General features: G+C 43.5%; 4 protein-coding genes across 5 annotated transcripts in view; 3 read left to right on the plus strand and 1 right to left on the minus strand.

The window, feature by feature from the left end:
• The first annotated feature begins 259 nt into the window (after positions 1–259).
• Positions 260–144,785, plus strand: LOC124996733 (ERC protein 2-like). Its single transcript, XM_047570018.1, has 19 exons — positions 260–392; positions 3,172–4,289; positions 7,015–7,038; positions 7,196–7,951; positions 16,770–16,925; positions 19,448–19,615; positions 30,954–31,121; positions 50,482–50,619; positions 55,576–55,764; positions 60,131–60,172; positions 61,235–61,443; positions 61,764–61,769; positions 69,405–69,498; positions 75,093–75,245; positions 78,724–78,884; positions 102,410–102,557; positions 106,802–106,963; positions 111,744–111,808; positions 143,460–144,785. The coding sequence occupies exons 2-18, from the start codon at positions 3,426–3,428 to the stop codon at positions 111,768–111,770; spliced, it is 3,465 nt and encodes a 1,154-aa protein (XP_047425974.1). The 5' UTR covers positions 260–392; positions 3,172–3,425; the 3' UTR covers positions 111,771–111,808; positions 143,460–144,785.
• A 1,672-nt stretch (positions 144,786–146,457) lies between these two features.
• On the plus strand, positions 146,458–158,018 carry LOC125024110 (protein Wnt-5a-like). The gene is made up of 5 exons (XM_047611795.1): positions 146,458–147,592; positions 150,339–150,487; positions 152,467–152,714; positions 155,276–155,568; positions 156,045–158,018. Exons 2-5 carry the CDS (start codon positions 150,351–150,353, stop codon positions 156,501–156,503), a joined length of 1,137 nt encoding a protein of 378 aa, XP_047467751.1. The 5' UTR covers positions 146,458–147,592; positions 150,339–150,350; the 3' UTR covers positions 156,504–158,018.
• A 21,573-nt stretch (positions 158,019–179,591) lies between these two features.
• Positions 179,592–288,358, minus strand: part of LOC125013968 (voltage-dependent calcium channel subunit alpha-2/delta-3-like) — a 119,413-nt gene continuing 10,646 nt past the window's right edge. The window contains exons 3-37 of one of the 2 annotated variants that reach the window (XM_047594943.1): positions 270,812–270,928; positions 259,616–259,675; positions 244,023–244,185; positions 240,540–240,671; positions 238,343–238,554; positions 236,274–236,348; positions 233,209–233,298; positions 232,176–232,289; positions 224,779–224,857; positions 219,751–219,884; positions 218,544–218,561; positions 214,828–214,899; positions 214,425–214,505; positions 213,871–213,945; positions 211,781–211,864; positions 211,619–211,690; positions 210,939–211,000; positions 210,764–210,831; positions 209,012–209,057; positions 208,459–208,556; positions 208,270–208,363; positions 208,060–208,155; positions 207,848–207,969; positions 205,911–205,988; positions 193,029–193,090; positions 192,555–192,599; positions 192,392–192,454; positions 190,740–190,810; positions 188,780–188,855; positions 188,615–188,667; positions 187,865–187,920; positions 185,138–185,252; positions 181,500–181,612; positions 180,655–180,737; positions 179,592–180,546 (exon numbers count right to left, since the gene is read on the minus strand). In XM_047594943.1, the coding sequence (XP_047450899.1) occupies positions 180,454–180,546; positions 180,655–180,737; positions 181,500–181,612; positions 185,138–185,252; positions 187,865–187,920; positions 188,615–188,667; positions 188,780–188,855; positions 190,740–190,810; positions 192,392–192,454; positions 192,555–192,599; positions 193,029–193,090; positions 205,911–205,988; positions 207,848–207,969; positions 208,060–208,155; positions 208,270–208,363; positions 208,459–208,556; positions 209,012–209,057; positions 210,764–210,831; positions 210,939–211,000; positions 211,619–211,690; positions 211,781–211,864; positions 213,871–213,945; positions 214,425–214,505; positions 214,828–214,899; positions 218,544–218,561; positions 219,751–219,884; positions 224,779–224,857; positions 232,176–232,289; positions 233,209–233,298; positions 236,274–236,348; positions 238,343–238,554; positions 240,540–240,671; positions 244,023–244,185; positions 259,616–259,675; positions 270,812–270,928 (3,072 nt within the window). In that variant the 3' untranslated portion in view covers positions 179,592–180,453. The remainder of the gene's footprint in view (positions 180,547–180,654; positions 180,738–181,499; positions 181,613–185,137; positions 185,253–187,864; positions 187,921–188,614; positions 188,668–188,779; positions 188,856–190,739; positions 190,811–192,391; positions 192,455–192,554; positions 192,600–193,028; positions 193,091–205,910; positions 205,989–207,847; positions 207,970–208,059; positions 208,156–208,269; positions 208,364–208,458; positions 208,557–209,011; positions 209,058–210,763; positions 210,832–210,938; positions 211,001–211,618; positions 211,691–211,780; positions 211,865–213,870; positions 213,946–214,424; positions 214,506–214,827; positions 214,900–218,543; positions 218,562–219,750; positions 219,885–224,778; positions 224,858–232,175; positions 232,290–233,208; positions 233,299–236,273; positions 236,349–238,342; positions 238,555–240,539; positions 240,672–244,022; positions 244,186–259,615; positions 259,676–270,811; positions 270,929–288,358) is intronic. The other variant, XM_047594951.1, reaches the window with a different exon arrangement.
• On the plus strand, positions 197,020–202,724 carry LOC125013981 (leucine-rich repeat and transmembrane domain-containing protein 1). The gene is made up of 4 exons (XM_047594963.1): positions 197,020–197,675; positions 199,291–199,675; positions 199,795–200,000; positions 201,211–202,724. The coding sequence occupies exons 1-4, from the start codon at positions 197,660–197,662 to the stop codon at positions 201,777–201,779; spliced, it is 1,176 nt and encodes a 391-aa protein (XP_047450919.1). The 5' UTR covers positions 197,020–197,659; the 3' UTR covers positions 201,780–202,724.

Consider the following 288,358-nt stretch of genomic DNA (forward strand, 5'->3'; position numbering starts at 1 on the left):
ATCTGTATCCATCATGTGGTGTCATTTTATACCAGTCTCGTGTCTCTGCATTAGTCAGTGAAAGTTAAAGAGTGAGACACTAAGAGTAAAGTTCCGTTTGTTTAAGATAATGCTTTCGTTATTGCAAATTACAGAGTAATGTAAGATCTCCCAAGTCCCACTCCCAACCGACGCTCATGTAGGTGTCTGAAACAAAGAAACCATCCAATCACTGCTGTCCCCACTGCCTCGCCACGGAGCCGGGTCGCGCACGCGCCAGCTGGGGGGAAGCGCGCCCACGCGGACCCGATGCCAGGACAGGTCATGAGCTGAGCCGATGAGATCATGGATCCTGCGCCGAGGTCCGACAGGGTGCTGCTGGGACTTCGCGGTGATGGAGAGGTTCCTGTCCGGTAAGACACTGCACGCCGAGCGCGCACCTTGGACTTTTGTGGCAGCATCCGGCTGCGTTATTTAAGACAAATGAAGCGGGGCTCTCAGTTTGTGCGGCAGATTAATCATTATGTAAGGCACTAGCCTGAACTCATGTAGCCGTGCGCATATGAACAAGAAACTAATCCTTCATGCCGTGGTCGTAGTAGAATTATTCGTCTGTGTCCGGGCTGCACGGTCACATGCGCAGCGACCGGTTTACTCGTGAAACATGGATGGTGCGGTGGTAGTTTCTCGGTTAGGTTTTGCAGTATGCACAGCTTTATTATTAAAAGCGCTCAAGCGGATAATGAATTGTCATGCAAATTAACGAGTTGTAGTGCTGCGGTTTTGCCGGTGCGTCGACTTTTCTCTTCGCATCAACAGCTGGCCGCCAACTCAGAAGTAAGTGCAGGCGCTTGTGGACGGATCGAGTCAAGCGCGTTTCTTCCTTGTGGTTCCATTTGAGCATTTTCATCACTGCTTTCTGCGTTAAGTGCAATATAGTGTATATGGTTTGACATGGCTGCGTAAACTTTGCGCGTCAATTGGAATGGACCATTGACTTATGCTACGTCCATCTTAAGCTTAAGCTTTAGTAGTACACAGAAAAACCTATATACCGTTTTAAAATGTTTAGACGCTGTTGGTGATTTCACCATTATACTTATCATGTCATTCGCACATTCCCTTACTGATTCGCTAAAAAAATATACCCAGAAATCTTTGTTTGTTTGTTTTTTACATTGTTGCCACATAATGCTCAAATCATCGTCTCAAACAATAATGGATAAAGGATTGACAGCTATGTTATGACTGACAAGCAGACTTAACCAATCTCTCAGTTGCATCCTGTGCAGTGAATCCTAGCACCCAATCCTCTTGGATTAGAGGAGGGATTATGATTTGGATTTGCCTCTGCTTTACAGACAGCCCCCAATATCTGGTCTATCATGGGACTGGGTTGCAGTTACTTTGATTCCTTGGGGATTGAGTTTATATACAGTTTATTTATTTATTTATTTTTAATTTGCAAGTTTGTCACACAAAAGTTTCAGATCATGAAACTGATATAAATTTTAGTCAAAGATAACACAAGAAACACATAAAATACAGTTTTTTTATGGGAAAACAAAATCCAGACATACATAGCCCTGTGTAAAATAGGGATTGCCCCCCAAACCTAAAGGCTGGTTGGGCCACCCTTAGCAGCAACAACGATAATAAAGTGGTTGTCATAACTTACATTGAGTCTTTCACAGCGCTGTGGAGGAATTTTGGCCCACTCACTTTTGCAGAATTGTTGTAAATCAGCCATATGAACCTCATGAACCGCCTTTTTTAAGGTCTTGCCACAGCATCTCAATAGGATTCAGGTCAGAACTTTCACAAGGCCACTCCAAAGTCTTGATTTTCTTTTTCTTCAGCCATTCAGCCATGGTCAGACTTGCTGATGTGTTTTTGATTATTGTCCTGCTGCAGAACCCAAGTTCTCTTCATGTTGTCAGATAGGTCCTATTTAAGTGATTTCTTGATTGAGACGAGGTGTGCCAGTGATCAGGCCTGGCTGTGGCTACAGAAATTGAACTTAGGTGTAATAAACCACAGTTAAGTTATGTTTTAACAGGGGAAGCAAACACTTTTTTCACACAGGGCCATGTAGGTTTGGGTTTGGATTTAGTCCCCCCCCCCTTTAATAATAAAAACCTTCATTTAAAAACTGCATCTTTACACCATCTTATATTTAAATTAGCTTGATGCTCTGAAACACTGACGCTCAAGAAGGGCACAAACTCTTTTTCACAGCACTACATAAATAAAAAAGATTAAAAAAAAGATAAGTGTAAGCGTATCCTAATGTTGGCCCAGTCTTAACACGCCACTTCGAATAGGATTTAGCCTAAATTCCAAGTCCCTATTATTGTCTTCTATATTTAGCTGATGCCTTAGGTACTGGTAGGTCCACAGCCTGGCAAAGTTTGACGATAAATTTGCTAGTGACCCCGAGGGACGTTAGATAATAAAGACCGGTCTTTTAGCTCCTTTATTCTGCCAAGGCCAAAGCATTTTAAACTGGGCTGTTTCTCATTTCAGACTGGGGCAGGCATTAGAATTCATGCACTTTGTAGCCTCTAGATTTAGTGCTGTCCATGGTGCTGAAATGATAATACTGGTCCAGCTCCCTTCTACTGTGCAGACTGTGGCTGTGACAAGAATTTCTAAACACAGAGAGTGAAGGTGTTAATGTAGACATGTTGTCTTGCTAATCTATAGCCTGGTGGTGAGAGACGTTGTTTTCCTCCCTTCCCATCCCTCCCATAACCCCAAATAAGGAAAGGAAAAGAATTTTAAGCAATGATGTAGTTCTGAGTGAAGGTGTCCACTAGACTAGAGCAATGGCTTCCAATCCTGTTACCAACCCTTGCAAATTTTGGCGACCAAGCATTTTTCACACATTGCAGGAATATGGGATGTAATATGGGATATTGGATCGGGCACAGTTGTACTAGATTAAAATTTCATGAAGTCTTCTCTTGTTTATTCTGTGGAACAAATCATGGTGAAGGCTAATTAAAGAACGGGAAATATTATTATTATTATTTTTTTTTTAACCTACAAGCAAATACGGCTTTCTTCTTCTTCTTGATCATCATTGCACTCATATTTTCAAAAGGGCAAGGATCTTGTACAGCTAACTCATTTCTAGTATATACACTTTTGTGATATTTCTCAATGTTTGTCTTCCTTTTACCGGTCTAGAATCCAAGATGTCCTGCACTGTAGCTGAAAGCACAATACCTCTGGCCCATGCGTCTGGGAGCCCTGTAGCCAACACTCACTGCCTCTTTCTTCTAATAGGACTAACTAAGGCTCAGCCTCATTCTCTACACAGTCAGGGATGGACAGGTAAAAACTGAGAGGCCAAATAGGTGGCCTTTCTTCATTCTAGGGTATGAAAATATTCTCAACTCTTAACAGTTTTTTCTCATATGTCGTAGTTTTGCCATACTAAAATGCCTTTAAACATTAGAGCCAAGCCCTCGCAGAGCAAGCTGTCCGCTGCTGCTGCTGCGAAGAGTGGCGCTGATGGCAGCACGTCCCATTCACGTTTCTCAAGGTCCCCCAAACAGGGGAAAGGAAAACAGGCTGTAAGCTCAACACCAGGGTGCCGCTCGGGACTAGAACCAGGCTCCGTGTCAGGGGGCGGGCCTGCGCCAGCGCCTAAACCAGCTGGGGGTCAAGGCTCAGAGTTGAGGCCAGGTCCAAAAGTCAAAGTTGGCTCAGCAGCACAAAAAGGCCCAACCCGTGGTTCAGCGACAGCTCCAGGAGGTAAAACCTTATCTATGGAGAACATCCAGTCTTTAAGTGCTGCCTACGCCACCTCCGGCACCATGTATCCCAGTGAGCGAGATACCTTGGAACCCTCCGGCGGGTACCCTAAAGGCACCATGACCCTGGGCCGAAGTACCAGCCGCTCCTCCTACACTGGCCGGACGACGGCATCGGGAAGCAGCCCAAACATCACCTCCTCCGGGACGCATCACTTGTCAGACACGTGCGGCGGCGACCAAACCCTGCTCCCTGCGGGGACATCCAGTCTGAGAAGACCTGGAAGACCGGCGCAGGCAGCGAATTCGACTGGACGTGGGGAAGGTTCCTCGTTTGACCTCCAGGCTCAGCTGAGGGAGCTGCAGAGAGAGAACGACAACCTGCGGAGGGAACTGGACGGAGGGAGGGACGGAAGGGCGGTTCCCAGCGCGAACAGCGTCAACTTCTGGAGCCCAGATGCGAAGAGAGACAAGGTGGTGAGGCGGGAGGAGGGAACGAGGACCTCAGTTGTGAAGGACCAGTACAGGACACAGCAAGAGGATGTGCAGGTGAGAAAGCTGTCAAATTGAAGAGTGTGGTCCAAAACACAGCAGCCGTGTCCTCTAAAACATGTCCCCTCACTGTTTAAACTCCACCAGCTTCATCATCACCACTTCGTCTTCATTTGAGTGGATGACACATTCCTGTTGATTTTGAAATCATTTTTAATTGTCTGCTCCCATGTCACATCGCGACTTTGACTCGCCCATCTCCTCTGCGGATCATACCTTTTGTTCCCATCTTTCAAGGTTTCGTAGAAAAGGATTCTGTGCACACCATTTTTTTTTTTTAAAGATGCTTGCCAGGCTCCGTGTGTTTCCATGGGAACGTGCACTAGTGGCATCCACTCAAAGTGTTAACCAGATTCTAAAAAAACTCTCAGCGACTCCTGAAGGGCTAGCTTGTCCGGTGTCACCTTTCCCTGGAGTCTGGCCCACTCAGCCTGAGGGTGTAATCCATCTGTCTGCCTCGCTGCATCACTACTGTATAGTTTTTAGTTGCGATTTTATCTCGTCTGCCTTCTGTTTATCCATTTGTTTGTGGCGTGCACTCCCTTACTTGTATGTCTGCGGTCGTCTGAAAAAATTAAGTGCTTGTCTGCAGGGAAATGCAATGTGAGAGGAGATTCTCATCTCATTCGGGCGATCTTTCACGCTGTGAATTAGCTCGTCGCTTAAATTCCTGCGTTGCACTTGGGCATGCAAGAACTTTAATCTCATCCGCGCTTCTCTTCGTAACCAAGGTGCCACCTCTGCATTTGTATTTATAGCCTTTCCATCTCACGTCGCCACTGACGGCGCAAGGACGCTCTTACACGCGTACCCACACGTTTTTATCTGTCTAAGAAAACTAAATTTATTACAAAAGTAAAGTGCAATCCATTAAGTGTCCAAGTTACCCTCCACCTGCTCTGTTGCAAGAATACCAAAAAAAAAAAATGCTAATTAATGTTTTATCCTCTTCTCCTTGCTAAACTACCTTGTCCTTGATTACTCCCCTGAATTATAATCTGTCAGCAAGTTTAATTTAAGTTCATATCTCTTACTTTACACTTTTTCCCCTAGTACTCATTCTCCCTCCATCTGTCTCCCTCATAGGAACACCTCCCACCCCAGCAGATTTCACTTTTGTTGACATTGTTGATTACTGACCAATGATTGTGCATTGCTGACTGCAGGTCATGCTTACTAGTTCTAATTCATAAATTCTGAGACCTTATTTTGAAAAACACAAAAACCACATATACACTTATGGACGTTAGGGACATTATTCAGTCTTATCTACTGTCTCTCTTATCACCTTCTCCGTCCCTCCTTTCAGACTCTCCCCTGTGTTTTGCTCTTGGAGGGAAGATTCCAGTCTGACAAGAGAACTTTATAATTAGCATAAGGAATGTCACCTTTCCTCTCAAGCGCAGTAACCGAGCAGTTGTCCCCAAGCCATCTGTTTGTTTATGTGCGCGTGTCTGTGTGTGTGCGTGTTGGTTGTGTGTACGCGCAGCACTTGTACATATGCACTTGTGTCTACAGTCTCGTGTGTGTTTGCGCGGGGAATTGTCCTCCCACTCTTGACTTAATATTCAGCGCTGGTTGTTGCATTGATTATCCGCGCTCACCCTCGCCGCCCTCCCACGTCTCAACTCCATGTCCTTGGCGCCCCGCACCTTCTGGACACGAGCAGAGGAGTTAGGATATTTGAGGAAAAAAAAAAAGAGTAATGGCTTCGCGCGGATGATAAAACTAGCAGCTCCACTCCAGTCAGCGTGTTTGTGTCAACGAGTCTCTTTGATACTTTCAGTGTTGTGCTTGTGTGTCTCTGTATTTTTTTTAAATTTTTTATCCTCTGTTGGATTTCCTCTCTGCCTTTTCTCCCGAAGAATGTTAACATGCATCCATGTGTTTCATGTCCATGAGGGATTCCCACTTATCAACCAGGAAGTTGTTAATGTACTCTAACATATTCTAAGTATTACGCTGATACGTGCATCATTAATAGAAATATCAAGTGTAATGTGTCCAAGAATGGTTCTAAAATCTTGTCATATCTCGGTATATACTCGAATTGGAAAATGCTAAATTGGAATGATCCCATTACTATGGGATGCCGTTGCTATATTTGGTGTGAAAGTGGGATATTTGTATTTGACTGTTTAAACCAACAGAATTTGACTAATTGACTCATTATTGACTCATTAACTGGATGCAGCAAGAGGCTCCCTGCATTTATGCCCGTACCGTAGCCACTGGTCTCCATGTATAAAAGAATTAGATCAAAAAATAGTAAGATGTAGTGGATAGTAGATGTTTAGATGCGCTGGAGAATACCAGATTGTGTAAATGTAATACATAAGAGAGGGTTTTGTCGTGCAGTTATCTAAAATAGAAATAAAACAATGCCTCAAATCTTTTTTTTAGGTCAAATTTTGGACATTTTTATTAATCACAGACTGGTTTTCATGTGGAATTCCTTCCATCTTTGTTTTGTCCTCATTCATTACACTGCAAACTACCAATACTACTACTCCTGCTTATGAAAACCGCACCTTCTGTGTTTCCCTCTTGTTTTGAAGTGAAATATCTCCCTCTTGTGGCCAAAGTTTGTAACTACATCTGTCTTTACAAAAGACGATTGAACTGCATCTGCATGGTTGGATATTTGGAGGTTTTAGTCCATAATATTTTGGCTTTATATATGTCTGTGTGTGTGTTTTTATGTCACAATTCTCTGCTACAGCCTGTGGATGTCAGAAGAAATAAGGTCTGTTTTTTTCTGTACCAACCATATTTTATTTTTTGTATGTATGCGTATATCTCGTAACATGTTTGCATTTTTAATTCGTACATGTATATTTAGTACGTTTTACAGGAAGACCTCACTGAGTTAATGGAAACTTTGTCTTTCTCCGTCTTTGTAGCAACTTCCGTTAACAGTTCAGGAGCTTCAGGAGGAGCTGAGGGCTCACAGGGAGATGAACAGTCGCTTGCAGCAGCAGCGGCATCAGGGGAACTGTGGCTCCTATCGAGAACTACAAATAGACCAGGACATCAGAGGGGGGCCCAGCCCTGGCCACAGTCCCAGACAAAGTGCCAGCAACCTGCACAGCCCTGGACCAAAGAACAGCCCCAGAGCCAGCCCGTGTAACACCTACAATCCAAGGCAACAGGAGGCTGACATCATCATTCACAGCCCTGGGTATGGCTGTAACGCCGCAGTAGCCGCGCAGAGAGTCAGCCCAGCCAACACCCTTCAGCCTGGGCCCAGGAGCAGCCTGAATCAGTCCATCCACAGTCCAAGCTACGGTCCAGTAGCGGCACCCAGCTCTAATTCCCTCCGGCCCTGTAGCCCCTGCCAGGTGCCCGGGTGTGACGGCTTTTCCTCACCCCCTCCCCAGGACCCGTCAGAGGAGAACTTCTTCCGGCTGCAGTCGGAGCACGACCGGCAGGCCAAGGAGCTGTCGCTGCTGAGGAAGACCATGGAGGAGATGGAGATGAGAATCGACTCTCAGAAGCAGACGCTGGGCGCCAGGGACGAGAGCATCCAGAGGCTGCTGGAGATGCTTCAGGGCCAAGGTCAAAGTCAGGGACACTGGGGACGGGGACAGCGGGCAGGCATAATAACCATGGCGGCGCAGGAGGCTGAAGCTCAGCTGGAGAACATGCATGTGAGAGAGGTGTGTATCTGGGTCATTCATCTATACTGCCAACATGGTTTTAACAACTAATGCACTATGTTCTAATTAATTTACAACTTTGCATTAGATCTGCTTTTTTTTTTTTTTTTTTGACTCCAGGAATCATTTTCACAACTATCAATTACGCCATGCGGTTGTTATTGCTGAAATAATATCTTCTCATTTCTATTGTTTAATATAGAGCGTGTGATAACACTGCTCACGTTCATTGCTTTGTGTGTGTGTGTTTGTGTCTGTGTGTGACTGTGTGGGAGCAGAAAGCAGCTCAGCAGGTCTTATCAATGGGCCAGATTAACATACGCACGGCTCTAAGCCTGTGTTCTGCCATGCAGTTTTACCATCTGATTCAGTTTGAGCGTGTGTGTGTGTGTGTGTTCCTGACTACACACATGCTCATATGGCAGTTGTCTGTGCTCTCCGGTGTCAACTCGTATGTGAGTGTGTGACTAAAGCTAAAATTTCAGCTGCGTATCAAAATGTAAAAGTTGTTTGGTACTCTCATGCTAAGTATTTTTTCCGTCTTACTCACTTTGTTGATCAAAGTAACGGCCCTGGTGTCAGCGGTGGCGTTGCACAGGTGTCTCTACATCCTGAGCCAGGAGGGCGAGCAGTAGGCTGCTCTGCGCTCCTCACTCCTGCCTTATCTATTTTTAACTCCTAAATCTTCTTAGCCTTTAATTTCTCTACCTCGTTGTTGTGTTTGTGTGCATGTGTGTGCGTTGTCTGTGCATGACCCCAATATTGTTTGTGTCCTAATGTTCTTATTTTTCTATGTTTGTGTTGTTCGTCTGCCTCTGGGTTTCAGTCAGAATAAATCAATGTGTGTATGTGTGTGTGTGTGTGTGTGTGTGTGTGTGAGTGTGAGTGTGTGAGTGAGCATGCGTACACATCTGGAGCCTATCGGCTTAGTGTTTGAAGCCAGAACACTCCCTCTCCGGGATGCCAGTGGCTGACGGGATATCCACCCATGCCGGGTGTTTGGTCACCGTGGTGATTTTGTCAAAGGGCCGTGATGGCATTTTAGCCCATGCTAATGCCACCACTGCTGTGCCTGTGTGTGTGTGTGCGCGTGTGCACAACTGTGTTTAATGAATGGGACCCAACCGTTCTGTGTGTGTAAGAGGTGAGTACCTGTACGCACACACGCAAACACACTCACACACCCACGCACATGCTGTGTGTTGTGCTATTTTTAACCCTTTGACAGCTTAACACAGTGAACACTACGGAGGGGGAGGAGGAGGAGGAGGAGGAGGAGGCGACTTGGTCTGAGAGATGTGTCAGAGGGAGCGAGGGAGCGAAAAGTTCTGTTTTTCTAAGGTAGAAAAACAAGCTGAATATTAATGTGTGATTAACGAGCAAAAACACTTTGACCTTCTTGATTGAAAAGAGAGGCGACTGTTGTTCTTTCATTTTTCCCACTAGTTTTCTTAACGTCTCGTCTCCTCTGAGATTGTTATGGAGCGATGGGGTCTCTGATGTCTCTCTGTTCTTCTCTGCATATACGCAGTGTGTGTGTGGGGGGAAATGAAAAACAGATTCACACACACACACACACACACACACACACACACACACACACACACACACACAAAAAGAAGTAGAATAAAATATTTGAATAGTTATTTATAGAACAGCAATGCTGTTATAAACCAAAAATTGTATTGTGTTGAGATTTTGGAAAACATGTTTAAAACACTAGACAATTTGTTACATTCAGCTTTGTTAACAAAAATGTGGAGTTGCACATTCAATTGTAAGGAAGAACTACATATTTAAAGACAACAACTGTTAATATCCTAAGTACTGAGTTACAGGATCTCAAATACTCAGGAACAAGACAAATTTCAAAGGTCACTTTACTAGAAATTAAGTTCAGCTTTCGTTACTTTGTGTAGATTTTGAGCATTCAAAGTTTTTCCATTTTTATTTACTTTAAGAGGTGGCCTTTGTTCCGTAAGGGCCTCTTGCGTTTCTTTGGTGCGGTTCGTGTGGTAATTCGCCCTTGCACTTGTTAACTGTGAAGGCGGGCCGGTAATAGTGGCGCGGCTAGTGCCTCTATTAGGGGGCACTACTTTCAGTTTTCTGATTAGCTCTTAAGGAAACTAGCCCAACTGCCTTTCATTACCACACCCATTACTCTCTCCTAAATGGCCGAGCTTATTTACTTTGAACTGGGATCATAAATGCCTCTATTTTCAGCCCGCCGCTCCTTTTATTTGTCCGGCGAACATGACACAGGGTTAGCTCTGTTGATTTTTTATTTTTTTTGTGGTGACGGAATGAAAAGAAATGTTTTGTATGCATATAATGAGAAACACTTAGGATATGTGTGTGTATAAAAACGCGTGAACCTATGTACGTCGGTATGCAAATCAGAGAATTGAGTGCGGGTCCACCGAGACTATCCCCTCCTGTGCCTCTGTTTTACCATTCATGACTAACAGACCGTGGCCATATGTGAAATCGCTTGAAGCAGCTGTTTGTGTGTGCGTGTGTATGTGTGTATGCCGATGTGCAGTATGTGTGGATGTTGTAGAGCCCGCTCCATCACTCCTTCACATGCTGATGTGTGTTGTCAGTTGACGGTGAGTGAAGTGGTGCTCTCTCACTTGTGTTTCCTGTTCAACTTTGTCAGCTGTCGGCCCGTCTTAGCTGCACATGGCCCGAGGCAGAAACGCTCTTTGTCAGCATATTCACTCGCGGAACGGCTGCTGGTCATCATCAGATCAGTAATGAAAGACTCAAAGAGAGCAGAGTTTTTCCATCAAGCAGCAGTGATGTTGACTGACAATCGTGCAATACTGGCAAGATCCACAAAGTGGCAGTATTTTACTAGAATTGCGCCCGTGTTGTAATCTCTCTAGCTGTGAGCTGTAAGTTATGTGTGATGGGACACACACACACACACACACACACACACACACGAATACACACTCAGATCCACGCTGAGAGGCATAAATCTGGGCCTAATTGACTCTCCCCAGCCGCCGGGTCCCTCTAGACCCAATAATAACAGCCGCAACACTGGTCTGTTCCTGCCCAGCCCTGACCCGCTGCCAAAGGCGTGCACACACACGCACACTCCCACAGTGAGATTTGCACTCGGAGATGGCATATCTACTTTCATACATGTCATGCTGCAGATGTCACTCGGTCTGCAGGGGCTTTGGATGGAGTCAGGGCCCCTATTGTTTGCGAAGACGCCTCACTCAGTGCGGGATCGTGAAGGCCTCGCTTTCCCGTTAAGAATGTAACAGCGAGCACTTGTGGCACCACTCGTTTTTTTTTTTTGTAGCACGACTGGCTTCAGAGCTCCTGCTGCTTTTCTGGCACCTCCTCGCCGTCTGCCCCCTCCGTCGAACACTGACGCAACTTCAGCAATGTAGCTTTAGAAAACTTTACAGTGGAAGCTCATGTTAGCAAATCCTTATTGTTTGGAATCGGTTTCCTGATTTTATCTGCATTTATTTTTCGGCTTATTTTCTCCCGCTACGAGGCTTGCGTTTTAATGTCCTCTCTCTCATCTGCCTGTGTTTATTTGTCCGTCCTTCGGCTCTTCCCACTCTCTCTTTCTTCTTCTTTGGCCCCCCCGGCTGATATGTTATCTGTTGTGGTTTGGTTAATCGGTGAAAGGCCTATCTCGGGCGGGGCCATTTGGGCCCCGTCATTCTTGATTGGCTACTTTCAACATGTGCTAATGAAGCCCCGCTCAGCATTAGAACTTAAATACTATAAGCCAACACACACACTGATTGTTCCTTCTCCCCACCAGATCTTGGGCACCACATACTCACCGCGCACCATTGACCTCCCACAGCGCTTAGGCGGAAAACTTTATAGGGACAAGAATACACCACCCCGAAGCTTCTCCCCACCCCCAAAACCCTACACAGGCTTTGACTCCCCCTGATTTTCCATTTTTCTTTTCAGACCGCTCTTTTAAGCCTAACGGGCTGATAGCGGACACATTTTCACATTTGGGGCAAGAAAATGTGTTTCCTTTCTTCCCTTTCTTCCCTCGCTGATGTATAAGGGATGGGAATGTGATTGATGAACGCGCGTGTATGTGTGAGCGTGTGTTGTGGGCCCGTCTAGAATCTGCGCATGCCGTAGTCTGGCGTACATGACACCGTTGCCTCGAGGCTAGAATTGAACCTTTTGACCGTATCCTTCATCCAGGATGCCGGCAGCACTTATTGCTATAGTGTTACGTTTGATCCTATTCATTCCATATGCTCGCTCCTCAGACACATGTGGAGCAGGGAAGACGGTCTTTGATGACGTGCTCTCTTGCATGACTTAATTTCCCCCGCTGAGAGACACAGCAGCTCCGAGCGCCGTTTCCGAAAATGTTGTTGATAAGGAGTTAATAGACACACTTTCTCGGAGGGACACAAAAATGCGCATGGGCGGTCAAAAAGACAGACAGAGTGACACGCTAATGGACATATGGTCGGCAGAAGATTAGATGTGTGGCAGCAGTGGGAATGCCAGCCTGTGGGAGGCATGCATGCTCTGACAGCGGTAATCCCTCCTTATCCGCAAATGACATGGACAAGAGGATAAGGTCTTTGTCTCCTCTCATTTCAGTTCACTGACAGAAGTGGGGAAAAACGTTTCAAGATTCATTGCAAACTTTTGCCTTTTTCTGCACCGATCAGCCACATTAAAACCACTGGCAGCAGAAGTAAATAACAATGACCTGTTTTGGACCTGGCATTCGTGTGGATGTTACTTAGACATGTACCACCCACCTAGACCAGACCAGACCAGACCAGACACCCCCACCCCATAAAAACGATGCTTTTTGATGACTGCAGCCTGACACACACACAAAAACATTTTAGGAATAAAAAACATTAAGAACAGCACATGGTGTTGAGCTGGCCTCCAAATTCACTGCATCCAAACTGATGAAGTATCTACAGGATGCACTGGAACAGAGGCCCCTTCCCTCAGTCCATCCCAAAGGCCCCCGCTAACACCACAGGACACCACCAGGAGGCCCGTGTCCATTCTCAGATGAGTCGCAACTGTTTTGGAGGCACAAAGGAGACCTACACAGTTTTTAGTCAGGTGGTCATGATGTTATGGCTGATCTGTGTATGCCTATTTATCATTTGTGTGTCCTGTGACTGCTTGATGGGGATTTTAGTGGGCATAGTGTGTATTCTCATTTTTTAACTTTTATTGAGAAGTGAAGTGCCCTGATTGTGTTTGCCACGTTCCACAAGCTGCAGTATGTGAACCCTGAACGTTGCCAAGCTATTATTGCGCCGGGTGGGATTTGTCTCATCAGTAGCAATCGATATTTATAAAGGCATTCATGTGTTTGTGCGGTATGTTCAGTTACTTGCAACGTATCTTGCCTGGGGTTCTGTGGCACGACCCTACACAATAGCTCAGTTAGGAGTCCTTTATGAGGGCGGAAGTGGCGTCCCAAAACTTTGATGAGCCCTCTGTGGTTCACTTAAGACAAAATCTGGGTGGGGATTGAAAGAGCAGTGCTTGGCAACGGCGAGGTGCCCCTTGAGCATGAGCCGCTCCCTCATTACCGCAACCGAGGTGCCCCAATCCAAGCTCCAGCGGAGCTGCTCGGTGGTCAGCAGATCAGACTGTGGTCGTGCTGGGGCGGTGTCTGGGTGCGAATATGTTGGGCTGCGTGGGTGCGAGGCGGGCGTTCGCAAAAGGAGAACATTCCTCTCAGCGTTGCGGTTTAAGTCAGTTTGGAGAACGAGAATGTAATACGACTTTATATTTGTTGTTCGGCATCCTTGCTCAAATCTCTTACACCTGCAAATAAGGCTGTCACAATAACAGGTATCTCCCAATTGAGACTGGTGGAGGGTGGAATGGTTGTAAAGTCAATCAGCTGTGGTGATGGTTTAGTAGAGGAAAGGGGAAACAGGCTCTTTGACAGTGACTTTCTGTGCATCGGAATATGTGGGTCTGTTAGCTCAAAAGTGTGTGTGCTTCTGTGACTGCAGAGCTGTAGGTCAGAGCTACCGTTAATTATTGATGGGAAAAGCTTAGCGCATGTGCTGGCAGAAAGTGTTGCTAAGCGAGAGCTTTTGCATACCACGGACATCTGCGAGAGAGACAGAGACAACAAGTGAGAGATAAGAAATCGAAAGATTCGGACCAAAGGGGTGACAGAGACACATCCATAGGAACTAAAGCTGGGTGATTCCTGCAGAATGAGGAACAGCAGAAAAATAGAAAGAATAGACAGCCGCACCTGCTGTTAGAGATGGAAAAAGTCCTCGGGAGAGCATCAGACCAGAGACTAGCTTCGAGATTATAGAAGAAGTTTTTTTTTTTTTTTTTTTTTTACTTGATGTGCGGCCGTGGATATTTTACCATTATTTAACACAAGACACAGTGTCGAGAAAAGACGACGTGAGGTGAAATCGTCCGCTACTGAGACTGATCGGTGACTCTTTTTGAGTGGCTCTGAAGCCGTGGGTGTTAGAAAGTGCTAAAGATGATGAGCCGCCAGGCCTATTTTTACCGCGTCCCTCCCCAGGAGCTCCATCGCCGCAACCAGCTCCAGGCCGATCCGGCCAAGACCAGAGCTCTGCAGACCGTCATTGATATGAAGGTAGGAGTAGCGGTGGAGCTCATTGCCACAAGAGATGTGGAATATTTTGCTACATGAGGAGTGCATATTGCTGTGATGTCAAATTTGTGCATGTCAGATCTAGGGAATGCACCAAGTTCATCTCCAAACTAATTCAAAATCAGTTGAAGCGTGTTGTTGTAATCTCATGTTCTGATCTTGTTTCTGCATTGCATTATTCCAGTTGCATGTTTTTTGGTTGAGTTTTATTTCTACTTCATACCACACGGAACTTTAATTATTGAAAAGGACTGGTGTAATGTGATCAGTAGCAAAGGATCAAGCCTGGCTGTAAATGCAACGCAAACACATACTGGATGCAAAAAAAAAAAAAAAAAAACCCAATCAACGTAAAGAACATTGTCTTTTTCGTTACCTACCATCTGCATGGCGGCCATGCCCAAGTAAAGTCAATTATTGGCCCATGCGGAGTTGAGCACTTATTCAATTTGTTTCAAATGTCACATATGGAAGCTTTCACTCTCATCTCAGCCCTTTGAAGTCGTTAGTGCTGTGAAAAATGCAGTTGACTCCACATGTGTCCGCGCGGTACACACCCACGCACGCACACACGCATTAAGTGCTCATTCAGCAAACGCTTGTTCCAAAAGTGGATCCTTTACAGCAAAACCACAGTTATTTTTCACACATACTTTGTGATTTGTCTGCCTATTAACAAACTGCACATGTGCTAGCCCGAGATGCCTACAGTGCTGTGAATGCATGAAAGGAGCCAAATTAAATCTGACTGGATTAATTACAAACGGGAAAACAAACACGATTGCCAGGAGGATTTGACATATGGAGTGGGAGAGTGAGAGAAAGATGTGCATTGAGCGTCTGTGACTTTGTTTCCGTGTTGTGGCTTCTTCTAAGTGGTGTATGTTTCCGCTTTGTAATTACAGAACACCAACCCCCCTTTCTGTTTTGACCCTGATGTTATCTGGCAGGTACAGTACCGTGTGCTCACCTCTTGGCTTCTCATTCACTCAACATAGGCTGCAAACATGCAGCTTATGTGTTTCTCCCTTTCCCCCTGTCATAAATCTCTTCTGGGGTCGAGTGCAGCCCCGTCTTATAAAATAATTTATATTTCAGTGGTTTTGAGGTCCATCTTTTATTAAAACAATTCCTATTGTACTCAACGTGTGTGTGTGTGTGTGTATATATATATATATATATATACAGTCTTTGGATTTGGCTTATTTCACTTCCTCTGAGTGATATTTTCTCAGAAACTGATAACAATCAGTTATTAAAGTCAGATACATAGCTTATGGTACAGAAACCTGTGCTTATGTGTGTGTAAGTCAGGAGGACTCCCATAAATGTCTGACTGAGACTTTTTGTACATTGGAAGCCTCTGCATATCCTCTGTGTTTGTTTGCGTTATATTTACCTTTTTGCATTCCTGCGTGGTCTATGTGTGTGCTTCTAGGATTGTATTGTATATGCGGCGGTGTGCGCCAGGCCGAGGTCAGATGCATACATGGTGCCTGTGGTCTGGGCTGATGGCATCACGCAATCTGCTTCCAGTTATTCAATTACCTTTCCCCTCTCTTCCAAGGTTTAGCATTTAAAGTATCTCTGAACCCGTGCAACTAAACAACCCCAGGACCTGTCCATGACAGACAATTGCATTCCTTCGTCGATATGGCAAAGGAATACATCCTGGCTGGACACAAGTGGCTGCCTCAGATTTTCCCCTCTTTTCCAGACATTCCTTTCGGACACATGCATAAATAAGTCAAAAGTGAGCTACAAGAGGTATTTTGTAAATATGCTGAGTGGCTGTTTAGCGCTATTTTCAGCTGAGGGGTTTTCATGCTTTTTAAAGTGACCCTCACAGAAATTGCATAGTGTTATTTATTCGTCCATACTTTGATAAATAGTCTAATCTAGTCTAATCTCAAACAAGCATCAGATCTTGATGGTGCCAATTTGTCTACTCGGCCGGCTGCAAGTGGGGATCACATTTTCTCAAATTCCTCTCCATGTGGGATTTTATGCAAGACAGTTTTGATGGAGGTGTAGATAACCTGACTCATTTGTAGACAGCTAGCCGCTCACAAATGGGATATGTAAGCCCTTGTTTAAGCCCAGAACTCCATTATTTATTTATTTATTTATTTGCTTATTTGCTGACTGTTTGCTCGCCAACTGTTGCCGGTGCAGGACACCAAGATCTCTTCCCTGGAGAGGAACATCAGAGACTTAGAGGATGAGGTCCAGATGTTAAAGACCAGCGGCCTGCTGCACCCTGACGACAGGCAGGATGAGCTCAAGCAGGTGGAGGTCTACAAGAGTCATTCCAAATTCATGAAGACTAAGGTAGAATATCTTGCATGCCACCTGAGATGGTGATACATCCACATGAAGTGGTGCATGCTTGTCTTGAAACGTAAACGGCAAGTGCATGAGAGCTTGGTGATGTGCATGTTACAAGTCGCCATTGCATGCTTATGGAGAAGCAAGTCAGCAGTCTCGATGGCCTGCTGCTGACTTGCGGGGAATGATGCACTATGTTGTGGGTTTTATTTTTTATTTTTTTCTAGCTGTTTTTGCTTTGCGCCTCCAATGTTGCATGACTGCCAACACTCCTACACTTCATATTTAAAGTGAGCTTCTGAGTATTAGTTAGCAGTAAAATGTTTTTTCTTGCCTCTTATGTATTTCCCATGAATGTGCTGTGTACTTCACCTACAGTTCGTTACCGTGTGTTACGATGGCCACACGCGCTTATGCAACTTACGTGACAGTTCTGTTCTGAAACAGCCACGTATCAGCTTACAGTCCACCGTGTCTGTTTACTGTCCTGCCTTTAGCTGGCAACAACACCTTAGAATCACCTGTCCGGGGCTGTGTACTGGATTATTCATCAGCGCACACGTGTCTATATCCCTGCACAGACTGACATGCACACATTTGAATAGGCACATGAACCGACGCACAAAGGTCGGGGAGTCTCTTTGGTTCGCTAATGGTGTTCTTTGTAGAACCCATTTGTCATTGCATTGGGGAAATTACTGATGCAATCACAAAAGAGATGTTTTTTTGTTTTTTAATGAATGTGGCCCTGACAGACAAATGTGCACCTACAAATGACAGAGGAATGGAGAAATGAGCTCTCTCCTCACCCATACTGACCTGGGTTGATATACATCAACAGTGATGGCCCTGGCTCTATGTACAGTCACGCAGGGAGTCACCGTGCACACGGATACACCACAGATTCATCCTATATCCTTGAAGAGTTTAGGGCCCTGGTCTTTCAGCGGTGGCGGAGACTGGTGTTGAGGTGCGACTCTGATAAGAGAAACCAGAGAGGGCAGCATCTCCGTCCTCTCCGGTTTCCTCTCTGGACTTTGATCCACTCAGTGGCTCAACAGTGGCTTCTGAGAACATGGCAATGGTATGACAGAGGTGTGGTTGAGCTCAGAGCCAGTCGTGCAGCTTAGTGGCCTGCTGTCTTCTTGTCTGTGTCTTTTTTAGGAGCAGGCCTTGTCACCATGCGTGTCTTCCATCCGACCAGCTCCTACCTTCCTCCTACCCACCCAACAGCCTTGGATCACAGAACAACCCGAAGTACCCCTCTTATTAGTCTCTCTCCTCTTTCATTATTTATCTCTTTATTCTCTTTTTATGACTATTTCAGTCCACTGCCTACTCATTGTAGCCCTCCGCCTCTTAGTATTTTGTCCCTAATCCTGTGCTGGGGAGGTGGGGGAATTTGGGCTCTTTCTGTGACTGGAGGTTGATCGGCCAATCTCAGGTCCAGTCAGAATTTCCATTTTATGAAGTGACCCCTGCTGAAACAATTCAAGAAATCTCTCTTTGAATCAGCTTCGTGCATTTTTGGCAGCGGCAGACGGATGACAGCCTTTTGTACACAGCCAGCCGCAGCACAGAAACCTCCCTCTGTTAGTGGATCTGATTTCCTGTGTGGTTTTGTGCTATGTTCTGGCTTTCTTAACAACAATCTGTCTCTGTGTCCCTCTGGGAATTCTTACCTTTTGGCCTATTCGGCTTGGTGTGTTCACGCAGAAGGGCTGGGGCTCCTCCTTGACGCCTGGGAGTGAGGATTGATCGTGAAGGGTTGGGTGATGGTTCAACATAAAAATTCATCGCCTCTCTGCATAAAGATATCACAGCAAAACTGACACATATAGGCTGAATTGAATTAATCACAAAACACTGCATTTTATTGAAAGTATTTTAGGATTCTCAGCCCTTTGACTAGCATTTGAAGAAACAAAACTTCTTTATACGTAATTGCATGACTGCATGCAGAATAATGCATTCCTCTTTCTTCTCATGAGGAAGAAAGTGTGTTGAAAATGGTAAGGTTCACTAATTGCATTGCAGCTCAATTGCATTGCAGTGTGTGCAGCATTGTCTTTGTGTGCTTTTAATGAAAAAAATTATTTTTTTTCCTCACTTTCAAAACTATTTCTGTATCAGTTAACCCTTTGTTGGCCTTCCAACTAGTGTGGTGACCACGAACCAGAGGGCTCCGACGCTTTGTCAATTCCCGACCAATTATGTTACTGTCACTAGTTTAGACAAACGATAGCCATGCTTAGGAATGGGGGATAGGCAGCTAAAATTAGCAACCAAGCTAACTTTGGCAGGCACTGGAAAAATGACTACAAATTCAAAGAATCACAAATTCAGTCATTTTAATGTTAAAGCAAGGTTTTTAACATTTTTCCTCCCGAATGGTCACAAAGTCAGGACTTTAAAGGGCAGGAGTCGGTGTCCACTAGATCGTTTATCAAGGCCGACAAAGACTCAGCTCGCTCAACGATGGCTGAAAGGTTTTAACATTGCATGTTTGTGTGTGCCATTGTCAGATAGAGCAGCTGAAGCAGGAGCTGAACAGGAAGGAGTCAGAAATGCAGGCCCTGCAGACCAAACTGGAAACACTGACCAACCAGAACTCGGACTGCAAGCAACACATCGAGGTGCTAAAAGAGTCGCTCAGTGCCAAGGAGCAACGCGCCAATACACTGCAGACAGAGGTAAGTAACTTTTGTACCTACCTTGTTGTAGTGGGTGGAACACTACACTATGCGCGTGGCTACTTTAGGCCACCAGTGGACTCGTGCGTGGGGGCCAGGTCAGTCCGAGGGCTCGCTAAAGCTGGAAGCTTTTTCTTCCTCATGTTTGAAGTTTTTAAATTCCACAGCTCTAATGATTTTATCACCGTTGTTAGGGATGGAGGGCATTGCAAATACAGAGTGCTTGTGTTTATGTGTGTGTGGGAGGTTGAGAGCTGGAGAACTCTTTGCATTTTTCTCCATCCCGTTCTGGGCTTGGGAGTGACGCTTTAGATCTCTTCGCGTTCTGCAGTGGAGAGCGACCTGCTAACTATGTCCACTCGACTTCACAGGAAGCAATTTGGCCCAAAATTACTTCTAATTTTCCATACATGTGTAAGGAATCTTGGCCCTAACCGTTTGCTGAATGCATCATACTTAAAGCAGTTAGAACATTCAAACCTCAGCAGAAAATACAAACACCAAGATGAGGGCATACGACTGTTCCACCTGCTAGTTTCATAGAACTGAAACATATTAAGTGATCTCCGGTGGCGCACTGAAAAAAGCATGCCACCGAGCGTACGGGAGCTCTGTGTGAATCTGTTAACGTGCGTGCATTGGTCTGTGGGCGCATGGCGAATGAGTTGCGTAGTCGACTACAAGACTTTTGACTTCGTACACATCACTGCGCTGTGAAGCCTGTCTTCTTCTCACTTCTCATAGGCCGCTGCAGCTGGGCTGTAATCAGATCTTGATCACCACAAACACACACACAAACGTGTACGCGCAAAAAGGAACATACACTGTCAGGCCTGATTGCTCGACTCTCATCTCCGGTCTCGAGCAATTTTTCCCGCTATTGAAGTGGCACCCCCCCCTCCCGCTTTAGGATGGCTAGAGTTTCCCGCACTAAGTGGGCAGACCAGAGGATGAGTAAAGAAATTTAGCGGGCCTTAGCGAGCCAGCCATGGACCCGCATTCCTCTGCTGCTTGTCAATCATTTAGTTAAGGAGGACGGCCGTTCTCACAGAATCATCCCTCTCACGTTCGTCTCACTGCATCTTCCTTTTCTCTCAACCATGACCGCTGGATATATACAAGAGTGTGCATGTGACTTTTCCTGATGGCTCTCACCGTGAGTGCCGTTGATGGGTACAGTAGTCCATTCCCCCGGAGACAGATTGGTGTCTCAGACTTGGACTGGCCACCGAACATAGCGAGCACTGTGAGCATGGGAATGAGAAAATGGAGGTGAATTTATTTGTCAGTCAAAGTTAAAGACAGCTTCTTAATGGATGTGATTGAATCTGTCTCCAGATAGCTGGAAAATGTGGAAAATAATGAGTGCGCACTTGTGCGTGAGCACTCCGAGTCTGCATAAGTCTGTGGAAACTTAACTCTTTAATACAGTAGACGAGTGTGTCTTTCCTGCCCTCGCTGGGACAATGCGGGGCTGTAACGGTACTCTGGTGGATCAGGTGACCTATCAGAGACCTTCCTGCATATTTAACCAGTCAGCTACAAAAGCAACAGGCCAAAAGTCCAGTTGCAAAGCTGGTTTGCGCCGACTGGGTTTCATTTTCTGTGACAAAATTGTTTTGTATCCTGTACGACTTGTGTAAAAGAAGCCAAATTGAACTTTATTAAGACGTGCAGGACATTTTGTTTGACTTAACTGTTCTCTGATCTGACCTGAGTTTTCAGGGCAAAGCAACATTCCTTCAGAGAAAATATTTTCAAAACCTCAGTTGTGTTCCTTGGATTACAACCAGAAACGAAACCATAATAAAACAATGACACTCGACAGAAATGCAGAACAGCATCAAAAAAAAAAAAAATAAATAAAAATCCTCACGAACGCAAGACATTTACAATTTACGAAGAGATATTAAAAGTACTTTATCAAACGTCTATTTGAGGAAAACCATATAGTTGTCATTTCAGAGATCTTCTGATCCCCGTCAGCGGCCTTATATCATTCTTTGGTTGTTAGTTGTTGTCCATACAACAATAAAGGAGAAGTTTCTTTGGACAGAGTTGTAGGAGTGTGCTTGTGTTGGACAATTTCTTCCTTTTTGTCTTTTTGCGCGGCAGCATGCGTATTGGTCCAAACATGTGTATGGACTAATAATATGACATCCTAACTGGGTCCACATTTTATTTTGCTCAGATTTATGTGAGCCTTTCTTGTTGTTGTACAAGAACATAGCACAAGATTAAGAGTTACTACTTCTTCTATGCTAGGTCTCCGCTTCTATGGTTTTTGAATTGCCAGCCCGATGGACTATGTCTTTTCGTCTTTTGCATGTGCATTCCAGCTTCTGTATCTTCTGCCAGAGGGAGAGAGTTTATCTCCTGGATTAGAGCGGTCCTTTATAATGTTTTTGGCTCGGCAGAGGCGCTGAGCCGCTTGTCGTGCCACACAGAGATGCAGTTCCCACTCTCTGTGACGCGGCAGAAGGACACCACGAGCGTCTGCTTCAGTTCATATTCGTGAGGAGAGTATAATTCATGCTTGGGATCGCTATGGAAAGGTTATTTTCCACATCGAATCATTTGTGTGGACTGGACAGGTGCTTAATTCAAACAATCTGGAACATAAATAACGCAGCACTGTAACATTTGAGATTTTCTTTCTCGCCGAATGCCAGGAGAGGTGTTGGGAGCAGCCTGGCCTTAACGCATATTTTGCAATGTGGCAGGAAAACTCTATTTTCAGAGAATACAGTCTGCGGTATTTCAGTTTAACTTCTTCAGACGTGACCTCAAATATCTCGCGTCCTCTTTCATCACCGCCGTTCACCGGGTGTCGGCCGGAGAGACCTCTGATGAGTTTTGATTTTGGAGGTTGAAACGTAATGACTCGGAGAAGATATAAATGGCTCAAGAACGACTTGAGCAACGGATGAGGCATACAAAATGAAAATTATTATTAAAAAAAAATAATAATAAAAAAGAGTCAAGAATACATGGAGCAACAACTCTGAAGAGTGGGAGAATAGAGCTGTTTGATGGATGTTGAAGGCTGTGGGCTTTCGTCAGTGAGCGATGTGATGGTGCCGTGTGTTGCGGTCCCTGCTGGACTATTTTTGTTGATCTTTCCTCGTTCTCGTTGCTGATTGATGGTTCGTATAGGTAGTGAGGCAGAGAAAAGATGTGGTCTCGATGTGGTTACACTCCACCCTGGTCGTTCCCCCTGCTGGGTTCTCTCTTTCTTTGCCTTTCTTTCTGCCTCATTCGTTTTCTCTGTCTGCTACTTTCACTTCCCTCATAATGTCCGACTCCATCTGTCTTCTTGCCTCCTTCTATTTCTCTCGTAACCCCTTCTCATCCCTAATCTGTTGAAGCTACGTCCACCAAATTAAATATACAGTAGGTGAGAACTCAATGAGCTAGCTAGATTAGACAGTGAAGCTAATGGTTGTTGGCTAATTGTCAATCTCTCATTAATTACTAGAGCTGTTGTGTGTGAGTCCCTGACTGCTGCCTTTTATAATATGACCTCATCTGAACTTGACTGACCATGGTCGCCATTCACAGACTCTACAGCTTGCTCCAGGGTTCCTGGGTTGGTGTGGTTTGGGATTCAGAGTGAGCAGAGCAGCATCGGGCCCCCCAGAACAAACATGACACGGTCCAAAATAAAGCCCCCGCGAGTTCTGCAGGGGCCATGTGGAAAAGCCATAAAGCGGAGTTATGGGGGTCAGAATGGGGATGAGATATTTAATGGTTTACGCAGGGAATGAGGTAAATATGAGCGTGACCGGAGGAGTCGGCAAACGCCGCGCGCCGATGAAAACTTGCACATTAGCGTCGATGCTCAGATGCGCGTAACACACCGTTAGTTACACGTCGATCTGTTTTGTCTTCTATTTTAAAACACACATAAACACAGAGTGTAAAGAGGGCTTCGCTTGGTGTACGGTCAGTCAGCGGCTGGTTAACCAGAAGCCAGTGAGGTTCTGATAGAGACGGCCAGAGACAATAGGCCCCTTTCTTTTTGTTCTGACCTCCTCACTCCTCGGGGTTAGACCACTTAACCTCTAATTTCATACATGCATGTGCCCACATGTGCCCATGGACTAACAAAGACAAACATGCAGCGCCACAAATATACATAGTTTTCACTTTCCTTACAGAAGGGCTCTGAATAGAATAATTAACCCGGAAGAAGCAGAAATATAATAAGGTTCTCCTTTCCTTTCCTTTCCTTTCCTTTCCTTTCCTTTCCTTTCCTTTCCTTTCCTTTCCTTTCCTTTCCTTCAGATTCAAGGATTCACAAAATCCCACAATGGCACTAAGGTGCAAGTGCCTGTGGGGTATGTATATATGGAAATGGCTACAATTTGTTCATGCTTGACTACATCTGGACACCACCCGTCTGTGAGAAAGGGAACACATGCAAATGCTTCGCCGTTCATACCTTGCATTACAGTAACATCCGTAGTGGGGAATCCAGTCGCAAGTGTCCGACTCAAAGCAGAATGCATTTGATCCAACCTCAGGACACTATTATAGGTGGTCTAGGATGTATTTGACTACATCCTGGGTCACATTAGTTGGTGCTCTTGGGTCAGTTTTGCTCCATTTATTGCTATTATAAACAATCAGATGAAAAGGAAAAAGCAATGTGTTCATTGGTAAGGAGAGACTTTTACTGAAATTTAATATCCTGTTTAATACGAATACTAAAATAGTCTAAATGAAAACTGACATATTATACAAGTACACTGTCGTTTCTTCATTAAAAATAATAATAATAATAATTGCATGTGCTTAATATTGTTGTAATAAGATAGATAATAATTATATTATCATAATTTATGTGTATGGAAGTTTCAAGGGTTTGAGTTATTATCTGAGCTTTGTGCAGGTTTCTAAAATAAGCTGCTCAAGCTGCATCCGTGAGTCTATTTGTAGTTGTTAAAATATTCCGCCGTGCCCCAAATGATGTCGGTTTTTATTTGCATACAGAGCACGAAACTAAGATCAGATCTCCGGTGCTGGCTGGCGACGCATTTAGAGACGCATTTTAATACCAGGTGTAACCACGAGCACTAAAATCTGGGCACTTGTGATTGGATTGCCCCGGTCGGATGTTAATGCAAAGTCTGAACGGGGCTGGTTAGAGTCTGCTGCTACAGTGTGCTTGTGTGTTTACCCTCACAGCGGGAGGCTTTAATGAGCCAAGCATTTTACATGGGCCTATAAATGAGTGCTTCCTCATCAGGTACAAGAAGAGAGGTTCAGAGTGTAGAAGTTAAGTTTGAGCATGCTCCATTTTAGTTGTTGCAACTGTGTGACCTGAAGCTTTCCTTGTAGTAATAACCTCAAGAATTTGGGATTGATGGATGGGGATAGTACCTCGCAAGCTAAAATTATGCCTCAAATGTTACAGCGCTGTCAGTTTTACAGAAATCTTGGCTGAGGGCCCCGTTTGTTGGAAATCACCTGGAGACGGTTAAATTATCGCATGGCCTACCGAATGAAGGAGTAGATTCCAGTGGTTGCATTTGAATGAAATAATATGAATAACACGTTGACCGCCACTTGTGCAAATCTATATCTGAACTATACAGCCCCGGCAACTGTTTGACTTGTTAATCAAACTCATTTCAGGCACCTACACTGCACATTCATTCTCCACATGTTTGCCAGAGTGATGGTTCACTGTGGTTTGACAGGAAATGGATTCCTTGGAAACAGGATGTAGCAACTGGCGCACAGCACTGGAAATGATCAGGAAAAATAATCAAAGAAGGAGCGAGCGTTAATGAGGGGGAACGCCTGCAGCTTCTCTTCCTTTATATGCGCGCGCGTTGCGAATGTGTATCTTGTATGTGTGTGTCAGCTGGAGGATGTAATGATGATGGATGGAGGGTGAACAAGGGATTGAAGCAGCTGTGTGCAGTGAGGGTTAGTGTGATGCTGCTCGGGCTCGAGTCCTCTTACGCTTTCAGCGCTGTGTATCCATCCACCGGCCCAATACCAAGATGACGACTTTCGAGTTTCGCTCGAACACATTCATTCATTCTCTTGAGGAAGATCTTTCCGACAGCGCATCTCCGGATCTTTCTCGCGGTGCCTCTACGTGTCCTCTTTTGTCTTGCTTTACATCTGCTCTTTTCCACGTTTCCCTTTGTAGCCCGTGGGCAGACAGCTGTGTTGCCATGGTTTTATCAACAGATGTTGTGGTGTACATGAGAGCGCTCCGCCCTGCAGCTCCTGCTGTGAGGCGGCTCACATCCGCTTATTATCCTGAGCTGGCCTCGAGGTGATCCGTCCGTTATACGACTCCCGATCAGAGCTCCGACTGTTGCCTCAACCTGGCTTTTCGTGACACCCCTCAGATGACACACAACCCAAGCCGCGGGACGGGGATTGTCCCTCATTTCCGCACATATCAGCCCAGATGTTGTCGTGCCTGGGATGGCCAGCTCAGGTGTGCCTGCAAGTGCTTGTTTATTCAGCGCGTATGTGTGTGCGTATGAAATGTAAGAACCCAGAATCACTTAAATGTCTACGCTGTATGCACACGCATGATTCACTCAGATGAAAAACTGTCTAAAGCTTCGGCAGTGCCCTCCTGACATCTATTGGAAGTTTCTATTGCCTCATCAGGAAACTATGGATAATTTGCACCACTCCTTCTTCCATCTGTGTGACTAAAAAATATGAACCCACTGACGGGCGCTTACACACCATGTGTGTGAGGAAGAACAGTGTATATATATGCCTCTCATAAGATGCACTGGCCGGTTTTGTAATTCACCTTTCACCAACCTCTAATACTACAGACAATTAGCGAGAGTGAAAACAGTAACTGGGTGTTTGAACCGAGCAGTCCGCGTTCATTTTCTTGCTTCTTCATCATGTGCAAGTCTGCCGGCTTCTCTTTGAAGCGCACATTTCTCCGCAGATATTTGAGTGATTGTAGGTGGTATGGAGAGACTCTCTCCGGTGGTCTAGCATTGTCTTGAAGTGAAACAGCGGTCCGTGTTTTAGTGATGCAGTCCAGACTTGGCCACATTATTGGTTCGACAAACATGAATTAGGGGAATATTATGCCATAAATTTAGATGATTAATTTCACTGCACCGACCTTTAAATAAATTAAATCGAATCGGTGCCTCTCGCTGTATTTTCACAGGCTGGAGGGATGTCGAAGAGCCAAAGGAGTGAATGGCTCATACATGTGTGTGTGTAGCGCACCGCTGATGTTCAGACGTCAGATGCATTTCACCAGACCCCCGCTTGGGATTTAATAACTTTTACTGTGGTGTTTTCAGCTCGAGTGACATTCACGTATCTTCTTTGAATAGCAAGACAAAATAAATGAGTGTAGCTCATGATGTGCATGTGTGAATGTCTTGGACTGACTTAGGTTGTAACATTTGGAAAGATGTAAGCAGTGTTTTTTTTTTTTGCCTAGTTCCAGTACTGGGCTGCCAAGTGGGTGAGTGAGAGTACAACTGGTACCGTTCAAGCATCGGTGCCTCCCCAGGCCTTTGCTGTGGTCTCTCTGGTTCTCCCTCTCCTCTGCCGTTTCGACTGTGCTCCGCTCGCATAGTCCCCGCGTTGTTGATCGCGGCCCAGAGCCGACGCTGGGCCCAATACCTTTGCAGGTCCGCCTGCCAGAAAAACTTTTATGATGAAATGTGAGGCAGGGAAAAGGGAGGCGAGGACAAACATTGAAGCTGTTTTCTTTAAGCTGCTGTTTTACTTTGCTAACCGGTTTCCAGAATCCACATCTTGGCCGTCGTTGAAAGCGTGAGAGAGGAAGTCGAGGAGAATCGGCCTGTGTTTATGCATTGTGGCACGTTTAATTGCAGGTGCAGCACATGTGTGTGTGTGTGTGTGTGTGTGTGTTTGTGTGTGTGTGCGCACCTCCAAAACTGTCGAACATGCGTGTGCAGGCGCCGTCTTAGTGTGCTTTCTATTTTGTGACTGCATTCGTCGAAAAAAAAAATAAATCGACACGTTGCCAAGAAATAAAAGTTTTACAATGATAGCATCTTGAAAACGTATCAAAGTAATTTTTTAAAATGATACGGTGTTGAGTGAGGTGCTTGAAATGTCTCCAGTGTCTCCTTTGGATCTGAACTGGGACGGGCCCGGACCGCAGTGCACCCCGTTCTCCTCAACGTTTCTTTTCTTTTTTCTCAAACAAACATTTGGGAGAACAACAACGGTGTAATTATGAAACAGAATGGACTCCCTGATGACCGAAAGGGACTCCGGGGACTACTTAAGTTGTCCTCGTGGCTGCATGAGTCCCGCTTTGCGCAGCAAAAACATGGTTTGAAAACGTGGGCCTGTCCCAAAGACAACCTGGCCCGAGGACTCACGGACACATCACTTTGTCTCACCGCAGGACCCGCACATTTAAGCAGCGGTAGGAAAAACTCCCGGGGAGCTTGGAGCACGGCTGGAAGGGACGGGCTGCCTAAGTAGAGGCCCTGGTGGTGGCTTGAGGGAGAGACGGGCCTAGGAGGAAAGGAAAATCAGAGAGGAAATTGAAGGAGAAGAGAAGTTAATCGCCATCTTGTTAGCTGTCCGTCATCTCGGCAGGTGGGCCAGATGATAAAGTCGCACCTCAGCTCAGCTTCCTGTCAAAAGGAGCCAGCGGTGGAGCAGCGTGTCACTGGGGTTAATGTCCTCGAGCCAAATCATCTGTCAAGAAATTCCAGCATCTCTATCCCGTGCCTTTCATTTATCACTCCCCTTGCTTACACTCTTATTACCGTCCCCCCTTTCATCCGTCCCTCGTCACCTGGCCAACTGTCTCCCCTTGTTCTTCATGCGCTGCGTCTGGCAGCGCTAAATGCTTTAAGAGGGAATTAGCAGGGCGCCTGTGCGGTACTATCACAGCTTAGTGGGCCAGTGCAGGTGAGACAGCAGGGATTTCCTGTTAGGCCCCTCTGCTACATTCTTGCTAAATTGCTCCTTGCAAGGTGGAGTTGAAGGGGAAGGGAGGAGGAGGAGGAGGAGGTGGAGGTGGTCTCTGTTTCTCTCACTCATACACACAGCTTCAAACACGCATGCGTACACACACTGGATGTACAAAGGGTTAGTGATATCACTAATGCAGTGTGTGTGCGTGCCCGTGTACAGTATGTCGCGGAGGACAGAGCCGCTCTCAGTATTAGGCTTTGGTCATCTGCCAAAGGAGCAATATGAGATAAATACTTCGCCATCTTACACCTGGGGGTCTTGCCCTGCTTCTAATGCCGCCACATGAGAGGCGGCCTCTGTGTGTCTCCGGGCCACATGGTTCACGCATTCAGGTGCGCACGGATGCAGGCAGGTGGGAACGAACTGTGACTAAGTGTGTTCTCGCTGTAGCACATCTGCCGTCTTTTTTGCCATTTTTATTGTTGGTAAGTTGTGTTGGGCAACAATACCGTTCCCAACAAAAGTGAATTGAGATTTTTTTTTTTTTTTTAGATTTTATTGAGGAAATGACGGGAGTCGAGAGTCTCCCGTCATTTCCCGTCAGAGAGTGTGTGAACTCCAGGCTTGCTTTTTTCTTGGGACTGAGGCAGACTGGCAGTGGCAGACAGCTGGTGTATTGATAGCAGCCAGGTAGTTGGTAAGGAGTTGAGGGGCCGGGAGATGAGCTGAGGTTCAATGATTATTCTAAGAGCCTTGGCAAGACCGGCAGGATCTAGTTAATGCCGTTTGTACCATGATAGTCAAAACGATTTCTGCTGATAATGATTAATTTATTACCCTCTTGTAACCTTAGCGGGCAAAAACATCCATGTCCAAAAACTGCTGTAAAAACTTAACGGATTGATATTTTTTTCAGACTTTTTCTGCATAAATTTCTTAAACCACTTCCGCACTTTACAAAACTACCAAAAAATTCAATCTTTTCAGGAATTTTAACCCTTTAAATGCCAGTTTAAATACTTGAAGTCACTGTTGTTCACGAAAAAAAGAAACATGAAAAATTAGCTATTTTCCATAAAATTAATGTTGGGAGGCTGGGGCATTTTTTTCAGATCAGTCGTGGGTATGACCAAGATTATCTAAAATATTGACTTGATTGGGTTATTAGTTTTTGTGTAGCGTCAGATTTAAGGTTGGTGTAAGGTTGCCTAAGGGTTAAAAGGTATCATCACCAAAATGTGTTTAAGTCCTCATCACTTAGGGAAGTCACTCCGAGTGTTTTATGCACTCTAATGCATAATATGTCACAGTGTGTGTCACAGTATTATTATATATTATAGAATTATTATTTTTGATGTTGTACTTGGCTGATGTGAAGCTAACCGAGTGACTAAATTATCCTTCCAGATGCTTCAACAGCCTTCCTCCCCTTCACGGATCTCCTTAAATGTCTTGTGAAATACTTGAGAGATGAGCTAGAAAGCAAAACAGTCTGCGCTCTAAGTGTTTTCACACCATCCCCTTTGTGTCCAAGTAACACTTGTTAAAATGACTGTTAACAAGCACTCCCCTACCGCCTCCCTTTATCTGTGTGTGTGTGTGTGTGTGTGTCCCTTGAATTCTGCGCATGTAACACACTTTCAGATGTCAAACGGGTTCGCGTCTCGCGTCCCGCACTCGAAATGTGCTGGAAATCAAATCAGTCGTCGAAGAGCAACAAAAGAGCTCGTGGTCTCTTCACATCACGACAGTCGGCTGTGGATGTGTGTGTGTGTCGCTGTAAGCGATGCAGCAGAGCGCTGATATATGCCCTGTAAGAAGTCCTGGAGCCGTCTCAGGCATCGCTCATCTCGCTGCACACAGCCAGATACCGAGGATTTTAACGGATGACTGTGAAGCGTGTGAGCGGTCTGATGTATGGCTGCCGTGGTCCGATCGCACAACGCTCTCAATAACAAATGATGGGACGGGCTCCAGGCTCCTTCTCTCTCACACACTCGTTGCTTTTACTGCATCGGTCCTCGGTGGTTCATATCAAGAACATTGGGTCAAAGTCGAACTTTTACTACTTCCAAATGTCAACAAGTAAATGTGTTGAGACATTCTGTGCTGAATAATAACATGTGGTTCATCTGACTTTTTTTTTTTTTGTACATTTCTCAGTGTTTCTGTGAGCTCTTTTCTTCTTCTTTACCTTTGACTGTCAGTTACTTAGCCCAGGTTCATTCTCAAGTGGTCTACCTTGCGCAATCTCTTACAGATTACTTTCAACCTATATCCTGACCTGTCCATCCACGCTGTGTGAACACTGGCCTTTATCGCTATATCACCGCATGTTTTTTTGTGTGTCGTGCAGCAGCTGCTCTCTGATGTCTGTTTCTCCATCCTGGATTTCTTACATTCGCGTCTTGATTAATTGTAGGTTGATGCTCTGCGGGTGCGTCTGGAGGAGAAGGAGCAGTTCCTGACCAAGAAGACCAAGCAGCTGCAGGATCTGACGGACGAGAAGAGCACGCTGACGGGGGAAATCAGAGACATGAAGGACATGCTGGACGTCAAGGAGAGAAAGGTCAACGTCCTGCAGAAGAAGGTGCGTGAATGTCCAGCTGATAGCAGCGTTGCAGGACGCCTGAACAAAAATGTGATGTGAGTTATTTCGACTTTATTCAGGGATTAATGCAACATCCCAAAATAAAATCTAGGCCCCTTCTTGACAAAGAAGTACACTTCATTAAAGCTTCTCTTCTCTGATCAATATTTTATAGTGTTATTGAATAAAGTGATTACACATATGTGACAGAGGACACATATGGTGACAAATCTACATAGTTAGTAAAAAAAATAAAAAAATAAAAAAAATAAAATAAATTATGTAGAGATTAAACAAATACTATAAATATAAAATGATCAATTTTCCCATCAGGATTTGGTCTCAACCATTAAAATCCATTTGAACCAAATGAATTATGATTTTGCTTGACATTTCCTGGTTTTGTAAATATATAATGTGTTAAAATGTCCATAGAAATCAGTTAAGTTGATTTAACAAAGGTACCAGCTGCTGGTTGTGCAGCAGACAGCTATTGGTTAGTTATACTCTACAGAGCATCACTGTTTCTATATCCAGTCTTTCTCTTTTCAATTCCACATAGAAAAAAAAAACATGATCACTGAATAAAGTCACTTTTTCAAAGAAAATAAAGAAAGGCAGTTGTTTGGTGAGCACATGTTCATGTAGCTCACATTGTGACCAGCACCTGTTTGTTAAACGAATCGTTAAATGTGCATCATGAGATCTTTTCATTGTAGGATACAAACGGTGGAGAAAATGAAAAGCATCAAACATCTTATTCTGGTACTAAATGTCACATATGCCCCCCCAACCACCACCACCACCACCACCACCACCACCTCCCCCCTTCTCTTTGCTCACCTCAAACACACACTTACACGGCATGTCTCGGAAGCTTTAATGACTTTTATAGGGGCAGCTATTTAGACGGGGCCTGTGGCCACCTGCCGTGCGCATGTTGGCAATTCCTCTATAGACCAATTACGCACACATAAAGGTCTCCTCTCAACTTCCTTGTTTCCTCTCGTGTCCTCAAATTAGAGCTCTCCTTCTCTCCTCCCTCCCTCCCCCGTGCTGGGTTTAATGAAAGTGAGCTCCAAAGGTCACATACAGTGCCATCAGTCTGTATGCGTGTGTGTGTGTGCATGTGTGCGTGTGTGCGCGCGTGTGTCATATGGACTGTTGTGTCCATACGACCTCCACATGTTTCTGTGTGAGATGTTTATAGATGACCTTTATGCACTACCTATACCGTGCTGCACTCCTTTGAGCAACACCTATAGTTTTTTTTTTTAATTTGAGGCGCTCCCAATAACAAGCTTGTTTGTAGCTGACCGCTGTTTACTGACATTTAACTCTATTGGCTGCCACTAAAGTTTATAGGGATTAGGTTGGAAGTTTAATGTTTACATTAAAAAGCTGAATCAGTCAAAGGTTTGTATATTTGGAAAAGGGATTTTTTTTTCCGGCTTCATTTACGGTTTTCATCGCTACAATATTTTGCTTCCGGCATCTGTCGTTGTATCGTTGGCTGGTTTGGCACTAGGCAGGTTTTGGTCCTCGTTGGATGTTTTTTTTTTTTTTTTGTCATAAAGCCTCACTTCTCATTTTTTCTCATTATATACATATTTTGCGTCTCTGTAACTTAGAGAAGATGAAGTATTTGAGAGGAGCAGCGAGCCAAATATTTTACACTGTGAATCAACAGGTGTTTCACTCCATTAGCCACAGTGTATACACTGACCACAATCTGACTGGTTTTCCAAACTTCCTATTTCCCAACAGTCCGTGGGGGCTATAAATTACAATGTTTGGTCCCAGAGGAAAGGCAGGAGTGAGGCAAGGATTCAATCCGAGTTTCCTTTCTGGACTTCATACTCCACAAGTTACCGCTGGCGGCTTGTAAAATACAGAGAAAGGCAGTAAGAAGTCTTCCATATACGCAAATCAAAATGCAAAGAATGTCCTAAGAAATCATCAAATCTTACTAACGGGGCACCTCTTCGCCAATGAAACTCACCCTTCATCCAGCAAAGTCTACTTTGTGTCTGGCAGATGTTTGCACGATTCAGTTTTATATGTCGAACAGCCATAAAAAACAAACAAAAAAAAACTAAAAACAAAACTGCCATACTTCCACGCATGTCTACACATAATAGGTATTTTAATATCCCCTACTCTCCGCTGCTTCTTCATATTTTTTCAAATGGTATTTGTTTTTGTTGTCTGATTGAGGTGTTAGTCTTTCTTCACGATGTCACGATGAATGTCTGGTCTTTAACAACGTGATTCCTTTTTTTTTCTAGAAAAAAAGAAAGAAAAAGGGTTTGGGGTTTATCTATCTGTTTAAGTGACTTGATGTGGGATGGAATCACATCCAAACAAAGGTTACAGATTTGCTCTGGATGGAATGACCAGGATGCCTTAAGTGGTTTCACAGAACAGAGCCGTTTGCATTGTATGCCTCAAAAAAGGCCACGCTTCTTTAGCAATGTCCTGTGTTTCCATTTTTTTTTTTTTTTTGTCTAAAATGGAAAATGAGGTAATAACTATGCAAATGCCAGAAATTCACGGAACTGCAAAAGTTGCACTTTACTATACGTGGACTGCGCACCACTGACTAAAAAAGCAGGTCAGCCAAAGTTGACAATTCATTGCATGTTCTTGTAGAAATACATCATGTCGATTAATTTATACATTTCCTCTGCGCTGAATGCGCTCAGCCCGAAGATGTTTGAAATGAAAGGCTTTTCTATCTTTACATTTTGCTTCTCTGGTAAGAAAGCATCTCTCATTTTCATTATCTTGTCTGTGGGCCTGTCTTGTCATGGTCATCTCTTTCCTTTCGGGGCTTTCCTTTCAACACGTTGCTTCTTCCCGACCATTAAAAGCCCAATTTCACCTCTGTGTTTGTCTTGAGTTCTCTCTTGAAAACTTTTCTTGCGTTTTGGATGTTCCCTTTCTCCACCTGGAAGGTGTTCCTGATCACACTCGTTTGAAAATGTTTTCTTTGAAAGGCCCCTATCACTCTACAGTCATTCACTTTGCATCTACACTTCCTCTTCTTTATCTGTGCCTCTTCACAAATAATTCTCTTCCATGATTTCTCTTCCTGGTTGAGGGGACATTTTCCCCCTCATTTCGAGCCACATGCCACGCCTCTGAAACCGCTGGTCATATTTTTTATTTTTTATTTTTTCTACCAGCGAGTCCAATTCTCCACCCAGCGTTTCTAAATCACAGAGGTTTCAACACCTCAGCATTTATTTGAGTATTTTAAAAGCCAAACACATGGTTATCTTAACCTGATCAATTTAGTTCACTCTGGTAATGTTGTAGGTTTGATTTGGGTCCTCTTTTTTAAGGTGGTCCACACACCAATGGCACAAAAGCACATTCTATCATCTAGTTTTATTTTCGTATGACAATTATTATTATGATGATTTTGTTCCAGTTGAGCAGTACACTACAGTCTGGTAGTGTGAACTGAACTGGAGCATGAACTTGACCACTTTTGCGGTTTCTGACCAAATCTCACTCTGCACGAAACTGACTTTTTTTCTGCAGGTTATATATATATATATATATATATTTTTTTTTTTTTAACTTTATTTTTTTAAGACAGAATACCTAACTCAATAATTTCTTAATTTCCTGAAATTGTTAATTATATAATTGCTATGGAGAAATATATCCATGAATATCCTCATGCATAAATGCCAGAAAATAGTTTGTGTGATGCATTGTGTTGCGATTTCTATGTAAGCATCACATAGAAACAATAAATCTCGTCCGTTAGTCGAAGCTAATGGGTAACACTTGTTAAGAACTGCGGACTACACATTCATAAATATGTCAATCATCATTTACAAAACACTCCTACATTAATAGGCATTAGTAAGTTCATACATGCAGGTATAAATTCTTTAGCAGCTATAAAACATGTTGAATATTTGTATTTTCATACTTTTTTCTTTTTTTTTTTTTAAAACTTTTTTTTATTAAATATTAAAGTATTTACAAAGAAATTATTTTTATAGTTATCAGTATTTCATAAGCCCATTCAAAAAAGCATAAGTAAACGATTGATAAACTATTTAAATGTACATTTATGTATCTTATTATGTACACGTGTACTAATAGTTACTAAATGTGTTTATGTTTTGCTTCTCCAGCTGGAAAGCATCTCTCATTTCTCTGGAAGTTTACTCGGACATAGGCCCTGTAGTAATACTTACTAAATGTGTTGATTAATTATTCTCACTATAATGGATGATTAATTCAGGTGGTTATAAGACAAATAGTTATTGTTAGTAAACTATTTTTTTGCGCTCATCTAAAGTGAGGACTGGTTATGCCTTACAAAGCATTTGCAAAGGGGATTTCAAGGCTCAGTTATCTTCTCAACGCCACAAACACAACACAGAGTGATATAAAACAAATATTTATTTCAGTCGAACACTTGATATGAAATGAAGAAAGAAACATCTGCAATCTCATAAAACACAATGTTCTGTAGACGTCCCTGGGGGGCTTGGGTGTTTATGGTTATTAAGAGTTAAACTGCAGAATTGTAAGTTATTTATGAATTTAATTTTCAGTTGGCAGACTACAAAGCGATGAACTAACTGAACTTTGTCTTTGTTTGGATAGTTTGTCTCAATTGAACATTAAGATTGTCCACCAGCTGTGTAATGTGGAGCTCAAAAAAACCTCAAAGGAGACGGACTTGTAGTTAATATTAAAAAAGCAAAAAGCAGCGGCTGCCCAGGCTTGTGTAGGAAACCTAAGCCAACCAGACATTTGTCATAAAGATCTTCAGAGGTTCATGTACGAGTTCAGACGGTTTTGTCACTGCATGCTGGACTCGCTTTAATGAGAGCCAGACCGTGCCTCCACTGTACAAAAATTAGCTGCCCTCCGTCATCGCACTAGTCTTTCAGTCTTACTTTGTGCACAATGATATTAGCTACAGGTTCTGTAGGTCAGAGATGAGACCATTGTTCTTCTGCTATCTATTCAAAGCTGAGCTTCATCTTACAGCAACACATCTGACTCAACAACAGACTGAGACGATCAGTCATCACATTACTGAATACCTCTGAACTACCTGTTCTGACATGTTGTGTCAAGTTCAAGCACTGCCCATAATGTAATTTATACTATCTATCTCTATTAGTGAAGATATATATTACAACCTTGGCAACTCTGTGGATGTAAGTAGGTTTCAATCTGTATTGAGTAGTGCCAAAAAAAAAAAAAAAAAATAGTTACTGTATCACTATAGCACACACAAATATTAACAAGTTGATGTTAGTTGAACTACACTTTTGCCCATAAAGTTGGAATAATTTTGTTTTTAGGCACGTTAATCTTTTTGTCCCTATGCTTACACATCCATTTACATGATGATGTTCCTGCCTGCCATTCTGATTTTGTCTCTGGACGGCTCGTGAGACTGTGCCATTATAGAAGCTCCAGGGCTGCGAGCAGCTCAAAAACAGCAAAGTTTTGGTCTACTCCCGTAAGAGACCAATCTTCAGAGATTTTGTCCATTTTTTTTAAACAAACAAATCAAATGTGTTGTTTAGCCCTACTCACATTTGGGAAATTGCACTGATCAGGGACTGCATGTGCGACTGTGTTTATATACAGCTTGTATTGCAATATGGCACACTTTTTTGTCGATCATAACAGTGCACTAGCAGAGCATCTTGTGTGATCCACGAGATGCTCTGCACCTGAGGAGAAGGGGAGATTCGGCGGCAGATATTGGGCTCTATGCGGGACGCAATGATTTATTAGAATATCAGCAGCCTTTTGAAAGAACGGGGGTTTGACTGGTTCATTTTTCAGGTCATCAACAAACTGAAAAATACACCATGCTGTCCATTGTTTACTTTGTTGTGTAGTGAAATGTGTAATGATGATGTTGTCGATGCAATCACGTATGAGAGGGAGGAAAAAAACAGGCACGCAGCTCTCACAGAGGGAGGTCAGACCTGGGACTGACAGGTTGACCCGGGTCTGAAAATCCTGTGTCAACACGGGAGTTTTGATGTGAAAGGGGTATTAGAGTTCCTATGTGTGATGCCCACCCCCAAACATACTGCAGCAATAGTCTATTTTGCAGGCCAAAGAGTGGTAAGGATGTCTGAGTAAATTTCATATGGAACTGTAGATGAACTGATGTTCATGGGAAGGTTAGCTTAACTCTCTAGATTTCTCGTAGTTTGCTCAGCTAACAATGAATACTGGCTTTCACTTCATGTTCTCAGTTAATGATATATATTCCTTGTTTTAAATGTATCCCTGTTTGTTTGGCAGAATTTACACATTTAATTTAACAGATTAATACATTTAACCATTTACCACTACATTTTTTTTTTATGGGGAATCTTTTTTCACCCGAAAGTACTCCTAATTAAAGGTTTTTAATTTTTTTAGTAATTTTTTTTATGTGCCTCCAGATACCACCAGAGGACATGAGAAAATATAATCTCTGTAATTTGGGTGAACCAACCCCATAATGTGTTATGACTAATCCTTTCATGGTCATATTTGCAAAAAGGAAAATGCGGCTTCGGTGACCTTGTTCAAAAGGAATTCAAATTTAGGGAGCCACATACCGTTCCTTTAGAAAATACACTTCTTTCGACAGCTCTGTATACACTGTGGCCGCACTATATACAGTAACCATTTCTGTCTGATTTGTTTTCACAAATTTCCAGTTTCCCAGCAGTTTTAGAGGGCTATAAGTTACAGATTTGTGTGCGATGTGCGAAAGATGGCAGTGTGTTTGAAGCCTTCCCAGTGCGGGATAAAGCCTTTTACCCCCCGTCAAGGGTCGTTCTCTTCACTTGGGACGTTTTGATAGAACAGGAAGAAAAACAAAAACTCTGTAGAGAAAGTTATGAAAGTCATTTCTGCAAATTGAAACCGTTGCTGCGAACAAGCATTCTTTTGCTTCTATGACGCAAGACAGTGAGGTTTGAAAAGCAGCAAGACAATTCTCCATAAAATTATCAAGTTCCAGTGAGTCAACTAAACTCCTTTCATACGGCTGTTAATCTCTTGTACATGTTCCCCCCGCTGATGAAAAGGGCTTTGAGGGTTAGGATGATTCATCTGTGTTATTAAGACAAGCTCTCCATATTCACTACAAACGGCTCTAATGCCCCACCACCCACAATGCCGCTGATGATGATAAAGGTTGATGACAGGTCAACTGGTGCATGATAATGCGTGTGCTCACTTCCCAGTCGTAAGGAATTGACTTGTGCGGAACTAAGAGCAAAAACAGCCCGCTGGATGTTTATGTGATTGAAACATAAAAAGTAAGGGATAGAAGTTGAAAAAAAAATTCTAATGACCCTTAATTCTAAAAACAGGAAGCCTGTATCAGACTCCAGTTTGTGGACCTCCTGCAGCAGTTAAATATCCTTCAGACGTACAGACGTTTTATCCATTTTGTTTTCATTTTTTAACATCAAACACAAAAGCTTTTCTCATTTAGCTTCACTCGGCAGATGTTTTGGTTTCTACTGCATGTCTGACATGTCAAGAGACTTCATGAAGATACAAATGAGAGTACTTCAGTAAAACCGCATTTTCATGTGTCAGGCCACTTTGTCTTTGATGTTTAAGGGTTTGTTGCCCCCATCTGTGTTTGAAGTGCGTGGTAGTAAAGTGTCCCTCTTTAGCCCCTCTTTGTTGCTGCGTTCAGGAACTTCCAACCATATGAGAGAAATAACAGACTGTTTGACTGATGAGACACAGACAGACACATAGATAGAGCAGGGCTCAGCACAGTGGCCTCTACAATGACCCTTTTTAAAGGCATATGGAAACTGCATAGACTACCTCAAGTTGAAGTATATACACACCGATCAGGCATAACAGTATGACCACCAACAGGAGAAGTAAATAATATTGACCGTCTTGTGACAATGCAACTTTCTGCTGGGAACCTAGACCAGATCAGACGACCCCACAGCAATGACACTCCTTGATGGCAGCAGCCATCCCCAGCAGGATGCAGCCTGACACAGACACACACTTTGCTTAGCCTGATCCACAGATACCCTTCCCCTCAACTCATAGAACCCAAAGGGCCCAACTAACAGATGCCAGACACCACAGGGCACCCTCAAAAGGCCCATGTACATTCTCTGAGGAGTCACAACTGTTCCAGAGGCACAGAGAGGGAGACCAACACACTATTAGGAAGTTGGTCATAATGTTATGCACGATTGGTGTATATATATATATAGGATATATAGGACCTATGTATATCACTCATTAGTGCCCTATTTTCTTGTGGAGTGGATGGGGATTTTTATCTCCTCCTATGGGCCTCTCCACGGACCGTCACAATGACTTATATGGTACCATGATGTCATTGCTGTAGTCTGAGCTCCACATTGATCTTAAAAGCCAGAGGCTGAATTCAACTTGAAATAACGAGGCGCTGGTCTTTGAAATGAAAAAAAAAAGAAAATTCACATGCTTCACTTGTGCGAGCGTTTCGGTCTAAACACGGAACAGTGGGAGCTCTGTTCGAGCCCTTGGTCTGCGAGACCATGACCAATGCATAATGATGCATTTATTTATTTATTTTTTCATTTTTGGGTGTTTTTTTGTATTTTTTTTTCTTTCGCCGAGGGGGTAGTGCTGTGGGAGGTACGTATGCAGAACCGGTTGTGGTGTGGTTTTGGCATACATGTGTTATTCATGTTCAAACATTGTGGTCATCCCAATCCATATTCATGCTTTTAAGAAGCCTGCCTGTGTGCATGGAAGTATAATATCTCCTATCAGGTTCCCTCCTACAGCCACCACAGACGGGCAGATTTGATTACGTGCACTCGGCCTGTTCTGGTTGTATGTGTGAATGTTTTGTGTCCGTGTCGAAGGATGTCCTTTACACAAGAGTCTTTCTTAGTTATCGCGGTGTTCATGCAAGATTCCCAGGGACTTTCTCAGGGGAACCAACCTCTGTTTCAGTGCTCCCTTTGCCAGACTCTGTCAGCACTTGCTCTGGCCTGGTGTCATCACTGACTCTGGCCTGGTTTCATCGACATGGCTAGGCCTTTGATTGTGAAGAAAAGTAGAGAGAGAGAGAGAGAGATTGATATCGAGATAAATAGAGTCGTTCCCTGGGCTTATACGTTTCATGCTCTTTCCTCTGCTCTCTGTCTCTCTGTGGAGCAATTGATCCTCTATCTGCCCATTTTTCAAAATGTAACGAATTTTTCGCGTTTGTTGAATTTCACGAAAGTTTCATGCCCTTTGTTGAGTAACTGGACGGATGCCATGTAACGACAGTCCTCTGCTAACTTAAACTGTTGTACCATGCTGGTTTTTGCTGACCTTGTTTTTCCATTACAACCTTCAGTCACACTCACTCTCTTTTCTCTTCCTCCGCACAAAACAGCACTGGCACTGTTGAGCGTGTTGCATATGGATAGCAAGAGGAAGTGCAGCGTGTTGATAGAAAGGAAAATATTAATCCAACATTAGCTGAGTGTGTATTGTGTGTATGTCAGACTTAATTTTAGGCTTATAGTTAGTTAGGTTTAAAGTAGGGATTGGGCGTAGATGCTATTGAGACACGTAACGCCCACTTAAACACTGTTGCTGACCAGGCACCCCCACCCCATGACAATGACACTCTCTAATGGCAGCAGCCATCCCCAGCAGGACAATGCGGCCTGCCACGCCACAAAAACTGTTTTGGAACGACTCGGAAAACATGAAAAATAGTCCAAGCTGTTGACTTGGCTTCCAAAGTCCCCAGATCCCAAACTGATCAAGTATTTGTGGGATGCTCTGGAACAAGCCTGATCCACAAAAGAGATTACAGTCAACACAATCAATACAACATGCTCATGAAACTTCAGTTGTTTGCCAAGGTTAACTTCCAGAGGTAATTGTAGTTTTTAAGTGTTGTTGCTTAAAGACTTAATAATGTCTTTAGTTCAAGTACCTTGCTCTTCACTGCAAGATATTGGAGAGGGTGTTGTCCACAGTGCATAGCATCAAGTTTGCTTTGACTTTGGTCGTAGAAATTATTTCCAAACTAAATTAAGGAACCATGTCGCCATGCGTTATGTTTGTGTTTGGTCTGCACTCATGTCTAGGTGGGTGGTACGTGTCAAAGTGACATCCACACAAATGCCCGACCAAAGGTTTCCAAGAAGGACATCGTGTTGTGAGGCGATGATTCATGATCTTCACTACACCTGTCAGTGGCTTTAATGTTGTGGCTGATCAGTGTATATTCCCTTGATAGATAGTGGACATGTGTAGGGTACACCGCAAGTCTTCCAGGTGAGTGATTGTGTGAAACAGCTGTATTTCCCAGAGATCCTTAGAGATAACCTTTTACTGTATGTGTACAGTATGTTCCCATGTGTGAGTGTGGGTGATCTTGATAGATCTGTGATGAGGCCACCAATGCCTTTCATCCTAATGGATTCCAGCTGACCAATCACAGTACAAAGACATGGTCACAGATAAGCATATTGGAACAGGGGAGGTTCCGGTAAACTGCCTGTGATAGGCCCCCCTCTATCCCCCACTGCTCCTATCAGCAATCAGCCGGGGTTAATGGTGAGAGCCTGAGGCTCGCTGATTGGAGCCAGGCTACACATCAGTCATGACAAGCCCAGTGTTGGGCCATACTGTGTCAGGTCCCAGTTATTCCAGTCCATCTTCCGCCTGGCCACAACACGTGCACTTCAATTCAAAAAATCTAATTTGTTTGATGACTCTCCAACTTGACGAAGAACTCAAATGTGACTGCATCTTGATGTAGACGCGTCATAACTCAGACTGACCTGTTCTGACCCAGCTCGTTGGCAGTCTAGCCTTAGCATTTCATACTTTAGGATGTGAGACAGGCACTCCAGTCTGGGCTCCCAAAAGAAAATGGGTCACAGTTTGACTGGTGAACTTCCACTTGAACTGTATGTCTGTATGCTGTATTTCACCTGTCTGACCAGATCACTGTAAAGTGGGCCAGGGTCAGAAGCTACAGGTTGACACACAGCTGCTGTGGTCCCCACCGGGTGGCTACTTCTTTCTTTCTTTCTTTCTTTCTTTCTTTCTTTCTTTCTTTCTTTCTTTCTTTCTGATCAAAGGGCGTCCATTCCCTCGCTCCAGAGAGGAGAAAAAGAAAAGAGTTAATACTAATGGTGCTGGGAGCAGAGGACTAAAAGCGTCAGGGTAATTACCCAGCAATCACTGCAGCATTCCGCAGCTGAGGGGGGCAGAGATAGGGTCTTGAGCCTAAAGAGCATGGACGTGGATCAACTTGGCCGGCACACACACAGACACAGTCACACTCACGTACAGCCTAGCTTGCACAAGTTCAGTCCATTTCCATTGAATGGCTCCTGGTCTGCAGGACTCTCTCCCTGGTCGTTTTGCCCTGCGGTTGACCAGGAGAAATCACTATGAAAACAGCGGTCGCTTCGTCTTTCTCTCTGTGTTTCTGACACTTGTGCCGTGCGCACGTCTGCATCTCTTTGTGTGTTGCACGTGTTCTCACGGGTGTGTTCGTGTCTAATTATTATGTATGAATGCAGTGGAAGGTTTCTGCGTGAATGACAGTCTGGAGGAATGTGTAGGAAGAGGGGGAGGATGTCTGCTTGTCAGAAATGCTATATGCAGCCCCCGTCGCCTGAACCTGGGCCCAACATCCATGATAACAATCACAGCCTGATTGTGTATTCCTCAGAAATCAGAAGTGTGTGTTTAGACTGAGGCTACAGGTGTTCCAATAAATCTGCAAATGCATTTGTGCCTATGTAGAAACAGTTCTGTGTTTAGCTATTTTAATCTTGCTGTTTCATTTACTGTAAATTATCCGTTTCACACCCACAGGTTGATTACCAATGACTCGACTCCCAAAACAACTCGCAGGAACATTCACAAATTTTCGGGCAGGCGAGGTAGTATAAAGAACGGCCGGGTCTACTTTTAGAAAGAGAAGAGTGTTGACTTTTTAATCCCTTTTTGGATTATCACTTTCATTTCCAGTCAGTGTGTGGTTAGGGTTGAGGAAACTACACTACATGGTTAGCTTCAGAAAAAGATCCTGGTTAGAGTGAAAACAGAGACTCGTTCACAACTTCAAACACACAAGACAAACATCAACATTTTTTATGCATTGATCACTACTGCTGTTATTCCGTTGAAAAGAGGATTAAATTACCATTGAAATGTTTTTTTTTTTTTTTTTTGCGTTTTTGAGAGTTTGGCTTTTTCATACACATATGAAAAACTGTTGATAAAGTTGAAAAATAAACTGCAGCAAAATCAGGTGTATTCAAAATTCTACCTCTAAATGTTTTAAGAAACCGTTTTTTTCTCTTTCTCTTTTCAAAACTTCAGCCTTTCAAAACTGTGACTATTTTTAGTCTAACGACTTTGTCTCAAGCTGTTTTCCTGGTTAACGGAATTTAGGCATTCAGAATAAACAAACAGTGACTAGCTCGGGCCGTGCTTTATCTACAGAAACAAAGCTACTGTGATTTTTAGCCCACAAGCAAGGTTAAAATAATACAATAAACCTTTGCTTCCTTACTCACCTTGCTGATGACCACAGCTGCCATAATCTGTGCAGGAGATCTGAAATTCCTACACGAACCTAGTGTAGCTTTCTACGCACACAGATGGTTAGGTTTTTTTTTCCATGTTTAATTTCATGCATTTTTTGTTTTATTTCTCTCGTGTGACTCTATAAAAGAAATTATGTTCGTATTATCTGTAATTTGCTGTTAGATTACCATTACATTTTGTGAAGCAGAAAACCCAGCACACTTAAGGCTACTTCATAATGTGTGTTTACTCTGGAGAACATTTAAATATATATATATATATATTTTTTTTTTTAATTTATTTTTTATTTTTTTAAATGCTTTTCTTTTCACATCATTTCTGACCGCACAATTATCTTTGTGGGTGTTCTGATTTCATTTACTCGATGTTTCTGAAGTTGTGCCATAGCGTTAAATTATCATAACTAAGGTCAAGTTTGTACGCTTCCATTTTAAGAATGATTAGGAGTTCGCACACATTCAGTGAAAAGAACATACACAATACACTGATTTATGCATATTGATAAATAAGTCTCCTTGTTTGTGTGTGTGTGTGTGTGTTTTTCCATCTGTGTCCTGCATTCTTGTTTTTCTCTATGCATAAAGTGTGCGTCTGTCTATTTTTGTGTATGTTTATGTGTCTGTGTGCCTGCATACAAATGAGAGCATGCGTGTCGCTGATGGACACAGAGCACCTTTGTATTTCAAAACAGCCAATGGTGGTTAGGGGCAGAATGACAGAACGAAAGACTTACAAGACTCAATCATAATCACAGTGAAAGCCATAGAAAATTCTGTCTCTTTCACTCGCTCCCAGGTCTGCTTCAGCAGTTTCTGTTTTCCTTGGCGGTAGAATAAGCAAGGACATGCCTGTTTGGTTTGTCGGCTCTGGGTTTGTCACATGCACGGCCCTTTTTTCGCTTTTAATCCAGACGAGGTATGGTAGAGGGCTGCAGAGCGCAGTCATGAAGTCACGTTGGCACATGTGCAATTACACAGTGGCCCGAACACATGTTTCTGTGCATTCATGCTCAATCAACCCCTTTCTCCGGCCATGTGTTCAACAACAAATCAAAAGAGTCATTCCTTCGTTAGGAAGAAATACTTTGTGACTGTCTTTGACGTGCAGTAGAAATGAAAAATGACTCACGCTTTTCCTCATTTTAGAAAAGTGCGGATGATTTCAGAACCTGAGCATCACACTTGTTGACCCTCCCTTCCCGTCCTCCCTCTCTCGGGCACCACTCGTCTTATGAAGTCACTGTGCTCTGTCATTATGGTCGATAACAGATGAATAATGTCTCCTTGAGCAAAGAACCATGACATCAGGAAGGTCAGTCAAGGGGAATAAGGCAGAGGTGTCATTTTCTGCTTTAAAGGTCCCCGTGTGCTTGCCTCTTCACATTCCCAGCGAGACAACTCATTGTTCTGCAGAGATCAGGTTGGGACTTCGCAACAGTTAATGGTGGTGGTTCCCTTTCATTAGTTACGTGTGCAGGATAATGTCTCCTGACATTTTTATGTAGGTCTGCACTTTTTATCCATGGAAACATGTATTGAGGTGGTGTTTACAAGTGTCTTGTCAGGTGTGGAAGTAAAATCCAGGACCAGAGAGGACAGCGTGTTCTCTCTGTCAATAAATGAGATCCCATCAAATCTGGAATTCTGAGAACTTTGAATGTCCTAGCATTATAACTAAACGACCCATTCCAAGTTAGATGGGGAACTGTCAAAGTGCATGGACAGGCCTGTTGCAGCAAGTCACCACATGGAGGCGCCACCTCACACAGGATCAGTCCTTGCCTGTTCTGCCAGCTTTGCCCGTGCTGTTGAGTTTCACAGGCAGAGAACGTGTGGTGGTGGGAGGTAGAGGAGGGACAAGGGTTAAATCAAGTGCAAGAACAACCCCTCCTTTTGCTGAAAAGGTCGGTGTCTTCCCTGTTCATCATGACCGGACTGAGTTTCTCTTTGAAGACCCATGGTCGAGTGCTCAGAAGCAGGAAGAAGTCCTTCATTAATACGTGAATCAACAGCCTTTCATGAGGAGATGGGAACAACTCGCATGTTGTTTTAACACACAAACATGCACAAACATTATTCAAGTCTAATTTATACGTTGTTTATTGGGATTGTAGTATGTGACTGTAAATGGGAAGTACTTGGAGTAGTAGTACAGTAAGTCGTCGTTCACACAGTCTCTTTTTGACTGTGACCTAGATTTCTCTTGGGAAATACATCCTGTGTTACTACATATTGTTCAGTTTGCGGTTATTGCACCACTGAGAATTTGTGTGCGTCCGTGAACTCATGTGCGTGCATGCACATAAATGTCAGCACTGGGATTTTTGGGTTTTACAACTGTCCCCGTCATATTTTCAGAGGTGATGACAAGAGCGCTGCCTTTCAGAGAGGCCGAGCGATTATTGTTTGGTATTTTTATTGGTCCAAAAGAGTTTTAAAAATACAAATGATTATATTTTCATAGTGGTCATGCTCCATGCTGGTCTCCTTTGTGTTTTGCTGAAATTATTCCTCTGGCTTCCAGAGGTCTACTTCTTCTTAGTTTGGATAGAAGACAGATGGGTCGACTGGGTTTGTGGTTCTGCTTTTAGATTGATTTTTTTATTTTTACGTTTTTTTTTTTTTTTTTTTTTTTTTGCCATAGACGCAGGGCCTGATACTTCTGTCCCATTACATTAGAGCTCAGCTTGTGCTACTCATGATCACAGTATACAGTCTGCGACCGCAATTCACAAGCAGGGCTCCCAGTGGACGTGTTATCCCACCGAACAAAGGATAAAAATGTTTCGTTGATGACTATTAACGTTACATGGATGTATGTCTGCCGTTGTTTGAGGATTCACTTTAAATATATGTCACTTTGTCAAGAGTGAGCATTGTGTTTTGTTCCACTGGTGACAATATCATGGCCCATTTACCACTTTACAAATGCAAGTTTCATCAGATACTTGGTGAATAGAGTTGCAGTCAGTTAAGTTTTGCTTTGAAGTGATGGCAGATGGCAGCTGTAATGCGTCTCTACTACTAAATTACAAAACCTGTAGAACTAGCAAAGAAGAAAAAAAAAATGCTAGTTCTGATATCTTTACATTCCCAAGCATCCTGGTGTTTTACAGCTGTATTTTCGGGGGCTACAGCTGTTAGTGGCATGAGAAAAGTCAAGGTCAGTGGAACTGTGCACCAGCACTCCCACTTTTATGGAGAACTGTGTCCTGCCCTATCAGCTCCTTGATAAAGTTATCGGAGTCGAAACTGAATGGCCGTAAACACCAGGGGGCCATGTGTGTGGGAGATGACTGAGACAGACGTCATAGTTTCTCGAGAGGATACGCACTCGCTGGGACAGACAGTCCACATCACAGAGCCTGGCCTGTAGAGTCATGGAAGCCGCCTATATCGTAGGTGGTCTGAATCAGTGGGAGGTGTGTTTGGGATGACATATGCACAGCAGTTGGGTGATAAAAAAAAAAAAGTCTATGTGTTTGTGTGCAGGAGGAAAGAGGGATGCAGGATGGTTTGAGCTAGCCTCGTACTCATACGCAGAGATAAAGGCCGCTGTTCTCATCATAGCAACCGAGCTACTGGAACGGAGGCCCCATCTCCCAAAAAGACACACAGCTGCCCTCAGAAGGCGTTTCTCCCGAAATGCTATGATTGGAGTTTGAGAATTCTGACAGAATTCCTTGCCCTCTTTCCCATATCCATGATTCATGCGACTCGTAGTCATCCGGCCGTACTGTACAAGGTTTAAGTTGGGTTTAACGTTTTTCTGCACAATTTCACAGAAGGCCAAGCGACGAGGCTAAATATTTCATCAAGGGGTTGTTATATTGAGCTACCGGGCCAAAGCAAACTTAAGACTGGTGAAGAATGTAATCATTTATCTAAGGACCAGGGGCGGCATGCTCAATTTGACCTAAAATAGGGCTGTGGTGCCCACAGAGACGGGGAGCGAGGGTGTGCATGAGTGAATATGTATTTATGTTTGGGTGCATGTTTCAGGAGAACGAAGTATGTCGAGCTACTGGGCTACTACAACCAGAGGCCAAAGTGAGATATTTGGTTTGTTTGCACTTCCTACTTTGTTTACTATATGGAGAGATAAGCATGTCCCGCTGCAAAGCTTGTATAATCTGTCAGCCTTCATCAGCGCTTGATGGCATGGAAATCGTCTGTATGTTGCTCTTACTCCCACATATCCCAGTCAAATGAAATGAGTAAAAGTGCCTCTCCAGTCAGGCCATTCACTTGAAATGCAAAACGCACAGAGGAATATTGAGGGAACACATAACCATCACCTCATTAAGACATTTTCTTTCTCACAGTGTCCACCATAAACCCCATCTAACACGCCCATGGCAATCACGAGTTGCTGGGAATTTTATCTGACTTTGTTAGTGTGAAGCTTTCCCATCATTCCCTGAAGGCTTTAATGTCCCTATCGGTCGACGACTGAACCCACCAGAGCCTTTAGCTTGGTTGTGTAATGACTGTCATTAACCTATCAAGATCTGCTGAAGGGTCTTGGCTGATTTTTCCCACCCCCTTCTGCCACTTTCTCTTCATTGCCAAAACCAAGATGGTTCCCCCAAATCTTCGCTCTTGCCCTCCAGGGAGCAGAGAACACCAAAGTCTACAGTCTAATTGGATTCATTTGTAAAATAGCTGTAGAGATTTGGACATTATCTATCTATGTACCCATGACTGGAATGCAGCTTATTCTCTCTGCTGGACATTTTTTTTTACCCCGTCGCTGTTGCAGTTGAAGTCTTGATAGCCTGAAGTACTTTGCTTATTTTTTTTTATTGGTATCTCATGTTCATCAAATAATGAAATCCTTTTTTGGGGCATGTGGCTCTTTTTTTGTACAGTACATGCCTTGATCTTAGAAAGGAGCATTTGGGTCAAATGTGGTATTAATACTTTGCAGCAGTGAGAGAATGGCACATTGTCTGTAGAAAAACCACTAAAGAAGAATGACTTGGAGACAGGAAAATAAATGATCTTAGCCTGTGTATGGATCTCAGTGACTCTCGGGGAATCTGTAAACTTTTCATATTGTTCTTTTCTTTTTTAATCAAGATTCTGAATCCAAAGGAATGCAGAGTGCGCTCATACATAGAAGTTCTGATAAGCCACAAGAAAGTCACCATGTCACTGTATCACCATGTCCTATCACCAGATGTGCTGTCCCTTTGAAACTAATTTGTAGACCTCTGGAGTCTTGTCGCAGGGCACTGTGTCCTTCCCTCACTGCATCTGTTAGTGCTTTGTTTGGTACAGCTCTGAGCGCTTTGTGTTTGTGGGCTCCCGTGTGTTTCCCTGTGTGCGTCTTTGAGTGTTTGTGTTCTGTTTTGCAGATGTTCATCAGATAAAGACTGTTGAACACCACAACTGGCTATTACACCAGCATTTTAACAACATGAGGTTAGCCACAGAAAGGCAGATACAGAGACAGTGCACCCTGTAAGTCAATGGACTGAATTAGCTCTTAGTATAACTCAAATAGACTTATACTGAAGCTGGTAAGGTACAGCACTTTGGACTGGATGTTGGACAGGTAATGCAGTGAGAATTTACAACAACAACAGCATAAAACTAGCATACTTAGGCAACGCACTTAGCATAGAGTTAGCTCTATATCTCACACTTATAGCACTGCATTTGAACTAGAATTTCCGTTGATCCCCTTTGAATCTAGTCCAAAGCTTAATGCCATAACAGATCAATACAGACAAAATACTGAGTGACACGCACATACACACACACTCACACAAAAACACTGCAATCTTGTTTTACCCACAGTAAATAAAAGACATCGAATAAACATTCTTCCGATAAACATCTGCAAGCACTGACATAAGTGACAAGCAAAAGTAGGGTTTAGCACAACAGGGGAAAAAAAGGCATCATATATACTGTATACACCGATCAAGCATAACATTATGACCACTGACAGGCAAAGTGAATAACACTGGTCATATTGTGACAATGCAATGTTCTGCTGGGAAACTTTTGAGCCTGGAATTTGTGTGGATGATTCTTAGACATGTACCACCCAGCTAGACCAAACCAGGCAACCCCAGCCTATAGCAATGATGGCAGCAGCCACCCCCATGCAGCCTGGCACAGGCAAGCACATAAAAACATTTTTTCCAAAAAACTTTCCATTGCCACACTGAAGCAGACACCCTCAGAAGGCCTATGTTCATTCTCTGATGGTTTAATAGTGTTTTGGAAGGGAGACCTACATAATATTAGGCAGGTGGTCATAATGTTTTGCATGATCGGTGTATGTCTGAGCCAACCAACTCGAGATTCCCTGACTCCTGCATCTTTCTTGTAGACTTTGGTTTGTACACCTCTTCAGAAAGCCTTCAGCTTAATTAAATTATTCTCTAACCAACAAAGCCTTACAGTGTAGGCGTTCATTGCTATTCATCTTTGAGATGCCAGGCCAGTATGGAAGACATTACAGCAGGAAATTGGTGAATGCAGCCAGAGGCAGAGCAAAACTATTCAGTGTCTACAGTCAACTTCCTGATGAATCACGGGTCATAATTACCTCATGTGGCACTTAAGCACCACAAGGTCTCCAGTCATAATACTACATTGTACACATACTACTTAACTTTCCAAGTTCAGTGTAAACTTTTTGCCCAGGATTCTTTAAATATTGATGAGTTTATTTTGACCACTACATGCCTCTAATGCCACCTCCTCTCTTGTTCTATCTGTCTTTTTCTCTCCAGATTGAGAACCTGTTGGAACAGTTAAAGGACAAGGACAAACAGCTGGCTGGGTTGAGGGAAAGGGTTCAGGGCCTTCAAACAGACTCCAGCAATACAGACACAGCTCTGGCCACACTGGAAGAGGCTTTATCAGAAAAGGTACGTGGAAGGGAAGGCTCAGGGGAGGGTAGGAGTGGACTTGTTAAAAAAGAAAAAAGCCACGGAATCGAGAAAAAGTTTGAGAGCAGGAAACACTGAATCTGTGAGAAAAGGAGGGTTATGGTTGGTGAGATGTCTAAAAATAATAAAGCATCTTAATTATGAATATGCTAAAATATGTTTGGCAGATGTGCACAATGAAATTCTACAATGTGAAACCGTAACACCACCATGTGGTGTGGAACAGTCTGGAAATTTCAGCGATTCAGAGGCATTTAATTAAGTTGCAGGCTTTGCTATGACACACAGCCTTAATTTACACAAGCTCCAAATTTATAGATCTTGGACCACGCCAGATCCTGTATGAAAACACTAAAGGAGACAAGGAGGCATTGGCAGAAAGGAGGTCTAAGGTGAACACACAGAGGATTAGTCCACGTCTGCGACTGCGCCAAACATGGGGAGGGAATGATCTATAGAATGAGAGGAGGATAAAAGTTTTCAAAGGAAGAGGAATGGAGACACAGGGAAGCTGAGTGGCAGAGGAGACACAGCCCTGATGGCGACGGTGGTCTCAGAATTAATGGAGGGAGAGGTCAAGGAATGCAAGGGCGGAGGCAGAGTGAGAAACCGAGTTGCTCCTATAAAGATAAAGAGACAGTCAAGCAAAAAGACTGTGAAAAAGAATAAGACGGGGATGGAAATTCAGCAACAGAGCAATGCACACTGTGAAAAAATAAGTATGACCATGAGCGTAGTATATATTGGGGAAAAAACTCTTAATGGGATGTGATTTTAATATTAACCTCCTGAGACCCAAGCTTGTTTGGTATGCATTTTTAATTTCTCCAAGGTATTTAGGATCAGTAGGACCTAAGTAAGTATTAAAACTAAGCATCGTCTTTCAACAGGAAATAGTAGTTTTTGACAAAAACAATGTCGTTACATGTGAACACTGGGATTATTTCATAATTTATATCATAATAAAGTCACTGATTTGTGATAAAGTATAAAACTGTTTATTTTGATACATGAACAGGGCTGAGCAAAACCAGAATTGCTAACAGTGAAGTCCCAATGTCCTCAAACAAGTACTTGCTAATTAGTGACATTGTAGCTTGTTGCTATTGATAAAATTAGTTACATTTACAGGTTTTGTTCCTCATCCACTTTTGTCCTGTGATTGTATGTAGAATGAATTTGATGAAATGCTCGCTGTCATGTATTTACGGACTACTGTATTGACCCTTCACTACCTCTAGATGGCAGACTAAAGCGTCCACTAACGAGGACAACGGGTTTAAATGAAGTAGATTAAGCTGCAATAAAACCTAAAACCTGATGTCCCCATATGAGGATGCAGGGTCTCAGGAGGTTAAGTCTGTATATTTTTCTGTTGACTGTTGTCTGTTGTGTGTTTGCGTTAACACATTGTACAACAACAATAACAATGTCTACAATATCTGCTCAGCTTCCCTGCACACCATAGGTGATAAACAACAACTGATACACTGCGAAAACATTCATGGTGAAACTTAAAGAGATTTAGAGAGAATTTTGGTTCCTTGAGTACATAAACAAAACTTGTTGTGATGCTTATTGTTTGGATGGCAGTGCTTTGCAACGGGGTGTCTAACATGTAGCCTTTAATCTGCACTCTGCAGAGGGCAGGGCATAAAACCTGACAAAAATCAACGAAGAAGAAGAAGAAGACACAAACGTTATTGAAACAACCTGAAAACTAACTGTTGTTAGCATGGATGCTAAAGCTAGCTCTCTATCTATTATTAATTTGTTGGGACGGTTACACGGACCGTTGCATGCAGTAGTGCATTTATCAAAATGCCCAAGAAGATACACAGTCATTGTGCTGAACAACTGCAGTGTGATTCAAGGTGAAACCAACAGACTTACTGCACATGGTTGAATAAGTGGATGTTCTAGATGTTGGTTGTAAACATTCTGTATTTGCTGTTTTCTGGCAACATCAAAGGGCAGCTGGTCTCCATAAAGCATCACCTCAACATTACAGAGTTAGCGAGCCGCCACTTGCACTAAAAGTTGAATAGTCCTGTTGGCCGGAGCAATGTTTTGTTTTCAGTAGAATGGACCACAATCTATCAAACAGGTCTTTACCCAATAAAACCCCATTTGATTTTATGCTATTCCTGGGTAAATAAATTACTGTCAGGAAGCTGGAGTGCTAATTCAAATTACTGTGCTCAATAAGACTCAATTTGTAATTGGAGATCATCTTGAACACAGGATGGTTTCGATGTTATAAAATGTACTGACCATGCTCATTGCTGTATTTGTGAAGTGACTTGATTTCAGAGTGACTCCATCTTTCTCTGCTTTGTTGCACGTTTTATATTGTTGCGAGCACACATTTGTTGGTGCTACAGTCTAAAATATGATTGGTTTGGCGCTGCAGGCTAAAAATTCTTCCAAGTTACATGTGTGTTTGTACTGCAGGCTTAGAGATGGATGCTGGTTTATATTTTGTTGGCACTAGCTGCTGGTTAAGAGTTCCCAATTCACTTTTTTTCCCCCAGTTAATTTGACATTTTTGTGTTGCAATGTGCACACTCTGTATGTTTATGCATTCGCATCTGTCAGTACACTATCAGTCCAAAGTCTGGACACACTTTGTCATGGAATTGAACGAGAATATGTCCCCAAACTTTTTGCTGGTAGTGTATGTATTTCTCTTTGCAGTGTTAGGTTGTCTCACTTGTACTCTGTCCATTTAAGTGCACAGTGAGATAAAAAGGCATCTCACTCTAGGCTTAACTTGAGAAGAAATAAATCGTCCATATGGCATTTCAAAGAGGGCGTTTATATCAGTTTAATCAAGAATCATTAAGTCTGGACCCATAGGAGTCTATTAATAGCTTAGATGTCAGCTAATGTGTGTTTCATTGTGTTTGCAACGCATGGCCTGACACAGTACATACATGTTTTCACTTAAAATGATGTTTTATCACCTAAATTTGTTTTTGTTGCAGATAGACTTTGAAAAGAATAGCATAATGACACAATAAACTGTAAATCCCCTCTCTGCGTCGGCCCATCTGTTTACCCAGAAACCACTTCTGATGCAGCCTATGTATAATTCAACTGTGATGAGGAAAAAGCTGGCAAGCTTTTCAGGCTTTGTGGTCAACACAGGGTGTGTGTAATGTGTTTACAAGAGTGTGTGTGTTGCTAATCACAAACTCTGTCACAAACCTGCTCTTGGAGCCAGTCGCTAGCCACAGCGCTTTGGTTCTAATTAACAGACTGGGGTATTGTGCCCATACCGAGCCTGTTTGAACCTTTAGTGTATCAGTGTGTGTGTTTTTTGTGTGTGCCTGTATGTAATGTTGTGTGTACGTCTGTATATATCTGCTCCACGCGTTGGCCTCATAGCAGGTTATTTTATTATATCTTGGTTTCTTTCCCTAACCCCCAGACATCCTTGAGATCTTTCATAATGTGGGGAAAACACCCAAGAACTGTTAGCCAAGAGGGCTCGCTCCCTCTCTCTTTTCTGTCTTTATGCCCTCTCTTCCAAAGCCCACTATGCAGTGCTGTGCTGTGCCAGGTCTAGTTAGTGAGTGTATTTGTCCAATTACCCCGGGGTTTAAAGCTGCCAATCATGCGGCAATGCCACATCGTAAAGCCTCATTGCTGAGCTGTGCTCTGTGCCTAAATAAACACCTGAATAAACACCTTGGTAATCACTTCAGTCCACACCTAAACACACACAAATACAACTTAACACACAACTACTACACACACCGCGCATACTCAGCCACCCATCTCGTGGACCTGGTCTCAGGCCAATGCCCAAAGCCGTGGTCCTGCTGTCCAGTGTGATTAGAGAATAGAGAAAATTATGATCTAAACACTTCAACTTGGTTTATCAGTAGGCAACGTGGAGCTGTTAGGAAGTGATCTACGGCGCTGTCCAATTCGTTAACAATAAATCTGTCTCTGTTTCTCTCAACCCTTCTCTTCGTTCATCTTTCTCTTTTTGTTCTGCTTGGCTGCGATCTCCTCATGTGACTCCTCTTATTTATGGCGCTATTATTTATCGTGGGCATTTATGAGTTTGCCTTTGGCCACACGTTGCAAAGCATGCTGGTGATCCCATTCATCAAGACACTGGCTTAAAATTTTTCAATAATGATAGGGAGCTGTGATCCCACAAGGCTGGGACTCCTGGCACACTGGAGGCGGAACAACATTTTTTTACAGTACCAGTGGCCATGATTTAGTGAAAACTACTGATGGGGTTGCAAGCTGAAACCAACTGAATAACCGCTCCTTACTGTTCACTTGTCAAGGCTGTAGCAGAACCTGTGGTTGCCGTCAGGTGTTACTTCTGGCCGGTGCTAACATTTCGATCTACGGTGGTGAAAAACCAAGCGTTTGGTTTGTCCTTTCTGAAGAGGATGTTCAAAGCTGGGCTCAGACTGGAGCAGCTTTAAAAGTCTAGCCTTCTCGATTTTGAATGGGAAAATGGATTTAAATAGCATCAACCACCTACTGATCCATACCTCAGTTTAGTAAGCAGTGGGAATGCAAATGCAAATCAAGCCAGATGAAGAAGAACAACTTTCTGCACTTTGCAACAAAGCAAAACACTTTATTAGTGTGGATGTAAAAACAGCTGGCAATACTCAGACTAGTGTCTATTCTTCAGAAAGAACTGGCATAAAGATTTCCATTGTCATTGACATGAATATAAAAAACATGTTTGAAATTAATTGGGTCGGCCTGTTGAGTCTTTCCACACATATTGTGAATGCAGTATTACATTTCCGTTAATTGATTCCCTTAAATCCTACACGCTGGTCCTCTAAATACAGTGATCAAGCTCTTATGCAGATGGCACCAAAAACTTTTAACATGTTCCCTCTCGCACTTTTTTGCCAAACTCCCTGTTCTCTTGTTCCTTTGCCGTCTCAGGAACGAGTGATCGAGAGCCTCCGCGAGCAGAAAGACCGGGAGGACAGGGTTCGACTGGAGGAGCTGGAGCAGATGAGGAAGGAGAACCGGGAGTTAAAGGACAAACTCGCAGCTCTGCAACCCCAGAAGCTGTCTCAGAGCCAGACCTCTAACCCCAACCCAACACAGAACCAGAGGCCTGATGGAGAGGTCAGTATGGATTGATTTTGGTATTAATGGGGTGTTAGATATGTGAAATTGAACCTAATCAATAAGTGAAAAATGTGCTGACGATCAGCCTTCGGTACAACTACTGCAGTGGTTGGAATATGCTGCTTTCCCCCCTTCCATTTACACAGCTACCATCTGCAGTAACAGTAATTCCACTCTTACCTCCCTACGAGCATCCGCAATATTGTTAGCAGCTCTCTAGCAAAGGCCTGCCTGCACTTTGTCCCATAGGATAAAGGGATGAATAAGAGAGAGTGATTTATGGACGTAAAAGATCCCTCTATCCCCGTCCGGCTGCCAAGTCAGAGGCCTTTGCCGTCTTTTTTCTCTCTCTTTTTCTTCTCCCAGACTTACAAGCCAGGACAGACTCTTGCCCTGCCAGAATTTATGAGAATGTTTTCTTTTATGCTCATAAAAAGCGTACACACACACACACACACACACAAACACACACACACATCTCATTCCTGCGAAATGATATCTTGTTGAATGTTGATGCGGCACCACATGAAAGTGACAGCAGCTCAATAGCTCTTTGTAGCAAACAGATTCACACTCTGACAGAAGTGTTGCCATAATTGGACTATTTTGTGCACTAGGCAGCAATCAGACCTGTTATGTAAACTTAAAGATTCCTCAAAAAGACAAATGATGTTTTTGTGTTTTATGTATTCCTGTACGCTTGTGTGTGTTCCCCGGTGTGCCATGCCAGTGCGTGCATGCCAGCACAAGTACGACTGTTGAGCGGTGTGCGTGTATCTGTGAGTGTCTGCACGTCTGCAAGCGTATTGATGGATTTGATCTTGTTGTTTGGCAGTACTGGGTGCCTCTAGAATTCAGGTAGGACAAATCCACACACAAGTGGACATTTACCTCAGTACAGTCGAATCCAGTCTATTAGGTACGGTAAAAGCTTTACTTCAAGGCGTCGAAGACGGCAAAAATCCAGCAATAAAAAATAAATATTAAAACGTTCTGAGCCAAAGTGAAACTCAAGGCATAACAATACGACCACCTAATACTGTGTAGGTCTCCCTTGTGCCTCCAAAACAGTTGTGACTCATCAGAGAATGGGCATGGGCCTTCTGAGGGTGCCCTATGGTGTCTGGCAACAGAATGGTGTTAGTGGGGTCCGTTGGTTCCTGTGGGTTGAGGGGTTGAATTTGGAGGCCAGGTCAACACATTGTGTGTTCTTCGTGATTCTTTTTTTGTTTTGAGTTGTTCCTAAACCATTTTGTGTGTGTGCCTATAAAACCATGCACCTGCATCCCACTGGGGATGGCTGCTGCCTTCAAGGAGTGTCATTGCTGTGGGTGGGGGTGTCTGGTCTGGTCTAGGTGGGTGGTACATGTCTAAGTCACATGCACACGAATGCCAGGTTCAAAAGTTTCCTAGCAAAACATTGCGTTGTCACAAGATGGCCAATGTTACTTAACTTCTCCTGTCAGGGGTCATAATGTTGTGGCTGATCAGTGTATCTTGTTAGTTCTGTAATTGCACCTTTTGAAAACATCCAATTCTTTTCTGAAATGCTCAAATTTTGTAATGTAGCTTACCAAAAGCACCTCTCAAGTGATACAAGGAAAAACTGTGTTTCTTTGCTGTATACCCAAAACAAAATAAAGTCATAAAGATTTGTCACTCATCCTAATTAGTACACTAAAAAGCAGTTTTGAGCAAATGAATTACATTTCTTTGTGTCTGTCTCTGTTCCTTGAGGTCATGATGCTAAAACTTAAGAGGTCACATATTTACACTGTCTTTTGGATGCAATTTTTTTTTTTTTTTTTTTGGATGCTAGTCCAGTGGTAACTGTATTTCCACCTCCATTTGTCATCAACAACCAAATATCTCAAAAAAATGGGGGGGAAAATTGCAGATATGTAGCACTGATATGATTTACATCGCAGATGTAGAGTGTACAGACAGTGACCCACTCACTGATCCTGCAGCTGTTTGTGTTATTGACTCAGAGTCAGGCTGTTAGCAGAGCTTTTTATCTTGACCCCAGAGCTCTGTTGACTTCACTGCATCCTCATCCTCATCCCATAAAACAGTATTTGTTGATTCAGAGTTTAATAAAGAACTTCTGGAACTAAACACCGGTTCTTCAAAGAGGAAAAAGAACTTCAGGGAATGCAGTGACCTTTACAGAGAGGGTTAGACTTAAATCAGCAAGGAGGTGCCACACCTTAAAAGACTTTTGAGTCTTATTCAAAGGCCAATTAGGTCTTTTGAAACTGGGCAGATGCTAAATTGCCTTACCTTTTATTTATATCTTCTTTTTTTCTTCATTTTCTACAGAAATCAGTCTCATTGACATTGACATAACAACACTGAACGCGGTCACATCTAAGCTATAAAGGCAGATATGACCTTTTTAGGATTCAAAGGAGATTTTAAATACCACACACGCCCAGTGATGCTGGGTAGCCTCTGACCAGGAGTTAAATAACTCCTGGTGTCGAGCCACGCGGCCACACATATTTAGCTTATTTTTGCAATATTTACACTCAAGTGACATTTCCAGGAATGATAATAAAAATAGAACTGTATATGAAACCATATCTTTACTGGCCTTTCCCCTCCTGTCATAATATCACAAATTCCTGTTAGACCCGCAGCGCTCTCAGCCCCTGCTTTCCACTTGTCTTTGTTTTTCAGAGAAAGAACATAACATGCTCTGGTCCACTTAAGCCTAATGCATTTTGTGCTAGCTGAAGTTTTGCTTCACTTTGGCAGGCGTGGCGTGCGAGGCAAGGTGTGGAGGTTATGGGGTAAAGACGAGGTAATGAAAGATCCTGCTTGCCCCTTCCAGAGGCCCTGGTGTTCCCCCCTTTTTTTCCTCGGGATGTTAAACAGTGACAGGCAAGTGAGGCTCAACGCAGTCACATGTTGCCACTTTTAGTAAGAAGAGGTCAGCCGAGCTCATTCAAATATATAAGCATGAAAGAGGTTTGTCTACATGCACCTGTTTGTGAATTGAACGGTACGTAATACAGAAGTCATACACTGATCAGCCATAACATTATGACTCAAAAATGGTTGTGAATCATCAGAGAATAGACATGGGCCTTCTGAGGGTGCCCTGTGGTGTCAGGCAGCAGGATGTTGTTAGTGGGGGCTTTCGGGTCCTATGGGTTGAAGGGGAGGGGTCTCTGTGGATCAGGCTTGTTCCAGTGTATCTCCCAGATAAGTTTGGGATTTAGTGAATTTGGAGGTCAGGTCAACACATTTTGCTGTTTCTCATATTTTTTGAGCTGTTCTTAAATTGTTTTTATGTGTGTGTGCGTGTATGTGGCAGGCTGCATCCTGCTGGGGATGTGTCTTTACTATGGGGTGGGGGGTGCCTGGTCTGGTTTCACAGCAGAACATTTTAAGGTTCAGGTTTTTTTTTTTTTTTTTTTTTTCGTCTAGCGATAGACTCAAGCAGAGCAACAACACAATCACAGATGTATGCACACCTTGTAATACATTGTTCCGGGTGTGCTCGTGCATGTCTGCTTGCTTTGTTAATAGTTGTTGGGAGAGAAATACTTTTGTATGTTTGTGCTGTGTGGACCTCCCCTTGTGTTGGGGACAAAAGGCATGTCAGCATAAATTAGAGGGCTAAAATTTAATATGAAGACATGCTTTAAAGTTAGGGTAAGGATAGGTTATGGTTACGGTTGTGGTAACTCTCCAGGAAATTAGTGTAGTGATTGAAACATGACTGCGTCTGTGTATATAAGTGTTTGTGCACATTCACTTGATGATGTTTAAACGAGTGGCCTCAGCTGTCTCAACAAGTTAAACAATCTTCACAAACACAGCAGAGAGAGAGAGAGCGAGAGAGAGGAGGTAAAGCCCAAGAGAAAAGGGGAGAAGGGGAGAAGTAGATAATTCTAGGTTACAAACTTCCTCTGGGATATTTTTCTCAGAGGAGAATGGATCCATCAGTGTCACTGCATTTTTTTTTTTTTTTTTAAACATTTTAAAAAGAAATGTTTGGTGGTCTCATAAAATCACAGCCAAACAGAGGGAGTCAGTAATTTTATAATGATAATGACTGAACTCCAAACTCTACATGAAGGACGCCCCGGGGAAGTAAGCGATAGAAGCAAACCACACAAAAACAGACGGAGGAGGAACTGGGTGGTGGGGTGAGGAGGAGGGTTGGGGGATGGCAAATGAGGGTACAGATGGTTTATGGCAGAGCCAAGTTATGAACTGTCACCTCACGGGAAGTTCTTCTTGTATTCAAGAATGCCCATGCAACAAGGTGTCAAAATTTGGAGATCAAAGCTTGTTCTAAGTTCTTCTTTTACATCTATAATATATATATTTCTTCTGTAATAACTTCTAGGTGCAAACCAAAGTAGATGGGCTACCTGCAGTCAGTCCAACGGTAGGTTCTTTCACATATAATTTCTCTTGTTTGTTCACAACATACTACATATTGACATAATTTGGCTGTAATTCTATCATAGTGTGCAAACAGTTCCACTATATAATTATGGTGATTATTAACTAATTAACTTTAAGTCGAAGCTACAGTGCAGAGCTTTTGTTTCCCCGTCTGGGAGCAAGAGTAATTACATTAAGTTGACACAGGATTTAACCCTAATGTCTACAGTCGCTTGTCTTCATTCGGTGTTTCCCAGCAAAGGCAAGCCACACCATTGGTAATCTGTTGCCGACTGTTTCTCTGTTATGCCCCGCCCACTAATAGGTAGAACTGGTCATGGATTTGTAGCAGACAGTTGATCGTTGGATATTTTGGGTTCTGGTTACCTAGGTCACACTCTTGAGTATTTCCCACCTCAGACTTTTCATAAACTGGCTTAGTGGAATGCCAAAAGCTAGCTCCCTAAGCTATCTCTTTACTCCATCAAGGTTCACGAATTGCTCCAAGATCAAAATCAAAGTCATATCAAATAAGTTCAATCTGGCACCCTCCCACTTTGTATAGACAAAGGTTTTCCACCTATCATTGCTAAATTCCACGATATCTTGTCCCCACGCTGCTGCTGATCTTCCAGGAGCATAAGACATTTTCTTTTTCTTTGCATGGAACCATAGTAGTTACCTGCCTGCCCCCCATACTCCTAGTTGCTGCAGAGGTTCTCCTCTTCAGCGAACTAGGCATTACTGGGCAGAGAGAGAATGTTTCCACAAACACCATATTTTAGATATCCACTATACTGGGAAGTACAGACATATATACCTGTTGCTAGATACTTACATCGGCTATATGTGTTCATTTATATAGTCCTGCACTGTAGCTTGAAATCTGGTTTTGTTCAAATGCCATGAAATCAATCTGCTGCAATGGTCTTAAAAATATCCATTCTACAATAACTGACTATGACAAATCCAAATCTGGCCACTTTACAGAATTTTGCACATGCTTTGATACTGCATGAGTACTAATATGTGCAATATGCGGTCGCCTCACGCCCCTCCACAGCACACACTACAGAAGACCCAAAACATGGAAGAAGCAGTCAGGATGTGTCCAGACATCACAGACCGTCTCAGGCTTCTCGAGCAGGAAGTGGCCCGCTACAGAGAGGAATCTGGGAAGTCCCAAGCTGAGGTGGAGCGACTGATGGGAGCTCTGAGGGATGCTGAGATGGACAAATCGTGCAAGGAGAAGAGAATCACGGATCTGGAGAGGTGAGGGTGAAACGTTTGGTGACATGCATTTCCACCGCAAGACACCATCTGGGTGTCCTCAGAGAGCAGCGTCCTTCCAAGTGACCGGATCTTTGTAAGATTCTCAATTCATTCCTAAGTGCTTTATTTATAAATGGGTAATCCATGAGATATAAACTGTCTAGATTGTGTCCTCCCAGCACTTGAAACCACTTCCACGTTGTCATGCCTTTTGCCTGATGTAACCACAGAAATAAATGTGACCCATTTTCAGTAGATGTGCCATTTTAATCATTTGGCTTAATGTCTTATTATTTGTTCATGTCTATCGACGTCTGCAGACCTGGGTAAGTAAAATATATATATCCTGCCTGTATGCCTGTTAACCATACCATCATAATACCACCAACACCGTTCATAACCGTCCCATTTCATATCACACCATGACTGTTGGATTGATTTGAAACTTTCTCAGATACAGTTGGACACTGGGGGATTTGGCTCGAATCTGATTCTCAAGAAGCTCACATTTGACTATCCCATTGGGACGGTAAATGCACAATCCATTTAAAGCAAACACAACGAGAAACTTTATATGGTTCCTGATTTATGTCTCCGGAGGCGTATAGTTTCTCTCATGTGTTGATTTCTGCAAAGCTTTCCCCACGTTTCACCGCTATCAGCAGTTCTGTCGTGTGCGTGTTTTTTTCTCCCCATTTCAGATCATTCACAAGTTGTTTTACATACGTGTCTGCGCACTCAACAGATCAGATGTTTTGTTTGTGTATTACTGTAAGTGCATTCATTGAATCTGTTTGTGTGTGGATGAGTGTGTGTTTTTGAGCTTGCCAGGCAGCCAGCCAGCGGCATGCCAGTGGGAGGTGGTGTATCCAGCCCAGACACTGGGTGTTTATACTACTCTGTTTATTACTGGCACTGTGCTACTCAATTATCATCTGATTTATGGATTGGCATGGTGTGTATATGTACCCAAATGAGTGGTTGTTTAGTGCCAAGACAGAGGTACTGTATGTGAGTATTTGTGTGCATGAAAAAGAGGCATAGACAGACGTTTGTTTTTCTATTTGTTCCTTTAAAGAGTATGCACCGGTATCTGTAGCTACTTGAAACACTTGTAGTTAGGTATGTGTCTGCATATGTGGATTAATGGCGGATCAGCACACGTTGGTGGCTCGCCAACTACAAAGAAGAAGCACGGGTGTGAATAATATGAAACCAACCATTTTTTAATGCACATTGGCCCTGTCAGGTGTGTTAACACCAGCTATGGTTCTGAATGGTTAGGAATCAATTTGGATGGGCTGCATGTGCTGGATCCAACACAGTTTCCTGCCTCATTCATTACCCATTTTACAGACTCTCCACTCTGGCATGGAAACCACGTACTGACTCAAACTCTGTGGGAACAAGTGAGCATATTAGGAATACAGTAGCTCCTGCAGAGTTTGTTCACACAGTCTGCTGTGTTCCCATGTATGTGTGCGTGCGTCATGCCTCTACCTCCGTGCCACATGTGTCTGTTGTTCGCATGCACCGGCGGCACACACTTGTGTTGACGGTATGCATTTACGTCAGTTTCTGACTGTGTTTCTGCAGCCGTTTCTAGGCCAGGAGTGTTTGGGGTTGTTGGAACGGTTTCTTTTCTTCTAATGCTCGTCCGTCTTATTGGGGCCGTTAGTGTCAATTTGTCACTGTTATCAGCCCGACCCCTCCCTCTGGTCAGCATGCACGGATCAGAGGTCACATGCAAGCCGACCGCAGCTTATGAAAGCTTAAAAAGGATTGAATGTTAGTTGTGTTCGTAGTCCATGGACACACATTTCGTGGCTGGTTAGTGATTATTTGAGTTTTTAATTGGCAAAATAGGACGAAAAGTAGAACTTTTACGTGCATATGCACATGTGTTAGGCAAAAAGCCTGGGCGGACGAGCGTCTGCGCACTGATTGGACTTCTGTGTCAGAGCATGCGAGATGTAGCATGTCTGGGCAGAGGATGAATGTCTTTTTAATCGGGGTGTTTCTGTTGGAACTCAGTCAGATGGCCTTTTAACCACTATCTGAATGTAGGGAGCAAAGAACAGATGAGGAAATAGACACTTTCTTATCCAGTTGGCGACGCTGCAGAGAGAGCGTTAAAGATGGATGTAGCAGGTCATTGCAATAAATACTTTCCAGCGCAGGGGGAGACTCGCAGCTATTTCACAGATTAGATATATCCCAGTGATCTACTGTAAGTTTATGGCTGGTGTTTTATTTACTGTCATTAGTGTACAGTAAGTAATCACTTACACTAAACAGACTACGTGGAAAGTCTCTCTATCAGCTGTTAACACTAATATTAATAGTTGTATTTGTTAAATAGAGCTCTGAAAGCCATGGCTACGGATGTCTCGGACATGTTTGTGTATAGATGATGGAATAAAATGGAAAAAGTTGTCCTTCCTGACATAATAGGAGGTCAATTAAGTGCAACGTCAGTTCATTGAAACATGTCAGGTTTTAATTAAACATCAGGGTTAAGCCACGACGGAAATTCGAGCGGCAGATTGTGACGAACGACGCATGCGAAACGACGCTTTTTTTTTCTTTTTTTTTTTTTCCCTACATATGTTCAGTGAATATAAAGCCTTGTTTCTTTTTCCTCCACTCCACCTCTCTTGGGCATATATTATTAACTAGTGGAATTATTTTGTAAAGTTTTCTTCCTAATGCTTTTACGATCCCATACTTTTAAAGTTTAGCCCCCATAGTGTGATGTGGGGGCTCGGCTTTGACAAATAAATCAGCCTCCCCAGTCTCACCATAGCACAGCTACTGACACGAGGTAAGCACTCTGGTATGCAAGGGAGGGTTTCAGGAAAAGGGAGGCGTGTGTGTGTGTGTGTTTGTGTGTGTGTGTGTGTGTGTGTGTGTGTGTGTGTGTGTGTGTGTGTGTGTGTGTGTGCATCATGTATGTACAGTATGTTTGTGAGTCCGAGGTGAGACTGAAAGGCGTACATGTCGGTAAGAAATCTTGTATCTCTCGATTGGAAGGAATCAATAGTTCTTCATTAACAAATATTCATACACCGACAAAAAAGTATTTGCGCACACACATGTATAATTGTTGGCCTCATCCCTACGTCCATAATCAAACTCCAGATGTTGAGCGCATACCAAACACACACACCCTTGTATGCACACATGGCCAAAACACACATAACCTCCAGGGCCTGCGTATATAATATTTTTTTTACATGAAAATGTTTGTAAACTTTTTTTTTTTTTTTATACCTGCAGGTGTCCATAGCGAATTTGATTATTTGTTAAAAAAAATGATCCGTCACTTCCCATTTCTCTGTGGGAATATAAATGAGTTGCACCTGCAACCGAGAAGAGCTCTGTCATAACACAAATACAGAAATCATCAAAAATATGTGACATGCATATGAAACGTATTACTTTCTGGTTTAAACATGTGGACACGCAAGCAGACCCGCTGTCCGCCTCTCCACACGCACGCGCACACACACACACGCATGCACATATGCACACACACACGCACACATATGCACACACACACGCACACACAGACAAAACAGAAAGGCAACACTGAAATGGTATTTGCACAGCGATAAGACACGTCTAAGCATCATAAAGCATCCATCAGTAATAAAAATACTTTTTTTTCTTAATCACTCAGCGCTGCTTCAAGACAAGCTCCTCAGATAAAACTTCAGACGCCCAGTATTGACCCAACTCCACTTTCTTGCTTTCTCTCCTTTCTCTCCTTCCCTTTCTCTCTGCACTCTTCCTGCTCTGGAGAGAAACTAAATATATTTTTGCTTCAGATCGTATCTTATTCAATATATTGTGCAACCCTGAGTAGGAACTGCGAGAGTGCATCTCCGTCTGCTTGAAAACAAACAGAGGATTTTGTTCCACTCTGCTGTTTATTAAAAGAGTTGAGGAAGAGGCAGAATAAGAATTAAGAGTTATGAAGGGGGGGATACAAATCTGGATTTTTTTTTTTTTCCTTAAAACGTTATTACTTCTTTTAACCTTTATTTACCTGGGAAAAGTCAACCAAGAATGCATGCTCCTTTCCAGCTACACCCTACTTAATATTCCCCACACTCAGATTTGGCAGTGACTCAGAGTGACCGCAGCATCCTGCCGCCGCCGAAGCCGTTCAGCTCTTAACGCCTTGCTCAAAAGCACGCAAGCTGCAGTCCTCAAGGGAGGTTAGGGTGCCGTTCATTTATGTTATTTTTCCCCAACGGGGTACTATCTAAGAAAATAAAGAAGAGGCAGACATTAGGAGAAATGAGGAAAAATTATCTGAGCGAAAACGGAAAAAAACACTCAGAGATAGAGAACAAATCATAAAAAATGCGTATAAAGAGATACACAAGGGGGGGGGGGGGAATCTATGCTTTCCTGTGACAGCCAGAAATAAAGTGGAGCTGCTTGTGTTGGAAGGCGGATGTGTGGAGGGGTCCAGGTGGAAGAAGCAAAAGGAAAAATTACTTATCATGCTCGACTTAAGAAAGGGCTGGACTCATGTACACCGTTCTCCCTCCCTCTCTCACTTTGTCTTTCTAAGAAATGTCACTGAAATAAAAATAAATAAATACTATATCCCCCCCATAAGAATTTACTTATTACAGCAATCAACAAATCACAGTTTCTCTCTCATATTTTCCATTCAAAGGCAGCCCAGCCGCGTCTGCTCCTGATTCAAATGCTCCGTGCCCTCATTTGCCTTCGCGCTGGTCTAAACACTTGGTTCATTTTGCACTGATGGGTTGATGGGGGTGTATCAGCTAACAAACGGGACCAGCGTGTCCGTCGGTTTATACACCTGTGCCAGTAGCGGCTGTGTCTGATAGCTGATATGCCCCTCATGGCAACGTTGTTCTCCACGGACATGCCTCTGAGCTTCTAAAAACACACACAGACATCAAAGATCAGTATAAACAGGTTCTTCCTCTCCTCCTCCTCCTCCTCCTCCTCCTCCTCCTCCTCGTCTCCGCACAAAGTATGTGTGTGCATGAGATAGGCCTACTTAAATCTTAGCGGAGCTGAATGATAAACCTTATTTATGCCCCGCTTTTCAAACCCCACTCATAAAAAAGATAAAAACTCGTAAAATCAACAAAAGGGTGATTGTAAAAAGAAATAAAGCTACAAGACAGTGACGTGAAATGGAAGACTGTTAAACCGCATGTGTGGTTTTCTCCGAAGGGGGAGTAATAACAGATATAAATATTGATAGAAATGTTGGCTACTCCCCTTCTGCTCTGTCTTCTCTTATTATAACAAAGAATTCCTCAAAGTTTCGAGAGGTGCCGTTGTGCGGGTGGCAAGGTGGGACGCTATAAAAATGCATCATCCTGTTTGATGTGCTCCGCAGTAGTCGCGCACCGGCCTCGCTCGTGAAAAAAAGTGCACACACACAGGCCATTCTAAAGGCTGTGACAGCAAATATTTGCCCACACGTGGGGGCAGCTTGTAGGTTTTGCCCAGAGTAAACACACTAGCGTGGATATGGAATAATAATGTGGTGCATTTTAGCAGCTGCTTGGTCGCAGTTTGTTTACAGTGTTGGAGGGTTTCTCTTAAGCACTAATTTGTCACTGTCAGCTTCTCTTTTTTTTTTTTTTTTTGTGCGCGTATGTGTGTGTGCGTGCAGGTCTGGCTGGGAGCTCCGAGATGTGTGTTTTGATTGTGTTTATCTGTATTTTTGCACATAAATATATGTGTGCGGATAGATCTGTCCGCGATGTTCGGTAAATGACAAGGGGCGCGTCTTGGAGCGTGGAAGTAAATACACAGTCATCCTGGCTGGTTAACACACAGTTCCGCTCTGTAATCAGCGACGTGCAACGCTGACAGCTGATTTATTAGCCATGTTTCTGTCGATGTTTATACACTTAAGCCAATTTATTTTTGAAAAACATGCGCTGTCGTGTATGTGTGTGTGTGTGTGTGTGTGTGTGTGTGTGTGTGTGCACTCCTATCTTCAAAGTTGCGCGCATCCAATTTTTGGCCGTTTGGGTGCATGCGTGTGCTTGCGTCTCCCGCCGGCATATGTTTGTGTGTTTTGTTGTTGAAAGATTTACACAGCAGTGTCTCACCTCCATCAGTCAAGTCTCGTCTTGTCCCTGTCTGCCACGTTAGTAAGACTAGACACACACATGCAGGCTTTGTCTTCACCTGCTTCACGGTACACACAGTAGATCTACCGTTTAACTGCGGAATACAGGCCTTGTTTTAACTCGATGTTGTTGATATTTTTGTTGGAAGCATTCATTTGGTTCTTTCTCTCTATGGTGCCCACAGATAAAGGCAACATACTCAACTTTTTTAAAGTAGCACACATTCGCTCACAAGCTAGCCTTGAACCAGGAGTGGGCAGTATGACCAAAAATGTATAGCATGGTATTTTTGAGACAGCTCGGAGATAAAAAAAAAAAAAAAAAGTAAATAAAAAAAATACTTCAATGTTATCAAAATGAACGGTTTCATTTATTTTGACACATTTATTCATATTTAATTGCTATGTCTGTAATGTCAATTGCAGCGCGACCAGCTACCGTAAAAATTGTAGTCTGTGCGCAACATTTTATTTTTATTTTTTCTCATTCATAAAATGCTCAAATTGGGGACAGCTATAGCCGGGGGACAGATCATCCTGAATCGGGAATGTCCCCAGAAATTGGGGGCATCTCTCTCTGCGGCTTCACTTTTCTGACCTTTCCATCTTCACCATGCCTGGCAGTGACGCAGTCGCACCGTGCGTGTTTGGAAGCGCTACACTGAAAATTTCTCATGGCGAAACGTTCTGAACGCTGTGCTGTGAAATACACCGGTATGCCGGTATATTTGAAATTCATATCATAACGAAAAAAATTACCAGTATTCAGCATAAACTGGTATACCGCCCAAACCCTACCTTGAACCCATTAGCAGGAATAACAAACAACCCCCACAGCGCTCCTAAGGCCCTGTTGTTTCAGAAGCTCCACTTCTGGTTCAACTCCACCTTTTGAGTGGGTATTCTCACATCACCATCAAACACTCTTTAATGTGATGCAGAATTCCTAGGTGAATTCAAACCTGCAAGCAGTCACAGAAGCAGCAAAGCAATTCCAAACCATGATATTCCCACCATGTTCCACAGCTAATGTGAGGTTCTTCTCCTGAAAAAAGCTGTTTGTCTTTGATCTTGGTGCCAATCCTGGCTACTGTTGGTGTGGCTAAACAACTTTGTCTTTGATTCATCCGTCCGGAGCCCATTACTCCGTAAGTGGTGGCCCCCCGCCTTTACGTTCACTGGAAAACTGTAGTTTGGCTTTAAAGGGCTTATTGGAAGGCAAATGATTTTTCCTGGCACACCTCTTAAATCTGTGCAATCTCTCTTTGATTGTAGACTTCATGGACTTTGACACCAACACTTTGAGCGAGATTTACCTGCAGATCCTGTAATCATATTTTGGGCTCCTTGGAGATTTCTTCACTCTGAATTTACTTGGGCAGCGAGTCGTGGATAAATCTGAAAGCTGTTTAAAATCCAGCACTCTTGTCGATGGAAAGATTGATTACAATTTATTTTGAGATATTTTTAAATCCCTTAACAGACTCGGCATTCCCAGCCTTTCTCTCCAGGTTTTAGGGAGTGCTTTAGATCTTGGCGTGATGATACCGCACACTTTAATAGCTTAGAGAATTTCAGACCAAACATTTCACAGTTTGATGCGTCATTTCTTTGAGAATGTTGCCTTTTTTAATAGGATCAAATATTTGCTTGTCCAAATGTGTCAAAAAGACTAACCATTTATTACATTTTCTCATGACTGTACACCGTATTCTGTGAAAAACACTTGAATGTACTCCATGATTTTGATCATTGCTGACATTGTCTTCTCCTATCCTTCCTTTATCCGTTGTCATCTATTTTTTTTTCTCTCTCTTTGAAGGCAAATGAAATCTCCGAACATCCAGAAGCAGACGATGCCGGTAGAAATGAGAAAAGACGCCCTGACTGATGGGCACCCGCACTCTTTATCGCAGGTTTGAATATACATACTGTACATGTGTGCGTGTGTGCGTGTGTGCGTGCCTACACTTAGATTTCTTGAAGTTTAAATAAGCTCTTCATGACATTTTTAATGCAGACAGTTCAGTTCAGCTCATACTCATTTCACCTGCCCTCTCAACTTTTTTTTCCCTCACCTCTTTTCCAACCAGCTTTCCAGATATATTTACTTCTCGCGTTCCTCCATCTGTACATATTGCTACACTCCTTCTTTGTATAATCCCACACTTCATAGCAGAGAGACCCCTTTTCCAGTCCTACATTGCCTGACTCGGAGTCGGTCCTAGGAAGGAGCAGAAATCCGCTCCACACAAGAACAGGGAGCACCGGAACATTAGTTCATGGAATAGTGACAAAGCAATTCAAGTGAGGCATGTTTGCGTAGTTGTATACCAGCCTGCACGCCAACATGTCAGCTGAGAGCCTGACGCTCGTGCGTGTCTGCGTCCATGTGTATCCGAGCCCAGAGAGCTGTGCTGAGGTGTTAATATTCAGAGCGCAGCCATGCCAGGTTATCCCCACGGGGCCGATGAAGTAGAGTACCCCTCTCTGTACCTCTCTGCCAAACAGAGCAGGAGTCTCTCTCTCTCCGTCTGTTTTTGGTAGAGCTATTTCGCTATTTCTGTGTGTCCTGGCAGGCAGCATCCAAAGTCCTATTTCTGCATCCAAACGGTGTCTGAGAATCACAAACTGGAAATAGACGTGGAGCGGCTGCCAGTTACGGGGTCAAGCCAGAGAGCATTGTCAGGGAGATAGAGTGCGTCTACAAAGCGAGTCGTACGGTGTAGTTGTTTTTGTAGTTACAGTATGTATTCAGCATAGTGTAAAATATTGACCAAAGGAAATACTGCTGTTTGAGCAGATGCAGGTAATCAATCTCAAGTTCCCGTTTATTGTCATTGAACTGTGATGGCCCACCCTCCTGGTTTCCTGTGCTGCTCGGTCTTGTTTCCTCTGGCAGGAGCCGTAGTTGGTCATCAGAGCAGCTGCCTGCACCTGAGAGTGGCTGAGGTTACAAAAAGGCTCGCACTACCAGAAAACTTAGTTTCAATTCCAGGCTATCCACAACTTTGGAGAGTTTACTCTGTGTTGACATCTTATAAACTCTCGCACATACTTTCACTCATCCACGCTTGTTTTGTAACACTGACCCATTCTGGAACGCCACACTTAAAATATTTGATGCTTTTTGGCCGCACTAGCAGCACGCCTCCATAGCCATGTCAACAATCAGATGAAATATTTAAAAAAAAACAACTATTTATTAGACTGAAGAAATTTGATACAGCTATGTGTGATGTATAAATCTTTACTTTAATGATCCCAGTACTTTTCCTCCCGTATAAAGATAAGGTTGACTTTCAGCGGTTTGAATTGGAAAATCTGAAATAATTGCCATTAACACATTTGTGTCCCCAGGGACTAATTCAAGTCGTGTTGGTAATTCCCTGGTCATTCCCTGACTTTTCCTTTTGTACATTGCCCAGGCCCAAACATTTGCCTGGGCCGTACTACTAATGTAGAACGTAAACACCACGTCTGTGTTGAACATGTTCCCATTAGCATGTAGTCCAAAGCACTGTTGGGACTCAGCGCCAACCCACAAACGCTCTTTTTTTTTGTTCACAAATAGTATATAATGCGAAAACTTTCTTTAAACTCATTTGTGTCAATTTTATTCAGGAACTCCTCCTCTGTGGTTCTTTTTCCAGTGTATGTTTTACTTCTCTCTTCAGATAAGAAGCCAGAAACTAAAATAGACAGAAAACTGTAGTGGAGTGAAAAGGGAAAACTTCACTTCTGTTTGTATCTAAATGAAATGCGTTTATGGATATGATGCAGGACATAATATGCGTGTAGAGTTTCTTGTAGACTTGTTGATACGATGTTGGTTCATCTAAGCTCGGTAGCTACAGCGCAATTAAACAAACAATGAGATTAAATATTTGCTATGATGATTGCAATGATTCCACAATTTCATGTGCATTTTTCTGTAAATTCTGTATATTTTCAAAAGAAAAGTCTAACATGGATAAAACGGCAGTCCATCTCATATTAAGAACGTTATTATATACAGTGACTGTATGATAATACATTATAATAGCAGCAAGGTTTTAAAGTAAGTTCTCATACTGTATAACCAGCCCACTGTCTACTGATATTGAGCCCTCTGTAATATTGTGTCTGCTCAGCAGAGAACCAGACCGTGTCGTGGCCTCTGCCTCCTTTCTTCTGCCCTCTCTCCCTCTCCCTTTATCTCTGAGCCCATCAGGAACACAGCACGCTCCGAGGGTAAACACACACAAACAAATTCTCTTCATCATTCCAGGACAGTTTATGTGGGACGGAGTGATACCATCTCTTCGCTCCATTGTCTCCATCGCACCATGCTGCACTTCACAAACACAGAGAAAACACACATCGGAAGTATTCACTTCAAGCATGCACATAGGCTTTTTAATTTCTCTTTTATCTGTAACGGAGAGGCATCGGGAATCCTCACCACTCCGCTCTCTTTAGAACGGGAATTAAAGAAACTCTGGTAGCACCTTTTCCTTCGCTCCGAGATTGCTGCCAAAGCGAAACTGTATATGAAACGTATGGCCCTGCACACATGCTTATCATATTTTGAAATTATGAAACGTGGAGCTTATAGGTTGTTGCTGCACACAAAACAGTTGACTGAGACAAAGACAGACGTGTGTGTGTGTGTGTAAAGCGGAGGATCATAGATGCTGAAAATGTGCATTCTTTCACTCTCTGCTCGTTTATTTAAGTGGTTGTAATCCCTCCATCAAACCAGAAAGTGCCAGAGCCGTAATGATCCATCCCAGGGGCACTGGGTGATGATTGGTGCTGCAAAGGCAATTATCTTTCCACCGCTGTCTGTGCTGTGTCTCTCTTGTGCATTTTCCCATTCTTTGTATCCCTGAAAGCCAACAATAATCTTTTGTTACTAATAAAACTCAAATCGCACTCATATATGCACAGGCACATATACTGTACGTGTGCGCACACACAGGCGGACACAGTTTTCTGGTTCGGTTACATTCGGGGGTCCAGCGGTGGCAGTCCCATCTCAGTGGGATGCATGTGTGCGAGTGTGTGTGTGTGTGCGTGCATGTGCGGGTTTCTGTCTGTCGGGTGGGGTCAGACCAGTACTTGTTGATTCTGGTGCATCGAATTACTGCCTGTCTGTCACATCCAATTATGGCTTTGGACTGCTGACACACACAGCCTGCCTGTGTGTGTGTTGTGGGGGTGGAGGTGGGGTGTCAGTCTGGGTGTTTGTCGCTCACCTCCAGCTGTGTCGTGCTGACGTGACGAGCCACAAGTATCCGCTTGTGATTGGCCTCGCCTGGCAATATTTTCATCACAGCCGACGATAATCCCATTCCTGCAGCTTTAGCCTGTATAATTACTCTGATACATCGCCCCCCTTTTAACTGATAATACCTCATGTTCCCTTCATTGATGTTTACCTGTTCATGAGCCCTTCACATGCAGCTGCCGTGTTCCTGGCAGTGTATCATAAAGCCACTTGCGGATCCCATCACATTGGATTCCTCAGTTATAATCTGCTGTTTACTGTTGGTGTTGAGTGCCTTCCAACAAGCAGCGGAGGTGATTAAGTAGATATGTGCGAATGCATAACCACCGTGCAGTTACAGTGCAGCTTATGCTGTAAAAACAGCATGACTACAAAGAAGCAAAATATTCATATATTCAATCGAATCATCTTGCATTAAGAAAAAAAAATCTGCAGATAGGTTAAGTGTTATTTGTTTGACAAAAATAAGCACAAAGTTCTTGTAGTAGTAGTAGTATTTTCTCCTTTCTTGAAATTCCTTTTTTGCAATATAAAAGTTTTTGCATCGTTCAAAATTTTAGATTATCATACAAGGCCTGAAGGTAGACAAAGACTGGCCAATTAAACAAATAAATAAATAAAAATTTTGGGGAATTTATTTATTTAAGACAATGTATTCATATCTGTGAAATGCAAATGTCGTGAAGCCTTATTTTCGGTAGCTGCTGTGCATCAATTGTAGCAACTAAACATTTCCAGTAACTGCTGATCCGTCACCCACAGACATTTGGAGGATTTCTATTGGATTAGATTCTCACATGGCCTTTCCAGAACATTAATTGTGTTCATGTTTAACTATTAGTTTGCAGTACAACTTGTCATTGGCATGCTACATGACACAATTTCTTAACATTCAGCTCATGGTCAGTTGACTTTTTCTGTTAGAACTTGCTGGTAGAATTGGTCCACATATATATGTATATATATATGTGTGTGTGTGTGTGTGTATATATGTATATATGTATATATATATATATATATATTTGTTTGTTTGTTTGTTTTTTCCGACACTGTATAGGCTTGCCTGATGATTTCCAACCATTTGAAGTCACTGAATGACAAATATGAACCAGCCATTCCTGTGATGAAATGTCAGTTTAAGAGCGTTCCGTCATTCATCGTTATTCATCACAATTTTAACTGTTAGCTCTACAGAGGGGCCCGCACATCCTTGCTCTCTTGTTTTCACAATGTGCTTCTGACATAACTTCTTGTCACTTGTAGTCCGTACTTTGTCAAATCCATTCGCTTGAAGGGTCTACAAGGAATGAGGAATCCAATCTCACGCTTGAAGTGCACATTTTACAGTGCTCTGCTTTCTGGCATACTGTATTTTATGGTTGATAGCTTGTCTTTCTATCGTGGAACGCTGCCTCGGTTGCAGACAAACTGTTGCTAAAACAGTGCTTACATGATACCCGAAGGCATAACAAAATGTGACTTTAATTCTATTATCCACAACATCTGACATAGAGTTGTTTTTTTTGTTTTGTTTTGTTTTTTCTAATGCAGAGTTTGCTTCAGATTCTGATCTGAGCTGCTTTGCAACAATCAGACTCTCTTTCCTTCTCCACTCGACTGCACGGCTGCTACAATGCTCCCAGGAAAGTGTGAACGTGTGAACTTGAAAGCGAGTCAACGCTGTCTGAATCCGAAGAGTCGGAGAGGGAAAAAAAAACTGAGAGAGAATCAGGGGGTTTATTATTTCTGTCTAGTGTTTTCTTTCTCAGTTCCATCAACTGGTGCGGAGAGGGATCATTTTCTCCCACTCGCCGTAGGTGTCAGAGAGGCCACACACAAACCGTGCATGTAGACGCGCACAGACTTCTCTGCACACCCGCACCCACATATTTGCACACTCACATGGATGACAGCAAATGTTGTAGCGCTTGCAAACTCTGTCCCCATCACTTATCACTCTGGGTGATCTGGCTCTGTCTTGGCTGTGTCTGTTTCTTCTCTCAACACAGAGTTTGTCTGTCTAAAGTCTTTCCTCTGTTTCTATTTTTAATTGATGCAAATGGATCAACAGTTACACCTATTTTTTCAAATTTTATTTTGCAGACACATACCATTACTATTTGATTTTTTTCTTCTTTTTTTGAACAAACTATTCTCAACGAAATATTTTTTTTTCTCCTGGATTTTGTTGTTTTGCTTCCAAACCTCCTCCTCTTAACTCCTCTCACCCCTCCCCAGCTGCCTCTCTCAGCTTCCCAGGATGCCATGCGGGAGACGGCGGAGCGGATCATGGAGCTGGAGAGGGCACTGAGGGAGAGCATGAACACCTCTGCACATAGGGAGTCCCTGTGGGCTCAGGAGGAGGCTGCCCGGGTTCAGGCCCAGAGAGAGGTTTACCTGACTTCACACACACTTATGCAGGACTCCAGACCAGCACACACATGTGTACACACACACACACACACACACACACACACACACAGGTAGCCTCATGCACCTCTACACAGCCCACCTAACCTACATTTTCAACTCATCAGCTGATTCAGGACTAAGAAAACTGTGAGGTACTTAACTACACCCCCATGTGGCCGAGAGTGTAACTGCAGGTAGACGCTGCTTTGCTAATGGGGGATCGCTTACTTGGTCGTTCAGTTACAAAACCTTAAATTCACCTTCGCTTCCTCCGTTACCGCCCCTTTGTCTTGATTTAGATTTTATTCTCTCAACATATGTTTGTTTATTTTTTCCATTGAGAGCGTAATGTAAAACCGAAACAAGAAATTCCAGCAGCCTACTTTTATTTTCTTCTGCTAAGATCTGGCGTTGCATGCTTGAACATTTAAGCATATGTCTGACATATTGTGAGTTCATGTGCATGTAACCAAAATTTATTAACAATGTAAGACGTTGGGCTTTCATTGTTGATGAACTACAGGCTGCCCTTTCGCTCCACGTCTACTATCTATCCGCCTGCCCTTCTTTCTTCTATAAGCGGGTCTAAAAGAACTGCATGTGTGTGCTTTTTGTATCTGTGTGCGAGCGCGTAGGTGTGTCTGCGGTGGGAAAGAGAAACAGGGCGAGGGAGTGCGTTTCCTCTCGGTGTGAGCGTGCATTTGAATGAGAATGACCCCGCATTACTTACGAGTGCCACAAGTAATATGAGAGCGATCGGTGGTTAAAACAAGAACTAACATTTTTAGGCAGAATGGTCGCTGCATTGCTTCAAACACACGTATGCTCCCTCGGAGAACTTTAAAGATGAAGAGAGGAGATTGGTGGACGGAGCGGCGAAGTAAAGCAGGGTCAAACTCAGTTTAGAAAATTCAACGAGAGCCAATGCTAACTTTGGCTTGTTTTTTCCTCCTTTTCGTAATTTCTCCACTTTGCACGCTTGAGTTACGTTCAGCATGGATACTGTGTTTATCAAACAATATTCTGATCCACTGAGAAGTAAGAAAGAGAATTATACTTATGTCTGTGGGAGTTTTTGCACGCAAAGGGGTGGATGATTCAGCGTTGACCCGGGCTTACCCATGTGTAGAAGGATCCGTTCTTAGCTTATGACACGTTAAAACTCGTTGACCCCTAAAGCCATAGTTGACCATTTTTTAAGTCGATCCAGACCCAACACCCAGAGAACACACTGACCTAGCATCCCGGTCACAATGGCGACTTGACGTGAATTAGAATAGATTTTCAGCCACGTTGTCGGGGCAAGTAGAGGTACCCGTTTCACCGAGCGCTCAAGCTACTCAATCACTGGTGCTTGGAAGCTAATATCGCTACACGAAGAGGCAGCGAGTCGGCGTGCCACTACCACGTTAGACAGCAAGCCAGTCGACTGAAGTGTGTGTGGAGGGCATAGAAAGAAGGATAGGTCCTACTGAAACATCACCTGACCCTGGCACCGTTACAGAGCGCCCTGCCAAACTCACATTCTCACATTCCCCCCTTCGCTCCTTGCTAGATTTTCTTCTTTCTTCTCTCCTCTGTCCCAGAGTAATCAGTCTCATGATGTGTAATGCGGTGAAAGTCTTCCATCAGCCTGACCTGCTGAAATGGAGCATGGCTAATGCCCTGGGTCACTTTTCTTCACACCCCCGTAGCCTAAGTCTCTCACTCTGTCTCTTATCTTTCGGGTAAAAAATCGTTTCTGTTCTGCATCCTTTGTCCTGAGTTCTGTACTGTCTGCCTTCTTAAGCCGTCTCACGCAGTTATCTCCACCTTCGCTTTCCCTTTCTCTCCATTCGTGGTCTCGTCTCTCTCCGGCTTCCCCCCTTCTGTGCCGTTTGAACCAGGCCTTTGAACCAGCAACACGACGCAAATGGACAAGAGGGATTTGGCCCTTACCTCTGAGTCCTCAATCAGCTTATCAACTAAAGGGGCTTTGGGCCAGTCTTAGCGAGCCTTAGGCTGACTGGGGGGCTTTGCCTTGAAGTTGAGCTAAATTAGCACGCACAGGCTCACCGCTAAGCTGATTAGGTCCCTAATTTCACTAAAATGCATTGTATTCCTTATTAATGATGTGATTGTGAAGTGAGGGCTAGCCTGGGTGGTGGACTAATGAGGGAGTGGGAGGGGGAAATTTGAGTTGTCAGGCTTGATGGACATGCGCTGGGTGTAAATTGAGTTGTGAGTGTGACCCTTGGCTTTCGAGATGAAAAAAAATTGGCTTCTCATTCATTTAAGCCCAGAATGAGACATCCAACATTAAAATGTGTGATTTCGGACAGTTGGACGTCCTGTTGATTTTGGGTCCGTTGACGGCTGGAAACCGCTGAGGTCAGTTGTTGTTGGCAGGGGCCTTGGGTGTATTTTATTGAAAACAATGCTTTGTTACGTTTCCAGTAACTTACGATGGAGAGTTGTCGATTTTTCCTCCGCCGGGAATCTCTGTATTCCCCCGGTCGCTCTGCCTTCCCTACCCTCTCTTCTCATGCTCCATATGCGATATTCATGAACCGCCAGTGAGCGCATTATCTGACATCTGCGAAACACACCTAGAAAACTGGAGGAGATGGAGAGTGTCCTGAAAATGTGTGAACGATTTGGCCCCTTCATAAAAGAGGCCCATTGCTTTTTTCATGTCCTACCCCATGGAGTGCTTTCCCCCCAATACTGCATTTCTCCTCTTTTTTTCACTTTTCCTTTTCCTTATTCTCTTTGTTCATTTCATGAATTTATAGTGCCACACTCTTACATCACACATTTGCAAATCAACGGGATTAAACGAAGATAAATTCATCTTCTTGTGGTTTTCCATTTACATCATCCGAACACGCCTGCCTAGCACCGCATCCTATTCTGAAGTGCTTGTTGTTAGACAATTAGACACTTCCTGTCTCGGGATAATGACGCCCCGAGGTCACATCCTGTCGATCAGACACTCGGGTTGGACACACAGGCTTTTGCGTGGCTGGAGGGCATATGTGTGTGCAGAGGGAGGAGATGCAGCTCAGAGGGTGAGCATTATCCTCACCTGCTCTAAAGTAGAACCACACTTGAGGGTGAGGTGAAATAAGTGTTGAAAGGTGTGAGAGGAGTGGGGACCCTTGTTTCCAGTACAAGGGTCAGTGAACATATCATTCAGCCAACCTAGGAACTCCGCTAATTTCCACTGCTCTTAGATGACAAGTGTCTATTGATTTTCACGCCGAGGCTGTCACTGCATCTCATCTTTTAACATTCCAGCAAACATACTCTCAAATAGCTATGTACAAGCATGCAGACAAACGGCACTGCGTATCTTCCACATAGACGCGTTTGAATGCGTGTGACTAAGGGTAGAATAGATATTGTGAACATATATTCGAGAACATAGCATTCTGGTATGTTTTCACACTGTCTGTCTGTGTCTCCCCTTAAATAGCTGGAGGAGCTTATGGGAGCTTTAGAGAAGACACGCCAGGAGCTGGACGCCACGAAAATGCGCCTGTCCTCGACTCAGCAGTCCCTCCACGAAAGAGACGGACACCTCAACAGCCTGCGCCAGGAGAGACGCAAACAGCTGGAGGAGATTCTGGAGATGAAGTTAGTGTCACACTCATCTGTCTGTGTGCGTGCACGGCAGGGGTCTTCAACGTTTTTCAGGCCACGGACCCCCAAGCTGATGGAGAGATTGAGTAGGGACCCCCTACCTACTATATGTGTGTATGTGTTCTATGTTAAACTCGGCCTAGTGCTATTTATGAATATACATCATTATTATCATTTTGCATTCAATATTAAGCTATTGAAATGATACACAGGTTCAAATATAATGTTTTTTTAAACTTCAAACCTGTACAACAGTAGGTTGGCCATGCAACTGCTGTGAACATAAATGTAATTTCACCTGGGAACTGAATAGGCTCTCTTTAAATTTGTGGGGGGAAATAAAAAAAAATAAAAAATCAACCAAAAATTTTGCGACCCCCCTGCAGTACCTCCGTGGACACCCTAGGGGTCACGGACCCCCTGTTGAAAACCTATGATATGGTAGGGTATTACACATTCAGGAACCATTTTTGTTAGGGCACACCAGTCTTATTGTAATATATATGTCTATATATATGTGTGTGTGTGTGTGTGTGTGTGTGTGTGTGTGTGTGCGCGTGTGTGCGTGTGTGTGTTGATAACAGCAGTAAGATCGGCACTTAAAAAAAAAATAAACCCCACCAAATGTTTGTGGTCAAAGCTGACAGCTCATAAAAAGGAACCATCAAGGGTTATTTTTTTATCAACACTGGCATGTGTCGTTCAGTGCTTTATAAAAAAAAAAAAAAATTCACGTCAGATTTGTTGCCACAGCACAAAAACCTGTCTCCAATATCGTATGAGACACTTTTATCCGCTCACCTGTTCACATGTGCGTCTGCGCATGAGTGCTGCACAGGCGTTGGCGCTGAGGTGTGCTCTGATGCGGGATCAGCCGTCGTCTGCAGTGTAGCCGCTTTGTGAAAAGTTACATTTATTGAGGGCAGGTGCCGCAAGCCCTTGACAGCAAAAAAAAACCAAAAAAAACGCGTGTCCGGCTTTTTATGCGTCTGCGTGACTGTGTGTGCAAGACAGAGAGGAGTTAGAGGAGCAGGAAGCTCGGTAAAAGCTTGGACCGGGACTCTGCATCTCCATGTGCGAGTGTGTGTCTGTACGCGCGAATGTGTGAGCGAGCTCAGTGATCTGTCAGTGGACCGGCTACATGTGTGTTTGCTTTGAGCGCTCTGATTGAAGGAGCATGGAACCACATATCTGGCTGTCATGTGCCGCAGAGAAATGCCTTTAATGTCAGCCACTCAGTACAGTACAAAGGGGAAGGCTGGCACATATGTATTGAAAACACAACTTTTTAAAATCCATTACGCCTCAAGCCCCTCTGATCACACTAACTCTAAAAGAATGTGCGCATGCAGTTTGTGTGTGTGCATACTTGTGCCTTTTTGCCTGTCTGCACACACACACACACTCCTTATAAACCATCTTCCTGTCCGTTAAAATTTCCGCCATCCAAGCGTTGCCGGAAATATTTATCAGAGGAAGTGTATTACATACGATACCGACACAATCTCTAGGTATGTACAAAATACAAAAATGCGAAGTGACCTGGCATGGGAATGATATTTCTGCTCTTTAGCGGCACTACATTAGTATTATATTACCATTAGAAAGTCGTCTGAGAAGGAAGGTTAGTGTGATGGTTGGCTGGCATAAACAGCAACAAAGTAGATGGGGTTCTTTGGCTTTGTGTGCAAGACTTTGACTTAGTCTACACTGGTAAGAGCTAATGGAGGGGGCACGGAGGGCGTGAGCGCGTGTGTGGTCTGTTGTGCATTGGATTGTGTGTGTGTGTGTGTATATGTGTGTGTGTGTGTGTGTGTGTGACGGGGTTGGAGGCAGGGGTTTGGGGTCACTGATGATGAGGATTAAAGGACTGTTGAATTGCGAGGGCCAAAGCTTCGTGAGACTGACATACATCTGAACAAGCCGCAAAGATACGCTCGCGCAGCCTCGGCGGAGCTCACATATAATCACTCACGTCTGCAGACATGCACGTACTTACACAAACTGTGGCTTTTTTCGCTTTAAAAAGGGGGCCGTGTTCCCACAGCGCAGCCCCGGTCCAAGTTAGCGCGGGGTAAAGCTAAACAGGAAAGATAGGGCAGAGAAAGGGAGGCAACAAGAAAGGGAGAGGGAATGCGGGGGGAAAAAAAAAATAAAAAAATAAAAAATACAAGAGCGAGGGCAGGATGGAAGAGAAGGGCCCACGCTAACTGAAGTATTTCAAATCTTAGAAATCATGAGAGAAGTTTGATTGCATGCCAGGTTTCTCCGTCTCTCGCGCGGTAATGTGGCATTTGTCAAGAAGACCAGCTGAAGCAAACCATGTGAGGCATGTTCCCCAGTGAATCGGGGGGAGCTTTCAGTGTGTGTGTATACGCCAGAGGGAGGGAGAGAACTCTTGGCTTTTCAACACTGTTAATGAAAGAGACAAGAGGGGAAAAATCATTTTCAATATCCTCTCATTGCATGCTGGGTTTCCTCGCTCTTAATGTGTGTGTGTGTGTGAGGGAGAGAGAGAGAGCATTTTCATATCTGCTTTTTTTTTCTTCTTCTTCTTTTTTTTTTTTTAGATTTCGAGCTGAATGCTTGATGTATAAGGAGCAGTGCGGGTCTCCTCTATCACCCCACACCAGATTGAGTTTCCACCATACTGTACAGTATTCACACACACAGACACAGATGGCCTCCAGAGGAGCTAGTCATTAAACGAGTCCAGGGTCACAGGGTGTAGGTGTACAATAGAGAAATTATGTGTTTGGACATTTTGAATAGCTTGTCATTGAGATGTTTCCATAGTCTGAATGGGATAATACTGCATGCCACAACACTGCAGTGGCTCACTGAACCCGATCCTCCCGTAGACATTGGGAATGTAGGCGATGTTATCTCTGTTTACATTTACTGATGGAAATGATGATGGAGCAAAGAAAAGGTAGCGGCGGCTTTGAGGGAGGCACATAAAGAGGATCTGAGCTGACAAAGTGGAAATTTTTTTTTTGGAAGCGGAGAAGCGTCGAGCCGAACGCTTCAACGGCGGAGGGGGAATCCTGCAGGCTTTGGGGAAAAGAAGACACTTGTTTTATGCGGCCACTTTACTTGAGTGACGTGTTTTGGCTCGTGGCCTTCGTCGGGGTCATCCCTGTTTTGACCACTTCATTCCTCTTTCCCCATACATTATGGGAGTAGGGTGCAGCCAAGGCAGAAGTCCTCACTCTACAGAAGCCAGAGAAAAGAAAGAGAGAGAGAGCGTGTAGCAAAGATTTAGGGAGGGAATAGTAAATGATGGAGGGAAAAAGGGATGGCAGAGTGAGGGGATGATTGATGGAGGGGGTGATGAATGGAGGACGGGAGGATGAGAATGATGGAGAGAGTGGTGGAAGAAAGAACAGGCGGAAGATGGATTGGAGTTGTGAAGAGTGGGAGGGACCAGAGTCGGGGTTAGCACAAAAGGATCAGAAGAAGGGACACATATTGGTCAGAGTAGAATAAAGAATATTCTTACACCTGTGACAATTTGGATTTCTATGATGTCTGCATAATATAATCTTCAAAACAAATTTATGTGTTTAGCTAAGTAGGGGGAAGAGTGTGTATTTTCAAGGGCACATAATGCGTTGGCTGTTCCAAGATCTACAGATCATCAGTTTTTTCCTAAGTTGCCAAACTGACCTGATGCTGAGTGTTTTATGACATCGCTTAAGTTGTCTGTATTAACCAAAAGTAACCAAAACAACCACTGAATTCTTAATTCTTCAACATGTACATTCACACTTGTTTGCCGAACAGTCGTTTTGTTTTTTTTCATGCCGTTCTACAAAACCAAAGTCAAGCAAAGTATATAAAACTCAATCATGTCTATCGGTTCGTTCAGTCAACTCAAGCCTGGGCATATAAGGCATATACATATGAACTATTCTACACAGTGGAAATGTAATAACCCCTAAAATCTAACCCCAAATTAGGCTCTGTCCACGATGTGTTCATATATCCATCTGTTGGCTAGTTACAGTAACTCAGGGCATAATGAAGCTTAGAGCAGTAGCGACATTATGACTTTCAAATCCCCGTCGTAGACATCCTGTCTGCAGAGCGCCATCACCATGGTTACGCTGACTAAACACACAGAGAGACCAGCTGTACTGGCAAGGTCATGTCCTCGCTCACTGATCTCTCTTAGGAGCCTAGACACACACACACACACACACACGCCCTCGCAAACCCCAAAAAACTCACACACAGGTTAAACTATACAGCATGCGCGTGCTCGGATTATGAGATGTAGTGTAAACGCACGGTGTCGGCGCGATCTGTGTGCGGGAACTAAGAGCGGAAGCACGCGCGGGCGCGCGGCCACAAGCGAGCACCGTATGGCGTTACAGTGCCATTGTTGTGATAGGTAATGATGAGACATGGCGGGTTCAGTGCGGCATGTGAATGGGATTCTCTGTGCTGCGGTGATGAGGAGGGGCTGACCACACATCGCCTTCCTCTCCACTCCGGCAAGTTTGTGTGTGTGTCCCCTCGTGGGAACTTCGGGCCATTCATCATGTCTGTCTGTGCTCCCGTGCCCTCTGACACGCGTGTTTACCTTCGACATATGTGTCAGCTGTTGAGCCCATAGGTGTATTATTATACCAAGGCCTAGGCAGGCTCCACCCCTCCGCTCCTCCTCCTCCTCCTTCTCCTCCTCCTCCTCCTCCTCCTCCTCCTCCTGCTTTGAGGTTCGTCAATGGAGGACTTCATCGCATGCAAAGTCCCTGCCTTCAAGTCCCTCTTAAATACACTACAGAAATTAGACACTTCTACCTGGTCCCACACAGTGAGCAGCAAGGGCAGAAAAAAGAAAAAGAAAAAGTCCAGAAATTACATTTACATTCAGTGTTTGAATTGAATTAAAGCAATTCTGTGTTACTAAAATTAAATCAAAATTTCTGGACCGTTTTATTTTTCCAAAACCATGTTATTCTTTTGGACTGCAGTCTGCGCGCGTCATGTCTTGAACTCCCTTCTCCCGGGGTTTTGGCAGTTCCAGCGTCAATTATGGTTATTTTTTATCACCACTTATTTTATTGGCACTTACAGTCGCATAGTATGTTTGGCAAGCACGGCTCCGTGGAGTTGATATGAATTGGAAGTCCACACCGTACACGCTAGAGTATGTATGGCCCAGCTTGGTTGCTCTTGTAGCACTGTTGTAGGATTTGTGAAGCATGAAGTGGCAGGCCGACGCAGATTGATTCCTGAAGTCTCGGCTAAAGTCAGTGTACGGGTGAGGCCAGAGCTGTCTTGTAAAGTTGAACTGTTAAATACGTTGAAGCTGGGAAGACGGTGGTCGGGTATAGGGATAATAGTGCACGTACACTATGTGTGTTTTGTCAGACTGAGATGGAAGAGTCTTTCCAGAGACAGAAAGTTTTTTGGGTTTTTTTTGTTTTTTAATGTGATGAAAGACATAGTGAAGGTAGGTCGATTGTGACACACAAACACAAAAGGAATGCACTGATTGACAGCTGAAGAAGAACTCCACCGAGGAGGACGTGGAAATATAGTGCATGTGGAAACTGCTTTTACCTTCGCACTGCGCCCTACTTCTCCCTAGAGGAAAATCGCTCTTTAATTGTCTCTTCTGACGTTTGCTACATCACTCCTGTAACACTGACCCCCTTAACTACCTCTGAGGATTAAATGCTCTCCCGCCTCTCTCTCTTTTTTTTTCTTTTTTCCTTTTTGTCTGTTTTCCTCTTGTTCTATCTCTGGACGGATGGAAGAAGGCCTGGAATTTATCACACATACCTAATAATTACTATCACAGGAAATGGTGCTGAGGAAGTCGGTGCACTAGCCCTGCTAATTAGTGTCGCAAACGCACATGCACAGACACACACACAGACACACACACAACTTATTAGGGTCATTTGGCTGTTGTAGCTGTAGAACTCTCGGGAAAAGCCCTCTCTGATTGGCCTTCGGGGACACCCCCAAGTTTACCCGGTTGTATAAATCTCAGGACTAATTGATTGCAAGTCCCTGTGTGTGTGTGTGTGTGATTGTGTGTGTGTGCAAGAGTGGGCAATTGATTAGGTGGGTCGTGCAGCCATAAAGAGGCAGCCCAGGACACACAGGACCCAGAGGTGACTAGTGACGGCCTCCCGAATGACAGTTTTGCCCTCGGGGTCACGAGAGGAATGACGAGAGGGAAGGGCAGGAGGGAGGGAGGGAGGAAGTGCAGATAGATATGCCCACGAGTTAAATGAATTTAAATTTAGATAGATACACAAATATCCAAATAGGTGGCAGCTGAGATTGAGGGACAGGGGTTAACTGGAACTGCAAAGAGAATGTGCAGTGATTTTTTTTTTTTTTAGAAAGAAAGAAAGAAAGAAAGAAAGAAAGAGGGACTGGTTGCTTTAAATGCAGCTGCATGTAATATGTTGTTGGATGTGCTGCGTTGTAAAACAGCCATTAAAACAGTGGCTTAGTGAAATGCCCTCATGGTTTACCATTATGGGCACATGAAATGCTGGTATACCCACACAAGTGAGTCAATGGGGCTTACTGGCATATATTCACACACTGTAAACACCTCCAAGCCTCCGCGGTTGGCACACACACCTGAGCTCCGGCTCCTGTTTTTCTCTTCTGCGGCTTCTCGGGCTGACGTCTGTCTGTCTTTATCAGAGTGTAAACACGTCCCCGTCTTCATCTCGCCGCGTCTGCAGCGCTCTCGCCCTGCAAGCTGCAACATTTGCAGACGGAATTAAATGGTTTCCTCTGTCACAATAGCATATTGCTAAATAATGCCCCAAATGGGTGCGTAGTTTTTCCTGACTTTGCTGGTTTTTATTGGCCGTGCACGTTTTTCGGTTTTGCTGAGATTGTTCCCAGGAGGTTTTAATAGAGAACAATAGCTGCATGGACCACTTCCCAGCACCGGGCTGCTCCAACACTGTACACCAGTCAGTGTGCACCACAGCAAGCCCCTGGCACTTCTGGATTGTGTGCGTGTGTATGTTTGTGTGTGTGTGTGTGTGTGTGTGTGATCTCGGTAATTCAGGGATGTAGACCCAAACTGTAATTATCATTATGTACTTCTCGGCAGAGGTAGGAAACAGCCCAAGCAAGTTTGGATGAGCATGTACATCCTCGCTGATGTTCATTGAATATTATTTTTCTGCAGCCAACAACATGTGAATACATGCATTTGTCTGTGTGTGTTTGTGTGCGCGTGCGTGCGCGTGCGCACACAGGGAGGAATTATTTGAAGAGCATGAGAGCTATTAGCAGTGAAAGATAAGCAGATTGTGCCAGTGGGTATGTGATGATTTTCCCTGCTCTTGTTTTGGCCCAGCTCTTGTTCATTTGGTCTTTGCTAAATGGACACATATTGGAAACATGACTGTTCTCTTGAGGCCAGTGGGCATCCAGAGTCGAGGAGTGGGAAGGAGAGGAGAAATCAAAGTAGGGGAATAGGAAATGAGAGGAGAAGTGCGGAAAGAAAGAAAAAGGAAAATAAAAATAAAAAGAGAAGGTCGTAGCAGTTAAGCTCTCCACTCAGATTTCAATCTCGTAAAAACAAAAACTACATTTGTGCTATTTGTTTGTGGTGAGAAATTACCATTCACAAGCATCACAGACACTGTTAACTTTCACAGCGCTGCTATAAAACGTTTGTCTCAATTTTACAATATCTGAGCTGGAAAAGAAAACAAAGCAGTGCCTGCCGAAAAGAGGAGGAAAAGCAGGAAATAAACACACAAAAACTAAAAACCAAAGTTTATTTGGGGCAAGCGTCACGTCTATTCAGAATGGTAACCACGGTTTAATCCGCGCGGTCCTTCATGTTTGAAGCTAGCATCAATAGGACAGAAGAGGTCTTAATGTGGGCGGACAGACTACGTAGAGACAGGACTGGTCACCACTAAACAAACAACACAAGAATCTTGCAGAGACAAGAATGGCTGGAGGGAATGTGCGCAAAGACAATGGCGTGGCTGTCAGGCCTCACATGAATCATGGAGTACAGACAGTGTGTGTATGTGTGATTGAGAATCTGGGCAAATGTGAATGTCTTGGTATAAATGCATGTTTAGGTCAGTGAAGATCAGAGATTTGTGGCATGTGTGGGTTTATTTTGACGTTCAGTTTTCATGTAAACATTGGTAAAACGTTAACCATGTAAACAAGTGTTCCTAACATTTCTGAGCCCTAAGAAATGGAACGCAGAAAAGGCTCCATTCAGCCTGTACGCAACGTCGTCCGTTGTCGGGCAGAAATAACGGTGCTGTAACAACCATTGGTTGGCCATTAGTCATAGTTTCTGACGTTTGTGCAAATACCAAAGAACTCAAAGTCCTAAAAAAGGATTAAAAGCCGTGACTCAAAAGTGCTGTACATTGATTACTGCTGTACTTTCTTTCAATGTTTCTGGGATATTTAGGTCAATAGGTAAAAGAGTTTTCATCTTTAGATAAAGGACAAAAGTACCAGATCAGCAGTGTGCAGGATTTCCGGGTACATTAACCTAAAAATGGAAGACACAGTGCCTCAAGTATCTTCTTTTGAGAGTTTGTTTGACTTTAGTGTCCACATGCTTTTATATTTCTGTCATCTCTGTCTGCATTCATGTATTGAATTCCTGATGACGGCATTTGATGAGCAGCCCAACTTGCGAATAACAATATGTGGCATGCCTAGCTAAGGCTCTGACTGACTATGCCTTGCTCATGTAAAGAAACAGATAAAAAAATTAGCACAAAAGCAGCCTTCAGTGTTTTTAAAGGGCTAATACCCACTAACACCATTTAAACAGGTGTACTTTAATGCGTGCATCTTAAACATACACAGCGGTCACACATGATGTGATTTCAATTTGAAATCAAAAAAGAAACAACAAAAGTGAAATCTTGTTTTTTCTTGTGCACTCCTTGTGCTCACAGCAACATGCACTGACGTATCTGACATTGCCCTGATCCATACTAGCCACAGGTCACCGGGTTCAGCGTTCACCAAAATCAAATGTGTGTGTTTGGCCTTGGGTTACACACTCGATTGAATTAGAGAAATGGCGTACACGCGCACAGCGGCTCAGTTACTCGCACGCACGCACACACACACAAGGACACAGATCTCTATTAAGTTAAAAAAAAAAAAAAGAGAGTTGAGTGTCTTCTTCCATCGGAGGGCTTTTATGTGATAAGATCGGCTCAGGGTGCTCTCCTATGCAGGATTCCTGAGCACATCAAACAACAGTAAACCACATCACACAGACAGGAAGAGCTCGGCTCCATTAGCCAGCCCATAAAGAACATGTGTGTGTGTAACAGGAGAGCTAGGCTAGCCACTACAAAAGGTTTACACGCATAGGACAAACATTGTGAAGTATGCGGTCCCCTGACATACTCAAAGATGAATGCGCATTTTGCTGCAAGTGCAGAGGCATGCCCTCGAGCATGGAACCATTGCTCTGTGTACGCATGGGGCAAGGACTGTGCATATCCACCGCCCAACACACATCATGCACATTGTTCTGGCTGTATCGACATCATCTGAGCATTTTGCATTTTATTCATTCCGGCTTAAGGTAATGGTGTGGTTAAAAAAAAAAAAAAGTGGAGGAGAGGCTGGGCTGGGCAATGGCCTGGTAACTAAGTGACATGAATAACAGGAATTTACGAATCTCTTCATTGGCCAGATGGCAGTCATTAGCTTTATTAGTGCAAAACTGGTACAAACATTCTCCATATACACCCCTTATCCCAACACTCTGGACAACTGCAACGCCGCTCCATCTCTTCACTCTGTCCTCCTGCACTTTTTCGCAGAAAGTGATGTCTGTATTATGAGGTGTGTAGTGACGAAAGGCCAAAGAAACACCCACAAACATCAAGCGAGAGGCAGAAAGACAAAGAGAGAGGAGGAGAGGGGTTGAGGGCCGGAGAGAGAAAGGGGTTGACCCAGATAGAGTTTATGTGTTTTGCTTACACTGATTTGAAACAGATCTTCGCGGTGTCTACTGTCCAAACCACAGGCAGTGAGATATCACCCTCTGCTCAGGTTCCAGAGGATCTAATTCAAACTGAATGTCCATCCGTCTGAGGCTGGCTTTCGCTCTGACAAGAGAATACGTCTTTATCATCTACTGTGCAGAAGCGAGCTGAGAATTAGGATGAGAAATTTTTTAGCGGAATGTTTCAAATTGCATCAAAAGTGCAGCCGGTCAAGCGTGGAGTAGTATTATCATAACGTACATGGAGACAATTTTGTAACAATGACAGGATGAAATGGAGACACAAGGCCCACCCAGCTCTCTGCTAAACCACCCTAATGTGTATTAATCCAAAGGATTAGGCTGCTTGCTAGCATTACAAGCATTCCCGCGCCAGTCAGCAATGTTCTGCCCACTGTGGGTAATGTATAATGCTAGAGATGACATCCACACTAACAGTGTTATGGCTGCTGATGCCACAACAGAGTTGTGCGCAAATGCTGCTGAGACTGATATGTGTGTTTGTGGACGCTGGATGCAAGTTTGAAATGTTTGGTCGAAGTCACTGGTGAATGGCAAGGGGTGAACAGAGGGTGTTCAGAAAGGAGTTATGCACTGTGGCGGACCTAATTGCTTGTGGCTCCTGTTGTGTGTTTGACTTTGTTTGAGCATGTCCAATATAACCAGTCACAGGGGAGCCTCTGCCAGAGCAAACACACACACACAAACACAGGGCTCAACGGTGGGGAAGGCTTTTATGGCGTAGGAGATCTCCGTAACATGACACCTAGGGCAAACACTGAGTAATAAACCAATTGCGGCATATTGTTTAGTTCCTCCTGGCATGGTGTGTTTATCAAACTCGGAGTGTCTCAGTTTCTTAACATCTTCAGTCTCCTGACTCGTCACTTTGGGAGATGCGTTGGCATCCACGGAGACGCATTGGCGAAAATGGCACTCAAGCGGAATAAACATTAAAAAGATTCATTCACATATACTCATACGCGCGTCTGCACGCACATCCCACCGTGGGCATCTTGACGTGACAGTCGTAGTGCGTCTCGTGCCAGTGTTTCTCCAACCTTCCTGGTGACTGACTGCATGACTGCAGATGAAAAAGCCAACGTTTCTTTCTTGCTCGCTAACTTGTATCCCACACATGCTCCTCGTCTCCTTTCAGTGTCTCTGTTCTGTGACGCAGACAGATTCTGCCTGCACCCAGCCCATTCTCATCTCAGAAATACACACTATGTTACCATAATGTTATGTAATAATAGGTCAGGATATAGGTCAGGAAGCTGATATTACTGTATGATCGATAAGTGATTTAAGGTCAAAGGAACAACTAAAGCTGGTCTCGGATTAACGCAGTTATGGGTCACGTTGTCCCAGAATTCACTCCTCCTGACCAAGGTACAGAAGTCCCGGCTGGTTATCTAGTAATACATAGTTTACAGTTCCACTTTTAAATCTCCTGAACTGTTTTCAGATTCCTCAGGCCACCACAATTAATGTCAGACATGTTTGATATTTTGGTTTAAAAATCTTTACAACAGTGTTTTCACAACAGCCAATGAGAAACAAGCCTACAAGGCAATGGAGCACTAAATATTCTAGAGGCTAATGATAGCATCCTCACTGCAGTCCTCACTGCAAATAATTTCAATTTGGTCATTTGATCAGCAGTTGGCAAACATGCTTTCAGGTGCATTACTGCCACCTACTGGACTGGAGTTCAGTTCAGCAAGTTTTTGGACCTAAGTCTTCATTTGGTTTACACCCTCCTCCGCACAAAAACATGTATCATTTTCAAGTTTAGTTGTGCGTGATTGCACAATTAGGAAGGATGTTGAAACTCCTTTGCTTTATGGTCAGCTGTAAAACATGACTAAATATTTTAGAACAGATGTCCCCCTAGGAATCCTTTTCACATTGTCAGAGATGTTAGGTCCGCATTAATGAACTATTTTACTTATAATCAAAAGATTTATTTTGTATGGGTCTGAGAGAGAGAAAAATGCACAGCTGAGAATCTGTTGAGGAACTTATTTAGTTAACGATCCCCATTTCAAATCGACCTTTCAGAATAACAGACTCTACTAACTGCCCGGTGTCCAGCTGTATTTAGTGCAACAACATAGCAAATTTAAATTCCTCTCAAAACTCCTGACCACAGACTGATCACTCAAGAGTCGAGAAGTAGCAAAAGAAATAAAACAACACATACACACACTCCTGTGTGTAACCATAGCCTGCAGATGTACTCAGTGGAAGCCATTGTTAAAATAATTGTGATGTAATCTAACAAGGGAGCTGGCTGGGATGCGTGCGTGTTATCTATCAGGAAATCAGTGAGTCTGTCAGCAGCATCTAACCGCACACTACCACAGGTCTCTTTATTAAAAACCAGACGTATGCTGGAATTCATGCGCAGGTGTGTGGGAGGGCCCGCCGAGCGCACATGACATGATCTGTGTTTGTGCTTGAACGTTGTTCGGTGGATCAGTTTCTGCTTTTTTACGCAAGTTCCGGAGAACAAGAAGACCTCAGACAAAACCTGACGATGATGAAGAGAAACTGGACTCGGGCCATTAAGGCAACTCTAGGGAAGGAGCAGGAAGGTCAGAGAGCGGCCTGACTCTCCGCTGAAGTGATTACAGGGCATACACTTTTGCTGTTTCACGCTCGCATGTGCATTTCTGCGTCCGCACTTGCAGCTTCAGTTTTCATACCCCTATAAAATTCGTAAACTAACACGAACCCCCGTCCTCCCCATACAGGAGCTGCCATTATGACAAGGGCGCAATCTGTTTTTCGGTATGTCTTTTTCACACGAAACATATTCACGGGACTTTAAAAGAAGGGGAATGTCTCCACTGGGGATTCACACCGACTGGCGAACGAGCAAATTCACTGACACAACAGACTCAATGTACCAGAGGCATGATCTGTCTACACCAGCTTCAACGTACAAATTACCCAGATTATAGAGCGGTGTGGGTGTATGTGTCTGTCTGTGTGTGTGAGAGGGACGGTGTGTTCTTGAGTCTACCTGTGTGTCCACTGCGCTCTGATACAAATCGCTGTTTGTCTTTCTGGGACACATGCCTCTAAGTTTATCAGAGTGTGTGTTTTTGCATGTGTGTACTTCCAAATGTGTGTATTCCTGTGTGTACTGACAGGGAAATAATAGTGAGTTCTTTTTTTTTTATCAGAAGGCCAGGTAGTAATCATGTTACTCTTTGATCCCATGATCCTCACTGATCTGTCTAAATATACAGCAGACGTGTCCAGACGTGGCTACAGCTCTTCTAATCAGCACCCTCGCCGAGCCCACTGTGTGTGTGTTTGTGTGTGTGTGTGTGTGTGTGAGGCTTTGTGTCCCCGTCTCTGCCTCTCTTTCATAGTTTCTTTTAATGCATTTCTCCTGCTCCACTCTTTAAAGCACTTTGGCTAATGAAGTCTGCATAAGTGAGTATGTGGTCAGAGAGTGTTTTTGTTGTAAAAAGCATGTGGTTCCTGCTGCCTCAACGCAAAACAGAACCGTTTGAGCTCTTTCTTATTTTTTTTATTTTATTTTTTTTTTTTTGTGCTTACATTTTACCATCCTTCACTAAAAGAAACAAGGTCAGAATCGGAGTATTGCTAAATATTAACAGATGCGTTTGAGTGTGTGTTTTCTTCTCAGTTTATGCCTTTAATCCTTGGTTACACTTGGTCGTGGTTGTAGTAAATGTTTTAATTCTCCACCACCTACCAAAATGTTGTGGCTCACACTGAACTACACACCGGTCAGGCATAACATTATGACCACCTTCCTAATATTGTGCAGGTCTCCCTTGTGCCTCCAAAACAGACTGATCAGAAAACGGAAATGGGACTTCTGAGGGTGTCCGGCAACAGGATCTTGTTAGTGGGGGGGGTCTCAGTGGGTCAGGCTTGTTTCACTGCATCCCACAGATACTTGATCAGTTTGGGATCTGGTGAATTTGGAGGCCAGGCCAACACCTTGCGTTGTTTTTCATATTTTCTGAGTTGTTTTGTGTGTGCTCGTGAATACTGCTTGGGATGACTGCTGCCATCAAGGAGTGTCATTTCTGTGGGTTCGTGGTGCCTGGTCTGGTCTAGGTGGGTGGTACACATCTAAGTAACATCCACATTATTGTCAGGTCCAAAAGTTTCCCAGCAGAAAATTGTCACAATATGATGTTGTTCACTTTTCCTGTCTGTGGTTTTAATGTTGTGGCTGATCTGTGTATGTATTTAATAACTAAAGTTACATTTGAAATCTGGGTCTGTCAGACCTGGTATTAACATGCTTCATGAGTGATTGGACCACAGCTATCTACATGCCACACACCTAGATTCAGTTTCAGGCTCTGATGTGTGTGTGTGTGTTTTTTTTTCTTTTTTATTGACAGAATGACATATACAGGGTACTAATATGCAGTCATTCCATTTGTTAATTCCTGATTAGATTCATTTATTATTTATTTAGCTGACAGCTAAGATTTTAAAAGCCTCTCCCCACTGATGAACAGACACCCCTGCAGTGATATTGTCTTCTTTGGGAATCATTATACTGCTTGTGTGTTCTTTTCTGAATGTGTTCATGTGCACTTTAAGCCAGCTGGTTGTGAACGGATCACTCAGGGTGCATGTTAATACCAGGTCAGAACATGGCTGCGTGATCAAATGTGCGTCTGTTAAAGTGTGACTGAATATTTCATAGATTTACTTCCATTTTCTTTTGCACTGACTGAAGATTAACTCATGTTGCTACCATATAATCAAACTGCTAAACGTCTTTTAATTAAAAAATTAAAAATCTTTAAATTTTTTTTGTTTGATGCAATTAAATAAACCGCGCTCTCTACTGAAGCTAGAGCGCTTTGTAGTCATTGTAATTTTCCATCTTATGCAGCTTTTATAATAGCTGAGCTCATGTGGCCGCGATTGGAAATAACTCTGATTGGCTGATGGAGTGTGGGGTGAATGTTAGAGTGACCTTGTGTGTCCCTTACACACTGACGGGAAATGGACTAGTCCAAGCTCCAAGGAAAGCTATAATTCCAAGAGCGATACAGGCCAAAGGCGCGTACACACATCTCCATCTCTATCACGCGCCGCGCATCCGCGCACACTCGGCTCGCTCTGAGTGAAGTCCTAGCTGCGCAGTAGTAACCACATTAATTGGGTTGGGTAATTGTCTGGCAAAGCATTGTGGGAAACAGTCCATACAACTCAGTCCCTTCACCTCAAACCACTTTTTAAACACGGGCCCATCGTCATAACAGCGCTATCCAGAAAATTGCTGAACATGTGTGCATATGTGTGCGCATTAGGGTGCATGTGTGTTGTTCTGTGATTCCCCTCTATGTGTGTGTGTGTGTGTGTCTGTCTGTATTGCTCCTTTAAGGGAAGTGAGTGCGGTGGCCTCCCATTCCACCGCATGTCGGCTGTGGTTCAGCTGTGGTCCACCGCCAGGCCCTGCATTTGGAACACAGAGAAAATACACCAGGGGTACTCGCTCCCACTGTTTTCTGGACCCATCTTTCATCGGTTTGTGTGTACATGTGTATTTTGGGTGCAGGTCTGTGTGTGTGTGTGTGTGTGTGTGTGTGTGTGTGTGTGTGTGTGTGTGTGTGTGCGCGCGTGTTATAGTGCGCCACTGTGTACTGTGTACTGTACTCTCTGCCCCTGATATTTTAAGGTCTTTTGGCCCCACGTCATGAGTGTGCGCTGTATTTCCAGGCTGCAGTTAGATGACCGGAGTGAGAGAACCCATGAGGAGGACAGGAAAACGCAGGAGGAATGAGGAGAGAGGAAAGCAAGGCGGGTAATTGAAGGGTTCAGGGTAATACTTAGGCCAAGGATGGCTGTTTCAACGTGTTTGCATAACCTCCTTGAACTTAATATTTAGCCCCACTTTGGAGTGAGTATAGGGCACAACAGAGCCAAATAGAGAATGATAGAGGGAAAGAGATGGCGAATGATAGAGAGGCCCAAGTCCAAGGCGGAGGTGATGCCATTCTTTCTCTCCTCTGATGAGTCGCTCCCCTCTTTGATTAGCGAAAGAAAGGGAGGAGAGAAGGAGGGAAGGAATGGGGACGGAGGGAGAAAAGACGGCAGACTGTGGAAGCTTTCCTGTCCAAGAGCCTGTGATGAACTGTTTGACAGAGGGTTATTGTAACACAGTGGAACACACAAGGCAATAAAAATCGCATTTTAAATGACGTAGCGCAGAAGCTGTCCTCTTGGTATTTTCAGTTTACATTACTGACAGTTTAGAGTTGTGGCTTTACTGTAGCTCCCCTCACCTCAGAGCAGAAAGAAGGGAGAGAGAGAGAGAGGGAACTAATTACTGTATCCTCCCTGTTCGTGCTGAATATCAGATCAGATTTTCTTATTATTACTTCACAAAGGAATACCACTAAAGTGAACAAAGGACGATCCACAAAGAATTTACAGTAGTTCTAATAATTAACTTTCGTTGCTTCACATTTAGGGATTTTTAGCTTTGGATAGTGAAGGGTTAGACACACAAATAAAAGCATGTAACAATGTCATTTTAGGATTTAGGATGTAATTTTTTAAACTAATTTATTACTTAATAAAAAAAAATTAATAAAAAAAATATATATGTTCAGTTTTGTATTAAAATGCTTTTATTACACCTAATCCGACCTCAAGTAAAAAAAATCCTTTCCGTTGCTGTATATTGCAGAGTTTCATCTTTTGATGTTAAAAAAATGCAGAGGGGGCATAACTCATCAGTGTTTATATTGAGGCCTTAGTCCTCTTTCTTAACACTATGCATATGTGTGTATGTTTCTCCCTCGATCCCTCTCTCCCTTCATCCATCCCCCCTCGTCTGTGTGTGTGTGTGTGTGTGTGCTCTTACAGTAGTGTGACTGGAGCTGTGTTACTCATTCTTTGACCCTCACCTCTCTCTCAGATGACAGGGAGCTTTAAACAACCCAGCTGCTGTATGGATGTGTGTCTGTACTTGTGTCTGACTGCGAGGCAGGGGAGCCTTTACACGTGTGTGGTACAGTGCAGCCCCCTGTCTTGTTCTTTGTGCCTTGGGGAGACACTGTCAGTCAGCTGAACAACAATAAAGACGGAAAACAAACCTCCCCTTTAAGAGAATAGAAATCCCTGCTTTGCTATTGGTAGGATCTCAGGAGGTTTAGGTTTGGAGCTTGCCTTACTGGTCGAGGCTGCGTCGGCAGGCATGGTGCCAGACCACTCTGGTAGATTGGCAGAGGCTTTCACTAATCTGATATGGATTGTGTTTTCTTCTCGATGAGGTTAAACTGCAGTTAAAATAAAAAAAAAAAGGACGCCCACACACGCTCTCAGGCAAACCCGGGCACACATGGATTCACCCAAGGTCATCCAAATGGGAAAAAGATGCCGGTGACATCATAATCATCACTGACACCCCGCTAGGCCTTGTGTATTTATCAGCCCTGTTTTTATAACAACAGGAATCCACCTGACCCCTAGCTGATCCCCAGATGGTGATGTAATGAAGTTGGAACAGAAACAGGACTCGTAATGCCACTACTGTCAGCATGCTGTGCATGCTTATAGGATTTTTTTTATTTTTTTTTTTTTTTTTTTGCAAATATCGTAGTCATTGTGTTTAATTCAGAAAGTGAGGAGGTTGAGATTATTCTAACGTCCATGTGTTTCTCACACACAGAGAGTCAGGATGTGTTCAGCTTAGATTAGAATAAAGATGGGAAGCCGATTGTTACTTTGTCTGCCCGGCACATCTCTGGCTATGGTGTGCATTGTGTGTACGTGTGTGTGCTCTCGTACAGCTATCTTTTTGAGGACCAGGTTGAGTTTTATCGAAGTGAGAACACTTGTGTAAAGTGAGGACATTTTTACCGGACTTTTTTTTACAGGGCTGTTTGATGGTTAAGACTCAGTTTTAGGGTAAAGGTTACAATTAAATTATGGTTAAGATTAGCGTAAAGGGTTAGACACTTAGTTGAGATGGTTATGACTAGGGTTAGGACTAGGGTTAGGGCTAGGGCTAGGGCTAGGGCTGCTTGAATTGCTACCTGCGCTCCCAGAGTTCTTCTAAGCTTAGAAAGACATAAGACTGGTATTGATGTTCTCATACCTCCCTTTTGGAACCATACTCAATTTTCCAAAATGTTCAACATTTCCCTTTAAATCATATTACATTAAGCTACATTCTTGTGTCTTATTGATGTTGTTTTTTCCTTGGCAAATCTTAGCATTGAGAGACAGTTGGAATACACTCTACGCCTCCTCTGTATGCATTCACACACACACACAGCCACCTGGTCTCCCTCACTCTTTCCCTCTCCGTCTGGGTCTCTGTATCTCTTTCCCCTCTCCCCTCCTGGAATGCAGTGGTGGCCGTCTGGTCCTGCTCATCTCTGGGAGCAGTCAGCCATCTCTCCTCGTCCCTGCTCCCACTCTAAACATTTGGCTAGTTTTGGCAGATTTGTTGATTTTTGTCCCCTCGTATTTTCCCTCTTGTTGCTGTAAAACTGATACATACTCTTTCAATTATACTCCCACCACCACCACCACCACCGCCACCCACCAGTCGGAGCACTAGTGTGGGAGTTGGGGTGGGGGGGGGGTGAGCAGAGTAAGTGGGTTGTATATTTTATTAGTGAAGTGAAAACACACATAACCTGGTCCAGTTCTGGGAGAGCCATCTGCCGTCATGGATATTTCTTGGGAAGCACAGCTCAAGGTTAGCATGTAGGGTTTGGCATTCCTGCTTGAAGCTCAGGATTAGCATGTAATATCGAGAGGAACAAACAAGACTTATGTGCAATTTTTTTGTGTGCGGTGGGTGTGAATAAATCCTATCTTATATATTAGGATAAATGCCGGCTTTAATCCAGACAAGCGTACAAAAGGAAGCAGGTAATAGGTAGATCTTGCGTGTTGCTGCAGGTTGGTTGCTACAGGTTATCATGAAGCTAATCCAACCTAAGGTAGCCAGAACTTGGACCTCATAAAAATACATTTAAAGTTGAAAGCTAGATTTAGCATGTCAACTGGCTTTGCAGTAATCTCACCAGATGAACCCTGAGCTTGTGTTTTATGTTGGAAATAGCCATTTTCCTTACCTCCTCGTTGTAAATAACACTCTGTTCCAAGGCCATAAATAATAGTGTCACTCAACCATGCCCCATTCTCATGTCCTCTACTTGCTCTCACCACAGGCCTCTAGTACTGCCTACCCAGGGGCCCCCGGACTTGAGCTGCACCTTCGCACACTCACAATCAAGGAACAGCCATAAAATGCCAGTGGAATGTTTCTGCAGAGCTGGATAGTTAAGTGGCGGAGAGACATGATCACAAACTAGAAGTCCTCATAATGGATGTCCTGGGAACAGATATTAGTGGGCTCCCCATGTTCTTGCTAACAAAATACATCACACATAGATATACATGAAAGCACCAGTGTGTGCGCGGATGGGGCGAACGCATCCACACATGCATGAAGCTGCACACACACACACTGCACTTTGGGGCAGACAGTATTGATGGCTCCCTCGGGCATCACACAGACGCATCTGTTTCTGTCCCACTGACTCTCCACACTCATAATTTCAAGTAAGTCATAACACAAATTATAAACACATATCCCTCAACCGTGACGCCTAGAAATAACAACATGGAGTGCGCGGAGCTGATTTAGGGTATGCTGGGACTCTTAAATCTTTTACCTTTGCTCCTTTCTTGCCTTCCTCCTCTCCTTTTTCTTCCCTGTTTTCTCTCTCATGCGGCGCAGGTGGCAGTCATTCTTGTCAGACGCATACTTTCCTCTCTTCTGCTACCTTCATCTCTTGCCATCTCTTTTCTTTTGGTAATTGCTGTTATTCGCGGCCCTCTAGCCTTCCGATCAATTGTCCCCCATTACGCAGCATCGCTTCTTTGATTTCTCTCTGCGCAAATGTAACCACATGGGTTTATATTCACCCTTGACCCCATCTTAACCCTTTGTCACCCAGAAACATGCCTGACCTGGCAGCCCTCCATGTGCCCCGTGACACCCCTCCAACAGCAGCCCCACCTCAAAGATATCTCCATCAGCCTCTTCTCTCCTCATTTTTCATCCCGTCGTCCTGAGCTGTCTCCTTCCGCCTCTCATTTCCTCACCCTTCTCTAATTCCACTTGTTGCATTCCTTTTTAAAAAAAATTTTTTTCTTTCCACATCGTCTTAGCTGCCCCCATCCCCCTCACCTACACACACACTTCTCATCACACGGTCATGTACTTTAGCCATCCATCTCCCACCTCTGTAGATCCGAATGTCTCAATATGTCCCAGGGACCATGAAGGTTCAATTGGAATCACATGTTGCAGCCGAACTGAGGATTTCACCCCTTATAAATAAGATGTCAGTTCACCCTGTGCTGCATGGTCTCCCGTAATCCTGAAACAAAATTTGAGCCATGTGAGATCTGTTTATGAGAGATCTGTTTATGTATGTTTTGTATCTCGGCTAAGATACAGTTATCTCATATAAGAGATATTTGACACTAGATATCCAGCAGTGGGATTTATTTCTCCTTTTATTAGATTGCCTTATGACTTCCCATTGCTTTGGAAATGACTTTTATGGAGAGTAATTGCTAGTTTGTCACAAAAAAAACCCAATAACAAAAAAAAAAAACATCTCATTGTCGCCCTTTCAATTGGACTGGAAATGAAGATAATCCTTTGTTTGTCCGGGACACGCCAAGTTAAAGTTAAACAGGGAGTGAGACAAGAAGGGAGGAAAGAAAGAGGGCTCACCCACTCAAGATCCGCCAGCAGATACAGTACATGCATTTGTCTTTGGGTGTGTGTGTGTGTGCGTGCGTGTGGTGCGCGCACGTGCGTCTGACAGATGAATCCTGTTCAGCCAGATTAATGCACATTGCAAGTGTGTTCTACAACTAAGGCCAAATGGCCACTCAAATTAGATGTGATTAAATACCCCAGTGTGATTCAGGTTCAGAGACTGTTTGTAATACTAATCAGCACGCACACACATACACACACAAACACCATGCGCACACAATCACTGGCTGAGGATGTGGGAGACAAAGTTTACGGGCGGGCTAATCATGATAATGCCCCTTTTTATTGTTTTAGGAAGACATCGCTCAGCAGAGTCCTGCAGCACCACCACTCAGTGAGCACCCACAGGGAGACAGCTCCTCGATGTGCTGTGCTAATTTAGAGACTGGAAACGATTTAGCTCCCACTGGAGCATGGCAACCACTTTAGTTCTGCAAAGTCTCGGGGTTTATCATTTATATCGGGGACTCCTGTGCCTGCGCTAGGGAATGTAGGTGAGATGGATGTTAGTGCAATTTCTTCCCTGTCGGCAGCATAAATTAGCTTTCGGTCATCAGGAACATGCAGCAGTTTCTGCTTGTTTTTTTTGTTTTGTTTTTTTAGCTGTGAAAATGGCACCACATCCTTATATTATTATTTTGTAATTAATCAAACGCCAAAACTGTGTCCTTAGTTGGTTCAGCAGTGGTGACTGACAGTGTCATTGACGAAGTGACTACCCGGTGGTCAAAGAGATGGATCTCTGTTTGACTTTTTTTCAGATGCATTCAACAGATAAGATAGAGCTTTGGAATTGCCTAGCACCCTGAACTTTTCACCCTTCACCGCACCAAACGGGCTCTGTCCTTCATGCATCACCCATTCAGATTGTATTCTCAAAAAAAATTTTATTAATTAATCTTAAAAGAGATATGTGGACACGGTTCATTGTTGTCGAGCTTGCAAAATCTGACAGTGAAGTTTAAAGATGGCCGTGCAGCTGTTAGGCTCAGTATGGTCGTCTGACTCACTGTTGTTATGAACGCTGACACATTGTGCTGCATTCCTTGCCCATATATGACTCCTTGCGTCACCTCTTTACTGCATTTAACACATGCGAATATAAAGTATTGGTACTGGGATTTCTGTGACATTCTCTCAGTGCAGAATTCATCATTAAGTTTATTTTTAGGATGCGCAATAGCGGTCTGAATAAATAACACTTTTATCACACTTTGATCTGGAATGTGTTTACAGTTTACCGTTTTAAAATGGGATTTTAACTTTTTCATTATTTTGACATTGTGAATAGCTGGTGTGGCAGCATAAGCCTGCAGACTGCTGTTATACGCATTTAATGTAGGCCCGTGTGTGTGTGCGTGAGCGTGTGTGTGTGTGTTTTCCCATTACAGTGAGCATTAAAAGGAATAACAGTGGAGGTGTGTGGAGACGAAAAGTGTCACATCAGTCCCGCTCGGTGATTAATGGTGTGATTAGCTGCTCCAATCCATGTCAGAACCCACATCCCATTCGCACACAAATGCACGCACAACATGCGAGCACACACAAACACACAGAGGCCTATTAATGGCCTTAAATGGGAGAATCCAGAATCCAGATGCGGCATGCAGATAATTGTACTAAAAACACTAAATGTGGAGTCCCGGGCCAGCAGGACTTTATTCTGACTTCAGCATGTTTATTTTTGCAATTTAGTTATTTCTGCAGGGACTTAAATCATGGCGTAAAACACCCCAATGAAGGTCAATTTTTAATAGTGACTAAAGTGTGTTTTGAATGCACCCGCCCTCCTCTTCCTCCTACCCCTCACCTCGCACACACAAACCCTACCTTGCCATGCAGCCCTCCCAATTTCAAATGCCATTAACGTCTGGATGTGCGCCGTGCTATTTCTATCCTACTTAAAATGCCTTCATTGTCTTCACAGAGTAGACTATTTGAGTTACTTGCGATGGTCTTTCTTCTGGGCCGATTATGGAGACAAAAGGCCGTACATGTAATGCGCTCTACTGTGTACATGGTCTTCATATCTAAATGAGTCATGTTTCTACAGTAATAAATTGACTGGCCATCCATGAGAATGTTCCTGTTTCTGTATGTGTTTACGAGAGTGGGCAGTGTCCGTTTGTCACATCCTGTTTTACGACATCCTGCTTGATGACGGGGATAGTCACTGCAGACCTGCGCCCAAGACGAACTTTTCTCAAGTGTTAGTCATCTGACTGTGCATTTTGTACATCTGTTTGTGCATGTATGATGATGTTTGTTGGTATGCTTCCGGCGCACCTGTAGACAGTCATATGCTGCCACCCCCCCATCTCACAGACACACACATACTGCGGTAACCAGCGGTGACAGAGGAAAGATGTCATATCCTCCTCAGCCCACTCTATTAGGGTCTATTACGCTATTACATGCCCGTGAGTCACAATGAGGTACCACTAATGCAGCACTTAGCGGACCACTTCAAAGATGTCTGCTTCTTTTCTGCGGAATATCTGTCTGAGTTTAAAGAGCTCTGGAATGAGTATGCTGTGGCATCTTTATACATACAAGGCATCTGTGTTTCTGCACTGTACACCTGTGTGTTTTCCACTCTGGCACAGTAATAAACACAAGTTGCTTTAAAGATTTTTGTCCATTAATCCATGCGATCCTTTCCTCCTCTCGCCACTTCAGGCAACAGGCTTTGCTGGCAGCCATCAGTGAGAAGGACGCGAACATTGCCCTGCTGGAGTTGTCGTCCTCCAAACGCAAGAAAGCCCAAGAGGAAGTAATGGCTCTGAAGAGAGAGAAGGACAGGCTCATGCACCAGCTCAAACAGCAGGTACATCCAGCGCTTGCGACCACCAAGTTACTTATACGTGGCCTATATAAACGATGAATTAAATTTATAGCACTCGGCGTCTGAGAGGTTGACTGGCCTGCACATGAATCACATTGAACCTGGCCTTTTGGTCACAGTTTAGGGCAGGTTCTGGCTTTGTGAATCAAAGCAGGGCCACAAATTCAAACCTGCTGCAAACAATGAAGCTCTGCCTACATAAAAGGAACCTAATGGGGAAGACTTTTGAACTTGAAAACCAGGAACAGATAGAGGTTAATAATTCCGGGTAGTTAACAGAATAGACTTCCCCGCCTCAAACCACACTCACTGCGATCAGTCATCTTAAGCCAAACCAGTCGAGCAGGAGCTGTGATTTCCAAATCCAGGCACATAAACACGTGCGCAAAGCCATTTTCTTAAGAAAAGAAAAAAAATCATGTCGCAATCAGAGTGATTAGATGATTAGATGCACTCAAGTCATCGCTGTGGGTTGGTTTCATTGTTGAGTCACCGGCGGACTTATCTGTCCGACAACATCCAGCTAAACAGACGTAAATCCTGGCACACACATACACCTACTTACACACGTATTTCCCATGCTACCCTGACGCTCTCAATATGACTTTAGGCTGAGGAAGGTATGTGGGTCATTAAGGTCTGGTCAGACCACATCAGTGACTGATCTAACGTGAATGCTAACAGTAATGAGCTAACAGCAGGGAGTCCATATATACAGTCTCCTGAGTCACAAGAGCTTCTGGGAAAGGTGGTGCATTTAAAAGTCAACAGATGCAGTGGCTGGTTGTGCATGTAAGTGCGAACCCATGTTTGTTCGTGTCTCGTAAACTGTAAACAGTCCCTAGGGGGTGCAATTCCATTCAAGGAATTTCGAGGAAAGCCTATTATCTGTTTATCGCCATTGGATGCGTCATGTTTTCCCGTTGGGTAACTGGCAGTTACAGTCCACCTGATGATGTGATGAGCTCTAATTGCAACGGTATGGCCTCTGGTTGTAGGGCCGAAAAGATGAGAAGGAAAAAGTCGGGAAGGAAAAGAAGAGAGAAGAGAGGGCAGCACATACACAAACTTTCTTTATCCAGGTCCAAACCAGGTTTCTTAAAAAGTCTTTGGATGTATAAATCCTATGACAGTTGCAAATGTGTTACAAACAGTGCAGTGGACACCCAGCACAAGGGCTGTAAAATTAATCTTTTAACTTGAAGGAAGTTGTAAGGTAAGTAGGTCCTACAAAGAGTCTTTGCACTGCCTTGGCTCCTTCCATTCCACAAAATGATCCCTCTGGAGGTTATGTTTCTCAACGTTACACACACCGGCTCTCTGTCTTCTGACCCATTGACACACATATCAGCATAGGGTGCCGTCCTCTGGTCCTCAACAGGCCAATGGCGGAAGGAAACTGGACCAGGAAATGCCAAAGAATTATGGGACTCGAAGTCTCTTAGGAGAAAGCTGATCTTGAGACAGCAGATAGATTTACAGATAGCATTGCCCCGTCTGACCTCCCCACATCCCTCCCTTGGAAGATCTTGTATGTATGTGTGTGTGTGTATGTTTAAAGCGGGCAGCCTAAGACAAACTTTCCTTTCATTCGGTTTTCCTCCCTTTGAGGCATGTGCCCTCTTCAGCTCAGACAAACACACATATACAAACATACAGACACACACGAGGAGTGTAGTGTTTAGACTTCCTGAGGAGAGAGTCGGAACAAATGCGTCCCCGTGTGGGAATTCTCTGAGTAGTCCATACAAGTGATGGATGGCCACATATTGATGGTGCTTTGAAGCTCAGGAAAGACGAATTGAGAGTCCTCAGAGGTGTGTCATTTTCTGTGCCTTTCTCGCTTTATCCTCCCGCCCGTTTCTCGACGCACTCGAGCATCTCATCGCTCTCACCGAGAGCGACTCGTGTAAAACTGTCTGACCGTCTAGCGCTGGGTCACTGCATTAGTCAGGTTTGCAGGGACTGCAGTGTTGCGCACACAAACACGCCCAGAGACATGATGAAAAGAGTGTACGTGAAATGCTAGACAGACTTTCCCCAGCTGCCTATTTGTCGTAAGGCGTTCTTGTCAGCCTCCTGTGTCCATATGTGTTAATACAGCCCTTCTCTAATCATGGCAGGCTTATGATTTACAGACGGTTTGGACTGAGGTTTGGGATGCAGCTGTGAGCACAGCAGTCAACAGTGTTTAAACCAGCTGCGCACTGATACACATGCAGAAACACACACACACAGCACAGATATATTGTACAGGCCAACTCTGTTTTGGTTAGAGATGTCTATAAAAAAAAAAAAAAAAAAAAAAATCCTCTCCTCTCCCTTCCTTCCCTTTCCCTCAGTAGTGCCACCTGTGTCTGTTCCAGGCTGCCTGATGTGCAAGCAGGCCTGCAGGCCATTACCAAGCTGTTTACTCTGTGAAGCTACTCATTAACACTAATTAAAACACATGCATTCCACCTCACAGGCGTTTTACGTGTGAACACCTTCTTCACACATGCATGCAGTAATATGTCTCTACGAAGAAAGTGGACGTGTGTGCATTTCCGTGTGCGTGTCTGCTTGCATAAACTGGATGGCCACATGTGGGCTGTCCTGACCACACAGCCAGACTCTTCCAGAAGCAATTCATCACTTCGTTCATTTTTGTTTGCGTCTCAGATCATTAAATATTAAATATGTGCACACACATTTACACACACAGCTTCAGACTCTTGGCTTCTCGTGCTACCAAATATGGTTGTTATTAGATGAGCAGGAACATGGTTCTTGTTAGATTTGTGGCAGTGACTAAACACATTATTCTTTTTGGCCTGTGGCCATGAATTATTTTTGAATTTTGAATTTTTGAGAAGCGACATTAAACGGGACAGATGCTGAATGGTATCGTGGGGGTTTCTGCGCGGAAGAGCCAGTACGTGTTGCGTAGCCCTTCGCAGCGGCGTTATCAGCTGCGTGGTGTATGGCGTATATTGTCATTTTCCCAGCCTCGTGACAGGTGTCAGCTCCGTAGCTGTTGGACTGAGGCCAGCTCAACCCGGTCACACCTGCTAATGTCAACACCTGAGGTCATGCAGGGGCGTACACTCCAACCCAGCCTTTAACGGCTTACCACTGGCCTGGTGTCTGTCTGAGCCGCCCCCTCCCCTCCGTCCCTCACTCTTCATCTTTCTCCTTGCCTCTCACAGCAGTGTCAGAGTTCCCACCTTTCCTAAGCCGCTCTTCTCCAATCCAAACTAATTGCTAACCTCTTTAATACCAGCCACATCCTTTCCTGTGATCCTGACTGGCTCGTTTCCTCAGTCATTAGACTTCAGCTTCTTATCTCGGCGGTGATGTCCCCAGGCCGCTAACTACTGTAACACCGTCTCCCTTCTATCTTCACAGCTGACTCAGGCTTTTTTTTTTGCTGACATGACTCTCTCATCTAAACGAAGGAAAGCCGCAACATTTCGCACACATTTCGTTGGAATCATCTTCATCCCTTACCGAATCCCATCTCCTGCTCTGCAATCAGAGTTGCCCTCGGGGGGAGTGTCTACAGTTAAGGGAATAAAGTCGAGCCCGTCAATATATCTGCACCCACTCTGTCTCTGTCTCTCTCTCAGACAGCTGGCCTCACAGCGAGGCAGGCTGACTGTTAATGTTACTCAGCCTGGGCTGTTATCTCTCTCCAAAGCAATGATGTTGGCAGCACGACAGCCTCTTCCACTCTCACACAAATGCGCGGAGACACACAAAAGAAGGACACACACTCACAGCCGTGCAGAATAATGCATATTTTAGTGTAATTTTAATCAGTGACATCTATAATGAGGTTGCCTCATGCGGCCCGGAACGCCTGTGGCCTTAGGCTACACGAAACACTAACTAACTGTTCTTTCTAGGATCTGTCTAATTCAATTAAATGATCATCTGTTATATGGCATAAGACATTTGACAGACTTACGATATTTTCATCAGCCGCTCCGACACACTCAATTTATGACCTGTCAGATGTTGTTAGCGGCGCAGTTTTTATCATATTTGATGGCTTTCAACATGCGTTCCCCTCGTCCAAAAATTCCTCAGCGTAATCATTCTGAGACTCGGGGTACATTTTCAAGAAACAAATAAGCAGTGTTGGGGGAGTAAACGGCCCAGCGCGTGCGTGGTATAATTATATATCTTAAATTTTCTGGTTGCTTGTTCGTCTCCTTTTCTATTTTTTTTTTTTTTTTTTGCAGACTCAGAGCAGAATGAAGATGATAGCGGACAACTACGAGGAAGATTACATCCACCCGCAACACCATCCTCACCACTCGCACCACTTGCATCCGGCGACCGTGCATCACCGAAGTCTACCCAGAGGGCCCCCCCACGCTAACCACCGCGCCCCCATGGACCAGGTCAATATGAATGTGCGCATACTGACACTCAACCAGCAAAAAAAATAAATAAATTAAAAAAATGTTGAGCCTTGAGCTTGTTTACACAAGTTGACGTGTTGTGGGCTCTCGTCTTTGTGCTTTTTAAAGTTGATGTAATTTCATATTTGTCATCTCCAATGTGAGTCAGTTGTGGTCAGATTTGACAGCATAAAATTTCCCCTCTCTCTTCTCCCTCAACCCCGTTACTTCCTGCCAAGTTAGAGTTATTCATATCATTTAGATAAGAGGCCTGAAGGGGAGACCTGCCAAATGAATGTTTTGGATTGATGGGATTTGTATGTGAGATTAGTTTGTATATCATTCATCTCTCATTTAAGCTTCCTACTCTCATATCATATCCAGACTGGCCCGAGGACAGACTTAATGTGTCTGTGTTCGAAAGCTAAAGAAGAACAAACTGTTGTTGTTGTGGTCAGCACAAAGTGTCCGTGTTGTTACGAGCATCGAAGCGTAAGCGGGCGCTTGCCTTGCATGTACGCGTGCACGCGCGCGTGTAAAAGCGCGGAGACTCGCACCTGAGTTTTATGTGCTCTGATGAAACCGCTGATGGGGGGAAAGTTATCTTCAAAGAAAGATAGAGAAGATTTCGCTGCCGTTCCATTACCTCATAAAAGCCTCTTGCTTTTTGAATGTAATTTAAACTCATCACAGCTCTATTGTTGTCAAGAGGCAGCGATTGGGGGGATTCCAGACTATGCAGATGTGTGTGAGAGAGTATGTCTATGGTGATTTAACACGAATACCTGGGGATTTCCACTTGAGTCTAAATCCATATTTGTTCTAGGTAATATGTTCTATTGCGTGTTTCTAGGCTTAATAAATATTCCTGTAACTGCTATCTGAATTGGAGTCCATGCCTACGCTGGGGTTCCCCTGTGCTTAATAATAAGTCTTCAACACACACATGTGCTTAAAAGCAGACAATAATGTCAATGCATCATCACTAACATATCTTAGCAATATGTACAAGGACAAGAGAGCTGGTTTTAATAAGTGTTTTTCTCTCTCTTTCACGCCTGTAGAAGATCTCTATTGATTCCTTAAGGAAAAATGTATGAGTCTGGGGTTGACTGACGTCCATATGCACATTTTTCACTCAGGAATCTCAGGCACATTTGATTTATGCATTAAAGAAGAGTGTGTGCGCGCTTGCGTTCTTTTCAGCCATAGAATGAATCTACATTTTGAAGATTTAGCATTCGCTTCAGTGTATGGAAATTTCGAGGGAGTAAACTGATATGGGGCATAGCTTCCACTGAAACCACACTGTAATCCATGAGGACCACATTTACGCTTCGCCTTGTGGTTGTTATTATTGTATATTATGTTATATTTTAAATCTGACTCGCTAAAATAATAATACCAAGCTATTAAGCTGCATTGTTCTTGTGCATTACTTGAAACCAGCAAAAGGGTTTATATTAAACTGTGAACAGCAGGGGCTCAGTTTTTATTATCGCACATTACTCCATGTCACTTCGTACTTATAAATATCTTTGCTTCAATATGACTACCCAGTGCTGTTTTACTGCGGCAGTGTTTATAGTGTTTGACATTTGAAACAGTAGCTCTCTCCATGTGATATTTCATATTTTTAAGTCGGGTTAAAAAAAGACAAGCAAAGAATGTATTATTAGGGTTGCTGGGAAATGTTGCTGAGAGTGTCCAGAATAATAAAAATAAGTCATAAATCTGGGAAGATTGGCCAAATTATACTCACGATGAAAGATAAATTCCTTTGTTTATAAAAGGGAATTATGATGGCTCATCCTTTATGTATAGCATTCGGAGAAAAATGTTAGTCTGAAGTCATCCAAGACTAGACAATAGTTACATATGTGTATATAGTTAAAAAAAATCTTAAATGCAACCTGGTCGATATATTTAACCAAATGAATTCCCTAAACTTTTCTTGTGAATTCAAGATATGTGGCCCCACTGGTGGCTGTCAAACCGGAGATAGCGGTGACAAATGCACCTCTGGAGTTACAACAGTAGTCTCTCCTGTTTCCTTGGAGATGCTTGAACATGTGAGCTTTCCCAGTCACGCACTCAAACGGCTCGGTTTTTCAAAGTCCGACATCGAACAGACCACCGTGCTGTGTAAACTGTGCAAAAAAAAAAAAAAAAAAACGCAGCTCAAACTTGTGAACTTGTGTCCGCCGTTCCGAAAAGCAAAACACGAATGGCCTCACTTCCCGATGTCGCACCATATGACGAGCTTAGGCAGCAGTTGAAGGAAATTATGGAAATGTTGGCTTTTTTTATGCTAATAGTACCCAGTTACACATTAAAAAGCCTGGGTTCAGTCCCGCGTATGGATCACCCAGCTGCAAATGTTTTGCAGAGTTCATTTCTTGGTTTGTATGTTATTTGTTATCACTGCACGTCTGCTCATGGTGTTTTTTTTTTCTTTACAGAGTTTACAGTATGTGAAAGGATAACAGCCTTGCGTGTGCTGCAAATGCAGTCTCGCTACAGTTACCAAAACACTGCAGAGTTTTAATTTAAAAAAAAAAAAACATGAGAAAAGACCATATTAAAGTGGTAAATCACACTTATGGTACATTTTTTGGGAACACAATGTCCATACCCAGACAGAATTGTCCACATGCTTCAACCAGTCTAATGCTAAAAGAGTGAATTTCCTCACACAGAAGCAATGAACAGACCCTACTGAGAGAGATCAGATGTGTCACCGCTTGGCTTTTTTTTTTTTTTTCTCTCAAGTTGGATGTTTGACCTCATGGGGAAGTTGAGCAGAGGTCGGGGCAGGTCCTCCGTAGGTGTGTGTGTGCGCATGTGTGTGCAGTGCTGATTAGGGATGTCGGGTCACACAGTCTGAATATCAGTGAAGCCCCTGAGGTGAGACTGTTTTATCTCTAACCGCTGGACTTCACATGTCTTTTAACTCCTACCCCTACCCTCCCTGCCCTGGCTCTTCTTCTTCTTTCATCTAAACGTGATTAATCACCGTCCTTGTTTATCCTGACCACTTTGTTCCGTCTCTCCTCCTCTTCAGTTGTTCGCTCCACTCATTTTGTTTTTAACGTACCTCTCCTCTGCCTCTTTTACCCCCTTTTTTTTTTTTTTTTTTTTACATCGCATTTCCTCCTGGCGCGTTTACTTCCCAACCACCGTCCCAACCATCATTCTTTCCTTCACTCCCTTCTCTCCATCTTTCCTATTTGAAATGTAACATACGAGCGAGGCCAGGCCAGTGGTTCAGTGCGTCGCTGCGTCCCGGAACGCCACTCGAGGGATGATTGATGATGATAATGATGATGATGAAGAAGGTCTCCGCGCACATTCGAGACACCACAATGCCTTTCCAAGATACAGCTAGTGCCATGAATAACATAACAGTGACCACACATGCGCATTTTTTTGCATTCGCTCAAACAAACACGCAGTGCGCACACTCGCAACTGGCACATCTAAGGCCTGTAAGCATACATGCGTGCGCTGGTGGGGCTGGTTACACAAATGCAAGGACACACTTTCCGAGGAGCCAAACCGCATGTCATTCGAAAGCCATTGCCACAGTCTTTGAGTCCGTCCCAATCCTCTAACTGCACTCCCTGTCCTCCGTGTCATTTGCGATGCACTCGGTCAGAGCACAGGTGAAATCTAATCATGAGAGACATGCACAGAAAGTGGATTTATCCTCTCGAGGTGCACCCCAGGTCTGTAGCTCAGCACGGAGTGTGTGTAGTTTGACGGGCACGTTGTGTTCATGTTGTTCTCATTTCAGCATGCCAGCACCACTGCCAGATACTTGGCAGCGGCCTCGGAAGGAAATCGAAAACAGCCATAAAGTGTTTATCAAAGACAGAATTATACAACCTTTTCTTTTGGGTTGTTGTTCGTTTTTTTTTTTTTTTTTTTTTTTAAGCCTTAACATGCTGCCTGCCTCAGGTTTATGAAAAGTAGCACATGGTATTTGGCCTGTTTGTCTGTTTGTGTGCACGCCTCTCTGTGTATGTGTGTCTGCCTCTATGTGTTTAACCTGGCAGAATGAGCAGTTGTGCGTCTGGCTCTGTTTACAGGGCCTGTCACAGCCATTCACTGCATGTTAGCATTTAGCATCTAGCGTGCTCCAGTGAAACGCCATTATATCTATAGGTTAGCTGCTTAGGTGTAGCCTACTGAGTTTACCAAGCTTGTCACAACTACTCAGTTCAACCAGAGCCATGGTGAATTGCAGCCAAGGCGCTGGTGTTTTTTTTTTTTTTTTTGCTCCGGTGTCACATTTGCATAGCCTCCGCTTTGCCGGAGCTCATTTTAGCATTATGCAAGCAAGGGTTTGGCTATAGTGCATTGCCAGTTCACGCTTACCGTCATAATGTTAGTGTCTAAGTGAATTAGCCTTCTTGTTAGCAGGGCTCTTGCCTGCACAGTTTCAGCCCCAAGGAGACCTCGTATGCGTTTGGTTATTGGTTTCTAACAATTGCACCGAGGAAAGCATTTCATGATATCATGCACAGCTTTTCTGAATGAGAGCATGAACGGGGCTGTTTTGATTAAAAGTCACAGGGGGTTTAGGAGGACCATACGATTAGGCAATGAGACTCCACTTGTGAAGACTTAACCACCGGGTTGGAGTATGTACAGTGAAAATTGTTTGTTTTTGAAGGAAACTGCTCTTTATCACATACGTCCCCTTTGACATGAAGTATCCATAACATGTAAACTGACGCGTGTATGACGATGGCATGTCTCCGTTGTTTCCTTACAGGATGATGAAGAGGGAATATGGGCATGATGACCACCGCCATGGAAACCTGCATTCATGTGTTCGCAGTAAGTTTGTATTGCACAGCTACAGTTACACCTTCCACTAATTTTAGAGTTAACATAGACCTTGCCAGGGGGTAGTACTGTATGTCTGTTCCAGATACGCTAATGACCTTCTGCACAAAGACTTCTTCAGTCGGTTTGAGCCACCATTAGCCGGGAACACTGATGGCACCACAGTAACCGCAGCATTGCCCGACTCTCACAGAGGCGAGTGTAATAGAACCCAACTCCTTTTCCATTGCTTGTGAATTTCAGTCGACTCGAGAGTGTCCGTTGATTCAGGGGTTTATGACTGCTTTCTGTGAAGTGCTCATATACTGCATGCGGTGCGTACACAGTGTGGCTGTATGGGTAATGGTGTGGTATTAGACCTATACGCACACACGGCGGCCTAAAGCAAGCATACCAGGGCCCATAGGTGATAAAAACGACACAGTGAGAAAAACCAGAGATGGATGGGTCTGTCTCTCCTCACCACACTTTTTCAGTCACTGTAAAGTTTTACCATTCAACCCCACCCCGTTGTGTGCCAGTGTGGGGGGTAGTTAATTACAATACAACGCAGAACAGTCGTGAAGCTTTTCTTTTCTTAAGGGCTGCGAGCTGAAAAAGCATAAAATGAAGAATGCCGAGTCATAAAGCATAATTCCTGTGTCGGGGGTTTTATATCGAAGCCCCCCCATAGGCTCAGGATGCCTTTGAACGTAGGCGTGCACGATGAGATCTGTGCAGGGTTATGGTTTGCTTCCTGCTAGTACATGTGTTTGTATGTGTGCGCAGGGCAAAGTCAGACAAAAACGAATGCAAATCCTATATAGAGAAAGATATGCACTTGCATGTGAGAGGAGATGAGAGGAATAGAGAATGCAAGAGAGGAAAGAGGAAAGGGTACCTATGTGGGAACGAGAGAGAAAACCAGGCAGTATGGTATACTCATATTTTCCAGTGCATCTCATTCTTTTCCCCCAGTAATCCACAGGTGGACCATCACAAACAGATTTTGTCTCGAAACCTCAACGCCTTAGTAGTTGTGCACTTTGCCCCAGCACTGCTTTTGGGATTAAAGCATCCTATAGCTTGAATGTGCGCAAATGGTTTGTCTCCCTGCAGTGCAAAACTTTTGTGTGTTCAGCTAGGGCGTTTGTGTGTGCATTTGCAAGTGTGTGTGTGTGTCCAAGAGCATGTTGCTGAGCTATACAGTGCCGGAGCAGCCCACATAGCCTATAATCCAGTCCATGTGTGCTGAGAATGCAGCAGTGTCAGGATTCACCGTAATGAAACAGACCACACTGCCCCCTTTCTCCCTCTCTTTCCATCGCTCCATCTTTTTTCCGTCACTCCGGTTCTTTCCACCTTTGTCAGAGTCCCGCTACACCGCGCTCCAACACGTACTCCTCTAGGTAAACCTGGGGTTGGACCCGTGAACGGCCTACTGGTTCGGTATCTCCAATCAGATATCGCAATGGTGTGTGTACGTGTGCGTGTATTAGTGCTTCTTATCCCAGTCTAATAGAATAAGCCCGGCACATTAGCCTTTAGTGCGGAGTGGTGTTGTGGCTAGCGATATCAGTGCTACTCATCTATCCGCTGCTGTTATTCTGGCAGCGCGCAACGCGAGCACAGCTAACGTGTATTAGCCATCGTCTATGGGAGAACAGATGGGAGCTATTCAGCGGTATGTAGCTACAACGCAATAAGGCCAGACCTAATCCCCATATCCTGTCCCTGAGTGAGCCCTCCCTAATATGAGCAAACAGAGATGACAGCACTGATAGACAAATAGCCAGGGGCGTATGTGTGTGCGCATGTATGTATGTATGCACGATTCGATCGGGGTTTCTTATGGATAACCTTGAGTCCCGGCGCTAGGCTGTGATTTGAAATCCACACAAACCTGAGTACTGAGTTTGATTTGCAGGTGTGTCTTTGTATTGGTTAGCCATGGTTCTCTCTTTAAGGACACTTGACTCTGATTGGCTCAGCGAGGTTGTGTATGCCCTGCTGTTGATTACAGAGGTTTTGTTTACCCTCTGGCCTCCTGGACCCCCCCTCCCTCCTCTAATGAAATAAGAATGTCCTTTTGGACAGAGAGCACAAGAGAAGGGGATTGGAGGAAAAAAGTGAAGGAGAACATTGGGGCCAAAAGAGTGAAGCAGAGTGGGGGGATTTTCTGGAAACATTATGCTTTTATCCCACCGTGAAGTTATTTGTACTGAATAAAGCGAAAAGGAGCTGAGAGGCTTTCCAAGTGGGGACAGAAATATGTTTGTGTATGTGCGTGTGCGCGCGCACACGCACGTGTGTGCATGCAGGAAGGAGTGGGGCCTTTTTCAGGTTAAAACAAGTCAAGAAGATGGCTTTCATTTACCCATGCTGTGTTTGCAAAGAATACAGTGTTTGTATGGCTGCATTGTATATGCCAGCAAGTGTCCCACTCTTGTCTATACAAAGACTCTTAACTCAGCGGGAAACTGAAAGTGGGCAGTAAATTCTCAATCCCTTTTGTCATTATGAATCTGAATTAACTGTAGAGTTGTAATACTCTTGTGAGTTCTCAAATGCTTAAATGATTCTAATTGTTTGTTTTCTACCTTCAAGTTTAATTAATCATTACCCACACAGACCTGGCAACATATAGTGAACCCGAACGTCAGCAAGCATGAAAGCAAAGCAGGCAGAGTTTGTATAATACTCACGCACACAGTCATATTTCCATTATGTCACTCTGCAGTTACACCGAATTGTACCAATTTCTTGAAGATTTTCAGTCACCATAACTTCTACTGGCCAAATCCTAACCCTAATGTTAATATCAACCTTAAACTAAATTGAATATTACCTTGAAAATCGGAATACTTCAACCGTAAAACGTAATGGCTTATATAATTTGGATTTTTTTCATCCCAAACTGTGTGACACTGCACACCACTCAGAATGGATGTGGCTGAAGGCCTGTGCTTTATGCATGTAGTGCTGCCTTTTAAAGTTAAGAATCTGTAAAGAATCTGAACATTCAAATTCACAGTGGCCTGGTCATCTTGAATGAATTCAAGAATTTCACAATATTTGTCCTGGTTGCCCGTTGGTTGTAGTTTTTGTAGCTGTGTACAAGTGAATTTTTTTGGCCAAGACTCAGGCATCATGAAGTCACGTCTCGGTCAGCCATTGTTGCCACCGTGTGTCACGGCTGTTACCTTCAGGTTGATGATAATATCTTAAGACCACTTTAAGACCACTTTTTCTGCACTGTGTGCCAGGTTGACTCTCCAGCATAAACATCTATTACCCCACACATTAATTTCTACAAGATGATGGTGTGTGTTATTAAAATTTGCCTGAAGACATTTTTGGCCCCAACATAAAGGTAACTGTTTATTAATTAATTTGGAATTCTTTAAATAACCAGGAGTCAATGGTTCATCAATCATACCTATGGTTTATGTATGAAAATAGAATTTGTTTGGGTCACTCACTGGTTCTATGCATTTCACATTTTATTTGCTGTTCCGTTTTATTTTATCTTTGATGTTAGTTACTGCTCACTGTGACTATCTTATAAACCCAGGCCATGAAAAATGCCTCATAAAAGTCCAGTATTTTGCCAGCCTGTGTTTGTCCAGGCTGCCTTCTAGGAACCAGTGAGCCAAGCCCCAAAATGAATGTGAATTTGGGTAACGTTTGCGTGTACGGTTATGTCCTCACGCGAGGGCCATGTGTCTTTGGTAATCAGTGAACCGTGGCTTTGAGGTGAGTAGAGGTGTCTGACCGAGGCCATCTTTCAGCCAGCTGTCAGCGTCGCTAGTCTGGGAAGTCAAAGGTTGTTCCACCGCATTGAACATGAGTGGAGAGGAGTCAAAAACTCAGCAACACCTCGGCATTGACATCCGAGCGCGCCGCCTGTAGTGTCCATTTCAGTGCGTCCCGAACAACATGTAAATGATGTTCCGAACTTCGTCTTGCGAGGATTAGGATCTTTGAAGTTTTGAAACCACAACCTTGTCTTAGAGTAATGGAAGGAGCAGCCTCTGGGTTTTAGCTAAATATGTTGTGACTTTATTCAGCGGCATCGTGGTTTATGTCAGTCTTTTAACAATCCTGTAGAAAAACAAAATAATAAAACCATCTATGTAAAACTGTGTCGTAGAAAAGAGACTACACAAGGGCAGGCATATGGCAGGAATGTGACATTTTGCCACAAATTACAATATGAATTGCGAAAGCCATTCAATAGTAGATCAAGCTCAAGGGCAATTTGTCTACCGTGGCTCGACTGCGACATGATGATTAATGTGGCAGTAACATATTGTTTTTTAAATGCCACGCACAATATTACTTTTAAGTAGAAAAGCAGCGACAGGGTTGATTTGTCATTGTCAGCACATGAAGCTGTAGACAGACACGACCCAGAGACGCTTCTTCAGCTCCAGCAGACAGAAGAGGAGGAGGAGGTGGAGGTGGAGGAGGGGGGAGGAGGAGGGGAAGACAGGGAAGTTGGAGGGGGGATGAACGACTGGCAATGTTGCGAGGCGAGGCAAGTTTATTCGTGCGCTACCTTTTATTTTTTCTGGTGCGTGCGGTCTCCTTGATCTCGTATGAAGGCGAAGGCAGCGAGACACCTGATGTGCTGCTCATAAGGCGGTTTGTCTGAGTAAGCTGCCTCTTCCCACCCACTACACACTCATTACACACGCAGATACGCGGCCACACACACGCATGCCCATGCAAACCGGCAAATGTGCGGGGCCTGGCCTCGCGTTGGGTTTTGTAGTTGTGTGATCCCGAGGAAATCCCTACTCATCGGTGCTTATCCATGCAACGAACATTTGCATGTGTGTGCTGCTCCTTTAATCGGAATAAAGCTACAAAGTGCTGTGTGGGCAACACGGGCAGCACAGCCAAACGGAGCAGATCTGAGGAGCTTAGCAGCTAATTTATTATATAGGTCCCACCTCTTCCTTCACTCATCTACCCATATCTGTCCTATTGAGTGGAGAGAATGGCAGAACTCAAGGGCTTGTCCTTTAACCATCTCTTTAACTTTGAAGTTATCTCTCATCCAAATCACCCAGCTGGCACCCAAATGGATTTGGATTTTGTTCTCCTACATATTATTAAGATTCTTTTGGCACAAGATTATTATTAAGTTGTGTTTGTGGAGTTTTTACTTCTTAAACGTCCTGTTAAAAATGTGCCGTAACCATGAATCACATCATGATCTTTGTAACGTTAACCATTAATGGAGTGACAAATCCTGATTGTTTGGGCGTATGCATTTAAATGGGATTAGTTTTAATTTTTGTTATTGTAAAAGATAAATGTAAATACAGTAAGCTATTGACTGAAATACTTTTACTGAACTACCTCATCTCCCCCTCTCTGTCTCAACATGCCAGGTGTGATTCAGCTTGTGTCTGTAAACTCCTCTGTCCTCCTTTCCTTGCTCTCTGTGCGAGCCAGCTCGCGGCCATAAATCAGCACCTCAAGCTATCGCTATTTTTCACTTCTGTCTCCCTCTCTCCTTCCTTTTTCTTCTTGATGTTTTACGCTTTGTCACTTTTCTCCATCACTTCTTCAGATGCCATAGCCACAAGATCACTGAGGCATTTGGGGTTTCTGTCTTGGATCAAAGATATTAGAAAATGCTATTCTGAATGATGTGGTGGAACCTAGTGGTGGTGAGGGAAAAAAAAAAAAAAAAAACTGGGAAAATGGTTTGATTAGTTAAATACCTTTGGCAAGCTCTATCTGCGCAGCCAGTTGTGTGGGTGTACATGTGTGCGTGAAAGTAAGCGAAAGATCAAGAAAGAGAAAAAGGGAGCGAGATCCTGGCAGGATTAAAAGGGTGTTTTTTGAGCTTACGGAGATGGCAGCGCACAAAAGCCTTTCCCTCAGGAGAAACGTGCACCTGGGGAGGCTCTCTGAGCGCGTGTGCGTGCGTGCATGCGTGCGTGTGCATGCGTGTGCCTGCGCCTGAGAGATACAGAGTGAAATAATTGTGCACGAGGGACCTCTCGGTGGCATGATCTAGAGGTCAGATCCCCTGTTCAAGGCGGATTACATCCTGAAGAGAAAGTCTGAACATCCACAAAGAGGCACTGATCGAGGGAGGCATTGGGATTTGGAGACAGAGAAAAGGGAATCGCAGTCTTTTCAGTTTAAACCTGTTATTTTCTTCAGACTTCCTGTAGCGTCCTTGCTCTCCCTCTCTTTAACAGACACACACACACAGACACATGGACGCACACCCACACACTAAAAGCACTAAAAATACCACACAGCCTCAGGTCTTGGGTAAGGCCTCTGTTGTTCCCCCAACTGTGTTTTTAACATGTAGACCCACCCTTAGGCTGCCAATCACTGACGTGGCCGCCGCTCCGAGGCAGAGGGAAATATTTAGAGGCAGAGAATGGGAGGAGGGAGGGGGTCGCGACACACTGGAGGACTCACACCTGCTGACTTTACTATATGCGACCACTCACAGAAAGGATGTCACACCCTGGAACATGCAGCACTTTCGATTCCTCAATTCACGAGGCCGCCGCGAGCGCTAGCATGCAGACACGCTCAAATAGCCTAATAGAAAGCAAACACTTATGATCAAGATTGACACCCACGGAAACACTGTGGCGGAGGAATAACACTAAATGTATTTTAATAAGTAATAGCAGAAGGAATTTCACTATTTTCTTACCCTGTTATAGAAATGCTGGGGCTGCTATCAGACGCTCCTTTTAGAACTGAAGAGGAAAACTAACAGGAATTTACCTGTTTCCTCCCGCTGAAATTCATCCCGGTGCAGAGTCAGCGGAGAGGCTTCATGACTTGGGCTATCGCGGAACTTCTGCAATAACATCAACAACCTTTGGGCTGCCACTCAACATTAAGGGCTGACCACTAATTAGGCCTCGTATAACAGTAGGCTGCAGTTTATTTCTCACGCTAGCCGAGCGCGCTCCCAAAGGTCGTCCGCGTCTGCTACGCTTGTAAAACGCAAGATGTGCCGCGTTGACGTTTGTCCAAATAACAACACTTCCCTCGACGGTTTACATCTCGCCGTGTTATTAGTTATGACGGCCTTCCTCTCCTCAAAAGAATAGCAGCTGACATTCTATATCAGCGACCTTTCCAACCTGCATAATGTTTGTTGATCTTAGGCTTCAAATCCCAAAATGGGTCATAGGCCCATTGCTGCAGGGTGCCCATATGACATGGGTAGTAAAATGTTTTAAAGCCCCTGAGTCTTGGGGCTACAGAATAAACTTCTCATTTGGGCCCCTCACTGAAAAAAAAAAAAAAACTATATAAACTTCTGGCCCAAATGAAAATTAGTCCAACACTGCTCAGCCTGTTGGGCTGTGCAGTGCGTTTTCAACCAGCTTGTGTTTTCCCGTGAAACCTTAGAATTGGATGCCAGAGTGGCCTCTTTCTCTGTCACTAGATCGGCTCAGACAAGAAGATTAGTCCTGTACCTGCTCTGTGTGTCCCTCACAGCTTACTGTACTGTATGCCAGTGCTATAATCCTTGACATCAAACCAGTGGGTCAGGGTGCTTTCCATTGGTGCCTTTGCCGTGCATGCATATACTCACGCCTGCATGCGCACACAACTTTGCACTTGTGCAGCACGGTTCTGTCGCCCCCTCTTTCCCCGACTCCTATCTGGAAAAGCCGCACTTGTACGATGACATTCAGCACAGGATTAAAGCCCATGTAAGACCCTCCTCGGCTTTCACTGTGACTGCCAAGTGGGGATCTATACAACCACACACTCTCATGCAACCCTGTACACACTCTGGCAAAGGCGCAACTGCACACACACACACACAAATATTGAAAGTAGGCAAGCACAGGCTCATTTGTGCAAGCACGCAAACACTCAAAAATCCCTGCATTCTTGTTGTTGAGTGTGTTGTCCTCTTACGACTCTAGAGCAAAAGACGTCTATCTGTTTGACAAACTCGGCGAAGTGCCGTCACGCACACATACAAAATTTGAGTTTGATTTTTTATTTTTTATTTTTTTTTTTTTTGGTCTTGCCACTATCCTTTCTCTGTAAAGTAGAGGTATCCTTGCCAGGAATGAGCCTAGACACTAGTACCATCTGTTGGCGATAGAATCATGGCTACCCCCTAGTCCCTTCCACCTACATACACATATGCACAAACTCACGTATATACAGTTGTGTTGAGGCTGGGGGTAGATTGAACGCAGATTCAACACAGAGTTTTAGTGGTGCTAAGGCTACACATGGTCAAGACCTTAGGTAGGATGCTGCTGTTTATCTGGGTCACGTTGTGTATGTGTCTTATTTTTTTGTGTACACCTCCGGGGGTTTGTTGGTCTGGTCTGGAGAGGATTCTCATTGGAATGCACGCTGATTGGCCTAGGCAGCGATTCTTTTTTGATTTGTTGTTCATTCCTAAGTTTCCACTTCGGAAATCGCTCTATCAACGTTGCTCCTTTTCTATTTCTCTGTGTGTTTTCTTCTCTTTCTCCGTCGCTGTGTCTTACCGAGCGCCACTGGCGATAGTTTTGACGTGAATGTGTTTGACTGGCTAAAGCAGAACCAGCAGTGGGCTGCTCTGCGTTTCTGTCGAGACGGCGACGCGAAATGTGGAGATGGTTGCCCACGGTAACCTCGGGTGCTAAGTGGGCAGTAAAAATGTGTTTTTATCAAAAAATTTTCAGCTGTTGGTTTGCAAAATTTGAAGTGGATGTCGTAACTTTTTGAAAACGCCGAGGTTTCCCAAGAACCTCTCAAATAAGACGTCAAGTTTTCGGACACAAATCCTGAGAGACGCTGCTTTAATATTCCTGTGACACCTGGTCAGGTCTTGAAAAATTCTCCTGTCATCCACCTGTAAGAAAAAATATTTTAAACATGAGCTGTTCACCATCTGGCTGAGGGTGGGAGAGGGAGGCGACTGAGCAAGGGAGAATTTCTTGATAATTCTTTCTCACCAAAGGCAGAACATGGCAGGATAAAACATAACACCCGTCGTCAATAGGTGCCATTGTCCTTTTGCTCTACTCTAATATCCTATCCAGGAGTGGCCTAGCCTGTCAGAGTGTGCATGCAGCAAGGATTCAACCCTGCAGCTATGGGATTAGCTCCACTGCTGGGTGGTCCTCACGGTGCTGGTCTCAGAGCACCATCAGAGTTTGCTCTGAACTCATTCTAGGTTTCTGGATTATAAATAAGGTTAGGTCGCTGCATGTTGAGCCATAGCAGCGTTAGCTGGTGTCTGACCTGATTTGAACATATTTACTCATCGCAGGTGTTTCTGTAAACTGACAGCGAGAGAAAAGATGGGTCTTGTAGCTTGACGGTTGTCAGTCTCGTCGGAAAAGGCTGCGTGGGTAAGAGGATTCAGCCTGAGCTCTAGTGTTACTATCCGCTAACCGACATTCAAAAGCTTTGCCTCTATTACGACACGGACTGACCAGATCGAGATCAAGTTTACTTTCTCGCTGCAGTGAACAACAGGTGGGAGGGGAAGCAGCGCAGGCACGGTTGCAAGCGCCAGTTAGCCAGCTAACATTAGACTTCCGCAAGCGTAAAGTGATCTGCCAGGCCAGGAGTCGCTGCATGTTTACGCTCACCACACAGAGAGTCAAAAGAAGTGACTAGCAATCACAGAAACATCATGGACGTGGATGCAGCCATGCTGTTGGCTGAATGAGGCGGGATTAGTCACAAGGGGTAGTGAAGGAAGGTGTTGCTGGCGTCAGTAAACTTACTGGATACATTTCTGGTTTCTGGACAAAGAAGTGTTTGTGATATTTGTAACCAGTGTGTGACACAGTGATGAGCAGTTCATAAATCAGAATCATGGTCATTCATCACTGTTTTCTCTCTTGGCTTCCTGTGTTTTTTTCTGTCCTTGAACTCATCACTTGTGGTTGTGTGGTTAAGCTGGTCGTAATGAGGACAGAGAACCGTTTGGCTTTTCCCAGTCACAGAACACGCACACACATACGGGGCCAACACATGTTCTCCATAACAAAAATCCCACAGACAGACAGGTAGTGTGACAGGAGCGGAGCTGTCGGAGGCCTGGTCTTCTCCCCGTCTGAAGGGATGGGAGCAGAGGACAATGTAAACACTCTGTCACACACATAAATAAAGGCCGGCTCGGGTTTCACTGCGCAGTTACAGAAAGCTCACCCTTTCTTTTATAGAGAAAGTATTTGTGTAATTTGTTTATGTGACATTCCATAGACCTAATGGGGAAATGGCTTTTTCGGCATCACACCACACCTGACTTTAATTTCACTCGCTCTCTCACAGGCAGATCGTAAAGATGGCATACCAGAATGGATGCAATCTGTCTTTCTCTTCTGCGTCTCAATTCAATTTTGAAGCCTTCCTCTTTCTGAGTTGCAGTCTTTCTCTCTTTCACCTCCCTTGCTTTCTCTCTCTGTGTGTTTTTATCTCTGTGAGCGATCTCTCTGCAGACAAACATATTCAACAAATAGTCAGTGGCAGGTGAATCTGGTGCGTGATGAAGCAATCTTTTAAAGTGAGTTTGACTTTCATCTCATTAGCATGATATTTTTCTCCTGCCTGTGTAAGCTTTAAGGTATTTAAATTATTTGTTTGCATTTTCTTCAGCCGTAACTCAGGGAAGAAGCCTGTGAACATGCACCAACAATGTGCCTCTGTTGGCTGTGTATCATGGGTCCTCCTCATAACCAATAAAGTGCATCCACTGACATGCAATACCGTATGCGCAGTACGCGCACAGTATGTTTAGGTCAGTGCAAAACGTCTTCTGGCAAATCAAATCCAAACAATGACAGAACAAAACCAATAATTACAGTATTTATTGTTCTTTGTGAATCATTTCCCCGGCCAGACACACACGGTGCAAACATGGACCCCGCACACGTGAAGGTGTTCGCCCTTGGCCGGCCTCAACCTCCTGCTAGCCTAGAAAGACGCCATGTGTTTAGCAGCACCAAAAACAATGCCTTAGTAGAACCTTCTGCAGCGCAGTGCAAATGAACTGTTGGCCAGAGAACAAGATACAAACATGTGTTTGTGTTGTTTTTGCCTTCTAATTACACATACACATAGTTATTTCTCTGACACGGTGCGTGTAAAGTGTGTGCGTGTCGAAACTGTGAGAGCGCGTGTGTCTGCTCCCCTCCTGTAACGCAAACCTTTGTGTCTGGAAGTGGTGTGTTTCACAGCAGGCATTCCATCCAGACTAGCCCTGTTTGCTTAGGTAATAACTAGGCTTAGCCATAATTTGTTTGTGTGTATGGTGTATAATGTATGTGTGTGTATGTATATGCATACGTTCAAAGGAATAACTCCGACTTGCATTTTACACATTTACACAAAGGGTCGGCCCCATTCCTTTGAACTCGGAAACAAGCCTTTTGCAAAATAACTGCTTTTTTTTTTCTTCTCCATTCTTGCTCTTGCTCAATCCTTGGTTCTTTCCGACTTTTATTCCAAGATTTCCCTTTGCTCCCACAAAATGGCAATTAGAATAACTTCAGAAAGGCTATTATAAAATGCTGCCTCTGTGCAACAATAAAGTTCAAACGCACTGGCCAGTGTCATTTTCATACTGATAGGCCTCACTGATCTTGTGGGAGGGTTTGAGTTGGACCACATACCCACACCACCTACTGAGAGCATATTTCCCCTCAATACCGGGGGGTCAACAAGGGCCAGCAATTGCCAGATCAGCTAAGGGGTTGCCAGATCCGAGCTATAACTGCCAGCTGGTCCTTTCCACACACACACACAGACACGCACACACACACACACACACTGAGATCACAGGCCAGACGTTGTATCAGTGATGTCAGTGTTGTTATGTCAGCTCAGTCAGACCTACCTCTGCCTCATCCTGCCTCAACACACACTCAGACATTATCACCTCATGCTCTGATGTCAGAGATTCGTATGAGGGAGCAAGGAGGGCAGAGGCTCGAGTCATCAAACAGTTCAAATGGGTTGCGACCCCTTTTTGTGTGTGTGTGTACATGCGCGCTCTACAAAATATCTTCAAGTGAGTGAATGTTTGGAGGCCAGCGTGGATGAGGTCCACTTTTCTCGTATGTGGGTGTGGGTGTGTGTGGATGTGTGTGTGTGTCTGTGTCTGTGTGTGTGTGGGTGGGTGGAATGAGGCAACATACCGTGACTTTATCATGGCAAAGCAGAAACAGTATTAACAACTGGTGAAAGATGTTTTGTGGACATTTCTCGGATTCCCTTTTTGGTGGAAAGAAAAATGGGGGGCGAGAGGAGAGGAAGATTTAAGGAGGAGAAGAGAGGGGAAGAAAAGGGGGGATCAACAGAATAATGAATAGCTACAGATATATATATATATATTTTTTTTTTTTTTCTTTTAGTTTAAACGTAGTTGGCGTTCGGTGATCAGAATAAGCCTCCTTGTAGTCATGTTATATCATCGCTTTGTGGCAGTTTTGAATTTCCAAACACAGGAAGTGTTGCTTGATTTCCTCTTTCTTTATGTCCAAAGTTCATGCCGTGTTTGTCCGTCTCTTTTTCTGTCTTTTGCCCCCCTCACTCTCGCATTCTTATTCATATACAGATGTGGGACAGTTGTTTGCTTTTCTTGGCAAGCAAATATGCTTTGTTCTCTTTGCGACCTGCTTTGGTGTTACCTGACAAGTGAGCGTGCGTGCCGCTGTGTGTGCGTGGAGAGAGTGAGCAAGTGCTAAACCCGGTTCCTTGCTTGAGTGCTGCTGCAAAGGCCCGGGTTGACAGAGAGGATTGAGAGTGTCATCCCTGGGATTAAAGGTAATGACCGAGATTGACAGACAAGACAACATTGCACACTTACGTAGACACGTACACACATACACTCTAAACATTCACACAGAAATGTACACAGGCAATTATAGAGAGGTGTATCAAAGTGCTGGGATAAGCCCCTGTTTAAATGCGTGTGAGCAGGTCATTCCATCACTCCCTCCACGCCTCCACAGGGAGGGAACCGGGATTACTGCTGCTTACTTTCACTATATCTTTTCCTTTTTTTTTTTTCCTCCCATGTCCCTTTTAACATTCCCAAACTCTCTTTTGTCTTCCCTTTTACCTGGTTCTCATTTATCTGTTTGTGTGTGTGCGCGCGCGGGCGTGTGTGTGTGTGTGATATGTATACTAAGAGAGTTATGCGCCCGCTTTGAACCCTGTTTACAGTTTCTCGTGTCAGACTCCTCTGGCTGAGCTGAGCCCCCGCTAAAGGTAGCAACACACGCTAGGATTGTTGAGCAGATGCTCAGATGACTCGAAGCTAGTTGGTTTTGGCACTTGTGAGATAAATTCAGGAAGCTCAGTGTTTTGCCTACCTTTTCAATCTTATCCGCATCCTTGATGACTGTTTAGAGCGTATTTGATTTTTAAAAGTTGTCCCAGACGTGCACAGGGCCGAGAACCATCTAAAACAAAAATGTCCAAAAAAAGCAAGCAAACGATAGCGTAAGGGGGCATGACTGTCATTTGAACCATCATTTTGCTTTTATTTCACGCTTCATCTTTTCCAACCTAATTGCGGCCAGCCTGCTTGTGTGTTGTCTCCTTGGTGCACACTTTAAAGGAGGACCAGCAGTGCAACGTTAATCAAATACATTCTCGTGGCTTTGTCTGCATCGATTTTTACCTTGAATTCTTTCAGTTTCACCCATTTAAGTCATCTCCAGGTCTGGGACCCATGTGTGCCACAGGACTTCAAAGGGCCTTGTTTGTCAAAAGATCTTGTCCATTTTTAATCTATAATTTCCAAGTGGGAGCTTGCGATCGCCGCCCAATCAGATAGCAGCTGATAAGTGTGGCATGTAGCAGTTAGCTTGGCACCCGTTAGGCCCTCCTGGCCTAGGTGCAGACTTGCTGGCAGAGTGTGCATTTGAGGCTTTGCAAGTTTTTTTTTTTTTTTTTTTTTTTAGTTTTGTTTTGTTTTTTGAGGAGCGATGATCAGCTTTCATCTTATCATTTTGCACAGTGACATCAACTTCAAAGAGAGCTGGTCATTTTTACTGGCGCTGTAGTGTGTGTGCATTTTTTTTTTCTTCTTCTTCTTTTTTTTTTTTTTTTTGCATGTGCGTCTCTGTGCAAGCTATTGACACATTCCCAGAAAGCTGTTCCAGGCTCTAGGACTGTGTTTAATGAAGGCAAGGGCATGGCTTCAAAGAGCTGCAATCCAATCTACATGTGCAGAAGTGCACACAGCATTTATGCACTCAAAACACACACACACACACACACACACACACACACACACATACACACACACACATACACACACACCTCTGCTGGCTGAAAGAATGAAAGAGCTTGAGTTCAATCTCTCAGCCCGGTCTTGTAATTTGGCAGCACACCTCTTAACCTTCATGAGATGACTGAGAAAGACAGATGGATATCCAAGAATGTGAAACTTCTGCGAGAGGCAGCGAATGATCAAAAACCCACGGCATTAAAATAACGCACACATGTGTGTGTTGGTGCGTGGTTCTGGCTGATGCAGCACACAGATATTGAAGTTGACATGTGCTAAGTTGTAGCAATGATGAAATTTCAGAGCTAATGAGCAAATTGTGGGAACTGAATTACACTGAGCTTAGAGCTGGAGAGAGCCTCATTCCACATAATGTTGCTGTCATTTATAACAGTCTTCTCGTGCTTAGTAGATTGTTGCTGTCAGCAGAAGAATTTCCAAAAAGCAGCTTTTCAGGATAAAACATTAGATTCTGGGTCTTATTTTCAGACGCTGATAACTTTTTTCAACGGCGCGTTGCTTTTTTAAAGACTCGTACATAAAAGTGTTTAACAGTTATAAGATTTTTATGAAAGCTCTGGCAGGTTTTTACTCTGTTTGGAAACATGAGATAGTACCAGGCCTAGGGTTGACCCTCAGACCATTTGTTGAAAATCCTTCATGCTTTAAAGTTTACGAGTGTGCATATGTTTGAGTTTGAATGTTTTAATGTGTGCGTGTGTGCGAGCCTGTGTTTGCACACATGCTCGACTGTGTGTCTCCGGTGCCTTTGAGGTGTGTTAAGGTGTGCTACTCTCTTTGATGTTTGGCACTGGGTTTATAAGAGGGTAGGTTTTAGAGGCATGAATTCTGTGTCGGCCCGTGTGTGTCTGTGTGTCAGCCAGCGGAGTGGATGTGGTTCACCTTGCACTGGCCACCTGTAAGCCATCGACAGAAATTAGGCTCTTTAGTCCTTGATGGGATGCAGGACAGAGAAGGAAGGGGCGGCGAGAGTGTGGTAGGAGGGCTGCTGCTGGTGGGGGTTTGAGAAGGTGCGTGTCTGAATGTGTGTTTGTGCGGTTGGCGATTATTTGGGCGGACCATTTTCAAAACTGCGCTCTCACGGTGCCATCATGAGACAAGGTATAGTCCATACAATGGAACCATTTGTTTCTCATTTGTCTGTACTGTCTGGGGATCTGTGTGTGTGTGTGTTAGCTCTTGTGTTCTGGCGGCAGGCCCATCCCTCCTTCAGAGTTCTGCTCTGACTCTGCTAAACATGCACAACCTGGACTCATTACTCTCAGTAAACAAATAAGTCATTAATACCAGCCTGCAGGCACCACACGCACGAATACGAATGTATGGTACATGTATATAACTGTGGACACACCACCAACTACGCCCATTCCCACCCTGTCCAAGGCTCCCATTGGCTGTGGGGTTTGGGACTAGCGAGACTAATGATGTGGTCCTTGTGTTCCTGCTTCCTGTCCTTCGCTGGAGGACTTCCTGCGGCAGAGTCATGTGGTCCTGATTACAGTCCGCATCTAAGACCCCTGGAGCAGTTTTTCACTGACAAACACACACAAACGCGCACACACACACACAATGGATATAGAATAACCTGTGTCCCTCTGTCAGATATATGATATTATTGACCAGGAGCACTGGAAATACTGAGCATCTGTGTTTACTTCTCTTTTCTTTTCTCTTTAAGTTTCTCTGTCTGTTTTTGGTTTTTCTGCCGTCCCTTGTTCTGTAGCCAGGAGGTTGTTTGGTGCGTTGAGGGGCTGACTGGTGCTGTTGTTATTTTGCTCACTGCTGCGCAGGCTGGTCCTGGCACCAGACCTCACAGCTGGACGATTGATCAGTGGCTCGATTTGTTGGTCGAGGGGAGTTACACAAACATGACGTTTTTAACTGTAAAATAAATACTGGCAAACTGGTTTCAAGGTTGAGACAACCCTAAACCCTAGAGGGCACATAGTTTTGCAACTAAATCACTAAAAGAAGATAGTTATCATCCAATCAGCCATTATCATTTCACTCAAACCTAAAATACTGCCGTATTTAATCAATTACATCTGTGACAATGATAAATGCTTTGATTGTTTTTTAAAGGTGTTCTCACTGAGACAGTTAATGATGCCCTGAGATATCAGCGCTGGTTGCCAAGCAACACTTTTTGTTGAGTGGGAGAAACAAATTTCCACCGCAGCCTCTTGGTGTTTGTTTATCTTTAAGCTTAGATCATGAATTCCATTAAGCTAATTTCTGTGCACTTATATCACACGGTTCTCTGTGATATTGACAAGCAGTCCAAAAATCTGGGGTATGCTTTGGAAATGGTCAGCAGTAATGCAAGCGTGATTTGCATTTTTTTTTATAAGGTATTTGTAGTACATCTGAAATAACATATAAGGCACAAAGCAAAAAAGTACAATTTTATAATAGAAGTGGATCCAAAAAGCTGACAGAAGCTGGTGTAACCCAATAGCCCTGTGCTTTTGTAATTTTTTTTTACATTTTGTTTTGCAGAAACGGCCCTATTATCTTGATGGAGCATCTCACTGTTTAACAGCTCCAGCCAAGTGTCATTCCTCATCTGTGCTCTGTAAAAACGTGTGTGTGTGTGTGTGTGTGTGTGTGTGTGTGTGTGTGTGTGTGTGTGTAGCCACTCTCCAAGGGGAAATTGTTAGCAAATGGGCTCCAACTGCTGGCCTTTTAGCTTTGCAAACACAACCTGAAGGCCTCTACCCACATCCCCTTCTCTCCCCTCATCCACCCTCCCACCCGTTGAAATTCACCTGCACAACAACCCCAAGGCTTCTCATCCCATTACTGCTCCCTCTCTCCCTTCCCTTCTCCCCATTTCTGCCTCGCTCCCACTCACTAACCAAGACATTTCCATGCCTATTCATCATTCCCTCTCCCTCCCTATCTGTGTCTCCTTTTTCACACACAGAGAGTCATTCCTGAGTGGGTAAATAGAGTAAATTGAGGCTGACCCCCGGGGTTAGCAGAGGCCATGCTCTCTTTTCATGTCAAAGCCATCTGAAGTCTGATTGGTTGATTGCAGTGCTCTCCGCTTCCAAAAGGCTCCCTTGTGCTGCTGTAATTGCCCTATCATGTGCGCATACACTCAGCGCACACACAAGTATGCGCGTACATACATGCAGATACACACACACACACATTCTTACAGCCAAATGACTTAATTGGTGTTAATTGCATAATGACAGTAGTGAATTGGACCTGGGTCAGAGGTGACACAGGTTTGAGTGGAGAGGGGGATGGAGAAAGGATGTTGTGAGAAGATGTGAGAGGAAGACTGGCACTTGAAGCAAAAAGCAAAGCAAACGTCCAGAGAACATTCTAGTTCTTCACATTTTTATGCCACACACGTTAATGTGGACAACCAACTCAGTCTGACTCTTTATACAATATAAAACTAACCAAGAGATTAGAAAAACAGAAGATTTTCAGACCACTTTTAAAGACTCTTATTGTACGAGCAAAGCTTTATGAAAAAAAAGTAACATTTGCAAACTTTGTGTCAGTGATCTGAGAACCTTTGTGATGTGATCAAAATTCTTTAATTTTTTACTTTTCTATTCTTAGGTAGACTAAGGAGATGATTATTGTCCATCCCACAAGAAATGTAGAGCATGAATAGTTTTTTGTTTTTTTTCGACTGGCAAGACATATTCTTGAAATTACATTAATAAGTTTTCCAGAAGGCATTTAAAAAGGCAACTGGACTTGTAGAGTTTTGAGAAGACGTTTCGACACTCATTCGAGTAGCCTCTTCGGTTCTAATGGACTGGTGGGAAGTTGAGGTCTAAATCAGAAACTTGCTTGACTTGTTTCTATGAGAACCAGAAACTGATGCAACTAACTCCCATTAACGGCTGGATACTAACCTGTAGTTGAGGGAGGGGGACTGTTTGTCCCTTAAACACCTTCCCTATGACTAAGGGACTAAACTAAGTAAAACAAGAAGCAGTAAGATAGAATACGCCCTGCTGTAGAGGCTCTCCAACAAGGAGAGCACAACAAGAATAGTTCTGATGATTCATTGAGCCATTGATGTGACTGTGCTGAAGTCTACAGGTATATTCGTGGGCCATGTATAAGTGTCTGTCATCAGCGTATTGATGATGCCAAATCTAGTGTGTCATGCATTATGGGGCCATGAAGCGTGGACAAAGTGAAACCAGCTTTACCTTGGGTGCGACTAAATAGTGTCACAATTTATCAGTGTTGCCTTTATTATAAGCAATAGCAGCAGCATGTACCCTAACAGTGTACACTTGTATGTACCAGTGTCACTATCTTATTGATGAATTACACTGGAGAGAGCGGTTTTAGTACAGTGGCTCATGCAGAATCCTGATTGAAATCTATCATGAAGGTCGTGGAGCCTCAGGTGATTTACCAGTTGCTTACAAAAAACTTGAAAACCATGATGTTTACTAAAGAAGTATGCACGTACTGTACATACATACATTGTTGTTACATTAATCTACATATGAATCGGTCTCCGTCCCTCTCTTCCTCAAGTCCAATTGAAGCAATTCTTGATCAGATTGAAGACATTTGTTCACGGGGATGACATACATACACACACTCACACACACAAACACCCCTTTGTGGCGTGAGGGATGCTCTGTACATTTAACACAAGGATTCAATTTGACTCAGTCAGCATCTATGGCTGTGTGTGTGTGTGTGTGTGTGTGTGTGTGTGTGTGTGTGTGTGTGTGTGTGTGTGTGTGTGTGTGTTTAACTATACCCACAGAGTATGTTTGACTGCCAGGCCAGCTGAAAGGGGTCTATTGGTGAAAACGTTTAAGCCATCATCATTAGAGAGTTGTTGGGATAGAGGTATGTTTTAGTGAAGGACGTAATTGGCCCGTCATAGTGCTGTGTAATCTTCTCATATTCTATGAAAACAGCAAAAGCTATTGGCCATAATGGCCTGTTTAAGGTGGGGCCTTCCCATGTTAAACATACAGCATCTTAGCTTGATATGATCCGGGACCAACTAGCAGAGAGATGGTGGAGTGTGACTTGTTGAGTGTGCAGTCCTTCAGTTAATATTCTGTGGTTGATCATACAGATTTGTTTCTCTTTCATTCTCCTATGGAAATCACTCGATTGTGTGTATACGTATATGAATGTAGTTTGAACTTAGCATTAATGGGCTTTGCTGATTTCAAAACCAGAGCTTTTTCCAGTGGAAAGATTTCCTCCTCTGAGACCACCCAGGATCCATTTTTCTTTGTGATAATGTTAATGTGTATATGCATGCATGCATTTGTGTGCATGTCTGAATTCTGCCGCAATTAGGGCCAATGTGCGCACTCTGCCGAATCCCTGTGTGTTTTCCTGCAATTCCATGTGTCCTTGCGAGTGCATTTGTGCGTCCTTGTGTGTGGGAGTTACAGTATCCTCCATCCTGCTGTTTATAGGAGGGAGTGAAAAGTGATGGAACGTATGTAGAGAGATGGGCCAGTGATGACATAGCCTTATGTTCACCCCCCTCTGGATATGGCCATCTCTATATTAGATCTATCCATCATGAGGCTGCACATGCTTCCTATACCATTCATATCTTGATGTCCATTGTACATGTGTTAGTCTCATCAGTGTTCTGCTCATATGGTACATGTCACGCTCATACTTGTAAATTCTGAATATACTTTGTCATATGCATTGCATACTTACTGTGTGTATTTGTGTGTGTGCAGCCTTTAGTGACTCTTTTTAAGTGGTTTTCGAAGCTCGGATGACAGATGCATGTATGGTTTTCTCCTAGTTCTTCAAATAGACTTCCCCCAGGCTCATCTAGACACAAAAAGACCTGCCACTCTCTGCTTTTCTGATCTCACTGTGTGTTCATTCAAATATGTGTGTGTGTGTGTGTGTGTGTGTGTGTGTGTGTGAGGTGCTGTTGGCGGAGGTGGTTTGCGTGTGCATGTGCAAATGCCTCCGTGTGTGTCGGAGCTGTCACCTGTTCCTTGTGCTCTCTACAAGCCCTGTCTCACGGGGAGCCTTTGATCTAGTCAACAGGAGATTCCTACAGTGTGAAATAGCCCCAGCCAGATTTACTCAATGAAAGAGCACGTCTTAACCACTGTTATTACACCCCCCCCCCCCCCATCCCCCCACCCCCCCACCCCATCACTCCTTGTTTCAGTCGCTGTCTTTTATTCTCCTCGTCTATTTCTGCCATTGCTATTTGCTGCTGCTTCTTCACTATGGATGTGCTTCTAAGTGTGCATAAATCTTAAATTGGACAGGGGCTCCTGAAATATTTACTCCAGTAGCCATCACTTTCTGCGGTAGCTGGAGTCAAACAGACCGCTGCAGTCAAAGCCAAGGTTGCTCATTCTGTTACTGAATAAAAGCCGTGTAGAGGTAAAATTAAACATAATTCCAATGTAAATGTAACCTATCCTCCATTTTGCCACTATTTCTCACCTGTATGGGAACTGGACCCAATACAAGGGTGGACATAGGGTTGTTGTTCTTGTGTGCATTCAGGGACGTGTGTTCACAGATGCAAGAAAAACATGTATTTCAAATATGTCTCTGAAGCAGCTGAGCACTTGAATGAGCGGGTTTCACAGAAAATCCAACAAGCCCAGTTGCCCATTTCTCAGTTTTTTGTTGATATAGTGCTTCAGACTGTCTCTTCATACCTCTTAGAGGGAAGACAAGGGAAGTCTCCTACACCCTCTCTCTCTCTTTCTCCCGGTGACTCCGACAGTTTTGACTTCAGCGTGTTATTTGTTACAGGTGGTTGGGCGTGTCTGTCTGAGCTGTCGAACATGTGTCAGAGCCCAGGTGGGGAGAGACACAATGTAATTATCCCTATGAAACACTACCCGTGTAACACAAACACTACACAGATGTGTATCGGCATTTACAGGAGCCAATGCTAATTTATTGCAGGGCGCTGTGCTATGTGTGTTTCCCTCCGTAGACCTACGAGGACAACATAAGGAGAGAAGTTAAGTGGACAGGGAAAACAGGCGGTGACATTATTTTATTTTTATAATTTGCCGTAGTCCGAAATAGTAGAAATCAGGACTGTGGCGTGGATCTTTAACGGGAAGTGTCTGGCAGAGATGATGCCAATGCAAACAGCATGTACAGCAAAGCCAGGGCACCTCAGGGAGCAATCTGTGTTTATTTAACCACCACCGGGTACATTTACCACTCAGCTGGCTCGTGTATCCATAGAAATGTCATCCTAGATTGCCATGGCATCTTATTCAAACTACACTTTCTCAAAGCTTGGGTTTACATTATAAGTTAGTGTGGGACTTTTTACAGACAAGTTCACACATTGCTGATTCAGCCTATCAACTCCACATAACTCTCTCTGTATTTCAGAATTGGAAGACTGTTGTCTGTAGTGAAACCTGCACTGAAGTACCGGTTGCATTTTATGTCAACAAGCAATGATTATTGTTGTTGTTTTTACCAAAGAGATAAATAGATGGATGGAGTATCATGGAGGCATTAACAGAGAAACAGAAGTTATGTATGTGAACTGAACTTAGACTTAGACTTAGACTTAGACAAGTCTAATGAGCTCAGATTTCCAGGATTCAGAGGAAGGATTAAAGTCTAAAAAGGAGAAACACTGAATACGTCTTGCTTCGTTGCTAGAGATCACTGAAAGAAAAGAATGGACTGAGGGACTGTACAACATAGGTAATGCATCAACAGTTTCTGTGTAATTACTCCCACTGCCATGAGGGGGCAGTAAAAGTGATACAGTGCAGCTTTAACCTCTTGAGATCCAAGCTTTTGATTGTATTGCATTTTTAATTTCTCCAAAGTAATTGGGATTAGCAGGACAAAAGACTAAAAACTAAGTGTCATCTTTAAACAAGGAGTCCATCTTTAAAAAAAACAAAAACAAAAAAAAACAAATATGTCGATTATTTCATGCTATATTATAATAAAGTCACCAATGTAACAAAATAAAAAACAGTTTATTTTAATACCTGAGCAAAACCATAATTGCAAACTATGATGTCCCGAAGTCCTAAAATGAGTACTTTAGTTAACTAACGAGCTAATTATCTGCAGCTCGTTACTATTGACAGAATTTTATAGCTAATTTATTAAGTTAATTAGCATAAATACGCAAGTTTCAATTGTAAAGTCTGATGAGGTTTTGCCCCTTGTCCACTTTTGTCCCATGATTGCATGTAGAATGAATCTGCTGAAATGCCCCCATATGTGGATACGGGGTTTCAGGAGGTTAAAAGTATAGCTACTTTTTTTTTTTTTAACTGTAATCATTTCTCCTGCTCACACTACAGAAATGATATCCTAATGTCATTCCTACAAAGGCTACAAAAAGAAATATCAAATGCACAGATGTTGTTTTGTGCACAAATTAGTTGAAAAATTCAGGTAAAGCTAATATGAACTCCAGCAGTCTGACAAAAGAAATATTTATAGTAGTACAAAATACATTTTACTTGTCATTATACCTCCACTGAAGCTCACAAGGAAGCACTGTCTGGAATAAAAATACTGGGAACATGCCCGCTTGAGTTGTGTAACTCAGACTATTGAAGCCACAAATTATCTCCAACTAATCTTGGAATGCACTTTTACACAGAATGAGATTATGTGGATTTTTTTTCTCTAAGGTTTGAGTGACCAATTGCTTTAATATCAACTACAATGGTTATGTTTCTTAATTCCCAAGTGTATGGGTCTAAGGGAAATGAATATCAAGAGTCGGTCCAAAATCAGCAACTCACATTTCTGTTGATTATTTTGTTTGCCTTAAAAGAAAAAATTGAAAAATCTGAAATATTATTTTTGGGTGCGCTTTGCAGAGATTCCAGTTTCCTGAAATTATGCCATGGGATACCAAATCTTTTATGTAGTGTCCATTTTACGTCTTCCAACAATTTGAGTTTACTTCCTTTTAACTACGCAGCTGGAGTGAGACAGCTGTCACCCATCATTACAGCAGGCTGGGCGAGAGATGTCAGGTATGCCAGTTAAACAGGACTGCTCAAAGATGCGGGGCAATGTGAGTGGCGGTTGAAAGTCACAGCCTGTGACCTGAGAAAACTCCTACTAAACATCAGCACATGACCTTGCTTGGGAGGCCTGAATTCTTTCAGCCTTAAGCCGATACTATTCCCAGCACCACCCAGGCAAAATGGCCCAGGTTCACACACAAACCTACAGACACGCAAGCATTTTTTACTGCATATTTTATGTGTTCCTGGAAGTCTGTGCACATGTCACTAAATCACGTTGTCACAGGTAATTTAGCGTGCATCCTTGTCGGTCCTGATATTAGTTAAATGTTTGAAACGGCACACCATGAGCTCAGGTTATATGAATTAAAGGAGCCACAGTTGAAAAGCCACCACATTAATATTTCCACCGACTTTCATAAACAGTGAGGACAGGTTTACATACATTAGTGTCCCGGCATCACCCTATATCATTCTTGGCTTTCATACAGAAAAGTATTTCCCTAGCCAGTGCATCATGACCTGTTGCAATAATCCCAGGTCAAAACTAAATATTATGTGGAAGCCCTAGCACTGTCAGTGTGGATGGCTCTATCAAAGCTTATTTAATGGGTACGGGGTGTTTTCGGCAGTAAATAACACAAAGCTATGAGCCACTTTGTCAGACCTAATGAGGATTATTTACACTCTATCTGCAGACGGAGCCAAGCCTGACGCTTTCTACGATTCTTATTTACGACCTGCAGTATCCACATTTAGGTTGCACTGGCAGCGCTTTCTGCATTGTCGCACAGAGTGCTCCGAGAGGTTGTTAAAGGTTCAAGAAGGCTGCATATGGGGTGTCTGTGGTAGAAGAATCGTAACAAGCTCGGATAACTCGGATAGCTGTTTATCGCCATAATGTGTGTGTTTCTGGCTCCTCTCTCCTGCCCCTATATGCCCCTATAGTCTGTTTCTGCCCAGCCTTTGTCTCTCCGATCTCTCTGTGCGTCACCCCCACTTCCTCAACATACGGAATCAGGTCCCACCTCTGCTCCTTCCCACCTTTTTCACTATCCAACATGCTGCTAATGTTAATATTTAATCACATTTTTACTCTAGATAGGAACAGAGTGTCATATTACTGAATATGCGTATGTTTCGACGCGTGTTGCAAAATGAGCACCATTAAAAGATTAAAAGTTTTTTTTTTTTAACACCTTCTTTCAACCTTTGCCCCCGCACACTGACACAGAGCTCACATTGAGGCAGAGATCACTAGCCGACCACCAGGCAGCGTGAAAGCCTCCCTCTTTATCCCCAGCGTATATCCTGTGTGTCTCATGTCCTGGGGCTATACTGACCCCAGGAGCCGCGAACAGACTCAGCCAACAACATGATTGGTTCTTCCTGAGACCGGACTTACCTAGTATTAAGCGCCACGGTGCAGCTGTGTTAGAACAAAGGCACTCACTCCACTTGACAGCGAGTACAACTTTGCCACTCTTGTGTCCGCCCGTGTGTTGACACATTTTGTGTCCAGTGTAATAAAGGCAGATAAAATGCAGGTTCTGTGCATTAAAGAAGCACAACATGACTACAGTTGAGAGTACATTTCTAAATTAAATCAGTTAACCCCTAGCCCAGGTGGGATAGGTGAAAAAAAATTAACACACAGGAGGCCAAACACAAATCGTATGTGCAAATGTGCAAATCTCCATCTAATACCTTCAGCTCCATAAAAGACACTATTATCAGATTTTGCTGACACAACTGTTCCACGCGCGGATCCACATGCAGGCGCGGATTCACGCACCGACACACACCTCCATGAAGGTAGAACTGTTATTCCTTGAGAGCAGATTGAGATCGCACATTTATTTGCTTCACTGGACTGAGCAATCTTTATCTCCCAAATAGATCTGAGGCGACAAAACGAGACCAAACCGAATGATTCTGAATCCAAGCCCTCATTTCTATTGTCTCCGTGCCCATTTACAGTCACCGCGCACCCGCACTATCTTTACAGTACATAAGGCTCACGTTCAAACATTTCTTGCTCCGGGTTTTTATAAAATGTGAATCGCTGTTTTTATCAAATGTGTAATGTCAGATCAGAGTCCGTTTTTACGGAAACAACGAACAGGAAAATTGATTCTGCCTGCTATGATGGAAGGGCAAATCAGTTAAGAGGGGAAACTGAACTGAACTGAACTACGGGGCAATAAAGAACAGATGGAGAAGCTGTGAGTCTGTGGGCAGTTAAAGAAAGGAAGCAACTAGTTGGGTCAGGAGTGAAAACCGATGGGTCAGTAGAGTGGATGACATCTTGAGAAGACATCAGGAGGAAGATGGAGCACTGACATCACCCTAGGAACGACTAGGAGTGACTCCTTGGACGAGCACGGCATGGCTTTTGTAATACGCACAGTCACAATTACCCATGAGATAAGAAGGAAAGAAAGAAGAACTTACTAATAAAAGTGTTTTCTAATACTTGTGCAGACTAGGGGTTTTACCAGTTCTCTGGCTCTGGTCTTCTTTTCCGTCTCTCAGGAAAGGGTCTTGACACCAGCCCACTCTGTATCTCCCGCACGGAAAATTTCCTCTCTTATAAAACATGTCGGACGTGTCTTTTTCTCCCACATTTCTGTGTGCGTGCGTGGGTGTGCGTGTGTGCGCACTCTCAAAAAAAGCACAACATATGTGATTCGCAGGAATCTTCAGTTCCAGCTTCAGTCTGCGCATACTTTTCAGAGTAGTGGGTCAAACTTTCAAAGCGAAGTGAATGCCACCATGCGCATACAGCCCTCCCATCCTCCTCAACCCCCTCTCCCGACCCCTAACACCCCCCCCAACTAGACTCGCATCCACTTGGTTCCTTGCAAATGGGGGTGAGAGGCTGTTACCATGTCAGTCGGCACGGTCTCTTATCGGAACATCAGACTACCCTCAGATTCTCTTTCCAGATGGAGGTGAGATAGGGCTTCAGAGGCCCAGACTCCCGCAAACCCTGAGAGCATGGAGGCCTCCCCTGATCTCCTACCTGATGGAGATGCTTTAATGTGGGCTCAGGTTTCACTTGTCTCCCCTGCTTGGCTGGGCCTGCGCTGCTTTCAAGATGCAGGCGTGTGCAGGCCTCTCAGGCCCCGGTTCTGATGGGCCGCCGCCGCCGCCGCTCCACGTCAGGGTTAAACTCCGGGTCAAGGTGTTGCTATGGCCCGTTCCGACTATGAGAAACAGGTACAGTGGCGGGTTGTATACACAGACTTTGACACACATGCGGCTAGCCCACGGTGGAGCTCTCCACATTTCACTCAATAACATAAACACTGCCACTCACACTGTGCTTAGAGGGAGAGAGGATGAATCATAAGACAGAAAAAGCTCAAAGGACTAAGAGCAAGATTAGTTGGAGAGAAAAATCTGGGCGCTAAGAGAGACAGATCAAAAGGTCGGGAGCTGGGAGATAGAATTCCGCGCACCTTTCATTGTTGTTGCGCAAACCTGTATTTTGGACCCGCATGAACTTTATGCACTTTTTATGAACATAGTTTCTTTCTTGCCTCGGGGCCTTAAAGTGATTAATGAATACTTGAACATGTCCCACCAATAACTCTTTCTCACCGTTCCCTTGTGTGATGTGTGATCTTTGTGTGTGTAAATTTCATCACCCAGCGCCGCTTTTTATGCAAGCGTGCCTAGATATCGCGGAAGGCCGCTCGTGTCTTCGCGCGGGGAATATGTCAAAACAACCTCCCCATTTGTAATAGGTGCTGCAGATTCCAGCCGTATCACCTTGTGCATTGGCGCACCTTGGCTGGACCCGGGAAACTCACCACCATTCCACACAGAGCCCTCCATCATTCCTCACCGGATTACAGACGAGAAAGAAAAAAAAAAAAAAAAAAAGAGAGAAAGAGGGAGAAGAATTCCTTCTTTGCTTTTGCTTTTTGTAGCTGGCAGAGTGTACTATAATTTCGCAGGAATAATAGAAGTTTAAAAATTGCTAATAGCGTCTCCTTCTGTTTCCCTGTCCCTCTTCATTTCAAATCAAGATGTCCGTTTGGAGAGGCACAAGGAGTGAATGCTGAGGAAGTGTTTGAACAATAAGAAGGCTCATGTGAACCATGCGCAGCGTCTGACTCACTTACAGATGCATGCTGCCTCTCTATGGGAGTTTAATGAGTTTGATACATGAGATATAGTTTTTTGTTTTTTTTTAACCAACAGTCAACTCCACCTAGTGGTGTTTGCACTGAACAGATTTCTGGCTGCAGTGAGGAATGAACTGTTATGCGGCGAAACAGAACACCAGCAATTGTTTATCTGCACTGAGTCACTTTACCCCGAGTTTGCTGGTGAAGGGAGAATCAATACTGAGGTTTTGGATATGACTCCTGCAAAAGCTACAAACTGCGCAGATAGTGTTGCCTCTGAGATCTGGCCCGGTGCCTCGGTGACGCAGGCTATCCGCTGCCGCAGAGCACTTGCAGGCTGCGTTAGTGTAGGTCTCCTCAGCACCTCTCGGACTGGCATCCGCGAGGCTTGCTCACACTTGCTTTCACCCAGCATGTGTTTGCTCAGATGAAGGAAATTATGTAATTAGCCTGTGAGGGATTGTTTTCTTTCGCTCTTTACCCCTCTCCCTCTCTCTCTCCCGCTCTCCGCATTCACCCCTCTGTCTTTCTTTCCCTCCCTCTTCTTTTATGTGCTCGCTCTGTCTCTTTCTAGTCGCTTGACAGCAGGAGATGGTTCCAATTTTACCCAAGCCACACCCTGGCTCACCTACCTCATTAATTGCCATCAGGGGGGAAAGAAATACACACACACGCACACACACACACACACACAAAAAAAAAAATGAGCGCTTGTCATACAGATCCATCTTAGCTGTTGAAGAGCAGCATTGTTAAACTTCAAAGGGGCAGTTTGAGAGGTGTATTAGGGAGTGGAAGCCTTGGGTGTGCTGGGAGGTGGGGTATGTCGGGCTGAGTTAGGTGGGGTTGTGTGCTGGGAGATGGGTTCAGGGGTACACACGGGCGGTATCGGGGGGGGGGTTGGAGGGGGGAGGAGGAAACCCTGGCATTTTGCTCTCTAATTCCAGCCGGCCTGGAGGCCTGGAGCGCTAAGAAGGGCCTCACTGTTGCTCTCTGGATCAGCCAGGTATTGCTTACATAAAAAGCAAGTGAAAACAGCTGTAGGGATAATTAGCTTGATTCTCCATTACATGCCATGAGGGCCAATAACTAAAAAATGGAGTTTTGTTTGGGTTAGAGCTGCAGCCCCAACCAGGAGGAAGTTGTAAAAGTCAGGCAGAGAAAAGAAAGAGAGAGGGGGAGAGAGGGAGAAATCGAGGGACGGAGGAGCGAGGCTCTTGAAGCAATTGTTGCAGAGAAGACATTCCCTCTTCCTGGGACGGCTTGGTGTAGGCTACGCTTTTTAGGAGTTTTTAAAGGCCTTGCTTCCAGAATGACGGGATGCTTGTGTATGTATCGATTTTGATATCTGATATTTGCCTTTAGTTCACATGACTGCGTTCAACTAATTAGACACATGGTAAGAGCAGCAATTTGCATTATTATTATTTTGTTAAAACTACTTCCCTTTTAGCGTTGTTTTCCAAGGTTAAATAGAATTTGACTTATAATTTGTTCCATGGGCGCACACTAGATCCGCGTTTGCAATGTATGTTTCCAAAAATATATAAATAAATATTTTTCTCACGTAACAGTGAGTTCAGATCCCCGCTCCCCACATATTCCACCCCCAGCCTGGTACAGCGAGCTGAGGAGACCGACTGCATCTCTGGACTGGTAATTGAATTTGATGCAACCCCCCCCAACCACAAGGTAATTCCAAGTGAAAGAGCAGCACTCTACCACTGGTGGTCCCAAAACTCTGCAAGGATCCGTTTAACAGGCAGTTTATATTAGTAGCACTTAACGGGAAGAAGGGTTTCGGCAAATCCGGGGCTCTCAGATTTGATATCCAGTGCTGAGGTCAGAGCCGTTATTTTCTAGGAGAAACGACCCCAGTCAACAAAATTAGACATCGTGCTGAATCATATAAACCAACTTACCTGGTCCTCGGCCGAGGATGCTGTTTACGATATGTGCGAAATAAACACTAGCCGCAAATATTTAGAGTCGTGAGCACTTTTTCAACTTCGCTGGGGGTCAGACTCTGCTGAGGGACTTTGCAGATTCTGATGAGTCAGTCATTCGTCCGTCTCCGGATGCCGGGCAAATTAGTATTAATATGAGAAAGCGTTCACCCTGTGTAATCTCACCATCAAGTACGCTGAGAGTGGGGAAGTAGGGAGGAGGATGAGGGCTACACAGGGAGTAGAAGATAGGAATGGCTGATTGGAGTTACACAGAAAAAAGGGAGTGGTATTTTGCCATTTAAAAATATAAGCTCATTTCATTTATTTATTTTTTTTTAAATACTTTGCTCTTTTTCCTTCTACTTTACTCAAAGTGGTGCAATATTGGTAACGGAAAAGGATGCATCTGAACCTTTGGCGTGAATATCCTTTTTTTTTCAGTAGCTAGTCTGCAAAGATTCAGGTCAGGAGTTTGATATCACAGGACAATTTATCACATTCCTACACTTGTAGTCCTCATTCACTGGTTTCTCCTCCTCCATAAGCGCGCACCCCTTTCTGGCAGACATCATCATCTGTAGGAATTATCTGCAGAAATAGTTTCAAAAGCTGGTTTCACTTGGGCTTTTTTTTCCACTTGCTCCTACTACACTTATTATTATTATTTTTTTCTCTCCAAGTCGGTTATAGAGACCACTTCGCCTCATCCGGCTGGAGTTTACCTCTCAGAAACATAAAAGTATACAACTCGCGGAAGTGTTCTCTTCGTGCAGAGCAGTTTACTTGCACGGTAGCTGATGATGCAGAAAGTTGTGGATACGGACTTTGTGAGCTTAAAAGGCTTTAAGCACCTCGTCAGGCCCGTTTGGCCTAAATAAATTCTGGCCTTTTTCCAGCTGATGGAATACGATTTGCTTCATCACAGGTCGCCAGAGCGGGCGCAGTCATGGCCTCAAAGGCGGCGCCTCAACGCAGGAACATAGAATTTCGTATGATTTTAACACTCCGCCGGCCAGCTGACATGTAAAATAATCAGAGGTCGATAAGCGTACACACATTCACGACCGCACAGCAGCGCGCTTCCTCGTTAACAACGCGGACGCAGGCGTCGCATGCGAGTTCGCGCAGTGAATGCGCCTGTTGTGTGGAGGTAGCGAGGTGCTGACAGAGAAGAAAGATGAGCAGTCTTGAAACACATCCATGGGCAGGTCGTGCTCTCCATTATACCCAGCCGGGGGCCATATTTGTTGATTCTTGGGCCCCCGAATCATTAATTTAAGTGCAGTCAACGGCGAGGGAAACCCGAGAATGGCATCCCAACACACACACATATACACAAATTCAAACACACACACACACACAGAGCCATAGCCATGTGCATGTGCAGATGTTATTTGGTCATGCTTACTCACAAGAACGGCTACATGTACACACACACACACACACATATGTCCCGTGTTGCATAACAAATGATGGCACTTTAATTGCTATGGCTGTTTATTTACTTCTGAATGTAATGGATGGTCCTTCTCTGCCTGGCAGCCAATCAGAGGGAGGCAGGAAGAGAGTGAGCTGCCCTGCAAATCTGGACACATTACTTACAAAATTGACATCCAACTTTCAGCATGCAACACGAACCTAGGATGCAGCAGGATACAAGTAGACCCTTCAGGATTTAAGGGCTTTTTACACATAATCAAAACACATTTTGACAACTGCTTATCCTCTGACGCCAACTCGCCAAGGTTGCCTTAAAAGTTCTTGCAGCGTGCCCCCTCTCAGTGACTGATGATAGCGTCCTCAGTGATTGGTAGTTATTTTGAGATCTGTTTGCTCAGCCAATGAGGCGCCCCCAGCGTGCCAGACATACATCATTGTTTCACAGCCCTCAGGAAAGAAGTGAGTTGTTGCTGACTGCTGTGCAGCCAGAATAACAGACACATTCCAATAGAGGTTTTTTTTTTTATTTTATTATTAATGACCACTTGATGTTTGGGCTGCTGCCAGCAGCATTTAGAGAATTCTTAAGGAGCTCTGGAGACTCGCCAGACAGTTACAGGAAGAAAAGGGTCAACCTATAGCTAGGAAAAAACAAAATGTCTACACTGGACCTGAGTGCCGCCTGACTTCTATACGTCTACGACCAAGCGATGTAATTCTATGATGTAACCATCTTGGCGATGACCAAATTAAAAACTATACATCTTCACTTGACTTTGTGACATTTTTTCATTTATTTTTTGTGTCTTTGCATTTGACCTCTTACACTGACTCTTCGTTTCTCAATGTTTCTTCCCACAGCTGCCTGTGCAACCAGATACCAGGAGGTATCTACGAGGCTTCGTCTACAAGCGGACTGATTCACCAGCCCACACATTCTCCCCACCATGACCAGCAGATACACACTGCAGCATCTGAATGTAGTGTGTTTCGAGTTCAACGTTCAGATGGTCAGATAGTTTCCATCTTACTTATGAATGTCGCTTTCATTCACAAATGCAGCAGCCCACCGAGGACCTAGTCACATCGTCGTGACTGAACGTCCCTCACCAGAGCATCGCCCATCAAGTGGGGAGTTTTAAGGTACTGGCATGTGGTCCGCTGCCTTCATTTCCCTAGCTGTTTTCAATAGAATGGAAGCTGGATTCATTTCACAGTGCCGTGGTGCTACAGAGTCCTGGCTTTACATCAACCGACAGTTACTGGATGAGCAGAGCCAGTGGAACTAGCTGCAAAACACATGCCGATCCTAGACTGGTTCGTGGTGGCATGGATGTGTTTACTTTCTGCAGCTAATTATCAGACTTTAGTAAATACGACAACGTGGACCTCAAACAATCCGCAGAGAGCTTCTCGATGTACCGTGCCAAAGGAGACGTCCCGGTCGACTGAAATGAGACTGCAGCCTAATCATTTCTGATCCAAGACTACACTGCAAACCACCATTGTCTGTCTGCGTTTCCTGCAGAGTGATCAGCAAAAAATAAATAAAAAAATCAATACAAAATGCAAAATTGGGCTTGAGGTAGCCCCCGCAGAAGGTTTGAGGATCAGCTCCCACCTTCTCGAAAAACCGGGACCTTAATTAACACGGAAGGAAACACAGCTGACCTCCGATGAGCCAGCTTACTGTAAGAACAATCCGTTTATACGCTTCTCCTTCTTCTCTTCTTCTTTTTGCCTGCCGTGCATTTGTTTAATGAACCACTATCATGTTCTGTTTCATTTTCTACAGCTGAAAATATCTGAGTGCCACTCTTACTGTTTTTTTTTTTCTTTTTTAATTATAACAGCTGTGTGTGACTTATTATTATGTGGAGGAGTGACGTGAATCTGAGTGGCTAATCTGATTATAAGTGACTTGCGTTTTGAAGCACTGTGTCGTTACTTTTTTTTTTTTCAATGTACAGTATCGTTGTGGTTTAATTCAAAAGTGTTTCCCTAACATGTACAGCTTTTTTTGTAAAGTGTGTGTGCGTGCGTGTGTGTGTGGTTTTGTGCTGCTGTCTCGGTCGTGAAGGCTGTGAAAGTTTTGGGGGTAACGGTACTCACCCTTGACTTGTTCCACAGTACGCTGCAGTGGTCGGCGTGTTTCTGTTGTCTGAATAAAAGTTGCTTTCACGAGAACTGCAGCGTGTGTTTAATCGGACGGGCACTAATGTGAACATTGACTTCGTCTGAGTGCGAGAACGAGTATTTTCACAAGATTAAAGTTTCACCGCCGCTAATGGCAGCTACAACAATAGACTCTCGCACTGCCCAAGAAAGAATTCTTCCCACTTTTCATGGTCTACCAATTCTCTCTCTCTCTCTCTCTCTCTCCCTCTCTCTCTCTCTCTCTCAGTCATAAACTCAGCCAGATGTTGCCCAGTTTTCTTCCTAGGGGAACGCGTGGGGGGGGGGGACCGAGGAGGAAGAGGAGGGAGGGTTAGCGAGGCATGGTGGTGCTGGTAGTGGTGGAGGGGTTAGAAATGTGGCTGAGCATGTTTTAAGTGTTCTTTTGACACAATTGCAGCCTCCCCTGCATCCACTTTGGTAACATTAGCTGAGAACAGAACTCTGTTGAGTTTTCCAGGGCTTCACACTAGAGTCCGCCACAGGTATTTGCAGACACGTGAAGAGAAATCTTTGTGAAAGTCCATACAGTTTGTAAGAAAGCATATTCCAGCACTTAACCAAAGCACTGTGGGAAACCTCGAGAATGTGGGGAGATTGCTTATCATGTTCTTTGATTTCTTTTATTATTATTATTATTATTCCTATTATTGTTATTTGACACATGGTAGGATTTGGAAGAAATTAAAATGTCCCTTTATATGGTTTGCATATAAGAAAATAAAACTTGGGAGTGTGTAAGAGTTGCAAATCGGAGCATGCCCGTAGCCAAATGAAGCAGTTACGCTCTGTGGAATGGTTGCAGAGCGGCGAGATTTATGGAACATGATTAAAACTACAACCAGATCAGCCTAATAATCTTCTCTCCCTCTATCACCTGAAGCAAGTCTTTGCTTTGGCGTGCAGCCACACATTCAGGCGGCCTGCCTCCTTCCATTAATTTTTAGCATTGTTTTACCCCCCTTTTTTTGCTGACCGTTATTCTATCTCCATTTCCTCAATCCACACGAAACTCTGTCCACTGCTATTGAAAATAACAGGGCTTTCACCCTTGAATGCCTTCAGTGTGCAAAGAGGGGGGTGGTGGTAATGGTGGGGGGGGGGGGTGAGGAATCTGCACTGACACACGTGAAACTATTAAACACTTTGACCTCTGATACTCAGCATCGAGCTCATTGAAAAATATCGAACTGTAAGCGACAGATTCCTGCGCCGTGCTTTGAGATAATGTACCATAAAATAATAATTAGAGAGATGACCGTAATGCTCGCAGGCCTCCGGGTGATGAGAGCAGCCTGTATAAGCACACGATATGGACCTGCTTGTCTTGATTCTACTGAGTGGTAACCCGATCTAGCTGCCAGTGAAAATCCAAACTCTGCTCTGGTATGGATAGGGTAATAGCCTCGGGTGCTTTATAAGTTTATTTTAGGTAATAGAGACGCTTGTTTTGTTACAGCCTGTTCCGCCCTTCTCTCTCTCTCTCTTTCTCTCTCCCTCTCTCCGTCTCTCTCTACAGTTTTACTTACGCTGAAATTCCTCGGTTTTTGAAAGTTGGTGACTGAAAGAAGAAGAAGAAAAAATGGGGATTTAGAAATGTGAAGCGCATGCGCCATGTGAAGTTTTTTTTTTTTTTTGCGCCGCGCATCCATGCTGCAGCGAGCTAGTTTTCGAGAGGAGGCGACTGGAGCAGGTGAGAGAGGGAGAAAAGGGAGAGAGGGAGGGATAGTTTTCGGCACTTCGGCGCAGACGGACAGACACACACATACGGTGTGGGAGGACGACGCACTCGGAGTCTTAAGCAAAAGCCGCCGTTGTTCGCACGCTGCGCTCTTTTCCTCCCCCTGGCACCGTGCGCGCTCGCCAAGCCGCACTGTTCGGAGACAGTCCGCGCGGAAAGTTTTATTTTTTTTTATACATATATATATATATATTGGATCATACTGCCTGGAGCTGATTGATTTAGTTTTTTTATTATTATTATTATTTCACTTTATTTATTTTGTACGAGGCGGTTGACTTCCATTTTTTTTTCTTGTGAAGTTTTTTTTATCTCGAGCTAAGGAATTGTCACGGCCGGTTTTCTGTGTGTGTTTGTGTTTTTTTTTTTTTTTTTGCACAGAATGGAAGGGAAATTGACAAGTCGTTTGTGGCGAGGATCACCGTGTGGATCTTTCCGCAGGTAAAACACGCTATGACCTGAGCGTGTGAACGCCTGGATTTTATATTTTATGCACACAACAAGATTTCCTCCTCCTTCTTCTTCTTCTCGTTTTTGTGCTGTGATATAGTTTTAGCTTTAATCTGGAGCAGTTTAAAAGTAGTCCGACTACAATCAGAAGTGAATCGACAAAAGTAGGCTTCACACATCCGACGTTTCCACCAACGCCGCTTGGGTTGCCGTAGATGTTTTGCTTTTTTTTTTTTTTTTTTTTTTTTTTAATAGACACCGCAAAGTCACGCACTGCTCAGCTGAAGGAAATGACCGTTTCCTGTCACTGTCTTTAGAGTTTTAAGACAACCCCGCTTGCTTCCGCAAGACTTCACGCGCACGGAGCGCTTTCACTGATTTGTTTTTTGGAGAGGGGGGGCATCCGTGTTCACCAGAACACCAAACCTGAAGAACTCGCTCAGCCTTGTGCGATCTGTTCATCTCCAACCAAGCACTTTCCACGAGACACGGATAAAACGGCGAGACTTGCTGCTTTCAGTGCAGCGGGAAAAGGGGAGTCTTATATCCACCTGGCCTGCACTGGGATTACTGGTTTGATATCATCTGCACAGAGTGGATTACAACTTCTAACGGACTGTGCTCCCTGGTGAGTAGCCTATAGGTCTCCTGCTTCACTCCACGCAACCCTTAGTTTATCTCAAGGAGTGGAAAATGTGTATTTATGTGAGACGTGTTTTGGACTAATGCAGGTTCTTGGATGTGCACAAAAGCTCTTGACAGATGTGTGAAACATGCTGCCCCCCCCCCCCCCCCCCCCCCCCCCCCACACACACACACACACCAGTGACTGTGACCCATATGTCAGTATCTTGTTAGACAAATAATAAATTCAACACAACAAATACATGTATTTAAAAAAACAAAACACAAAAAACAACTGGTATAATTGTATTGTTATCCAATAATATTTTAAAGTCAGGCAGTGTCCTTTGTGCTGCTGCTTCTCCTCATCAAATCCTTGTACCTGGCTCCCTCTCCTGGTTTTCTATAAACATCAGGGCATGCCAAAAAGGACACCGATTGTTTCGTGTCCGCGTCCATATCGCCACCCAAAAATATCAAATGAATTTTCAGGATAAAACTTCCAACGGGAACATGCGGGTATCGTCTCTTAAATACAGCGCTGTCACAAATTACAAGTGCTCATAATTTGGCAATTACACCACTGTGTCTTTGCTTCATAGTCGTAAAAACATGATTTACTGCTAACATTTTTAAGATCTAATTATTTCATGGGTGTTTCGGATGGTTTGGCCAAATGCTGCAGCAAGTGGAGAGCAAAACACAACATTTTCAGATTTGACCGGAGCTGAAATATTCCCATATTTTCCCATTGTAAAACAAATAAATAAAAAAAAAAAAAATTAAAATCCGTCAGGCTACTTATTTTACATTGATAACTTTGTGTTTTTAAAATGCGGATTTAGCAATGCATTGTAGCCTCTGAGTGATCCACGTTTTTATCATCTTGCAAACGACGGTCTAATTGTTCTCCGCTCAAATTTGTTCAGTTAGATGCCACTTTCCCTGACAGAAATCTGAAGGGTAGTCATCAGTCATCCGGCCAAGTACTAGGAATACTTCGTTCGGGTCAAATCGTTTCCAGGGGTCACAGCGCGCAGGATTTGCGCAGCTGATATTGCGGGTGCCAAACGCAGGAAGTTGTAGAACGGTGATAATAAAATAAAATATGAATAATGTTGAGGTTACGCGACGATTAGTACTTTCAATTAAAAAAACATCAACAACGACATTAATTTCTTAACAATATTCGCGTCTTCTTTTTGAAACGAATTCTCATTATCAAACAAAAAACGCACGAACATATGCCTCCATAACTGTCCGTTTGATTTTGAACAAAGGATACGAGTCACTTGTCAGCCCCGCTGAAAAAAAGAAAACAAATCATATTTAATGGTTGAATTTAGTAATCCACAAATGAAAATAGATTCTTCGAATCCGCTTCCCTTTGGGCGTAACGGCTCCAATTACTGATTACTGACTACTTTTTTTTTTTTTTTTTTTTTTTTTTTTTTTTTTTAAATCGGTGTCAAACCGCCGCCTTCTGTGGATGATTGCTTTAATTTGTGTGGAAGAACTGCACATCATAACCTCACCAACTATTAGTGAGGCAGCGCGCAAACTGAAAGCACATGATGTAGTGTACGTGCGTGCGCGCGCGTGTGTGTACGCGCGCCGAGTGTTTGATGGTGAACTTGGCCTCGTCTTTAATGAGTTTTAGGCAGGCCCAGGTCTCCACGACTCAACCCTGGAAAATAACGCAGCGTGACAAATTAGAGCTGCCTTCAGTCCCAAAAATTCACACACGGCCCAACTGGAAGGCTGTGGCACGTCGGTCTGACTTGCAGATTTAGGGGGTAATTATTTGAACTCATTTTCTGCCTAAATGGCAGCCAAACTGTACCACCGAAGTCTCGATGCTGTTGGAAGATAATGGAAGGAATTTTTTTTTTTTTTTTTTTTTTTTTTTAATTCCTAGTTTTAGTTGCGCAGAAGCTGGACGTTGTGATCAGACCATCACGCGCTGACGTGGCTCCTGTCAATCAAACCCACCTACAATTAATCAATATAAAATTGAATTTGAAAACTGTCAAATTACGCATTTAAAAGCTGCACGAGTCAAAAAGAAACTATTTAAATGTTTTAAAACTATTATTTTTTCCATTTTCTTTTTAAATTCACATTTAATCCAGTTATTATTTTTTGTATAAATATTCCAAGTTATTATTTAAATTAAAAAGGGAATTGAACGTTTTTTAAAAAACAAAAAACAAGAACACGTTTTTATGGCCTTGTAAGCATGTTTATCAAAATTAAAGCTCGTCATTAAAACTAAATACAGCCAGGTTTGAATGAACTAGCAATGCTTAAAAACAAAATCTGCCGAATTTAGATTTTAATTTGAACTAATTTGTGCCGTCTCAATACAAATAAAACACACGCTGACCCTATTTAGGCCTCTCTTCGTTCGCCTTTGTGTACTTCTCATGAGCAGAGGGAAATGTCAGGAATGTGTCTAGCTGAGGTTTCATGATCATTGTGTCTTCTCTGGCTGCACGTCTCTGGGTGATTCACACTCAGACACGCTGCCAAAACGATGGCCTCGGGCCTCTTGCACAACTTTACCTGTTTGCATGTGAATGAGCTGAATGTAGCTGCGCAGAAACGTAGCTAAAAGAATTATTTCCAACACATGTTTGATGTGACGGATGTATGTCTTACGACTCTCCTGCGTTCTGAAACGAGTGCAGGGAAGCAAACATCCAAACAGCTAAACTTGACATGCACTCTGTCACTGTGTTCTCCTTCAGATCGGCGGCAGGATGAACCTGGGCCTGGGCTGCGTGCGTCGGCCGCTTCGCTGGCCCTTTGGCAGCGTGCTGGACTCCAGACACTGCGTCTTTGCCCTCATGCTCCTCACTCTCCTCATGCAGGTGGTGGTGGAAGCCAACTCGTGGTGGTATGCATTCATTTTTGTTTCCGTATGAGCAGCTCTTTTCTCCATGCGCCTTATTTTTGCTCAATGTTCTGCTAACATGTGTTTTCACATTTTAAGTGGAGATGGTCAGTTTTCAAAAGGCATTTTTACTTTGTTTTCGCCCACGCACAAGTCGCTTTGTGGGCAAGCGAGTGCTTAAAGACATGACTTGAAAAAGGCCATCGTTTAGGTGCTGATTTAAAAAGATTTAATAAGTGTTCATACTTGTTCATTACTTAGCTCCAGAGTTAATTTGATGCGTGTATGTGCATGTTTGCTAAGTAAGCCTCCTCAGCTATGAAGTAGGACAACATGCTGACTACGGCACATTAGCTTTACTGAAAGACCTTTTTTTTCCTCCCTTATTTTCTTTCTTCACATATTGCCAAACCAAAATTATGAACGTTATAGAAAACATAGAATGCTGTGGTTTATGAGTCAGCGTCCATACACAACCCTGTGTGTGTGTGCGCGTGCATGTGTGTGTTCTGCTGCCATTAGGGAAAAAAAGAAGTCTATATTTGTGCATGTTAAACGCACAGAGTACGTCTGATAGAGGGATATTCTGTTTACCTTAGAAGCCCTTCTAAAAGGCATTTTGCAACTCTGCACATCCGGTAGCTGTTTCCTGTGCACGACGTTTATTGACGTGAAAATAGGCAGACTGACATCCTGCGGTGACGGCAAAATTACATGAAAATAATAATTAAGATAATTAATCTGAAGATCGAACATGCTCCGATGTGCTCAGCTCATTTGGCACCCACATTAAAGTAATCTAATCGCGGGGGTTAAATTACGAGCCCGGCCGAAGACTCGCACATAACCACGGGGCTCTTTGGAAGGGCTGAGTTCGGAGCACAACCTGTGTGTCTTTCAGTTTCCTCTTTGAGAGGAGACACAGGTGTGAATGATTTGGAGTTTTGGAGCGCCGGCCCCGCTGGCTGCATATTTGGGAGACTGAGCGTCAGTCTGCATGTGTGTGTTCGAGCACACAGGCAGCCTTTAAGTACACTGTATATACATATATATATATTTACTTCTGTGTGTATGTTGTCTGTGTGTTCGGCCTGCGTTCTCTCTCCGTCGAGTTTCCTCAGTCGATCAGGTTACACTGGGGGCTAATTGTCTGTCTCTTGGGGCTCAGGGATGGGCTGCTCTAATTGTACTGTGGCCTGGAACCAGATGCTCATACTAGTGTTTCTCTCTCTCTCTCCCTCTCTCTGTCTGTTCTGCCTGTGTTTGTTCCCTTCTCCCTCTTTCTTCAGCCAATTTTTTTTATTTCTCTGTCTTTCTCTTTGATGTAAATAGGTATTCATTTCCAGTTTTCCACTTTGGGCGCTAAGTTGGGAATGAGCAAGTGGCCATCGAGCAGTGCGCTTCAGTTTCAGACATTCAAAGCGGACACAAGACGAATCCAAACTTAACAAGAAAATAAATAAATAAAAAGATCAGTCGTTTTTTTTGAAATGACAGTGATTTGTTCAGATTAATTTCGCTCTTCTGCACATCATCGTGTTTTTTATAAAACGCAGAGGTTTCGCCTATTAAAGATTAAAATGTAGCAGTCTTAGATAAAAAAAAAAAGGCGGTTGAACCGTTCACATGCTATCAAACTTGGGCGTACACTATGTTACTTGTGGCAGGGGACATTTCTTGGATATGAGGCTCACAAGTAAGGGCAAGATAAGATAAAAAAAAAAAAAAAAACACAGCGGGGAAATTTGCAGTACAAAGGCCACTGAATACAAAATGTCCATGATTAATCGTGCGTTCTTGACACCTCACCTTATTGGTTTTGAAAGACAAGTGTGTGCAGGGCTTTTTCTCCTTCCAGTAACCAACTGCACCTTATTTCAGACTGAGACAGAGGTGCTGATTGTGACTGTGTCCCTGAAAAATGTTAACGGGTGAAAACATTATGTGCCCCCCCCCCCCCCCCCCCCCTCCACTTCTTCCAGGTCTCTGGCCATGAACCCTTTACTGATCCCGGAGGCCTACATCATCGGTGCCCAGCCTCTGTGCAGCCAGCTGGTGGGCCTCTCGCAGGGCCAGAAGAAACTGTGCCAGCTCTACCAGGACCACATGCAGTACATCGGCGAAGGTGCCAAGACGGGCATCAGAGAGTGCCAGTACCAGTTCAGGCATCGGCGCTGGAACTGCAGCACGGTGGACAACTCCTCCGTTTTTGGCCGGGTCATGCAAATAGGTAAGGAATGGGCAAAATATGAAAAAAGAGAAGAGGGGGGAGAAAAAAAAAAAGGCAAATGTTCAGATTCTCAAACAAGCGCATATTTCCTCCGCGGTATTCAGTATCTGCACATTCTCTGCGTTTGCTTTATTTATTCTCTGGTTCACTGACCTTTTTTTTTTGTTTTGTTTTATTTTTGGGGTTTTTTTTTGTTTTTTTTAGCATTTGCGAAAAGTGTGGGTGAAATTGTGCATAGGGCTGCTGATTCTCAGCAGCTGTGCGGAGGGAATAGTTGGTGGGTGAGGTGGCTGGATAAATCACACGTGGCTCTGGCACGCTAAACCAGCCCCTTACACGGAGCAGGAGGGAGGCAGAGAATCTGCTTTTCCTCTGATGAATGGGAGACAATCAAATGCACACACACACGCATATAGGCGCACACTCCGGACTTTAGCAGCCTCGCTTTATTTACAAGTAACGGGAGTGCGTTGAGGGTATGCGCCAATATATCAGCCCTGTCAGAGATGGCAGTGTCTGCTTATGTGTGTGTGTGCTTTTGTAGAAAGTTCAGGAGCCTTACAGTTCTTCCCTAAAAGCACATCCTATCATTTAACGTGGCCTGTTTTAGTTTTGTTTGGACGTTTGCCTTCGCCTTGATCATCTCCAAGTAAATTGGAATGAATCTACACAATGGCGGTGGTGTTCACGGGGAGCACAGTTACAACCGTCCTGGCTGCCTGGTGGCAACATCTGAGCGGATCGCGTTTCACAGCTTTGACGTCTGTCGCTGCTTGTGGTGTTCAAATCTTTTGAGTTCCCTGCAGATGTATCCCGTTCTGCGTTTGTAGTTTTTAAGCGGCCACTTAGCCCGAATTTCTCATAAGACGAAAGGAAAAACTCACAGTGCCACATCAAGTTTTATTCACGTTGCTCGCAGATTAAAGAAAAACAACATTTTTTCATAATGGACTCAACAGCACTTTTTTTTCCCCCCAGAAATAATGTTCCCATTACTCTGCGCAAACTACAGAACACACTATCAACATTTTTCTTGGTGACTTTTCTCGGCGGTGCCGCAGTTGTTCCACTAAAAGCCAATCACATCAATGTTTGCAGCTGAACCAGAGTGACCCTGGCACTGTGTTTAAATGTCACGTCGTGAGCACTAAATACGAAGTTTCTGTCATCCGCGCTGCATCGTGCCGTGGCAGGAGCCTCATTTGCGCTGTATCAGTCCGGGCGGATCGGCGCCGCTTGTGGTGGTGTTCGGCTGAATCCTCTCCACAGATCAGTGGATCTTCTCCCTCCCCGGCAGCGAACCCATCTCAGCCCGCCGTGAGCCAAGTAAACATCTCCACGGTTGTCCATATGAAAGCCAGTCCTGCTGTCTGTCTGCTGGCTTCTGACGCCGATGGTGATTTAAAGCTGAGCTCCGGGGTGGGGGGGCGGGTGGAGGGGTGCTGGCGCTGGCATGGCCAGGTTCTCTCCGCTGGCTGGCTTAGCTGGCTCCACGGAGGGGTGCGTTAGAAACGAGGGAGCACTGTGGGAGGCGACACTTTGTCTGTCGGCAAGTCCACAAATAGGCCAATGTTTTCAAGCTGGATTCAAAGTTATTCTGAACTAATAAATCTTTCACTATCTCTGGTCACTTGTGATGCCGAGTTTCCCACCTAGACATCTTTCATACAAAGTTTCTTTTCTTTTATTCATCTTCTCTCTTTGTTTTGGCTTGTCTTTTTCAGCCTTTTGTTATTTTAAGTGTGTGTCTCCCTTTCCATTTAGCTTTTTTCAACGTCCTCTTCTTGACTTATAGTCTCCCTCTCCTTTTCTTTTGTTCCCCTCATCTCTCCTTCTCTGTCCATCTGCTATTGCCATTATAGCGCACTCTGTAAAGTTTGGCCCAGGAGGTATATGAGCTATGCATTTACGGCCCTCATCTTTAGTGTCAGCGCACCGCGCCACGGCCCTGTCGTCTGTTTCTTCTTTAGTCACTTATCTCCTCTCCCTGTCTCTCTGTGGCTTTTGCAGAGTGACAACAAAAACTGCTTACGCGCATTTTTGAGTTGTTGTTTTTTTTGTAAACCTGTCAAGCTCCAGTCTCCGCAGAGTAAATGTCGAGGGTGGAAGTGGTGGGAGTTAATGAGCAGTGGCTCCAGGATCACCCACTCATGACAGATAAAGTGAAAGGGTTGACGTCGCCCCCAATTTGGCTGAAAACGGCAGCCGCTTGTTAAGAAGGACCCCTGTCACTGGAGGGCGCTCTCTTCTTTCTGGCCAAGGCCCAACAACAGCAAACCAGATTACACTCTTCAGCATGTTGCCGATGACGAGCCTGCAGCGCTTGGCTGAAGTGCTCTGTAATCTTGAGTGTATGGTAAATGCTGTCACATGACATCACATCTCATAACACCGTGCGCGCTCTTTAAGCAAAGTGACAGCGAGGCGCGTTCGATACACAGAAAGTAAACACGCGAAACCCACACCAAATGACAGGGCGCCGTTCGGGCAGATTTTCTCCTTTGCTTTGTCTTTTAATTGCGTCAAATGTGACGTGTCTCTCCCATTGGTGTGCTCCGCAGGCAGCCGAGAAACGGCGTTCACTTACGCCATCAGCGCGGCCGGAGTGGTGAACGCGGTGAGCCGCGCCTGCAGAGAGGGGGAGCTTTCGAGCTGCGGGTGCAGTCGCGCCGCGCGGCCCAAAGACCTGCCCAGAGACTGGCTGTGGGGCGGCTGCGGAGACAACCTCAACTACGGCTACAGGTTCTCCAAGGAGTTTGTGGACGCGCGGGAGAGGGAGAAGAGCTACCCCAAAGGCACATACGAGAGTGCGCGGCTGCTGATGAATCTGCACAACAACGAGGCAGGAAGGAGGGTAAGACACCTGAATTGCACACACGCACGCACAGATATTTAAGCTTTCATTCAATAAACTAGCAGAAAGGCGGCTTCACCAGATAGTGGGGTATGGAACTGAGACAATCCAGGTGGATCAGATAGGTCTCCGCTGATCATCTGCGTAACAGCTCCATCTGCTCTCCCCTCCTGAGGCTTTGATCTGTAGGGAGATGGAGTCACAGGAGACAGCTCTGGGCTTGCTGTTTCTTTCCAAACATCTTGAAACCACCTCAAAGGAAACACAATGCCAGATATCTGTTGCCTGGCTGCACTCTTTCAAGTAGGACAAATGAGCAGACACAAACATTTTATTTTGTGCGCCGGTGGAGGCACGGACAGGGTCACTCTGTGTTTTATAGAGTTATGGAGGAGCACATTATGCAAATATATAATATTAGTATAATCACTTTCGCAAGCTCCTCAAATTCTCTCTCCTTCTTCTCCCCCTTTAAGACTGTGTCAGACCTTGCCAACGTGTCCTGCAAGTGCCACGGGGTGTCGGGCTCCTGCAGCCTGAAAACCTGCTGGCTGCAGCTCGCCGACTTCCGCAAGGTGGGCGACGCGCTGAAGGAGAAGTACGACAGCGCCGCGGCCATGAAACTCAACACGCGCGGGAAGCTCGTGCAGATGCACAGCAAGTTCAACGCTCCCACGAGCCACGACCTGGTGTACATCGAGTCCAGTCCGGACTACTGCTTGAAGAACCAGAGCACTGGCTCCCTGGGCACGGTGGGGCGCCTCTGCAACAAGACCTCGGAGGGCATGGATGGGTGCGAGCTCATGTGCTGCGGCAGGGGCTACGACCAGTACAAGGCCCAGATAGTGGAGCGCTGCCACTGCAAGTTCCACTGGTGCTGCTACGTCAAGTGCAAGCGCTGCACCAAAATCGTAGACCAATTCGTGTGCAAGTGAGAGGAGGAGCGTTGCCCCCGCGCGCGCGCGCTTTCGCTTGCAGACGATGGGCTCGCATCTGTGTGCATTCATGAGCAACGGAGTCGAACACAGAGAGAGAATGGAAGAAAGAAACTATATAAATTATATTTATAGAGTTAAACAATTATGCCATTTGCAAAAAGACACTCTTTTTTTCAACAAAAAAAAAAATCTTATGTCTTCAGAAACTGAGAGTATTGTGAAATATTTATTTTGAGATTCTTATGTTTTTATTTTGGCCCAGTCATCTCTAGCCAATTTCTTTTAAACCCTTTAAGTGCCTGAAATTGGCTGGAAATCTTTCCCCGCCCTGCCCTCACCCTTTTTTTTTTCTTTTTTTTTTTTTTTTAAAGTCTAGAAAAAAAATCTTCAGCCTCAGATGGTTCACACTGATTGTGAAAGTGGGCCGTGCCTCTCCATTTCTAACACGATTAAGGTTTGATATTTGTGGCACAGCCGACTAAGAGGTCCTGATTTGCGGTGGGAGAACGGCCGCGTTGAGAGGAGAAACCCGCCTGTGCTGCGGGGGTAAGGATTTTGTTTTCGTGGGCCCCGTCCCAAACAAGCCCTCGCGTCCTTACCGAAGCCTGTCCCCTCTCGCCACGTGTGCAGTAAGGAACACTGTTGATTTGTACGAGTCCTCAGAGTACAATGGGTACAACAAGAGGGCTATTTTGGGGATTGGGCCATTTATTAAGCTGTCCCAGAAGCCTTAGAGTTCCCCAGGTGCTGCAACAAGCCCTCCACCATTATGCACTTTGATACAGAGGCTTAAACCTGTCTGTACGTGTCTGTTCAGCTGTTATCAATATATCAATATTATAGCCTACATTTTTTTTTTTTTTTTTTGTCTCCATATTAATTCAGATTATCCATTTAACATTATTCTACAGTACTTAACAAGGTTTGAATATATATGGGCAATGTTGTGGTTACAGTGGTGAAATATTCCGTGCTCTGTGTATATAGTATGTCTATCCAACCAATCAGTAAACTGTATTTATTTTCTTTAACCAGATCGTCCTTTAAGCTTAAAAGCAGAAAAGCAGAATCTCGGTATTAGTCAGTATTTAGTCAGAAATCCCAGAGTTTTAAGGTCACTTTTAAAAATAATAATAATAATAATAATTGTTCTCACTAATGCGGCTCTTCACTGTTTTTGTAAAAGGGAAATGCACCTTATACTTTTGAAACCAGTTCTTTGTCTTGTCACTCATGGTTTAGCTTTGCTGTTAACACCCAAATACACAAACACTCACATTACGTCGAAGATGTTCAGACGTTGGCGTCGCCACCGACTTTCAGTGCCACTCAGTTAACTTCACTCACTATCCCTGTGATGATTCCCAATAGGTAACATGTTTCCACCAATCCAACTATGTATATTTATAAGCTTCTCTATGAATTTGAGTTTTGTTAATGTGTTATAGCTGATATTTTGTACTTCTGGCTCAATGCTCTACTTTGTTTCAATAAATATCAAATGTAAAACCAGTGGAGAAGTATTTAGTCTCTGTATTTGCAAAGGAACCTTTTCATGTTTCATTTAGTGTTGCTAAATAATCCTTTCGAACAGTGGCTTTAATTCCCATTTAAACTCTAACTCCAAAATAACATTTTTTTTTTTTTTTTTTTAAATCAAGTCAAGGCTTTCACCTTCATCCCTTCTCTTCAATCCTTTGGCAAGTTTCGAGTTTGAGCTGGGTCTAACATTTAACCCACTTTGGCTCACATCTGCTTTAGGCGCGTAGTGCGCGAAAAAGTCGAAGATTTCGCTTGAGATCTTTGGAAGATGGCCTGAAGATTAAGTTTCTCTCTAGGGGACGGTCGAGGTTGCTTTATAAGTGCTCCTCGACGTTACAGTGACGGTGGATCAGTTAATGGGGGGGATTAATCATACCGTGTCACGAGAATAAGAAGAAGAGGGGGGTGGGGATTTTCAATGTGGGGGAAATTGGGATGTCTGGAACGCGACTGGGCCTTGTCAGAGACCGCTGGTGCTCAAGAGAAGACGCAGAAAACCGGAGAGCAGATTGGGTAATGAGGAATGGGGGATTACACAAGGGCTGAATGAGAAGGGGGTAATAAGGCGAGGGGTTGCAGGGAGAGAGGCCCGAGGGTGAGGAGCGGGGAGAAAGAGCTTCGGGGAAATAGAGCTGAAGGACTACCATTACAGTATAAATGCTCCTGACATCGACTAATATTTACACTTGTAAAATGATACTGACTTTAGGAGCACATCCCATATGTGACCCTGTCAGTTAGCCCTCTGGTGCGAGTCTGTGCGTCTCCGCTCCGTTGCATGTGCACCTATTTGCACAAACCCCGCCGCATCGTGGAAAGTGTTTATGTTTCTGATTGGTGTCACACGGGCCAATAAGCAAAAGCAAGAGGGGAAAAATGCAAGGTCAGCACGAGAGAGAGGGAGAGAGGGAGAGAGAGTGTAAAATGAGCTCAAAGGAGATGGGGACCAGCAAGAGGTTTTACATATTTGAACCTTCTGTCAACAGCTGGGTTTATAAGGATATAAAATCACCCTTCGAGCTTTGGATTTCTCATGTACACGAAGGTCGAGTCATGCTGGACGAGGCTCCTTGAGGATGAGTGACTGACTCGATACCAGCAGGACTCCTACGCTCTGGCTGCGGCGCAAACAGAAATCCAGGTGCACGGCAGGCGGAGGAAACCTGAAACCCACAGGTGCACAGGTACGACTTTCACTGGCGTTGAAGAGGCACGGATACTTCCAAATGTTTGGACAAAATGCTCAGATGTTTCGCTGTGGTTCCATAAAAAAAAAAGAAAAAAAAAGCCACCTTTCCTGCCAGTTTGACAGCTAATGCAGGCGGCTGCGTAAATATTTATATATCTGTCCTGCAGAGAATAATGGCATCTTTTTGGGTCTGTGGTCACGGGGCGATTAGGTGTGATGTGGGTTTTGCACACACAATTAAGCGTTCATTGCCAAAGCACTTCCCAGAGTAGCTTCCCATCACCTGTAAACCTTGGCAGCAGAGTGTGTTAAGTATACTTTCCATTGCTCTCAGATGTCCCTCCTCTTTATCTCTACAGAAAATAAATTTTAACTAAAGTTGTTTTTTTCTTCCAAGAAAAACACAAAAATGGTGGTTTTATTTAAAAAAAAAAAAAAAAAAAGCTTTAATTGTGCCTTAAATGCGTCGTCGCAGCTGTGTATGTTTTTGCTCTTCATTCAAAGGTAATAATTATTATGATTAAGAGAACGGCCTGTGCAAAAACTGAGGTTCTCTCAAGTTATCGGGTGGTTTTTGCTCTATTCTTCTTCCAGTGCATTAAAATTCCTCTGAGGCTCTTCAGGACGATTACGTGACAAGTTGTGCTTTCCTAAAACAAAGCAGCTGGTTGATATAAGGCAAACTCCCTCTCGCTGAAGCCAGATCTTCTGACCGCGACTTTGTACATTCATAAATAGCCTGTTTTGTTGATTTTTTTTCTCCCCCTCCTGCAGTGGAAAAGGCTGAACTAATATTCTTTTATATCCGCAATATACCCTGCTACACATATTGAGGTATTCCAATTACACCACATTTTACCATCTGTGAAACAAAACCTCAGCTTGAACTCCACTATATTCCATTTTTTTTATTTATTTTTTTGCCATGCTGCACTGTGGCTGGGTGGACTCTGAGGTGGTTATAATATATGAGTGGTTGCAACCCCTTCGTGTCACTACGTCGAATCAAACTGTCGCTGGAGAAAATACCTACAATTGCACCAAAAGTGGGGGGAGAGAAAAAAAAAAAGTGCTGTCAGTGCAACCGTCTGGCAAAGCTCGTCTTTCCAAGCCAAAGTGGAGCTTGTTCCATTTCCCGGCTCTTGATGTAAAACGGCAACCAGGCCAAAACGAGAACGCTCCGCAAAGCTGCATTTAGAACTATTTGAGATTGTGGTTGTGTGTTTTAGAGAGGGAGAGTACCACACCGTGACGTCACAAAACGGTCTGGACTGGATCAGAGAGACAAGTCGGTTCCACAGAGTTACCCCCCCCCCCACCCCACGCTCTCGATGCCAATTCCGGCCCAGTGTACCCCCTGAGAAACCGCTCGTGCCGCAAGTTGTTTCAATGGGGCAGAACTCCGCCTGAAAATAGAAAGGTTACGCGTAGAGGTCACGACTTTCATCGCGCATAGCTGAGGTTCCTGCGTGTGTGTGTGTGTGTGCGTAATTGTTAAGGAACGAGAGGGAGGGATAGGAATAGAATTAGTCTGAGGTTTTAGGTGAGTTTGTCTCGTATTGGTCTGAACTAGTTAGCTTCTCAGAATTATTCCCATGTCCTACAATCCCATAATCATGACTATTAAAGCTCGGAATAAAGTTGCAAGACAGAATGATGGAAAACATCCCAGGAAATAATTGTAATTGGAAAGGTAAACACAGCAGAATAGCTGTTTGTGTATGTGTGTGTGTGAGATCGCAGCAGCGCTCGAGCAGTATGGAGCACTGCAGCTCTCCTTGCTTTATTGCTCACAGATGTGGAAGCATATCCACCTTCATGTGACAGTAAAGCATTACAACCTGTTATTCTGTCTTAAATGTCATACAGAACGTCCATTTCACCGAAGAGAGTTTTCCTTTATGTAGAAGCGCTTCAATTGATTTTACAGAGCATACGCTGGGAAGGTAAACATCCGCCGTGGAGTATTTCATCCCCGACGTTCAACCTGCTCTGGTCGCGCGGCGCTTTGTGCTTCTGTATATCACTGTTCTCCTGTCACATAGATCAGAGTTCTTAGTCGGCGCAGGCTAGACGTGCTCGCGCCGTCATTGCACCCTTGCACCGCCGCTTCCTCTAGGAGTGCATGTAGTATTTTACCCAAGGAGACGTGTTTACAAGCAGGCGTAGATTCAAGTAACAGCCTTATTGTCAAGGGCATGCCATGAGAGCTCTTCCCTTTCCTTTTTCTGTGGTGATGATGATGGTGTGTGTGTGGGTGGGTGTGTGGGTGGGAGAGGAGAGGTGGGGGGGGCATAGCACTGCCCCACAGAGAGCTGAGAGCCAGGTCAGAGCCAGTAGCTGAGTGATTCTGTCAGCTAGCTAAGCCTCGATGGATTACGATGAAGTGGGCCCCTGGTGTCGCTCTGACCTCAGTGCAGTTTTGCCCGGTTACGGTTAAAGTACACAGCGCTGCGGTTATTGAAGCCTCCTTCCCCATCTTCATCTCACCTTTGCACTGCTAACTTCACACCTGCCGTGGTTCTGTACACAGTCTAAAAAAAAAAAAAAAAAGAGAGAACGCAAAGATGCATGAGACTGCTGAGACCGAAACAGAATGTTACAGAAGCAGCAAATGTTGATATTTATGCGAAAATGATCTTTCTTGCAGCCATCTGGGGCGTTCCCAGAGCATTCCATGTAACGATTACTAAATCAATAAATTATGTCAAAGACCACCTCGAAATTGGAATTCTCTGACATCACCCGTTTTCGAAAAAACACGCTTCCCGTTCTTCAAGTTTCACCCCGAATTTGTTCCGCCCGGAGAACCGGTTAAGATAACAGGCTCTGCTTGGAGACGGGGACGAAAACAGGGACAAAATGTATCCAGTGCGCCGCTGCGCCAAAGAGATAAAACACAGAAGAGAAACTCGCAGAGGTAACAGCGGAGGAAGCAGGCAGACAGTGACTGATGCACACGCCGGTCCGCGCAATGAAGTCATTTGCTTTAATGCTCGTATTAATGAAGCGTATCGAGTGAAGTGTTGAAGTTCAGGTTTAAGAGGGATCCTCGGTGGGTCCTTGGCCACCGGAGGCAATCAATCAGTCGAGCACAAGTTCTCAGACTTTTAAACTTCCCCTCCTTCGCCAGATTTAGAAAAATGCCATTTGCATGTGATGGTGATAATTAAAATCAAAAGAGAAGAGAGAGGAAGGAGGAGGAGGAGGAGGAAAATGGAGAAGAAGAACAAGTTTCCATCTACCCCAGACTGGTGATTCATTACACTGAATGATGAAATGAATGAACTAAAGGCAGGTGAAGATCATTCTGTCCCCCATCAGCCTGAGACACAGACAACTAATATGCAGCATTAAAAATAAGTACAGCAAATGGACTGTGTTATTGCTACTGGTGAGAGTATAGAGGCCCAGTCATGCTTTTGTGAAACTGAGAAGCCGTGTCACTGCTAGCTCATTTATTAAGGAGCAGCACTACGAGAGAAAAAAAATAAAATAAACCCCTCGCCACCACAGACAAGTCGCACGGGATGCACTTGCATTGAGTGCTTTGTGAAGAATCGACACATACACTCATCATACATTTTACCGTCACAGGAAAAATGTAATGGACCACAGAAAGACATATTTTCCAGCAGCCTTGGCCATCCCTTACCCTGATGACTGACACCTGGGCTAGTTAGCGCCCTCATTAAAAAACACTTAATGAAATAAGGTGTTTAAACAGGGGCATTACACTGAGGTCTTTGTGGTTAATGAATCAGCGCGGCCCAGACGGAAAAATGGAATAGTTGGATACGCAGGTAAAGTCCCGCTAGATCCAATAAACCTAACACCTTTTTAAAGGGGGAATGTCCTTCTATAAAGCTCTGTGTCTGCTTGTGGAACATTCACATTTCCTATTGGTTTTGACTGCTCTTAGAGGGGGGCTCCGAAAGGCCAGCTCATTCCCACATATTGTGTGTTGTGTTTATTTGTCCGCTTTGGAATGGGCCGGAGCTTTTCTAAAACGTAGCTGCCACATTTTAGCAGTAATTACTAAACTAATAAACACTGCGGAGGGAGATTTAGAATTTTTCACGTATGATGATAGTTTGTTTTTCAGATTATCTAAAGAGGAACTTGCTTCATGAGGAATTAATTGGACTGGGTGGATGTAGTAGCCCGGCCAGCCTCGCTGACCTCGGAGAAAGATGAATTCCCTTTCTCGTCGCCGCTAATTGATTCTGTTTAACAAGCTGACAAAAGGGCCCGGTGACAAAACATTCCTTCTGATACGAAGACCCCGGCGGAAAAATGCAAAAGATGACGGAAAAATAAGATAGAGAGGCACCAAAAACAAAACATAGCGAAAAAAAATCAGCCGGAGATATGAGGTGAGGCTGCTGTCCAGCGTTTTGGTAAAATAATTTCCTCCTCTAACAAAATCAAGGTCAGGCAACGGTTAGCAAAACTACAGCTCCGATTAGATCAAAATGCAATTTTTCCCTTCATAGTTCATATCGCATTGACTGTCAATCAGCACCTGCACACTTATCAGTGTTTGTTGTTTTTGAAACACGAATGCTGTTTTAAGTCGAGTAAAGTGTTTTTTTTGTTGGGTTTTTTTGCAATGAGTCTTGCACAACCCGCTGTTAGATTTGTGTGCCGGCTGTGTGAATGAGGGTAGAAATGTGAGGGTTCTGCACATGTGCCTGCATGTATTTATGTATTACGAGAAAAGGAGTGAGAAGCAGAGTGGGATTAACCTGCCTGTTCAGAAGAGCGCTGGCACACTAGTGTAAAACACAACATAATTCAACAGTTCATTGCTTTTGCTTGCTTTCCTCCAACGCAATCAATCTCTTAGGCTTACAGTGCCAATAAAATGCTATATTTCAGTCTTCAGCGTGATGAAAATCTGACAAATTACAGCTCAGCGTGTGAGCAATAAAAATGTGTATTTATTGCAGTGTTAATTAGCCAGAGTTCTTCAAAGCCTCCAAATCAAACAATTAGGCCCACTTAATCATATTAGAATACAAAATATTTCGCGCTTTAATTTAATTTATAAGCATTGTATGCAATGGAAACATCAGTAAAAAAAAAATAAAAAATAAACATTTACAACTTGGACAGATCTGCTGTTAGTGTGTACATGCGTGCGCACGCACATTCTGAACGCTTGTGGTAGCTCGCTGACCCACTCAGTGCGCTGTGTAACTCCTGTGCTCAGGGGCCACCCTTCTTCAGCCATTTGGTTATCCAGCTCACATCAAAGCTGATGGAAGGCTGGCCTGCGGCCCAGCACCATGACAGACTGGCGGGGAGCCTGGAACTCGAGCCCCTGGCTTGAGGCCTACAGGCCGGGGGCTGGAGGTTGACAGGGCCCAGCTATGAGGGCCTGATGAATGGGTTCTGGCACTGAACCGATGATGTGTGTGAGTTGCGTGTGCATGCTCATACACAAAACTCAGGTTTTTGGGGAAAGGTTATGATTGGCTGCAGCGTCAGGCAGAAGGAGAGGGCCAGCTTTAGGTCTTCTTACATGCAGAAATTCGGTTCCCCTGGGTCTCACAGACAAACGCAGAAATGTGTGCATACCGCACAATAGTGCACATCGTTATATGTGAAGTTCTCCTGAGCCTAGGTCCTGGATGGAAAACATTATTCATAATTGACACATAGAATAATAATGTGCCTTTGGATCCAGAGAGTTCATATACTTTGACTTGAATTCATATTGTATGACTTGACTTCACAACTTAGAGGAAAGCCAGTTATCTCATTTGTAGGAAATAGAGACCTTGTATTCACTGGGAATTGGTCTCCATATTCCTTTTCGGCTCGCATGACAAAATTAAGCTAGTTTCACAGCAAATAAGACGAAGACAACTGTGAATGGCGTAAAAACCGCATTTGAGATTTGAAGTCGTTACGTGAAATGCATTTGACACAGTCTATATTTCCTAATGCACATTACATTAAGACACAAACCCGATGTGGCACTAATCCTATTCCCCCATTACTGATGTGCATATTTCTAATGCTGAGAAAATGCAAAACATATATAATGATGACAACTCTGGAGTATAAAGAAAATCAAATGAGATAAAAAGCTGAAAGTGTGTCAAACTGGCTCTGGTGGTAAAACGTAATAATAAGGAAAGTCATTCTGACACCAAAGCTCAAATATACAACATGGACAAAATATATTCAGCCCCGCGGCAAACTGGGAAGTGTCCCCGGTGCCAAGATTTCCCTCGCTGTCTCCCTTCTCCTCACCGGCCCTCGCGTTTCACTTTTCATGTACTTCCCTGTCACACAAACCATGTCTCTCTTCTCTCTGGCTCTTCGAAGCTTCCTCTGGGATGTCAACAAAGAGAACTACGATTTCCTGTTTATGTAGAAGACAGCCAGGAACGAAAGTGAGAACAGCGCTCTATCCACAGACAATACATGACACCGACACACACGCACGAGATCCGTGTGCTCGTCTTTTCCAAGCAGCCAGATCAGGTGTCCACTACATTAGGGCTATCGCTGTCTATGAAAGCTATGTGTGAGCTTTGAATCCTGGCCGTTCTCCAGTTTAGCCTTAGCTCATCGCTCGTGTTGGGGTTCTAAATGACTACTGGAGCGCCGCAGTGCGTTGTCTGCCCAGGAAAACAAGCTAAGACTATCTAAGGCGGCGTGTTAATCTGATGCATAGCAGTCTGCCATCAGCCCCGGGGCCACGCTAATGAGACACTTTAGATTATAAAGGTATCCTGCAGTGCACCTCATTTTATACCGCTTAGATAGTGCCGCATGGCGACTACCCAAAACACGGGTGCTGGAAATAGTTTGAAACTGAACTAAACTCTTGTCTTGAGGAGGTGAACCTAAAATATCCCAGGTGTTCCAGGCTGACCACACAAGGACAGAGCTTTATTCTCTACACTGTGCGGAAATCACAGACTTAATAAATTCGAATTGGGTCTGAAGACATCCTGTGCAATCAATGGGATTTTCAGCAAGGTACCCCGTAATGAGGAAGTCGCCTGCAAGGCACCACGTAGGGGTCTGCCCAGGAAAATTGTTTCCACTGCCCTGATCACGCTGTTCCACTCACTCCGTGCCTCTCCCGTGGCTCGCACTGAGGTGAACAGAGGTAGACCAGTAAAACCAGTCACCCATCCCAGCAACAGTCCAGTGCACGCCTGCAGACATGCTACAGACCTGTACAAATAGCTCACTGTCTGCAGAGGGCTTTTTTTTTTTCTTCCTGAAAGTCTGAAAAGTAGCAGAGGGGAAGTTTATTTGGGAGTGTAGAGCATTTTTGGGTCTTGTCCATTTCTATAACCTATGTATAGTATTTCATTGCACGAAAAATGCCACTTATGCAGAGAGGGTTAGGTAGGCATGGAAAAGATGACACAAGCTATATGTGCAGTATTTGAATGATTTTTTTTCTATGATGCGTGTATGTGTGAACACAACTGGCTTTTATTTATATTTGTGTGCGCTCGTGTGTTTAGCCCTTGCACGTGTGTTTGTGTGAAAGCGAACATTCATGAATGTGTATGTTGGACCAGGATGTTGAAGCGCTCTGTACACTGGCCTCTATACGGCGCAGGTGTTTTGAGTCAGACCGTGGTTCCTAAGTCCTCACCCGAAGGGTTTTGAGAGACTGACATTCCTTTTAGACCTGTCCCTCCGCACTGCAGCTCTGGGGGGACTGTGTGCAGACTGGACCTGCTGCAGCCACCAGCTCACTGACTTCTCTCACTGTTCATTCATAGTCTCATTTTACAGGACTTTATTTAGCAAAGATGCACCTTTTTCAGTGGATAAGATTGTTGCCTAACCCTTTATAGGGCACTCACTGAAATACTTGGAAATTCAAAATTTCAACAGTGTTATTGTTATTGTAGGGCCTCACAAGACTTCTTTTACTTTCATGATTTTATTGTAGATTCCCAATTTTCATGGAGAAAATTAACATTTCTGAATTTATCATACATGGTTCCTTGCCCTTAAGCGGTAAACAAATGTAAATATGTGTTTAGACCAGGGATCTTCAACGTTTTTCAGGCCATTGACCCCCAAAATGGTGGAGAGATTACGTAGGGACCCTCTAATTACTAACACTATGTGTTCATGTGTTCTATATTAAACTCAGCCTAGTGCTATTTATAAGTATACATTATTATTATCATTTTGCATTCAATGTTAAGCTGTTCAGATAATACAGGTTCAAATTTCAAACATGTGCAACAGTAGGGTGGCTGTGCAACTGTCATAAACACACATACCTTTACATGTACACATAGCTAAATGTAGTGGTGAATCATTTTTATTTATTTATTATTTTTAAAAATATGAAAATTGTCTAATCACTCAAAGATTTTGCGACCCCCCCTGCAGTACCCCCGTGGGTCTGCAGAGGTACTGCAAGGGGGGGGGGGGGGGGGGGGGGGTACATATATTTACTGCTATATAGAACTCATTGCTATATATATATATATATATATATATATATATATATATATATTATATTAATTTTCCCCCACACAAGTACAATTTCTTTAAATACACATTAACATGAATCCAACATATTTTAGTAAAGGGATAAATGGAGGCAAAAGATGTTATCACCACTTCACTAATTCAGCGAATTGTTTGTTTGAGAGCCTATTCGGTCCCCAGGTGAAATCCCAGATGCACACTGCAAAAAAATTAATATTTGAACCTGTGTATTATTTTAATAGCTTAATATTGAATGGAAAATGATAATAATAATAATTATAATGCAGAAGGCCAAGTTAAATATAGATATAGATAAAAAATAGAAGAACATATAGTAAGTTGGGGGTCCCTAGTTAATCTCTTCATCACTTTGAGGGTTTTTAGCCTGAAAAACGTTGAAGACCCCCACATTATCACATTAGACAACTTTCTTCATGGTACCCAAGAAAGCAGTTACACTCAGTGTTCATGGTCCATATTTGACAAGGATTTGACCTGAGAATGTCGCCTTGATCTTTACCGATTGGCTTAGTGAAAACCACATGCTCCTAAACCTCACTGAGAGGCACAGGGACACAATTTAAAATGTGTGCTCAAGTTACCATATATGGTTCCCTGCCCCGTAAGGGGTTAAGTTGGGAGCCATTAAATGCATTCTGCAGCATCTGTTGTTAAAGACAAACCATAACATGTAACGTTTCAATCTCATGAAACCTGTGAGGGGTAGAGAGGGGAGGGGGTTATCGTCTTCCCCGTGACAATGAACGGTTGCTCCTCTAAGCGGAGAAGAGAAGCATGCACACTCACGTATGAATGACAGCCCAAGATGACTTCCATCTAGTTAGTTTGAAGAGCCCATGATCCGTCCTCGCAGGCAGAGGCAACACACATCAGTGAAGCAGAGCAGGCTGAGAAAGAAGAGGTGACCAAAGCAATTTTATCAAACATCTCCCATTAGTTACATAATTTAAAAATCATGTGCTCGCCTCTGCTTTAGCGCTGCTCAAAAAGCCGCTGTGTTTTTCCCCTCGCATGGTTCGGCTTTAGTTGTGGAGAGAGTAAGTAGCTATCTAGCACCATCAAATGAAAAATGAGCAAGAGGCAGTAGTGGAAGCTGTCAGTGGTGTCCCAGAGTAACATGAGCCCTCCTCGGGGGAGATCTGCGCAGCCTCGTACAACCTGATCGTTTAAAACCCACAAACAGCAGCACCAGATTAAAGTGATCAGTGTTGGCTTAAGAAGACTACCAGTTATGCTATAAGTCAAATGGTATGCAGAATGATAGATTCGATCTGACAGGGGAAAAATAAAATTAAGCTACCATGTAGAGCGCTCAGATACGCTTTAGACCACAGGTATACGTTCTGAATGGCGTACGCACTTCAAAAGAATCCGGGGATTTAAGTGGTCGTGATTGGATCTCAGAGAAATTACTGACTGAAAGTTGAGGGTCTTTTGTTTCAGAACTGAAGTATATTTAGTATCTGATTTCTTTAATGAAACCAAAAAGTCCTGCGAAAAACATCTGAGGGAAAGATTTAGGGTGAAGTATAAACCTGTCTGAGAGATTTTTTTTTTCATGTTCTGGGAAACTTGGTCATCGAACGGTCTTAAACCATATATCTGCTACGGTAAAAATGGCCTTTTCACGGGTGTAAATCACACTTACAGTTGCCGTACGTGTAGTCTGTTTGTACTACTAGCTAAGGCACCCACTCCTGTGTCTAACAAATCAAGTTATGTAAATGCCACGATACGGTGCGAGTGCGAGAACACAGAGGATATTCAGTGCTCACATTTGTTTTATTGATAGAGACCTGAGGTGAAAATTCCATATTTCTTTTATTACATGTCAAATTGCTAAGAATGTGAGCTAAAACATCCCATATGCAGGCGGCTTTCATTTCTTTTTTTTTTATATATAAAGTGCTTTTGATTTATGAACCCGCAACATCTTTTTCCTGCATGAAATAAATTACGGAGGTGAATTCCCCCCCTCGAAAAAAAAAAAAGAGCAAAGAGAGACAGAGAGGGAGACAGAGAGACGGAGAACCACAGAAAGTGCAGGGAGAAAAACACCAGGGAAGTCCTCAAACCGAAGTCAGACTATCTGCCAAGTTTGGAGTGCGTATCGGCCCTCCAGGTTTTTATAAGAAGGTATGACTGTGTGGGTGAAAAAAATGGGACTGCTGCTCAGCTGTTTAACAACTTTGCTGTTTTTCTTTCTCGTGCCATAGCTGGGAGATTAATAGGGAAAGCGGGTATTCATTAGACATTTACAAAAATAAACTGTGGTGAATTTTATCATAGAACACGGTCCATGTTATGAAAACATAGCATGTTAGGTGTTCGGCTGATGCTCTCACCCAGACCAGCCAGAAGGAGCAGAGGTGCTTTTTTGCCTTTAGTAACGTAAAATTCAGGATATTTATGCTTCACATTTCTATTAATTCTACATCATGAAACCACATACTGTAGCTGCTCCGGGTTTCTACCCCGGACTTGCTAAGGTGGTCTGATGTCTGCTGTTTTTGCAGCGTGTTAATCATTAAACCTTGTGAAATTAAATATTGCAAATTACAAAAAATAACCTGTCAGACGTTAACAGAAGCCATTCTATCTCAAACACAATAATAGTCCCGCCGAATCGCTTCCTGCGTGACGGAGACGATAGTTTTGTCTGGCAAAACCGAGAGAAAGACAAAGAAACCGGAACATGATCCGCGAGCAGTGCAAATATTTTGACTGTAAAAGAAAGGGGAAAAAAAAAGAGAAAAAAATCAGGAATGTCACTTGGTAGAGTTAAATTATGATTTGTGAGACTTTATGATAAGGGCAAAAGTGAGGATTTAACGCGTGCATTGATTCGGGATTTATGGAAGGAAGTGTGACATTAGATTATGAGTCGAAGTACAGTTACTGAAACACTTACGCGGCTGAACTCCAACTTGATTCAGTCAATTCAGTCACTGTGTGAAGCAGTTGTGAATTAACGCTCCTTGACTGATACTATTAGTCTACTGACTGCGCTGTAAGTGTTAAACCAAACACATAGAGTCATTTGTTAATGTTGAGCAACAGAAATTCATAATACATCCTACAATAATTCAGGCAATAAATCATCGTGGGTCACGCATTAGTTGAAGTATCACTCTCTTGGAGGATTTGGCAACACCCGTAGGAACTGTTGGTAACAGCAAATGCGGCTTAAAACTACACGAAAAAGAATTCGGGAGGCAGCGGACCAAGCTATTGTCATTTACAGCCAGGGATTCAAGCAGCAACTGGTCTTCATTCATTTTGCTGTCAGCGACGGCAGTTTCGTTTTGTGCTGCACAGTGTCTGAGCCTGAGCCTGCATTTCTTCATGGACTGCTGTAATCTGCAGCTATCTCGTCTTCTGACCCACCTTTTATCCACCAACACCTTCCAAAACTCACTGGCTAAGTGACTCGAATCGACAGCCAACCATGTCTTCCTTCACTCCGAAATATCCCAATTTCAGCATTCAGTTTTGCTTGGAACACTGTGCTCAGAGGTCGGTCTTGTAGTTGTCAGCTGTAATCAGTGTTAGAGACAAGAGACACACTCGCTTGCCGGCTCAGGTTTTTGCACCCCACCGGCAACATGGCAGTTTACACACACACACACACACACACACACCTGCTACAAACACCTGGTACACCTGCTTCGGTTGTTGAGGGGAGACAAGGTGTTGGCCGGGAGCTCCACCAGAACAGGAAAACACTCCTAAAAACTTACGATCCAAGAGTAAAAGAAAAAAAGAAAAAAAAAGGAGAGAAGAGAAACACTTTATACCTCCAACTCACTTTAACCCAAGGTTGTAATTTATATTTAAACGCCGGAGGACACATCTGGGAAATACTGAAGGCGCCAAAATTCATTCTCATAACGCACATACTCCATAACCCTTTAGCGCTAAACACAAATTAGCAGTATATAAACAGAATTTCAAGGTGACAGGGTTGGACTCAGTTTGACATCCTACCCCAGACAGCTTATAGAGAAAACTGCAATATGCTCTAATACTGATTTACACAGTAGTGATGATCATATGATTAAAAAAAAAAGAAAAAAAAGTGTGATAAATTAAACACAGAATACATTAAAAATGATTATGTATAAATACACATAATTAAACAGGATATAGTTTTAATGTGGTGTTGAAAATCATCAGCAGTTCCATCTCTGCTGTAGTGTAGAAATATATGTATATAGATAATATATATATGCATATATATCTATATATATATATAATTTCCTGTAACCTTAACCATCTGAGATCAGGGTTTTTGGAGATGTGTCATTTCTCAAAAAACAAAACATCCTCTCTTCTTACCATACAAATTCATCTCAACAAATAAATCCAGACGCTCCGACTTTGTCAACCCTGGGTATTCACCGGGTTGCCATTAGGTTTACGCTTTCAGAGCAATGAGTTCTTTTATAAGCAGACGTCTGATGGTTTAATGTAGCAAGCATTTAGTGCATGCAAACCACACTCACTGTTTACACCAGGGAGACGGATTCGACTTGTTACCCCTCGCTCCATAATAGCGTTGTTCATTAGGATCGCAAACAGTTCTTCTCCATCTACACAATGGCAAGGCATTTGGCTGGTGAGGCTGGGTTGGGCCGTTTGAACGGTTTACAATTATTGTCTCAGATAAACAGCTCCAGGCCTCAGAGCTGATTGGGAGGCACTACAGGCGGGAGGAGTTCCATGTCGTGTCATTGGCCGTCACTGCGAACCTAAACGCTGTTTACATCTCTGATTAGAACAATGTGCATAAAGGTTTGGACATACGGATTCAGGGGGTTTTCATTATATTTGCTGTTTTCTACCGCGGAGCAATAATGAAAGACACAAATGGAATTCTGCGGTGACAAAACAAAGAGATGTAAACATATTTTTCATATTGATTCTTCAAAGTGGCTACTGTTTGCCTCGATGATAGCTGCGCACAGTATAAACCGTACTTATTGCCAACTCCATGATGTCGTACCCTGGAATCATTTTAATTAATATGTAAGTCTTTTCGTGGGTTAATTGACTGATTTCTCTTTCTTTTGCCTTTAGAAGGCCTTTCAGTTGTATATAACCGTATATTCCACTACTGTAATAATCTATTACGGGGTGAGAGTCACTCAACAACAGTCCATTGTTTCTTTTACACATGAAATTCAGTCACTCTGTAGCATTTTAAGAACTGCGGCCATCAAGCATCATGATGAAATTGGTTTTCATGAGGACTGCAAAGCAAAGGTCGGTTATCAACGCCCGTCAGTGTTTCCCAGAATTCAAGCTGGCGACGCATCCCAACATCATCGCCATAAGAGACAGTTTGAATCAGTTCAGCTTTAAGAATGCGGTTTTGTGTGAAGCATGTAACGCATTCTCAGAACTGGTCTTGATTACATTATCATAATGTAGACATACATGATCAGGCATAACATTGCGACCAGCTTCCTAATATTGTGTGGGTCTCCCTTGTGCCTCCAAAGCAGTTGTGACTCATCAGAGAATGGACACGGACCTTCTGAGGACGTCCTGACGTGTCTGGCAACAGAATGTTGTTAGTGGGGGTCCCATGGGTTGAGGGGTGGGGCCTCTCTGGATCAAGCTTGTTCAGATACTTGAAGAAGATACTTGAAGATAGTTGAAGTAGGAACCCCCTACCTACCATATGGGTTCTATATTAAACTTGGCCTAGTGCTATTGTCCTCATCATTTTGCATTCAATATTTAGCTATTCAAATAATAGGTGGTCTAGGTGGGTGGTACATGTCTAAATGACAAGCGCACGAATACCAGGTGCAAACGTTTCCCAGAAGAACATTGGATTGTCACAAGATGGTCGGTGTTATTTACTTTACTTGTCAGTGGTTGTAATGTTATGCCTGATCAGTGTAGGTTTATTGTCCCCCCTACACTTCAGTCCAGTAAGGTCCAGTAAAAAAAACTAAAGAAACGTCATCCCAGTAACGTCCCAGTCACCGTCCAGTTTCATAGGCCTCTCTACTCTACTGATTCTGTGCTGGGTTCAAAGGCAGGGGAAATAGTTAAGCAGTTTAACCTCAGGGTGTTTGCACTGGGCTTGAATAATCCATTGTTATTATCCCTTGATTAATCAAAGTCAGCAAATGATTATCTTATCGTGATTCTGTTGAATATTTCATTACTCTTATAGTTACCCTTCCTCGGCTCAGGCAAAGAGAGTAAACACAAAGGAAAGGGGGAGTGGCCTGCTGCCAATGCAACAAGGCCACTACCGCTTTACTCTATCCAGAATCAGCCGACAGTTGTGGTGTGGGGTGTTTCCCACACCACAATCCTTTCCTTTTTTCTTTTTCCTTCATTTACTTGCAAAGCTGTTACTTGTTATGCACTGTTATACACATGTTGCCTTTGCTTGAGTCAAGATTAAATAAGCTTGTTTTTTTTTGTTTTTGTTTTTTTTTGTTCAAATCCTAAAGAATGGGAATTAATAACACCCTGGGCTAAACATCAGGTGAAACCAGTTCCATATGGTTTTACATGGGAGGCAAACATGATAGCTACTAAACCAAAGCGGTCTTGGAGGTCTGAAAAGAAGCACAGCTCAGATTATCTGCGTTGATAATAATGCAAATTCCCCATGATGCAGCTGTTGCTGCGCTGCGACTTAAACCAAATCCCGACTGTCCAGTCCGTTTTTGTTTTTATCTCCAGAAACACACAGTTGAGAATCTGCCAGCAGTGCTCGGGGTTTTGGAAATCGAGACAGTTATGAAAATGGACAGTGGTCTTGTAAGTCCAGTAAGATGGACTCACCACCCGTCCAACCTCATAGGACATTTCTTTCCAGCGTTCCTACTGAACTTTATATTTCCTACCGCGCTTTCGGGTCCTTATTTTCTCCGTACTGGACCTCAGTGTTTGCCCCTCTTCGTGCACTTTGAAAATGAGAAAGAAAAAGAAAAAATGTAAAGATTTAGAAGGTATGGATTCTAAAAATGTAATGCAATGCAATGAACTGATTGTGATTTTGTTGAGTTCCCCTTTTGTCCTGGGAGAATACAGTGTATGATTTACACTAAACCACATTCTTGAACTTAAACTGATTCATATCGTCTCCTCCAAACAGGTGATGTTGAGATGTGTCTGCACTCTCCTAGCCCTCCGTTCTGACTCGCCCTCTGTCTGTCTGAGCCCCTGTCTCTTTTAGCCCTGCTTCCTCGTCTTTGCTCTGTTTTAGAAATGATTGTGAGTTATTTTCCCCTTCTCCTCTCCAAGTAATGACACACTGCAGGATTTTTTACATTACACAGCTCATTAATAATACTCTTTATACACCCACTAATAAGGAATATAAATCACAAACACACACACACATGTCCGCACGTTTTCCCTCTGAGCTATACATGACGGGATCATGTCCAGAGTATATTGCAGTTCTGATTATTTTTAATTAAAACATGGCCCATAACTGTGAAACTCCAACGTTTACAGCCCTAATCAACTGGCTGCCCAGGACTCCCCTCCAACTGTGGATGTCGAAAAAACAAACAGACGGCGTCACAGGCCGGCGAGCCTTGACCACAGAGCGCACGTCAGCGTCCAGCATTACCCCGCTGTGATGTCATAGCCTCTAAATGCTCGAGGCAGTTATGGTGAGGGAGAGCAGGGGAGCCGCGTGCGTGAAACAAACACACCCAAGTGCGTACTGTGCATATAAATGTGTTAGTGCGGCCTGGCGCAGATCAGAGATACGGAGTAATGATGTGGTGGGGGTTAGCAGCAGGAAGTACGGGGCTGTGGCTGATGTCAAGAGCAAGAATTTGGATGCCCCGATGGTCAAGAGGGTAATGACGGGTGAGGACGGGGCCAGAGGGGGTTGGGAGACGGGGTGAGCAGAGGACAAGTAGGGCATATAAATGTCAGATTGCTGTAGTGTTTTTTTTTTTTTTTTGTCACGTCTGTGGTTGTAACCTTAGCCCTCCTTTCACTGCTCTGCAAAATGAGGGCGTTGAATTCCCACGGCCAAGCATACACGGGACATGTGGCTCATCAGTCTGTACCAATGTGCAAACACGCACACCTTACATCAGACACTCACATCCTCATACATAGGACATTGGGATACATACAATGCCGATAGCCTGTGTCTGTGCGCGCCTGTTCGCTGCAAAACAAGCCCACATGCGCTAATGTGCCAATGAGAGCAACCATTTAGTCCTATCCTCACTGGGTTCATGGAGGGTTAGCAGGCGCAGTTCTCCAGCTGGGGTAAAAAGATACAAATCAAACATGACACACATGCACACACACACACACACACATACACACATGCAGACTTCTATAAAAGTTTGATGTAACCGCACCATGCCCAGAGACGCCATGTACAAAAAAACACTGCATCAATTATCGCATCAATGTTCAGCCTTCATCAGCACAGCAGGATTTATAGCAGGCTGGGGAGGAGGAGGAGGAGAAGGGGGGTCATTGATCGGTCCGCCATCCAAGACAAACATGCTGATGCTGATGAACTGTGATTCGAGGAAACTCTGAAGTGCTCACAATGCTCAGAGTGGTTCTCGGTCGCGATCCAGCTGCGGAGACCTGGGGACAAACCCCGGCTGGGAGCCAATGGCGTTGCTCGCTCCGAAGGCATGATACTGTGGGGCTATCTACTCCGCTGCCATCAGCCGCCTTTCCCCCTCCGTTGCCTCCCTGACCTCCGATCGAGCTTTCCCCCTTTCCTCGCTTCTACTCTCGCTTTTCCTTCAGTCGTGACTGTCCATTCCGTTAATCCGGCCTACACTCTAAAAACAGCCTGGGTGCATTTGAGTGGCAGAGTCAAGGCAAGGGGGCTCCAGGGTCTCCATTTAGCCACTTCCTGTTTAAGGGAGCCAATATCCATGCCCCTCCAGGCCATTGCTGCGCTTGCCATGTGCGGCCTCGACGGGCTGGCAGTGCTTAGATTGCAGCTACAAAGACTCCGCTGAATATGCTAATGTTGAAAAATCTCTCTCAGCTTGTTTGCACAAACACAGAATGGAATGCTAAATATATGCCGACGATTTGTTAAGATTTGGTTGCTCAGTATGTGGCTGATGAGGATAAGCTGCCTGTCGGGAGGGAAAAAATTTGATTAACTCTGAGTTGGAAAACGATGTCCTCTCTTCTCCCCGAGTACATGCTGTATGCTAATCCTAATCAGAACGCAAAAACAATGAGATACAGTTTCTCGGTTTCTCAAAGTAGCTTGCTCCCATTTTCATTTTTACGCACAAGCACGCACACGCACACATACAGACACACACCGTGTTAGTACAGCTGGCTGTCAGGTCCTCAAGCTCTCCAAGAGGTCCCTAAGTACTGAATTCTTTTCTTCCTGTCACAGCATGTGGTAGACGACTAATTCTCTGTATATGTATGTGTGTGTGTTAAGAGCGTATGTTTTCAGCTGGCACCTCTCAGCCTTGGCAGCGGCGTGTCTCCTGGCACCCGCAGGAACAAATTTGTCTTTGGGGTTTGGTTGGGTTTACGTCTGCATGGGTGCATGCATGTGTGGGTGAGGGAGCCAAGAGGTCTGGTCATCATCACGGCTGCAGCCAGCGAGCGTCTGGGCCGGAGCAGCGGGGGGGAGGAGGTGAAGGAGGAGGTAAGTGAGGACAGGGCCGAGGACGAGATGCTTAGCGGGTGAAAGTGATGGCCCCATCGATGACAGTGAACGCAGGTACCCAACTGTTTTTCTGTCATAGCTTTTTTTTTTTTTAAAAAAACTTCATACTCCTTGTTGTAACAACAGCCTCTATACAAACCTAAGAATACATGCGGACAGTGGGTTGCAGGCCTGAGATGTTGCTAGTCACTTTGTGGAATGTTGACAGAATTTTGTGTGTATGTGTGTGTGTGTGTGTGTTTCCCCAGCTTGTCTTAGCTTGGCTGTGTTGTGGTCACCGGGCCTGTGTGTGGTCCTAGTGTGGTTCAGCTGCTCAGAATGATTTCCATTTAAACATATCTGTGGTCCTCAAAGCAAACCACCGATGGTATCCACTCCATCGGAGGTAACAACAAAAGCCTTGCCCTCTGCGTGACCGCCTTGTGTGTGTGTGTGTGTGTGTGTCTTGCGCCGATCGCATGTGTCTGAGCCCGCGCACAAACGCTTGAATGCGTGAATAAATGTGTGATTCCGTGTCATCTGTCTTCCAGCGTATCGGCGGAGGAGATTTCCCACGTAGGGACGACAATGGCGGAAAAACAGACACGGGGAAGTGTGAGTGCTGATGGATGGGCGTGTTTTGAACCGCAGGGCCCCTTCAGGGCATTGTGTCCAAGTGATCAGTGACTCTTCTCTCAAGGGTTCATTTCCACCGCAAACAGCGGCACAGATTGGATCACTGGGAAGGAATGCGGACGCCTTTTCAGAAAATACCCTCTGTGATGTTTCCCCCACTCGCTCTGTCTTCGGGGGTTTCTTTTTTGATGGACGGGAGGTCCATCAAACTGGCTCGTCCAAGTAAACATCTGCGTGAGCCAAACCACGTTCCCGTCTAAATAAAAACATCTTTTCAAATGGATGTTCAACATTTACGGTTAAACAAGTTAGTGTCAAGTTAAACACTTTTTTTTGGTGGTTTCTTCATTTTTCTTTCCATTAAAATGTTTTGTTTGACAGCTAGCAGACTCTCATTGTCACCTATGAATTGCATATACGTGCGCCCACATTAGAGAGAGGGAGTCTTCATGTATTTGTGACCTTTTAGCATCTGAATGGGCTATGTAACCCCTATCACTGCGCTGGCTTAAAGAAAACAGAGATGAGCATTTATCACTCGCAGGATAAAGTGGCAACAGGGCTTGCATTGTGGCAACTCCCCAGAACGAAGATTGCTTTCCCAAGTCTGCCTTTTGTACACACACTGGATGCACTTTCCCACAACTCATCTGGCAAACAGGAAGGAATCACGGACCGGATTGGATGCGTGTTGACCCAAAACAGCTCCAATCCCATTATGCAGTGATAAATGACCCACAAACAAGTCAGGGAGTCTTTGGGCCATAGAAAGAGGAAGAGAACTGGGAGTAATTACTGTCACGGAGTCCTGCTCAAGGGACAAGATCAGTGAAACAGTAGAGAACAGATTGGGCCGCTAGGACGCTGAGAATTACCTTGACAGTGACGGACAAAGTGGGGGATTAGCAGAACTTGCTGGCTGGGAAGTGGGGAAAGAGAGGAGATGAAGCGTGTCCCGCTGTTGACCACAGGGACCCTGGCGTTGACACGGAGACCTCAGCAAAGCTTCCTCTTGCTGGCACAGACAGGTTTTTCACATTTTTTTTTTTTTTTTTTAAAAAAGGGGTCCACACACAGAATGTGTGCAGCTCGAAGAGTCGGTTTCTTGCCCCGTATGTGCACATTTGTACATCAGAAAATGCTGAATGATGGTTAGTGTCTATTCCTAAACAAATACAGATGTATGTTGTGGTTGGGCTTCAGCTCTGGTGTCATGGTCTTTGTTGTCTCTTTGGGTGGGGAGGCGGGGTAAGCCTTTGGGGCAGAGGGGTGCATGAATGACAGAAGATAGGAAGCACCAGATGTACACACACACACACATACATGCATGTGCACACACACGCACACACTGGCCACATATCTGCTCATGTGGAGGCCAAAAAGCAGTTGAACGTCTCCCCACAGCACAAACACTAAGAGCACATACCGTATTAATCAGTCAAATCTGCCAACGAGAACGACATAGCAATCTATAGTGATGATGGTTCATATTAGGCCTATTGTTCTGTTCAAGGTCTGCTTTGCTGAGGGCCTTTCAACAGCACGACTTTCCACAACAGCGTAAATTTTAAACATCGTTTTATTTCAAAAGTACACAAACAGGACCAATATCGTTCAATAAGGCAAAGCTCAAATATTAACGACCACTCACATCAGAGGACTCGAAATCTCATAGTCACAGTTTATGGGTACCACTTGCAAATCATAAATAAAACTCTTTATTTTTTTTTCTTCTTCTTCATATATTTTATAGAACTTGTTTTTTTTTCTTCTCGTCTTGAAAAAAACATCATTAGACAAACATTTCATCACAACCCCAGCCACATATAATGATCTTCAGTTTTATCTTTTTTTTTTTTTTAATTTATGTATTATTATCAGAATCAGTATTGTCCATGAAAAGTCAGAGTGGGCCAGGACAAGATGCACCTGTTGTTCTCTTGTCTTCAAATGGGTGTTACGTGGCCGTAATGCCCAGTTCCAAGCTGCCAAGCTACGAACCCCAGGGCTTAGCTGCTACCTAAACGGACTGAACTGTTAGTTAGTGGGTATTACTAGACCACTTGTGCTGTTTTTAAGCTACGAGGTGCACTGTTTGCATTATTTCTACGTGTCTCTAAACTTTGACTCTCCTCAAAAGCCTCTCTTGTGTTCAGTTCATGCGATAGTGGTAAAGCACCGTAATGATCACTACTTAACAGCTGTAACAGCTATCAATCCTTTCAAATATATACCTTCTAGGGAGGTACCTCAGGGCTGGGGACTCTGCAGGTGGCGAGTTGAAATTGGGCACAATTCTATACGGGGCCGGAGTGTTTTTTTTTTGTTTTTTTTTTCCTCGGTGGCATCGCTGCAATTTTGTTGCATGCCAAGCTGAGCCAATCCAAGTCAAGCTGTGGACGGAGGGGTGTAGCCAGCTCTGGTCACCTAGGAAACAGCGCCATGAGTACACAAAGCAGAGTTGCCGCAAGAGACGGGGCGAGGCTCGCGGCTCCTCCACACTCCATCGAGTTCTCCTACACAAGAGGAACAGACGGGGAACGTCCCATTGAGCAAAAAGAAACATTTGTAACAAAAGAAAGTGATATATTAGTCGACGGGGGTGTGTTTGTGGCGCAAAATACCTCTGGGTGAAAAGGGTGGCAGGTGTCTGGGCGCCGCCTGTCCTTTTGCATCTTCAGTCTCTCGCACTTGAGAGATTCATTATGTGCAGCTGAGGTCAAGGCAACAACAGACAGTGCGTACAATCCGCAGGGTGTTTTCCTGCCGGAGTGTAGTTCTTTCTTTTTTCTTTTTTTGTAATGGAAGGAATGCATGTTTCTGAGTGCACGTTGGAAGGGCATTCTACCGGAGGCAAAGATATCTTTTGCACAAAAAAGACAAAAGAGACGACTTTGAGCAATGTTTGAAGAGTGTTCTCTTGTTGCGTGGCAACAGAATAGCAGGCTTTATGCTACAGAGAGCTCTCCACGTGAAAATAAACACTGGCGGACAAGTATATACACAGCGTGAGTGTATTGCATGAAATTTCAAAGAAGTGCGCATTGTAGGAGAATCCAGCTTGTGTTACTTGTGAAACTGAAGTTCTTTCAAACCCCACTCGCTTTCACAAGGGGTAGAGGGCAAACAAACTTAACAAGGGTTTCACAAATATTAAAATGCTCTATTTCATTTCCAGAACAGTTATTTTGATAGATCCACACAGGCTATAATAATTTTAATACTGGAAGTCGTGAGGTAGTGGAGGACGGGCCGAGCCATCAGAAACATAATAAGGTAATATTGATATTTTTCTCAATGGGGGAAGACGTTTTGGGGGAAAGGGCCTTCAAGCACCATCAATGTAATCATTCCTTCTTTTATTTATTAGTTTATGCCCAATACTCCTCTACCTAGCACATGGTTAGCACATTTTTCTTGGACAATCCCACCAATGGCACCCCTCCAATCTTTGGCCAGTGAAGGATATACATGATTTCGATGGGGTCCATGGTGATTGGCTCAAACATGCTGCAGTCACACTTGTTGTCCACCACCACCATGAAGAGATTGCTGCTGGGGATCTGCTGAATCACAAAGGACCTGCCAATCACAGGGAGGGGAGACATCCAGAAACAAGGGGGGGGGGGATGAGGAAGAAAGAAAGGAGGAGGAAAAAAGAGAGGGCTGAGAGATTGGAGAGGAGTCAAGATGCATGGACATGATGTAAATTTCCATGTGTGCCACAGGATTTGTTTTATGAGTGTTCACATTCTGCTGCGGCGGAGGGGAGATGCACCGAAGAGACTCAACTGGATGCGTGTCAAGAGGATGAAACATTTCACCGCCAGCTGTCAATGGACACGGACAGACACACCAACGGACTCACACACGACGAATACACACATCCTCCTCTTCCTCGCTCTTTTCCTTTCCTTTCCCTTTAAGCCGCGCTCTGTCCTCTCCAAGGCGAGCACCAATGAAGTGTTGCCGAATATAAAACACTCCAAAGGGCAAGACAAATGGGAACCACACGTTTGTGCTCATAGCTTCCCATGGCTGCGTTTTACTGGCCTGAGAGATCGGACCCTGCCTCGGCCTCCTGGCCAGTGATTTATGTCGGCGGATAAGCTTTATGAAGAAGAAAGGTCGTAAAGATGATCTCTTCTTTCTATCACCCTTTCCTGCTTGATCTCTCGCTTCTCTCACCCCCTCCCCTCCGCCGCAGCTGCGTGATTTATTGAATCCACTGTGAAGCATTTATCAGACACATATAAAAACATGCACGTGTGACCGAGTGAACACACACAGATGCAGAAAAACTGTACGCACGCACGAACTTTGCACAAAAAAAAAAAAAAAAATCAGGAAAAAAAGAGCTAATATCCACGGGAATATTTCCATCTTTACTAATTTAATACCACGACCAATTTAACCCGACCACAAGCGGCGCCCGGTCCAACGAGTGGCACCGATCCACCGCACGCTAATACGCTGATCCCACCGTGACCGACCAAACCCGAGCAAACCAACCCCGGCAAATACACCAAGCCAGTTCCAATCAGGGGCGGAATTAGGAACTGATGATGTTTAATAATACGCACTCACCCCTGTCCAGCGCTCGCTGCCCACTGACAGAAAGCAGAGCAAGTGTTCTCAGAGCGAAGACTCAAACATGGCCTGACATAACAGCTGCTGGCCTTGAACATAACCAGTGCTGGGAAAAGGGAGCACCGCACCGCACAGACACAAGGATGTGTGCGGACACACAGCCAACACACATCACACTCCTCTCTCAAGCACAGATGATTTGTTCTCGGCATGGTCTCATAATGCCGTGGCGTGTCGATTTCTGACAGCATGAAAACACATGTTGCTTTGAGGGAAGCTAGAGAACGACACAGGACGAGAGTAGCCTTTGCATGACACAGAGACCCGAGACAGAGAGAAAGCGAGAAGAAGGGAATCGCGTGGACGATCGAGCAGAAGTGCTGCGCGAGACAACACACAGAGATGCGATGACAGACTACCGCGTCCTCAAAGTCCCGACGACAGAACAGTCACACAATCCGCTCACAAATGATTTTCGATGAGAAAAATTCACAATGCGCGTTGAAGTTCGAGGCCCTTTGCTATTGTTTCAGAACAGTAGCGGCGTTTCGTGGAAAAATCCTTCCGCGCCCAGGTTTGGCTAAACGTAATGTTTTTATACGTCCCGTGGAGAATGTCCGTGTTTTTCCCAGAATTTAATAGCAGCCATAACCATAACCATGACTGCATGGGCCGTACGGTCATTTAGAAATATCTGTCATCACAGTTGGGAAATTTGACCAGTAATTACTGTGCGCAATTTGACAATTACTAGTTCACTGGGATGAAACTGGGCCAGTGAAATCTCAAGAAACAGACTGATGAGTTTTCAGAGAATTGCTGTCATATTATTTCCAGGTCTCACGTTGCTTTTGGGAGACTCTTTTTTTTTTTAAAACTTTTGACAGGTTTCACATGATCCGTGGACATTTGGGGGGCTCTGTAAATAAGAAAACGTCCTGATTGACATGAGGAATTAACAAAACATTAGAATAAAATTATTCTGATCAAACATTTAAGAGATTGTTTACAAAAAAAAGGGTAATTGATGGAACTTAATTAGTAGATAAGCTATGACTGTACCACATGAACTACTTTGCCGTTCTATCTTGATAGAGACATGTCAAGGTCTGTCTACATGTACGACTGCGGAGCTGAAGCTCTTGCTCGCTGCAACCTCTCAGCCGACTCGTTTGTCATGGCCCAGAGAGAGAAAAGAAGAATGTGGAGTGGAAGGATATACGGCCAGGAGTATTGTCTCTAATAGTCCCCTTGAAGACCTTCTTGATCTGAGAGACACTCTTTCTCTTTGGATCTCATGTTTCAGTCTGGAGAAGCTGGAAGTGCAGCAGTGGGGGTTAAATCTTCCTATATGGGCACTTAAGCCATTACAGCATTCACTGGATTTGGATGTTCCCGTGTGCTCCGTCACACCGATCAGGAAGTAACGGGTAAATACAAAAACACACACACACACACAAGCGCACACGTAGAGTCAAAAAATATAAGGGAGGTTTAACGGGCGAGAGCTCGGGGTATATTTCCTAGAGCATAAAGCACGCGCACGTGTCCCAATGAAAATATGAGAGAAAGGCCTCAGTCAGCCTGTAACGTGAAACAGATGTTTATCGCCAATATCCTCTATTACAAATATGAGCTATAAAATTCCACGTAGCCGAAATAAAAAGCTCCATTTTACATTTGTCAAATTCATGGCGTTTTAAAAAAGATTTATTTAAAGGCGACGCGTCGCTCAGAGCCCTGCCCGCGCTAACACCGGCCCTGGTGTCGCCGTTGGTGACGAGGCCGTTCTCCTCTGCAGCGCGCTTTTGTCATGTGTGTGAGTGTCTGAGAAGGGACTATTTGCATGTGTGTGTGTGTGTGTACAGTATGTGTGTTAGGCCCTGACTGCATCCCCAACCACATTTTAGTCCTGGCACCCAGGGCAGTGGTTACCCTGCTGACCTTGTGGGGCTATACCGGCAGCAGACACACAAGGAAAACACACATGCACACACACACACACAAACAAACAGCCGTTCTGCGCGGCCTGGCAGTTCCACAGCTGGGAGCAATGAAGGGCCCATTCGAGGGATCCAGAGAACACCCCACAATTGCCTGACAGAAAAGCCCAAATTGTTAATGGGGACCACACTCATTTTCCCATTTTTAAAGGAAGCCCTTTTTTTTTTTTCCACTTCTCTCCCTCATCTCTAAATGCCTCGTATTTCAGACTGCCGGAGGACAGCGCTGGTGTCTGCGTGCGTGTCTCTGACGGATTGTCTGGATAAAAGTGTGTTCAACAGACAACGAACGATTTGAGCGTGTTTCTCATTATCAGGGATTACGGAGATAAAAAATTTTCACCCAGATGAGAGATAGCAGGCTAATTCGTTTTTTATTGCTAGCTTGTTTTATGGCACACAGCGGAGGAGGATAACCAACCAAGTCCTACTCTTTAAACGGGGGGGGGGGGTATATTTAGACAACTGTCGCTTTGAGCCGTCGCCAGCTCGTGTCTGCTTGCGTGTCCCGTACTTGATGCAGCCGTCGCAGTCGACGTTGCCCGTGTTCTCCTTGATGGTTCTCTCGGAGACGAAGGCGGGGTACTCGGTGTCACACGGCACCTGCATGGACCGGCCTATCCTCTGAGCTGGAGACAGGGAGGAAATGAGGAAATGGAAAAAAGAAAAGAAAAGAAAGAGAGGAGAGAGGAAGGACATAGAGAGAATAAAGCGAAACAAAGCGAAAATTCGAATAAAAGGGGAGGAAAAAAGGGCCAAAGGAGTGAGTCGAAGTTGGTGGAAAAGTCACAGAGCAACCGTTTCAAAGTCAAATCATGCATTTTAAAATAGGGTGCAAGCAAATGATGAAACGCGCCACATCTCTTGCCAATGCACCAGCCTGAAAGAAAACAGCATTTCTGAACCAGGGCTGCATCTCGGCCCTGCCGGAAATATTTCCAGGGTAAAATCTAGGCCAGCCATTCTCACGCCATTGCTTGAACTCTCCTGCCACCAAGAGGTTTGAAACAGCACTGCAGGGTGGTGGAACGGTTGAGTCCTTTTTTTAAAAAATGGGCCCATTAGAGAAAGGGCCTCGTGTTTAATGCAGACAGAGAACTTAAATGCCCATCTTAATCAGACCGCTCCACATGATTTGACGACATTTCTAAAGGCGGTGGATTATGATTTGAACGGTGCTGTTTAAGGACTGGGAGTCTGCAGGGTTATTGTGCGTGTGCGTCTGTTGTACATAAAGTATATGGATGTGAGTAACGCAGGCTACATGTATAAACGTCTGGGATTAGTTCAGCTCGAGAGGCTGCGTAGATTGGGTTACGGGCAGCTAAGTGTGAGTGTTTCAGCTATGTGTCACAGGCCTGTGTATCTATTGTAAAAAGATACAGAAAGTGCTGCTAAGACCTGAGGCTAGCCAGCTGTGAAATTGTCTCGACTGCTTGGCGAGCAGCGATGCCCGGCTTCACCTCATTCAGGATTAAAGTGTGCAAGGAAAGCATTTTATACACTTTAATTTTGTGGTTCTCCCACCCGACGCCCCTTCTTTCTCTCGCGCATAAAAAAAAATACTTTCATATTAGCTGCGGTGTGAATTAAAACTACAACACGACGCCGCTCAGCGTGGCTTTCATTTCAGACAGGCAAACAGTATTCAGCACTCCATAAAGTATTAGGGATCACAGCAATCACAGCCTGGCAGTAATCATATAAGAATGTGCGTTCAGTCATGGGAGCAAAAAGAAAGAGAAGACACAAAGCCAAAGAGAGACAAGAGGAAAAAAAAAAATGGATAGACAGAGTGAGAAGAGGAGAAAAAGGTCTTTCTCTCCTTTAACCGAGCGGATATTGCCTCCCACCGCTAACGGTCTGACACACATCCTCGCAGATCATAAAACCATCGTGGACAACCCCCTCTGGACACACAAATAAATACAAATGTGTGTACTAACGCACACGTAACCTCTGCAACAGTGAGGTCATTTGAGGTAATCGTGCGCCTTTCTTGTTTTAATTTTAGGGTTTGGATTGCGCCTTTTTATTCTGTTATTTTTTTGTTTTTTGTTTTTCCAGCGGTCACACTGACTCAGGCCGAGAGGAAATGGTGCGGAGAAGGAAAAGACGGAGACGTGAGGTCAGGGCTGTGGACACAGGATATTTGTTCTGTATGCCAAATAAATAAAAAAAAAAAAAATGAAATAGAAAAAAAAGAACTGAGAAGTATCTTTTCAAAAGGACTACACGAAAAAAGAAATAAATCTAATAATAAAGACAGAAATGTCAGTTTTTTTGACAGATGAGCTCGAAAAAGTATGTAAAAAATAGAAAATAGACAAAAGCCATATTTTTTTTATTCCGTATATAAAAGGAAAAAGGGTTCTGCTGCACAAGGTTAGTTCAGGAACAAGACGTCAGAATGTCTCAAATAGATTTTTAGGTGGTGTGTTGCTCTTGTTTAGCACAATGAGCGTATTCTAACGACTGAACAAATTGTTAAACCTCTTTTCATTCCACACTTTTTGCAAAAAAAAAAAAAAAGAGAAAGAAAAGAAAACAGCTACTTGGGACATACGTAAAGTAAATTGAAAGCTGTTCATGAACATTTTGGAGCTCATTCATGGTCTTGGTCACTTTTTAAAGACTGAGGTTTCTATCAATAAAGTCAGAATAACTTTAAGTGGTATTGTTCTTCAAAGTTCGGAAGTTTTTTTTTTTTTGTCCGTAGAATCCTATAATGACTTCTATAAATTACATACTGCATGCAGCATTTACTCAAACACAACTCGTGTGCAGAGCTCTGGGATAACTATCCATTTTTATTTTTATTTATCATCTGTCTTCCTTTAAAATTCAAGATTAAAACTGGTAAGAAAGAAAGAAAAAAGAAAGAAAGTGCTTCTAAAAAACTTTACCTTTGGTATTTATTTTGAGAAAAATATACACCAATAAAAGCACAAGATTAATACTAATACATATATGAACAAATGTACAGTCAAACTGATCCTTATTATTTCTTATATCATTTAAGGACTGTGTGAGTATATCAAGTTATTTTATCAAGCTATAAAATATGATTTGAGCATCTCTTTTTATTATACGATGTACGGATAGACTTGATTATTTATCAGGATTTGCAAAAAAAACATGTTTGTACGTGAACCCTTGCTATATCTGTAACGTGTCCGCATGAGTATCCGTCAGACAGCGAGCTGAGAACAAGCACATCCCCGAAAGAGTGGACCCTTACCTTTAGCCGAGAAGTCAGAGTACCACCAGCTGTACAAGTTGAACTCGACCAGGAATCTAAATGTGGAGATGACATCCAGCGTGAGGACACACTTCAACATACGCTTATATAATACACACTGCAACACTCTTCTGCATTCCACTCATTGTTTCCACTGAAGGACTAAAACTGGCAAATAATAGGATTTTAAAAGGCAAAGAATTTTAATCTTGCTCACTGGCACAAATAAATATCTAGTGTGAACGTTTCCATGTTAACTAATCACAGAATAAATACTTCCAAAAGATGACATGAGTGAAGTAATAACATTTCGGTGAAGAAAGCCCGTCTTATTATTTTCGTATTTCAATATTATTTCGTCTTCCCACATTGACGAGTGCAACGCTAATAGAAAATGAAGCAGGCGAAAATGTCCGTGTGACAAATGCTCAAACGAGCACTGACAACCTCAATCCTCCCATGATGCACCGGGGCGACAACGGACCACCCAGGGTGATCCGCAACCACAGTGAGGCATCGCAGGAATACCCGCGCTACAGGAAACATCAGGTAGCCATTACCGCTCATGATCACTGAGGATCACGTCAACGTGCATACGGAGGCGCTCGTAGTAAACAAACATACGCATGGTGCACTGTATAGTGTGCCCAGAAACACACAGCTAACCTCAGACCGGAGAGGCCGCTACCCGGGGCCTTCAAAGGCAGTGAGAGTTTACGCTGTTACAAAAGAGACACACGGAAGTCTTACATGACGAGCTCTGTCATGATCCACTTCACAGCTGAGAAGAAGGCGAAGTAGGGCTAAAGAAAAACACAAGGAGAGAGAAAATATTGACCGCAACATACTTTTTTTTTTTTTTTTTTGGTGGGGTGAGGAGTTGGTAAAAAATGTCTTCAAAAATGCAACACTTACGTCTAACAGTTTGCGCCCACTGCCACTACTCTCCGAAAAGACCCAACACAGAGCCTGGTAGTCGTACAGAGTGACCCTGAGGAGTTAAAGATGGAGAAGAGAGACAAAGCACGTCAGACAAAGAAAATGAAAAGAAAAAAGTTCTCATATTTTGACTGTGTCTTAATCATGTTTGGATGATGCAGCAGCGGATGCGGTGATCTAAGCCTGGATTCACACATTCTCTCTACTGCTTCGTGCCTGCGGGGCCTGTTGGACTGCTGTGTGGGAGCAGGAAGAAGTGATCCCACCTCTGCTATAGCGGACACTTTACCTACCGACAGTATATTTCGATGAACACAGCGAGAATGGGAACGGGAAAGCGAATGAAAGCCGAGAGCTTCCCGAGAGGTTCCTTAAAGCGATGTAGGAAGGTGGGCGTGTGTGCGTGTGTGTGTGTGTGCGCGTGTGTGTGCGCGCGTGTGCAGACGATTTGGGGATATTGGAGGGGATATCAGAGGATTTAAAGGCTTAGTGGACCCCGAGGGTGTGAGATCTAGCTCTGTCTCTGCGAGGTTATTGAAGAGGTTCCTCTTTCTTATAGCCTTTGGACAAGTTCCTATTGACTCGACGGGGCTTTGTGTGTGAACGTTTGTCCGAGCATGTGTGCGATTTCTGAGTGGGCCCGGTGTATCCGTAGCCCTGGGCGGCGTTCAAAACCTCAATCACAGCACCGGTGACACACACAGCTCCGACGCGCCGCCAGGAACCAATTAGTTGTAAGCCAGGCCACATAATGGCGTTAGCAGCAAAACTTTTGCGTGGATGCCTGATTACTATATATGAGTGTGTACCCAAAATCAGCACCTTTTTAAAAATAAATGTCTCTTTCTATTGTTTTGCTTTCGGGTAACGACAGATAATTCCAGGTGACCGAACGTCATCCGTCTCCGTCTACACTCCCGATGCCGACCAAAGCGATTCAGGCTGACAGCTTGTGTCGACTTTAAGCGGCGGCGATATTAAAACGTCCACCGCGCGTCGACATATTAATTCTCCGCAGATGGCACCGGGGTTAGGACACATCATGCTGGATTCATTAGCGCTAAGATCTAAAGGCCCTGTTACTCATCACGCTAATACTCCTCCGACACAAGTCATATTATTCATTCATCATACGTCCTCGTCAATTTTAAACACTCCCTCGTCGCCCGGCATCGAAGGTACAGAGAGAAGCACTTGTAGGCCCCTTTGTTTCCGCGCACGGGTCTGTAAACTATTTGCTGTCAGCTTACGAGGCTCATCCCTATGATATACAGGCGGGGTTGCATAGCTGTGGGATGATTTGTCGCAGCTGATTTTTATACACTGAGACAGCATGGCAAAAAATCTCCTCACCCACGTCCCGAAGCCAGAAGTGCCTGCTGGGCGCAGTCCTGCCGCACTGCTGGAGATGCGGTTGTGAGCTTCTGTGCGACGTAAATTTTACAACTAAGATTTGCAACCACGTTGTGATTCCACTAATTTCAAGCCATTCCACTTTGGGTGTTCGCTCCAGCTAACAAACCGTCTGCATGTGTCTGTCTCTGCTTTTCTGCTCTGCGACACTGGGAAAGGTATGTTTCTGGATTAAATTTCCAAATTAATTGCAGAATGTTACCACCCACCGCTCCCGGTGTTTTCCAGGAGACGCAGCTTTACAATGAGCTCAGTGCGCACATCTATATGTCTTTGAGTGTGCGTGTGTGTGTGAGACTTCGATTCGATTCCCCCAACTCTTTCATTTCAGGAAAAGATTTGCCGTAATCCCCTAATGGAGAACTCCGCTGAGTGAGGGGTCAGAGTTCAGCGCTGAATAGCTCTACACGATTGGCCGAGTTAAGAGCTGTCAGCACGGAGGGGAGACGTGCCCTCATTCTGCGGCCCGCCTGATGTTACACACATTCGCCCAGATGCGCGCGCGCACATCTGAAGTACTCACCTCTTGAAAGAGCCCATCTGCAGGAGCTTACTCATTACGGCTCCTTCTGCTTCGCCAAAAAACTTGCCAGTCTGAGGAAAGAAAATGGAGATATCGTCTTTTAAAAAAAAAAGAAAAAAAAAGTAATGTTAGTATAGCTGGAATCCCTGCAACTAACAAATGTTTTAATGATTCACTGATCTGAACATTGCTATCTGTTACATTTATTTTTTTAAATCTGTAAAATGTAGAGGAAATATGACAACCCAAACTCAGCAAGATTTGTCAAAACAAATGGCCAGATTTGTCAAAACAAATATCCACGTGACTGCTGAGGAATGTTTCTGACAGTTTATGTTTATGACACTTTCGTTTCGGCACGAAGATACTAACAAGGCCCTGTTATGTGCCTCTGAAGAATGGAGTGCTACGTCTCCTTGGTCAGGGTGGAGTCGACTTAGCGCAAATGTGGAACTCCGGAGTTATGCAAAATACCCCCACACTTGAATATTCCCACCACGTTTAGCTGTGGGTTTGAGCCGTTCTCTCTCCTTTCTCCTTTCGCACACCCTCCTGTTGCTGCCACAAATCGTCAGTAAATAATAATTCTTTCCATTCATGCACTGTGAAATTCTTGTACGTCTTAGCCCGCGTTTGAAGTGGTTTAAAGACGGCTACCCATCCTCTGAGAACGCTGCGCAGTCCTCTGCCGACAGGATGTCTCCTGAGTGAACTTGATTTTCTATCTCCGAGCGGAGCTTGATGTATTGACCATCCGACGGTGTGGTCGCGTTCGGTTAGCTTTGGATACAATTGATTGAACAAAGCGTTTAAGAGTGCACTAAGCTCCAAGGCTGCGTTTCCTACCGTTACAATATGAAAAAACCTGAGAAACCTGGGGCCCCCTGAACGCTGCTTCAGGGGCAGGACGCAACTGAAGGACCTTCTGTTCAAAGGAGTTTAAGTGGCCAGTGTCATCTGAAATATATCTTGATTTAATTTTCAATGTGTAAACATTTGTTGAAAAATGTTTTGAACGCTCAAACTTAGTGGTTATTTCAGATTTGCACGAAAATGTGACAGGTATTGTGAAGATGCTAATGATGCAAATGATTTTTCTGTTCGCATCCTAATTTTACTGACACTGGGAGGCAGTGAATCCCACCCTATCTGGCTGCATCCTGACTCACGTGATCTCACCCGATCCCAATAAAAAAAAAAACACACACACAGCAAGACCTGAAATGACACAGCCTGGCTCCCCTCAACATATCTACTAGAGACCCCTCAATGCAACCTTTTTGATCTATCGCCTTGTTAGGCGACGGCAACGAGATGAGCCCCAAATGCTCCATCGTCTCCAAATTAAGACAAAATAAAACGCAGGACGCCAGCGCACGAGAGACACATGAAAAGAACATGCAGGGGAAGAGAAGGGCAGTGACAGCCAGCGGACTGGCTTCTAGATGAGCCTAAGTCGGAGTGACAGCCTGCCTGGTGACGGAGCAGAGGGTATATGCTAGGGCGGCACAATGTCTTATTGAGGGCACTCTAAACAGCGACACCATAAAAAAGAATATTTCAAAACAGCAGAAGCAATCCCAAGGGAGGGGAGTCTTCATTAGTCAGTCCTTTTGTGCGCAGGTGCGTCTCCTCGAGTCTGCACGTCTCACCAAAGTGTAGTCCTCCGCTACCAGAACGAAGCCGTTGTTGTCAATGAGGTAGCAGTTAATGTTCTGTTAAATGGGGGAAAAAAAATGTTAAAGCAGTTGCAAAATGACAACGTGACAGATCTGTGAAAGGTGTGACTGGCTGGGGAAAGGAGAGCTGACTGACCTCATCGTCACAGCTTATGGAGCATTTTCCATCTAATGCTGCGCACTGCAACAATAAATATATAAATATATGTATAACACTGGTTTGATGTGGGTGACATGACAAAATATTCAGGAAATGGACGATAAATCTGACCTGTCAGGTGAAAAACAATTATGACTTGGGTGAAATAATGTGCACATTTCACGGAAAAAACACAGACCAGATTTATGTCTAATATGTTCTTGTAACAAAAAAAAATATAATAAAAATTAGCACAGAAATTTAAGCAGAGAAACCATAAAAAAAGGCAAGTAGATTTACACATAATCCACACTTGAGCAGGTATTAGTAAGGTCACACTCACAGTTTATGCATCAAAATTAGGTATTTTACTTGATATATTAATTAGATTATGTAATGCATAAGCAGATGTGTATTTTGCTGACTAAGTCTTTGTGAAAAGATGCAGGATGCGTGTTAATGCGTGCGTACCTGTCTGCTCGCTGTCCAGAATTTCTTCTGAAAAAAATCCAGTTTCATCTGGATGCCGACAGCTGAAAGAGACACAGTGAAATCACTGAGACGCAGCAACAAGTCATGTGTGATCTGCAAGTCGAGTGCACTGTGATCTGTATTACATCTGAAGCCTTTCTCCGGGCGAACAAGAGTATTAATGTACACACAGAGTCAAAGTACATCATTCATTAATCCTGCATGAGGACAAAGACACAAACAGTTCCAATGGAGCAAATCCCCGCTGGACTAAACAGGCCAAAAGGGCAAGTACACACTGCATCATACATGTGGCTATTCTTCTGGGAGGTTGAATGCCTGTGTGAGTGTGTCTCCATAATACACAGAGATATTGGCACACATGCGTGCGCAGCCGCCGCAGACCACACTCAAAATTTCACATGATTCTAAACCAGAGCTCTTTCTCTGCGGCCACATGAAATCCAGCCCATTCCTCACTCTGCCTCCCCGTTGTTATCTCGGCAGGCATTTCCAGGGCCGACACACGAAGCAGCTCTCGCTTTAATAAGCCTCATCACAGCGGGTCCCTAAATGTACAGATCTGACCAGAATTCCTCAACTGGGGGAAAAAAAACAACAAAAAAAAATGAAGAAAAAAACAAAAAACAGTCGCTGACATTTAATGTGTCAGCTTTCTCAGCGCTGGCTGCGGAAAGATTGACACATCCACCATGGGCTTTAACTACCCTCCTCTTCTTCTCATCCTACTCTCCCACTTCCCCCATGCTACTAAGACTCGGAGGGCCCTCGCCTTTTCTCAGTGGGGGTTCGTAAATCCTTCCAGAGCACGCAGGTAGTAATCTAAACGGAGGCGAATGTGGAGTTTGAATAGATTTAAGATTTTAAGAGCTGGGACGATAAACGACGCAAGATATATTGATCGGCCACCGTAGATATTTTCTGACCTGGTGTATCGGGCTCATATAGACCTGTTATTAGATACAGGGGAAACTATGAAAATTGCAGTGGAGCACAAACTATATTTAGTCTCCTTTGTGTCAGCCACAGTAGAGGATGGGTAATGCAAAGTGCGTAAATCATTTAATTTCAAAGGGCAGAATCAGCAGCAGACTTTTTTTTTTTTTTTTTTAGATACCTTGAAGTTGATTTGAATAATAAACTGAGGCTTAATTAGTGTTATTCAGCTCCATTTGCTGATTTGGTCTTGTTATGAAATGTGGGTAATATAGAGCACATAATAGTACGACAATAATTTCATATGACTCCATGAACATAATACTATAGCATAATAGTTGGATCTCAATGAATTGAATGAGAACTTTTGACTGGTAGTGTATGTTCATCAGGGCCACAGCGGGTCCAAAACCAAATCTAAATCAAAGGCAGCTGGATTTTTTGGGGGTTTTCCTGAAGACGTTTTGCCACTCATCCAACAAGCGTCTTCGGTTCTAAATGAGCGGTAGGTTTGGTTTGAAGGAGAGGAGTAAAGGAAGCCAACTATGTCAAATTGGAAAAGCCCTCACTGAACGGGGGCGGCGGACTGAGACACAATTTATCATCCATTTTTCCATTCCCAAAACATTCCACCCCCCCATTCACCCAGTTTCTGCCCATTGATGAATTGAATCATCCAGTTACAGGTGAGCATGTGGTGGTTGACGGACCCAACTCATGAGAGATTGCAGAATCAGACTGTTCCAGATCTAGACTGGAACATGCTTCTTGGATGAGTGGTGAAATATCTTAAGTCCTTCGTTGTAGCTTTGCGTTTGGACACAGTGGCCATATGAGAGTAACTGCGAAAAGGCATTGTTTTCCAGTAACAAGGAACATTTCTCCATCTACAGTTCCCGTAGACGGGATCAAAATAAAAAGCCTTTATGTTACAACACAAAACACGGAAAGCTTCACTGGATGCCAACACGTGACGGGCATATTTTACGTGCGGAATATTATTTGGGTTTACACTTGTTCTGGCATGATTGCGTGTTTGCGCCAACGTTTAAGTGCAGCGGGGCGCTACTGTGGCCTGTTTTAGCTCTCGCCCAGAGGAACAGGTGCAGATTATCCCGTCATACGCTTTGCCAGATCCTTTCAGCAGCCCACCATTTCTACACCCACATGGAAAACCCAAGAGGAGAGGCTAATTTAAGATGCTGGGCTGCAGCAATGGAAACACACACACGGTAACAATCGGGAAGAACCTAAGCCATTAAAGAAAGACAATCAAAGACACTGGACTCTCCACTTCAAATAAACTAGTTTGTGTATCTGCGATGTAATGTAAAATGTAAAAAAAAATAGATTTGTTTATAGGGTGTCTGTGTTTAGCAAGGGGAAGAATGGGTTAACCTGAATCCGATATGAATAGTGCAGGGTTAGCTCTGCAGATTGGTATTAGAGTTAAAAGTATGCTGACTGCTACCTGGAAGTACGCTCAGAACAAAAGCCCAAATCTGTCCCACTAATGCTGAGGAATTTTCTCTACTACGGGGGAACATTTAATTTTCCTAGATATGATTTAAGAACTTGGGGGATATTTACGCCCTGAGCTGGGTTTATGAATCCAAAGATGAAGGGACATAAAATCCACTCCAAATCCACCCCGCCCCCATCTCCTATCAGTGCAAACCCAGGCAGAGACACAACCGGTTTGAAGCCTACAGATGTTAATAAGGACTGGCCGAACGTATACGCCCATCTGTAGGCTGCAGGCTGTAGCAAGTAGGTAGCCCTCCGACATGTGTTGTTTGTTTGTTTCTTTTTTTTTTTTTTTCTTTTTTTTTTTTTGGAGCATGGGCTCCAGTTCACATTCCAGTGACAGCAAAAGCGTGTCTAAGACAAGCGTACTCTTCAGTGTCAACTCGTAAATCCACCGGCGAGCCAGCGGCACGGCAGTCTACGAATCTGAGCTGAGGCTTGATTGATTGTTCCATCCAGATGAATAAAAAAAATAATTATAATTAAACAGTTCTGGTGAAAAAATACTCTAAACAGCTGTCTCTTTCATTTCAAACAGCTCCGCGAGCGAGCCTCAAGATTTAATTGGAAAGATCATATGCAAATAGCCATCTCTGTAGTTTGCCCTTAAGGCTTTAATGCCACATGAATTGAACGCGTCACGGGAGATGTGTGAGTCACGTGGTGATAATATATTGCATTCTGCTCAGAGCTGGAATTCTAGGGCATGTTCCTCTCTTCATCTCTCTCCCTGGTTTTTCTTTTCTTTTTCGTTTTCTAACTTGTTTCAACGCTGCAGCGCTAACAAAACGGACCGTATGGGCTTTTAGCAAATACAAAGGTGTCATCGCACATTTGAGGATGTATTTGCCTGTGTAGGTAGTTACGTGTGCAGTCAAATGAGCGTGCATGTGTGTGTGTGTGTGCAAACACGTGCATCGATACGTAAGTCATTAAAAGCCCATACTTTCAACCAATTCGAGCGGTTATTTACTTAAATAAAAACACTTGTCACAAATAGACATCAGTTTACGCTGCATTTGACAAAATGAAAATAATTGTCATGCCCTTTAGCAGGAGAAAGGGTTTAAATTTAGTTGGACAGGAGGACACTGCAAGCCAAGGTCAACTTGTAAGCATTAACAATGATTCAATCATTAATCTCTTCCCTTGTCTATTTATTTTTTGCATCTCCTTCCCGTGAGCTTAACCCAGGTCAATCCATTTACATACAACAACAACAACAAAAAAAAAACATCCATGTAAATTCACTGCAACAGCTTAACATCCCACTGTGTGTGCGCGCGTGCGTGTGTGTGCACTCATGTGTGCTGTGTTGCTGTGCTGGGGGCGTGTTCTGCCTTGCCCTTCTGCCCACAGGCTCATGCATAATATCACCGGAGCATGCCAACGCAACGGGCATCCTCTGACAATGTTCGCCGCGTGTCAAAGCGTTTGCGTAGACCGCGCCGCATCCCGGGTCTAATTTTGTCCCCAGGTCGGCGCTTGCCAGAGCAAAAGGAGGGTAGCGTGAATGCCAGTGAACGCTGTGATTTAAGAGGCACAGCTGTCCACGGGGAGATGACACACCATCACACACACCAATGCAACTGGGGACGGGGAGAGCGAGCGAGCGAGCAAAACAACGAGGGGAGGACAGGGTGCCGATCCGGTGTCGGCAGCGGAGCAGAAATTTAGACGGGAGGAGAAATAGAATGCGGGGAATGAAGCAGAACAAGAGGTTCAGAGATAGTGAGAGATCAACAGGGAGAAAGATAAGAGGCTAGAGAGTTAGGGAGAGAGAGAGAGAGAGAGAGAGAGAGGGAGAGAGAGAGTGAGAGAGAGAGGGAGAGAGAGAGAGAGAGGCAGCGCTTCCTAACTCCAGTGATTCCCAGGCTGGCAGTGAGCTCTCCGCTCTGATCTGCCAGCTCTGATGGAGTTTCATGCCCTCGCAGGCAGTGCTGGGGATCCAGAGGGCATCACAGGTTTCCGCTGCTGACCAGGTCCTCTGATCCAGCACCCACTTTTTTTTGACCATATCCGCCTGCAGCACAGATGAGAGTCAGGATGAGCTAATCTCAACCTCACTAAGGGCTAATGGATCATCAACCGGTGACAGCCACCACAATCCAAAACAGGGAGCAGAGAGAACACTGAATGCAAGAAGAATGGCAGATATGAGAGGTAGGAGCTCCATCACCGGGGGTGAAAGAGTGGGAATGCATTTGTGTGGGTGAATGTGTGTGTGTGTGCGTGCGCGTGTGTGCATGGCAAGGCAGACTGATATCAGGTGTCAACGCTAATATGTTGTGCAAACTGAGGGATCATAAAAATAATTCAGATCTCCCATTAAAATAAGCAAAATGAAATGTTTATATGTCAGATATAAATATGTATTAGTGTGTAGTCTGTTGTTTTTGTGTGCGTTGCAAGTGAGATGATTTAAAGTGGTACTTGCTCCCTGTGGTTTATGTGTGTGACATTGCAAACTTCTTTGTGTGTACTTTGGACTGGAGGGACACATCAAAGCAAAGAGCCTGCGTTGACCTCATTCCAGAGCTGCTGTTACCAATGCTCCGCTGGGCTGATGCACTGTTTACGCGTCTCTGTGTACGCGTCGTGTGTTTATGAGTTTGTTTCCGAGCAAATGCACACATGTACGACGCATCCTTGCGTGCACATGTTAATTTCACTAACAAGTATGCAATTAGCGCGGGGCTTTGCGCCGCAGCGTGCTAAATCCGAGCCCAGCCGTGTTATGCTGCCGTTTTGCTTTTGGAGCAAGTAAGATAATATCATAACAGCAAAACTGCCAAGAGCCACTGTACCAAAACAACACCTGATGTTAGACTTGGGAGCTGCTGCGCCTGGATCTTTCACCTGGAAGTCCACCTGCTAATGAAGAAAAAAAAAATGGCGACTTCTTCAAGAGGAATGAAGGAGACTGCATTTTACGTTGTGTTCACTCAATGAATACAGGAGCATTAAGGCAAAGATACTTTTGTTAACTGCTGAATGCTAAATGCCAGCTGTGTGTTGAGTTTCACACAACAAATTTTGCAGGCCAACTCACATTAACATTCCTCAGTGGTTGGTTTATTATCATTTTGTTTCTGGAAAGACGCATCAGGTTGTCAGAAGACTCAGACGTGCATCGTGACATGCTGCCTGATTTAGAGGGAAAAGACACGGAAATTATTGAATATTCCCAGCTACAAAAATGAGCTGTAGGATTGTTGAGATGAAGGGCATTTAAGTTCCACAGCGCGGCTTATTTACCAATCCGCAATCCAGCGTACGACTGCACCTTCCGAGCTAGCTACAGTCGCGGGCTCGGGTTAGAGCTTCATTTCAATGAGCCTCGAGCTAGTCGAGCCGATGCTATAAATACTGCCGTAACGTTCCAGAAGGAATGGACATGTGAAGTCATCTCAAAGGAAATCAGACACCCAATATGTGCTGCGTATGGATTTGTGTGTGGGTGAGGGGTTGTGAGGCCTCGGCGAAGTCGCTGAGGGCCACTCTCTCAGGGGGCGGGAGGTGGGAGTTGGCACATTAGTAAGAAGTTTACTTTCTAGCTTATTACACCAAGAACAAAGCTACGTGAGCAGCAAACAAAACAAATGTCACCTTTATTTCTATGAAGGCGGCCATGGCAGTTCAAAACGCTGGTATGAATCTACGCAATTATATAATAGTAGTGCAAAAATACTAAGCTTTAAACTTTTTTATGTGCTGCATATAATCTACCCATACTTTCAAATGTCTAACCCCTGTATATGTCCCTGTGTCTCCGCAGTGATACTGGTGTGTGCTCTGCTCTACCCCCTGTCTTTGTCACATGCCTGTCCAAAGGAGTGTAGCTGCAACAGCAACACCAAAGTAGTAGACTGCCGGGGCCGAGGCCTCTATGACATTCCTCGACGACTGCATCCAGACACCCAAGAACTGTATCTGCAAGACAATCGTATCAGGGGGCTGGGATCAGTGGCTTTCAGGGAAATACCCCTCGTCCGCATTATCGACCTATCGAACAACTCCATAACATCTATATCACCCACTGCTCTGCTCAGGCTGAGGACACTGCAGCGCCTCAGCCTGGCCTACAACAGCCTAAAAGAGCTTGACAAGCGGTTGCTCGGCCCGATCCGCACGCTTTCACACCTCGACCTCTCACATAACAGGTTAAGCCTTGACACTGGAAAAGATCAAATTTGTTGTGTTGCCCATGTCGAGCATACATTAGATGCCATGTAAGCCACTGAACCATATCTCATTTCCTTCTCCATGTCCCTCCTGCCAGCTTGTGGGGACTGCCGGGAGCCATGGGGGACAGTTTGAGGAACCTCAGCCACTTGGGGTTAGCGTACAACAGAATAACGCGATTGGACCGCTCCCTCCTTGAGGCCCTGACACACCTGGACAGCCTCACGCTACGAGGCAACCTCTGGAAGTGTGACTGCCAGCTCATAGGCCTCAAGCTCTGGCTGGAGACCTACCTGTTTAAAGGTTAGACCACTGGAAGCTCAAGCAACACTCCAGCATTCTTCATTCATAATGGATTTTGGGAAGAGCATTAAATAAAGGTGGTACTGTCAATTTCTATAGAGTTTTACCTTTTGCAGAAGAGATGTGGCTAGCAGAGGACCGGCAACTAGGCTGCTACAGGACGTTTTTGCTTATGCAATATGAAACCTAACCACTCAAGTCATGGGTAAAGCTGCCCTTTAGCGTAAGCAAGTATCCTAAAATAAGTAGAGTGAGAAAGACCACACTTTACGACAAAGGGAGTCTCGACCTCGAAATGGAAAATCTGTTTATATGTTTCTCATTGGAGCATCTGACACAGCATTTAAGAGTCAGTGTGTAGCTCTGGAGGGTACAGAGATGTCGCTTTTACTTGTTATATTTAATTTAATCAGGATAGTCTTTGGGGAAGAAACCACAAGCATCGTAGTAGAACTGTTTACAGAGGTCCATATTTAGTCAAGAGTCTTTATTGTGACTACTGGTTCATGCACAAATAAGAATCTGCTTAACACTGTGCAGCTCGGCGGTGGTCCTTGCAGCGAGTGATAGAGTCTACGGGCGATTAAACGTTTTGTTTTCCATGCAAGGCTAAACCCAGCACGCTTTAGATAACAAAATTACCATTGTGCAATGAAAGCTCGTCTTGCACGGAGTAAGACGGCCGGCCTACATGCCTGTGCGACCCTGACACGGCTTTCGTCTCAAAGGCTGCAAATTCTAATTACCGCAAAACGGAACAATGGAGGATGCGAGAGTGTATACTTAATGGAAAGACAGTGGTTAATCACGCAGGCGGGAAGAAAGTGTGCGACGGAGCACGCTCGGCGCTCGGCGTGAACACGGAGAGATGGAAAAACAGAGAGATTTATGGGACACGCGGAGGGCAGCTGATGAAGCCCTAACTCAGTGCTTTCTCTAACAGACTATACTCGTTAATCTCCGGTGATCCAACTGAGACTCCGTTCGGGCAGTTAATCATATCTCATTTTCTAACGCTGCCACTTAGAGTGAGCTATTACACTCTAGATTTAACACAAAAATAAAATAAAAAGAGAAGTAGTGGGCTCGTTTAGGCCCAGCCATGATGATATAATTGTCGTAAGGAAATGAGTAATTAGCAGCTTTTAATGCATAATGACATCCATGACAATGATCCATTTCTTCCTATTCCTTCCTTCCTGATCCCAAGGTGGAGTCGTGGATGAAGTAATCTGCTTGCAGCCAGAAGAAATGAGGAACAGAGACCTTCAGAAAGTCCCTTACCAGCTCTTCCATGCCTGTATGACTACAAGCTACCATTACCTGTTTGCCAACATACACCACCTGGAGTCTGAGAGGCTACTGCGAGGCCACACCCATGGCAACCATGCTCATCCCTCAAGCCACACTCTCCATATCCCCATGGCAATGGGGGAGGGCTTTGGTGGTGGTGGGGGAGCGGAAGGAGGAGCAGGAGGAGGAGGAGGAGGAGGGGGAGGAGGAGGAGGAGGAGGGGGTATGGTAGAGTGTGAAACTAAGCAGAGGCCACGGCCTGTCAACTTGCGCCACGCTATCGCCACCGTGATCATCACCGGCGTGGTGTGTGGGATCGTGTGTCTCATGATGCTGGCAGCAGCAGTGTACGGATGTGCCTACGCTGCGATCATGGCCAAATACCAGCGAGAGTTAAAGAAGAACGAGGAGCTGGCAGCAGCGGCGCAGGGGGCGGATCACGCCACGGCCGACGAGAAGGAACCACTGGAGAACGCCATCGCCTAGGGGACGAAAACATCAACCTTGAACTCAAAACCTGGGCCTCAACCCTTTAACCTAACTGTCTCTGGATGCCATGTGTGTGTGCTCGTGCATATGTGTCGGAGAGAGGGAGACAGAGGCGGGATGATGTATTTTTGTGTGTGTTCACCTCATTTCTGAGATTTGGGTAGCTAAATTCCGCAGGTATTTGACTATGCACTGACGAGGAGAGTATCTTCTACTGTATGCGGGTTTGAGGGGCAGGCCAAAGAACTCAAAGATATAAATTTCAGTTTGTCTGAGAAATGCATATCACAGATAGGAACAAATTGCTATATATTTATAACTGTGTACTTCTAGATATAATAGTAAAGTTCTGGTATTTATAAAGTGGATTTTAGAATCTGGTTGTCTTTTCACTGTTGTTCATCTGTTTTTGACGTAATTTTGAAAACTCCTAGTAGGCAGCTGCTGTCCTAAGTTGTTTGTATCACTGTTGTGAGTGTCTGAGAGCAAGACTGAGACTTTTTGTGTTTCATTTGTGCTGAAGAATGCATGGGAATATGTACACTGTATGCACATGCTCATTTCAAGCGTCTGTGCCTAATATCAAGAAAACGTTCTGAGGAGGAAATACGTTTTCCTAAAGGATTAAAAGGATTATTATTATTATTTTTTTTTTTCTGACCACTCCGTGAAAATGGGAAATTCGTTGAAGCAATAATGAAACAAACTAAAAATGAAAACAGCAAAACCTGGGCTCGGCATGGTTGTTTTTCCACGACTCTGTGAGTTCATGAGTGTGTGTTGTCATCCTGCTGCACACAGTCACACCAATACACACACACGTTTAGAAGAACAGCTCTTGAGGTCAGCGTAGTTTCATTTGTTAGTGAGTCAATGATTACATAACAGTAGTCATGTCTTGCAATATGTATTACATAAAATAAAAGGAAACATTTTACCTGTTCTCTGCAATTAATTTGAGGAGCATCCTTAAAAGGGGTAATCTATCTTCAAAGCCATGGGGTCTGAGCTCCCTTAAGGGGGGCGCTAAAGATCTAAATCACATATTCACCTTTACTAGATAATTAAAAGTATATACTGTATGTACAAATGTCAACCTCTGTGACAGGGATCTCAGTTTGTCATCAGAGCAGCTAGCCACTAACCGACAAGTTCACCCTAGCAGGTTTTTTTCTCCACAGTCAGAAAAACATAAAAATGATCAGGATTTAGTTATTATCAAAAAAAAGTAGAGCTACATCTCCTTTTTTCTTTTTTTTTTCTTTTTTTTGAATGTGGTAATATGCTATTTGTGTCAAAGAGCTAGCGAATGAAATTCAAACGATGCCCATAGTGTTAGCAGCAAGAAATTTTAAAGCTTGATGTGACGAAGCATAGGCCTTACCCTTACCCACCTAACGACACCTGACTCTTAGTTGTAAATAAATCGAAGCCTTGATATATTTTAAACAAATAAGTAAACAAAAATTCTGCTTGGCCGGAAAACATGTTTATTTCTGCTGCAAAGTTGGGAATTATGACATGATAGTCTGTGGGGAAGGACTCGCATTTGGGCCAAGCCTCAAGTGGCCGTTCAATAACATGCACAGTGCAAAGACGGCCTCAATGTTGTGTGTGTATGTGTGTGTGTGTGTGTGTGTGTGTTTGTGTGTGTGTGTGTGTGTGTGTGTGTGTGTGTGTGTGCACTGCCAAGAGTCCAAATATGTGTGTGCTCGAGGGTCAGTAAAGGGTCCAATGCTCCAATGATGTAATGTCCTCAGAACAAAATAATTATTTTTCCATATTACTATATTACTATGTATATATACATATACACACATATATGCATACATATACATATATTATCCATATATGTATGCTATAAACTTGTTATTTGGTTAATAATTTGCAGCATAACATTTTCCTTTTCCTGTTCCGTTATTTCTAAAGCTGGGTTCACTATTTGTGAACTCATTCGGAATTCAGAATTTTGCCTCTGAATCAATTAATTATCTCAATTAATTAATTAATTAATTATGTCACTGGGAGGATTTTTTCCCGATTGCGTAAAACCTTCAGTTTCTGTGCGCCTCACGAGCGTCCATTACTATCCATCCATAATTACAACACAACATCCATCACGAGCAATGTTTAGCTTACGCAGCGCAGTGTTGAGGCCCGTGAATGTACACAGATGCCTTCGGTCTTAACGCCTGACCTGACTTTCACGGGTCCGCGTTCGTTACGGCAGCAGACTCGCTGCACGTGGCTCGGGATGTGACCACAAACATGGACACGCGCAAACAGACGCAGGCGTGCGTGTGCGCACACAGCGGCGCTGTGACTCAAGCGGTGTCTGCAAGCGCCCGTGGTGTGTGATGTCATCAGCCTGTCCTGTTAAGTTAGTGTATTAGCGTATTCGCAAGTCTGCAGCTCAGTGGAGCGCGGGGCAGTGAAAACTGGCCCTAACCGGCCTACGCTAAATTTGCATTCTAGCCTACATCTCTCCTCCCATCGGACTCGCTTATATAAAGTCGTCGTTACACACATCCCCCGATCCGATAAGCATGATCAGTGCTAGTGTGCATCGGCTCCTGCTGTAACAAAAGAGCCTCTGTAAACGCTGGGTTCTGAATAGTCATTTGGATCTCTGCAAAACAGGATTCGAGAGAACGGTTTTAACTTAAAACAACAAGTCAGCAGGGTCAAATAATAGTGTAGGCTGGTGTAAACTGCGGGCTGCTTGTGTACCACTCCGCTAGAAATCTGATGCACGCTCTGCCTGTATGTGTGTGTGTGTGTGTGTGTGTGTGTGTGTGTGTGTGTGTGTGTGTGTGTGTGTCTGTATGTGTGCGCGTGTGCTGTGGCACCACACAGACTCTCCCATCTCTGTCCTTCTGCTCCAGTGGTTTCCCCAAGGCTAAGCCTACCCACAATGCACCGTTTTCATGTCAACGCACTCAAGCACCGTGAAATAATTTTCTCCTTTCTGCGCCCTTTTATTTCTTCTCTCGTCTTGTCACTGCATTTCCTTAAGATGTCCCTACTCACCCTTCCTCCGCGCGGATCACATATTGTGAGAGGCGAACCGAACATCATCTGAAGATTTCTTTTTTTTTTTCTTTTTTCTTTGTACGTATAGTGTATGATTCAAACACTGCGTTAAGTATTGGATCTGGGGCACTTGAACTGATAAGACAAGTGCTGTACAGCGTCTTTGAAATGTAATTCATTCAAAATGCTAGGCCATGTGATTTCTAAATGTTATTCGGTTAGCATTAACGTCCAAAAGAACTAAACATTAAGAAATTCCTGACTGTGCATTGCCTCGGGAGCAGCGCCGAGGCAAAGACATATCTGATTTTTATGATCACATTTTGCTCATTGTACCAGCTTGGAAGTTTTTGGAGCAACAACTTCTTTATTTAGATATTTTGCCAAGTAAGCACTTACCCTCGGTGCGTGTAAAAGAAAAAAACACACGCAAACTAAGTTTTTACTGTCTTAACGCATCAACTTGTCAGGATCGTGGTAAAAGTGTTGATTTAGTTACGAAACTGTGCGCGAATCTTGCGGCCGGGGAGGGGAAGTTGACAGGTGATGATAGATGTCACGTCACAACGTCTCTCAAGGTAATCGCTGCGGCAAAAACCGTGCGTCTACATTTCCACCCCGCCCCCTGCCCCTGCTAATTCCATTTAACGCGTTGTTCCCTCCCTCCGCAAACCGAGATGATGGCCGTTGGAGCGAGGGCCGCGCTTGGTACCAAAAACTTGCTGATTGCACTACATGGGCGTAACACTGTGGGCCGTCTGAGTCACCAGGATGTCATACGAGGCAAACCACAAAGAAGCCATCGAGGACATAATGTGCCTTAAATATAGGCGCAGACGCACAAAAGGCGTTTAAGAAACCAGCTTCTATTAATACATTCAGGCAAAAATACTCTGGGATGCTGGACCTTCATGCAGCACGCGGGCAGTGTTTTCCGCCCCGAAAAGGGGAGAAAAAGTCAAAGTGGACAACTGCAGACCGGGAAAACAAATCATAGTAGAGTGAGGAAGAAAATATTTCGGTCGTCTTCAACGTAGAAGTGTCTGGTGTGCGTTTATGAACGAGTGTGAAGGAGCCGCTTGAGATCCGACTTACCCGCAGCTATGGGTGATTTCCTCTCATCCAGAAGCTGAATGGCGGTACTGGCCAATACGACGCTCTTGTTTTCTGATCCTAAACCACACAGATAAACACACACACACACACACACACACACACACACACACACACACACACACACACACACACACACACACACACACTGTGAACTCAAATCACAGTCATATCATAATTCCTCGTATTAGTTCTGAACTGACCACAGGGTGATTGGAGGCAGAAACACTGAACATAAATACCACAGAGTACTATTTCATGGACACAGCCGACTACCACGGTCCAGAGAGGAAGAGTGCATCTGAGGCTAGTCCGGCGAGTAAATAAGAGGCTTTCAGATCACTTGTATTAGCTGGCACTAATGGAAAGCCTGAGGCCGGGGACAGACGAGAACACACTCTCCCTCCGGAGGAGAAACCGCGTCTTAGAGAAAAAGTTAAACTGAAAACGCTCTTGTGCGTCTTTTTTATGTGTGTCCACGTGTGTGTTTTTTGGGTCCAGTCACTATGGAAAGGGCTGAACCTCCTCCTAACGTATCTTATTTCAACCCGCAGCAATCAGTCCCGTCCACAAGAACACAACCCAGAATTAATAAGAGAGGAAGGGGAGGCAGAGACGCGCAGCCAGAGACGACAGCCAAATATGGGGGAAAGAGGAGAAGAAGGGACAGAGCAAATTTCAAGAAGTCTAATACGAGTGAGTGAATTGAATTAGTTGCGCAAAACATATAGTGTGTCTTTATAACTCACTTCTCAGCTTCCAGGCTGTTAGTGGTGCTATCTATCATTCTCCTCAGTTTGAGGCTACATCCACGCAAGCACGGTTAACGCGGAAAGCGATCTTCATGCAGACAAGCGTTTTAACATTGTGTCAGAAATAATATCTGGCCATTTTAACGTCTCCGAAAATGCATATCGCAGGACCGCCGATGCAAAGAAGGCATGCCAGGGTAAGCAAAAAGCAGATGGTTGAGGGGATTTTTTTTTTAGCTTGAACTGAAGACAAGGTGGAACTTTTGCCGAAAGTAACACTGGAGCATAAGCCACAGCGGGAGAAAACATAAATACAGCAACATATTTGAGCGATAACAGGATCTTTATCCACTGCTACAGTTTCACCTGGGACGTCATGTGGTTTCGAGACTGTTTAGAAACCCTGCGATGTCTCGGCTACTTTCCGCTTCACTCCACCAAAAGTGTGAGGCCATTTAACACATCTACACTATTTCATGGCTTTAGTTACTTTGCAAATTCAGATTAATAATAAAATATATAAATATATATATATTTTTTAAATAAAACGCGATGTGAAGAGATCCCGGGGTAGAAATTACCAACGACCTGGCAGCATTTGAATCGGCCCCACGTACAATGAACACATCATGATTCCGTCCGTCTGAAGGGGTGAATGCGTCAGCCACATCTGCGCCTAACATCTGCCCAAACTTTGATCTCTAAGTGACAAGAGGCCATGAAAAGCAGAAACAAATCAAGCAAAACTCTAGAATGAAAATAGGATTGAAATTTGCGGAGTAATTTTTACTTTAAAAACAATCACAATATATTATTATATTACAATTATTTCTAACTACTAGAGGTCCCCAGGTAAAATTACGTTCCATGAAAATAAGACGTGGGAAGACGTTTTTTTTTCTTTTTAAAGCTCCTGTATCTGACTCATTGTTTCCAAAAATTCCGTTTCTGCAGGTTCAACAAAACAACCCTTAAGTTTTCTTTAGGTCTCTATTTGAGGGACCCTAAAATGAGAGAGTAGTATGGATGCTAAGAAGAAGCACAGCAAAAAAAAAAAAAAAAAGTATTTATGTGGACGCAACCTCATTGTGTAACACTGGGATCAACAACGATTCAGAGTGCCAATTTACTCTAGGGATTACAGGGTGAAATGATTCGCGGTCTTACCTGAGTTGAAAGGCAGAGAGTAAACAAAAGTTCCAGGAACTTGCTCTGCCGCTCTCTTGTACCACAGAGGGAAGTGATCGGCGTTGAACACCCCTTCTCTGTCCTCGGCCGTCAGGAAGTCTCTTGAAGCGGAGAGGACGCAGGAGACACGAGTGATGCGCGTGGCATTTGAGTACAGGCTCGGACAGCTTTCACACACTCGGCTTACTTACTGGTTTGTCAGTTCGTCAGGAACCACAAACAGGTTAATTCTGGACAGGCCCGTTCTTGTGCCCAGGTAGGCTATCTCCACACCTTTGTCGGAGTTCCTACCGAACATAAAAAATATATAGTTTATATCATCAAGAATATAAAATTATGAGTTATGTCCGTCAGGGGCATTTCTATTACAATTTAAATAGCAAGTATCCTTATATACATACTCTGACTTGTTGAGCACGAGGCTGGTCCAGTAGGCCTCTAAAGGTGCGGTCACTACTGCGTCGAAGAGAACTTCCTGAATCAGCTCCTTGTCGCCTAACACAGAAAAGGCAGAAATGCTTATATTATATATATATACCTTATGTTTATAAATGATTACCAGTAACTTGCTAATAATTACAAAAACTAACACTGGAGGTGGGGTTCATGTCCACTGAGGTAAACCTTGATCGCCTCTATCTGGGACAGATAGCGGTGCTCCGGGTGCTCGTCCGTGTTGCAGTACGTCCTGGAACACAACAAGAACGGAAAATATGGATGCTGGTTAGGATAACACAAACAGTCACGGCTGGCGCCTTACTCAGCTTTCGTTACAAGTCCTTACTCCTAAATGATGTCTCAGATTAAAACTGCAAACACAATTGAACATCTGTCATGTAATCAATGCATAAAATGAGAAGTCAGACAAAGGCCTTCTTATTTTCACTTCATTCGGTTAGTCTGAAAAGCATTTACTGTAATGTGTTTAGATGTTGGTTTCCAGTTCCGGTGACCACAAGTCATCAAGTGACACAAAGCATCAAGTCAAAGTCCTACAGATCCAAGAGCTGCCGTTGGCATTGGAGCGGAATTACAACTTTGATTGATTTTATAATTTGGCAGTATATTTAGGATCTAGTCCAATCACGATGTCACTTGAATAAAGGAGGAGGCTGGGAGTGTAGCTGCGTCCAAATACCGTACCATTCGTCTGCCAGCGCTACGTCAGGATGCTCCAAGTCATGAAGTCCTGCAACGAAACGAGAGCTAAATGTCTTAAAATAAATAAGAAAAAGCACTCGTCGTGAACTCGTAATAATAGGTCTGAGTGGCTGCGTCGCGAATGCACACACTCTCGAGCACACACCGCGGGTGAAAAATGTGCTTTTTGAGTGGATGTGACAGGTCTGATTAGATGAGGAAGAGCCAAGTCATGCTCAGGGGGCTCGTCGTGATGGACATGTTTAGAGAAACACAGAGACACACACACACACACACACACACACACACACACCACGGCATGAATATTAACATGCATGAGGCTTGACATGAAAATAGACACACACACACAGGCAGGGCCAGACATACACACATTCAAGACACCGAAGGAGCCACTAAAGAAATATTTAACTTCCTGCCCAGTGGTGGCTTTGTAATTCATTAGCGCTGCATTTCTATTAAACGTGTATGTGAGGTTGCCTGTGGGAGCCACAGATATGTAGACCACGGCAGACCCGGCGATGGGCGGCGGAGAGCGAGCACGAATGTTTATAATAACGGAACGTAATACTTCTAATCCAATACATTTCGCAAAGGAAACGCGGCACTGCTAATTTACTACAAAGCTTTAATGTCAAGCTGCTTTGTAGACTTAAAAAAGAAAAAAGAAAAATGAAAAAGGAAAAACATGACGGTGTACGGTTGGCTCAGCCATCCAAGGGAATGGGAAAAGGTTAAATTTAGCGTCGCTAAAACCAGCTCAAACACTGAAATGCCACTGCCGGATTTAAATCCATAAGTATGATTAATCTGATAATTTAATGCGGCAAATGAAAGAGGGAAAGAGGGAAAATACGAAAGAGGCCATGATTATTTTTACTTTCATTACTTATACAAGTAAAAGTGAGGCTCACTGTTTACTGAAAATAATGCAAAAATAGTGTTTCCACAGTACATGTGTACTCTGATAAAACTTTTTTCTCTTTTTCTTAAATACAGAATTTACAGAAACTAAAAAAAAAATACAACTGTGTTATATAATAATATAGCCTCAATATTTACTTCTCAAAATATTATAAATATGTATTATAATGTCACAAACTAGAGTGCTCTCCAGAACTGCAAGTGCGACTTCCCATAAATACAGCAAACTGTTGAGCATAACTGGGGCATAACTGGTCTTAATTAAGAATTCTGCAATATCTATATAAAAAAAAAAAGTTCTGCACATAAATTTGGGGGGAAAAAAATATTTTTTTACCACTTCTTGTGAAATGATTGTGACAGTGTGATTTAATCTTGATGGATAAAGTGTTTCAAACATATAACTGATAACAGGAATAAAAAGAGGAATGTGTCTGAAAACAAAACGATTCCAACTTTATCGGCAACAGTGACATGTTTTCTTTAGAATATGTTGATAAAGCGACGTGTTGTTTTTCCCTACAATACTTTTATTTCAATAAATCAAAAGGTTGGACTGTGATACAAGCAATACCTTGCATATATTGAATTGCCATTACACATTTCGGAGGAAGGACGGTGGTAATGTTATATGCGCAATGCGTGCTGAGAAGTGTCGGAAAACTGCTGCGGCAGCTGTGTAAAGAAATGCTCACCGAGTGAGACGCACTGACATTAAAAGAGCACAAGAGAGTGAGGGAGGGATTAATAGATAAAGAAAAACAAAAGATTATGGGGCTCAAAGGAGAAAAAGGAGAGAGCAGGATTTCCTACCTTCTTCCACTGTGACATTCCCTCTGAAGAAGTACTTCCCGTGGCCTCTGGAAAGAGCTACCCCTAGACTGAAAGTAAAATAATAGTTTTTTTTTTTGGTCCAAAAAGCTACTTCTCTGTTGTGCAGGGGAAAAACTGTGATATTTCAATTCATTCTGAACAGAAATGTTTTTACCTGAAAGGAGTGCCTTTGATGTCTGTGTAGTAGTAATCATTATGCAAAACCAGAACGCGTTTCTGAAATAAAAGAGATTAATAGACTCCATTAGATGACAGGGTGAGCACCCAACATCGACTCAAGTGATCTGAAGTGATTCCTTGCACTCTGGCTCCATCTAGTGGAAAAGAGGCCAAATGCTTTTTGGTTTAACCGTCCAGACGTGCTAAGCTGCAGATGAGTGTGTGTGTTTCTGCAGTGCATGAGGATAAAGACTGTGAATATGCATGATCAAGCTAATGTATTCTGCTCTTTACTAAGCTCTGAATATGCAAATGCACAAACACATTCTCATACACCTGAATGTCTCTCTGTCTCTCTCCCTCTCCCTCTCTCTCCGACAGGCGAGTAGTAAAACAGAATCACTGGGCTGCTGTTTCCCCCATATTCAGCAACATGTGCTCGGTGGAGATAAGAGGCTCACACACTGAGAGACACACACCAGTGCATGCAGAGCAAACCAAATCAGAAACAAAATCCCCAAGTCAATCCCGTCCACGACCGTGCCAAGAGTAGCAACCCCTTGGCAGAGTGGATTCTCTCTGCTGAGTGTTTTCTCTGGTGCACCTTCTGGGACCGTGTGGAGAAAAAAAAAAGTGCTTGCGTTTGTGTGCGGCTCCCAGTTTTGGATGGCTTACCCCTTTGTCCACACTCTTCTTCACTTCCATGGAGAAGGTGCCCGTCTTCCTGTTGACCATGGCGTTTCTCAGCTAGAAATTCAGACACGTACACTGGCTCAGATTGACATTGAAAGCAGAGCTGTGGTGATGCTTCATGCGGACTGTTTACTAGAGTCTCACCGTGTCGTCCTTATCCTCCCATTCCACCTCAGACAGATCGACGCTGCTGTAGTTCGGCTTCCTTCGCTTCTTGCCGTCTCCGTACTAGACGCGTAAACCCCAATGTAAACACATGCATGCACAGGCTGAGATACTGAAGGAAATACAACAGAAAAGAGGGGGCCCTACTAGGACCAGTTATCATATAGCATAACTCCCGCCACACACTTGCAGGGTGATGCCTTCACCAATGGGTCGTATTTTCTTGTCAGTTAGCCTAGCCTAGCATGATACCGGTACAATCATGCTATTGGAAAACTTCTTCTACCGCTTTGTCATAGCAACATTTGGATTAGCGTATTAATCCTAGTTCTTGCGCTACAAGAACACCTACATATATATATATATATATAGGTATATATATACATATATATATATATATAGATATTGAGTGGATAGAAGGGTTTCTTGAATATGAACATGTTGCACATTGAACACTGTGTAAATCGTGTAGAATGTCGGAGGAATTATTCTAAACTGCACGGCGACAGAACGAAGCCTAGGCACTGAAAACTTAAATATGTGCAGAGTCTACATGTGAATTCACAGAGACTAAATTTTTATTTATACAGTGTCAATAACAATCAGAAACACGGAACCCGGCGCCTGGTTTCTATGGAGCAGGTCTTGCACCAGAGCAAGAACTGGGGCCTTTTTACTGAGAAAAACTGACAGCCTGTAAAGTGTTTTAATGCTTTTATTTCTGTCTCTTGCCCATTCTTAACCACTCGTCTATGATTCGAGTGTTGCCTTGTGCAAGTCAATTTGAAATCTTTGTCTATTTCATCATAAATAAAGCAATATATAATAAAACGATACATAAACTGCTCTCCATTATGGACAATCCATCCCATCCACTACACCAGAGGTGTCTGCAGCAGGGTTGCAAAAACTTTGGTTGATTAGACATTTTTATATATTTTTTTAATTTTTCCCCACAATTTTCCCACACATTTCTTTAAATACACATTAGCATTAATCCAACATGTTTTAGTAAAGGGACAAATGGGAGGCAGAAGATGTTATCTTTCAGTCAGCGCTTCACTCATTCACTCATTTACGGCAGATGCATGGCCACCCTACTGTTGCACATGTTTGAAATAAAAAAAGTAATCTTTGAATATGTGTTTTATTTGAATAGCTTAATACTGAATGCAAAATGATGATAATAATGCATATTAATGAATAGTACTAGGTTGAGTTTGGGGGTCCTCGGCCTGAAAAACTTTGAAGTATCTGTATCTGTGACATTAATTCGGCCGGCTTCTTTCATTTGAACATTAGAGGTGACACGGGCCAGAGTACCGGACTTAGTAATTGTACTTCATGTGTTCCTATGTGTGTGTATCTTTGAATCTCCCACTGCATTCATCTGTCAGCGAGGACAGTCTCCCACCCCTCATTAGTTGTTAAACACTGTTCATTAACGTCTTTAATTATGCCACTATTAAACCATCTGTCTGTCTGTCTGTCTGTCTGTCTCCTCCTCTTCTCCTCGTCCGTCCTCTCCTCATCCCTCAATATCTCTCCAATTTCATCTTGCGCTGCACCCCGCTCTGCTCCGCCCGCCCGCCCGCCCGCCCGGCACCTATCTTCCCGTCAGGCAGGTCCCTCGCTCTCCTGTGCCTCCCTCTCCCGCTACGCTCCCTCACCCCTTGTGAGAGGAGTGGGTGAGTACAATAGAGTTAATCACAGCCATTCAGTAGCTGTATCTCTGTCTATTCACGGAACAGCAGAGGCCTGGAACACACTCTCCTCATCTACATACCACAACGCAGCCAGCACACTCACATGGCACGCGGAGCACCCACACAATCACACACTAATTTTCTATGTCAGTCTCCACATCGGTGTGACAACAAAATCAGCAACTGACTGGACATTAAATCAAGAGTTAGTATTCATCGGCTGCACGTACAGTTACAAAATATCGTCATACATATGAACTTCAATCTCGGCATGCTGATAAGGGATTGTTATGATAATAAGGTTCACACTCCGTTAACTTTTTTTTCACAGAGCATCTGAATGGTGCTGGAGGTAATACTCACAAGTGGCCGCAAATCCGGGTGGGTGAGGATGTAGCCATTGTTGGTGATTGCAAAGGCGTAGCCGTGGATGCCAAGCTAGGAGGACACGCACAAACATGCACAGAGACAGACACAGCAAATGGATGCGTGACAAATCTGTACCTAATTGTAAACCTCCGCTAATCAAGCTCTTTGTCATTTTCACTTTCAGAGGCTCTGTTTCTCGCATCGAAACTTCTCGACGCGAGAATATGGCGCCACTCAGCCGCGTCTGGACAAATAACAAACTTTCAAATGACAAGACCTGATGCCCAACCAAGTTTCAGATCTACAAAAAAATCAGGGATGTGACATTATCAGAACGGATTAGTACCCGTAGTGTGTAATTTACCTGTCAATTTTAGCTGTGGATAAGTGTCAAAACTCTGATTTGTCTGCTACTGGATTTCGCATTAAGCGCAGTGGAGTTAGTATAGGTGCAGATATGGGATTTAAAAAAGCCTAGTCACATGGTTCAAAAGATATGAGTTTGGTCCTTATTCTACAACGTAACCACAAGATGTTGCATGCAGTACCTTATATTTGGGGATAGTCTTGAGCAGCTCAGAGACGGGCACGTCTGTGCCTACCACCCCTAAAAGGATGCCGCGGTTTCTCTGGAAACACAGACATTACAAATATTATTCAATTGCATCTGAAAGGTTACTTACATAACACAGTCTTTAAGAGTGGCGCTGTTCATCATGACAAAAATGTCAATGTATAAAATATATTCAGTTCTTTTGTACCCAAATGGCTCCATTTGGACTTAAATCAGTTTCCATTCAATCCAGACATTATTAATTATTATTTCAAAATTTGACTCTGTAGTTGCAAAGTTTAAATCCTCATCATTTCTTTTTAGATCGAACCATAAGTTTACAGAAGGAGACGAGTTGAGCAGTGACTGAGTGTGTGATTGATCGCGAGTGAACTTACGGTCTCGTTCTTGGTGCTGAACACGGGCATTGCCACCGTGGTCATTAGAACTGGTTCTTGACCGTCCTCCAGCTGAGGACGCCATGAGAGAGACGAGAGAGTGAAAGGTAGCAGCCAAGAGGGTGGGGGGAAAAAAGTGGGAGGGAAACGGGGGTGGGGGGGGGGGGTTAATGATGAAACATTATTGTCATAGTTACAAACGAAATGTAACTTCACAGCACACAGCATGGTCTCATGCATATTATATGAAACATCTTGGCTGGTCACAGTCAGCGAGTGTTTTTCTTTTTTTTTTCAAGCTGCTTGTTAAGTAGTGAATTGATAGGGATTCTGCAGCAGGCCCAGTCATATTATCATCTTGAGGGACCTGCAAAACTTCCATGACATGTTTTATTCATGTTTATTATTTGCCTTAAAATGTGCTCAATCACAGGCTGCCTTTGATCTCTCGCGGAATAAGCTCATCCAAAGGCAGCGCTTCTAGTTTGGATCCGAGTATCTTCCCTCTCTAAAGACTGCCCGGAATAATTATGATATTTATCTTTCCGGCGGGCTGTCTGTATCTGGCAACGATATCTGTTGGAGATGAAAGCTTGACGCCGTTACGAGGAGGCTGGAGGAAGGCTTCGTACTTGACGTAAAACGGTCTGACCTCGTCGGCGCAGAAATGTTCAAAATGTCAGTCACTCGTGCCGTTTATGTGCAAGTAATTGGTGCATAATGAAATCCGGAACAAAATTCATATTCATGGAGGGGCAAAAAGCATAAGCCTGTTTCTGCTGTATTAATGGAAATAGGAATAAGATCCTTGCATGGTAGTTTTTCTGGGAACCCTCCCATTTAACTAATCCTCCCGTGCACTCTCCTTCCTCCGATGCTCAGCCCCCTTTGCTACCAGTAATAATAGGTAATGACAGGAAACTGTTAGTATCCATTCTGTCTTCTTCAGACGCTGGGGAAGGGGGAATCGGTGACCCGAGTTCAGACAGCTGGTAATAGCAATCCAGAGCACAGTACTGGACATCAAAGAGAGAACAAAGCACACCTAAGTACAGCCGCTGTAACAATGGAGAGCCCTGCTGCTGGAGAACGGGATCGATCAAAGGACACAGCATCATCTAAAAATACAAAATCTATTACCAAGCTCGGGTCTATTGGATCATATATCACCGGCCTGCGAACGCATCGCCCGTTGTGTCCCCATAAGCTGTTATTGAGCAAGTTTCCGCCAATGTGTACCCTTCGCAAGCAAACAGGAATCTGTTGCATTTTCAGCATGTGTGCATTTGGTGAAGATCAGCCTCGCCCAGCTGCTCTGGGAAATTATATACTGTAATTAAGCAGATAACAAGAGCTGCATGGAGGAGCGTGGCCAGCAACTGCATCTGTTAGTTTCAAAGGCACCATCACAGCTAAAGAGGATATTTTCTTACCCTACCAAGGAGAAGAAATCCTTTCAAACCTGTGCTTTATTATCCTAACCCCGAGAGGAAAAAGGGAACTTCCTTGAACCCCGACTGAGTGTCCTACAACAGGGCCGTGCCCCGGTTCCCTAAGAGAGTTGCTCTGTATCTAGAATTTGACTCATCATACCTAACGGCTAAATTCGCAACGCAAGGTCAGAAGTGAACACACACACGGGCCAAACCTGCCTCATTACGGCCTCTGTGGATTTATCTGCATCAGTCAAGAGCAAATGAGCTGTGTAAGTCCCTTCCTCTGCGGTGGGTCAGAGAATAAAAAAGAAATGCCACTGGGCTTTAATACACTTGACGTCTCACCGACATACCCAAGTACTTATGAGCCTCGGAGGTCTTAGCTTGTGTTTGGTGTTTCGTGGAGCACCTCATAATCTAGGCTGCTGTGACAAATCGTGTGCTGCTCGACGAAATGACCCACGTTTCCTTGGAGACCAAGTTTTTGGATGAAGGTGCGCGTGTGTGTAAGGAGGCAAAGCCCCCAGTAGGCTCCTGGGGGAAAGCTAAAGACAGACCCCATAGGGAGGAGGACTGGCGCAGATCCAGCACACATTATGACTGCGCAGGTGTGTTGGGATGGGATATGAAAGCTCTCTATTACCTCAATCAATATGAACACTTTTGCTTTGAAATAGTGGAGTTCATATTCATCCCTCATGACATTCTGAACAGCTCACTGCTTCGATTTATCATCAAAAGGTAATCAACTGCTCCCAGCTTTCCCATTTGTCTGTCTTCATGCTTGATCAAGTATCAGTCTGGCTCTTTGAACGTCCGCGTAAAAAGCCTCCTCTCAAATCCACGGCTTTACTTACATCATTCCCAACATCCCGTATATTCTTTCCCTGGCCCTCCCTACACTTGGTCTCAAATACCCCAACCCCCCCTTGACACTTTCGTCCCAGCCCCCCCCGCCCCCATCTCCCCAGCGTCATCCCCGAGCTCCAGTGTCAGTTCATCCGGCAGAGTGGGAAACAAAGCCAAATGAGCCAGAGAATGATGGATGAAGCTGGTGAGACGAAGGATAAGAGGGAAGAGGGAGGGTAACAGGAGAGGCGAGCACAGGTGGAGGGGAAGAGCTGGAGAGGGAGAGGCAAAGTCAAATTTAACAAAAAACGAAAGGGGAGATAAGAAAGATCACTGGGTTGCGGTGAATGGGATGTTAAGGAGAGGGAAGAGATAGCGGGAGCGTACACTGGGAAACAAGATACACATCGGCCTCGGAAAACACAAATCCCAAATGCTCATCACTTTCCTAACACAGAGCCAATCCCGGGAGTTTTTTGCTAACTTCTTATCGGACCCTATCGCCGTCTCCCTGTCACTGACTGTTTTTTTTTTCTGTCAGAGGTTGTGTATGTGTGTTGGTCGCAGAGCAGCGCTGGGGTGATTACATGCAGAGGGGCACTGCCTATTCCCAATTATCAAGTCGGAAAATGCGATATCCGCTCCCGCTTTCTGCTGAGCTGTTTCGATGTCAATCAGTTCGCGGGCCTATCGGGCTAACAGCACCGCGTCAGACGTACGTCCTGCCAGCTGTCTGATGATGCGACTTCTCTGCGCCCAGCTCACATTGATGGGGGAGGCAAAGCAGTCTTTTGTTCCTCCGTCATCACTGTTACGATTACAGAGCTGCTTATCTCAACCCACATATGATTCATGAATCAATGAAAAAAAATAAAACGCAGCAAACGAATAAAAAGGCATCAGAACTGACGATCCCGACACTCGCTGTGCAACTGGATTTTCAACCAGAAGACGGCAAAACAGCCTGTTCCAGTGGATTCCACCAAAACACATGACACAGGCAGTCTTGTTTTCACACCAAAATCACACCCAAAGAGCGAAACGTTCTCACATTTACATTTACACACACGGTACACACTGCCAGCGTCGGGGATACTGGCAAGGCACGGCTAACAGAGCGTCACTGGCGAGGAATGAGCGTGAGCGCGTGTTCACGGACATGTGCGCATGTTTAATCGGACGTGCAGAGGAAAGCGATCAACTGGACCGACGACAACCACGATGCATGGCTTGAGCTGGGGGGGGGGTTGACGCACAACATGACACTGACACAGTAACAAGAGAAATGCCGCAGGTCGGAATGGCAGCTGGTTCGCCCAAGGTAATGCCTTCATCTCACATATGTCAGAGACCAAAATGCGCATGCACATGGACACACAGCAGACCTCAACACAGCACAAAACAGAGATGGCCTCAAACCAGAGCATTTACCTTTTGTGCTTGGGGGAGCTAAGGAGAGAATTAAGGAGGGAGAGGAGGAGGAGGAGGAGGAGGAAGAGAGAAAGGGTCAAAACATTTGAGGATGAGTCTCAGAAAATCTTTCAGTGCAATTTTCACTGAATGGATCGCCAGTAGGAGGGGGGGAAGGGGAGGGGGTAAAGTCCATTGACTTTGGCTGCAACATATAAACCGTGAGAGAGCTTTATGGCCAGGAGGTTCATGGTAAGGGAAACGGCTATTAGTGTTAGGTCAGTGTTGAGTCTACATATTAAATATGATAAACAGATGGGGTCACGAGGATAAAGAGAAGGAGATGAGCGGAGAGGGCAGGTAAGGGCAAAACCTGAGGGTGTTGGAGAGCACCGAAGACACAAACAGTACAGTTTCCTGGGGCATTTCCATAAGAGGGCAGTTACCTTTGCCTCTTTAGATTAGTGGACCTATCACTCTCTTAAGCTACATGGAAACTGTTGAGAAGAAACAGCTGTTATTCTCAGTCCAAATAATAGCTTGAGCAAGAAAAGGATCATAGTTCATGCATCACTACTTTGGTATGTTGTGTGTAGATTATGGATTTCAGAGGATTCTCTCCTGGGGATCAGTTATTATCCTTCGAGTTATTTTAGAGGTGATAATATCCGTGTCTCTCAGCTATAAAGCACATGGGAATTTAACGCGTTTGGATCATTTCGAGGCATTAAAGATTATTAGGAAAAGCAAATGTACATCATTAACTCCGCGTAATGTGTGTGCGCCTCTGCATATGGAGATATGGAGGGTTGAGGGGACCAGAGACTATCTCACCAATGTTCTGCTCGCGCTACAGAATTCCCAAACACACACAAGGGGCTCATTTACTTAATGATTCCATCTGCTACACACACTTCACACACACTTTCACACACGCACGGTCAGGCATACAAGAGCAGAGCACACTGTCGGCCGTCTGCTCGCGTTTTATCACCGCTACTTCTCATTTGGATTACATTATTCCTCCGTTCTCAAAAGTTCAAGTGTGCTTTTTTAGAACCCGAGCTCGAACGAAGTGCATTGTGGATTGCGTTTTGCTATTTGGGCTGCTCAGTTCATCAGCATTCCACACTTATAACAGAGCTACGCGACCCAGCAGATGTGTTGTCGTTAGCAAGCACGGTGTGAACTGGACCTCAGGAAAGGCGTGATGGCGCACTCAACTCACAGTGCTATCGATGTAGGCCTCCGTCCATACTGTGTCGTGCTCCCGGTCAATCACCTTGGGACGACTCAGCACATGGAGATACTCCATCACGTTCTCCTGCACATCTGCCAATGTGGAAATCTGAGTGAAGTAGCCTGTTGGGCAGAAAAAGAAACAGCAACTATTTTAAGCAGATTGGTGATTTGAGTTGGCAATACAATGGAGTGTGAGCAAGTTCAAACTGGGACTGAATGACACAATCGACATCAAGCCAAGCATGACAATGACTAGAAAAACCTCAACCCAATCATCAGAAGTGTGTACTGTGTGGACATTTATTCATTTTTTTTTAAACAAGGACCTCAATCTGGTACATATCAAGCAGAAACCTCTGGAAGCAAATCCCCATAGACCCCCACGATTTTGGTCTCAAAAGTTTATTTCACTATTCATGACAATAGGGTGAACGGGAACTCATTCTGCATAATTAAGGGCATTCCCACTTGAGTGACCAGCAGTAGCCTGAGCTAACAGGTAGCGAGAGTTGGGTGGGCGGCTGTCGACGTCCAACACGACCCACATGTTCATATTTGGAGCATCCGAGCGTGGGAAGACTAAACCTCATCCAACATGGCGACCACGGCCTCCACCCACTTCAGGCATAATGTTTGAGGTTCAAAATCCATAGTGTATACAGTCAACAGCCTACCACAGAAGCACAAACGCTATGAGAACGCCAGAGGCTTTCAGACCTTAAAAGTTTGAGACAGCAGTTTTGAAGTAGAGTTGTCCAATTTTCTTTAAGTCATAACCCCATCGCAACATTATGTACGGTAATTAAAGACCCGATATTTTAAAGAAAATCCTTCCTAAAATGGTCAAAATAAAGTTATATGAAAACGTTTGATTGAAAGATTGATTTGTGGTAGAGGTTATTATTTAGTGTTAAGTTAACACTCAACACTACACAACTACTCAATCAATAGATTCATGAAAAAAAATAAATAAAACATAATATAAATAACAAATGCTATTGGAAACATGTTCTTTGTCACTACCCTTCTATCCTGACTCTGACTCTCACTCTGTCACCTCAAATCAGATCAGAAGTACAGTCTCTTGCTTTCAAATCGTTTCTTTCTTTCTTTTTTTTTTTTTTTTACTTATCTTGGTAAACAGCAGAGCAGCTACACCTGGAATACAGTACAGTAGGCAGACGTTATCTGCTTGAGGAAGCAGATGAAAACCTGGAAAACACGTACAAGCAATAGCTAAAGAATCCCCTGCAGCGATGTTCAAGTCAGATCAAACCAGCATGGGTTTTCTGAATAACTAAATGGTATGTAAATGTAATGTACAAAACTATCCCAGTTAAAGCAAATGTGATGCCATTTCCTACGATGGTAATGCCTCCATTATGTTGCTAATGTGCATGTGGAGGAGGGAATATACTGTTTTCTCAGCAGGGGGGGCGGCATGGGGGTAGAGGAGGAGAGAGGATCGGGACGGCAGCAAGACAGATATAGAGGACGAGATGTGACACAGTGAGTAAGAGAAAGGAGAACCACATTTCCATCCATCCGTAAAAACGGCAAATGGCCTCCATCGCCATGAGGCAGCCGAGTAGAAAATACTACCTGGAGGAAAAAGATTTTGGGGTTTCCGGCAACAACCTTTACTCCACAGGAAAAAAAAAAAAAAGAGAAACAACACAGAGATGTATAAGTGATGTTTCAAATCCTGCGAGATGACTGATAATAGGCTTTATCCATGATAACGTAATTTGAAAGGTTTGCCAACTTTAAAAAATAGATAATTAAGTAAAAAGTCCTGGAAGTGAACCTTGAAAGACTCTTACTTTTCATCCTCAGAGACATTTGGACCCAGCTATTATTCCACCAGACAGTACACTGACAACACACACACACACACACATACATACAGACTCGCATTCGCACACATAAGCAGTCTCGCGGCATTGTTCATCACAGCGGCGAGTCAAGAATGACTGCTCCCTCTGGAAGACCGAGGGCGTCCTTCGGGCTGAGCCACGCGGGGCTAGTGAGATGAGCTGGGGAGAGAAAAATGAATGCTCTCCTCGCTTTCGGTGACATGGCGCACCTGTTGCAGGCTACACACAGGACAGCGTGGTCTGGTCAGGAGGAGGGCTTCAAAACATTTTTACATGACCTTGGCTTGGGTCATGTGTAAGCAAAAAACACACAGCGAGGTGTCCTGATACATGAAAGTAATGGATGAGGTGGAAGTGAACAATATGTCATGATGTGAGGAGAAGCCTGTACTAATGTATGTGGACAACCTTGCATGCACCCGAAGTGCAGCACATATTTTTTTTCTGCAGCACTTTGTCTCTGCTCTGAAATGGCTTCTGTGGCTTCACAAGTGAGGCTTCACAAACGCTGTGTAAGGATACCACAGGAGGGGGAGTGACGATAAAAGGTTAAGCAGCGTTTCCACCGCGTAAATTTAATGATCCACAATCTAAATCGTCATAGTCATATTTTTTCATGCTGTTTCAACCACATACTGTAAAAATATGGACAACGTGTCCCCACTTCCTTGCATTAGCCAAACAACTTTACGTTGGCATGGCAACTGGCAGTTACCATTATGTCACATTCTGTCAAATAACTAACTAAAATAAAACTTATCCAAAAATACTACTACTATTACTCTCGAACATTCATCAACATTACATTAACTACTTAAAATGACTGAAACCATCCTTGAAAAAATATGTATGCAACGTGTATTTTAGTGTTCCAATTCGGCCCATCCACTAACATGCAGGTGGTGGAGCTCATGAATTGTAACAAAGCCAGTCACCAGGGGGAGCTCTACTTGCTTTGGCATCAGTTTTGGGGAGCAGTTCTGCCGTCCATATTTATACGGTATAGAGCAGGCCTATTCAATTAGCCGCATGCAGCCCAGAGGCACTTACAAAGTTGCCCAGTGACCCTGCAGATGTTTCTATAGAAATTCCTACAGTACTTCAGATCGTGAATGCAACATTATAAGTCTAGCAACGCTGGACCTGCTGCATGCCGGTACCGTAGCTAATTAGTTGGCTAGCATCACACAACCTGTAGCCCACTGTCAAACATTAATTACAAACAAATTACAAATTACAAACGTTAATTACTTTTGATGACACTAACATATAGCTACATAAAACAAAATCTTGTGGCTAAGCTACTATAACAGGTCTGTGCAATAATAGCTATTTTTTTTTTGTCTTAATATGCACTTTGAGATGGGCCTGGGTCAGACATGACCAAATTGGTTTTGTCTTTTGGTTTGTTTTTTTCAAAAATCTCTTGTTTTGCACTTTTTGATAGGCTATGCTTGTGTCAGATGTGACCACATTAAAAGGGAACAATAAATACAAATGTTTTTGTTTTGCTTTATTACATTCATTTGTGTTGGTTTAAAATTCATCATTAACTGCTGCTTATGAGCCACTGAAAAAGTTCGGCCCAGCTGAACTTTGAGGTTTTAAAATGTGGCCCGACTGAATTTCAAATTTAATAGCCCTGGTATAGAGTTTCAGGATTCAGAAAAAAAGTCATATTTCCATGTTGTGGGCTGGGACACACTTTCATTGCGGATGTCTAGAAAGGTGTGCCAACAGTCATAGGTTTTCTTCCAGGGGCCTCAAGCATGTGAGGGTGAACAAGACGCCAAAAAAAAGTTGCACATTTTAATCAAATTGCTAAGTTGATAACATAATTTGCATGTAAAGTTTTTTTCAAAAGCAAAATATGTGGATTATGCTGTTTAAGGCGACGTCAGAACAGACAGTCATTTTTACTAAGTGTTCAAAATGTGCTCTAAATGAATCTGAAAAGTTAAAATGTCGATGTACTCACAGACTTCTAAGTTGTCACATTTGTTGTTGTTGAGACGCAACAACACACCTGCTTGATCGATCCCCAAGCAGCATCCCTGTGAACAACCAGCCTCCCCTGTGCGTCCTCCTCTTGTGCAGGGACTAAATCTAGCTCCCAAGATTCCCCAACCCGACAAGTGTGCAGAGTCCCTACAGCTTTTTCATGTTGACTGGCAACTAAATGCATTCCTCGTATGTATGTGTGGTCTGTCAGTAGTGAGTACAGCCGAGGCCTAGAGGAAAGTAAATCTCCAAGATCTAAAATGACTTTACCATCACTGACAGCATTACTAGAATCTTAACAACCGTCTTCGATCCACTCAAAGTCCACGCGGAGAGATTCTGAGAGAGCTGACAGAAATAAGGTAGGTAAGATGAAATATATGTTTTTACTTGCTTGATTTGTGAGGTTACACTGAACGGGCACAGAGGAGACTGTTGTGCGCACGTTCTCCAGGCTGTAGAGGATGTCACTGTCACAAGCTTGAATCATCATCCCGCATACCAAGGCATTTATGTAGCATGACACCTACACACACACTGGTCTCATCATCGCCACTAACGCGCTCAAACTGACTGGATGGGTTCCCTGATATCACTCCCAAGCAACACTCTGGCTGCCCTTGTCTTTTATCTACACACATATCCACGCACACAGAGCTACAAACACACACACACCCTTTGTGTGACCTGTGGCTTGCCTGTCTTATCTGCTGCAGCCTGAGGAAATAGAGCCAGACTGTCTCTGTCACCCACCTCCCAGCTAAATATAGAACCTAAGAGAAAGTGCTCGACGCACTTAGACAACCATGACCACACACAAAGCAGCTGGAAAGTGGTGTATCGCGCGATAGGTTGGACTTTAGGCTTAGAGGGAGATGAAGTAATACGACATATCTGGTCTGTGCAACTGGAACCAGCTGTTGCTGTCATATAACACTTGCTAATGCTGATGAGCACTGACAAACACTAAATCTATGCTCCTGCATGCAGGCACACAGATACATGCACACATGGATACACTCCAAATCCTCAGCTGCATAATGTATTCATTTTCATCTGACTGAAATTCCTCTGCAGAAACAGACTGGAAGGGCAAAAAGGTACAGCCATCCGTGCACGTGACATAAGATTCTCACCTTTGTTAGCACATGCCATCCATTTGAGATTATCTGCGAAGGCGGACTCTCGGCCAATGAGGTAAGGGAATATGCGGACCTGCGGAGAGAAAGCAGATAGCTCCCGTCAATCATTTTAATCTCAATTTGATAGGGGCCACCATTTGGAAGATAACACCGTCAAACTCAGGCAAAAGGCTCATTCTTTATCTGTCCGTGATTAGCAGGTCCTTTCTACTTGTTTAAAAGAGTTAATTATGAACTCATGGAAGTTTTAAATGTTTCAATCATACGCTAGTTACTGTCACGCATGAGCAAATGGGCGGCTGACAGACCTACCAACCTTGGCAAAATATTTTGAGTACCACTTGTGTCGTGCGGCGAACAGGTTATAGATCACTCGCTTGATGAAAAAAAGTTAGAATTTTTGGAACAGCATCTAAACTGGCCACAATCTTTGAGTGTTTTTTGCCCTCAGCATGACATCGACAGTCTAAGACACACGTAAACTTGTTCATGGTTCTTATTTTGACATAGTTTAGACAACTAACAATTTGACCTGATATCAAAATATAATGTGCAATGCACTGTCTGGACAACATGAACAATGAACAGTAAAAGTAAAAGCTGCACCTGCTTACATTATATGTGTGCTTATAAGAGTTCATGGCCACAAGTTCATGGCCAACAGCATTGAATTATTTAATTAAAATCGTAATAATTTATTTTGTATAATTCAATACATATTTTTTATTTTCAACAATGTGATAATTAATTTGGCTTACAGCACATAGGCACACATCACAGGCCTAATTCATATATTACCACATATGTCCACATCATAATTGCACACTGTGCAAAATGCATTATGTGTGATTTTTGATGGTTGCAGGCATGGCCACTGATGTTTATATTTTTCCAAATACTTCTGGGGGATGTGGACACTCTGCTTTTTGGAAGGCCTGCTGCCCTGTCCCTCCCTGTCATCCTTGTCTGCCATAGTGGCAGGGTTGTTGCTGCAAGATTTGTCTTACTTGTTTGAACTGTAGAAATAATCCCATCCCTCCTTATATACAGGCCTACTCTATCTGATTCCTAGTGGGTGAACGGGGCTAAAGCTATAGGTTTGGCAGACTCGTTATTCTCCGCCACTCTACGATTATTGGTTGAAACTGCTTCACCACCACACTGATGCATTGTGCTGTCAGACATGAATATTGCACGTGCACATTTCTAACAGGTCTGAGTTGATCCACTGGCGACAGGCAGCATAATCAACCGTTAAAGATGGAAGACGCTCTTTGGACAGCACTTTGGACCTCTCCATGGGAAATTTTAGTACAAAAAAGAAAACAAGACAGAACAGACAACCGACACAACGTAGTATGCACACTCTTGTCTTTTCACTGAAGCACTTCCAGCTTAAGATACCACAATACAAGAAGCATACGTTAGTCGAGGATTCTGATAGCACATGGGCTTGAACGTGAAGTCCAGCTTGTGACAAACCAAGACAAAGACAAGACGGCAATACTGGTTTCCAAATATCCGGCCACGCATGAATCCACTGTTCCATGTGAGAGATTGTTCTCAGTTGCAAGCAACATGGTAAATAAGAAGCGGTCAGCTGTCCTCTTGGAAAATGTCAACAAGTTAGCTTGTCTTAGTAACTGCTGAAATAGGAGCAACATGGCCACATCAATGTGGATAAATTATCTTGTTAAAAAAAAAAACATGTTAAAAAAAAATGATACTTAATCGCGATTAATCGAAATTAATCCACAGCAGCCCTTTGATTAATCTGATTAAAATTTTGAATCAATAATTTTTGACAGCACTAATATAGATATATATATAAATGGCGATGTGGTCACCCAGGACGATCTTCTAAACTCTCACTCATTTTCTTTCTTTCTTTTTTTTTTTTGCTCAGCAGTGCTCAGTTGGCTCTAGCAGCAGGTGTAGTTGGCAGGTGAGTGTGTATGCATACGTGTGTGCACGAGTGTGCATGTGCAAGGAGTAGCGTTGCCAGATTGGACCAGATGCCAGCCTCTGGGGGCACAGCTGCCCCAGCTTCCATGCCTGCATTTTTCACTGCCTCCCTTCACCCTGTCAGCATGTGTCTGCGTTGGTGTGTGTACGTGCGTACATGAACGCGCACATATTTCCAGATGTGTGCACATCTTGTATACAAGTCAAAAAAATGTCTACATACAAAAGTAATTTCGATTTTTAGGAATAATCCTGCATTAAATGATTTCATGGAGTGTCATAGACAAACTCAACAAGGCTCCAAACAGCACTAATTCTAGGGTCTCATTTTACTACTCTGGATAATACTGATCTGTTGTCAGCTTTAATGTGTTTCACCGGGCATAAGCACGGTTGACTGTCATTTTTTTAAGCAGCCCTTACTATCCAGACCATAATCATCCTCTTTTCATGCAGCCATGTTGAATGACACTGGCAGAATGACGGGACAACAAAACACAGTCAATATGATCAAAACAGCTCCGCGTCACAGCAAGAATTTTCCATCTGCAGGCAAACTACAGTATAGCTGGCCAGCCATTAAATATGAAGGAGGTCTTCGGCTGAGTAAAGCACAGCAGTTATAAACTAGTAGGAGCCCCAGCATGCAATCTTTAACATACTTGAGTGCACAAATTTAGGATAAAGCAGAATTGAAAGGACACGTACACGGACGAGTACAAATACTCAATGACATCAATGTCCCCGTCTAGTCGTGTATTCATACAACACTGATGCAACGTGCTCAGATTTTTTTGACTGCCCCGGCCTCTACAAAAAAATAAAATAAAAATATTTCTACGTGCCCCCTACGCACTTAGTTGAATAATTTATTCAGTCCTCCTGCATTATCTTTGACACAAAAGTCTACAGCTGTGGGGCTACATGTGTGTGGACACCAAGCGGACTGTTCTGACGTTTCTGGTCTCATGCAATATGCAGCGTGATCCAAGACCAGCCAGGCCAAGCACTGGTTATAAAAAGCTCAGCTGATCTCAAATTTAGGTCAGCTCAGGGTTTCAACCTGAATCTAAAACCTGAAACCTGAATCTAATTGTATAGGGGCGGCTACTGCAAGATAAAAGTTTATATTATAACAAAGCATCTAAGCCATGTTCATTAATGTGGAGATACTCTGATCTAGCCAACAGTTAAAAGTCAAAATAATGCTTATTTTTCTTTTATTTATCAAACATCACAAAATAATGCTCCCATTCAGACTAGCAATCTTTTAAAGCAACTTATCTTTAATCAACGGTTAGCAAGCCTTTTAGGTTTAAAATCACCACTAATTTTAATTACTAACTTTTAGACATGAGCGGACCAGGGGACGCTGATAACCTCGCGCCACAGCTTCTAAAGTTAGCAGCCGATTTTATTTCCCCCTTTCACACATCTCTTTAATCTGTCTCTTGCCTCTAATGAAATTTCTTATCACGAGGCCTGCTTTTGTTTTACCATTACTAAAAGCTGGTGACCCAACACTTGTAAATGACTGCAGATTCAGGGAGTTGCTAACTTCCAAGACTGCATTTTAGGGAAGCAGGTTGCGGTATGTGTAAGAGATGTACAGTGTGTGAATTTTACTCTGAGAACTTCACCAAAACTATGCAGAAGGATTTAGCCTCATTGCGGATTCCCAGTTGCACCACTAACACTCCCACTGAAGGGGCAGGAAGGGCTCAGGGAATATCTCTCACGGTTCAAATTGGCACATGGGAGGCCAATGAGTCCCATGTTATAGGCTATAGCTCAGAGTGGTCTCAAGACAGTTACGGCTAGCCCTCTGCCTGTGGGACAGCAGAGACAAAGTCGGCAAAGGGAGGACACTGTTGCGTCATGGTGCACTGCCAAACAGTGTTGACAGATAAGCTGTTGCGCACAAAGATGCCACAAATGCGTAAAGCTGCCTACTGGCATATCAGCAAATACATTTAAGGGAAAAAAAGGGGCAGAAAGTCAACTCAGGCAGAGATGGAGCAAAATTCACGGAGAATTCTTTTCAAGTGCGCACCCGGTGATCACTTTTAATTGCTGCTAATCTGTGCCAGCTTGGGACACCATATCCAGGTTTCACACTACACTGACGGCACAGCTCAGGTTTCTATCCCTGAGGGCAGGCCATGTGCCAAACAATCTGACTGCAGATCAGATGTCTGGAGATTTCACAACTCAGCAGGCCGCACTCCCAAGTAGCTAAATGATGGTACTTGGCACTCTGTGGAGAGAATAAATGTTCTCTGGTCTTTATGAGTCAAGGGAGGCCAGCAAAACTGTTCTGATCAAGTACTTCTAAGATTTTATTTGCAAAGAGCATTTGGGTGCATGTGTAATGTGCGGATGCGTCAATGTTTATGTGCATTTATGATAAGTGTAGAGATGCATTTACAGTACGCGTAGGCACATTCATGCAACTATCAACTATCCATTCACAAAAATGTTTGGTAGTACAAAACAGTGCATTACATTGGGTTCTCTTTAGACATTAGACATTCTGAAAATCCAATGTAGTTTTTAAAGTGGACATCATCACTGTATCAGTCAAAAATTGGTTTAGTGCCATTTTTTTTCTGTGTTTTAGACTTTCCACCAGTAGATACCGTGCGATCACTATTCTACAGCTTTCCGGAACAAAGAGATGCTCATGGTAACATTTGCATTGAGTTTGCCCAAACCCTGCCTGCCTTCTCAGCGTGATGCTATACAGCGGTGAAGCAGTAAGGCTCGTTGGAAGGAAGCCATTAAAAACCAGCGGCGGAGAGAGAGAGAGGGAGAGCGAGAGAGACTGGATAGAGTGACAGAGACTGAAGACTTCTATTATCAGCGGGGCTTCTTCTAAATGGAACTATCTAGCAGCCTTGTCCCCTCTCTCCGCTCACTGCTGTTCAGCCTTGAGGCACGAATTGGTGAGAGGGAAGGGGAGGGGGGTGGACGCTGTGAGCGGCGTTAATACAGACCATATCAGACACACACAAACACAATGTGTGTGCGCAACATTGATATAATTTAAAAGGCACCCTTATTAATGCACAGAAACATATGCTCAAACTGACTCAAGGTTGGAATTTACTGAAAGACTTAACTAATCCGAAAGCCTTTCGCACATCTCTTTGCATCAAAGCCTTTGTTAAGACTTAGCTGAGGAAATATAACTTTTAACTGTATGTGTACCATTAAAGTACCCAGGAAAAGCCTAGCAGAGTGCCTGTTGATCCTGTATATTTACAAAGCGTGGATCCCAACAAGACCAGTGTGCTCTGATAGATCACTTCCACTGGCCTCAACATGCACTGCCCATGTAAGTCCAAAGATTTGAGAAAGCGTGTCATTGGATACAAAATCAGTATCCGCCCCTGAGTGCAGGATGAGTCGTCAACATTTTTAAATCAACTTTCAGGACTTAACGACTTAAAACCATGAAGAATGAAGAACAAAGCATCTGTCTCGATATTGAGATATACTGATAGATGTGTGACATACAGTGCAAGGCATCATATGGAATGCTTAAAGGTACATTTTTTTTTTTTAGTCACGTTTGCTCGCATGCATCCACAGCATACGTTGAGTGTGCACGAGTGTATCGTTACAGTCTGAGAGCTCTGTCCTGATTCTTTTAAGCGTGAAGACCCTGTGGGCTGAATAACCCCTTTTCTCCCACTCCAGCCCTTCTCTTCTTCTGTTTCATTTCGTGGCTTGTCAGAAGAGTACCGCAATTACCTTGCAGGACAGCGAAGAGACAGCTCTGTCGTTAGCGACAGGGCCGTACTTAACTCTGTTTTAAAGCTCTCTGAGAGGACCCCATACTGTGCACGCTCAATATCTTCTGCTTGTCAAAAAACTTCACTAACAGCTCAGTCGAATCATATTTCTCGGGCAAAAACAAAAAAAAATATCAGCAGTAAACGCCCCTCTTTTCAGTCAGCCTTGCCTTATATTTCAGTTTTAGCAAGAAATTCAGTATTTTGCGAGTAAATCTATTTATAATGCAGTAATAATGATATTATATAATTAGCAGGGCATGTCAAAATCATCATCATCATCATCATCATCATTAATCTGATTAAAAAATGTAATGTAATTAACCCATCTGCAGCGCAGAATGACTCTGAACATCTCTGGCAATGCATTTCAGGCGGATTGTCCAAGTAGAGTTACTGTTGTGCACGTGCAAATGGGCAGTGGATCCGGTAGTGACAGGCACCAGACCCAACCAATAAAGATGGAAGACACTAAACAGCACCTTGGTCCTCTCAATCTCTGTACAAAAAATAAATAAGACAGAACAGTCGACTGACATACAGTATTATGCACACTCTGCAGGAAGGAGTTTTCTTTTCACCGAAGCACTGAAATACTGTACGCTAGTCTGTTACCACTTCGGCTAACATGTCACCCAGCTTGTGAGAAACCAACACAAGGACTAGCTGGCAATCCTGCTTTCAAATATCTGGCCAATCCTCAAACCACTGTTCTGTGTGAAAGACTGTAACATGTTAAACAAGAAGTGGTCAGCTGTCCTCTTGGACAATGTCAACAAGTTAGTTTGTCTTAGTAACAGCTGACAAAGGAGCAATATGGCCACATCGATGTGGATAAATGATTGTTTAAAAAATAAGACAAAAAGTAGTTTAAAATTGTTTTGTTGTAACTGCTGAAGGTGTTTAATAAACTTTTTAAGTGCATATATATACGTGCATGTATATATTAATTTCTTTCTAGAGTCTGTTTGCTCAAGCAAAATGAAACGAGACTAATATGGATTAAAAATGAATGATATATTCATTGATATACGATATGATATATATTAATCGCAATTAATCAAAATTAATCCACTGCAACCCTGTGATTACCCTCCGATTAAAATTTGAGTCACTTATAGTAAGCACTTATACTTACTTATGATTGGTAATCAATACCCATTCTCACTTTCTCTAGATTATTGTGTTTGAGAAAGACTTTAATGCAGTAGCTCCCAAATGGGGTCTTGTCTGGTCTGAGCTCATCATCAGTTTTCACCTTTTTAATCAGTCACCAGTTTTTAAGACGTATTGGTCACGTCTCCCTACATGTACGATGCAGGTCTTAAAGAAATCCGGCACCGTGTCAGAGCTCTGGTGTGGGCGGTTCTTGGATAGAAGTGGGGTTTTAATGGATCATTTGGTAGACAGATAAATAGACCACACTCAAAAGTGACTTTAAAAAGTCCCTCATAGCCACATGAGGGCATTAGTCCACTGCTCTCCAGTGCACATTATGCATCGGAACACAGGTTCATGAAATTGTGAACAAAGCATGGTGCGAAACCAAGATCAAATGGCCTGATTGTCCAGCAACATATTTGCAGAATAATATGACGTGTGTGTGTGTCTGCGTGTTTAATACACTACCTTCCTCTCAGGCCAGTTATACTTGGCAAAGATGGCATCGTATGTATCCACTGCCCCATCTGTCACCAACATAATAGCCTGGCTGCACTCACTACCCCTCCCAGTCTCGTTGAACTGGAGACAGAGAGACACAGAGAGGGAGACAGTTGCCGCATGTGGAAAAACAAAACAAAGCAAAAAACACATGTTCTGTCCAAATTTCGAAATTACTTACTAAACATTTAACCAGGTTTGTTCTGATTACAGTTTTTAATATACACTGATCAGGCATAACATTATGACCACCTTCCTAATATTGTGTAGGACCCCTTTGTGCTGCCAGAACAGCTGTGACTCATCAGAGAATTGACATGGGCCTTCTGAGGGTGGTAAGATAATGTTGTTAGCGGGGGTATTCGGGTCTTATGGGTTGAGGGTTGGGGATGGGGATGGTTGCTGGTATCAAGCAGTGTTGTTGCTATGGGGTGGGGGTGCCTGGTCTGGTCTAGGTGGGTGCTACATGTCTAAGTAACATCCACATGAATGGCAGGTTAAAAAATTTCCCAGCTCCTGTCAGTGGTTTTAATGTTATGGCTGATCAACTTTACATGACTTACCAACACAACATGGAAGCTAACTGCAAGCTAGTGTAAAAACAGTAGCGTGCATACAACTACACACACATGCACACCGGGTAAAATGACCTCTAACATGAGAGTGCATTAACAACAAAAAAACAGAGATCCTTTTGCAGCATGTCTATGCGGTTCTTACTTTGATAGATACATGTTGTTATAATCATGTAGAATGGCAAGTGTGTGTGTGTGTTTGTGCATTTGCGTGCACGCTTTTGATTAATTCCTTGTTCATAATGAGGAGATGTTGGACCAGTAACCTGAGTCATCAAGTGCCTTGTTTACTCATTTTTTGCATGATTCTGTTTACTTAGCTATTAATTACAGCCCTTAATTAATTTTGGGCATAATGACGTGTCCGTGTTTGTGCATGTGTGTCTGCGTGCCGGAGGGTGATCGCGCACGAGTCTGTTACTTACGTCACCGAGAAGATTGAAGGCCTCGGTCAGAGCGATGTCTAACATACCAATGCCTTGAGCAAACAGCTTGTCGAGGTGTTCGCGGAAATGCTGGGAAAATAAAGTTTGGGGAGGGAGCGTTACGATCACGGTGACATGAGGACAGAATAAGTGGGGCACAGCGTACTATAGAAACCTAAGTTCAGGACAGGGGAAAACTGTAATGGGGAAAAAAAAGATGTAAATGTATTGTTAAAGATTGTATTTGGGCTTAAACCAGATGATAACATTTAACGGAATCTGATTCATCGTCATTTATGTGTGAGCAGAGACTGCACCAATGGTCTAATTGCCTCTTTAATTTAGCCCTGAGCCAGTTTCGTGGCAAACTACCACATTATCTTGGAGTGAAATGCCACAGACTGACTGAAAAGAAAAATATAATGACCAGTTTTCCCTTCCCCTCGCTATGGTTGACAATTATTCAGTTGTGTGCATCTACGCACATTTATTTGCGTGTTTCTGTTCATAGGTGGGACTGTGCCGCAAAGGGCAATTGTTTAATGTTCAATGAGTTTAATGTTGTCTGCAGCCCAACAAGTCTTGTGTGCATATTTCATTATTTGCATTGGTCTTGAGGCAACACACACACAGCAACGCATTATTCAGTCTCATCTATTTATAGTTATTTAGATCCTATCATTGACATTTGGAGCCTGGAACCAACCATTTTCACCTGTAGTTAGCAGCCCCTCCCACTTCTATATGCTACGTGCGAAAACAGAGGCCCAGAACTACACCACACCTACATTATCTTCACCCAAGTTGCTTTTATCTCTCTCTTCTTCTCTCCCTTTCCTTTCGCTACTCCTAAAGTCGCCTCCTCCACTCTTCTGTTCCTTGCTGATGAGAAGAGGGAAAGTCTCTGAACACACAGCGGGGGGAGACTGAACAACATAAGGCCATATCAGCGCTTGATCACTTGGGAGCAAACACGCACAGAAACGCGGGGCATAAGCACAGTGCGCAAATAAAGAGGCGCACAAAAACCTCCAGTGTCCCTGACAACACCTCCGTAAAGCAAAAACAAATAAACAAACAAACAAACAAAAAAAAAATGCAACCTTTTCCATGTATGCGGATAAAAAGGTTAATCGGTTTCAATGAAAGGCCGAACCCCGGAGCATAGCAAACTTTACCTATTGCGTATGCCTGCTTGTGAGTTAAGATCTTAAGAGTTTTTTTTTTTTTTTTCCCTCGGCACAGCGGGCTACGTTCAATCTCTGGCGCAGCAGTGTGCTAAAGTGGCCGATTGAAAATGTGGGTGCGTGCGCCCGTGTGAATGCAGCGCCGAATGTGCCCAGCCTTTTGTTCTGCACCGCAAGGCTCTGAAATGTGCATTGGACGTCAAGCACTTCAGCGGCACAGACACATTTTTATTCTGTCACAGCAGTCCGCTTAAAGAAGCCCGGCTGCTGGGATATATATAAAGTAAATATGAATATAACAAATGAACAAAAATATCTTAAATTGCAGCTTGCTACAGCTTAAGATTTTGATTTCTTTTGTAAGTAATTCATATCCACATGGGGGCAGATGGAGGTCTGATAAAAGCATGAAAAAAAAAGGAGAAAGGGAGTTGATTTTGCTGAGCAAAAAGAGTGAGTAATGCGTGCAGATATGAGTAGGATAAGCCTGTTTCAAATCAGAAAGCATTGTAGTGATTAACAAGTGATTGATAAGTATTTTGAATTGACTTGATTACAGCTCGGATGGTACAGCAATTCCCAAAAAAAAAAAAAAATAAATAAAAATATGTGCTCAGGAATAATGGGTTTGGAAAGTTATGTACTGTGCTAATTCAGTTGAAAAGCAGTTAAAGTTCAGAGCTGCTAAGACCTAAAGATCAACTCTTCATTCTTAGTGGGTGCCTCGAAAATAGTGTATTTTACTGCACTAAATCTCATTTGTTTCCTTTATTGTTGTTAAATTATTCCTGATCAGCTGTCCATCTGTAACAGGCGCCATAACACCACCAACCTAAAGGACTGCTCTTTAAGTTCTAAAGAGATCATGTCGACAATTTCCCATTAAGACTTTACAAAATACTGCACAAGTGAGGAGTAATGAGACAGGATGGATGCCACCTTTTAAATACAAGTCGAGTCAAATTGAATCTTCATAAATTGTATTTCTGACCCCGTTAAAAGAACAGACTTTGGAAAGGCATATCAGTAAGTTTGACAGCCACTTCCTGCCCTCAGTGGAAGTAAAAGACATTAACCTTATCTACTGTTGCAGAATGCCTTCCGCACTTAGCCGGCTGACTCACACTACATTAAACTACCATCTGGAATTAAAAAGCACAATGCTAATCCATATGCATAAGTGTGCACTCCCTGAGAAGTAAACAGAAGCTAACTTAATCACCAACTGGAACACGCACAGAGTTCTGCAGCTCTAGCACAAGGCGCGTAAACAGTAGACCATGCGTTTGCTAGTAAACAGCTCAAAAGCCCAAAAGATTCACACTGGACTATGATGGGTCGGTAATTATGTGTTTACATTGAATTAAACAGAATTTTTAGTGGGCGATCAAACGTTGCAATCTATGGCGTTGACTGCAGAGACTCTGTGATGAAAGAGGGGATTTTCTGTAAAATCAGTAGAAGCAGGGATTTGTTTTCAGGTCATCTCAATGAAAATATCTTGAATCGATTCCCCACATACACATAAAGACATTTGGACACATTGCATTACCTTACGCCTAAGTGGTAGTAAGCAACCCTTTGCATTGACAAAAGAGCACAAACCACTGAAGTTAAATCATCTTCTTTCCTTATTAGGTCTTTAATACATAAATCTGTATTTTGGAAGGTGAAAGTTGGATGTGGCTCCTTTAACAGTGACTTTAAACATGCCACCCTGAACCCAAAATCCCCATTTTGCTGTTGCGTATCACCTGTAATAGATGATTTTTTTTTCCTTCTACTACTACACTTAAACTCAGGCACAAATATTCACTGATGACTTGCAACAGACTGTAAAGAGAGAAAACAATAGGAGAAAAGGAAGGAAATACTTACGTCTTTGTTGGTGACGTCCGCTTGCACCAGAGTTCCATTCAGGCACGGTTCCACATAATGCAATTCCTCGTTGTACTGGAGGAACACAAAGGGAATAATTCGTCATTTTTAATTACTTTAAATTGGTTCTGTATAGAACCGTTTAATGTTCAAAAACACGCAGACTAGATGTTGGAAACTCATCTTGATGAACGGCACACACACACACACACGTATGCGCGCGCTGCACACATTGTACAGTACATAATGTACCCAGAGCCTGTCATCCTGTGATAATGCTCCCCATTTAATGCATCAATGTGAATTAGGCTTCAAAGTCCAAGACAGACAATGGAAGTGTGTTCTTCCAAAGCCAGTAATTCTGCACTAATCTCTGTATGTGAATATATGTGTGTGCAACACAAAACAAACTTTCACTAAATGATATTCTCTCAAATGTGTACATAATTTATTCAACCACTGCAAACTTTCATTTAGATTTTAAAAAAACAAAAAAAACAAAAAAAAAACAGCGTGTGTGCTACAAAGTAAAAGTGACATATTAATAAATAACACAAATAAAAAAATGACAAGAGAAACAGATGAGGCAAATTGAAATGTCACCCTAAAGAGGGTCCAGGGAAAACAATACATTTCCGCCGGATAGCCAAATCCTATTTTTCTCTATTTTTCTGCGGAGCTATTTTGAATTGGCATGATTAGGATATTAAATGATAATGAAAACTTTGTTTGGTGGAGAAAGCGACTGGAAACGAGTTGCTATGTTTTGAAGTGAAATGACATCAGAAGGTTCGCGAGCGCACATACACACGTTCCGCACAGAATCAGACTGAAATGTGATAACAATAGTTTATGTGCCTGAGGCGGCATCCAATCACAACTGTCTCTTTTGCATTTCAAATCTTCATTTAGACGCCTCCTAATTGGTAGTGAGCGTGACAAGAGAGAAAGCTTATTCGTTCCAGTATTGCAGAGGAGAAGACGTGCTGTGTTTTGTATTACAGTCTTATCTTTTTTTTTTGGGGGGGGTAAATATACAGTGATCAGGCATAACATTATGACCATATTCCTAATATAGTGTGGCTCTCCCCTGTGCTTCCAAAACAGTGCTGGCTCTTCAGAGAATGGACAAGGGGCTTCTGATCCTGTGGTACCTGACAACAGAACATTGTTAGTGGGGGTCTTTGGGTCCTGTGGGTTCCTGTGCATCCCACAGATACCTGATCAGTTTTGGACCTAGTGAATTTGGTGGCCAGGTGAATTTTTTGTGTTCTTTTTGAGTTGTTCATAAACGGTTTTTGTGTGTAGGGTCTGTGTCGGGTCAGTCTGTATCCTGCTGCCATCCATTAGTGTCATTGCTATGGGGTGGGGATGCCTGGTCTGGTCGAGGTGGCTGGTACATGTCTAAGTAACATCCATATAAATGCCAGGTCCAAAAGTTTCCCAGCAGAACATTGTATTGTCACAAGATGGTGAATGTTATTTACTTGAACTGGTTTTAATGTTATGGCTGATCGGTGTAAATACACGATTGTTACACGCTCTGTGAGAAGCCAAATTTGTTCTGTGTCCTCGGGCTACAACAACAAGTACCAAGTACGTTCTGGCCAGGTCATTTTAAACTTCATGAAAAACTGAAGCCCTCTTAGGGCCCTCTGCTTACAGCAGCATACGTCACACCCGCTAAGTATTGTTGGAGATGAGGAGAAGCACTCATAGTTTTCGTATTTCTGTCAGTCGTTGTGATGACCATGTTCATTGGATCATGTCGTTCATTCAGCATGCACCCACACACAGTATGCTGATCTATACCCAGGTGAGATTAGTGGTCACACAGAGAATATTAGCATCTGGGGGCTCACAGAGTTGCCGCTAGCATTTTGTTTTTCTGCATCAACCATGCCCACTTCCAATTTTTGACCAATTACAGAATCAGAATCAGCTGACGTGTCGATGGCAAGCTGTGAGAACTTAGTACGTAACAGCCTGTGTGTGGCTATGCTCATCCAAAGCTTTTTAAGGTTTTAAGTTCCTCTTTCAAAACTGTACACACACGTATGTGAACTTACTGCAATGATGTTAAAAAAATCATCATCTCCAAGAGTGTCCAGTATGGAGGAAACAGTCTGCCTGGCGATAGTCAGTCTGAGGCCTTTCATGCTGCCACTGACATCCACCAGGATCACCACGTCCTTCGGAGAGGTTGCGGCCTGGATGTACCACTTCCGGTTACGGCAGTCAAAGGCTATGACTCCATGCTCATCTGGCTTCCACTTGATTCCTTTAAAAGTATCAGATATCAAAAATAAACAACTGAACTGTAATAGTGCTGGAGCTGCATTTTTATAGATTCACTTGACCCAAATCTGTTTTTTTCCTCACTATTACAGGGGCTGTATATATATTCATGTAGATAGAGATGTCTTCCGCAATCCTGTACAATGGAGGTGACTCTGGCGCTGAGAAATACACTGAACAATCCACAGAACACACAGTCAGCTATTTGCACGGGGATTATTTCTTTAGTGAAAAGAAAACAGGATTTAAAAATTTGAATTTAAAGTAGGAACCTTAAACATTTCAGTAGGTTGCTACGATGACACCTGCAGTTACTGCTGGTAACATTGCCAGTTTTAATAAAGAAGTCTCGGGTAATTGGCCTTTTTCAATCATTTCGCGAGTAATCACATTTTAGATTGTAGGCTGCACACAGCATGAATCTACCACCAGCACGGCACAGTGAAATGAGTCGTTTACCTTGGTGAGTAGATGGAAATGTGCAGTCTGTCATCTGCAGCTCTTCATCTAATAGCTCACTGCAATAGAGGGTATGCACGTGACGTCACAGCAAGTGGACATTTCTGTGGTTACGGCCACTGAGTGACAAAAAAATGACAGTTGAGCACGGAGGATAGCAGCATTAATTTGAACCGTGGGCTTTAATACCGTCTAAATTGTAAAATTAATTTTAAAAAATGTGAAGAGCTGTTGCGACTGATTAGAGATTTGAAAAGCATTTGCAGATGTATTTTTACAGATATCTGGTAAAGAAAAGAGAAGTAAATGGATCTCTGCATTAGAAGAAACAACTGGAATCTAGCCACTGAAATCTGGCGTTCACATTTAGTGTCAGGTAATATTAACTTAAGCTGTATTTTTTGATGAAGTCATATCTTAAGTTACGGTCTGGAGGGCTGTCAGATAAGTTTGTCGATGTTGTTGTTTTGGCATAGTTTCAGCCAGCAGTGACTATTTCAGTTCCAAAAATAAATAACAATAAAACACTAAACAGACTTTTTATGATTACTCCTTGTCATCCTTTTAACAGACGCTACAGTATTGTATGTTAGCCATACAATACTGTAGCTTCTCAGTAAACCTCTTAGCATTGGCATTTTTTATTAAGCTACACTTATCATAACTCAAATGACCTAAAACTGACTTAAACTAACTGAAACTAATGCTAATCCACTTTTTCCAAATAGTTTGTATGGATCATTGTTGAGCCCAATTGCCCTTAATTTGATCCGATAATCCACAATTCCCCGGTCTGGCTGTATTTACTGCTACATTTCACCATGGTTTTGCCACTCAGGGGGGAGTGGCCCCAGGCGGCAGTGACGTCAATGTATACCCTCTATATTTAAAACTGATCAGCTGTCAAAAAACAACAACGACTCATTTTGTAGAAGCATTTTTGATGACAAAACACATGATAAGAGTAAGGTCCAGTTTTTCCAGGCAAATGCAGAACTGCAGCGACCGTTTATTTAGCACTCTGTATTAACTGTATGCCAGATGTAGAAGGAGGCAAAGCATAGTTACAGAAACCTTATATGCAAAATACATGAATAAAAGAGAAAACACCATCTATTTTCTCATATCCACTGCTACACTGCTACAATGTGTACTCACCATTTTCTTAATTATCCAGTCCACTTCATCTATTTATCCAGTCTACTTCATCTATTTCAAATGTTTTTAATCCATTTTCTTCACCCACTCTTTAATCTCTACAAACTCTGCCCTTGTCTCTCCTTACCCCCCTCTCTCTTCTTCTATCCTCTCTCCCCCGTTCTCCTCTCTGCCATCCTGTTAGCCTCCAGTCTCTAGCTGTCAGTCACTGAAGATTCCCACACACCCGCTGTTCTGCTCTAAGAAGACAGCGACTTAATTACACACACACACACACACACACACACACACACACACACACTTCTACAGTCATGCAGCACACATCCCGCCTCACAACACACAAACACTTACCTGGGTACTGCCTGAAAAAGCCCTTGGCGCTGCCGAAGTACTGCCATATGAGTGATGGGTCTCTCTCAAAGTTATCCACGAACACTTTGTTCAAGGCCTCAGACCAGTACACTCCATTCACAATTGCAGAGTCTAAAAAGTAAATAAAGAAAAACAGAGGGGGGAAGACACATAGAGAGAAGGATTGAAGTTAACAGTGGTCCAAGAGGTTAGGATTCTCCTCCGCCTTTTCATTCAGTCGTATCTTAGAATGCCCACAGATCTCTATCAGGACCTATTCATTACAGAAAGATAAGCAAAAACAGTAGACACACAAAAGAGAACAGGAATAAGGGGAGACTGTAGACTGTTCTGCTCTAAACAAAACAAACAAAAAAAAGGCAAAACACAATAACATATTCGGTTAAAATTGAATTCAGACTTGAATCTAAATCCTTGTGACAGCTGTTTTACGTGAAAGAATATTTAGAAAATGGTTATAAACAGCTTCTTGATGTGGTAGTTACTAGTAGCAAACAGTGCTACCGTGCAGTAGCTGCTGTTTGGTCACTTTGTATTTGTTCCTCAGGGGAGCACTCACCTCACTGAGGCTTAGTGATGTCTGGGCCGTAGATCCCACCAGTACACTTAAAACACTCTCTGCTGGAGATAGCTAGTGAACCAGATAGAGCTAAAGACATCAACAGAAACTGAGATTATAAAGTGGTGGGGTTTATTCTACCGGTGTCAAAGAAAATATTCATATCTAGGCCTGTCACGATAACAAATTTAGCTGGACGATATATTGTCACACAAATTATTGCCGATAAACGATATTATCGTCAGCATTATTTTGAGACCATTTTTCCACTTATGTAACGATAATATGGCATAATAATGTAAGTGCGCCCCTTTCAAAAGCAATAAACTTTCATTTATTTATTATCAAGAGTATTTAACAATGCAATTGGAAAACTTTAAAATATCCTAAATACCATTTTGCCCTGTTTCGTTTATATTTAGCCTTCTATTGGACCAATATACAGAATTGATAATCTCTAAGTTTCTTGCTTTAGTAACGTCATGTCATTCGTCTTGCCATGGCTGATACCCGTCCAAGATGCAACGTCTTGTTTTATTGCTAATATCTATGCGTATACATAATGTTGATGGTTTCTATAGCAGTGGCGCCATAACGATCGCATTAAGAAGTGTCTTGAATAAGCTGGGAGGACATTGAAGGCCTCGGTGGAAAATGCCCGTCACTGTACTGCATATATATGCATGTGAATCTACACAATACGGGCATTACTTGCAAAGGTGTTTGCATATAATTCCAAACAAACTCCATATCCAATTATTGGAGCTTCTTTTCAATTTGCAGGCCGACAGTCATGAGAATACTGGTTAGCGGCCAGACAGCCAAGCTTATTATAGGCGGCTGGTTCAGAAGAAGGGCGGGGAAGATCGAAACAGAAAAGGATGAAGAGACAGACAGACACAAACATACAGCAAGACAGATACACAATAGCCTTTAGAGAAAGAAAGAAAAAAAAGACAGGCAGAAAATGACAGAGGAACCGTCAGACAGACAGACGAGTACCAAACGGACAGAGAGGAGGAAAAGTAGATAACAGATTTCCCCATCATCTCCCATGCTGGCAACATTGTTCTGCTGTCAACAGTCATGCCAATAAGCCGTGATTGAATTATTCTTCTTGAAGCTAGCACACTGAAGTCCGCTCTTGATAGTAAACACCCATCCACCTCTATGGAGTGGAGTGGAGAGAGGGGGTTGAATTAGATCCAGGCTCCATTTACACAACAATACAGTCACTTCTGGCGCACTTTGAGTGTCTATTACAATCTCAACTCATCATAATGAGGGAGTGGGTACGGCCTCTGCTTTCCCCATAAGCTGCCATTTAAATTCATCTCCACCTCTGCACTTCTTCTTCTTTTTTTTTCTTTTTTTACTTCAGAGCTGTTCGATTTGTGAATATTGACCCGAGCAGTGCACTCGGAATAAAAACTATGATTAGAAAGTGTGTACTGTAGTATGAGGGGTGACCAGAGAAATCTGAAATCATGTGATGCACAGTGTTTATATCACTAGGTCGCCTCCAATAGTAAGAGTTTAATGAGAAGAGCAAGACGGCATCACTAGAAACGATGGGTCTGCTGGATGAATTGACCTGCTGCGAATGTGATCGCGGATTCAGTGCATGGATAGAACATACTCGTGTCATGTAGCTGCATAAAAAAAATGATGTTTTGGTTGCATTGTGAGGTTGGAAGATGGATGTCTGAGGTGAGGCGCTCCTCCTGCGATTAATCTCCAGGGGCAAGAAGCTCCCTCTGGTACCGTGGACTTAAACTACAATTCATCACGGCTGACGCAAAAACAATTTATGAAGTGAACGCGCCACAGCCAGCTCTTCAGCAACATAAAGAACAACTCCAGGTGACATTGATTGGCTTGCGGGGAAAAGAGATTTTCGTCCTTCGTCAGAAAACTGTGGTCTACTGGAATACCACTTTAACTCCTCACTGTGGGAAAGTCTTGTCTTACAATGATAAGAAAAAAAATCAGTGTGAAATAAGCCTTCAGACTCATGAATGTGTTGCTAAAGCTGCGCTTCATATTGGATCTTTTCATCCGTAGCCCAACGCCTACCCTACATTGTTTTTCAGCACAGTTGTATTTTCTGCCGGAACACCTGGTGGTTTTCTGGCTGAAAGTGAATGATATGCATGAAAATATCAATTATATGCAAGTGGCGCTGCCCTGTGATGAAAGGAGCATTAAGAAACTAAAAATACCATATTAGACATGCAAACATTTGCGACACTGTTCAAAGGGCGACTTTGAGTTTCCAGAGAAGTAATTTTTATTACTTCCCCTGAACAAAGCCTGAAGATCTAAACCTCTTAAAGATATGTGCGCGAGCCCGCATGTGTGAGTGATTCGACTAATTTGCCTGTGAATCAAATCAAAATTACTCTTCCTCTCTCGGTATCGGCCTCTCAGCCTGCCAGCCTCACTTTGCTAGCACTTCCATTCATTTCACTTCATTCACTCTCCTCCTGACACTCCCGCTCGCCTTCCCCCTCTCCTCTTTTTTTCTCCCTACCTAGCTGCAATTAATATGTTGCTCAGACCCCTCCATCAGTCTGACTTAACCTACTTTCTTTCTCATTTGCTTTCGCTCTCTTTTCTTCACTCTCTCCGTGTAATTCCTTCGCCTCCGGTAGCTGGGTTAAGCCGACATGACATTCACTCCGTCCGCCGAGCACTGCACAAGGCCATGGCTTCCACCGGTTGGACTTGAGTGGATGGTAAATTGGCGCAAGTCTAATTATTTAACTGATAATTAAGTCAGTGTGTGGCAGGGATGATCCGAGGAGTTACAGTTAATGAGCTCAAATCCTACGTGCAGCAGTGCACACGTGATAACTCCCTTAGACAAGTGTTGCGGTTGTATTTCGTGGTGTTAAACGTACCTTTGTTGTACATGTTGGTGGGCACCTGGACAACGCTGAGGCTGAGGTTGACTGACAGGTTGTTAAAGTGGTCATTGGGTTGCAGGATAAATTCTCCTCCCAGCTCCACGCTGTTCCCCTCCTCGTCCGCCTCATTGATCAGCACCGCATTAAAGTATTCATACTGGAAGGAAAGAGTGAGGAGGAGACACAAAGTGAGGCACGGACACACCTTTAGATCACCGAAGCTGTCGTTTCAAATCAACTGTTTCACTTTCAGTGTATTCAAATCGCTGAATCATGCCATCAATGCATTGCCAATACATTGAAGGTCTGGGTCACTTAAGCGCTGAGTCAGGGAGTAGATTTTGTACCGAAGTAATCTGACTCCTTGGATCATCCCAGACGTGCACGACGTCGGAAAGCTGCTGAGCAGACGAATCTCTCCTCAAGCCTGTGCACTCTCCTTTCGTAGCTAGATGCTGCATGTGGTGCTCTGCCTCCAGTGTATTTTTAGTGCTGTGCACACCGAGGAGAATATTAATAAATCATAGAGCCGGATAAATATAGAGCACGTGGCTCTTCACATCCCAGAAGGCTCTGCGGTACCTTGCAGGGCGATGGCTGAAAAGGCTACAGCTGATGCAGAACAAAAGACAACAAATTCTACTCAAGTGACCGACAGATTCCGTGCGTGCTTTGCATGTTTACATATAACTGAATTAAGCAGGCAGATACAGCTGAAACCGTCTATCTACTGTCAGGGGTGCACCGTCAAGACAGGCAAACCAAGCCACTGTTTGGAGCCCAGGGCCAAAAAAAATAAATGAGACAAGGGTCCACCAGATGGCTTCTTCTGGAATACTTTACAATGTCAACTATAAAACCTCTTAAAACTTATAAAGGCCCCACAGTGCATCAACATTACCAAACAAGCCTCTCTAGGGTCCCACTTCTATCTACCCTATAAGAGATTTGTGAGTTTGGACTAGGACATAGAATCACCACAGTTTACAGTTAAAAGGTCTAGTTTATCTATTTTAATACAAAATGCTCAACATCTAGATTTCAGTCTTCAAAATTTACAATACAAATGTGGTCACACCACACACAAGCTGCAGAAGCGCAGGTACCTATATTTATAAAGTTGGCCTATAAAACTCCTTGTCCAAGTCAAAAGTAATGTAGGGTATGTCTACCGTTCAGCCGCAACATTATGACCACTGACAGGGGAAGTGAGTGAACATCGACCACCTTGTGACAATTCAGTGTTCTGCTGGGAAACTTTTGGACCTGGCATTCATGCGGATGTTACTTAGACCAGACCAGGCACCCCCACCCCAATAGCAATGACACTCCTTGACGGCAGCAGCCATCCCCAGCAGAATGCAGCCCGACACAATCACACACAAAGTTTAGGAACAACTCAAAAAAACACAAAAGGTGCTACAAAATATTAGGAAGTTGGTCATAATGTTATGCCTGATCAGTGTTTAGCTTATATAAGTGTGGACACAGAAAGCCTAATTTTACTTTCATGATGTCTGTAATCAACACTTTCAAATGTCATAATTATTAAATGTTCAAAACAACCCACCCTTACGCAGGTGCTTAGCATAGCGAGCGCTGCTCAACACTGGATAACGGAGAAAAACTTCCTCATCAACAAATATACCTCACTGTTCTCACTGTCAATAGAAATGGCAGTGGCACACTCCCGCGTGCAGGTGAGCAGTGGTGATTAAATGGCTTAAGGCCACATTGATTTCTCGTGTAATCACCAAGAGAATAGGGTTTGAAACGGACCTGTGAGAAGAATGAATTCCCATTCCCCAGAGTCTAACGCAGCGCCTCTGAACATGCTTTGTCATTCAGATGGACAGACACTTTCTGAGGCTTGGTGGAACTGAAAAGACTGCACAGTCATATAAAGAGTGAATCTTTGTGGAGAAAAACAGATGTGAGTACACGTCTTAAAACCGCCATAATGTTGCCTATTCATCACCAAATAGTCCTGACACAACCACTTAGACCTGAGAAGTAAGTCATTGTCCCACAATTGCATTGGACTTTTTTTTTCTCACCACTGTAGCTTCACTATTCCAGCACCAGTAACCTTCATGTGGATTAAATCTTTTTTTTTTCCAGAAGAAGCATCATCATCCCTTCAGCACAGTGCAAAACACAGATAAAGCCATCAATTACGCTGGCAAACGCAGTTCCTATCGGTGTAATTAATCAGGCCTGATTAGACTTGTTAGCCTTTTATCAAGGGTAGGACCGCCATTTCAAGGTGAGGGGAGCACAGCATATTTGCGCCTATATTTTCTCTCCTATTTTTTTTTACCGTCTATCCCTGCGTGGGCCTGAGAGGGAACAATCCTATTAGCTAATTTCACTTACATGGTAAAAAAAAAATAATTATTAAAGAGTTGTTGGGGAGCTTCAAAAGAGTTTCTCCAGTCAGCGTTTAGCAAAGACATTAGTATGCAACTCAGTTTTTGGTCTTGACCCACCACTTTGATCCACATTGACCTTTATGATGTTTGGGATACCAGCCATTTTGTTACAGTTTTATTTAAGTTAACAGAATTCAAATGACTGAACTTTGGCAAGGACTTTTTGTTTTTATTTCAGTTTTGCTGTGTTGCTCTGTTGAATCACTTTAAATTGCTCTTTTAAGGGTACAAGGAGGTGAGAGGAAAATTTCACTCTTCAACATGGAGATTTTGACCATAGGTTTTTATTCATATTGCAATTCTTCAAGAAAGAAAGGTTTGTATAGAAAAGGGAGCGTTTAGTGCAAACAAAATTCAACAAAAAGATGAAGAGACGTGAGAACATGAGGAGAAAGGACAAAATAAAGATCATACGCAGAACACAATACAATGACCCAGTACAATATAAAAGGCGGCCCTTTTGGAATTTTTGTAGTGCACAGTGAAAGTCTTTGTTTTTGAAGCGGTTTCTGAAAGAAAAATGTGTCAAAATCTACTGTAAACTAAGGCTTTCTTATTCGAGAGATTAGACACCGGCAGAGTCCAAAACGTGAGCTAAAACCGAACGCTCTATGTAGGAAAACGCTTAATGATATTCCTGCTTCAGTGTCATAGTGACCGGCCTTAGTTAAACCTCAACACGTAGGACTGAATCTTGAGTGTCAGTTTCCGAGATGTGTTACAGTACAGACAGTACTATGTGCCGCTAAAAGGGAATTTTAGATGAACAATCGCTGAATGGAATAATTTATCTAAGAAGTATCTTACAGAGTCATCTCAGCAAATCATTAAAGGACAATAGGAGTGTATATTTTGACAATAATCCACAAAATTATACAAAATACATACATTTCCAATGCAACACCTGGCTACCACATCCAAGATGTTGTTGTCTGCATCAAAACCACTTGTGTGTTGATACTGTGGTGCCTTTTCCTGTTCACATAAATGTTCTCATCCACACTTGGAGCGATGATCCTAACATGTGTACCGTTGATTGCACCGACTGCTCCAGGGAAGCCAGCTATTTGGATGAATGCAGGGGTTCTGCTGAATTACACGGAAGTCAATGAAAAGCATGGCAAGGCTGGGGAGGAGTAAGGGCCATCACTGCTTCCATAACAATTCTGCTAATCGATGAAAGTGATGACTTTTAATTCCGACGTGAAAGCTTTACTGCGTTACTGGTGAGATGACGCCCCTTATTAAATCCGTGACATAGACAATACCCGTTCTGTCCAAACAATATCGTTTGATCAGCTGCCCGTCGTCAAAAACGCCAAAACGTGATTCTACTCACATCTGCACACCATGTCATCCTCTACTGGCAACTCCTAACCACTTAGGACACCTCTGGAGACCTCTTAAATATCTGGAGGAGTGGGAGACTTGAGAAGCTGATAAATAGCTGATGATAAAGTTTAAGAGCAGGACCAAATTCCACAAATTCTCAACACTTAAAACTTGCATTTTAAGACTAAAATGGCACTCTAAGACACTTGATAAACATGGACCCAGAACTTTCAACTGAAACATGCAGCTACTGAAACTTCTTAGACTTTAGCTACTTCTTAGCTTCATTCCATTATTTTTATAATTCCTTCTTCCAAGAGTTTCACAAACAAAAACAAAAAAGAACCTCCTTGTAAAGTATGTAATGACCAAACTAGAGCCAAGTCGAGCCTAGACTTTTGCCAACAAGAGAGAAATTCATTGCAGAGGTTCTTCTAAAGCAAGCGGGCAGATGCTGCTCAATGCCACTTTGAGGCAGAGAAATAACCTCACACGTTGAGTGCATGAAGTTAAAACCAGGACACACCAATCACACCAATTTACACACTCACACGGTACACAAGGCAGAGCCACAGCACCTGCAGCAGACAAGGCCCCATTGTGTCTCCACTCTGTTCCCTTTCTGCCATTGTCTCGTTTGTACCTGCTCTAGTGTTCTCTTTCTCTCACACTTCCTCCCTCTCCTTCTCAACCTGATTTATCCCTTTCCATTTCTGGCCCAGCCTGTTCCCTTCGACCCATTGTTCACTTACTGTCTCCAGTCCTCATCAAGCTTCTCGCCACAGTCTAGTATTCCTTTACATTGGTTTCTCCCTACAACCTTGCAGGTTGTGCCCTTGTTCAATCTGTACCTGTGAGATAAATATTGACCCTTCGTTTCAGTTGAAACACACAGTTTATTTGTAAAAACTTGAACTGTTACTTTTTTCACTTTGTCTTAACACACATTTCTTTCCATTATAAACTACCACTGATCAGCCACAACATTAAAACCACTGACAAGAGAAGTAAATAACAACATAACCTTTAGGAACAACCTAAAACAAAAAACATGTAAAACAGCACACGGTATTTGACCTGACCTCCAAATCCACTAGATCCCAAACTGATCAAGTATCTGTGGGGTGGACTGCAACGAGTGTGATCCATAGGGGTCCCTCCCCTCATCCCACAGGACCCAAAGAACCTGTTGCCAGACACCACAGGACACCCTCAGAAGGGAAGGCTCACAACTGTTTTGGAGACACAAGGGAGTCCCGCACAAGTAGGAAGGTGGTGATAATCTTACGCCTGATCAATGTAAGCTTAACAATATGATTTGAAAAAAGTCAGCTCTTGAAAATGTACATGGATTTCCGATTACTAATTGTAAGTAGCAGTAGCATTTTTGCTCAAGTGTTTTAATGCACTCCACTAGTTTGTCCAAAACCAAATAACCCATATCCCAGCACGATCCTCCAATGTTCAAAGAGCTTCTCGTGATACTGGGGATGCTTTGCTTTCTGAGTCATCAAATGCCCCATAAATGTTGAATGGGGATACATCAGTGACAGACAGCACTGATGTTCAAGTTGTTCTTCAAAGCTTTGTGATGTCTTGGGGCTCATTATCTTACTGCAGTGTAAAAGTAAGCCTCTGAAGAAGGTGGAGTCAATTCACTGTAGGTCTACAACTAAATATTCCAGTCAGTCATGCATCACCGGACATTTGGTTTGATACGCTGCTGTATCATTGTAACTCAGCCAAGTCCTTTTTATGCATATGTTTGAATGTATATGAAATTAAAGATAAAGAAAATAAAACCCATTTTGGCCTCAGTAGTTGGCTGATGAGAGCGAGCTGCACTGTTAGCTTCTCTTCTGCTAATATTGCAGCATGCTTCTGGGATTCACCTGGGGACTCTTGGCCAATTGCAGGGAACCTGACAGAGTCAGCGTGTAATATGCGGCCTCGTAATTGGCTCAGCAGCAATATGGGCAGGGCCTACTGTGTGCAGGAGGCTTAGTAGTAGCTCCTGTATCGCTGGATGAGTGAAAGATAACGTCATCTGCCTCCATTAATCCCTTTACTAAAATATGCTGGATTAGTGTTAATGCGTATTTAAAGAAATTTCAATTTTGGGGGGAAATTTCTAAAAAATACATCAAAAATGTCTAATCAATCAAAGATTTGGCGACTCAGCTGATCCTCAAAGATCTTTTGAGTGACATGTAATAACTGCTTAGACTTCCTTCAGTTTGGCTATGATCTGATACTTTTGTAGCAATATGACTTCAGACACTTTCACTAAATTCTGATGCCACATGCCACTGTACTCTGAGACCTTAGAAGATTTCCTTTCTCAAGCCTCAGATGAGTAGATCTAATCCACATGACTGTCATCTGAACATTGCTTCAGAGAAAGGATGTAGTTTGTAGTACAAAGGAGTCAACACAGTCGAATTTGCCAAAATTTGATTTCTGAAACAATTATGCAGAAACTGAAATCTATATTTTTTAAATTCCTTACATTATTTTGTAATTTAACAAATTGCAAATCTTGACATTACATGCCATAACTCCCTTGAAAATGTCTTTCTTTTTCCGTCCTCAAACAACTGATTTTCTTTCATTCTAGATATTTGATGTGGTCACGCACACACATACACGGAAAAGCGACCATCTAAAGATCCAAGACAGAAAACAATGGTTACTAATGAGTCGATTTAGAGAAACAATTACCACTGCAGATTTACTCTAAGTAAGTGTTTTGGAAAACAGAGACACAGAAGATAAGAGAAAACATCACCAGAGGAAATAGCTGTTAAAAGTATAGAAAATATAAAGTACAACTAAGTAAAACAAACTACATTTAATGAGTCTGTTAATAGACTAATTTACATTCACCGCATGTGGCCCTTAATTTTGATTAAAATCGCACCGCTTTTGAGTTTTAATAGTGTGGGAGTGAGTGTGGGTGTGTGACTGGAGGCAGGGACTAAGCATGTATGTGTGTGTGCGTGCATCTGCATTACATGCAGGCTTCTGAGGCTGCATGAGGTTGTCAAAATATGTGTGTCCAAGTGTGGGTGTATGTGTTGAGTAAGTCAATTATGCCATTCCAGCGTTACAGTCAAGGAGTGCCCAGTGCCACTAATGCAGTCCCTGATCATGGTGTTAACAACCTGATCTTTAACGCTGCAGTGCATTACGCCGAGAGATGGCACCCACTCACTCAGTGTGGGACACATGGAGAGGGTTGGCGAAAGGTAAGAAGTGGAGCATAATTCAGTTCATCTGTTACAAAATACAAGCCATAAAACTGTTATATTTATTGTGTAATATGGGCAATTTCACATCAAGAGATTATTGACTAATAGGTAATAAAACAACACTACGGGCATATGCAATCGTTTTGTAACTTTACTGATACAGTCATTAAAAAAAACATACCATTCAATGAAAGTTTTTTCAACATATTTTATCATATTTGAATGAGGAAAAACTCTCATGGACCTGTCGAACTGATAGATAGATAGATAGATAGATAGATAGATAGATAGATAGATAGATAGATAGATAGATAGATAGATAGATAGATAGATAGATAGATAGATACTATATAACAGGAAAACACAATATACTATATGCACGATATTTACAGAATTATAAAATAACTAAATTGAAATAAGTGAACACAAGAAGGAACAAGAAATAATGTACAGAGTGTTATCTGTCACATAGAGATGAGGAGTTGAACAGGCGTATGGCTTGGGGCAGGAAAGATTTATTGTAGCGTTCTTTGAGACAACAGACTTGTCTGAGTCTCTTGGAGAAGAGCTCCCGCCTGCTTCACAGCTGGTTGGCCTAGCAAGCCATCATAATGTCACATTCTGTTTCTATAGCATCAAATAACTAACTAAAACAAGGCTTCTCAGAAAATGGACACTTCAACGTGCATTGGTTTTATATTAACTACCTAAAACCATCCTTGAAAAGCAATTATTCGATGTGTATTTTTGTGTTTTAATTTGGCCTAAGTCCCATCCACTAATATGGAGGAGGTGGAGCTTATGAGCTATACTGCAGCCAGACACCAGGGGAAGCTCTACTTGTGTTGGCTTCACTTTAGAGGAGCAGCTGTCCATCTTTACACAGTCTGTGCTTTTTATAAACAAATATTATTTAGAAATAAAATTCAGGCCTGTTAGTGATCATGTTTTTGCGTGATCAGGTATCGATGGTCACACCAGAAAGTTTTTTTATTACTCCTTTGTATTAAAGACTATACAAATAAAAAGACATACAAATGCTAACTTGCATGTGAAAACTTTAACCCCAAAAAGGGCTCTGGCAAATTGTAATAGGCACTTTGCTCCATTTATCCAAAAAGAAAGCAGAATATATCCCAGGTTTCACTTAGCACCTTTATTCAAAGGGAGCAATTTATAAATGAATATAAATAAATGACATGGGAAACTGAATACAGTTTCATTTTATAGTTTTCATCATTGTTCATTTTAAGCTTATTTTAATCATCTATTGTAAGTACTTTCAAAAAGGCTACTTTTTATACATATGCACATATACACTGTATATACCTTTTATGAATTTATTTTTAATCCATTATTTCTGTGTTCTTTATTTTTTAAGGTCAAAGTTATACAAATGTCTGTGAAACCATTTGAAATAGCTTCTGATGGATTTCTATGATATATATTTATATATGTGTGTGTGTAAATATGTACGTATACAGTACATATAAATAACCCTACAAGACATGCATTGGCATGACACTAAGGTAGTACAGACTGCCACACACTTAATGCCAACTTAAAATACTGCCTTAAATGCTTCTTTTTTAAAATAAAAAAAAAAATTATAGAGTTGTTTATAGTGATCAACACTGCCCTTGTCGGTTAAAAAGTGGATCATCAGACTCGAGGGGAGAAGAGAGAGCGTGTGAGACAGAAAAGACAGGGGAGGGTTCACCGTGACGCTCCACCCTCTGGTGTTCACTTTTAACTCTAATCTCCACTTAGGCTCTACTCTATTCCTCACCCAACTCACTACTCTTTCTCCACGGTTGGGGAAAGGCGGAGACACCACTCCCAGAGTGTGGAAATCTGACTGGAAAACAACTAGGGGGCATGGATATAGGTAATCAGAGGGTAAACAAGACAGCAGAGTAAATAACTTGAAGGAACGGCCAAGTAATGGTTCATATTCAAACTTAAAATCCTACTTTATGTCTTAACTTTGTGTTCATGGAGACGTGCACACATGCTGTGTATACACACGCGTCACCGCGAGTGAATTGTTATTGCTGTAAAATTAACCAGTACTTCCATGTTATTTTTCAAATGATGTTACTAAAACATTGGTAAATTATAATATTTAATGTCACGGTGAAATTGTTGGCATCAGCAAAACAGCACTGACATTTTAGTCGAATCAAGATCGTCTTTCCATAAACTGTTTCATGAATTTGACGAACTGAATACGCGTCCCTGAAGACTCTCACTATTCGGTTAACCCTGAACAGCGGTAAAGAGGGGCTGCAAGAGGCAGGTTTTATTGGTTAAAATAGAAACAAGCTGCTCTCATACCTGATCTTTAATCTCTGGGCTTCAGTACAGTGGAAAGTAGGAAAGTGATGTACGTGGTTGCAGCTCTCTAATGCACGGAGTCAAATAGAGGTCCATTTCTGAAGGGCTCGGGGTTGGTAGTTTTGGTTTATTGCATGTCGAATAAACCAATAATTGTGGTGCTAGTGAGTCTAATATCAGATATCAGGTCTGTGTTAGTACATACTGCAGCAAATACTATATGTTTCCAAATAGTCTGCTGGTAATCCTGTCCTCTATTCCACATTCGCATTAACCACTATGCAGCCCCAGTTGATGAAAGTTCTCTACTTAGTGTCATAAATTCAAGTTTTTAACAAAGTTTAACTTGCTATAAGCAATGAGGGATTGGACTGACTGACACTTTTTCCCACTGGGGCTTACCATAGCTACGCATTCTCGCCGTTAAGGATCAAAATCTGCATCCTTGCCACTGACAAGTTCACTTTCCGCCCTCTTGCTTAGGGACCCTCTGGGCTCAACAGGTTTATTTATCATTTATTTACCTCAGGTTCAGAAAATCCATTGAGTCTTTCAAGAGGTTTGTCTGCAGCTTTGTTGGGGAACCCTTTAGAAACACTCTTGCTTTTAAACGCTTTGTGTCAAGGTGAGACATAACATGTGTACGGTGTAACTGTGCATTGTACACGGATCAGTCAAAGGCCAGCTCTTAAATAAAGGCCATTAAAATTACCATCTCACATCACTAGCCATGCACGTGACAGGACGGCGAAGCAGGCGATGCTTTGGATACACATGCACGCGCAGGGGTCAAAAATTGTTTGCCAGTATTAAGAGCAGCAGATCAACAAGCATGTGGTCACCTCCCTGCACTCGATGGTAATACCCTACACGGGGGAGTATGAGAACGACAAAAAAAAAAAAAAAAGATTAAGCATTTCTCTCGCACTGCTCCCTCCAGTCCGGGGCTACTTTTTCAGTCAACATCGGGCATGGCAATCGGCCGTTTGTCTGCAACCTCGAAGGAAAGATTTCATTGGCTGCAGAGGGCATGGGAGACTGCTCCCTGCTTTCCTATTTACGGAGCATTGCGGGTAAAAGAGTGAGGGAGGAAAATCGCAGCAGATTACCATGCCAATTTCACATGGAAGCAGAAGAGCTCTGGAAAGGATAGATAAGGAAATTCCTATCAAACCGCTGCCAGCCAAATATGTATCCAATAGCAATAAACCACACAAACATTTTATAATAAACCCCGAATAGTGATGGAGGAGGTTTCACCCTACAGCGTGGAAGTGGTATTTTTAGCATAGCCGGTGATAATTACCATCTATTCACCATGTTCCGCAGTAAAATGCACTATTAGAAATGCCACCGTCGGAGCTGCAGAGACGCGAACACACGCACACCTACGCAGGTGTACACACACTGCACTCACAAACATGTACATGAATATTCACATGCATGTAAACGGCTACAGCAGTTTGTGATCTCACTCGTTATGTACTCGGGCAATTGTAAACCCAATTGGCAATGAAAAAAAATTATCAATTTGCTAAGACGAGCACTGAAAAATACAATAAACCTGCTCAACTGTCACTGCATGTGGTACACACAGACACAGACACAGACACACGCACAAACATGAACACCTCACTCGGAGTCGAGATATTTTGACCTGTCAGGATAAGGACAGCGCCAGAGAGGGCTTTACTTTTTTGTTTTCATGCTGGTTCACTTACTGGACCACTGGTAATACGCCTGTGGTTTCCCAACAGTGACAAGTCAAAATGTCTGCTGTGGAGAAAGGTCTACAGCTGAGCAGGTATAACAGCCTTCTACAAATGGTTTTGTGTTTTTTGGGGGGTCACAATTAAACTTCACATGTACTGAACCATCTTGTGGTATTCACAACCTCACAAGTGGAAATCTTCAGGTAGGTTCAAGTTCACGAGTTGTGACGTGATGCTGGTGGAGGTGGATGACAAGTTAATATATGGTGATTCAGTCATACAGATTATAAAAGGTCTCTGAAGAAAATGTTGATATCTTAAACGACCTAATCATTACATAGTGTGTTTGTATTGAAGGTAACAAATGTGTCAGTAGAATGCAGAAAGTCATTTGGATCATAGACTGTATATAAATATGGACAATGCGTCTCCACTTCCTTGCATTGGCCAAACTGATGCTACTTTTCCCGTCCCATCCAGTTTCTATAGCGTCAAATAACTAACTAAAACTAACACTTTCATGTTAGAATTTGGCCCAGTGGATCTATACTGCAGCCAGCCACCAGGGGGAGCTATACTTGCTTTGGCTTCACTTTTGAGGAGCATTTCCAATGTCCATCTTTATGCTGTCTATGATTTGGATGAAGACGCATTCATTGACTGATACACTTACTGTGACTATAAAGACTCACACTCATGTCAGCTACGCCTCGCCCGTTAATCAGCCAAACCTTGAGTGAGCCAAACCAGGTTCAGTGTATCAGCAGGGTATCCATATAAGCTTTGCCAGAAATGCTGGCACTGATGTTAGTTCAGCTGCACCAAACACAGCCAACGGGAAGGGCAAAATTATAATGAAGAGGGAGAGATTGATATACAGGAATATAACACATCAGAAATAAAAGGTAGGTCTAAAGGTGAGAACATTAATGTGAATTGTACACTCACTTTCCAGCTCATTAGGTATATTGTATTCTAGTATTGTTTAGTTTATGTTGAAACAGTGTCGGGTAAATTGGAAGCATGTGTCAGTGCGACACTTTCAATTCAATAGTACTACAAACCACAGCCTCTAAAATGAAAACAACATTAACTGGACAGCTTACCATAGCCTGCATTAGATTTAGTGCTAGACTATAGAATGCATTTGTGTACCTAATGAACTGGCAAATAAGTGTAAATTAGTTTTGTTGGACAACAATACATATATTAATGCGCGACATGAGACTTGTACCAGAGGTGAAGCTCTACTTGCTTGTTCACTTTTGATGTTCCTATCCATTGTGAAAGTAGTACGGCTAACCATGGGGTCCGGGGTGGTTTGATATATTTTCTTTTTCAATCTTTCTCCAACCAACCTTCTCTTTGTGCTCTTTGTGCAGAACTGCGGTCATACAACATTCCAACAAGCAAGTTTTATACATTTTTTTTGCCTTTTCTTTTTGCCTGCCCTTTCACTTTCTACTTTGGTTCCCATTGCCACACTAATGTCAACCTAGGTAAGTGACACTGTATCTTCTTTCGGTTTGATGGGTCACTCTCTCCTAGACAATGCGAAACGCTCCATTACACTGCAGGCCCTATCAGCCAGTATCAGCTCTCTAGCTGTGTCATTATAGCTGAAAACAGGGACTCTCATTTCGCTGGGCTCATCTCATCACCACCAAATAATTACTGGCATAAAGTACTGCTGTGTTCCCACACAATATTACTGCCATCCAGCTCCACACGAAAAACACAGACACACACAGGAATCCATAAGTAACAAATGCACATGCACAGCAACATAAAGCACGCGAAGCAGCCTTCACAGACGTCAGATGTACGAGCAAGTTTGCACCAGATGCCATTTATTACTACAATAGTGTTTATAAACTCAGTTTTATGCACATGCAAACTTGTGCATCGCGTGTTTGCCAGAGATCAGATTACTACTACCAACACACTAGTAACCAATACATGGTTATTTCACTGTACTGAGAAGAAAAATTGTGACTGTGTGAAGCAATGGTTCACCCTGGATGCCACCTTTGGCTTCAGTCCAAAGAAATACAGATATTCAATTTGTTGTCAAATAAAAAGTGGTATCCTCGCATTAGAAAAGCAGGAAAAATACCTTAAATGATTCAAACATTTTTTGCTGATCAACAGTTTCTTGTCATCCGCGTTCAATAATAAAGATCACACATCGTTCAAAACAAGCGAACCTGCAAATACCATGTCTTTGAAGCACTGTCAAAGTGTTACAGGGTGTAATTTTTCTTTAAAGGAAGGAGGAGGGAAATTGCAGAGAACTGATAGAGAAGAATGTCGAACAGAAGTCAGTGGTTAAATTTAGTAGCTGATCCTCCTTTATAACCAATGACAGCAGAAAACCACAGGATATTCGTTGTAATACCTTAAAACGCTGACCGCATAAACTTGCCGCTACGGGGACACGTAACACACATGCCAAGTGGTTCAGCAGCAAATACTCCCGAGTCGACTTAGTATCATATGTCCCCTTTAAAGCTCGATTTTCCAGTGCCGCTCCTCCCAACTTTAATAAACTCTGTTCTGAGATGACGTGCGCGGTGCACAGCAAACCCAGGCAAAAACATCAAGGGTGCACAACCACACACACATTCTTTCTCACTCTTTGGCTCACACACACACACACACAACACACGGGCAAAACACAATACAAAGCTGCACTCAAAATTGAAAGCTGTTCAAATGGATTTGAGGCAGAACCATGAGAGCAGTAGCTTGGTTTGGGGGATGTGTATGCAGATGTGATTAGCTGAGTGCATTTGCCCAAGTCTGCACAACAGCGGATGGAACTTACTGTTTAGAATGTGTGGGGTTTTTTTTGTTTTTTTTGTTTTTTGAGTGGGAATGTGACATTGATATAACATCATAAATAATTCACAATTCATGTTTTAGACACAGAATGTGTTTGTCGGAGAAAAAAAAACGGCATAAAAACGTGAGGATTATTAGTTTCGTCTCTGACAGAAGAGATGAGACGGTTCACACACACAATTCAGTGTTTAGTTACTACTGTTGTACATCCATAAGCACAAATTTGATGCCTTAACACACATGCCGCACATTGGTAACTTTAATAAGTATGAGGATTTGGACAGCCACGGGGCTTTCCCCTGAATATAGTTGAGGTTTTAATGCGGTAAGTTGTCGTCAACAGAATCAACAAGGTCATCAGGAAACCTGGTTCTGTCCTTTTGGCAGTTTTGATGATAGATTGCATACTAATGTCTCTTGCAGGGTAAAATTATTTACCATGCAACAATTCAAATTCCGCTTGCTTTCCACTGCGTCACTACCTGCATTCCCATTATAGTTTTTCTCAAAATAAAAGTGACATTTCTGAGAAAAGTGTTTTGCGAATGACCTGTAACCCTCGTACGGTCTCGTCTCGTGATATCCCACAATTCTCTTAAATTCTCGAGACAAATTAACTGGTCACATGACCCCCTACGTGTTTTCGCGGCAATTTTAGCAATACACTGAAAAGATCAATACATCTGAAAAGCGTTTGGCGATATTTGAGAGGTTTTTCGAAATGTGATGTTATCCCAGGGTAAACTCTGGACAGGTCCCCAGTCTATTGCAGAGCTAACACAGAGGTAAACGACCGTACACACTCACACCTACGGCCAATTTAGGACACACCAATTAAATGAAGGACTTTGGATGATGTGAGGGAGATGGAGTACCCAGAGAGAATGGAGAACGTGTTAACTCCACACAGAAAGGACCCAGTCGGTCAATGAATTGAAAAATACAACAAGACTTGTAAATGTTCTGTAAATGATGCTGATGTTCAACTGAAACTTAAAATAAAAAAAGAAGGAAACAACTCCTTGTGATATGCGTGTTTGGGTGCGCGACATGTGAATGCATGAGAGCGGCACATGCGACGTACGTGTGCAAAACTACAAGGGAGACGTGCACTAACATCCATTCTGAGAGTAAAAGCATGTTAAGCCTAGCCAAGCGACGCAGACTGCAAACAAGACCCTTAATGCCTTTTTTTCCTCCCCGTTTGTCCTCTAATGTGTTTACAGAGGCCCTTGTTATGTACTGGGTCTTTTCATTCAGATCAGTCAGTGAATCACTAGCTTCTGGTGGAAAATTATTAGCAGCATGACTTAATTAATGAGCTTACAAGAAAATGTTGATTGAAATTGTGTTTACATCACACATAATACACTGCTTATCTTGCATTTACTACCTCGCTGTCCACATTTAATATCTTAGCAATTACAATATATTACAATTTCTTAATTCCCAGCCCACACTGTATATACTGAATGTCAGACTGCTGTTATATATATTCTTGTGTATTTTGTAGATTTCCTTCAAATTTGATATTGTCTTTTATTGTTTTTTTGTACATATTTCTTACCCAATTCTGCGCTATTGTGACAACGTATTTTCCCACACGTGGGATAAATAAACGTCGTCTTGTGTCTCATGTCTTAATGCACCATAAATCCATAACATACATATGCGCATACCTGCAGGTTTGGATCCTCTTCATGCTGCAGGTGGGCTTCCTCTGCTGCCTCGACCAGTCTCTGCAGGAGGAGAGGAGAAATATAATAGCTTTTAGTACCACCAGTGAATTGATTAGCGGGTCAAAAATATTAGGCAGAGAAACATCCATAAGAAAGCAGCTTTACAACTGGCTTCATAAGTGGCCTTTAGCACTGAGGGAACACTGAAACCCCTCAGGACACACGCGCACACACGACATTTGGCCATCTCGTAAAAGGAGGCTATTTTACAAAATGGTTCAGCGGCAGAGGTAATGACTGCCTCGGGTCCTTTGGACACTATGACAACAAACTCCATCACGAGTTCATGCTGTTTTACACATGCACCCTTTCTCTCGTGCGCTCAACGACTTGCATGCATGTACACACGCTCCATCATCGCCCTCTCGCTGCTGCCGTCTGCTGCGTGTGCCTCCGGGGCGACGCGGGTACCTGTGCTGTCTGTGAGCCAGCATTACGCTCTCGCTTCCTCCACTCGTACGGGAACTATCATCTTTTGAAAATAGCTATTTTGTCAAAAGCAGGCGGAACAATGTCACTGTCATTAAATGAAAGACAAGAGTTCAGAACGACATAAAACAGGGGAAAGAAGCAGGAAATCCTCGCATCTTAAGGCAGAGCCGGTGAATGCATTTGGAACACTTGCTGCTGCTCTTATTAATGTATTATTCATGCAGCTATGAAAGCATTCCTTTTATTGTGATGATATTTGATTTCAAATGAATAAAACTGACTTTTTCTCCACCGATGTACAATTTTTTAAAAATCTCAAACTGGAGACACTCATTTACAAAAGTATTCAAAGGCGTATTTCAGGATTTGTATAAGCCATTTTGATTTACATTGCGGCGCTGAGTCTCTCCACAGGCTTTGCGCACCTGGATTTCTGCAGTTTATCCCGCTCCCCCTGACAGATCCTGTCAAGCCTCATCAGATTAAACGGGAGACGACTAAGAAACGCTATCTTCATGGCTGTGCACAGATTTTCTGTGGGGTTTTGTGCCCAGGCTTTGGCTGGGTCACTCAAGGACAGTCAAGAGGCAACTCCTGAGTTACACTAGATGTATGATTCGGTTTACTGTGGCTCTGAAAGGTGAACCGCCATCCCCAGTCTCAGGTTGCCTGCACGCTAGAGCAAGCTTTCGGTACGGATCCCTGTATTTGGCCATCTTATTCCTCCCTCTACTCCCATCGTTGCTTCTGAGAAACAACCCCACTCATCAGAGCAGAACATTTTACCTCATGCTCAATTATGTTAGACAAAAATCAACAAATCTTCCACTCAGAGTCGTCTTCAGAGAGGGTCGGGTCCTCTCAGAGGATTTGTGAACATCTGAGTGACCGCTGTGTTCTTGCTTAGCTCCCTTACCAAGAATTTTCTTGCTCAATTTATTGAAAACAGCTAAGTCTGGGAGGAGTTATGGTGTTTCCAACCTTTATCCGTTTCACACACTGGCTCTACTGTGGTCCTGGGAACAGATTTAAGCTTTCGAATGGCTTATACACATAATCCAATCTATGGCGAACCGACACTGCTCTACAAAGAGAGACAATTAGAGCTGTGAATTGTGGGACCTTATTTATAGAGTTCTTCAAAACTATTTTCCACTCCATTCAATTTGGCAAAAGTCACAACTCAATACATGACCCATTCACGTGCCTTTACCCACACACATGCTGGATATAGAGACACTGGAGATGCCTTTGCTGTAGATGAAAAATGTGGTAAAGACCCAACAAGCAGACCCAACAGTACAGGATTATGAACAGCACCGCGCTTCTGCAATGCAACATCAATAAGAGATGTGTGATCTGAGATAGTGTATGGCATAGAGTTATTGTTCAGAGTACGTTATTTATGTATAGCTTTAGTATCCACGGATCCAAGACATCAGCAACTACAGACCAGTTTAACCCTGGGAAGTTGCACCTTCTGGAAAAATAAAGCTGCCATTGTGGCAATGATGCTGCTGTTGGTAGTGGGTTAGGGGGCAACACAAGACTGGAGAGACCCAGGAAGAGAGGGTTTATTTGGAGGAATATGTGGGTAAAAACAACGTTAGTTATACCATTCAGATTTCACAAAGGTATTCCAGAAAAAAGCACAACTTCAGCCACACTTTGAATTTTGTCATAGGTCTGCACCATTATGGCCAAACTGATAAACACGATTATTTGTCGTGTTGGGGAAAATATCAGCATTTTTATTGACCTACTTTCAAAAAAATACTATTCGAACAGTTTTCAGTGCACAATCAAATTTTTATAATTTTTTTTATATAATAAAACATTTTTTTTTATAAAAAGGGCAATGGACACAGACTTTGTTCTACTGAAGCAGTGTTAGCTTTGGCCTTTATGCATATTTTGGTTTGTGATGTTTCTTTAGATGATTAAACAGATTAGTAGTGTTACCCTGCGGGGCAGACACAGGTCTGCTGCGCTCTTTGCATGTACTTGTTCTTGTTCCACGTCACTCGCCCTAAATCCACAGTGACCGCTAGCTAGATGACTTGCTCTCGTAGGCACACCGGGTAACTTGAGGCTAATGCTGCAAGGTGCGCTCACTTGTTCCTTAGGGAGCTTAATGAAGCCTTAACCATGCGTTCACCCCTTGGTGGTTGACTGACTACTGGTTGACAAATTGCTTGATTAGATATGCAGCAGAGCCCACATTTTAAATGTAAATATCGCCGACGATCAGGTTCATTTAATTGTGCTGGCAAAAATCTTGGTCGCAATTAAAATAGCAATAGCGCAATGGTGAGTTACAGTTATTCAAAAAACACAAGCTTCAACATGTCACCGACGACACATTCGGTTCTAAAGGGTTGAATGTATTAGTAAAGGACGAAATGCAGTGAGGGCAGTGCCCCAATGAGCTGCCCTTTTAATGATGAAGATGCGGCCTTGAGAGGCTCTGCTTTTGTGATGAAGAGTGTTCAGGATGTGTCCTTACAGCCTGTGGTCCCTTACTGAGAAGCTTTAGGTTGCTGGAGCCTATCCCAGCTGTCGTCGGGCAACGGGTGGGGTACACCCTGGACAGGTCACCAGTCCAACATGGAGACAAACACATCTTAAAAGTGATCCTCTCGACACAAAGTGAGGGACTTCAAGGAGGCGTCTTGGAACCCTCGGGAGCCAGCTTGACTCTTGAGGATCTCTGCCTCTTTTAAACACACACACTCGAGCAAACTCAAACACGAGCACTTCTATCCACTTCCAAATGTGATCCGCATGGCATGCTCTCATTGCAAGTAATTTCTCTCTTTCACAGCTGGTCCTGGTGTGAGTGAGTTTTTTGATAATGGACTTCCATTTCGCATTTCCATTCAAATGGCTTTACCGGTAAAACTACTGCAATCAGCCAGCTTATTTCAGCTGAGCCATGTGTTACTGTGTGTGCATGTGTGTTGTACTGCCGCTGTGTGTGCGGGGAGGCTGTTTTGGAAAGCGAGCACTGTAATCTAGAGTCTGGCCAATCATTTTCTTCACCATAGCAACACACCTGGCCACTGCATATTGTTGCATATCTTTTTGTCCTTCGTTCCATTCGGCTACTGATTCTTGCGTACATTTGTTCTGCTTCCTCTATGAGAGGCTGTGGGAGGGAGGCGAGGCACAAAGGGCCCGGACTTCTTCAGATCTTTTCAACAACCAGCGCTACAAACTCTCGTGCCTGTGTGAGGAGCATGTAGTTTGCGTGTACGCGCATCGGGGCATTGAGAAGCGCCACAAAACCTCAGGCAGGTGCATCTGCAGGAAACCCACAACAAAGCCTAGTCTAGGAACAAACAAAGATAAAGACGGGCGGATAAAAGGAGGATGAGAGCGGAATGAGAGAATAACATTCTCTAAAGGTCTGAACACTTAGCCTCAGACTCCCAACAAAATGTCAAATGCTGCCTGTGAAGGCGGTGTCGATAGAAACACACTTTTCAGCGTTTGCGAGCGGGCAACGGCGCGTTTCTGTGTGTGCATGCGAGAGCGTCAATCTTTTTCTCGCATCCAGGTATTTGCCCTTCGTCATATTCTGCCACATTTGCAAATGCAAATCGCTGGATGTGTGAGTTTGCAAGCATGCATGCGTGTATCACGGCGTCTGGCTATGCCCGACTACATTATGATGTGTGTAGTATATTAACTGTCACATTTGTCAAGGCTTTAATTTACCGTTCAAGCCCCCTAATGGAACACATTGAGGAGGACACGGTCAATGATAATTTCTTCTCGACTGCACTCCACTGAACAGTTAAACACTTCATTTCCACCTGTGGATAATCTATTCTAGCACATTATTCATGTAGAGTAACTTACCCAGCAGAAAGATGGGAGTTAGAGCTCAGGGGAAAGAAAAAAAAAAAAAAAAACCTGAATAGTAACGGGGAGTTTTCAATTGGAAAAACAGATTAGAGATAAGTAGATACTACGCACTCCTGTGAATTTCAATTCCACCACATCGCCGGGATGAACACTCCAGGTGGCGTGTTTGTCTTTGTGAGCCTGTTGTGTTTCTGTGGGCGTACGCAACCGTGTGGGCCGTCTGATTGCATGTGTTTGTGTGCGTGCGTCTGGCATAAATTCAAATGAACCTGCCATATCGTTTTTGTCAATAGGTGGTCCTGCCAAAGTGTATGATGCAGTTTAAAAAGAGAGAGGAAATTACTTTTCTTCTCGAGTCATTCTGTCGACGCCTGGGCTCGGTGCGAGATGACAGCAATAATTAAACTGACACAGTCAGAGAGGCAGGCCCGGTTGTCTCCTTGCAAGCGCACACAGACACACACACGGGCTCTCATGTGAGCGGAGACGTTCGCAAGCCTTCACCGGAGCTGACAGGGGAAAGGCTAAGCACGCCAGGCTAACGAGGCTAGCTGCGGTAGCGGGATTAGATTTGTTAGCTGTGAAAGAAGAAGAATCTCGCATCCCTAAGTGATTGCAGGGCCCTGATAGTTTTCTGTTGGTGGCTGTCCTCCCCAGCTTTTATTCTGAGCACAAACCTGATTAGACCTGACTTGACTCGTCTGGTCTGGGCCAGGCTCTATTTTCTCTTTAATTCCTTCAGGCTCCTTTTAGTCTAAATCAAAACAAAACAAACAGTCTGCGGTGTTAACAACCTCACTTTTCGTTCCCGGTGGCTTTCTGCGATAGTTTGGAGCTGTCAGGTCATCTGAGGCGATGCATATTAACACAGAAACATCCAAAGGAGAAATTAGCCTTAAGATGACTATCCCCATCATTTCCAATGATCTCTTCTAAATATGAGCAGCTGGTGAATTAGGTTCTTGACTGTGTAGAACTTTTAAAATATAAAATGGGCCAATGCTTCCCCAGTTCTCTAATGGGAACACAGGCGATGGTTTTCCCCTCAATTAAACACAATTTCTGTTCCCATTTCATCATTTTTTCCCCACCCACTTCCACCCGCCCAGTCTATTTTTCTGACATTTGCACTCATCTGGCCCCCTTTCATTACCTGACAACCTGTGATTATGATTTGCCTGACAAAGAATTCGGCTTGTTTACACTTCCAAAAGTTCACAAGCGATCCCCCTCATTTACCTGTCAGCTTGATTGGCTCATTGTTGTTCTCGCACCGCGCCCGCCGCATTGTGGGGTTTTCTGACGGGTCAAGCCGCTGACCTTAGCAAATGCCTATCCATTATGGATACAACACTAGAGCTGCGAAAGCTGGCGAGGGCCGAGCACACGCGGCTGAGCTATGCTAACGGCTGGTGACAGAGAAGCACAGAGGGGGGGGGTTACATGCATTATTGACTGGTAGAAGAAGTTTGCGAATTTTTCTTGAGCGGTACATTGAGCCTTGCCTTGGCACATTCCCTCCACCGGAGAAGGGGGGAGGGCAGTGGCCTGAATCTAAGTGTTCTCCCGAGGTAACCGAGAACAAGACCACATCAACTACAGTTCTTAAATAGACTGGCACAAAAAAACATCCCCAGAGGTCCCCTGTGCTGTTGGTTTAGCACGCATTTGTACTTAGGGTGCAACTTAACTTTTCCTTTTTTCCCCCTGTAAACGTTTTTTTTTTTTTTTGGAGTTTTTTTAAAATAATTTGTTGGAGAGATCGGAACATTTTGCCCTGAGAGTGGCAGCGTTACCTACTAGCACACAACTTAACCACAAACTTATCAAGAAGTACAACACTGCTTCTAAATCTAATTCTCTGTGTGTAGATAGTTGCTTTGACAACTTTTTTTTTTTTTTTTTTGCCTAAGTGTCAAAGTAAATTAATGCACTTGAATAACTTGCTGAAGTATCAGTGTTCTTTGGTTGTAACAGGAAATGCCACCTAAGCCTTGGCCAATACCAGCAGGGCAGGTCTCGCGGGCCTCGGCTCTGCCAGAATCCTGAGCCGGGCTGTGGGTGGGAGTGGCCGGGGTCAGACCATCAATAGCACTAGGGACAGCAATTAATATTGTCAAACCAGCCAGTGAAGAGTTGCAGCATCAACAGAATGGAAAAGTGCGCCGTGACACTTTGCTTCCTCTGTTTTGCACATTTGGCTTGGGCAGCGGCCAAAAGACAGAGCTTGGTGGGGAGACAGATACAAAGGGAAAGTGAAAGAGAAAGGGGAAGATGAAGAGATGAAGGGGAGTAGCGCGCTTTCAAATATCAATTCCCAATAATCAATACTTGACAGTTCTCTGCAGTTCTGCTGACTGAAAGGGAATACAAAGTGCTTAACCCACCCCTCCCCTGTCTTTGACTCATATTTCCTCTTTCTTCACTTTAATTTCATGCTTAGACCACAGACTATGGCCCAGACTGAACTTTTAACTCATCTTTTCTTCTTGACATTTACCTTGCCCATTCATTCACGGCTCCGCGCTCGCTTCATCATTCCAGAAAACAATTGCGTCCTTTTGCCTTTGATTTCTTTGTGACGGAATAATAACCAGAAAGGACAAGACGGAAGAGGCAGAGCCGTCCGCTGACATCCACTGGCCGGCTCTGCCTCGTCATTAGCAGAAATCACTCAGAAGATCTGAGACTGGGAACAGCTGATGAAATGAAGGAAATGAGGGAAGCAGTGCAGTGAACTCAGCGTGACTGATGGCACACCAGGGAAGACCAAACCATTGTGAACCCAATCAGAGGTACACATCATCACAAGATATAATCCAGGTGAACTTTAGCTCTAATAGTTGTCTGCAATAAAACAAAATAAAAGTAATAGTGAAAATTTAGAACCCACCTGCTTCAACTGACATATAAATGTCTGACGAATAAATCATAAGGATACGTGTGACCTAAACCACTGAATCCACTGAAGCTTCCACCGAAGACAAATGACAATATGCAAATGAAAATGAAAATATGAAAATATCTCTACTGAATGGAGAGCAGGCCACTGATACATCCCCGAAATCAATAAATGAAACAAATGTACATGCCATTTTCGCCACTGTACGGCTCTCTGACATGGACCTGGCTCCTATTTTTGTATGTAAGGTCATGATCTTTAAATACATTCAAGAAAATTCAAGAAAGTTGTTTGAAAAACCTGAAAGTTTTGCAACGGGAGATATTTTTAAAAAATAATTAAAACTGCTGATATAAAGTTATCTATTATTGCTTAAAATGGGAGCTAAAACCGAAAAGGACCCACAATTAAACATCTCTGCCAAAATGAGTAAATGCACGTCATTTTAAATGGTTTCCTGCAGAGCCGCAGCACGCTGTTGAAATGCAGAATCTGAAATTCAACGTGCTTTGTGCAAACGAAAATTAAAGTTCATAGGAGGTTTTGCCGGCACAAGAATTTAATTTAAACTTGTGCGTCTGCCTTTTATTTTGAACACACACCGGCGCAGACTCCCTCCACTGACATGGTAATCATGTTGAGGACTACAGCGGCGTAGCTGCCACAGGTAAATGATATCAGCAGGTACAGAGCACAGACCGAATGCCATTACAGGAGAAACAGCCCCAGCAGCAAGGCATCCACTATGCTTTGAAGTGCATTTGTCACATGAAACACAGCCGTGCTTGACTTCAAAGAGGGCATTACAATAGCTCCACGCCTTTCAACTTTGATAACAACGTGTTCACTGTTTCTTTAACCGTCTGCAGCCGTTTCTCGTTCCGGCAGCAGCCGAGCCTTTTTTTCCAGGAGCCACAGAAACCCGGCGAGGAGCTGCTGTCTGCTAGACGACGATAATATCCCACTGACTCAGGAGCTGATGAAGGTAGTAGCAATTAAAAAGTAACAATGGCGAGTTAAGATGCTCGCCGCGCCCAGGAATAAACATCCTAATACGCACGCCAATGTCTGCGGATTTACAGCGAGCTGCACACGAGGGGCGTACACAACGTCCTGTGCAGGCGCATGTTTACTCTATTAGATTGGCCTTTTTATCTTATCTATAACAGTGGGATTGCAATTAAATGGCTGAAGCGACTACAAGAAAAAAATAAATTTTTAAAAATAAATGCTCCCGCAAAAAGTTGGATTTTCTGCCAGACACGGAGGAGCCTGGGCTCACCACAATGACGTGGAGATGATAAGAAAATAGAGGCATGAACACAATCAAACACCAGTTCTGAAAGCAATTAAACGCACATACATATACACTCTATTTCCAATTTTCTTACTCACACACAGTGTCGAACATGCAAAAACTGCATAATTTTTCTTCTTCTTTTTTTTTCTCAATAGGCCTTCTTCCACATGTCTTAGCAGGTGCAGTGTGTAGCAGCATAGGTGTATTTAATGTCCTGCTATTGTGACACTGTCATGCGTTACCTGCATGCTGAATGGAACTGAGCCATCATTAATGTTATTAATTCCAACTGCGTTTTTTTCTCTGCTGTGACAAGCTAAGATGTCTACACCAGGAATTAACCTAATCTAAACATTCCTCTCTCCACATTATGTTAATACACGTGAATTAAGTGACAAACGGTCTCCCTTAAGCACACTTAAAGACCAAAGAGACATCAACGAGGCACACGCCCACCTTTCCAGGTACGCCCTTCCACGGCAGCAGAGGATGCCGTCTCTCAGCAGGTGGCGGTGAGCGATAAAAATGTGTGTGTGTGTGTGGGAAGGGGGGAGGGGGGGTTCAACGTGGAGACGAGAAGATAAAACCGCGTTGACGGACAGGGGAGAGCGCCTGCACGGAAATTGAATCGCTGAAGCGCCACATATACTTTAGTAAAAGGCAGGGAGATGGGAAGAGGCGGAGTAGAGGGGGAGGTGGAGAGACAGACAAAAGGGGAGAGAGGGATGCTTGAAGACAGTGGCGGGCCAGACAGATGAGAGTTTGGGAAATAAAAGCAGAGGCAAATTGGAGCAAGGTGGCGAAGAAGAGGGGAGGGGACTCGCGGAAGTTTCCATTATACGTTCGCAAGTAATAATTCGCCAAGGCGGCCAACTGCCCAACTGAAAATGTGAAAGGTGGAGGTGCAGTGGAATCATGACAACAGGGGTGAGGCCTTCATTCAAACATATTTATGTTTTTAATCTTCACACTACTTTTATCCGCGTCTTTACAAAAAGCAAATGCTCATTAGCCTGGTCCCCAGCATCATCTCTCCGCTCCACATCAATCCCAAGAATTCATCATTCAGTACTTTTTGTAACAATCCAATTTCTTTTGTTGCAATTCGTTTATTCTGTTCTATTTTTTTCATCTTATTATTTATCTTTTACACAGTCTACTTTGTGTTCTTGTTACTTGTCTGCCCCCCTGTAGCTGTTGCAAACTGCATTCTATTCTATTCTATTCTATTCTATTCTATTCTATTCTATTCTATTCTATAACCTTCACTCCTCGCACACCTGAACACACAAGCACACAAAGTCCCCCTGAGATGTACGATTGTTAGGCATCCAGCATCCAGCATCCAGGCGGGGACTTTAGAGAGGCCATTAGCTAACCGAGTCCTCATATCTCTGGGCGTTTAACGCACTCTCAAGGAGATGGGATGGACATAAAGCTATGTTATGAGACCCAATATATTCAAGCTCAATGAAAATAACGTCTGCGTGCGAGTGGGTTTATTACACAGTTGGTCATGTAATTAAAAAAACTGACACTTTCATAAAATTAAATGGGATTAAACGTGGTTTAAAAAGCACGTGGGTTTAATTAGAAGACAATGTTCATTATTATTAGAAAAGTGATTAAGTCGTTTATTTTTTATTACAGAAGTTACAACAGTAACAATGTTCTGGCTTTTTAATGCTAGCAATTACTGTATTGTAGGAGTACGAGTAGGAGTCATACTGTATGAAATTTATGAAATGCCAGATGACTCACATTAGCATGAAATAGTTTTCTAAAGACCACTGTGCATGCAGACGGATGGAAAATTGATAACTTTCACTGTAACACTGAGAAGCAGGAAAGGCCGTGCAGCCCGAAGAGGAAAAGCCATCACATGTGAGAAGAAGAGGCACAAGCAAAGCTAAAGCACGGAAATGGTTTATCACTATCTTTGCCCCCCTCCCCTTCGCTCCCTCCCTCCCTTTTCAGCTTGTATCCTTGGACCAGACTCTCAGAGAGAAATCCAATTTCTGTTAACAGCACCATGTTGTCCTGATAGGATCTATCACCTGGTGCTAGAGCCGCAGCCAAAGAGGCAGTGCACGGTGGACACATAGTGAACTACACCTGTTACAACGCTGACAAGCACACACATGGATCCTCAGAGGCGGTCGCACACTGATGGACGGATAGATGCAAGAAGTTTCATGTTAAAAGTGTTTTGAATGAATTATACATATCTTATACATATATCTATCTACATATGTGTAGTTGAATTCAACCCAACAATACAAATTCTGTAACCTATGATATACCTATCTATCTATATAGCTATAAACATATACTGAAACACAAAAATCATAAAATTGAAAGTCAGTAACACTTTATCAAACTCTAACCAAACGCACAATGTGTCCGGTTTCACGTAAAACCTGCAACACTGCAGCACTTCTACATATACTCAACGCAGAGTGGCCAGATGATCGGTTCCATTTATACTTTTATTTTCTTACTACTCAGTCGTTGTTGATTGTTGTCTGCAGTAGTCTAGAAAATGTCTTTAAATCCATCATTTATTTGTTCTTTGTAATTTTTGTTGGTGATTTTAGGGAATTTTAAGAGTTTAAGAGTGAGCAACAGGTACCTTCATTGCCTGGGCTTTCTTGTGAAACATCTCCTCCATGTTCTCCGCCAGCCTCTTCACCAGCCGCAGCCCGTCAATTTCCTCCACACGCACCGCCCGCTCAAACTCCTTGTATTTCTGAAAGGGAACCACACAGTTACGTTATTATACCAGACCAAGTCACACATAACACAAAGCATGTTTACAGGAGATCGCCAGAAGTATTTTTTTTTTCTTTTCTTAACAAGAATCAATTGGAAAAACTGCAAATCACGTATTTTAGGATTATACACACGTCTTGTGTATATAGTGGAGCAAGGAGTAGCAGCAGTAAAATCACAATAGATAGAAACAGGCACTAAGTACTGAAGTGCTAAAAATACATTATCGGGGATTCAAAAGTAGAATAAGGCTTAGTTGCTTCTTCAAACTAATCTACATATAAACGAAACCAATCAGCTCAGCTGAGAATTATCAGCCAGCTTCAAGTTTTTACCTACCACACATTATGCACCGATGACACACCACTGCCCCGAAGTATCTGCGCCACGCAGAATCACATTATTCTGCTATAAACCTATACGGGGGTGCTTAGCTTAACCGAGGCTTTAACAGGGGACAGTGACATTAAGTCTCCCTAATTCCACACCCATATGTGCCACTCACACAGACACATATGCAACAGTGATCTGAGGGAGGCGGTATATTTTTACCAAAAAAAAATAAAAAGAAAGAAAAAAATAGAGAGGGAAGAAACCATTTTTAAAATCTGTGCAAAGCTGCAGGCGGCTGTGTTTCACTCTTGGGGGATTTAACAGAAGATTACCGCCATATCAAATAGCATGCCCTCTCTAATGTTATGCCAACCTGCTCAGACGCATGCTCTTAGCCTCTTCTGTACAGCAACACACATGAGGTTCAGGGCGAGTGTGTGTGTGTGTGTGTGTGTGTGTGTGTTTGTGTGGGGGGGGTGCATGGTAGGAGAAGGGGAATGAGGACGGCATTGCACAATCTGGATGCAGCTTTTGGATTTAGGCAGTCATCTGAAAAACGGCAGGACATCGACAAACACAAGGGAATGTTTTCTTCGTACCAAAAACTTTTGATAAGGGTGAATTTGTAGCTGAAGGTGACTAGTTCAAGCAGAGAGGCTGAGCTATATGTTCCATCGCTTGAGTGAGAAACGCTTAAAGCTGGGCTTAGACTACAGGAGATTTAAAATCCTAACTAATTCTGAGTGGGAGCAACATCACGATATTCTCTATGAGAGTCCAACATATTATTAAAAGAGCATACCCAGATTTGACCCTTATTTCAATTTATTATAATTGGAGATACATTCTGAACAAGTGTATTTTCATTTAATTGTTCTCTGGGGCTACAAAATATGTTTTTTTTCACCTATGACTCCAACGACAATAATAATATCTCTATAGTACAAGTAAAGAACATCTTAAGGAAGACAATACTTCTTGTAATATATTGGTTGACTCCGATTTATGCAGTTAAAAGAGTATGAAACAATCCAGCAGAGACAGTCTGAGGGTGCAGCTGTATAAGCCTTGTGAGAGGACAATGGTCAGTGGGGACTGGCCAGAAAACTGAGCTGGTCAGAAAGCACACAGCAACTGATGACACCTTTGCTCAAATTGTTCTCCAATGCCAACAGAAACAAAATCACTCTGCTTCCACGAATTTCAGCGTGGGCTGTTTTTTTTTTTGTTTTGTTTATTTGTTCGGATGCTGACGCTAGCCCGGGGGAGCCTGCGTGCGTGTGTGTGTCTTAAAATGCATTAAAGTGTTACTCCTCGCTTGCACAGAGGTGCGCTTCAGGCCTTTCCCAAAACCTCACAGATAAAGTGGAAAAGACAACCGAGACCAACAGGACAGACAGATGAGCACTGGGTTTGGCAAACAAAGTAATAGCTAGAGGCTAAGGTGGTGATACACGACAACGCTGCATTTTGTTCAAAACTTTTTGCGCTATTAGCGTAGCTTCCTGTTACCACCATGTTGTGTTACTTAATGGCCTAAGGTGTATTGCTACAGTGTTTCTAGTTGCGCTGTGAGTTGTCATTATTTCTTACATCTTTACTATTTGTGAAAAGTCAGCACACTAAGTTCAAATGCCTACATCCACCAGCTGAGGAAGTTGCTGGTGTGCAATGCATCCTGGTACATGTAGGAATTGTAATAATTCATTAATACACAGAAAAAGATGTTACAATCCCTTGTACTAAGATCCGAGGCAAAACACATTCAGAAGCCCCCTGCAACTGAAAACTGACCAGCAGGCTAGAGTCAGTAAAACAGCTTGCAACCAGCAAGAAGACATCCGCTAACTAGCCTAGCCAACCACGGCAGTAGGCAGTGTGGGGCACATCATCAGGGTTTTCAAGTGGACACTGCCCTTCACCGATGTTTCGTTAAAGTTAGGCCCACAACACTTCAAGAAGGCTTAACAGTGACTTTCAACCACCGAAAGATCAGCTTAGCCATTTTTACTGCTATTCAGTTCCATCCGTGAGTGAGGAGGACAACTCAAGAACCTCAAAGCTTCATCTGGTAATAAAGCACACACAAGAAAGTCGAAGTGCCACAGTTGCCTACAATTACACATCAACACTAAGAGCAATGCACCACCTCACAGAATCTCACATGACCTCATGTGGAAACAAATGTAGTACATGAGCTACACAACAGCAAGCAGTAACATTAGCACTACCTTGCAGTGAGAAAAACATACTCGTAAGGCTTGGAAGAGGCAAGACGACTGTGTCCTCACTCTAATAATTTATGAATCAGCCAAGAACTCTAGTAGTCTTTGCACAGCGTAAGATAAATCAGTCCCTATGCAACCTAGTGACAAGAATGAGGCACAAAAACAAAAAACAGAGACACTGACTTGGATCATCGGTTGTTATCTTGTTAGAATTGCGGGCACATTTAGTGTTCACTTGTGCGTGTCTGAACGCGACCGGCGCCTTGCATCCAGACAAACAAACAGACGAGAAAGTGAAACGGAGAAAAGAGCGAAACAAAGACAGAGACGGATGGCGACAGAGAAGCGTGTGACAGGGAGAGAAAACAGAGTGCTGAAGGGATCCAAAGACAGGTAGGAATAAATGGACGGCGGAGAGGTGGTAAGGCTGAAATGCGGAGATAGAAAACAGAGGGACAGAATGACGGATGGACAGAATGGAATGGAAAGATGGCGCTGAAGAAGGAGGTCAGAGGGCAGGTGAAATGCTGTCTCCATCTGTAGAGATGCGGAAGGACAAAAATGAAGGGAAATGGTTTAAAATCAAAAAATTCAATATTAATAAGGAGAATGACGTACACCAGGGGTCAGGCAATAACCCCCAAACTGCCAAACTGATTAAGATTAAGTAGGGACCCTCTACCAACTATATGTGTTCTATATTAAACTCCGACTGCCTAGTGCTATTTATAAATATACATTATTAATATAATTTTTGCATTAAATATTAAGGTATTCGAATAATACAGAGTATTTTATTTCAAACATATGCAACATAGGTTGACATAAACATACCTAACTGGTGTATATATATGTAGGCTATATATAATTGACAGATAAAGAAAATAATTGATTGATTTAAGCTGTACACTCTTCACATTCATCATTTTAAGCAAATAGTTGAAAACAAAGGCTAGAGCTTGGAGGTATAATATTCCTGTGGAGCCGGAATCATCCTGTAATGGAGAGGCACTTGAGAACAATTACAATAAGAGGTAAGGAAGATTTTTTGATAGCAATTATAGTGATTAGGGGGAAGAGAGTCTAATTCCTCCCGGTACTTTTCGAGGAGAAGAGTGTCAAACTGACAGTGTAATGGCAGCTGGCAGGTGAACATCCTATTCTGAATAAAAGGTTCCTCCAGCAGAGGTGAGCCAGTGGGGGGATTTAAAGACGGGTGGAGCAACGAGCGGTGGGGAACAGTGGGGAGCGACTGACAGTAAGAAGCCAAGAGAAGCTTGGAGAGAATCAGGCTCAAAAAGGAAAAACCGCCACCTTTCATCTTTATCTCCGTATCATACGCCATAGCACTGGAACACTGAACAGTCGAAACGTCTTTGAAATTGCTCCTAAAATGGTGCCTCCGCCGCCAAATGCTCCGCAGTGCAATTGCCAAACAGTCTGAAGCATCAAAATGTTCTTTAAATGCTCTGGTGGATCCCAACATGCTTCTGTTTCACATATGGAAATGAATGAGACAAAGACAGAAAGAAAGAAAGCTGTAATGTTAAATGTCTGAATGGACCATCTTTGTTTCTTTGTTACCGTCTCGTCCAACAACAAACACAAGTTTAACATCTAGTTTTTTTTCTTAATAAACCCACTAATAAACCACAACCTTGAATAACGGTCTGCAGCCAAGCGAAGTGACTGGCTGATGACTCACAAGCCGAATCACAGCGACCGAAACCGTATGAAAATCGGAACGCTAATCCTGCTGGCTGACTGACAACTGCAGAACGACAGAAGGACAGACAATCCAGGTTTTAAGCCAATCCTGGTTCCTGGCTGACTACGACGGACTGTTAAATCTGACAGGTCGGCGGCGGCTCAAACCTGAACTGGCCTGACAGGTTTCTTTGCCAATTTTATCCCCCCCCCACTTATTTTCCCCTCTCACGGCTTCTTCTTCTTCTCGTAGTTTGTGTATCCTTCGCTTCTCCCGCTCCTCTTTCATCTCCCTTCCTCTCTACTGCACCCACTTCCTTTGCTAATTATAAAAATGAATGAGCCGCGCTCCGCCACAGCTAAGACTCATTTTCTTCAAGTCTTTCCTTTTTCAAACCGGCATATTTGTCCACAGCTCCACTTGATCTTTGTCTGTGTGAACAGATATTACACACTTCGCCGAGGCATAAGGAAAGCACAGACTGCCCCTGGCCTGCGCTGAAGTGTTTATGTGTTTGCGATCGGCGTTGTGTGGTCAGTGAGAGGCTAACAGGGTGCTGCTGACCACGGGCTGTCTGCGGCGCTATGTTCAGTCAGGCTGACCAGAGCGGACCAAGCCCAATTAGCCTGGAGCTATCCTCTTCACATCACATTATCGTCACGGGAAAGCCGACTGACATACATCCAGAACCACCATTTCCCAGGAGACAGGAAAGGGAAGTGTCTGCAGTGGGATTCGGTGGTAAGAGCAGGATAGCAGTTCGGTGCACGAGCTGACAGCTGATGAATCATATTCAGGCTTCTGCGTTGATAGGTATCTGATGTGTTAAAGGGTCCTCTAGGCAGACACAGAAACACCCTTTGAGCAGAGTGTGTTATCGTCTGGTCTCCCAGCAGTAGAAACAAGTAGTTATCCCTAAACATATAAGGTTATGGCAGCTTTCAGATGTAACACAAGGCTGGATGATGTATTTATGTCTCATCTCCTGCTGGGGCTTATACGCTCTCATCTAACTCGTGTTTGTGCAGCTGGATACTGACCTGACTTACATTTCCTGCTGGAGTGTGCGTGTGCACGCTTATTTCACCTGAGAGAGATCACTGCTAACCCATTATACGAGCTGGATTTCATCTGAGACTTAAAATGGAAACTGCATTAAAGTGTCTCGTGTCAACATTGGTTCACACACAAAAAAGAGCAGCCATTTAGTTTAAGTTGGATTCGTCAATAAGACGAGAGAAACGACGAACTGCTTTAAAAAAGCAAAAATCTATCAAAGAGATACTGGAAAAAGTTGCCAGGGATGACTGTAAAATAATTTCTACGGTGAAAAAAAACACACACACTTCCTTCCCACTGACCTCAATAACAATGTTCTGCTAAATGATGAAACAAAACTTAGCTTCTAGTTCAGAGATGGAAAGAGGACAGTGCGGAGGGAAATATAATCCATAATCCAAAGCCTACCACTTCTTTGGTCAAACATGGTCCTGTTACAGCTGCCAACGGAGCTGGAACATTGGCTTTGTTGACAATTTCACTGCTGATGCAAACAACAGGAAACATGCAGAAGTAAAATAAGCATTATGTTCTACCGGGTTTACCCAAATGCATCAAAACAACAGATTTTGTGAGGGTGGATCAATTAAATATATGTGGCTACATGAGTCAACCACATGAAATTTCTTTTCCTCACGGCCACTGTCTCCAAACCATATGCTACATCGCTGGTTTACAGGACAGCACTGAGAGCGACAACGCTGTGTGGTTTAGAGACAATGGATCTTTTGAGGAGAAAACAGGAGGAAGAGCTGGAGGTAGCAGAGCTGAAGATGTTGAGGTTTTATCTGGGCGTGACCAGGATGAACAGAATCAGGACTGAGTACATGAGGGACGGAGATAAATTTGGAGATAAATTTAAAGAGGCCGTGGCTGAGATGGTCTGGACATGTTCAGAGGAGGGATAGTAAATACATTGATCGAAAAATGCTGAGGTTGGAGATGCCAGGCAGGAGTTCTGGAGGAAGACCAAAGAGGAGAATGAGAAGCAGGGTGAGATGGAGGCATGTGATTTTCTGTGGCGAAATTAGAAGGAATGGGTCGAAAGGGAAAGAGGAAGGAGTCAATCACCTGAAATGAATCCGACTGACAACGCAGAAACAGCTCGGTGCGTGAGGGCCAACTGCCCTCTCCACTGTATTGTGCAACGTTTGGATCATTTGTAAACCCGCTGTACGCTGACAGCGCCTTTGTCTTGCCTGCTCCAAAGGAATAGGAATCCTAGCCTCTGTTGTTTGACAGTCAGAGCACTCTGTGTAGGAGAGCGATTAGCAGCATGAGCTTCTTCATGTGATCCGGCACAGCTAACGGGTGAGGGGGGGAGAAAATGAGAGGGACTGAATTACCATATGAAGTGAAAGTACTGTTTTTGCCATCACTGTGACGGGGCTGTGGTCGGAGATGGAGTATAGTACTCTAGCTTACTACACTCACAGCAACACCACACAGGACCTCACAGTCCTAAGCTGCAGTCACCTTATAGCAGGGAATGGCACCAGTGCTGACACAGGCAACAGCAACCAGACCAAAAAGCAACACAGATTTCAGTGCTTCATTTCAGCGCCACTGAATATTTAATTACCAACCCCTTAGCTCTGCTGCTGTACCAACGCGACACATGACGTCAGTTTTTCACCTGCATGGAACCTTCAAACTTCAGGAGGAGAAACGGTCAAATTTTTGGCTGCACTTCACATCAAAAGATGCAGACTCAGCAACCTGGAACACATGCTCGAAGGCGATAAGTGCAAGGGAGGTGACACCTCGAATTTGATTACACATCCGATGACACGTAACGTTATTTTAAAAGCTGTGAAATGTACCGTCTCTGACCCCACGTCACTGTTTTCAACTCTGATAGTTATGACAGTGTGTTGCAAATTTTATTTCATATTGGTGAATTTATTTCTTACTTTTAGTTGTATTTACATTATTTAAATTCATATTAAAATTAAATGTATATGTTCAGCTTGCATGTCACAAAATACCATGAAAACAAAAAGACGTTGTTTCAGGACAAAGTTTGTATGTTATGTTTTCCATTCTTTATGCACCAGTTCGGGCACAACTCACCCAAAAAAAAGTTTACAATACATCCGTTTAAATGTTAACCACAGCTGTCACTTACAACTAATACTCATTTTTGGCTATACCAGGTTTTTGTAGTTGTTCATAAACAGTTTTTGTGTGTGTGTCTGTGTCAGGCTGAATCCTACTGGGGATGGCTGCTGTCGTCAAGGAGTGTCATTGCTATGGGGTGGGGGTACCTGGTCTGGTTCATGTCTAAGTAACATCCACATGAACATGAGCTCAAAACGTTTCCTAGCAGAAACTGAACTGTCACTGGACGGTCAATGTTATTTACTTCATCAGTCTGTGGTTTTAATATTGTGGCGCATCAACAAAATTGAGTGGAAATTTAGACATGAGGTTGACCAAACATAGCTCCGTAATCCATATTTTGCGGAGAATCCTTCGCAGCAGACGACTGTCAAGACGTTTTCCAGAGACTTCACCACAAGCTTCTTCTTTTCGGGTGCTCCCAAGCTTTCACTGCTGCCTCCTTGAGTCCTTGCTATCTGTAGGCCACTCTTCATGTAGGCGGGTTTTTTTTATATAATCTAATGCTGCATGTGTTTGTATCTATGTATGCCCAAAGTGATTGATGAAGGGGGAAACTTCCTTTCACAGTACAACTGAACCCCAATCCCCCAAATCCCAGCTCATTTTACGCGTCGACAGAGCCCACTTTAACTTGGCCAACTCTCACGCAGTCTGATGGCTGTTTCAATCCCCCCCTCTCTCTCTCTCTCTCTCTCTCTCTCTCTCTCTCTCTCTCTCTCTCTCTCTCTCTCTCTCTCTCTCCCTCCCTCACACACACACACACACACTCATGCATACACACACATGCATGCTGACAGGGACAAATGTGAATGTTCACACTCAAACATCTGCGCACAGACACCTCAAATATATGAACAAACTCCCCTGAATGTTATTGCATTAACAATTATTTCCATTATATTTGTATTGTAAAAATGTTACACAGAAACAAAACCTTCAACAAGTGAAACACATATCCTACGTATAATTGACAAAAAGACAAAGAAAAAAAAACAGAAACAGAATAATTCATTTTGTGCACTGCCTGTGTCTCTCTTGCTAAAAGCAGCTAAACACAAAGATACAAAAGACTGCATGAATCTGGATGCGTGCGCCAAGAAGGCTATCCTGAATCACAAGTCTCTAGTATCCCATCTCATTCAAGCTGCATCATTTGGTTTTCATTCACAAAAAGCAGCCCTGTTTGTTTTGTGTGCCTCTGCATGCTTGTCGGGCTACAAGTGGGTAAGTCTGGTCTCGCGAACAAAAGAGACTCAGAGTGTGAATGCATGCGAGTTGGTGGAGAAAACAAGAGACAGCACGAGAACACAGAGACCCGTTAAGTCCACTTAGCAGACTCTGTGGTACTAAGCCCATGAAATGAGCAAACGCCTGAGTAAGAAATAAGAAAGAAAAACGTGGACAGAAAGGGGCCCTATATTAGAATCTATTGTCGTTCTTAACAACTAACTAAATCAAATCTAATTTAGTTACGTATGCTAACGAAGTAAATCACAAATAATTCAATTTCAATTTCAATTTCAAATAGTTTAACTCAAAAGAGGGTCTGACCGATAAATCAGCCGGCCGATTGACGCAGATGTAAACACTAATAAAATTCAGGTAATAAGGTGTTTTTCTTGATGATTTCTTGTATTAGGTATCCAGTAGAGGACGCTGCGACTTCTTTCATGTCACGTTAGGATAACCTAGCTTAAAAATGACTTGCTAATTACTTTAACCGAGCCGATAATGGCGCAGTGAACGTAACGGTAATGTTACAGTGCCTCAAAGTAATATTACGCCGACTCAGGCAGCTGCAGGCTACCAGACCAGATGAGGCCGGAGCATATTAGCATAATGCGATAGTGCCGTGCAAAAAACACTGCGGACTATATTTATTTTCAGCAGCGCATGGACTGTGTTTTTGAAATTATAGCGTTGAGGAGGAAAAAGCATTTCTGGTCGGAGTTAATATTTATCATGTTTTTGACTTATTTCAAGTTCAAATTGTTCATATGCTGCTTGTTCTTCACAAGTTCTGATAACAAAAGTTTTTGAAAACAGTAAAATATTCTCCCTGCAGTTTATATCTTTGTAACAAGTGCTTGGAACTATATTTAAGGCATCAAAAGCAGGTATTTCATCTTTCTTTTTTTTATCTGAAAAATGTAAAAATGTAATCGGCCAATATATATCGGTTATCGGATTGTTTTGTGCCCTAATATCAGGCAAAACAAAAAAAAAAAAAGACATTTTGGCCAGGCCCCAATTTAACATTAGTTTTACTTTACGTAGTTGCATAGCATTACGTATTTGAATAAGTGCCACCTACACTACCTACATGTTTTAATACAAATTAAATCAGCCAACCACAGCATAGATTCTAGAGCTGGGATTTATGGTCTGTTCCTTCGATACTGATTTATCTGATTTATTTTGAAGATGCCATCTCCGTCACCAACACCATCTCAAACCAAAGCTGAAGCAACTGTGTGAAACACTACAAAAACCTAATAAATGAAAGAACGGCTCGCAACTGTGACTTGGTTCCCATCGTTCGTATTAAAAAGTCGATAGATTCAATTCGTTGGCGAACGTCACAACTCCAACAAATTATTTTCACTTTCAGTGTTGCACATTAAAACTGACTGTCTATCTTTGAGCTCTAACAGACATTGCTTCATTACTCTTAAAAACAAAATCGCCACTTTCAGTCATTTAAATATCTATTGTATATGCATGTGTTAAGTAGTGTTTAAGCTTCTTCTACACATTGTTTCGCACACTGATGCACTTTCCAACAATAGGATACGCAAGACCATCCAGTATAAATGGCAGGCAGGATATGAACCTGTTGTATTACTGCGCCACACAATGACAAGGATCGTATGACATGAAACGGATCATAACCTGTTTTATTTTTTATAATTTCCAGACATGTAGAAAATATTGTACCTTCATGAGATAGGCAGGTGAAAAATGTTAAAAATGTCGCTTTGGTGAATTATTTAACTGAATCACGGGATGAAAAAAAACGCACAGTGTGGAAGTAATTTCCTCCTGGATAATGAGGAGGTGGTGTGTGTGTATGTGTGTGTGGTTGTGTGTGTGTGTGTGTGTCTGGGTCCTTGTGTGTATTCTCCAATGCAAACCACATCCATTGTGAATGAGGATGCCTTCTCCTAAAACACGGTGACTGCAACAAATGCGTTGCAGTGTCATCATTTAATATGAAGGGCCACTGATCCCCCAAAGCCACGTTTGTAATTACAGAATATGGCTCAGGTAGGAGGACGAAGAGAAGACATGGGGGCAGAAGGACCAGCAGCGATGAGGTGAGAAGAGAAAAAAGAAGAAGTAGGACCCCAGGGCGTCACGTGGTTGAAGTTAATTCTGTTTTCTGCCACCATGTCACTGGGCCACTACCGAACGTGTCTGAGTCTAGGAACGATGGAAGAAGAAGAGAGGGAGGCTGAGGGATTGTCTCAAACAAATGCCCCACGACTGATGTCGCATTCTGCCTCCTGTGAAACACTGAGCTTTTACACTCTAGCAGGGGACAGAGGTGTCAGCCGAAACCCACGGCTGGATCACAGGATCTCCCAGGAACGCCGAAAATCTTTGCTGTCCCCCCCCCCCCCTTTCATCCCCTCGCTTGTATGCCAGCCGACAAATTGTTCCCTCAAAAGAAGAGCGCTGGCCGGAGATGAAGTGGAACAATTAATTTCACGCTTGTCCTCCTTGCCTCAAAAGCATGTTGGTCTGAGTCCTGTGTCTGGCGGCACAGAGACACCCCTCGCGGATTGTAAAACACACGCAGACAAAATGTAAATTGAACACTAATCAAACAGACGTAAGAACAAGACATCTTTAAACATCTTAAAAATAACCAAACTAAGTCGGGGATCATAAACTCCGCCCGTCAATGCTGCTCTGCGCGCCATCATTTTTCAGTGGGGGTGAAAATAGAATTAATCACTGCACGGACACGTCTCGAAATTCGATCAATGCCCTGCGAACAAATGGGGAGGATTGTGGGAACGCATGCACACACACCCAGCTTTGACAGACCACTCAATCATACGGTGAGAAGAGGACAGGTACTGATAGGAAATAGACTGCGCCGTAAGGAGGGAGCTGGGAACTGTTTCATTGTGGTCAGACGCTGCCCCCGCGACATCTGCCACATGTTCAGAGACCCAGGCACAGACTGAAAAGGCATGGGCCGGAATAGATAGAGCCAGATACATCTGGCACTGTGGTCCTCTAATATTTCCTTGTAAAATAAGAGGTTTGGGTCTCAGCTTCTGTTTTAGAGTTTCACCTGAGGTTATTAGGAAGAATCTTTATATCATAACACACATCAGTAATGAACAGGCTCCACAACTATGGCGCAAATCATAGTATCTCTTTGCTCTTGACTGATTAATGCTCTGTTAAGTCTAGACAGATAGCAACAGCTAAATAATGATCCTACATGTCTTTCTTTATCACACACTAGTTTCTTTTCACAGCGCGCTGACAGCAGTGACAGCAGCTGCAAAAGCGTTATCTCCCACAGAATTGAAATCAGAATTGGCTGATGAAGACAGTAAATCATTTCATTCAAACAAGAAGGCAGGGTGTAATTAACTGGAGTAAAATACGTGTGGTGGATTCTCAGTGACAATTCCACCTGAACATATGCCATATTACCTGTGTTACATATTTTAACTGTCTCCTCTAAGAATTAAGTCTCCACTCCCAAAAGGATCTAATTTAATTCTTACGCCTAATTTGGCCTGGAAGCCAGACTGAACTTCTCACACCCACCAAATTTAGTGTGCAGAGAAAAAAGATCTTTTTAATGGGCTTTATGCAGCAATGGACAGAAAAGAACCACTGAGTTGATTTTAGGCATTTAATATGTGTTCTTGCCTGTCTTAGTTGCAGCCCAGGTACTGTTCTTATTCAAGTCCAGGTGTGTTCTTGCCCCGCCCATTTTATCAAGGACACGTCAGGTAATGTAATGCATTCTCCCATCTGTAGAGTTCACAATAAAATGGCTCAGACTGATTATAGGACCATCCAGTTGCATGCAGATATTTTTTCTCTGTATTGCTTTAAAATGAACCCCATATAATACAATCCCAACAGTGTGTTAGCAGAACATGGCTATGTTAGGGTAATATTTAAAATTTGACTTCTAACATTAACTTGAATCCATAATGAACAACTCTGTGATCATAATTTTTTGCTTTTGGTTTGTTTTGGGTCAGTTTGTTTATGAGGGCCCTCAAGGACTGGAAACTGAAAACTGTAATGATGCTAACAACTCCGTGAGACCGTACTTGAGCTAATTACTGAATTCAGTATGCTGACATTCTCACGTGATGTTTTTTTCTGGATATTTTTGTGATATTTTGCCTTTACTCAAGAGTAAACATACAGGAAGGAGAAGGGGAGGACAAGCAACAAGGGTTCTCCAGCTCTGCAGTAAAGAGGTCACAGGATGTGCCAGAGGTTGAACGACCCCGTAATCATGCGCACTGTATGAAAGGGGACAGAAAAATTTTACCACTGTGGCTTTAACACTGTGATTGTGTTTAGGTATCTTGTGATGGATACCACATATTAGGGGTACATACAGCATGAAAACAGTCCTTCAGTTCCTTCTGTCCCTTTAGCACATTCCAACAAGAAAAAAAAAAAAAAAAAAAAAACGCACCAAAGATATTCCTAATTTTAGTTTATTTTACAGATGGAGCATCAATTTTTGTTGGATGCTTCCAGTGGTTTTCTCTTATACTAGTTGATGTTCAAGACTAGTTTACCTTTACTCATATAGTTTCCTAGCTCTTAAGTTTTGACAAAGCAGTCATTGCTAGTTTTAGTTTTGCATGTTCACTTGCTAACGTTAATTAATTAGCACTGCTACAGGTGAATCTAGCATTTGGTCAAGAAACCAAAGAGGACAAGCTGATCTGATGGTGAACTGAAAAGTTGCAGAATCACAAGTTATTTATTGAGAAAAAGTTGCAAAAATAATAAAGAAAACTGCAAAATACATGTTTGTTTTTGTTTGTTTCATGCATTTTTATTATAGCTAAATGTGAAAATGGCCCTTCTAAACTAGTAGATGCTCCCAATTCAGACGTCTTAAACACTTCCATTTCACTCCTCAACACAAGCCGTCCACCCCGTAGCTCCTGTGTCTGTGCGCGCTTCTGGAGTCGTCAAGTGTTTAAAGGCTGCCCGAGGGCTGCCGAGAAGAAGAGTAGAACAACAGCTGTACACTAACACAAACACGCACAAGGCCTTATGGCATAGCTGGTAGCGATGCTCGGGAGGTTGTCCCAGGGTGCACCGCGTCTGTTAGGTATGCACCATTGCCCAACAAAGTGGGTGCCAAAACCGAGCGCTCTCTAATGACCACCATCTTTCACTCTCCTCACATGCCATGTGCCATCATGGTGCACCCACTAACCTATGCTAACACACACATACAGAAGCTCCTTGAGGGCTAAGACTGACATACCCCATGCCAGCATGAAAACAAATCTAACCGAAAATAACATACTTAGGAAGAAAGTGCACCCTCTCTTTCTCAAAGCTTAAGAAGTGAGTCCCAGAAATACCATCCACACTCCACTTTTTAATTCATAAGCCACAATTCACTTCACCTAAGCATAATAGCACCGTGAGCACGTCTAATCTGATCGTGCAGACCTGATTAATAGTCCACCATCTATCTGTAGTTGCCTGCATTCAGATGGTTTCGGCGGAGACCTGGAAAACATTTTTCATGCTTTGCAGCACATACAGTGTGGCCTGCTGCTTCCCAATTCCACTCCACGCATTCGCACAGTCTCAGATTGATTCTAGCAGCAGCCAGCGTGAAAGTGGAATGGGAGAGAAAAACATGGCGGTGGATGTATAAAGGCAATATTCATCCACGCATGTTGAGGTTTATTAAGGGAAGTTACACTTTTTGGTCCGAGGTTTCATTCGGGTTCACTTTGGAGCCGTTGAAAAAAGAAATGGGGAAAATCAATGTGCCACAAGAAATGGAGAAGAATGCCACCGCAAAAACATTTAGCAATAGACGCCACAAAGTTGAAATGAACATGCTAAGTATGTGATGCACGATCTAATGACAAATGACGGTTAAGGTTAAGGAGCATCATGAGCATTAACGAATCGCTACGTTTTTATGGTTCAAATGTGAGCACTAGGTTATCAAGTAGAAAGTATTTTGCCAGATTATAGTTCATGTTAACCTGACATTATTGACAAGTGAACATGACCTTCTGGTGTTCCTGCCATGAACAGTCTGTTCCACATCATCTCATAGGAGCATATTGGGATGATATCCAGGTCCTGTGCAGATCAATGGAAATAATGGCCTTCTCTAACACTCACAGTAAATCACATTGACCATCTTGTGAATATACAAAGTTCTGCTGGGAAACTTTTGGACCTGGCATTTGTGTGAATGTTACTTAGACGTGTACCACCCACCTAGACCAGACCATGCACCCCCACCCTATAGCAATGGCACTCCTTGATGGCAGCAGCCTGACACGGACGGCCACAAAAACTGTTTAGGAACAACCAAAAAAACATGAAAATCTGCACAATGTGTGGCCTTCCCAAACTCATCATGCATCCGTGGGATAATCCACAGAGGCCCATCCCCTCAATCCATAGGACCCAAGGGCGCCCACTAACAACATCCTGTTACCAGACACCACAGGACACCCTCAGAAGGCCCATGTCCATTCTCTGATGAGTCACAACTGTTGGAGACACAGGGGGATACCCACACAATATTAGGGAAGTGGTCATTATGCCTGATCGGTGTATATTAACTCTGAAAGCAGCAATTATTATTATTTTTTTCCTTTCTTCATTTGCTAATTTGACACATTTTACCATCATTTTTTATCTGAGGCGTACTTCACTTCATAGATTCTAGTTTGACATATTGACAGAGGCAAGCAGGCAACTATGAGGCAGGTATTTACACAGGTACATTACCAGGACAAGCTGGTATTGGAACGGTACTAAGCGCTGTCAGTAATGTGACTCGTCATTAAACATGTCATTTACACCATTGAGTCTAGCTTTGCTCGAGCACATCTAAGAGTGTGGGGGTGGCGAATAACAAAGTCGACCTGTGTGCCAAATTCAGGAGATGCTTTTAGAATTAAAATAATCAAAACACGTTAGCAATAAAGCATGATTTTCATTGCAGGGGTACGCCACCGGTTTGTGATGGTGTTGCCCTTATTCCCATGTGTTCTCTGTCGCTCTGTCATCTGATGATAAAGGAATTAAATGGTGGCAACGGCACTGATATTCCAGAGACTCAGTGAAAGTGTTGCTGCCACTGTGACAGTTTATTCTGGAGCTCTGTATCTTTGTTGCAGCATGTGCCAATCAACACCGTGGAATCAATAGGACTTCAACATTGATCGATACTGATCCTCTGTATCCCATGTAAGTAATCGCATGCCACTTATTCACTGCTCAGCATTACCCTCCTCCCGGTCACATCAGCACATTAGCCAGTGCAGGGCCGGAGCCAATAAAAGAATAACAAAGACACAGGGGGACGTTAAAATAAACACGCACAGATAGAAGGTGAAATGTGTTTGTGTGAGGTGATATCAAGTGCGGGTGAAGGTCATCGGGAGGAGGGACCACTGCTGTCCCCCACAGCAGTGGATCTGGCAGCACTCCCACAGGGCTCTGTAAAGTACAGTCAGTGTGGGCGTGTGCAGGTTGGCAGAGCTGACCTAAAAGCAAAGCGGGTGATTTGGGACATACAGTGGGGGAAATAAGTATTTGATCCCCTGCTGAATTTGTAAGTTTGCCCACTTCCATAGAAATGATCAGATTCTGGTTTTTATGGTTGTTTACTGGTTATGGGTATAGACAGAATATCAATTGAAAATGCATAAAAAACACACAATCTAAAAGTTATAAATTGTTATGTATTTTATTAAGGGAAATAAGTATTTGATCCCCAACAATTCACTTAGAATTCAGGCTCCTACAGATTGGCTGGTGCGCATGTGGCACACAGCTGTGCTCAGTCAACTAATTACCAATACTCCTGATCTTAACTCGTCATGTATATAAAGCACACCTGCTCTAAGAATCAGTTTCTTACATTCCAACTTCTACAGCACCATGGGCAAGACCAAAGAGCTGTCAAAAGATGTCAGGGACAAGATTGTAGACCTGCACAAGGCTGGTATAGGTTACAAAACCATCAGCAAAAGGCTTGGTGAGAAGGTGACAACTATTGGTGCCATTATTCGCAAGTGGAAGACCCATAAAAGGACCATCAACTGTCCTCGGTCTGGAGCTCCCCGCAAAATCTCGCCTCATGGAGTGAGGATGATGATGAGAAAGGTGAGGGAGCAGCCTAAAACAACACGGCAGGAGCTTGTTAATGATCTGGAAGCAGTTGGGACCTCCGTCACCAAGAAAACAGTTGGCAACACACTGCGCCGTTATGGATTGAACTCAGTGCAGTTGGGAGGATAGCACTTGCAGTGCCCGCAAGGTCCCCCTGCTCAAGAAGGCACATGTACAGGCCCGCCTTAAGTTTGCCAGTGAACATCTAAATGAATCAGAGAAGGCTTGGGAGAAAGTGCTGTGGTCTGACGAAACCAAAGTTGAGCTATTTGGCATTAACTCGACCCGCCGTGTTTGGAGGATGAAAAAACGTGAGTATGACCCAAAGAACACCATACCCACGGTTAAGCATGGAGGTGGAAACATCATGTTTTGGGGCTGTTTTTCAGCAAAGGGTACAGGGCAACTTCACCGCATTATGGGGCCAATGAATGCAGCCATGTACTGTAACATCTTGGACAAAAACCTTCTTTCCTCAGCAAGAACACTGAAGATGCCTCGTGAGTGGGTTTTCCAACATGACAATGACCCAAAACATACTGCCAGGACAACAAAGGAGTGGCTC

Source organism: Mugil cephalus, chromosome 1, assembly GCF_022458985.1.
Source record: "Mugil cephalus isolate CIBA_MC_2020 chromosome 1, CIBA_Mcephalus_1.1, whole genome shotgun sequence".
Classification (NCBI taxonomy): domain Eukaryota; kingdom Metazoa; phylum Chordata; class Actinopteri; order Mugiliformes; family Mugilidae; genus Mugil; species Mugil cephalus.

Bases quoted from the DNA above. Each gene is read 5' to 3' on its own strand.
- LOC124996733 (XM_047570018.1), top strand. From the start codon at position 3,426: ATGCCTTTAAACATTAGAGCCAAGCCCTCGCAGAGCAAGCTGTCCGCT. The intron at 60,173-61,234 runs GTAGGTTCTTTC...GCCCCTCCACAG, and splicing joins TACCTGCAGTCAGTCCAACG to CACACACTACAGAAGACCCA. The intron at 69,499-75,092 runs GTTTGAATATAC...ACCCCTCCCCAG, and splicing joins ACCCGCACTCTTTATCGCAG to CTGCCTCTCTCAGCTTCCCA.
- LOC125024110 (XM_047611795.1), top strand. From the start codon at position 150,351: ATGAACCTGGGCCTGGGCTGCGTGCGTCGGCCGCTTCGCTGGCCCTTT. The intron at 152,715-155,275 runs GTAAGGAATGGG...TGTGCTCCGCAG, and splicing joins TGGCCGGGTCATGCAAATAG to GCAGCCGAGAAACGGCGTTC. The intron at 155,569-156,044 runs GTAAGACACCTG...TCCCCCTTTAAG, and splicing joins ACAACGAGGCAGGAAGGAGG to ACTGTGTCAGACCTTGCCAA.
- LOC125013981 (XM_047594963.1), top strand. The intron at 199,676-199,794 runs GTTAAGCCTTGA...CCCTCCTGCCAG, and splicing joins CTCGACCTCTCACATAACAG to CTTGTGGGGACTGCCGGGAG. The intron at 200,001-201,210 runs GTTAGACCACTG...CCTGATCCCAAG, and splicing joins GGAGACCTACCTGTTTAAAG to GTGGAGTCGTGGATGAAGTA.